The sequence below is a fragment of the Capra hircus genome, chromosome 18, assembly GCF_001704415.2.
Source record: "Capra hircus breed San Clemente chromosome 18, ASM170441v1, whole genome shotgun sequence".
In the NCBI taxonomy this organism is placed as follows: Eukaryota; Metazoa; Chordata; class Mammalia; order Artiodactyla; family Bovidae; genus Capra; species Capra hircus.
Window position 1 is genome coordinate 9,356,313 of NC_030825.1, and position 275,755 is coordinate 9,632,067.

At 56.0% G+C, this 275,755-nt stretch overlaps 1 protein-coding gene and 1 long non-coding RNA gene across 3 annotated transcripts; one reads left to right on the plus strand and one right to left on the minus strand.

Moving 5' to 3' along the window:
* Window positions 17,096-26,485, minus strand: LOC102181146. The gene is made up of 4 exons (XR_001919427.1): window positions 26,411-26,485; window positions 24,576-24,719; window positions 23,658-23,702; window positions 17,096-17,288 (listed from the first exon to the last, which is right to left on the minus strand). It is a non-coding gene; the product is annotated as an uncharacterized LOC102181146 (long non-coding RNA).
* Window positions 26,110-232,092, plus strand: CMIP (c-Maf inducing protein). Of its 2 annotated transcripts, XM_018061763.1 has the most exons (21): window positions 26,110-26,480; window positions 156,641-156,766; window positions 164,547-164,597; window positions 187,375-187,536; window positions 191,919-191,960; window positions 196,344-196,406; window positions 197,774-197,854; window positions 202,137-202,240; window positions 203,703-203,807; window positions 209,278-209,631; window positions 217,213-217,278; window positions 218,465-218,491; window positions 218,783-218,831; window positions 221,522-221,629; window positions 224,269-224,385; window positions 225,454-225,594; window positions 225,910-225,957; window positions 226,978-227,124; window positions 227,818-227,923; window positions 228,445-228,515; window positions 230,136-232,092. In XM_018061763.1, exons 1-21 carry the CDS (start codon window positions 26,184-26,186, stop codon window positions 230,187-230,189), a joined length of 2,319 nt encoding a protein of 772 aa, XP_017917252.1. In that variant the 5' UTR covers window positions 26,110-26,183; the 3' UTR covers window positions 230,190-232,092. The 2 variants fall into 2 exon arrangements, with proteins under 2 accessions (XP_017917252.1, XP_017917253.1); XM_018061764.1 differs by lacking the exons at window positions 26,110-26,480; window positions 156,641-156,766; window positions 164,547-164,597 and adding an exon at window positions 182,175-182,281 and having other exon boundaries at window positions 230,136-230,215.

Sequence of the window (275,755 nt, forward strand, 5' to 3'; positions counted from 1 at the left end):
ATGATGAGGGACAGAGAGGTCTGACGTGCTACAGTCCATCGGGTTGCAAAGAGTTAGACATGTCTGAGCGACCGAACAACAACAAATTTAAAAACTGTGTTTGTTCTAATTCTGTGGAAAATGCGCTTGGCAGTTTGATAAGGATTGTACTGAGTCTGTGGATTGCCTTGGGCGTCTGCATCTCTCTTGTTTTTTCCATACTCCGTGCCTTTGCACATGTGGCCCCCTTTGCCTGGGAAAACCCTCCCCTAATCCTTCCTTTCATGCCTGGCACATCCCTGTTCTTCCTTCAGACCTTAACTCTGACCACCGTGCAGTGTCCTGGACCCCACCCACTCCTGCACTGCGGCCCTGTGACTGACCAGGTGGCGCCTGCTCTGTCCACCTGGCTGGCTACTCCCGAGGGGCTCCTGTGCCCACAGGGAGGTTGCTGTCCTCACTGCCGTGGAGGCAAGGCAATTCAAGGTCAGCCCCAGTACCAAGGACCCATGGCAGGCATGGATGACGCAGGCCCCCAGCTGGGAGGCACACAGGCCGGCTGGCCACCAGCTCCTGGTGAGTGCCCTGCCGTAGAAGGTGGGCATGTCACTGCCAGAACCGCATGTGCTTCTGGAAAGTTCCTGGGAGTTTGTTGTACCGACTTTTTGTGCTGTACACAGACCTTTTTTGGTTACTCCTCATCAAAACACTTTAAAATGAGGTGTCTAGCTCTTTATATGGGATCTCTTGTTCCCCCATAATTTTTAATCTTTGCTTTTAATTTTTTTTAAGTGAAAGTTTAATTTATATTCTATAAACGAACACCTCTTAAGGGTACAGCTCCATGACTCTTTACACATGTTCGCTCTGAGAAACTACCCTTGAGATCAACATGTAGAACTCTACCCGAAGCCCCCCCAAGCCCCCCTCCAAGTCATCACCCTCCAAGGTAATTGCTCTTCTTGCCTGTACCTCCGCAGGTCATTTTTGCCTGTTCTTGAGCTCCAGGTAAATGGGATTACTACACCGGGTGTCTTATGTGTGTCCGGCTTGGCGCAAACAATCATACTGTTTGTGAGACTCGCCCATTTTGATGGATCACTAGTTTGTTTGTATTCTTGTGTATGTTTTATTGTATTAATGCACTACAGTTGATTTTTTTCTACTCTGCTCTTGACAGAAGTTTAGGTTGTAATTTGGGGCTGTGAGAATGAAGAATGGTGCTGTGAGTACCTCGGGGGCGGGACACCATTTAACCCACTCCCCACACCAACTGTGTGGAGGGGAGGGGAGCGCCCTCCCACCCTTGTCATCCAGGCCCCATAGCCCTCCACCGAGTTCCTTCCTGAAACAGTCTCTGTGGGTGCAGGAACATAGATATATCTGTATGTGTGTGTCCTTTCGACACAAATAGTCACGTTCTCTACACATGTCTTCATCTGGCCTTTCTTACACAGTGCATCTGAATGATGGTCTCGTAGCTACAGCTACCTCATTCTTTTAGACAGCTATTTGAACCCCACTGTATGGCTGTGCGAGTTTTTATTTAGCTGTTGCCCTCTTGATGGATAGTCAGGTTGTCTCCTACCATTTTGCTAGTTCCACCAGTGCCATAAAGACCACCTCGGTGATGTTTCTAAGCACTAATATGCGCCTATCCGTGTGGAAAACTGCGTCTTGCTTGCTTTTGAAAAGATGATACAAGGGATTAAAAACTAGCGTTAATTTTTAAAAATCTTCCCTTATCCCCACCACACCCATCACTCTGCATATTCCCTTCCAGCCTGATCCTTAATCAAGCGTTTTGCCAAGTTGTAGACACATCTTTATTCCCTCTCATAAAACACAGCGAGCGTTGTTCGAGTTTTCCATGTTACTGCACAGCCCTCAATGTTACAGCTCTGTGGTTCTGCGACAGTGTCCCTGGGCAAATGGATCATGATGTACGAAGCCATTACCCTCTATGGACTGTTCAGGTTTATTTTCTCTTCTAGATAATATTGCAGAGAACATTTTCTTTCCAGTAGCTTTTTAATAATAATAACAAGAGGGATAATTTCCTTAGAATGGATTTCCCAGCATAGTATCATTCAGTCAAAGGCTAGGAACAGTGTCACAGCACAAACTGCAAGTTGCCAAATTGCTTCCCAAGGAGACAGTCCTCTAGACGCCGACTCGGGTGGCAGCTGGGTCTGCCTGCCTCACCAGCCCTGAGCCAGTGTTGAGCCTTAGCCACTCTTGTCCAAAAAAGCGTATTGTGGAGCCTCAGATTTGCTCTGATCTGGCTGCCCTTGATCTCTCTGTGCTGCTGTGGATTCTTTGAATCCTGTCTTGGCAGTTGGGCCTGGGTCTGACCGCTTCGCCTCTCTGATCAGATTTCCTCACCTGGAAAGCATAGGGTGACCCAACTGTCCCAGTTTTCCCAGGATGTGAGACTTTCAGTGCTGGAGTCAGGCATGTCCCAGGCAAACCCAGACAGGCTGGTCAGTCCAGTGATAGTCAGATCTTGCCAGGGCCCTGCAGAGACTTGCTGTAAGTAGGAAACCAGTCGATTGAACGCATGGGCCCCACAGGTCCCCAGAGCTGACGGGCACACACTGTGTGTGTGATTCACGGATGGTTCAGATCCTGTGTGCCCAGGAGCTCTGCTTTTGCCAGTCCCCATATTCCCAGGACTGGGCGTTTTAAAAACTGGAAATAGAATAAAGTGGTGCTTTCATTGTTTCTCTGACAGTTACTCTGCTGTGGCTGAGACACCCACAAGTCATCTGTGCTTGAGACAGTCTCTGGGGAGCCCCTGGCCTTCCCTACATGGCCCAGTGTCCCCCACCTTCTTGGGCCTGCTCCCCATCTCTCACTCTAGACACCTGGCCTCTCTGAAGGTCCTTTGCTCCCTGTCATTTGTGAAGCCAGTGGGTAGGAACCCCCAAACCCGCCTCAGCCCCCAGGAGTCCCCTCAACCGCCTCCCCCATGTGTGCAGGGGTGGAGGGTGGGAGTGGGGATTCCAGCTGCTCCTGAGGTTAACCATTTTCCATACATTTGTTTCCTGTTTGAATTTCCTCCTGGGCCTTTGTGGGTTTATGGCTTTGGGATTTGCATACCTTTCCTCCCGCCCCCCACCCCCCAGCTGTTGAAGGGGGTTTGTCTTGCTGGTAGCTTTTTTCTTGGTGTATTTTTGTTCTTTTTTTTCCTCTTATCATCCTGTGAAAGATGGATCTGAATTTTTCTGTTTCTTTATGGATAAATTGCTAGTTGTTCTGTTCCTTTTGAAGTCTGTTTGCGTGCATGCACGCTCACAGATGTGGGTAAGAAGCTGCCGTCTGAAGCTCACCTTGTGTGCTGTGTGCTGTCTGCTGGGGAGAAGGTGGGGGTGGGTGCCAGAGAAGGGTGTGAATCAGGAAGCATTTCCCTAGACTCCCGGGTGTAGCTTTGCATGGGTCCCTCCCCTGCCCCTCACCTAGTGGGCACTCAGCGTTCACTGAATGCTTGACTCTTACCTGATTTCTCTTGATCCTTGTAAGAAATACTCCAGATGTGACTGAAGCTCCCGTCTTCAGGAAGCCCTTTTGTATCCAGGTTTCCTCTTCCCTCCCGGAGATGTATCCCCACTGCCTGTAGTTTCTCTTCCTATGCCTGTTTTCATACTGTTGATGTTTATTTATGCTTGCAAAAACTAGATCTAGCGTTTTGCATATTTCCCGACTGTATGTAAATGGTGTGATGCCTTCCGCTTCACTCTGCAGCTGGTTGGTGCTGACTACTTTTCATTTCATATAAGATTTCACTGGGTGGGTGTCCCACAATTAATGACCCATTTTTTGGGTTGGTGGCAATATGCCAGCAAATTTGGAAAACTCAGCAGTGGCTACTGGACTGGAAAAGGTCAGTTTTCATTCCAATCCCTAAGAAAGGCAACGCCAAAGAATGTTCAAACTACCGCACAATTGCACCCATCTCACACACTAGCAAAGTATCGCTCAAAATTCTCCAAGCCAGGCTTCAACAGTATGTGAACTGAGAACTTCCAGATGTTCAAGCTGGATTTAGAAAAGGCAGAGGAACCAGAGGTCAAATTACCAACATCCACTGGATCATCAAAAAAGCAAGAGAGTTCCGGAAAAACATCTACTTCTGCTTCATTGACTACATCAAAACCTTTGACTGTGTGGATCACAACAAACTGGAAAATTCTTCAAGAGATGGGAATACCAGACCACCTTACCTGCCTCCTGAGAAATCTGTATGCAGGTCAAGAAGCAACAGTTAGAACCGGACATGGAACAACGGACAGGTTCCAAATTGGGAAAGGAGTACGTCAAAGCTGTATATTGTCACCCTGCTTATTTAACTTATATGCAGAGTACATCATGTGCAACACCGGGGTTGATGAAGCACAAGCTGGCATCAAGATTGCCGGGAGAAGTATCAATAACCTTAGATATGCAGATGATACCACCCTTATGGCAGAAAGCGAAGAAGAACTAAAGAGCTTCTTGATAAAAGTGAAAGAGGAGAGTGAAAAAGCTGGCTTAAAACCCAGCATTCAGAAAACTAAGATCATGGCATCTGGTCCCATCCCTTCATGGCAAATAGATGAGGAAACAATGGAAACAGTGAGAGACTTTATTTTTGGGGGCTCCAAAATCACTGCAGATGGTGATTGTAGCCATGAAATTAAAAGACACTTGCTGTTTAGAAGAAAAGCTATGACCAACCTAGACAACATATTAAAAAGCAAAGACATTATTTTGCTGACAAAGGTCTGTAGAGTCAAAGCTATGGTTTTCCCAGTAGTCATGTACAGATGTGAGAGCTGGACTGTGAAGAAGACTGAGTGCCGAAGAATTGATGTTTTCAAATTGTGATTTTGGAGAGGACTCTTGAGAGTCTGTTGGACTGAAAGGATATCAAACCAGTCCATCCTAAAGGAAATCAGTCCTGAATATTCATTGGAAGAACTGATGCTAAAGCTGAAACTCCAATACTTTGGCCACCTGATGCAAAGAACTGACTAATTGGAAGAGACCCTGATGCCGGGAAAGACTGAAGGCAGGAGGAGAAGGGGACTACAGGATGAGATGGTTGGATGGCATCACTGACTCGATGGACATGGATTTGAGCAAGCTCCGGGAGTTGGTGATGGACAGGGAGGCCTGGCATGCTGCAGTCCATGGAGTCGCAAAGACTCGGACACGACTGAGCGACTGAACTGAACTGAACTGTATGGGTTTTCCAGGGCTACCGTAATGAAATATCACAGGTTGGGTGGCTTAAACAACAGAGATGTATTCTGTCACAGCTCTGGAGGCCAGAAGTCTCAGGTGAAGGCGTCAGCAAGGTTGGCTCCTCCTGAGGGCTGGGGACGCGCATCCACCCCAGGCCCTTTCCCCCAGCTCCTGGTGGTCTTAGGTGCCCCTGGCCTTGCACATGGCATTCTCCACGAGTCTTCCTGCCACTTTCTGTGCTTTTCTGTCTCTGTGTCCAAATTTCCCCCCTTTTATAAGGATACTATTCCTATTGGATGAGGGACCTCGTTTTAACATATTTACCTTTTTAAAGAACGATCTCCAAACATCGTTGCATCTCCCCCTACGTCACCGTCATGGAAATGCTATTTTATATTTTCTACTAAATAATTTCAAGCTTTGTTTCTCACATTCTGGCCTTGGTCAATCTGGGCTTTATTTGCGATGGATGAAAAAAAAATCTAATTTTGTTTTCCCTGTTGGATTGCCAATGGCTGGACTCATTCCTGGTTTCCCTGGTGTGCTGAGGCCCCAGCATCCTGACCCCTGATGTCCACATCCATGGCACACCGGGATTTTCCTCTGAAGGGCTCAGTGCTCGGAGCGGAGCCGTCTGTGCCTGCTCCCAGGAGGAGTTGAGCTGGAGCCCGCAGCAGTGGCTGTGCCCTGCTGGAAGGGGCTGCAGAGATGGATTCTAGTTTCCTGGGGTGGCCATAACAAATGACTGCAAACTCAGTGCCTTGAAACGACAGACAGGTTTTCCTCTCATAGCTCTGGAGGCCAGGAGTCTGCAGTCATGGCATCAGAAGTGTTGATTCCTTCTGGAAGCTGCAAGAGAGAATCTGTCCCGGGCCGCTCTCTGAGCTTCTCGTGGCCTTTGGTGGTTCTTGGCAGTCATCGGCCTATGGATGGGCCAGTCCAGTTTCTGCTTCATCTCACGTGGTCTCCTCCTCCATGTCTGTGTCAGTTTCCCCTTCTCTCCTAAGCATTGCTAGTGGATTTAGGGCCCACCCTAATCTGTAAGGATGTCACCTGAGATCCTGTATTACGTTTGCCAAAACCTTTTTGAAAGTCAGGTCATATCCACAAGTTCTAGTGGACATGGCTTTTGGGGGCCACTATTCAGCCCACTCTAGGTCTTATCTGCAGTGGGAAGGTGAGTTTCTACTCACTGGGGCAGCAACAGTGACCCTCCTTCAGCAGTCGCTTTCTCTCACTGACGTGCACTGCCTTCTGGCTCCTTTGCTGGGTGATCTGGGAGCCCAGTCGGCAGTTTTCCTTTTGTTCCTCCTGGACTCCCCAGTCCAGTGATGAGTTATCCCACTTCTGGAAATGTGTCTTAAGGAACTGACTCAACAGCATGAGAAAAAAGATCTTCTTGTTGTTGCCTTGTTGATAACACTGAAAAGTTGGACGTAACCCCTAGGAGAGAAGGTAATTACTTAATTACTTAATTACTTCAATAATTACTTTAATAACACTTGCTCCTCACCCAGACTGACTGAGAGACTTAGAAGCAGCTGGGGCGAGGATGGAGCAGGATAAGAGGGGACCGTTGCCGCCTCCCTGGTGAGGGGGATGTTCCACTTGTGATGGCCTGGAGGGTCACATGATGTCAGTAAGGAAGTGGACACCCAGGGAAGTCTTGGGTGTGATAAGCTGGTCTGAATCCATGAGACTAAGCCATGAGGGAAATGTTTTCTCTGGTGGACCAGGCTGAGCCAGGAAGGAGGCTTCGGGAGGAGGGCAGCCTGACGAAGTCTGCAGGAACCTCCTTACTTTGCTGGGACCCATGACCGGCCACCAAAATCACAAAAACATGGCAACACAGAAGGGTGCCTGATTAGGTGAAAAGTACGGCATAAAAATTGAGTGAGAGAAGTGCCTAGAAAAATAGAATTGCCCTATGACCCAGAAATCCTACTTCTGGGCATCTACCCGTAAGGAAAAACAGAAATTCAGAGAGATGTGTGTCCATCTGTATTCATAGCAGCATTGTTCCCAATAGTCAAAAGGTGGAAAGAACCCAAATGTCCATTATCCCCAAATAAATGGATGAACCAAGTGTGGTCTATCCATGCAGTGTAATATTATTCAGCCTTAAAGAGGTAGGAAATTCTGACACACATTACATCGTTGATGAACCTCGATCATTACTTCTAAATGAAGTAAGCCAAACGCAAAGGACAAATACTATATAATCCCCTGACATGAGGGACCTGGGGCAGTCAGATTATTCATAGAAACAGAAAGCAGAATGTGGTCGCTGGGGCGGGTGGGAAGGGGAGGGGAGTTCGTGTTTAATTTGGGAAGTTACACAGTTCTGTACATGAATGGTGATGATGGTTGTGTCACGAGGACAAACACAACACTGCAGAGCTTTGTGCACGTAACAGGTGGTTAAGATGGAGTACACTATGTGTATTTCACCAGAATTTTCTTAGGGAAAGGATGCCTAGTATAGTAGCTGACTGGCTGGGGGAAGGGGGTGTTCAAATCCCAGCCACGCCTCTCTGTGCGTTCTTTTGTCCCTCTGGCTCTATTGCTCCTGCTCAGACGCTGGGTGGTAGTGAGGGTCCTCTGCTCTGTGGGAGGCTCCGGGCAGCAGGGGCGGGCGGCAGGCCTTCACCAAGTCACATCATCAAATACGGGCATGGATTTCCTCTGTTATGAGGTCTGTGACCTTGCACAAGCTGCCTCTCTTTTCTGAGCCTGTTTCCTTGTCGGTAGGAACAGGGACAGTCACATGACTGATGATAAAGCATGAGTGTCCTCTGAATGGCCCAGGCGGGAGTGCTTAGCTGAGCAGGCCCTCCGCAGGGGTGAGTTCCTTTTCCGGAGCTCCACGTCAGAAAGAGATGCCTGTGGACAGTGCTGACATGATTCTTGTTGCCCAGGATGGACTCAGGCAGCATATATCCAGGTATTGTAAGTCACGTACTATCCTTTTATACGCCCAGAAGGTCTGGCAGGATATTCACCAAGGTGTGAACAACAGGTGATAGGATGGCAGCTAGGAATTTCCCTTAATCTCAGTTCAGGGAGCTCTTGAGCAAATATCCTGACACCTCTAAACCTCAGTTTGGTTTTCTCAGATGCAAAATAAGAATGTTTTTTTCTTTTTAATGCTCTATTGTGGGAATGTTCAAGCCTTCACCAAAGAGGAAGAAATAGTCATGAACTCCACTACCCAACGGAGAAGGCAATGGCACCCCACTCCAGTACTCTTGCTTGGAAAATCCCATGGACAGAGGAGCCTGGTAGGCTGCAGTCCACGGGGTCGCTAAGAGTCAGGCACGACTGAGCGACTTCACTTTCGCTTTTCACTTGCATGCATTGGAGAAGGAAATGGCAAACCACTCCAGTGTTCTTGCCTGGAGAATCCCAGGGACGGGGGAGCCTGGTGGGCTGCCGTCTATGGGGTTGCACAGAGTCGGACACGACTGAAGCAACTTAGCAGCAGTAGCACCCACTACCCAAGAATCAAGAGATAGCAATAAATTGCCAATTTTGTTTCATCTCTGCCTCCCTACCTCTTCTCCTGCTGGTTATTTTAAAGCAAATCCCAAACAAAGAAACTCTTTAAAAAAAATCATCACAATACCTTTCCGTTCAGTTCAGTCCCTCAGTCGTGTCCGACTCTTTGGGACCCCATGAATCGCAGCACGCCAGGCCTCCCTGTCCATCACCATCTCCCAGAGTTCACTAAGACTCAGGTCCATCAAGTCCGTGATGCCATCCAGCCATCTCATCCTTGGTCGACCCCTTCTCCTCCTGCCCCCAATCCCTCCTAGCATCAGAGTCTTTTCCAATGAGTCAACTCTTCTCATGAGGTGGCCAAAGTACTGGAGCTTCAGCTTTAGTATCATTCCTTCCAAAGAAATCCCAGGGCAGATCTCCTTCAGAATGGACTGGTTGGATCTCCTTGCAGTCCAAGGGACTCTCAAGAGTCTTCTCCAACACCACAGTTCAAAAGCATCAATTCTTCGGGCTCAGCCTTCTTCACAGTCCAACTCTCACATCCATACATGACCACTGGCAAAACCATAGCCTTGACTAGATGGACCTTAGTCAGCAAAGTAATGTCTCTGCTTTTGAATATGCTATCTAGGTTGGTCATAACTTTTCTTCCAAGGAGTAAGCGTCTTTTAATTTCATGGCTACAAGCACCATCTGCAGTGATTTTGGAACCCCCCAAAATAAAGTCTGACACTGTTTCCCCATCTATTTGCCATGAAGTGATGGGACCGGATGCCATGATCTTCGTTTTCTGAATGTTGAGCTTTAAGCCAACTTTTTCACTGTCCACTTTCACTTTCATCAAGAGGCTTTTTAGTTCCTCTCCACTTTCTGCCATAAGGGTGGTGTCATCTGCATATCTGAGATTATTGATATTTCTCCCGCCAATCTTGATTCCAGCTTGTATTTCTTCCAGTCCAGCGTTTCTCATGATGTACTCTGCATATAAGTTAAATAAGCATTATCACACCTTTGTTTTTTTGCTTAATTTTTTGGTCACACCACATAGAATGCAAGACCTTAGTTCCCCAACCAAGACTGGAAGCCACGCTACCTACAGCAGAAGCACAGAGTCTTAACCACTGGACCACCAGGGAAGTCCCTAGGTAATTAAAAAAATTGATTTTTAAAAAAATTTTAGGCGTAGGGACTTTGGCGGTCCAGGTTAGGGCTCCATGCTTCCACTGCAGGGGGCACAAATTCTATCCCTAGTCAGGAACCTGAGATCCCACATGCTGTGTGGTGCGGCCAAAATTAAAAAAAAAAATAAGAAAATTAAAAAAAAATTATCTAATATCTAATCAGTGTATAATCATCCTTGATTGTCCTGTGAATGCTTTTTTAATTTGATTTGCTTAATCAGGATCCACAAGACCCACACATTACACTTGCTTGGTATATCCATTTCCCCAGAGTTTTAATTGAACAGTTCTGAAATGTCCAGTGGAGGCAAAAGGATTTTACAGTGAGTGTGTGCATGGCCCCCAGATTCAACCACTGATGTGTTACTGTCCCGTGCTCACCCATCTCCCTGTCTCTCTGTAGTCAGTAGTACTTTTAAGTCTTTTGACCTAAACACTATCCTTGCTCTCATGTTTTTTCCTTGCCATTTATCTGTTGAAGAAATCATACCATTTGTCCTGTATAATTTCTCATTTGAAGAATAGATGCACTGCGTGCGTAGTGCTTAAAATGTAGTTCAGTTCAGTTCAGTCGCTCAGTCGTGTCCGACTCTTTGCGACCCCATGAATCGCAGCACACCAGGCCTCCCTGTCCATCACCAACTCCCGGAGTTCACTCAGACTCCCGTCCATCGAGTCAGTGATGCCATCCAGCCATCTCATCCTCTGTCGTCCCCTTCTCCTCCTGCCCCCAATCCCTCCCAGCATCACTGTCTTTTCCAATGAGTCAACTCTTTGCATGAGGTAGCCAAAGTACTGGAGTTTCAGCTTTAGCATCATTCCTTCCAAAGAAATCCCAGGGCTGATCTCCTTCAGAATGGACTGGTTGGATCTCCTTGCAGTTCAAGGGACTCTCAAGAGTCTTCATTGAAACAGGTATACTATCAGGTAAGAAACGAAGCGCCAGTCTATGTTCGATACAGGATACAGGATGCTTGGGGCTGGTGCACGGGGATGATCCAGAGAGATGATATGGGGTGGGAGGTGGGAGGGGGATTCAGGATTGGGGGCTCATATACACCCGTGGCGGATTCATGTCAATGTATGGCAAAACCAATATAGTATTGTAAAGTAAAATAAAGTAAAAATAAAATTAATTTTAAAAAAAGAGTCTTCTCTAACACCACAGTTCAAAAGCATCAATTCTTCGGGGCTCAGCCTTCTTCACAGTCCGACTCTCACATCCATACATGACCACTGGAAAAACCATAGCCTTGACTAGATGGACCTTAGTCAGCAAAGTAATGTCTCTGCTTTTGAATATACTGTCTAGGTTGGTCATAACTTTTCTTCCAAGGAGTAAGCGTCTTTTAATTTCATGGCTTAATATTCATTACTCATTGTTTTGTTCTTTATCTGTAACTTCTGTTTTTTCCCAATGAAAATATATCTTTTTTGTAAAAAAAAAAAAAAAAAAGAGTTTTAAAAATGTCCCTGGGCTGCTAGACTTTTCAAAGCTACATTGGTTTGTAGCCACAAGGGGGTCTGTTTTCACTTGGTTTGCTGGGCTCACTCCACCCCCTAGGCCCTCAGGAAGGACCACCAGCGCTGGGCAGTGGAAGATGGCAGAATGAGGGAATGTGCAGGTGGAAAACAGAGCCGGAGAGGCTCAAAGGAAAGGCCATGGAGGGGGGAGTCTGAGGTCCAGCAACCTGCATCGCCCCTTCCCCTGGGGTGAGGGCAGTGACACCAGGAGGGAGGCCAGAGGAAACGCTGCAGAGGGTGAAAAGCTGCAGAAATCTCAGGAGAGCGTGGAAGCAACAGCACACATCATTAGGGTGGAGAGGAAGCACACAGCTTGGTTTCGAGGGGCTGGGGCAGATGGGAAAGAGGAAGATGAGCCTCTCCAGGGATCTGACTCCACAAACGCGGACGGACACCAGGCAGGCAGATGAGAAATACACAGGAGCAGGCATCCTCCATGAGCAGCTGAGGAAAAGCAGGAGACTGGTGGTAGGGAGCTCTGGGAGGAGGGCTCAGGGGCTCCGAGCCGGGATTCCCCCCATCACCTGAGCAGTCCTGGGTAAGGCTCCCTCCTTTCCCTGAACCTCAGCTTTCCCCACCTGCAAAATAGGGATGAACCAGAAGCCCCCTAGGGCTTTCTTTTGCTCAGGTAAGGCCAGTATCCCATCTCACTGACTGCTTCCTGGGGGTGAAGGAGGGGGATCACTGCTGGGATCTGGATGTGTTGGTGACTCCTTTGGCACTTTTTCTTTCAAGAAGGTAAACACCGAGTCCACTGTGTGGATCACAACAAACTGTGGAAAATTCTTAAAGAGATGGGAATTCCAGACCACCTGATCTGCCTCTTGAGAAATCTGTATGCAGGTCAAGAAGGAACAGTTAGAACTGGACAGGGAACAACAGACTGGTTCCAAATAGGAAAAGGAGTATGTCATCCTGCTTATTTAACTTATATGCAGAGTACATCATGAGAAACGTTGGGTTGGAGGAAGCACAAGCTGGAATCAAGATTGCCAAGAGAAATATCAACAACCTCAGATATACAGATGACACCACCCTTATGGCAGAAAGTGAAGACGAACTAAAAAGCCTCTTGATGAAAGTGAAAATGGAGAGTGAAAAAGTTGGCTTAAAGCTCAACATTCAGAAAACGAAGATTATGGCATCTCTCCCATCACTTCATGGCAAATAGATGGGGAAACAGTGGAAACAGTGGCTGACTTTATTTTGGGGGTCTCCAAAATCACGGCAGATGGTGCTTGTAGCCATGAAATTAAAAGACGCTTACTCCTTGGAAGGAAAGTTATGACCAACCTAGATAGCATATTCAAAAGCAGAGACATTACTTTGCCAACAAAGGTCCGTCTAGTCAAGGCTATGGTTTTTCCAGTGGTCATGTATGGATGTGAGAGTTGGCCTATAAAGAAAGCTGAGTGCAAAAGCATCAATTCTTCTGGTGTTGGAGAAGACTCTTGAGAGTGCCTCAAGATGAGAGGATGAGATGGTTGGATGGCATCACCGACTCAATGGACATGTATTTGGGTGGACTCCGGGAGTTGGTGATGGACAGGGAGGCCTGGTGTGGTGTGATTCATGGGGTCGCAGAGAGTCGGATACGACTGAGTGACTGAACTGAACTGAACTGAAACACCAAGTCCAGGCTCAAAACCGCGAGTCACCAAGTCAAAGTACCAAGTGAGCTCAGGCTGTAGCGTACAGCATCCTGGATTCCATTCCTCACTCTGCCCTTCCCGGCCTGTGATCTGAGGTAGCGTTACACAAAGGACTGGTGATGCCCGTCAAGGCTAAAGAAACGGGCCCAGCCGGCTTTTCCTGAACCCAGATCCCAGACTTCTGAAAAGCAGTTAATGCTTGGAGTAGATTTGGCTAATTCACCTCCAAGGAAAACCTGCTGAATATTTTTAGCCAAACCAAATAGAAAAGTGAATAAATATAGAAATAAACCGCTTGCCTGAATCCCTGGCCCACAACCCAGCCACCTGTCAACCACCACCATTGTGAAACCACAAGGCCAGAGGTCACGCCAGCCAACTTGCATGTGTGGGTCACTGTCATCCAAGCTAATGAAATTCATTAGCCGATTGTGAGCTAGGTCAGGTGCTATTCGGGTCTAGGGCCTCTGAAGTTGCCTGATGACACTGGCGCGTGGTGGAGAAGCTCAGACCACAGAGCCTGAATACAGGCTCCCTAAGTGCCTCGCCCAGAGTTGAGTCACGCCCCACCCAAGGTGCCCCAGTGGGTCCTCCTGAATCACGGCAGCTCCCTGGGAACTGCTCCATGTGAGCTTGAGGACAGGAGGGCAGACTTGTGTTCATGCTCATTCCTGGGAAAACAGGATGAGCAATGCCCTCTGGGGCTGCAGAAGCCGGGAGTGAGGCGGCGTGGCCAGAGCTGGTTAGGGCAGAATGGAGTAGCACTTAACGCGGCCCGCTTTGGGCTTTGTAATGGGCCAAATTGTGCCCCTCCAGAAATGGCCAAGGAGGGATTCCCTGATGGTCCAGTGGTTAGGACTCTGTACTTCCACTGCCAGGGGCCCGGGTTCGATCCCTGACTGGGGAACTAAGATGCCACGTGCCACACTCACAGCCAAAGAAAAGAAGAAAGAAAGGAAAAAACACATGTCCAAGTCCTAGCCCCCAGTCCCTCCAAATAAAGACTGTCACTGTATTTGGAAATAGGGTTGTTGCAGATGTAGTAAGTTGAAATGTGGTCAAGCTGGAGTCGAGTGGGCCCCTTATCCAGTAAGACTGTGTCCTTATAAATAAAAAGGGGAAGTTGGGGCACAGGCACATGTAGGGAGGATGCCCTGGACTTGAAGGCAGAGCTTGGGAAGATGCCCCTGTGTACAAGCCAGAGATGGCCAGCAAACCCTCGGGAGCGAGACAGGCGCAGAACAGACACTCTCCTTGGCCCTCGGACGACAGCAACCCTGCTGAGCCTCCAGAGCTGTGAGAGAGGATGTCTCTGCTGTGCAACCCGCCCAGTTCACAGTGTTCTGTGACAGCACCCTCGGACAGGGGTTTGGGTGGCGACGGGCCAGGATCTTGGCTTGGTGGCCTCCTCTCTGGGAGCCCTGGGGCAGGTTACCTTCCTTCTTTGAGTCTGGGGCCTAGAACCCGAGACTCAGGGGGCCCGTCTGGATAAAGCCCAGCCAGGTCCCCCGGATGCGTTACCTGGACATCTGGAGGTGGTGGGAAACTGGAAACGGTGCCCACTTAGCTCTGGAGACTGGACTGAGTTGCCCATTTTGGGCCCAGTGCCAGACACACAGCAGAGGCAGCCAGAATCCCATGAGGCACTGAAACAGAATTCCAGAGAGATCAGGACAGAAGACGGAGGAGAGAGGAGGCTTTGTGCAGACCCTGCCCGGCTCCTGTTCCTCCCGGGGCCTGGCTGTTCCGTGCCGGCTGGGTTCTGACGTGTATGTCCTTTCTGAAGACTCTCCTTCCTCGAGGTGTCACAGAACAGTACACTAGCTGATCTCTTTGCCTGTCTTTGGAAGTGCTTTGAAACTTGTAAAGTGGGGAACACGTTTTCTCGGCAACAGCCACCTTATTGAACACCTGCTGCGTGCAGGTAAAGAAGCTGTAAGTCCTGCCCTAGGTGGTCCAGGCCAGGGCGGTGCCACAGGGCGGCGTGGGGAGGCAGTGGCAATGCCATCCTGCCCCCCGCCCCTGCCCAGTTCAGAATGGGACAGGCCGACCGGCAGGGCTCCAGTGTTTCCCACTGTCGACTAGAAGAGGTTTTGTGAGACGTCAGAGACAGCATTCATCCCCTTCCTTATCTTTTTTCTCTTTTTGAGAAATGTGAGCTAACAGCAAAATTATGAAAAGCATAACTCGGGCTAAAACAGGCAGCGCTGGGAACTCCCTGGCAGTCCAGTGGTTAGAAGTCCAGGCTCTCACTGCCAAGGGCCCGGGTCGAGGAACTACGATCTTGCATGCCATGAAGCATGACCCAGAAAAATAAAATAAGCAGGGACTTCCCTGGAGGTCCAGAGACAGACTCCAGGCTCTCAGTGCCAAGGGCCCGGGCTTGATCCCTGGTCAGGGAACTAGATCCCATCCCACAGGCTGCAACTAAGAATTCACAGGCTGCAACGAAAGATCCTGCGTCCTGTAAGATTCTGCACTCTATAGCGAAGATTTGAGTGCCACAACTCAGACCCGACGCAGACAGATGAGTAAGTAAATAAATATTTAAAACAAATAAAATAGGCAACGTGGCAGGGTGGCTAAGAGAGGGAGGCTAGTACTAAACTGACCAGGTTCAAGTGTGACCTTGGGCAAGTTAATGAACCTCCCTACTCGTCAACTTCCTCATTCATACAATGGAGACAATAAACCCCACTGCAATTTCGTGAGGATTAATTTAAAGGAATCAACACAGGCAAAGTGTTTATACTAGTGGCTGGCACATAGTAAGACATATGTAGGTATTTGCTATTGTTAATAAAATAAATGCACAAGGTTGGGGAACACAATGAAAAGAAGTGGTTATTATTTGGGATAAGACGTTTCTTGGGGGACTGTCCAGCTCACAATGACCCACCTGACCATCCTCACCTCTAAGGAGTGGGCGCCAGCATCCATATTCGGACAGCTTAGCTCAGACACTGGCTGGGGTGGGCATCTGGGCCATTTGAGCAACTAAATTCTTCCCTTAGAACTGGACCAAAGAAAGAACTCCCAGTAACTATATATAACATTGTATAGGTAGTTTTTCAAGTCTCCTATAAATGCGTTATCATATTTTCATAATTTAAAAGATAGATAGAGCTCGTCGATTATTGATCTCAGTGGATCTCTCGAGGGGTCCGCTTCTGTCAGGCTGAAGTGACACAGCGGAGGAAGTCTGGATGCAGGGTAAGAAGACGCAGAGAGAAGCAGGCACACAGAACCGAAAGAAGGGCCCTGGTTTCTGGCCGTTTCTGAGACCTGTCTACCTTTATGTTCTTAGGGGTCCTGTGAGACACCCTTGATTCCTTCTAAGCCATTTCCACTCTATTTGAAGCTACCCTGGTTGGTTTCTGTTGCAGCAGGGGTCTCGGCGAGCACCCTGCTGCTGCAGCCTGCCCTCGCTCGTTTCTCTGACTCTGTGAGGGTCTGCTCACCAGAGCTGCAAGAAAACGTCCACTCCTCTCCCTTCAGCCCAGGCAGACTACAGTTTCGGTTCCATGGCTGCCATGAAGTTCAGCTTCGTGGCTGAAGAAAGAAGGAACCAGGAGTTGAGCAACCTGACTTCCCTACCATGCACTGGGCACTTCTTCCTAAACCTCGCTCTGAGCACTTTACACGCATTGTCTCGTTTGCTTGATTGTGGCTATCAGATTGGATCTCTGTTTCACAGATGAAGAGACTGAGGCTTCTGAGAAGTTAAGAGGTTCGGGTAATGTCACCCAGCTAACTCAGGTGGACAGCTGGGATCCAAATCCAAAGTTTGTGCTTTCAGCCTCCTTCCCATCCCTCCTGGAGCCCCTGGATTCCATCCTCCTGTTCTCCTGCTCTGGGATCCTGGACAGACCCTTGATCATGTCTCGGCTCATGAAAGGGGATGTGGCTAGGTTTTGGAAGAGCCACACATACTCCACACATGTTAACACGCTGCCCCCCCTCCCCGCCCCCCGCCATACTTCCTTTCCTTGCTTCTTAGCAACTGACTCAGAGCGGATGGAGGGGAAAGAAGTGAGGTCACATTTAAATTGGTCAATTTGAGCAGCTCACCGCAAAGGCTGGTGTGGGAGAGAGATGCAATTAATCTGAAAAACACAGTGGTTTTTATTTTTAAAAATATGATCCGTGGCCTTCAAACCTCTGTGCGGCTGTGCCAGGCATCCATTTCCACGCGTCAGCAGCAGCCTGGCATTTCATAAAGTCCCTGTGAATTTTAAAAAAAAATGAATGGCATTTGTCTTTTTTCAAAAATAAAACAAATCAATACATGTTCCTTGTAAAAAATTTGGGCTTGGGGGGTGGGAAGAGAGCAGAAAGAGGACAACAGTATTTACCCATAAGTCTTGCAGCTGTGTAATGGATAGATTAGTCAGCCACGAAAGGAACAGACCACAATATGTGCACCAACACGGATGGATCGCCAAAAGTGTTACGGTGCGTCAGAGGTCAGACCCAAGGAGGATGTATCTTCTGACTCTATTTATGTGAACTTCACGAAGGGGTGAAACTATCTATAGTGACAGAAGGCAGATGGGGGGATGTCTAGGCCAGCAAGTGGGTGGCTGGGATCAACAGCAGAGGAGCAGAAGAAGCTTTGTTTGGGTTGTGAGAATGTTCTATATTGGTGTCTTGATTCGGGTGGTGGTTACCTCGGTGTAGATCTTCATCAACACTTATCAACCTGTTCTTTTTAAACGGGTGACTTTTATTTCATGTAAATTGTATTTTGATAATGTTGATTTCCAAAGGCAAAAGAATGACTTATAATCCCAGCCACTGCAGAGATAACTGCTATTAAGGTTTTGGTGTGTGTATGTAAATCAATTAACTGATTGTGTGTAACAAAGATTCAGTTCAGTTCAGTTCAGTCGCTCAGTCGTGTCCAACTATTTGCGACCCATGAATTGCAGCACGCCAGGCCTCCCTGTCCATCACCAACTTCCAGAGTTCACTCAAACTCATGTCCATCGAGTCCGTGATGCCATCCAGCCATCTCATCCTCTGTCGTCCCCTTCTCCTCCTGCCCCTAATCCCTCCCAGCATCAGAGTCTTTTCCAATGAGTCAACTCTTCACATGAGGTGGCCAAAGTATTGGAGTTTCAGCTTTAGCATCACTCCTTCCAATGAACACCCAGGACTGATTTCCTTTAGGATGGACTGATTGGATCTCCTTGCAGTCCAAGGGACTCTCAAGAGTCTTCTCCAACACCACAGTTCAAAAGCATCAATTCTTCGGCACTCAGCTTTCTTCACAGTCCAACTCTCACATTCACACACGACCACAGGAAAAACCATAGCCTTGACTAGACGGACCTTTATTGGCAAAGTAATGTCTCTGCTTTTGAATATGCTATCTAGGTTGGTCATAACTTTCCTTCCAAGGAGTAAGCGTCTTTTAATTTCATGGCTACAATCACCATCTGCAGTGATTTTGGGCCCCCCCAAAATAAAGTCAGCCACTGTTTCCACTGTTTCCCCATCTATTTGCCATGAAGTGATGGGACCAGATGACATGATCTTCATTTTCTGAATGTTGAGCTTTAAGCCAACTTTTTCACTCTCCTCTTTCACTTTCCTCAAGAGGCATTTTAGTTCCTCTTCACTTTCTGTCATAAGGGTAGTGTCATCTGCATATCTGAAGTTATTGATATTTCTCCTGGCAATCTTGATTCCAGCTTTTCTCATGATGTACTCTGCATATAAGTTAAATAAGCAAAGTGACAGTATACAGCCTTGACGTACTCCTTTTCCTATTTGGAACCAGTCTGTTGTTCCATGTCCAGTTCTAACTGTTGCTTCCTGACCTGCATATAGGTTTCTCAAGAAGCAGGTCAAGTGGTCTGGTATTCCCATCTCTTTCAGAATTTTCCACAGTTTATTGTGATCCACATAGTCAAAGGCTTCAGCATAGTCAATAAAGCAGAAATAGATGTTTTTCTGGAACTCTCTTGCTTTTTCCATGATCCAGCAGATGTTGGTAATTTGATCTCTGGTTCCTCTGCCTTTTCCATACCCAGCTTGAACATCTGGAAGTTCACGGTTCACGTACTGCTGAAGCCTGGCTTGGAGAATCTTGAGCATTACTTTACTAGCGTGTGAGATGAGTGCAGTTGTGCGGTAGTTTGAGCATTCTTTGGCATTGCCTTTCTTAAGGATTGGAATGAAAACTGACCTTTTCCAGTCCTGTGGCCACTGCTGAGTTTTCCAAATTTGCTGGCATATTGAGTAACAAAGATTAGTTTTAGATAAATGTTCAATCCTCTGTAATACATTTTTTTTTTTAATTAACCTCAGGGACTTCCCTAGCAGTCCAGTGGTTAAGACTTCACCTTCCAATGAATCAGGTACAGGTTTGATTCCTGGTTGGGGCCCTCATATACCTTGGGGCCAAGAGACCCAAAAGATAAAAAAAACAGCAGCAATATTGCACCTCCAAATCTCCCAAACTAGAGAAGTAGGGGGTGTGGCAGGTCATCACTCAGCTACCCAGTACACAGGCTGCTAAGTAGGAAACGGGGCTCCTACGCCCCCTCCGTCCCTCCCCACCCATGAGCCTAGAAAATGGGCTGACTTCACATCAGCTCAGAAGCGGGAGGGGGATGTTCCCTGACTTCAGGATGAAAACATGACTCCTCTCCTTATACCAGGAGAATAAGCACATTATTTGATCAGTACGTTAAATGCCATCAGTACAGAGTGTGTGTTCCATTACGCTGGTGTCTCATGCCTGTTAAAAATGAGGCTCAGGAATACTCTCCTGGATGATGTAATTTTGAGACGGAGTTTTCAGTTGGAGCTTTGGGAATGTTCCCCCAAAGCAGCAGTTCCATGGGGGCAGCTATGAAATTAAGAACAAATAATTCTGCTTCTAGCACCTGGCATATGATTACAGGCATAGCTTCATGCCATTAAGGGGCTCCAGAAACATGACTCCAAACAGGTTGCATCTCATTTCATCCTGTGACTTCCTGTGTTCCTTGACAGCCTGATAAAGCTGACTGTGAGTTTCCTCCGGCCCCTGGGAAGTGGCATCTGAGGAAGGACGTGCCGTTGCATGAGTGTGGACAATATAATCTCCCCCAGACAGAGAACCACAGGATGCCTGGGGAGCATCCTGTACTGGCTGAGAAGGTGGGAAAAACATTTTCCTTCAAACCAGGGGTTCTCAATCAGGGCTGATTCTGCCTCCCAGGTGACATGCGGTAACGTCTGGAGACATTCTGTTTGTCGCAAATCGTGGCTGCTCCTGGCATCTATGGGTTAGGGCCAAGGATGCTGCTGAACACCCTCCAGTGCCCCGGGCAGCTGTCTGCTGCCAGGAATGATCCAGCCCTTAAATGTTCGTAGCGGCCAAAGTTGAAACCCCTGCACAGACGCTGTACTGAGTGTCTGTGCTCCAGTTGTTGGGCAACATGAGCTTGAGAAGGGCTGTAATCAGGGCCTTGGGAACACGGGTTCGAAGATGACAGTGTTGACATGAAAATACAATGCTTATTCTACGTGCTCACCCAGTGCTGGGCTGTGAGCTCATTTAATTCCTATGACTCTGGGAAAAGGTGCTGTTATAATCCCATTTTACAGCAAATCAACCAAAGATACACACATCTGGTAAATGGGGGGTGAAGGGGGAGGAGGGGTGTCCAATTCCCCTCACTCAACTATGAGCCTCACGAGGGCAGCACCTTGTGTGAGCTGGACCTATAGTCCCCAGCAAAGTCCTTGGCCCTCAGTAGGTGCTGACACGGGTTTAATGGAATTGAATGAAGGCAGGCAGGAAGCAGGGCAGTATTGCCTAATGATTAGAATGTTGGCGTTGCAGTTTGATTTCCAACAGATAACCATCATGCAGCTTCTACAGTCCAGAACAGGCAGGGACCTGTTGGAGCTGACCTATGCTCGCCCATGAGAGCTGACTGTTTTTCAGGAATTTTGCAAGCTGGTTGTCAGAGCCATTAAACAGGATGGAATAAATATCAAATTATATTTAAATAAATTGTATCTTTAAAAAGGTAATAAAACTCATCAGTTCAGTGCAGTGCAGTCGCTCAGTCGTGTCCGGCTCTTTGCGACCCCATGAACCGCAGCACCCGATTCTTTGCGACCCCATGAACCGCAGCACCCAACTCTTTGCGACCCCATGAACCACAGCACGCCAGGCCTCCCCGTCCATCACCGACCCCCACTTCCTAATTATTTTACTAGCATTTCTGTTCCAAAGGTTATTTACGCCTATTTCAGGGGTCGCCAAACTTCTTCTGTAAAAGGGCTAGATAGAAATATTTTAGGCTTTGCAAGCCCTGAGCTGAGACCCCTCTGCCCCTGTTTCATGTCCCCTGGAATGTTGTATCTGTAGGGTGGAAACACTGCAGTCGGGTACGTCTCTTCCCAATTCTCCATGTTCAGTGAGGCCTGCTGATAACCTGAAGATGGCCGTGGTGGGAATATTTCCACCAGGGAGATTGTCAAATGCTATAAATCAGCAACCCCCCACCCCCCGCAAGCTGATGCTTAAACAGTCACCAGCACACCGCTGGACACAGTGATGGGCAGAACTGGCACAGATCCTGCCCTCTTGGAGGATACAGTGTGTTGGGTTTGTGGAGCATTTTGTGGAGAGGGGAGGAGGGAACTGGGCAAAGGACCTCTGGGCGTGCATTAGGTAGAAGCAGACGCCTAGGCGGCCCTCTCTCAGGGCTAGTCATCGGCTCTCACGCTCTCCTCCCACCGGGGACTTTGCGACTTCCTCAGGTCCCTTTGTAGGCTGCCAGGGCAGCAGGTCTGTCTTTCCCCTCTGAGTTGGCTCCAGGGGGTGACCTGAGGGACCTCAGGGTTGAGCTGCGAGCTGTTTCCCGCTCCCTCACCACATGCCCCCAGCGTCTAGCATGGAGTAGCATCTTCACCAACAAGGCCCCGAGTGAACCCGTGGTACACTGTTGATCCAAGTGGAAGAGGAACTTGCAGTGAGCCGGTGAGAGCAGAACATCGGTCTTCGGGACGGGCTCAAACGAGGGGCTGCCAGCAAAGATTGGAGAACATGGAAGCTTTGTCTGGTGATCTTTGTGAGCCAACTGGCCCATGAGCCCCGGGAGAGTGATGGGTTCGTGACCTTGCCTGTCGGTCCTACTGCTCCATGACCCTCTCAAGTTTGATGCCAGGAGGGTGACCTCTACGGGACCTGTACTATTGCTGGCAGAATCTGGACTCCTGTGGCACCGAGGATGACCTGGGTACCTGAGGCATTGGTGGAAACTCAGTGGGCTTGTGTCTCCTACAGAGGCTGGGGGGCTGCAGGGAGGGGGCTTCTGATGGAATCTGACAGCTGGACTTACTCATTTTTAGGTCAAGAACCTGGGCCATTGGGAGGTGAGGGACTCTGCGTATCACTGATATAAGCGCATTCCATCTCCTCGCAGCCTCGCTCGCTGACCTCAATCTACTGCCTAAGCAACAGGGGACAGGTGAGCCTGACCACAGGTCACTGTGTATTTGCTTGCAAGCACGAGGGCTACTGTTGACCAGGAACTCCTGCTTTCAGTTTCCAGGGAACTTCTTATAGTACCTTGTGGGCTCCATGTCACTGCCCTCAAACTCAAACCAAGAAATATTATTGAAAGATATATTGATCAAATTCAGCACTTTTCTTCCTGAGCCTCTGCTCAGGAAAACATTACAGAAGGAGTGGGAAAGACATGGTCAGACAGAATTTGGGGTCAAAATCTTGGCTAAGATCCTCATGTTTGTCTAAACCTCAACTTCCTCATCCTTAAGATGGAGATGGTGATTTCCGTCTTCTGGGTTGGTTGAGAGGAAGGAAAGAGAACAAATTTATAACTCCCCTAGCATAGTACCTGGCACTTCATCACGCTGCTCCTATTCATCAAGTACCATACCAAGCAGTGCTGAGGAGGTCTGGATGACATCTGAAACTGCATCCTGGTAAATCTCATTCTGCTGAAGTTCTGCCCCCTGAATGGGGAGAGGAGGGTCCACAGATGTCCCTCAAGTGGACGGCAGCTGCTTTGTCTGCCATCGAGCCTCCCCGCTCATGATTTCCTGTTGCACCCCATCACCTCCTTCCTGGGTACCCTCGACAGCCTCTCCACCAGCCTCCCTGCCTCCAGGCTGCTGCTTTGCAAACCTTATCCATGTGCTGTGGCCAGTGACCTGGATGAAGGTGACATCTACAAGTCACTCCCCTGGATGGCCTGTGTGGTGGCTTCCCACTGCTCTCAGGGGAGAGTCTGGTCCCTGGGCCTGCACTTCAGGGCACTGCTTGCTCTGTCCCTGCTCACCTCTAGGGCCTTTGCCCTGCACCCTCCAGGCTCTTTCTATGCTGTGGCAAAACGCCTGCCGTTTCCTGCATGGACTGAGGGTCTTCCCTGATTCCTAATGACCACGTGGAGTCAGGACATGTCCACAGTGCCACAGCACACACCCGCAAACCTCTCCCCACCCCCACTCCCCGCCATGAGGAGTATGGTAATTGTCTTTACATGGCCTTAGATGCTGAGCTTCGCACCTGGGCCGGGTCCTGATTAGCCACATGAGGCTGGCAGCCTCTCTGTATCCTTACCTGCAGGAGGGGATGGTGATGGGTCAATCCTGTGTCATAGTGTTGCTGTGAGAAGGAAAAGTTGTATGTGTGCTTAGGATGCTAGGAATTATTCCTGCAATTGGCAAACAGCAGCTCTATAAAGGTCTGAACAACAGATCTAACCCCCTTAAATGGGCTTCCCAGGTGGTAAGGAATCTGCCTGCCAATGCAGGAGATGTAAGAGACGTGGGTTCGATCCCTGGGTCAGGAAGATCCCCTGGAGGAGGGCATGGCAACCCCCTCCAGTATTCTGGCCTGGAGAATCCCAGGGACAGAGAAGCCTGGCGGGCTACAGTCCATGGGGTCGCAAAGAGTCAGACACGACTGAAGCGACTGAGCAGGCACAAACCCTCTTAAAGGTATGGCCTGGAGCTGCGTCATCAGTTAGGGACTCCGGCTTCACTCCTTGTTTGATGGTTTTCTCAAGGCTGTTGAAGTTCAGAACTTGAAGAAGAGAAATTGCCAGCAGGTTGTAGGGAGTCAGTGAATTCCCCATTTCCCCACCTCATTTGCCTTCCCATGGCTCATGAGAGAACAGCTCTGCACATCTATCTCCCGGGCAGCCTGCATGTTTCTTCTCTGCAGAGGGACACACATCGGGCCCTGACTTCCACCCAGGTGCCAGCCCTGGCCCGGCTTGGGTGAGTATCTTTTGGGAAGCCCTAACCTCGTGTGTTCTGGAGCAGGGGAAAGGGACAATCCCCACTGAAGGGCTGCCGTGGACAGACTTTGGCATTTATGATGCAATTCAATGCATGTTCACACACCCGTGTGTCCACTTACAGAGGCACCTTCACTAAACAAAAAGGCACGGATCTGGGGGTTTTAATGCTATTGACAGGTGGATGTGAGGAACCCAACCCCAGAGCTGAGCACTGGCTAGGTAGCTCTGGGTACCTTTTCCGATGGCACACAGGGTCCATTTCTTGTTGCACAGCTGGAGTGCCCCCGTGACATGGCAGTTCTTTCCCTGAGGGTGCTTCCAATATGGTTCTCTCACAGCCCTGCAGGGCCTGGGAACGCAGACAGAAATGACCCGGCCTGAAGGGGAGAGGAAAAAAGGTCTGGGCCGCTGGGGTGCAGGCAGAGGCGGCGAACATAACACTGGAGAGGCAGTCTGTGTCTAGGTTCCTGTTAGGAACTGATCAGACTCCAGGAGGAGAAGGAAAGCAAGGGGGGGATGGTGGCTGGGGAGCCTGTCTCCTCCCCGCAGAAGCTTGAGGACCCCAAGGGCAGACAGACATCTGTAAATGACCAGAAGGCCCGTAGAGTCCCACCGGCTGAGCCAGGGTGTGTGTGGCTCATTATTTGGATACCTGATGGGACATTTGCAGTTCCAGGGAATATCTATGTCCCCTGGCCATCCAGGTGGGCAGCCAGAGCTGAGCGGGGGTGGAGGGTCACCTGGCCATCCAGGTGGGCGGCCAGAGCTGAGCGGGGGTGGGGGGGTCACCTGGCCATCTAGGTGGACCGCCAGAGCTGGGCGGGGGTGGAGGCTCACCTGGCCATCCAGGTGGGCAGCCAGAGCTGAGCGGGGGTGGAGGGTCACCTGGCCATCCAGGTGGGAGGCCAGAGCTGAGCGGGGGTGGAGGGTCACCTGGCCATCCAGGTGGGCGGCCAGAGCTGAGCGGGGGTGGCGGGTCACCTGGCCATCCAGGTGGGAGGCCAGAGCTGGGAGGGGGTCCCAGGTCGGGCGGCCCTCCCCCAGCACCTCCGGCCCAGCCCTCCCCGGCCCCGGCCCCGGCCCCGGGCTCTCGGTCTGGCACCCGGCCGGCCCTCCGCCACCCGCGCGGACCGCTCTCGGGCCCGGGCCGCCTGGGCACCGGCGGCGGGGGGGCGCGGCCCGACGTGACGTCAGGCGCCCCGCCCCCGTCCCCCGGTTCCGGGCGGGGCGCCGGGGTCCCGCGGGCCAGGCCGCCCCCGCCCCTCTCCCCGGGGCCGCCGCTTCTGCCGGGCCGCGCCCGCCCCTCGCCCCCCCCGCCGGCGGACCCCGCCCGCGCGAGGCCGAAGCCGCGGCGGCGGCCGGCGTTGCCGCCATTGACGTCAGAGGGCGGGCACATGACCCCCGGGGACCAATCGCGCGCGCGCCGCGCGGCTCCGCGAGCTCCCCGCCGCGCCGGCCCCCGCGGCCCCGGCGCACACTCGCTCGCGGACGGCCGCCCGGACACACGCACCGTGCACACGAGCGGGCGGCGGGCCCGAGACACGCCCGCCCGCGCGGCCGCCCGCCCACGCCGCCGCCGCCCCCCGCTCGCCCGCGCCCCCGCCCGCCGCCCGCCGAGCCGGTCCGGCCGCCGCGAGCATGCACCCGACGAGCTAGGAGGAAGCCGGAGCCCGCAGGAAGCCCCGCGCCGCCCGCCGCCCGGGCCCCGCCCCTGCGGGGCGCCCCCAGCCCCGCGCCCGCCGCCTTCCCGGGGGCTGGGGGGGTGCGGGCCGCCGCCCGGGGGGCCCCGCCGCCCCGGCAGCCCGGGCCAGCCCCTCTCCCCGCTTCCCTCCGGCCCGGCCATGGATCTGACCAGCAGCTCGGGAGGCGGCGACCCTCGGCAGATCGAGGAGGCCAAGCCGCTGCTGGGGGGCGACGTGCCGGCCCCCGAGGGCACGAAGATGGGCGCCGTGCCCTGCCGCCGGGCCCTGCTGCTGTGCAACGGGATGAGGTACAAGCTGCTGCAGGAGGGCGACATCCAGGTCTGTGTCATCCGGCACCCGCGGACCTTTCTCAGCAAGATCCTCACCTCGAAATTCCTGAGGCGCTGGGAGCCGCACCACCTAACGCTGGCCGACAACAGCCTGGCGTCCGCCACGGTGAGTCGCTCTGCGCGTCGGCGCGCCCGCACCCCCGCGCCTCCCCTCGGGGCCGGGGAGGCGCCCCCTCCCACCGGCCGCTGCACCTGGAGCTCGGGGCCTGCCCGGCGCCGGGGGGGTGGTGGTGGGGGCACCGGGAGAACCGGGCACCCCTTTCCCCGGCTGGGCTCCCGGCTGCATTGTGGATTCCGGCGGGCCCGGGGAGACCCTGGAATTCTGGAGAGGATCTGGCCTTGTCCCCAGACTGAGCATTCGGGCACCTCCGGGCCCAGCGCTTGTGTTCCTTACGGCTGGGACCTTGGGATAGACCCGAGGCTGGGCCCCGTTGGTGGTGAGGGTTCCCTTTCTGAAGGCACATCTGGATCTGCGCCGGAAGGGAAAACAAAACAGTTTTTTTAAAAAAGGAAAAAAAGCCCCAACAACCTCAAAACCCCAAAACCCAAAAAATTTCCAGAAGCCAGTTCCTTTCTTTGCTCTACCCGTCTTTTTCCTGCCCGGGCTGGCAGGCAAAACTGGGTGCTTCCCTTTCTGAAAAAAAAAAAAAACAAAAAAACAAAAAAACACACAAAACCACCTCGTTGGCAACACAGGGAGGGTGGAAGTGGAGGGGGAGGGGGCGGGGGTCCTGGGTTATCTCCTCCCCACCGAGGGCGGTCAAGTTCCAGTGCGGAAGCTGGCTTGTGGGGCTCTGGTGTTGCATTGTCTGTGTAGTATTTTGTACGTGTGTTTTGTTGCTGGAGGTTGTATTTATGTTATTGTTTTAAAATGTATGGTTGGGACTGGGTCACCCTGATGAGAGGGAGAGAAGTCGCGGATTGGTTTCTGAAATCAGATCTGCAAGGTGGAGAGAGAGGGCTGTGGTGGGGTCGCTGCGGGGGAGGGTAGCAGGCAGGAGGTGAACAGGATGCTTTGTGTTTTGAAACAAGGACAGTTTAAAGCACCAGCTCTGCTTGGGCCCGAGTCTTGATGGGTGCAGGGTGGTATGTGGTGGGGGCTGTCCCATCCTCTCTGGAGAGGTGGCAGGTCTTCCCCAGAATGCAGTCTTCCCTGGGGCAGCCCTGATCCTGTTTACTAAACCTGTGGGGCAGTGGGGGTGTGCTGAATCCAATGCCTGCCCACACCTGTGCCAAGAAAACCCAGCCAGGAAGCAGGGTGTCACTTACACGACATGTCACAAACGTGTAGCGTGTGCAGACATCCCCCCAGCGTCCATGTTCCCTTGGCAGTGTGTCACAGGCCATGACACATGCTCCAAGGAATGGGGAGGGGGGAAAAGTTAGCAGAAGAAACCATACTCCTTGAAACAGCTCCCCCTCCCCCCCCACCTCCCGAGAGCATTGAAACACACGAGGACTCTTATTCTGAATTTTGGGTCCGACGTGCTCAGAACACCTATTTTTTCTTTCCTGTGGGCACGCTGGTGCAGTCTGCAATGACCGCCTTCTCGGGGAGGATCCTGGGTTGCTGTGAAGCCTTCCAGCCCCAGTTTCAGGCTCGCGCATGTTCTCAAACCCTGTCCCGAGCCCCAGGCCGTGGCATTTGGCTTTTCATTTGATGGAGGGGGAGCCTCGGAAAACCCGCCAGCACACAGAGTTTTAGATTCAGCCCTCAGTGGTCCCCTGCCTGGGAGCCGCAGCCTCTGAATCTGGCTTCAGAATTTCCCCCTGGCTGGCGGGGGGTGGGGGGTCAGAATGGGGGACTTTTGTCTTTCTTTCTGCCACCCCTTAACATGAAGGGGAGCTGGGGAGGAGAAAGCGGCTGGGAGGCACAGCGGCCCTCCATGGGAAGGACGGGCCCAGCTCCTGTCCCCCCCTGGGGGAAGCTGGGCACTGTGCTGTGCTGCCCGTGGTTGGGGGGAGCCAGCTTGGAAGGTGCAGGGTGCCCCTCCCCCTCACTGCCCTCCCCCAGTTTACCTCTGATTGCTCAAGAGGTGTGTTTTGGAGAGAGAGAGAGGAGGAGACGAGGGTGAAGCCACTTGCCCTGGGCTTCTCAAGCAGCCGCCTCCCCCCGCCGCCCCCCCGCCCCTCACCACCTTCCCCAACTGGGTTGGGTGGCACCTTCCCCTGCCCAGGCACCTCTGGAGAAGAGCCGTGATTTTCTGGGCCTGGGGGCTGGTGGCCAGATGTGTCTCAGCAGAGCCTTGCCCTGGCGTTGGGAAACACGTAGGGGGGATCTCCGGGCCGGTGTGCCATGGACTGCCCCCAGGCCCCACTGGCAGGGGAAGGGTTGTCCCTAACTTTGCCCACGGTGGGCTCCAGGGGGATGCACGGGTCTCTGTGTGCCAGGGCCCGTGGGCACGGACTGGGGCTGCTGAGGCAGGCCCGGCCACGGCGGCCGCCTCCAGGGCAGAGGTGGGGTTGATGGGCACCTTATCCCATCACCAGACACCTGGCTGGTGCTGGTGTCCAGGCCCCGGGGAAGGAAAGCAGCCCAAGGGGTTTCTCTGAGGCCTGGGCATTATGTAATCTGTCTGCGTTTTAGAGCGCGGCCCAAGCCCTCGATTGAGAAACGTTAGCCCAAATGAAACAAAGGTGAACTTGAGTGTAGTTCACGGTGGCGGCAGAAAGCCCCGTGCGGCCCAGCCTCAAGCTGCCGGTGGGGCGGTGTTTCATACCGGTCACAGCCTTCCATAAAATGTGCACTGTCCTTTCATTAAGCCGTCTACACAGCTCCTCTAGGAACCATCTGGTAATTATCTGGTTAACTGTGTGGGCTTCAGGCACAAGACTCAGAGTGATTGATCTGGATTCAAACCAATAAACAAACCAAATACACTCTTTGCCCAAACCCTCTTTGTAGTCTGTCTACACGATCCAATTAGCTGGATGGTGGTCAGAGATACAGACCAGGCGTCCAGGACCACAGCTGTCTCAGGCGGGTGGGGGATGGCGTCCAGGCTCTCAGTCCCACCTAGTGGCAGCTCCTGCCGGGTGCCCCCCACCCCCCAGGTGGACGGCCCTCTCTCCATTCCCTGCTGGGGAGGTGGGCTCAGCCCGGGGAGGGGGGGCGGCCCAGGGGGAGGTGGAGGATGGGCTGGACGGTGGCAGCCTCCTCCCCTGGCCCGGCTGTAAACTTTGCCTTCGGTGGGGTCAGGTTGGAGCTTGCCCCCGTGCCTATCTGCTGGGCCGGTTACTGATTAAATCCTTGCAGAGTCAACAGTGTGCCTGACATGGCCGGTGACAGCGCCAGGCCTGATGCACTGTGTGCAGGAGACTTTGGATCCGGAAGACTCATAAACAAAGAGGGAGGCAAAAAGGCGACGGCGACCCGGCTGGCTGCCGAGGGGCTGGGTGGGGGTGCTTGCGTGGCACCTGCCCCTCCCTGGGGTACACATGGCCGCACCTTGCGGGGGAAGGGCCCATCTGCCCGGGCTGTGGCCTGCACACGGCGCCTCCTTGCCGCTTCATGTCCGGACTTCCCAGTCCCCCGCCTCCCTGGGCCTCTCGTGGCTGCTGCCCATGGCGTTGGTGGTAGCCAAAGGCTTGGAGTCCTGCAGAAGCAGGCAGGATTCGGGTCTGAGGGACCAGAATCCATTTTGCTGTTGTCTTGCCTGAGCTGAATTTGATCACCTGCTGGGCATGTTTGTCCGCGGGAAGAGGGCTTTGTCCCTGTGCTTTGTCTTCTCTGCACCAGAGAAGTGTGGATCAGCTGCTAATCTTTTATTTTACCTTAAAAAAAAAAAAAAAAACATTTAGCATGTGGCATCTCAGAATTGGGAGAGGTGGTCTCGTCTGACCAAAGAGGGGTCAGAGCATGGGTTAACAGTGGCCTTCTTTATTCTTAAGGCTCGATTCATTGATGAGACTTGTTTTTAAATTCTCAGCCATTGTGCTGCTTCGACTGAAATGTCTCTGGGCTTTTTGCTGTGAAAGGGAAAAGAGGAGTCCCTTCAGTTTTTGCTGGTCTCTTTGGCCTGATGTTTTCTTCGGGGCCCGACCTTCTGAGCTTGGACTCATGCTCCCTAAGCACCTACTGGGTGTCGAGTGCCAGGTTCGTCCGGATGGTGGTTTCTCTCGGGAGTTGAAATCCGTGTCCTCCTGAGTGAGTCCCAGGTCCCGTGGGAACTTGCCTGCGTGTGCATGCACACGTGTGTTCGTTTCTCCACTCCTGTCACTTGCACCTCCTCCTTGGGCCCGTCCCGGCCTTTGATTTGTGTGATGCTTTTCGTGGCGTGACTAAACACAGAGAATTCTTTTTTCCTCTTTCAGTGCCGTTTGTCATAAGATTTTGGAGTATATCAAATTTGTTTCCCAGGTAACTTGTCTGATTGGAGGGGTGGAGGGGAGGGGCAGAGACAGAAGAGGAGGAGAAAGTCTGAATTCTCTGTAAACAGCACAGGTGGTCTGTTCCCCCAGGCTGTAATAAATAAGTGTGTTTTCAGGAGGGAGTAGTTTTGATGCTGCTGCTGGCCTGGTGCAATCTGAGGTGCCCTTTCTGGCCACAGGCAAAATCGCGCTGGTCCAGGTTGAAGGTGTCAAGCCTGCAGCTCATGACTGGGCTCTGCTATTGAGCCAGCGTGGGCTCCGTGCCCACAGGTGGCCATGCCCGGCGTGCCCACTCTTCGGTGCCAACTGGGGTGCCTGCTGACTCACCTGGCAGTGGGAGAGGGCATTCATGGGGCACCGCATTCAGCCAGGCTTAGGGGGACCCTGGCAGCCAGGTCACCCTGAAAAACTGAAGCTCCCCAAGGGTACCTCATTGCTGGCTTCAGCTTGGCCTGCGAGCGTGGTACCCACTTGGTAGTTTGGTGGAATGGATCTCCAGATGTGGTCAAGTTACGCCTTAGATGAGAGGCTTAAATGAGATTCAGCAAGGCAGCCTCGCAGTTCAGGCGTCTCCACTGTGGAGCAGCACAGAAGGGTTTGCTCAGGGTCTGGATTGTAAACTTCCTGGCTGTGTGACTTTGGGAACATTGCTTTCCCTTGCTGGGCTTTGCTTTTCCCCTAGAAGAGGGGATGAGCCTGCCTCACGTCCAGGGCTCCTGTGAATACCGGAGATCGCTCACGTTGGCACCTGGCAGGTGCCAGCACGCAACAGGGGTGTGACAGGGGCCCATGATCCCCTTGAGGTTCTCCACTTTAGCCTGAGAGAGCGTCGTGAAACCCTGGATGGATGCAGGGGGCGACCGTTCTTTAGAAATGGGCCAAGTCCAGAGGAAAGTCTCCAGGGACGAATGGTGTGTTTGGGAGACTTAGGGCTGTTTAGTGGATCTGGGATGTATGAAGGAAGAGAAATTGTTGGAAGAAGTTTGTGAACAATTCCTCAAGGGGAACAGTCTAGTTTTTTTTTTTTTTTTTAATACAGAATTCCCCCCACCATCTTTTTCTTTTTCTTTTTTTCCTGAAAACTGAAACACTAACAGGCACGTCGAGTACCTTCAGATGGTACGGCAGGGCACATGGGGAAGGTGACGCGTCCCTACAGTCCCCAGTTCTGCTTGCAGGCTGGCCCTGCGTCCTTGCTGAGCGTTCGGGGCATCTTCACAGGGTCCTGTGCTGCCGTTCCTGGCCGGGCGGTGTGCTCTCTGTCAGTCGTTCCGTGCAGACCCGTCCCAGCCGAGCTGCTCCTCTCTGCGCATGTCAGGGGCCACCACAGCGGCGTTGGTAGACCATCCCCTGCCACTGGACACTTAGCTTAGCCCCAGGCTTCTGCTGTTTCCAGACAGACAACCTGCCGTTTTTATGGAGTGGAGTCGCTCTGTCTTTACCATTTGAGTGCTCTTCGCCTGCTTTTCTGGCGAGTGTTAAAATATTCAGGCCCACAGTGCTTCGGGAGGGTGTGCTGGCCCTCCCACGGCGGGGACGGGCCGTGCAGCCTGGGGTCACTGCTGTCTTGAGTCACGCCTGGGTCACTATCAGGGGCCAGCGAGCCTCCTGAGGGCCTGGCCGCCCGGCCCCAGCCGGAGCCGTTGACCTCCGCCCTGAGGACAAGGGTCTGTGTGGCCAGGCCGGCCGTTTCCTGCCCCACCTGAGAGCATCGCTGCTGTCCCCTGGCTTCCTGCTTCCCCAGGATGGAGGCCAGGCTGCCCGGCCCCGCGGTTAGAAAAGGAGGAAGTGACAGTGTCTCTTCCCGGCTCCTGGCGCTAGTGACAAGGCACCCAGTGTGTTCAGTGGGGCGCTGAGGGAGGCCGTGTGAGGCTGAAGCTGGGCCGATAACAGCAGGGCCCTATGAAGGGTGCGCGCACGCGCGTGTGTGCGTGTGTGCGTGTGTGTGTGTGTGCGTGCGGGTGGTTTTCGTGTCTGTTGAGACTAAGGGGATCACGGAGAACGTATTTTTTGGTGCGGAAATGGGTTGTTGTGCTGACAGTGAATGTCCAGTAGCTTTTATACCTGCCACATCCCGCTGTCTGCGGTGTCGGTGGGGTGGGTGGAGGGGAGCAGCCAGACCCAGCAGAGGGGTCAGACAGGCAGGCTTGAGTCCAGCTCCCGCAGCGCCCTGGATGGTGGGTGACCTCGGGCAGGCCGCCTCCCCTCTCTCGTTATCTGCGAAGTTCACATTATGGGGACTTCCTTTTAGCATGATGTCAGGGTTAGGTGAATTAAGGCTTGGCAGTTCATTTAGCAGATAAATATCGCTGTCTGTAGGCACTTTGAGGAAAACCAGTCCCTGCCCTCCTGGAACATGTGTCGGTGGGGTGGGGGCAGACAAGAAACCACTAAGTAAGGAATATAAAGTCTGTCCAGCCCCTGAGAAAGCAGCTGCAACAGGTGGGCGAGCTGCGCGGGGCTCGGCCTTGCTGATTTGCATGCCGCATTCAGGGCAGGAGGCGGTGTCTGGTGGGAGAGTGTTCCTGACCGAGAGGGCTGCAGGTGCAAAGGCCCTGAGGCTGGCCTGGCTTAGTGATCACGCAGCGAAGTGCCCGCATCTCAGTAAACGCGCTCCAGTTGTCGTCACCCCTGCCTTCCAGGAGCTCTCGTCACCTATTAAAAAATATCTGTAAGCGCCTGTACATGCTTGGTGCGGGGCACCCCGGCAGCTCCTTGCCCCGTGGGGCGCCTTCCTTTCTTTCTAGCACTTCTGGGGTGTGTGTGTTTTATTTAACCTGCTCCCTCCCTTAGTGGAGAATGGCAGTGCTCTAAGAGACTCTTAAATTATTCAGTACAATTCCCAGCCAAACTCTTCAAAACCAGCGCCCTTTGTCCATACTGCATTAGAGGTTCTCAGACCTAGAACCTACTAATCATTGAATTTGCCTCAGGCTTTTTTTCTGTTGAGTAAGCGCTGAGGGCCAGCGTGTTGCCCAAAGACCCTTGCACTTGACCCAGCAGCTGGGCAGGCACTCACCCCGGGCCTCCCATCCCCAGCACCCCAGGCTGCTCCTGCCTGCCTTTTCTGTTGGTTCTCCTGCTCTCAGGCTGCTGTCGGAAATGATGTGACTGGGAGAGCGTGCACAGATGAGGCTGAGCAAACTCCTTTCGCTGGGAAGGAGAAGGGCCGGATTCTCCCGTCGCCAGCGTGACTCCGTGGGGCAGGGCAGCAGAGGCTCCTGGGGCTGCGGTCGTCAGGGGAGAGGAGAGGGCCCTGGCACGTCCTGGGGTCCTGGGCTGGTCCCCAGCTCTCAGAGGTCTGGGAGAGTTGCAGGTAGGAGCGCACAGCCTGGGGAGAGCCAGGACCGCCTCCCGGCCTGTCTGCTGCCTCTCGGCTCACTGTCCGGCCCAGGTGCGTCTGGTCTCCTCTGCGTGCCCGCGTGGGGCTCAGGGAGCGCTGGGGCCTCCCCATGCATAGGTCGGGGTGCTGTAGGGGTGGGGGAGAGCCAGCCTGTGCTTCCTGCAGCACGGGTCCCTTCTGGCTCCTGTCCTGGGCCAGTGGGGGTTTCTGCCCCGTCCAGGGCCTCATGGAGTAGGGGCTGGGGAGAGGGCGCGAGCGCCACGCGGAGGTTTGGTCTGTGAGTCTGGCCGCTCTGGGCCACAGCTCAGTCACAGGGTGACCCCGGAGGGCGGGGGAGGCTGGGGAGCAGAGTGCGTCACACGCGGGAGACAGGAGCCCCTGGATCAATGGTGACTCCTGCCCCGGGGCCTCTGAGACGCGACAGCGGTCCGGGGGTCTCCAGGGTACCTGGAGCGGAGCTGCTGCCCTGGAATGAAATCCACATGGCCTGGTCTCATCTGGCTCCTGGGTTTGAGTGAGGGGGCCAATCAGGAAAGTTTGCAGTCTTGCTGTCTGGTGGGGAATAAAACAGAGAATGCAAACCTCTTGCACCGGCTGAGCAGCGCGCTCATGATCTCTGTGAGGCTCACCGTCCGTGCGCTGAGGACCAGGCACCATGCTCAGTGAAGTTTCCGAACAACCCTGCGGGGCAGGTGTCAGCCTTCCCATTTTACAGACGCTGCGCTGGAGACTCAGACTCAGACGGCGAGAACTGGGGAGAGGCGGAGTGGCGAGACAAAGGCGGGTCTACGCCACACCTGAGGGTGCTTGTGTGTGAATGTCCGCGCGTCTGTCTGCTGGAGGTCCAGAATGACTTAAGCTTCTTGCAGAAGCTTCTCAGTTGGGAACCAATGCGCTTATCAGTTTCGTGTTTGGCAGACGTCCCTTGGCGAATTTGTCAAGTGAGTTCAGGGAACTGGTGTTGGAACGTGAATGCCAAGTATTTGCACAGAGCAAGCGCCAGGTACTAGGTTTTTGGACGGCGCACCAGCTACTGTGTGTGCAGAGGGGTTTCCAGGTCCTGCCCTTGGGAGCAGGCCCCCGCACCCCCAGGCGCTGGGCGGGCAAGGTGCGTGTTCGCTGGCACTGCACGTACAAAGTCAGATACACCCTTTGCCTCCCTAAAGACTCACACTCAGATTGGGGTACACTTCAAATGAAGGGTACTATAGGAGCATGCCTCCTCAGAGAGATGTGTGCCTCGTTCTGCTGTTCGGAGGCAGGAAGAGGTGCTGCTGCTGGAGGAAGGGGTTTCATGAAGGACTTCGTTGGAGAGACTCATCTCGATGGATAGAAGTGGGATTGGGGACTGGCAAAGAAGGGGGTAGGGACCGGGGCCATGGGGGCACGCTGGGGACACTGTGCCATCCTTCGCAGGCGGTGGGCGGCGTGAGAGCATGTGGGGATGAGGACAGGCAGAGTTGCTCCCCAGCATCGGGGGGCTCACCAGGGCACGGGTGGGCTGGGAGGGCTTGTATCACGATGCGGGGGTGGGGGGCCCAGCTGAGAGCCCGGGGTGCCCCTGAGTGGGAGCTTCAGGAGAGTGGGGGTCTGCATCACCAGGCCAGGCTTCAGCCCCAGCAGCAACTGCCGGACCGCAGTCACTGGCTGGGGTTCACTTTCAGGAGCTGGGCTGGGTGGACACTGCCGTGACCCCCAAGCACCCCCACGCTGCTGTCACCCCTCCTTTTCACAGCGGGGGCCCCAGGGCCAGGCCTCTCAGCAGCTGCTCTTTGGCTGAGTGTGTGGATGGCCGAGTGAAGGAAGGGGCGAGCGTCTGGTCGGGTGGGCCCTCGTGTGGGTGGGGTGCGGAAGACCTCCACTGTCCGAGTCCCTGCCCTTCCGTTGCCTCCAGTGAAGGGCAGCGCGTGCCCTGCGGTTCCCCACAAAGGGCTGGACAGGCCTGCGCTGCCTGGCCCGCAGCCCCCAGGGCCCTCGGGTGCTTTCCAGACCCTGGGCCCTCCGCGGGGCACTGTGACTCCCAGCGCTCCCCTTCTGGAAGCTTCCTTCCCGGAGGCCTGGCGGGGAGGCCCAGCCCGGCCCTGGGGTGCTTGGGAAGGGGGTCACATGGAGCCGAGGCCGGGCAGCCGTCCTGGCACCCGGGGGCCATTGTGGGCCCTCGGGCCGGCGGGCTGGGCAGTGGCGGGGGCAGGGCCGCTCGCTGGAGGAGGAGCAGCCCCCTCTGGCATCTGTCTGCTGTTCCGGTGGGTTTGCGTTTCCTGACCTGGTGACCTGCCTTGGGGCTGGGAAAACGGGAGAGCTTGACCCGTCCCGGCCATCTGGTGACTCCTGCACTTGGGGGTCCCAGCAGGGGGGCCTCCGGAGTCAGACGGCCCAGGGCTCCCTGGGAGGAGGGGGCTGCAGGCCAGCAGTGGCGCTGAGCCTTGGTGTGTCTGCACGTTCAGACCAGCCCCCGAGGCACCTGTTTACATGTGGGGAAACCGAGGCCCCGAGAGCCTCAGCGACACCGGGACCCAGACGGCCTGGCTCCACAGCCACAGGCCCCTTCCTCCACAGCACGGTGCCCGCAGGGCCGCGAGAACCGCAGCTGGCACCCACCCCGCCTCTGTGCTGTGTCCTTCACGTACACGGGCGCTTCTCTCTCGTTTTTATCGCAGTGTAGTCAGTTTACAGCACTGAGTTAGTGTCAGGAGTGCCAGGCATCGTGCTCCAATGTTGCCACCGCTTTTGCTCAGCTAGACGTTATAAGGTAACGGCTACAATCCCCTGTGCGGTATGGCATGTCCTTGTTGCTTACCCATGGTATACAAGTAGCTTGTGCCCCTATCTTGCCCCCCACCCCTGCCCTTTCCCTGCTGGTGACCACTGGTTTGTTTTCACGTCTGAGTCTATATCCGTTTGGCTGTATGCATTCATATGTGCTGTTTTTCAGATTCCACGCATAAGTGACATACGGTATTCATCTTTCTCTGTCTGATTTACTCCACTAAGCATAATGTTCTCTAGGTTCCGTCCTGTTGCTGCAAATGCCAGAATCTCATTCTTTGTTATGGCTGAGTAGTATTCCATCATGCGTATGTGTCCCGTTTTCATTATCTGTTTGTTGAGGGACACCTGGGTTGCCTCTGTGCTGTGGCTGTTGTAAACAGTGCTGCTGTGAGCATGGAGGTGCATGTATCTTTTCAAATTAGAGTTGTCCTTTTTTTCCTAGGTATGTTCCCAGGAGTGAAACTGCTGGGTCAGATGTAGATGAGCTTGTTTAAACTTCCCGATGCCCCTGTGAGGTGCCGCCTTCGTTGTGTCCATTCTGCAGAAGGTCAGACTGGGAGATGGGACTAGAGAGATGAGGTCGCTGTTCACCCAGCGAGTGGTGGTGGAGTTGGGATTTGGCTCCACAGAATAACTGCGTGCGCTGGTGAGCAGGGCTCAGGAGCAGAGGCTGAGAGAGGACCAGGGTGGTCAAGGCTGTGCGAGGGGGTGGTGCCTGTGGGAGTGCGGGAGGGTGGGGGCCGGTGAGTGTCTCTCCCTGGGTGGTTCAGCCGTCCCCCTGCACGCCTGTGGAGGTTTGCCTCTCACCTGCCCCGGTAAGGTGTCGGGATCATGAACTCAACCTCTCAGAGCCTGTTTGCTCACCTGAGATGGCCTGTCCCCTAGTGCTGACTTTGATGGCTCAGTGGTGGCAAGCCTGGCATCCAGAGCCCACCGTGGAGCATGGCTGGGCTCCCCCAGTCCTTGGGGCTCTGGCTCGGCCCCTCAGAGCCTTCCCTGACTGCTGGTGGGGTGAGGGGAAACTTGGCCCAGTGCTTACTCAGCTGGGGGACCATGGCATCTGTGCCCACCTATCTTCTCTGTCAGCTGTTCGCCTCCACACTTGTAAAATAAAATAAAAATAATCCCACGGGGACAATGATGATCTTACAAAATACAGAAGGAAACGATTCTCCCATAACCCCGCCACCCAGAAACAACCCAGGTGGACGCTTTGGGGTAGAGGCATCTCTGCTCTCCCCTGGATGAGTCTGTGTGACACACACGGTCGTGTGCACTGCGAGCCGGGCCAGGCCTTCTTAGTCACGGGTGCTGAGCCATTCTTGTGCACGGTCTCAGAGCGTGTGTGCTCTCTGGCCCCGTGGGTCTTGGGGCCCAGATCCTGCTTGCTGGTGGGGACTGTCCTGGGCTTTGTGGATGTTGAGCTGTGCACTTGGCCCCAGGCCACTAGATGCCAGCGCTCTGCTCCCCACAGTTGGAACGGCCCCTGACGCCCGCAGATGCTGCCGGGAGTCCTCTGGGGGGGCACAGGGCGGATTGAGAACGCCGTAGTGACCCGGCGGGGGCCTCGTCTGCCCCCAGAGGTCCTATGTGAGGAGCGGCCCTGGCTTCGGGCTGGCCCCTGGCGGAGCTGGGAGTCACCTTGCCCCTCTGGAACCTGGCACACAGTGCGAACCAAGAGCTAGCTGTGCGGGTCTGCAGGAGCCCTGACCACGATGTCTGTGGTGCAAGGCCGAGAGCCGAGGGCCCCCGGGAGGAAACCCCGAGCTCCCCACACCTTTGATCCCTGCTGCGGGGCACCCCCCACTGTCCCTGCCTTAGCCTGATGACTCAGGACTTCAGAGATCTGGGTTGTTGGAAGGGGAATTGCATCATGCCAATAAAAAAAGAAGAGAAAATTAGCATTAGAAAGTTTGGGTGTGGGGAAAACGACTTTGAGACTCGCCGCTTGAATTCTGTCTAAGTTGTGTTTTAGGGGGACGGGGCGCAGAGAGGAGGGGGTGGGTGCAGTGGGCTGCCGGCTCCGTGACTCTCCTGTAAAGGCCTCCTGTGCTTGAGTCAAGCCCCACCATGGCTGTGCTTTGGGTTCCCCTGCTCTTTGGAGCTGCGTGACCACACCACCAGCAAGGATACCCAGAGGAAGCTTCTGGAGTCTTGTGGGTCCTGCTGGCAGGTGCAGTGCCGGGGTGAGGGTCTCTGGCCAGAGACTGTTGCGGAGGGCAGTGGTCTGGGGCCCTCTGATGCCCCCATGGTGAGCAGGGCACCCTCTGGGCTGGGACAGCCAAGCGCTGGTGGATCTCAGCGCCTGGCCGGGTGGTCCTGTGTCAGGCACGACCCACTCAGCGTTCACAGCGGGTCCTGATTGAAGGGGCGCCCGAGGCAGAGCGACACCCCGGGGAAGAGGTAGCTCATGACCCTGCCTCCCGGGTCCAGCCTTCCCTGACGCTCATTGTCTACAACTGCTGCCCAGTGAATCTGGATCCAGGTACTTCTTAATTAGGCCACAGGAGCAGTGGCGTGATGCAGCCCTCAGTTTTCTTGTCTGTAAGCTGGGGCTAAGGGGGGCTGCCCCCGGGGTTCTCTAAAGAATGAAGGGACATGGTGCATGCGTGGAAAGTGCCCAGCGGTGTTACACAGGGAGCAGCGCTCGGCAGACACCCCTGCGTCGTCACCGCCAGCTCGAGCCTGTCCCGCTCTGCCTGCCGCGCTCCTGCTTCTGCTCCACTGGGAACTTCTTGAAGGCAGGGGTCTCATCCAGCAACACCCAACGATGTCAGCGCCGGCTTCTGGCGGGATCCAGTCGCCTGACGTGTAGAGGCCCCGGGCATCGCAGGCCAAGAAGGGATGGAATGGGTCTCAGGTTTTGTGGGAAACCCCAGCCCTGCCTGGTGACCCCAGAGCTGTCGGGAGAACCTCCAGAGTGTGCCTGTGACCTCGGACCCTGGGACCTGGAATGGACCTCAGCCCTGGACTCAACCCCAGCCACCGCGTCACCTACTCGGGCAAGATGGAAACCGGCAGTTGGGAGGATTAAGCTATTATTGGTGGTTTTCACCTCAGCTTTCAGCAGCAGTGCTTGGGAAATAAGATTTTGATCTTGGAAAATATGATTTAAAAACAGAAATGAAAGTCGCTTTTATTTTCTCAACGAGATTGCCCCTGACACATGCACAGGGCCTAAATGTTGGCGTTGAGGCTGAGCCTGCCAGTGGGGAGGCCACGCACGGCGCTTCCGCGAGGCACGCCTGTGTGCACCGCATAACCCCCGCGCCCCGGCTTCCCACCTGTAATCCCCCCACTTGGGTCTGCAGTGCAACAGCGCGCGGTGTAGACAGGGCCCAGGGAGGCCCTCATCTCTGGGGGTAGCTCACTGTGTGGTCTCAGCCTCGCTGACCGCGTTGGTAACCCTGCCGCCAGGGGAGGGGGCACCTCCCTTGGACCCCTGCTGAGAACCGAGCCCCTTGCTGAGTGGCTTCACGGGGCTTGCCCCTGGTTCTTCACTTCCAGCGTGCCCATCTTGGAGTGGGAACTGGGTGCTCTCCCGTCGGTCGAGGCCTGGGAGCTCTGCGTCCCCACTGGGCCTCCGTGGAGCCTTCTAAGAGGGGAGGTGTGGCCCCGGCCGCCCCAGGGCTGACGCTCCCCCGTCGTGCACGCTTCCATGTGTCAGCCCACCCCCTGGGCTTCCATACCCTCGGGCTCCAGGTGGGTCTGGCCCATCGGTAGGGACCCTGGAGGGAGATGAGCCCTGCAGCTTCTCCCTCGGGCTGCTGTGGGAAGGCAGTGTCCCTCAGCCACAGCCCCGTCCCTTCGCCTCCATCCCGGCTTCTGCAGCTGGGGCTTCTCCATGTCCCTTCTGGCTGCAGGGCAGAAATTAGGCGACTGGAACTGTCCCACGCGTTTCCACTCGCTCCTGTGTTCCGGGAAAGCCCCAGCCCCAAGCGGTCAAGACAGTGGGTCACCCCAGGGAGAAGCCCCCCCTCGTGCTTTCCCTGTGCTCTGCCCACACCTTGGTGTGTTGGCCTTTTGTCACAGTTTCTTCAGATGACACCAGTTTGTGTCTGCCATCTGTTTCTTTCCGGGGCCCCGGCTGATGCCCCAGCAGCTCCAGGAGGATGGAGCTGTTTGCAGAGCCTCTCTCCCGTTATAGTTCGGAGTAACCAAAGGGGCTGTACTGCTGAACTTGGGGAAAGAAGTTACTCTTCTGCACTTAGACCTTTTTTTTCTGAAAATATGCCCCTTCAAAGACACATGGTGATGATGGTGGTGGTGGAGGAGGAAGCAGTGGCTCTTTGCCCACTTACCACGAGTTTGTTGTTGTGTTAAGAACCCCAATGCACTGATGTGTTTAATCATCATGACAACCCTCAGCGGCTTTTCCAGGATGAGAAAACTGAGGCTGAGTGAGATGAAGTAATTTGCTGGAGCTCAGGATGGGCCTGAGGTCGGGCCAGGGCCTGAACCCTAGAGGCCCTCCCTGCGAGGTTCCTGTGCTCACAGATGAGGTGTTCCACAGCCCAGGCCGACACAGGCGAGCCCACAGTTGCGCTCCTCCTGGCTTGGACGGGCTGTCTCGCTGGGTGTGCAGGCAGCAGATCTGATGTTTTCCACTTCCTCTCATGTGGCGGGGCTTGTGTGCATGGAGCACGCAGGACTGGCTGGGCGGCCGGTTTTGGCTTTGCTGAATTTAGCTATGGCCAATGTTGGAAAATGTTAGTCTGTTCTTTCCTTTTCCATCCCTCCCCACTTTGAAAATTTTTGTAATTAAAATCAGAGGCGGCCAGAATTGAAAGCGAGCCTGCAGGTCATCTAGTTCTGGGATGGCAAATGTATGTGACACGTGTAGCCTCTCCTCTCTGGCCCCTGGTAGACATCGCTAATGGACGCTGGCAGAGCCGCCCCTTCCCTTTACACCTGGAGACGGTCAGTGCCGGTCAGTCGTCGCTGGCATGCGGCACGTGTCCCTCTGCACGCATTCGGAACCCGAGGCCTGGCGAAGTCACGTGGCCCTCGTGGGAGCTGCTGGGGCTGTGAAGCTCCCTCTTCAGGGGACCCGCTGGGAGATGACTTGGGGTTGAAAGCCTGCCAGCGTGGGGGAAGGACCTGGGTTTTGCATAGCAGTGCGTGGATCTGGGTTTAAATCCCACTTCTGCTTCTGGTTGCAACTTGAGGCAGGCCACGTGGCTTCTGTGAGCCCGGGTCTCTGAAACTGGAAAATACAGGGCTGGCGTTGTGGGGCTGTGGGGGGTGAATGCCATGGAGGGTTCACTCAGCCTCCTGCAGATGCCGATTGAGGGCCCGGTGGCACGGGGACTGCTCTGGTCCCGGCATGTGGTGTCAGCCCCGTGGACGAGGCCCCGCCCTCCGTGACCTCAAAGACAAGGCCTGACTCAAGTAGCGCTGGGTTTCTCTCTCTTTGCTTCTTGGAAGCCTGTGATATTGTACTGGTATGGTTTTTTTTTTTTTTTTTTTTTAACAACTCTTCCATCACATCCACTTACATTTGGCCTGTTTATGCATCACAGGGAATTTATTTTTTTCTTTCCTTCCTAGTTTCGTTTTTGTCTTTGTATCAAGGCAGGTTGGGTCAGGGAGACCAAATGGATGTGCCAGGATCCTGGGTCTTTTAGACTGTTTAGAGGGACACCCTCCTCTTGGAAATCTGGTGAGAGCTGTGGACCCTTCCTCAGGCAAAATGGTAAGAAGACAGGATCATCAAGTTTGGCATCTAGAGTATAGGCATTTTTAGGAATTGATTCATTGACCCGCCCTCAGGTTATAAACTAGTCCAGGGGGCCTGTGAGACTCCACCAGCAGGAAATGGACCTCTGCCCAGAAATAAACGTGTAAATGACAAAAGAAGGACGTTTGGTTATGAAAGGTCAAGGTCTTTATTTGGAGTTCCGCTCTTCTGGCTGGGCCCGTGGGTTTGTCCACGTAGCACTTTGTATGCTCGTTAAGCTGTGTTTAGTCTTCTTGGTTATGGTAAAACATTTTTTCTTTTATCCTAGTCTGGAGTTTCAAGGTTGGTACTTCTTGCCCCTAAAGTGTTTATTTTAAGGTTTAGTACAGTTCTTTACTCTCTGATAAGGCAGACATCATCCCTGCAGACACGCTGTGGTCAAGCCCAGGCCGATTGCGCCGGCACCGCAGGTGGTGGCCCAGTACTCAGCTCGCCCAGTGCGCAGAGTGACCTTGGGCCCCCTCACCTCTCTGACCTGCGGAGCTGGGGACAGAATGACCCCCAACCCCTGGAGGTCAAGAACTGAAGAAGAATAAGCCCGACAGTCTAGGCCTGGAGGATGTCCACTTGGGCTGCAGTGGACTTTGCATTCACTTGCTTTTGGAATGTGGATCCTTGGCGCTGTGAAAGGTTGGTGTTTTGTGTGGTGGAGGTGGCCTGGCAGATCCAGCTGAGCGTGACTGAGCTCCTCCGTTAGGTGCAGGTGGGTACAGGTCTAACGCCTCCTCCCCTGGATGTGGGGACTTGGGGCAGGCTGACCTGCAGAGTGAGGAGAAGGCCAGGGTCTTCCTTAGTTGGCAGCTTGCAGAAGAACCCCAGGAATGGGTTTCCTCATTGTCTTGCCTCTTCGATGGCGCCTCCCCCAACCCGGGTATCCTCTGTAGCCAAGCCCTGGAGGAGCATGATTTAGGTGACTAGAGAGAGAAGGTTCCGGGGGAGCATTTCACATGTAGACCTGGAACTTTGCCGGGCTGATTCCTTTGCCACGGTTTTGCACTTGCGTGTTCTTAAGCCAGAGAGAAGAGTTGAACTTTCCCTCTTGTTTGCTTCATTACTCCCACCACATTTGGCAGTTTGGGTGGGATGTGGTTGTGTTTTTTTTTTATGACTCTCAGATTCGATTTTAGAAGTGTGCTCTGCGCCTGGAGGCCTCTTGCATCCTTGAAGATTTCGTAGGGAGTTCCAAACCAACTGTCCGGCTGGGTATAACAATGGAATCTGCCGTTTCTTGAGCACCTGCTCTGTTCCAGGCGCTTGGGCACCTGATTGCACCCTTGCAGCACCCCCACCCCCGGGTGGGTAGTGTCCCCATGTTACAGGGCTGTGGACAGCCCCCGGCCTCTGGGCTCTCGCAGCTGTAGGCTGGGAGTCACACCCTGGTCCGGCTGGCCTGAGTCCGTGGGCTTTTCCCTGAGTCCCACGCTTCTCCTGTGACCTCGAGGGACTTTCTGAGTGTTCCTTCTGTCTCCACCCTGGTAAGATTCCACTGGAGGAAAAATGAGTAGGCATCGGTTGGACAGCAAGGCAAGGTCTAGAGAGTTCTGTTTCTCTAGCTCAGCCGTCTCCCCACCGAGCTCAGGTGTGGCTGGGATTGTCTCTGCCATCCAGCCACTGGCCAGGCCGGCCCTCTCCAAGTAACTAGCTCTGGGGTGAAGTTGGGGCTCCGTCTGCCTCACCTCTGTGACCTTCCCTGGCAGCTGGGGCTGGTGTGTAAAGAAGAGAGCAGAGGTGGTAGCTTTCCCATCAGTTTCCCTGTTTCACAGGTGAGGTCTGGGCTCCGGGGGCGTGGCTTGCACGTGGCCACTCAGACAGACCGATGGGAGTCCAGGCGGAGCCTGAGTTGTTCCTGGTAGGTGTGCACCGCCCCTTTACCTGGAGCAGATGCCTCTTGGGGGTTGGTGTCAGGACCTGGAGGCAGGTACCTGCCAGCATCTTCCTCGAATCAGCTCTGAGTCACTGCAGGAAGGAACGGGTCTGTGTGGTCGCTCAGCCCACGTCTGGTCTGGTGGGATCATCTGGGCTGGTGCTTCCATTTTGCAGTTGGGCAAACGGAGTCGCTCTTCCTTCCCCGGCACAGCTTCTGGTTTTCTCTCTTTAGTTACAGTGTGCTGCTGCAGTCTTACTTAGGCATCTGAGTTCCGTGTGTGTGCACACCGTTTATCATTCTAGCTGCTTGTTGGGGTAATGGTGCCATCACCACCACTGTGCCCCGATCTTCATCACCCTCAGCGTAAACCCTGCCCCTGTTAAACTATTGCTCCCCCTTCCCCCTCCCCCCAGCTCCTGGCGACCGCTATCCCACTTGCTGTCTTTGTGGGTTTGCCTCTCCTAGCACCTCATGTAAGTGGAATCACGCGGTACTTGTCCTCCTGTGTCTGCCTCGTGTCACTAGGCTTAATGTTTCAAAGTCTCCCCATGGTGTGTGTGTGTGCGCTCAGTCATGTCCGACTCTTTACCCCATGGGCTGTAGTCTGCCAGGCTCCTCTGTCCATTGAATTTTCCCGGCAAGAATACTGGAGTGGGTAGCCATTTCTTTCTCCAGGGGATCTTCCCGACCCAGGGATTGATCCCAAGTCTCTTGCGTCTCCTATGTTGGCAGGTGGGTTCTTTACCAGCTGAGCCATCAGGGAAGCCCCTGCCCACACTTAACATATATCAAAACTTCATTCCTTTTCATGGCTGGAAAGTACTCTGTTGTATGGGCGGGCCACATTTTGTTTATCCATTCATCTGTTGATGGACACTTGGGTTGTTTCCATGAACTTTTCGTTCTATGATTGATGATGCTGTGAACATGGGGGCAAATGTTGGTTAGGGCTGTTGATTACAGGGTTTTTTTCTTAAATGTTATTCTCTTCAAAACCTTTATCAGAGACACGGTTCTCTTCTGGGGTGGGTGGGTAGCCTTGACCTCCCGAGGGACTCATGTTTCTTTCCCCTTCCCCACGCAGGACAAATCAGACCTTCTCCTCCTCCCCAGCAAAGGGATGCAGGTTGGAGGCCCAGGCCAGACCATGGAGGGGTCCTTGGGCCTCTGAGCATTCACCCCAGATGGAAAGCGCGGTTGATTGCAGTTCTTTTGTCTATATACCTCGTTGTAGATGTTTATTATTGAAGGACAGTCATCTCCACCTCTCCCATTTCAAAGGAAACTCACGTGCACTGTAGAATACTTAGTCGATACTGTCAAAGAAGAGAAGAAAGTAAAATTTAGCCAGAACGAGAGCATCCAGGAATGATAATTTGTGTTTTTTGGTAGGCCGGTCATTGGCGTGGGCCGTTCTTTCCATCCACACGGGATCACTCTGTATCTGCAGTCTTTGGTGCTGTGAATAGGTCTTCGTGCAGGGATGGGAAGGCCTCAGCGGTGTGAGGCACTGGGAGCAGGGAGGAGGTGCCGGCTGGCCTCTGACACCAGCTGAGCATGCGCTCCCTCCGGGAAGCCCCTCTCGGGGACCCGTTCCTGCCTGAGACTGCTGGGCCTCCTTCACCCGTTCCCTTCCTGTCACCTGCCCCCTGGCCAGTCCACCCAGCCCCGCGTCTGGTGGTGCTTCCTGTTCCATAGAGAAGGGGCTGAATGAATGGGTGGGTGAAACTGATAAGCCTGCTGACTTGAGACGCACGGAGATAAAGGAGGGGGTTTTCGGGGGTGACCCTTCCGCCGGCACCCTGCACCCAGCGCACTTCACGCCGAGTCGTCCTCTTCTGGGTCCCCCTGCTGTGGATGCTCTCCCCAAAAGCTGCCTTCACACGGCCCGTTTACTCCCCCTGTGCGTGTCCCCTCCCTGCACACGTGCTTGCCGCGGGTCTCCTGTGTATCAAGTGGCTGGGTGTGGGGTGACCAACAACAGGGCCCCTTCAAGGACCTTACATTCCACAGTAGGGGACATCTGTGTGCAAAAGAACACGGTGACTTCAGATAGTCATCAAGTGTGAAGAAGAAAAACATCTTTTTCTTTTTTTCTCCCCCTCCCCTTTTGTTTCTCTGTATCTTTAAAAAAAAAAAAAAATCCAATCCAGCAGTTTCTTGCTTGCGTGAGGCCAGGGTTGTGTGCACTTTACTGGGTTCGAATCCCAGCTCCTCTTGGTGGCAGTGCCCTTGGCAACGCCCTTACACTTGGCAAGCCTCCGTCTTCCCATCTGTGTAGGAAAGATAGAGGTGTGTCTGCTCCCTGGGCTGTGGCGCGGCTCCGGGGCGACGGGGCCCACAGTGCACCGTGCAAGTGAGTGTCTCGTGTGCAGCTCCTCTCACCATGAACCTGTGATCCCAGAATGAAGCTGCCAGCTCTGTGGTTTTAAAACGACGAAACCAGCCCGTCCGGAGCAGAGGAGCCAGAGGAGCACTGAGTGTGGGCACTCGGCACAGCTTTGCTTCCCTGGATGGGAGGCTGAATCACGTTTGTCCAGCCCGCCCTTCTCCCTGGGAGCAGGGACAGAGGGGTCCAGCGTGCCGGGCCCTGGGCCTTCCAGGCTGGGGAAGCCGGCGCCGGCAGTTCTGCGTCAGGGCCCGGCCCTTTCCCTTTGCCTCAGATGGGGCCAGGGCCCTCTGGTTAGATGCTTGGGATGCTCAGAGCATACAGGAGAATAAGCAGAAGCCCCCAGAATGCCCTTGGATGCACCCCCATCCTCAAAGGACGTGGACGGGGGCCTCCCTGGGTTCAGAGAGGTTTCCAAATTGAGCCAATTTCCAGGTCGTCAGGCACAGTGCTTGGCGAGATCGCAGGGTGCCCCCCGGCCCACGTGGGCCCAGCCAGTGTGGCCATCGGTCCTGAACCCTCATGGCCCCTCACTGTGGGCCCCGGGTGAGCCCTTTGGTGTTTCTGAGAGTCCAGCCTCAGGTTCGCCTGTGCAGGAGGCGCGGCATGGGGTGGGGGACAGAGCGGCCCCAACAGGAGCGCCCCAGAGGCCTGCCGTGTGTATGCGGTCCCCTTGGGAGTGCCACTTGTACCCCAGTTCAGGTCCGGACAGGACGGACACAGGGGGCTTTGCTCTGGGCCTCCTTGTTTTGCTCCTCTTTGAATCTGAGGGGTCCCGGGCCTGGGCCTGTCCCACAAGACCGTGATGTCCATGCTGGGGCCGCATGGTGGCTCTTGAGTCCGAGACGACGTTAGGGCGAGGAGGTGGACGAGGGGTGTGTGGGGAGCTGCTCCCTCCTCCCCAGGTCGGCTCTGAAAGACGCTCTGTTGGGCTCACCCCCTCCCCTCCTGCCCGCTTCCAGCCCCAGCCGTGCACCACCTTTCCTCACGGGATGGAGCCTTCTGCATGAGGGAGGGTGGCAACCACGTGAGAAGACCCTCCTGCCTGTGTGCTGGGGGCTCTCGCTCAACACCTAGGTGTCTGTGCCCGAAGTACGCACTTAATGGAGCGCCTGCTGGATACCAGGTGTGGTGGCAAGGGTCAGGAATACAGAGAGCTCGAGAGAAAGAGAGCTGAGGACAGTTGGAACTAACGTCCCGTGTGCTGGGGGTTCAGGGGGAGCACTGGGGTCCCCCGAGGAGAGAGCTGCTGATCAGAGAAGGAGTTGACTCTGGCCGGTTGGAAGAGGCGAGGGGCAGCATTCCAGGCCTGGAGGCGTGGCAGGGCCGGCCCAGCTGGAGAGGGAGATGCTCCTTGTGCCAGGACTGTGGTGAGCGGGGTGGGCCCAGGCAAGCTGTCCGTGTGCCAGGCTCAGGACTTTGGACTCGGACATGCAAGCCCAAGCTCTGGAACGTCCCTGAACATCTTGCTCCTTCATACTCAGCCTTGCAGGGACCTCGTTCTTTGCCCCTACTCGGTCATCCTTAGGCCTGAGAACTTGGGGAAGGCCAGCTGGTGACCGGGGTGGGGCTCGATTTATTGCCAGTGAGGAAGTGGCCTTTCCCCCTGAACCTTTGGTGTTGGTGGGGAGACTCACAGGGCCAGCCCTTGAGATCTCCCTGGGCCACAAGCTTCTAGGCCCAAGAGGGTGGAGAGAACTGCCTGGTATTTGAAAGGCTAGGATCAGTTTTCCAGGGCGAAGGGAACCCTGGGGCCAGTGACCAGAGCAGCAGGTCGGGAGTTCTCCTCGGGGCTCCAGCTGTGTGACCTTGGGCAAGTGTCCTAACCTTTCTGAGCTTTCATTTCTCGTTGGTACAGTGGGGTGGCTCTTGGTACCAGTCCTCTGGGCACCAGAGAGGACTTGCTGAGAACAGTGCACGTCCAGTTAGAGCTGTGCCCAGCACGTAAACGGTGACCAAGACAAAGAGGGAATCTTAGCACTCCCCTCCCCAAGAACAAGAGGAGGGGTCTGACTCCTGCACCTGGGAGGGAGGGGCCAGAGACGGCTTTCCAGGGCAGGTAGCTTGGCGCTTTGGAGACAGGCTCTGCCCTGTGTGTGACCCTGGGCAAGTCCCTGAGCTAAAATTGTGTATGTTATTTACAGCCTCATCCTCACCCCTTAGTTGCCTGGCTTGGAAAATGGGATGACAACCCTTTACTCCCAGGTCGTGGTGGGGGTGAGAGCCTCCAGGTGGAGGACTCAGGCTGAACCGTGTCTGAGGGGATGGCGTTGAGCAGGGCTTTCCGCAGCTCCCCCTGTCTCCTGAAAACCCCCCGCAGACGGTTGAGGGCAGGGAAGCCAAGGCTCAGCCCTGGTGGGAGCGCTGGCCTCGTGACATTTCACCCAGAGCTGTGTGTTATCTTTTGCAGAAGTCATGAGCCGGAGGAAGGACAAACCACTTCCTCTACAGCCTTCAGATTTATCAGGCTCAACTTTTGACAGTTTCAGTTTGAAGAGAATTGGAAAAAAAAACAGCGAAGCAAGCAGCGATGTTGAGAAGCATTAGACAAACCCAGTGGCCTCCAGCCTCTGCTCCCTGAACCCCACCTTCGGACAGGGCGCCCATCTGCGGGTCTGCGGGAGGCTGCGGCGATGCCCTCGGGTTCGAGGGGCTGTCCGAGTTGGGAGCCTTCTGCGTGTGGGCTGCTGGCTGAGAGGCCAGGGCTGCAGGCCTCTTCCCCGGGTTCCTCGTCCTGCGCGCTCTGGTGTATCTACACACAGACATCAGGTCGCGGAGATGATGTTTCAGAAGTTTGACCTCAAAGTAGCTTTCTTTTCCCCTCTCAGTGTTTGGAGAAAGTGCTGAAGATAAGCTGGGCCGCCCTGCAGTGACCGGCCAGCCCCCTGGGATTCTGGCCTGGGTCTTGTCCCCTCGGCCCCTGGCCGCCTGCTAAGACTGCACACACGGGGTACTCTCGGGAGCCTGGGAGACTTCAGAGAACTGATTTGGTGGCAGAAATGATTGAATATTGGTTTCACAAAGTTCAGACTACAGCTTTGCAAGTCAACTCAATTCCTGACTTTCTGGTGTTATTTCTTGGCTGTGGCCCCGAGACTCCTAAGATCAGTAACAGGAGGAGGCCCTTTCTTGGGGAGGAAAGGGGAACATGACAGTTGGTGTTCTTATGCATGTACACAAGCCTGTGTATACACATATAGACACACACGGGCGTACACACAAATGGACACATGCGTACATGCGCACACGCACCTATGCACACGTCTTCAAAGACTGTCTGACGTTTCACTCCTGTGTTCACATCTGCTGGGTGTCTGCTTGACTTGGGGCAAGTCGTCCAACCTCTGCCCCAAGTCCTCAGCTCCGTGAGGAGATGGGCGGTACTGTTGATGAGTCCTCGTCTCTGTGAGGAGATCGGCGGTACTCTCGGTGGCCTGGGATTGTGGTCAGGATGCAGAGAAAGCACTCGTGCAGCAAGCTCGCCACAAGGCCCAGGGCCTGGAAGCGGCTCAGTGCAGACGAGCTATTGTGTTCCTCGTTCTTCCTGCGTCTCCCTGGCTGCCCCTCTCTGCTGTTCCCACGGCCCTCGGCCTGCCCTCGGCTGGAGGATTTGGCCCATCTGGGCTGTGGTTCTCCTGGTTGCACGCAGTGACTCTGCCACCCACTCAGCACCGCCAAACGGTCGCTCCGTGCCCGGCTCTGTCCCAGGGCCACGCACGGCCTCTGCTCTCAGGAAGCTTAGCGTTCATGGTGGGGCTGTGATGAGGCCACCGAACTAGTCAGCAGTCACCACGGTCCCTTCAGAGGTGCCGAGCGCTGAGGCAGAAGCGGGGCGGGAGGGCACCCACACTGTAGACAGTGGAGGTGCCGAGCGCTGGGGCAGAAGCGGGGCGGGAGGGCAGCCACACTATAGACGGTGTAGTCAGGGAGGGCCTCCATGAGGTGGCGACACTGATGGTGAGCCAGTCCTGTGGGGTCTGGGGAGGAATGTTTCCGGGTTGGGAACAGCGGGTGGCAAAGGCCCTGAGGTGGAAGGCTCGTGGGGCAAGCACGGTGACCTCAGCAAGGAGCTGGGATTTTGTTCCCAGTGTCTTGGGGAGCAGGGGCGTGGTGAGGTCAGCCTTTCTCTCAGGCTGGTGGGACAGGGCTTGAGGGCGGCCCGTGTGTCCTGTTCTCCTGCTGCCCCTTTGGGCCTGCCTGGACCTGGCCGCACAGCAGCTGCCCGGCGGCTGCCCCAGGCCAGCGGAGCCCTCATCTGGAGGGCTTGCGCACTGGGGATGTCCGACGGGCCAGGCCTGTGTCCTCAGCGTCCTGACCTGTGGAGTGAGCTGGACGTGGGCGTCTTCAGCCCAGCACCCCTCTGCCCGGGGCCCTGCCCCCGCGTCCTCTCCCGAGGTCAGCTCCGTCCCGTCCGTCCTGGGGGAGGGCGTCGCGGTGCATTCCTGCTGCGTGAGTGGCACACAGGGCAGGGGCGTGTCTGCACCACCGCTCTGTAATTTCCGTGTCTGGGACGGGCCCGCGCCGAGCTGCTCTGCTCTGGTGGGGCGGCTGTCGCCCGCGTCGTGTGTCCCCCGGTCTGCCTTTGTTGGTTTCCTTTTTTCTTTCTTCTTCTTGTTTTAAGAGGCCTTCCCCCACCCCCCTGCCATGAAAAAAAAGCTGGCGACTTGGATGTGGTGGGTAGGAATTAGTAGTTTCTGTCCTTTTGGTGTGGGAGGCGGGGGGCTGGGGGGAGTGCTGATTTAAACATTTATTTCCCATTAAGCAGTTCACGGGCTGGAAGCTGGTGCTGGAAGTGGGGTGATCCCGAGGCCTGGCTGGTGGTCTGCGATGCCCGCTGACTGGCCCGCCTGGGCGGGAAGCGGGGAGCCCGCCGCACGGAGGTTACAGGCAAGGATCCGAGGGCCGAGTCCAGTCTGCCGATCTGTTTTGTTTGGCTCACACAGTATTTTGGAAAAAAAAAAAATCTCCAGTAAGTTGTCCACATTTAAAACTCGGGAGAGTTCCCCTAAAAAAATCGGATTTCCATTTTCTAATAATAATAACAAAAGCAAACATTTCTGTGTCGTTTACTGCGTGTGGTGCCCTTCCAAACGGCTCGCGTCTCTCTGCTCCCCTGACTGGGAGAGTTCTGTGCTGGGACGGTTCTGTGCTGCAGGCGTCCGTCTTGCTGTTAGCCGCCTTCTGCAGCTGGGGCAGCCGAGGCGGTGGCCCAGGCTGCTCCTGGTGGTGTGTGTGCCCGCCTGGCAGCCATGGGCCCGGGCTGGAGGTGGCCTGGGCACGCGCCCTCCACTCACCTCAGCCTCACCCGCTCTCTGTACGCGGGTTCCTCCCCTGCCTGGGCCCAGGCTTGGGGTTCATTGGACTTGGACTGTCTTGAGCGTGGAGAGGTCAGGATTGGTGCGGGGAGGAACGCTGCTCATCTCGGCACTGAGTCACTCGTCACTAGCCCATCCCTCCCGCCCATGAGCTGGCAAGTCAGCCAGGCCACCTGGGCCGGCCGATCGCACACCACTGCCTCTCCCCCACCCCGGGGGAGGTGCCCTGTGAGGATCTCCCGGGTGAACCGGAGTCAGGTCCCAGGGGCAGGGGACCCAGCCTTCCTAGAGAGGAAGCTGGGAGGGTGGCCGAGAATCCGTGGCTCACCTGTGGAAAGAGCTGCATGGGGGCTGTGCTGGGGGGGTGCCTCCTTGTAGGGTGCCCCTGCCTCCTCCACCGCCTCGGTGCCAGGGAGCAAGCCCAGGGCGGTGTCTGTGCCCAGGCCCCGCCAGCCTGGCCGTCCTGTCCTGCTGCTGGGGGCTGGCAGTGGGGGACCGCCACTGTTTGTCGAAACTGCCGGTGGGCGGAACGTGGTTCTGGGGTGGCCAGGCTCGAGCTGACTCATCCTGGAAGCTTTGAGATGGCATTGCACCTAAGGAGGCTTCAGCAACATGGAGGTGAAGTGGCCTTTTTCACAGAGAGCCTGTGGCTTTGTGGATGGAGCTGCTGTGGTCAGCGTGGCTAGCCTCCCCCGGGGCAGAGAGGAGCGTGTGTTGCGATGAGAAGCCGCTGTGTTTGGAGGCCTTAACTCTTCCCTCCCTCCCTCCCTCCCTCCCTCCTTCCTATCCGTCACCGCCCCCACCCCCTGCCCTGCGCTCTCCTTCTCTGGGTACATTATTTTAAAAAAGCCTCTTTATTGCAGTTTAATTGGCATACAATAAACTGCACAGTGTCCCTCTCCTTTTAAGATGCTCAACAGCTTCAGCGGTTCGAAGCAGTGAGTAAAGTAGTCTGTGACTGTAGCCCCCCCAGCATAAGGAATAAACCCTCCCAGCTTCCACTCCCGCTGTTCCCGTGTTTGGGAACAGCCCCTCTCTGCCTTCCCTCCTTGGCCTTTCTCCAGGTCCTGAATTCTTGTAAATATCCCCCTTCACAGAGCGAGGAGTTTCCCCTGCTGACCCGTCCTCTCTTCCTCTCCCCACGCCTCCCTTCCTCACGTCCTCACATCCCAGTGGCAGCCAAGTTTGGGCCTCTTGGAAATCCTCAGGGTATGGTGAAGAGTAATGGAAAGAACTCCAGGCCAGAGGGCTGGGTCTTTGGTTTTTGCCCCAAAGTGCTGGATGTCTTTGGACTTCACCTGTAACAGGGCTGTTTCCATCTTGTGGGGCTAAGATAATTCTTGCACAGTTGAGCAGAGCACCGGGGGCATACAGTAGGTGCTTGCTAAATGGTGGCTAGTTGTATTACCCTTCACTGGTAAAACCAGTCCATCCACTGACTTGGCAGAAACATGTCAACCTTGGAAACGCTGGCCCTGAATTCCCAAGGGGAAGATATCAGGGCATGGTGGGGGCTGTATGTTGAAATCACAAGGGCCTAATGACTGGGGCTGCCTCCCTTCCTGCTGAAGATGGCAGGGTGCTTGTCTTGCATGAAGGCAGCCAGACCCTTTCGTCATCTGCAGTTAGACTTGGTTTATCCTGCACTGGGATTCAGGGTTCACAGAAAGAACTCCTAGCAGCTTAAATAAACTGAAACTTTGTTTTTTTTTTCCTCTCATACAAAAGTCTAGAGTATAGGCTATCACAGTAAGACAGGCTGTCACGTTAGGGCCAGTGTGGTTGGTCTTTGCTCTTCACGGACTCTGCTGCTTTTATCTTGCTGTTTCACTGTTCACACCTTGTCTCATGGTCCAAGTAGCTGCTCAAGTTCCTGCCATCACGTCTGCATTCCAGTTTGTGATAGCAGGGAGTGGGGGCGGGGAGAGTGGAAAAGGACTTTTCTTTTAAGGAGACTTCTGCTGTCATGTTATTGGTCATAAGGAGTCACACAGCAATTCCTAGCTGCGAGGGAGTCTGGGAAATAGAGTCAGGAAGGCATATGGCGAGCAGGGCAGAGACACAGTCATATGTTTCAGACCATCCTTGGGAAGCCTGCTCACATGTGGAACAGTGGAAGGAAGAAAGTCTTATCCCGGGGTCCCAGGATGAGCAGTAAGTTTTCTTCATCAAGGGTAGCAGATCAGAGAAGTAAAGTAGTCCAGAGAACTGTCTTATTTTTAATGGAATAGGAGATTAGAGCTGAGATCCCTGAGAAAGGGTTGGAGGCAGAAATTTTGGCTTCCTGTATGTGGAGCAGTAGGTTACCAGGTGAGGTAGTGAGCTCCCCTGAGAGAGGAAGTATGGAAGTGGAAGTTGAATGGACGTGTGTTAGTCAGGGAGGCCGCCGAGTGTGCCAGATCTGGAAGGAAGGTTCATGGGACCTCATGAAAGAATCGCTGTCCAGGGGATCTCATCCAGGACTAGACCGTGTGTGTGCACCTCCCTCCCCATCCCGCCTGCGGTGGTCATCACTGGTTCCCCGGGGCCCCACCGAGCCATGGGCCACCTGAGACCCCTCCCGGAGCCCCCTGTTGCTGGCCTCGGCTCAGTCGCCTTTCTTGCAGGAGTCCAGTCTGTCAGCTGAGGACGAGAAGGGTGAGACAGGGCCGTGATGTGCCCGGCGGTGCGCAGTGCAGGCCAGCACGCCCAGATTCAGGCCCCCATCAGCCCCGCTGTGTGCCTCCTCAGTGAAACCCGGGCCTGCAAACTCTGACTCCAGGGGCTGGCGTGGCTGGGTTGTGTTTGCCAGGGCCCAGTGCAGCCCCGTCCCGTGGGGCCGGCTGGAAGGCCACACCTGCCCCCACGCCGAGGCTGGGCTGGACACCCGGACGCGGGGCGCCAGGCGAGTGGGAAGTGAAAGTGTACGCCAGCCCTTCTAGTTCTGCTACTGACCCGGCAGAGCCTTTCCTGGGGGGAGGGGAGGGAGGCGCTGTTTTCTTTACTTAATCTGGCCTTGCCCCGGAGAGAAAACAAACGCACAGTCTCCATCCTGTTTGTAGAGAGGGCGTTCGGGCCTGGAGAAGCTGGGACGGTGTCCCCGGACAGAAGTGAGCTGTGCGCGTCCACATCTTGGATGGTCAGCTGTGACTTCTGGCACTGTGGGTAACGACACAGGACACACAGTTTTACCCTTCCAGCCATCTGTGCATGTGTGCGGTTCTGCACCCATCACCATCACCGTCTCCAGAACTCTCCCCTCCCCAGCAGAAACGCCGTCCCCTCCACTCACCCTTCCCCAGCACCCGCCCTCCCAGCAGGCACCCTTCTGCTTCCGTCTCTGAGTTTGACCACGTCAGGTGCCTCGTAAAGGTGGAATCGTATATTGCACTGTGTTGGCGCTTGTGTGTCTGGATTATGGTTTTTGTTTTCTGGTGAGGTGAGATCGAGAAGTCCAGCCGTGCTGAAGCGCACGGCTCCGGGGCCTGCAGTGCGGTCACGGTCTTGTGCGACCAGCACCTCTGTCTAGTTCCACAGTGTTCCATCACCTCCAGAGGAAACCTTCTGCCCGCTCACAGTCGCTGCCCTACCCCCTGCCCCTGGCCCTTGGCAACCAGCAGACGGTTCTGAAGCCGAGCTTGCGTCTCCTAGGCGTGTGCTTGGCACCCTACATACAAGACGTATGTTGAATGAATGAAGGAAAACCTTGCCAGGTGATGAAGTAGTGAGGAAGCTTGACTCTCCTGAGCACTGTCCATGCAGGCACCGGTGTTTCTCTGCCCTGGTTATGCTGTGGAACTGCCCAGGCGGTCTTCATCACCTGGAGATGCCGAGTGTGTTGGTCCGGGGAGGCCTGGGCACTAGCCTTTTTCAGACCACTCCTGAAGTGTTCCAGTGTGAGAATGACCAATAATGCAACATGTCATTGTGCTCTGGCCCTCCTTTGGGGCTGCGTACAATCTCTCCATTTTATACAAAAGGAAACAGGTTCAGGGGGGCTAAGCAACTTACCTAGGCTCACACAGATTCCAGTCTTTGAGTCCAGAGCTCTGACCCGAGCCTCTCTGCTGCCCCTCCCTCCCCTGATTAACCCTGTCGTAGGCGATTTTGAAAGGGGGTCCTGTAGCTACCGAAATGCGTACTGAGGGCTAAAATAGCTGAAAACTCCCTCACTAGCACGTTTGGAGCACCAACTGTATGCTAGACCCTACGTGCTTCATTCAGTTTCCCTGGTTTCACCCCTGCGAGAGCCCTGGGCTGAAGAGACATCATAGGGACACATTTCCCAGGAGCTGGAGCTAAAGGGCACATGATTTGCTGAGACACTCCTGGAGAGCCAGGTGGGACCCCGCCAGCTGTCACGCAGCTGTCACCGTGGGAGGGCAGTCTGAGCTCGGTCTTGAAGCTGGGGACGGCGTTTTCACAGGAGGGCTTTGGTGGTCGATTTCCCCTCTGCCCACTCGGAAATATTTGGGGGCTGCTGGCATCAGCCCAGGAGAAATCAGCGTGACCTCAAGGGCCTGGCTTGGCTTCCTTCAGGAGCGTCAGGTCACATGGCTTGTGCCTTAGCCCTTTTGGTGCCATGGGCCTCAGTCATTCACCAAATAGTGCTGAGGCCCAACAGCCTGGTGCTGCGGGGGGCTCTGGATGCGTGGTGGGCAGGCTGGGCACAGTCTCCATTCTCCGCAGTCTGGACTTCTTCCCGGAGCACAGATGGTCGTGGAGCCCCTCGCTGGGTCTGTGGGCTGGGACTGTCTCTGCGTGGGTTCTCACGGCCATTGTAGGGGACACGCCCTTGGGGTGGCTCCGTGTGGGAGATGAGGAGGTGCAGAGGAGTTGGGAGACCGTTTGCAAAGTTGCGCGGCTTTCGAGAGGTAGAGGCTGAAGTTGATCGGGCTGTCTGGCCTCCTGGTTCAGGCTCCCCACCGCTGATGGATCATTGTGAAAGAGGAAGTCCTCAGAGCGCCTGTGTGGGCTCAGACCACAGGGTGGGGGGGTGTGTTGCTGTCCAATGGCTACTGTAACAAAGGACCACAAACTCGGTGACTTAAAACAGAACCCGTTTATCTTCATACGCTTACGGAGGTTGAAAGTCCAAAAATGGTTCTCATGCGGGCTGCAGAAGGTGTTTGCTCTCCTTCTAGCAGCTGTAGCGCAGAATTTGTTTCCTGCCTTTTCCAGTCTCTGGAGGCTGCTGGCGCTTCCTGGTTCCCAGCGCCTTTAGTCCAGCCCCTGCTTCTGCTGTCACTTCTCCTTCCACGATCCTCCTGCCTCCCTCTCGAATGGACCCTCGTGATGACGTTGGGGCCACCCACGTGATCCAGGGCAGGATCCCTGGCTTAGCGGCATCTGCAGAGTCCCAGTTACCACCGACTGTCGCACGTTCCCAGGGCAGGGACCTCACTGCTGTGCCTTCCACAGGCTGGCCTGGGCCCCAGGGGAGAGGAGGGCCTCCACCCAGTGGTGTCTGGCCCACAGAGTGGAGAGCTGGGGTGTCAGTGTCCCCAGGTGCCCATGGTCTCTGAGGCAGGACGACGTCTGACTCCATGGGGGCGGGCAGGCCCCACGTGCTACGTACGTCATCCGCTTAGACATGCCCGGGCTTTGGAGCACAGAGCTGGCTGGATGCGGGATCTGCCGCATTCTAATTCGAGCCCATTCTTGTGTAAAACGGGGGTGCGGTAGTGGCTATCTCCCAGGGTCACCTGTGAGCAGGTGCCAGACGAGGTGCATCTCGGGACAGCAGAGCTGCAGAGCACACGGGGCCCGGGGCCCTATGGAGCCGCCTGGCCATGGTGGGAAGGAGGAGGGAACAGAGAGCCCTGTGAGCTTCCAGAAAACACAGCAGGATAAGGGGCATGGGAGTGCTGGCTTGAGTGGGGCGGGGTCTGCGTGTCGTGGCACTTTAGATGAGGTGGCCGGGGGAGATGGGGGCCAGGTGACACCTGAGCAGAGACGGGAAGGGAGTAAGGGAGTGAGCTGCGCAGCCATCTCAGCACGTGTCAAGGCCTTGGGGTGGGAGCTTGGCGTATCCTGGTGGGGTCTGGAGGTCAGTGTGGCGGAGATGGAGCCCCTCAGCTTGAGGAGGGTGGTGGGTGTGAGGGGCCAGACGGCCTAGGGCGCTGCGGGGAGAAGAGAGCCGTGCGGGAGCAGACATCCGAGAGCCCGGATGCTCTCAAGGCCTGAGCACCTGCCTCCTTGCCCTCCCTGCCCCTCCGCGTCCCCTCCTCCACTGCCCACTCTGCTGCGCTAGAAGGGCTGGCCCGTCAAGGCCTTGCTCCGCCGAGCTGAGCCTCACTCACTCTCCGGCTTGGGGACCTCACTCAGCCGTCCCCTCCTCCAGCCAGCCTCCCACCCGACTGACATGGCTTTTGCTGTTTAGACGGCACGTGGTTTACAAGCTCTGCTTCTAGAACGTCACAGTCTCCCCTCCAGTACCTTCCCTCTCCAGGTGCATAACGGCGAGTTTTCTCCCAGTCAGTGACCACAGGAAGATTGTCTGCATCCATGCTTCCCACCCACTACGTTTTCCCTTATTCGTTGGACTTGCACTGGACTCGTGTAAGGGAGCGTGTGGTTTAGCTCAAGTCTGTATGTGATCATCTCAGGGTTACTGGACTGGTGAACGTTGGTTGAGCATCTACCCTCCGCACAGTTTTCTGGTAGAGGTGAGATTTGACAGTGGACGGAAGGGTCCCTTCTCTTTTTCTGTGTGGCTTTATAGGAAGCGAGCAAACAAGTCAAAATACTTTTTGTCTTGTTTTGACGTCATTACCCCAGGTCAGCTTGGAGGTCCTTCTGGCGGAAGCCATCCTCCCCTCCTGGGCCCTGCTGGCCCCTGTTCCTTCTGGCTGGCGGTTGCACTTGCCAGCCTGGGACACCTTCTGTGGGTGCAGGATCAGAAACTGCCAGCAGCACTCAGCAGGCCTCCTCCTGGGCCAAGGTCTTGAGGGTGCAGTTGGCATGGCTCCCTGCCTCCCCGAGGTCCCGGAGAGGGTGCAGGTCCTCCTTCACTTTAGTGAGAGAAGGATTACTCGCTTCTAGAAACCCTCATGGTAAAAACCATCTCCCTCCCCCTTGGTCTGAGTGGAGCTGGAGGTGAGGCGTGTACACAGACCAGCTAGTTAAGGGCCATTGATCACTTTTGCAGACGTTTCAGTTCAGTCGCTCAGTCGTGCCCGACTCTTTGCAACCCCATGGATTGCAGCCTGCCAGGCCTCCCTGTCCATCACCAACTCCAGGAATTTAGTCAAACTCATGTCCATCAAGTCGATGACGCCATCCATCCATCTCATCCTCTGTCGTCCCCTTCTGCTTTCAATCTTTCCCAGCATCAGGGTCTTTTCAAATGAGTCAGCTCTTCACATCAGATGGCCAAAGTATTGGAGTTTCAGCTTCAGCATCAGTCCTTCCAATGAATATTCAGGACTGATCTCCTTTAGGATGGACTGGTTGGATCTCCTTGCAGTCCAAGGGACTCTCAAGAGTCTTCTCCAACACCACAGATCAGAACCTGTAAGTGATGGAGATACTGGGCAGACCCCATCCTCTGAGGCTCTGGATGCGGTTGAAGATGCCAGGCGGCTTCTAGAACGTGTGGGACTTCACCCCCTTCTCCTGCTCCCCGGTCCACGGGCCTTCAGTTGACTCCCAGCTTTCTTCTTCCTCTGTCCCCTCCTGGTAGTGGCCTCTGCTCAGGACACCCTCTTTCCTCCCCTCCTGCCTGCTGGCGGCCCCTGACGGCCTCCATTTCCTGTCCAAGGCGGCAGCTTTCACCCTGGGCTGCCCTTCAGAACGTCTGGGGGTTTTAGGAGACTGCCGATGCCTGGCCCCACCCCCGGGGACTGGGATTCCTGCGATGTTTGGTGGGTCCCGGGCATCGGTCTTTATGGTGACATCATCTCATTCGACAGCTGCAGAGTCGTCTCTTGCACGTATGTACCAGCATTGTTTCCTTTGACAGACACTTCAGTTGTTCCTGAGATTTCCAACTATAGTACGTTTTACATCTATCTTTTTCTGAGATCATGTCTGTCAAGAAACACTGTAAATGACTTTGAAATGGGTGGGGAGAAGATTCCTGGGTGTCTTGTCTGGCTCACTCACCTGAGCTATTTTCTGCCTTTCATTGTCTTCGAGCTATTTTACAACTCTATTGTAGAAAGCTGATGATACATGTAAATGATTCTTGTTCATAGAAGTGCCAACTGAGCGTGCCCACGGAACGCAGCTGGTTACTGCTGGACACCATCGTTTGAAAACACGCCCCAGGTGACTTTATTGTGCATCCAGAGTGGCTCTCTCCAGCCTAGAAGGTTCCAGGTCATCTCCAGCCACAGACTCTTGTCATCCTCTGGCCCTGGTGGGAACTGATGGCTAATTTGTTTTGCTGTAGGTTTTGACAAACAGTGGGCATAATAGTAAGAGTTCTTGTTTGCTGTGCACTGAAACTACCCCAGACGTTTTTGAGCATCCGGGGTGTTGTCTAGTTATGTGGGTGCCGTCTTACGCAGGTAAGAAGTGACCTGGTGAGACACGTGCTCCCGTGACCCCCGGTGTAGGTGGGGACGTCGAAGCAGGAGGACTGGCTGGAGGCGCTCTCGGTGTTCGGGCCGCTGCACAGAGGCGGGGCCCTGGGGTCTGTGTGCACCCGCCCCTCCTTCCACCAGGTCACCCCACTGCTCTGAGCTGCGTCACGGGGCTCAGAGCTCCCAGGCCTGCTGCCGAGAGGCGAGGCGTTGGGTGTGAGTCTGGCTCCGTGCCTGGCGGGCTTGGGGGCGCTCAGCCAAGGTCACGGTCAAGGTTGTCACCCTGCGTTCTCTGCCCGTTGGGTGTGCATTTTCGTTACCTGCCTGGTCAGAGCGAACACGTGTGTCAGACCTCATGTGAGTGGGTGTGGGGGCTGTTGTGTAGGTGAGGCTTTCTCGGGGGCGTTCAGGAGCCCAGGACTCAGGCCATGAGGTCTGGAGTGGGCGGACTGAGAAATGCAGGGGCGAGCGTGCTGACATGCTCTGCCAGGGCCTTGCGTCTGTTTCCCCGTCTGCCCTCAGGACAGCCTGGGGGTAGAGAGAATCGTGTCCACTGGACAAACGAGGAAACCGAGGCCTGGGTGCTCATTCCCAGGTTCCTCCACTCTCTCCCCTCTCTGGACCCCAGCACACAGGGGCCACTTAGGAAATGGCCTTTTGGGTCCTTTCTGGGGTTCATTCTCCATTGTGAGAGGTGAGGTGATTTGCCCCCACAGCCCAGAGAAGGCAGGAAAGGTGCCCAGGGGCACACAGCAGGCAGTGCCCAGGCTGGGCCTGGTGCCCTCTCAAGCCGCTGTGCCTGTGAGCGCACGCCTAGAGGTCCACGCTCTCCACGGAGGCGGTTTCCGGGTGCCTTAGCCCAGCGGGCCCCTCACCCAACCCCCGGAGAGACCCAGGCTTCCCAGGAACTAATTTCTTAAGAGAACTTTATGGCTCTTAACTCCCTAAGCGGATCCAGATGCTCCTTGTGGCCGGCGCTGCTGCACATGTCCTGGCCAAAGCCAGCTTGGTTTGGAAGCCCGGCCCCGGCAGCCGCCAAGTCTGGAAATGCAGTAAGTGAGCGAGTTGTTCTTGGCTGTTTTCCCCTCATCTCGGCCCAGCTCAGATCAGACTCGGGCTGTGACCTCAGGCATCACACATTCCAGCCTCCCCCGGCCTCCTGGGGGCCGGGGCACAAGGCAGGGGTGACCCCATCAGGGGCGGTGAGAGGGGTGTGCCTGGAGGGAGCGTGGGACCCGGGGTGGGGGCAGCGGGAGAAGGTGAGGGGAGGCCTGGGGGGAGTCCAGGGAGGGGCCAGGCCCTCTCCGCTGGAGCAGAGGCGAGACCATCTGAGTGGCTGGGTGTGGGGGTGCCTGGGGGCTCCCGTCCACACCCCGAGCATCTGCGTGGGAGCCCCAGCCCGACTTCCTGAGCCACGGCGGTGTCCTGCTGCTCCCACTGGGCGGCCGCGCGGGCTGCACCTGGATTCCTGAGGTCCTGGGGAACCTAGTTCAAGCTTGGGTGGTCGGGGTGAGCACGGCTCTGATTGCTCCACTCTCTGCCCTTGGCCCAGACCGGACCACAGCCCTCAAGGGTGAATCACTTTGAAGTGACAGGGGTCTGGGTCCCATGGCAGCTGAGGAGCTGACTGGGCGTGAAGGGGCATACCGGGCTTGTCCCTCTTGGCTTCCGGCAGCTCCTCCCCTCTGTACTGAAGGAGACCGGAGCCCAGGGGCCAGGGGCCAGGCGAAGGGGTCACAGAGCCTCAGTTCCGAGGTCTCTTCCTACCTGTGTGACCCTGGGCAAGTCCCTTGATCTCTCTGAGCCTCAGCTTGCTTTAATTTGCTGCATCTTCAAAGGAGAAAATCTACAGTGAAGTGACTGGCTCCAGAGTTACAGTATCAAACAGTAGTTAGTGGGAGGAGGCACGAGCCACACCCTAGGTGAGGTGCAATCCAGACAAAAAAAGGTGCTAGTTCTGCAGACCGCTCTTAGATAGTCTCGTGATAGCCCCCGTCTCACCGACTTGCTGCCTGCAGCCCCTCTTCGTATACGTTCTGGAGGAGCCTTTGTTGCACTGTTTTAATTATGACTGTTGTTGGCCATGTGGCCTTTGCACACTAAGGCTCAGCGTATTATTAGATTATCATGACCATCACCTCCATGACCAAAGCACCCTAAAGCTGAGAGACGTCGACCGTAGCGGTTACGAGCTCAGGTTCGACAGCCAGCTTGCGTGGGTTTTAAGTTTCTCTTCGTCTGCTTCCTAGCTGGGTGACCTGGGGCCAGTCTCGCCCCCATCCCCTCTCGGTGGGCTCTTTCACCCCGCCCCCACTTGACCTCAGCCCTGGCATGGCTGCTGGGATGCCCAGAGGCACCTCAGGTGGGCCCTGGAGCCCCCAGACCCCGCTCTGGGAACTCTGCCCTGGGCCTGACTCCATCCTTGTGACCCAGAGTGATCTCCAGGGGACGAGGAGGAGGGGACTGTCCAGTCCAGGTCGGCACCGCCGTCGTGAGACTCTCGGCGTTGGCTCCTGACTCTGGGCGGCCGCTGGCGGGGAGACGGCCCCTGTGTGGCTCCTGCGTTTCATTCATGCTTCATTCGTCCGTGGGTTTTTTTCGCTCTGTTCCCACCCTTTTTGCTCATTCACTCTCTTCTCTGTTCTTTCGTCCTCACTCACTCACCGCCTTTCTGAGTGTGTGCTGTGTCCTGGCCTCACGCTCAGGTGTCGGAGATGCAGCTAGGGCCCACACAGGGGCTGCGGGGATCCTCAGAGGCCGACTTGAGGGATGAGGGGAGGCTTCCTGGAGGAGGCAGCATCTCAGTGGACCCCCGGGGGTGGAGCTGGAGGTAGCCAGGTGAGGAAGGGAGGTGGCACTCGTTCCGTGTAGAGTGGACCTTACTGCAGAGCCTCAGGGTTCCTGAGGCTGAGCATGGGCTTCGAGAGCTGCAGGGGGGGCCGTGCTCTCTATTCCCCCCGTCATGAGAGGCACCGTCATTGGGCCCAGGGGCTGAGGTGCTCGGCCTGCAAGTGAGATCTGGCTTGTGGGTCCCTCATCCCCAAGACGCCACTGTCCCCAGAGGTCTGGCGGCCCTCTGGGACAGCTGTGTCACCAGCAGGCCCCACAGCGCCTTTCTCCCAGGACGCAGCCCCCGGGGCAGCCTTGGTGGTCCTTCCCTCTGGGCTGGAGCCCTGTGCTCTGTGACATGGCTCTATCAGGCCTGTTCCACGCCTGTCCACGCCGCCGTGGAGGGGCAGAGCTGGGACGACCGTGAAGTGCCCGCACGGGGGAGGCTTCTGCAAATGGGTCCTGGCCCGGTGCCGCTTCCCCCAGCAGCAGGCATGTTGGGGGCGCCAGCCCTGGGGAACTGCCCCAGCCATCCAGCACCAGGAGCCCGGCCTTGGCCTCTCTGGGGGCTCCTGAGAGCTAGCGCTCCGGCCATCTAGCACCAGGAGCCTGGCCTTGGCCTCTCCGGGGCTCCGGAGTGCAGTGCCCCAGCCATCCAGCACCAGGAGCCTGGCCTTGGCCTCTCCATGGCTCCTGAGTGCTAGCGCTCCAGCCATCCAGCACCAGGAGCCTGGCCTTGGCCTCTCCAGGGCTCCTGAGTGCTAGCGCCCCAGCCATCCAGCACCAGGCGCCTGGCCTTGGCCTCTCCGGGGGCTCCTGAGTGCTAGCGCTCCGGCCATCCAGCACCAGGAGCCTGGCCTTGGCCTCTCCGGGGCTCCCGAGTGCTAGCGCTCCGGCCATCCAGCACCAGGAGCCCGGCCTTGGCCTCTCCGGGGCTCCCGAGTGCTAGCGCTCCAGCCATCCAGCACCAGGAGCCCGGCCTTGGCCTCTCCAGGGCTCCCGAGTGCTAGCGCTCCAGCCATCCAGCACCAGGAGCCCGGCCTTGGCCTCTCCGGGGCTCCCGAGTGCTAGCGCTCCAGCCATCCAGCACCAGGAGCCCGGCCTTGGCCCCTCCAGGGCTCCCGAGTGCTAGCGCTCCAGCCATCCAGCACCAGGAGCCCGGCCTCGGCCCCTCCAGGGCTCCTGAGTGCTAGCGCTCCAGCCATCCAGCACCAGGAACCCGGCCTCAGCTTCTGCGGGGCTCCAGAGTGCAGCGCCCCGGCCATCCAGCACCAGGAGCCCGGCCTTGGCCTCTCCGGGGCTCCCGAGTGCTAGCGCTCCAGCCATCCAGCACCAGGAGCCTGGCCTTGGCCTCTCCGGGGCTCCCGAGTGCTAGCGCTCCAGCCATCCAGCACCAGGAGCCCGGCCTTGGCCTCTCCGGGGCTCCCGAGTGCTAGCGCTCCAGCCATCCAGCACCAGGAGCCCGGCCTTGGCCTCTCCGGGGCTCCGGAGTGCAGCGCCCCAGCCATCCAGCACCAGGAGCCCGGCCTTGGCCTCTGCGGGGCTCCAGAGTGCAGCGCCCCGGCCATCCAGCACCAGGAGCCCGGCCTTGGCCTCTCCGGGGCTCCCGAGTGCAGCGCTTGAAATCCGTCGTTCTTGCTGCAGTGAGGCAGTCTCTCGTGTTTCTGGCCAGCGGGACTCGTGACATCTTCTCAGTGGCAGCCTCTGGTCTGAGGCCCTTTCGGTCCCTAGGGAGGGGACAGGGAAGCAGAGAAGGCTCAGGCCCGTGGGCACTCGGGTGGCCTGGCCAGAAGCCCGTAGCGTCCAGGGAGTCTGGTGTCCCTTGGGGGCTGTAAAGGCCGTGTCAGCCCTCAGTTAAGTGTGAGTGAAGGTTCCTGTTTCTCTGGCAAAGTTATCACCATCCATGCTTATTTAATCCTTAGTTCAGCCTTTGTTGAGTTCCTACTACGTGCCTGAAAGATACATCACAAAGAGCGGAAACAACCTCTGTTCTCGTGGTGGGCGGAGCCTGAGCCTAACCTGTGAACACGCTGCGTGTCAGCTGTGGATGAGGGCCACGAAGGAGACTGAGGCAGGTGAGGGGTAGGCTCTCCGTGCCAGGGGAACCCTTGAGCCACGAAGAGGGCAGTCACGCAGATACCGTTCCAGACAGAGGGAGCACGTGCAAAGGCCCTGAGGCGTGGAGGAGTGCGCACTGTGGCCGGGCGGGCCCCTTTCATCAGCGACCCCTGGGGTCCTGACCACATTGCTCACGGTCACGCTGAGGCTCAGGGCGGCTCAGCAAGCGGAGGAGTCGAACTCACAGCCTCAGCTCCGCGTTTACACCGTCCTGCCCATCCGGCTGCAGGGCTGAGGTGAGGGACGTGTGGTGGAGGTTCCCCCATGTGTACGGTCAGCTGCAGGCCAGGGGGCTACCTCTTTTGGGGGAGTCTGGCTCAGAGCAGGGTCACGGCCAGAGACGTCCAGGGGCTGGAGCTCTGGTGTCTGAGGACGGGCCCAGGGCCTGGTGTGGGGCTTGGCGCCTCCCTCCTGGTGGCCCTGGTCGGAGCCCTGTCTTTGCCACTCATGGCCGTGTGATGCTGGGGAAGTCACTCTGTTTCTGAGCCCCGCTCTCATCTCCATGCAAACCAGGGTCAGCAACTTCCCTGCCCTGCCTCCCCTTCCAGAGGACCAAGAGAGAGTATAGACGAGGAAGCTCTTTGTCAGCCCTCAAGATGGCATGTGAAAATTCTGATGGTTTCCTTTATTTAATAGCAAAAATGGTATCAAAGCAACATTAAAAAGAGTTTAAGAGGAAAAGAAGACTCCTTTACTCACAGTTCCACCACCTCAACACAGCCACGAATATCCTGTCCTGCCCAAACATGCCCCAGCCGTATAGCTTGGGATGTGTTTTCTCATAAATTCTGTATTTAGCAAACTTTGCGCCCGTTCCTATCCCCCGCTCAGAGCTGCACGGGTTTCCTTTATCTGGTACCCTCTCCTGTCTGGCCTGGAGCGAATGGATTTGGCCGTCTCTGGTATCCTTTCCCGTCTGATCTGGAGCGAATGGATTTGGCCGTCGGGAATTTCTCGTATCGATTTTCTAATTATTCCTCTCGGTTTCTGTACATATATGCACGTGTTTCGATGTCTTTGCTGGGCGAGCGCGCAGCTTCCTTCTCATTTTTTCCTCCCCTGCCCCTGACACAGACGACGCTTCTCGCAGTCTCCACAGCCATTGTTTTCAGTGGCTCCGCGGCAGTCCTTGCTCCGTGTCTCTATGAAACCCTCTCTGTGGTTAGACGTTAAGGCAGCTTCCAGCCTTTCTTCTTCACTGGGGTATGTCACCGTGCATATCTGCACACTCCTAGTTCTTTCCCCCCTTTCCTTGTGATGATGAATAATTGTTTGGAAAAATTCCCAGGAGGGAGATTAGTTGGTCAAAGGAATATGAGTGTTCTGATGGCTTTTGATAGCGATGAGGCTCTGTCGCTTTCCAAAGAGCTGAACCCATTTGTGACGCCATCGACAGCGATGCGGCCTTGTTTTCCCACAACTGAGTCATCTCCAGGTGTCATTTTTTCTTTCTTCTTTTTCGTCTTAAATTGACTTCATGGGTGGGAAGCGATGTGGCGCTGAGTGTCATCAGCCAGCCATCAGCTCTGAGACACCTCCTCGCGTGCCTTCAGCTTTCGTCCAGCTCGCTTTCCTCCCGCCCCTCGATGGCTCGGCCACCAGCACCGCCGCTGAAAGGTGGCTCTGACCCGGGCCCCCTCCCTTCCACCTGCAGAGCAGGGGGCGCGAGGAGCAGAGAGGGCCTCCCATGGGATCGTGGGAGAGGGTCTGGGCTTGGTGGCTCCTGGGGAGGTTGTGCCAGGCAGGGAGGGCCCCGGAGAGACCCGAGGAGGGGAGCACAGGGCATCAGGAGTCGAGCCCCGAGCAGCAGCAAGGACCGCGGAGAGGAGCGGGGGGAGGCAGGGTGCGGGACGGTGGGGGTGTGGTTCCAGGGGAGGAGCAGGGGCCAGGAGGGAAAAGAGAGAAACAGAGCGTGAGAAGGGCTGAAATGCAGGGAGAGGTGGCTGCTGGGGAGATAGAAACCCCTGTTTCTTAGGAGGTGGTCACTTTCTTTGCGGGGGCAGGCGGTGACCTACGAGCCGGGTGGGATCAGGGTGAGGGGGCAGGGGGACGGGGGCTGGGACCCCTGTGTCGTCCCCGTGGCACTGGATGGGGAGCTCCGCGCCATGACTTGTCTCTGGGACCTATTTTCTGCCCCAGGCTACCCCTTCCCAGGCATGTGATACCATTCCCGTCTCCGCTGATGGCACCGTCCCGCTGGGTGACAGGGCCGGTGAGCAGCCGGCACACAGGCACGCCTGCTTCAGAGTGACAGCGCCCCCCTCCAGGTGCTCCCAGACACCCCGCCAGCATCAGAGGCCAGGCCGACGGGGGGAGGCGGTGCGTGGGCGTGGGCCCTGTGGCCGGGGTGGCTGGGCACTCAGCACGCTGCGGTCATGGGCCCCCATCGCACAGCACCCATGCCGTTTGTGATCCTGCAAACCGTGGGACTGACCCACGAGCAGACTGAAGCTCCAGGAGGAGCCTGGGCTGCTCCGGTCCCACTGCCGCCTGGGGCTGGGACCCAGCTGGGCAGGGGGGACCCAGCCTTCCGAGCTCTGGTTTTGTCCCCAGGCTCAGAGCCGGTGAGCTGGAGCTTTTCAGGAAAGCTTAGGAGAGATGGCTTCCTTACTAGCCATGTTGCATCTCTTAATTTTTAAAAAAAGGTCTGTGAGTCTGTGGAGCTGTGATTCCACGTGGGACCTGAGGGTGGAAGCCAGGGTTCCCGGCCCAAAGGCTGCAGCCGTGCTGCCTGGGTGAGGAATGTTCCAGAAGCTTGTGTCCAGGTGCCGTCCTCAGTCGCCTGGGGAAGCAAGATCAGGTTAGGTTGGCACCAGGCTGTTGGGGCTGCCTCTTCCTGGGTCTCCAGCCCATCTCTGGCCCCGACCTCGGCCTGACCCCCCTCGAAATGTGGTCCTCTGCCTCCCCGTCCCCGGCCCTGCACTGGGGTACCCGCAGCAGGTCTGGTTGTCTGGGGGTGTTTGCTGCCGTGTGCTGAGAACAGGGCAGGTGCAGGGGGAGGGCCAGGGCCAAGCTCCGTGCATGCAGAGGGCAGGAGAGGAGTGGGGCTGCAGGCAGGGCTGGCCCCCTTGGGAGCTTTCCAGGGGAAGGCCGTATAGCCCTCCTTTCACCCCGGGGAGGAAACGAGCAGGACGCACTTCCTGCAGGAAGCCAGCGTCAAGAGTGGGTTGGAGAGGGGCGCTGGCTGGTGTCCGCCCAGGCCGAGAGTTCAGGGCGGCCCCTGGTGCCAGGCCCTCTCGATGTTTCTCTGCAGGGTTCCTGGGGCTGCAGTGTGACTTGAGCGGCCCCCTCACCTTGCTCATGGTGCCTGGGGCCCCGCGGTGAGGAGCGCTGAGACCGGATTCCAGCTTGTCAACTTGGGCTGCTCTGACTCCCTGTTGCTGCCCAGGTGCCTCTCGGTACTGGGTCCTCTTGTCCCCGAACAACACAGAATTGACTTCTGAGTCTTGAGTGTTCTTGTTAATAATGACAGCTGCCGCTTATCCAGAGCCTGTAGATGCTGGCCCTTTTCTGCAGTCTCTTACTTGTCCGCCAAAGCCGTCCCTGACACGGGCCCCTTTATCCACCATGATGCCTGGATTGCACCACTAGCCATCCATCACCGAGCTGGTGTGGAGATGGAGGGATGGGACCTCCCCCTTCTCTGATGACTAAAATCCTATCCCCGGGCACTCCAAGGGTCTGGGCCAGTCAGGTGACCTCTCTGAACCTCAGTTTCCTCCTCTATACATGGACCTAACCCTGCCCGCTGTGGCTCCGTTCTGGATTCTGTGAACTAACACGTGAGCAGCGCCTGACACCATCGCACAGGGTCTCCCGAGGAATCCACGCTGATGATCAGAGTGGGTCTCCTTGGCCTGGGCAGGGAGCAGAGGAGCCCCCAGGGCTGTTCCCAAGCAGGCCGGGCGCAGTGGTGGTAGGAGCCAGGCAGACCCAAGGGAGCGAGGCTTCTGGGGGGCCTGGGCGCAGGCGGGCAGTGGAGGGGCCTCTGGGAGAGCAGCAGATCGGCCCAGCCTGGTCGCTGCTCTGCTTCCCTCGAGGAGGGAAGTTACGGGTTTCCGCCCTGGCGTCCAGGGAAGGATGGGACCCGCTGCGGGGGCGCGGTGTGCACGGGGAGGACGGGGGAAGCCGGCCGAGCTCTGCCCCACCCTCGGGCTGAGTCAGGGCCTGCCCACAGCCCAGCGGGAGTCACAGACCTGCTTCCGGAGGAGGGTGAGTTGGCTTCACCCCTATTCTCACATATCCTGGACCCCCTTCCTTTTGGGGGGCTTTCCTCCTGGTGTCTCAGACAGTAAAGAATCTGCCTGCAGTACGGGAGACCTGGGTTGAATCCCTGGGTTGGAAAGATCCCCTGGAGGAGGGCATGGCAACACACTCCAGTATTCTTGCCTGGAGAACCCCATGGACAGAGGAGCGTGGCGGGCTGCAGTCCATGGGGTCTCAAAGAGTCAGACACGACTGAGGAGCAACTTTCTGTTCAGTTCAGTTCTCTTCCTTCTGTGTGTGTGGGCAGAGCGGGCGAGACCCCAGAGCTGTCAGCCTCTGCTGTTCTCAGGCCACAGCATGCGGCCCTCCCAGCTGGAGAACACTCTGCTCCAGCCTGCCCATCTTGAGGCCCATCGCGTCCTGGAAGCCCTCTCTGATGCTCGGTGGTGGGCACTCGTTCTTGGAGTGGGGTTAGCCCCACTCAGCAACTTCACTTCTTTCCTTTCCACGTCATTCCCCACCTAGAGAGGATGCTCCCAGTTGCACGTCTCCTCACCTCAGGACTGCACGTTTGTGGGATTGTTGCCCGCGCTCACCTCGTCCATCCTGCGCTGAGACTTACAGGCCCAGGGACAGTGGTGGAAAGGGGAGGGTCGTGGGAAGCAGGGTCCTGTTCAAGCATGGGTGGGGGCCGGGCAAGAGAGCCAGCGACGGAAGGCGGGGGTCTTGGAGATGCTGCGAGTCACCACTGTGAGTCACCACTGTGGGTTCAAACCCTTCGGGGCCTTGTGACCTAGCCAGCGTGGAGAGGTCATGGCGCTCACTTGTCCCCGCCGTGATGTCCCAGCCCCGGCAGGGTGGCCAGGCCTTGGCAGCTGGAACCTGGCTAATCTGAAATCCCAGGGGAGCCCTGGTGAACGGGATGCCAGTTTGAGCGTGCAGTTGGCAGGCCTGCGTGGGCTCTGGGCTGGTGGAGGTCGGCCCGGGAGCCTCCACCCGGCACAGGCTGCCTCCTCTGCCTCGAGGCCCCCGTCAGAAGCACAGCCGGGAGTGGCCCTGTGCCCTCGCGGCTCCTTGAATGTGACGTGCCCCGCGATGCCAGCCCTTCCCTCGTGCCAGCGCCCTGGGCTCGGTTTCGGGCTCCTCCCCGTTGTCCTTTGCTTGTTCCTTCATTCCTGCCTCTGCGGGCGCACCAGTTCATTCATGCCCACTCATTCATTCTCTGCTCAGAGCAGCGCAGGGGCTGAGAGGGCAGGCCCAGAGTCACAGAGCCGGCTCAGCGCTCCTGCTCCGAGCGGGGCGTCTGGGGGCAAGCCGCCCAGCCCGGCGGGTGTGGTGCTCCTCCTGGGGCTGTCTGGAGGGTAGGGGGTTCTGGTGAGAGTGCGTGCAGCGGCCGGTCCGTGTCCCGTCGTGGGTGTCTGTCCCTCCCCTGCTCGCGTGAGGCGCAGGGCCCCGTCAACCTTACTGGAGTGGGTCCCACCTTTTCCCGCTTACAGTCGGCCGACAGGTGCCTCTGGCCGCTCCTGGCCCAGGCCGCCCAGAGCTGCCGTCCTCACCAGCATCATCAAGCCTTCGCCCACCGCCGCTCCCGCCGAGCGTGTCCACCTCGCGCACACGCGCGCTCTACAAGCACGCCTGCACGCCCCACGTGCACGGGCCCAGGAGCAGCGCATCTCGGGCAGTCACACACACTTCCCCAGGCACTGTGGGGACACGGGACACACGTGCATGAGAATGGCGAGACACACTCCACCGTTGCACCCCCAGGCACCCACAGCCCGTGTGTCCCTGCCCCGGGTGCGTGCGCGCCCCGGTCGATTCTGTGCTCTGCACCCCTCTCTGTGTGCACAGGTGTCCGTGCCCAGCTGTGCCAGCACCCATTTGTTTTCTTAACTCCCACCTAGGTCGCCTTTATTCAGGCCCTGTCTCAGCGCTTTACAACTGGGAGTTCACTCAGCTCTGCTTCCAGCGCTCTGAGCTGGGGACCGCCAGGAGCCCCGTTCCTAGATGAGGAAGCAGGCCTGGGAGGTTAGGAAGTCAGGTCACGCGCCGGGGCACGGCAGGCCAAGACGCACTGCCAGCCAGCCCGGCTCCGCCCAGGGCTCCGAACCCGCGAGGACGCTGTTCTCTGGAAGTGTGCGGCAAGCGCTGCCTCCCCACGTGAGTGTGTGCAGGCGCGACGTGCACCCTCACGATGGTGGCCCCCCCCTTCTCAAGGTCACGGGCGCACACCCCTCCTGCGTACATGGAAGGACTCGCGCTGGAGAACACGCTTGTGTCCCCACACACACCACTCACACCCTCACACACACACACACGTATCCTGCGCCCGGGTCCCAAGCTTTGCCCCCGTCTCCAGCTCCCTTTCCCACTTTCTGGATTGTTCTCTGCTCCTCCCACGCACCCTGATGGAGAGGGGAGTGATCCTGCAGGTCTTGACTCGCCCAGCACAGTCCACCCGTGCCCCCCACCTCCCGGGCCTGTGGCCTCTGTACGGGAGGCGACCCTGTCCTGGCAGCTCCCCGAGCACCCCGTGGCCCTTCCTTCTGCCAGGACCCCCCCATGGCCCCCCGCACGTCCATTCTCTCAGCTGACGCAGGAATCTGGGAACGTCCACGCTGCACTGGGCGGTGGATGGGACTACATCCCAGGGAGCAGGAGTGACGGGTCCAGGGGAAACTCAGGCCTCCTGCTTCCAGGCCTTCACTTCCTGCAGCTCCCCCCGCCTCTCATCTCCACCCCACCCCACAGGGCCTTCGAATCTGATCTGACCGCTGTGGCTCCCGGCCCTGCCCAGGGCCTGCTGTTGTTGCCCGTTGTTCTCAGGTTCAAGTCTGGGCTTGTTAGCCAAGGTGGGTCTCTCCTGTTCTGTCCTCATCAGAAGCATCCAGCCCTCTGGGCCCTGAGCCGCTGGGCTCCCCGGCACGGTCGCCTGTCGCTGCACCTGGCTGGGCTGCTCCCACGCCCCCGCCATGGTGCATCTCTTTCCTGCCGCACAACACCCCCAGCCTAGAAGGAGGGGCCAGGTGCCCCTGCTGCACTCAGCCGTCCTCAGCCCCTGACTGTCGGGGCTGGTGGTCAGTGCTGGATGCCGCTGGGCCTGGAGCCGAGGGCTCTCACTGAGCTCGTAACTGTCCTCTTGATGGATTTCAGTTCTTTGTCCAGGTGCCCGTCCTTCCCCTCTCCCTCCCCCGTCCCCTCCCTTTTCTTTCCACTTGCCCAGTGCTGTGTCTAGCCCCGGCATTGCCTCCCTGAAGGCCCACAAGCTGAACAACAGAAAGAAAACCCCAAGGAGCTGGGAAATCACTCGATTGTGCAGGTGCCCTTTGCCAACTGGTTAAAAAGTTTTTATGAGCAAATCTGGTGGTTATCCTTTGGAAAATAAGCGAAGGCAAACCACTTCCTGCCGCTTCCAGGAGCCCGGCCGCCCGAGCGCCTGAGCTTTCGAAGACCTACCAGGAATCTGAAACTTCAGGCAAGCTTCCTGCGTTTTCCTGGAGAACTCGGCGATTTGTGTTGGTGAAATTCCACTGGGCCCGATGGGGTTGGAGATTGCATTTCAGTCTTGTCTTGCAGAGGAATTTCTGAACTCGAGTAATTTGGCTAGTGGAGGGGAAAGGGGAACTCTGGCTTGTGACTGAGGCTCAGTGCCCTTTCTGCCGGAACGTCCTACAGGACAAAGGCCGCTCGGCTTTGCAAATGGCCACCCAGCCTCGGGGGACCCAGGCCCCCTCCTCCGAGTCAGCCACCAGGCCCGGGTGAGCTCCAGCAGCACCACGTGCTGTGTGTGGGTTCAGGCCTCCCTGGATGTCTTGCTTGACCTGTGTCCTGAATTCCCAAACCGGGAGAGGAAGTGCTGTGCTCCGCAGTGGTGGAGCAGGGTAGGACTAAGACATGACCTGAGTCTAAGGTTCGGCTCCTAAGACTGACACTAGCTAGCAGGCAGCGTAACCGCTCTGTGCTCTAGTCATCTTCTTTGTCAGTGATGATTTGGGTTCGTCCCCTGGGGGTGGTAGAACTCTGATTCCGCAAACACCCAGATAACGTGCCTGCCACGCGCTGGGCTCTGCATCAGGGCCTCACTGGTATTGACAGTGGCCCTCTGGGCGACTGCTGGTACCCAGCTCCTGTGTGCAGGTGAGAGGTTAAGGAAGCCACACAGCTGTAGGTGGCAGGGCTGGGCCTGAGGCTGAGGGGCTGGCCCCAGGGTCAGGCTCAGGTGAGGTGCTGTCCTTCAGCAGGGCGACCCCTGTCCCGTTTCGCTTAGGACAGTCCTGGGGTTGCACTTGCAGTCCGGGTATAACCGCCGCCTGTGCCTCATGGCATCCCCGACTCGGTGGACATGAGTTTGAGTAAATTCCGGGGGTTGGTGATGGACAGGGAAGCCTCGCATGCTGCAGCCCATGGGATTGCAGTGTCAGACATGACTGAGCGGCTGAACTGAGCTGAGCTGTGCCTCATTTCACGTCATTCTGCAGAGTGTCCTGTTTGGAGGAGGGATGATGTGGTCGGCTTATGCGTGGAGCACGCAGGATAGTCCGGAAGGCGGCGGGGAAGGTGACCCAGCCACCACCCCCAGCTGGGGGCGCCTGGGGCGGTGGCTGGGTCAGCGCAGAACAGGGATGTCGTCCCACATTGCTTCATCCAGCGACTGTGCTGGGAATCTGTCACACGCCAGGCACTCGGGTATCCTGCTGGGGAGGGGGTGATGAGGCTGGAGGCAGACAGAGGGCACAGCCAGCAGCTCTGGAAAAAGAAGTCACGCCCAGGACTCGCCCTTGTAAGAAATGCAAAGCATTACCGTTGGGATCATACGCCCCTTGCTTTGTTTGGCAAACTGTGACAGCGTGTCACTGACCCAGTACATTCTGATTACCTATTGTTTGAATTTTTTTTTTTTTTAAAGAAGCTGGCCAGAATTGCTTCTGGTTATGTGATCAGTGTTTAGAAGTTTCCATTCCTGAGCAGGCCTCAGGGCAGGGCTGGTCCCCAGGCCATGTGGAGCCATCCTGGCCCTGAGATGCCTCAGTGTGTACCCACCGCACCCATCTCCCTGTTCTCAGAAGTGCTGGCGGGATGTCATGGGATGTGACTTTCCCGGTAGGTGTTTCATTAAAGTCATGTTGCAGCGCCGCACGTGCTAAATATTGTGGCTCAAGAACACGGGCTCTGGGGCCTGCTGACCAGCTCACCCATGTTTGCCCGCAGCTAGCCCCCTTTTATGGAGAAGGAAATGGCAACCCATTCCAGTATTCTTGCCTAGAGAATCCCAGGGATGGGGGAGCCCGGTGGGCTGCCATCTATGGGGTCACACAGAGTCGGACACGACTGAAGCGACTTAGCAGCAGCAGCAGCCCCCTTTTAAAACTGGAACTCCCCAAATCCCAGGAACAGCCAGCAGTTGGCACCCTCCTCTGGAGTGGAGCCCGCCGTGAGCACCCACACCCGGCTCTGCTGTGTGTGGGCAGGTGCGTGGCTCAACCACACTGAGCCTCAGTTTCCTCCCCAGCAAGAGAGGCTTGTCAGTGCCTGTCTCGTGGGGTCACTGCGAGGTGTCACAGTGATGTGTGGCTCTGTACTGGTTATCCTGATGGTGCTGAGGCAGTTGCTTTGTATTTCTTTGTTTATTTTCGGGCGTACTGAGTCTTCATTGCTGGGTGGGTTTTTCTCTAGTTGCAGAGAGCTGGGGCTGCTCCTAATGTCGGTGCGCGGGCTCTTTGTTGCGGTGGCTTCTCTCATTGCAAAGCGTGGACTCTGGGCAGGTGGGCCTCAGTGGCTGCGGCCCCCGGGCTCTAGAGCGCAGCCTCAGTGGTTGTGGCGCACGGGCTTAGTTGCTCCATGCATGTGGGATCTTCCCGGATCAGGGATTGAGCCCGTGTCTCGTGCATTGGCAGGTGGATTCTTTACCACTCAACCACCAGGGCAGCCCAACTGAGGCGGCAGTTTTTATCCTCTGGTCTTAGCAGACCCCCCAGGAGGCCTCCCCAGTCCCCCTTTAGATGCCGGTCTCACCACCTTATCTCAGGGAGGGTGTCTGCAAGTTAATTCTGCCTCTCAGCCCACTGCCTTGTCCTGAGAGGCTGCTTGCAGCCTGTGGCCCTGCCCAGACCCCCGAGTCCGTCCCTGGGCCTGCGTGTGACGTGAGTGTCACCTGGGGACAGGGCCGGATATGCGTGAGGAGGTGGTGCATGCTGAGCCCTTCACACCTGGTATTGTGGTCTGCGTGCTTCGTCCTTAAATCCTCATGTGAAAATTCTTACCTTGCAAACGGAGCCCTGAGACTTGGAAAGGTTAAACTGTGTCCCCATCATCAGAAAAAGGGGGAGCCGGGGCCGCTTTCCTTTTGATCCACAGGCAGGGTGGCTCAGGGTCTGTGCTGCTCTGCGAGGAGGAGGCGAGTACAGAGAGTAAGAGCTAGACACTTTTCTAACTTAACATTGGAATGATGTTTCTATTGTGTTTCCAAAAGTATCGGTCTGCAGCAGATTTGAAGTGAAGGCTGAAGGCTGGTTTCTTGTCCCAGCTGTGTTGAGAAGTGCTGCTGTAGAATGTGCTCTTTGACTCCTTGTATCAGCCAGTTAGGCTAGGCTATGCCCGAGTAACAAACAGCCCTACCCGCCGGTAGCTTTATGCAACTGAAGTTTATTTCCCCTTTGTGCTAAACATCAGGGCACTTCAGCATGTGCCTTGCTTTATCTCTAGAATACTCGGGCCTCAGGCTGGCGGAGACCCCTTCTAAATGTGCGTCCCCGCCATCAGGAGAGGCAGGGTACGAGATGTGGCAGCTTGCACACTGGCCTGAAATGATGCACGTCCCTGTTCCCATTGCACCGGCTGGAGCAAGTCACACAGCCACCCTACAGTTTGAGGAGGGGTGGCGGGGGTGGAGGCCTACTCTGTGCCCAGGTGAAGGAGGGGCCCTGCGTGTCTGGGGACCACCCTGCTTCCCGCTCCCGTGCGGGGTGCCCAGTCCTCTGGGCCGGCCAGGCTCACACAGCCCCAGGCCTGCGGGTTCTGTCCCCCAGACTCTGCTCCCTCTGGTCCTCAAGCAGCGGTGTTCGTGAGCTCAGGGCATCCGCGGGGCCCTCTTGGGTTCTGGGCGTGTTGTTGCAGGGGAGCTTTAGTGCTTTCTTGGTTTGGGAACTGAAAGTCTTGTCTACTTCCGCCAACCCCGTGCAAGGGAAGAGATGGTGAGCGGCGTCAGGAAGCTGCTCTGACCTGCTGGCCGAGATAATTTCCCTCCCCAGACCTCGGGGCTGTCCTTGCTGAGACGGGGGCGGGGTGGATTGGGAATAATACGAATTACCCTTTGTTGGAGGCTTCCTCTGTGCCAGTCAGCAGGCTGAGCAGTTTGCAAACATTGTCTCAGTTCATCCTCTGCTGCTGCTGAGTCGCTTCAGTCGTGTCCGACTCTGTGCGACCCCATAGACGGCAGCCCACCAGGCTCCCCCGTCCCTGGGAGTCTCCCCGCAAGAACACTGTAGTGGGTTGCCATTTCCTTCTCCAGTGCATGAAAGTGAAAAGTGAAAGTGAAGTCGCTCAGTTGTGTCTGACCCTTAGTGACCCCATGGACTGCAGCCTACCAGGCTCCTTTGTCCAGGGGACTTTCCAGGCAAGAGTACTGGAGTGGGGTGCCATTGCCTTCTCCACAGTTCATCCTCTGGCAACCCGTAACAGAGGGGACTGTCCAGACTCATTTGGGATGAGGTGATCGAGGCTAGGAGAGGTTAAGGCACGTCCTCCGGGTCTCACGGCTGGCTGCACTGGGGTTGGACCCCAGCCGCTGTGACGGCCTTGCGCTCTGAGTGTTTCAGTGGTGTCCTAGTGACTGAGAGGCGGTCTCAGAAGGTAGGAGAGAGGCGGGCTCTGCAGAGAACTCTCCAGCCCTTCAGAGAGAAAGTCTAGTGCAGTCTTCACGTTCGTTCTTGAGACCTGGATCCTAGGTTCAGTTCAGCCACTTTTTCTCCGTAGAGAACCCTGATCCTTTTATTGGCATTTACTGTTGTGTTTTCTTACTGTCTTTGTGTAATGGAAGCAACATTAGAAAATTGGACATACAAGGAAAATAACAGTTAGTGATGGCTTAAGAGCACTAGTTGGGGGCAGGGGAGCTTTCCCAAATGTGAAGGTGATTAAGCAGGCGGAGAATAGAGCGGGTCTCTGACCTTGCAGTGGGCTCAGCCTTTGCTCTGGGGCGCCCTGAGGCTCAGCCCTGTGGCCTGGCTCTTGGGGTTCTCGGGTGCCTGCGCTCGGCAGATTTTAAAGATGGGCCCCCAGCTACTCCTCTCAGACAGCGTGCGTGTAGCCCACCAGGAATCAGGAGTTCCAGAATCCATAGGCTAACTTGGTGTGTCTTCCCCACATACCTGCTTGACTTGTCAGTTCAGAGGGAAGAGCTTAAGTCTCTTAGCTGATCTGTAATTGAAAACGTGACCGATCCTCTTGGAATAAGCATTTTACTTGAAGTGGGGAAAGGTTACATGATTTCACCAGTGTGTAATTTCTAACATGGCACCTCTTTCTGGAAGCATCCATTTTAGTAGCAGACTAAACGGGCAGGGGAAAAGTTTAAGCAGGGAGTCATTTAAAATATAAATATTAGTATACTGTCAGCAGGTGCGGGTATGGCGTGAACGCTCAATTGTGTCTGACTCTGACCCCGTGGACTGTAGCCCGCCAGGCTCTCTGTCCATGGGGATTCTCCAGGCAAGAACTCTGGAGTGGGCTGCCCTGCCCTCCTCCAGGGCATCTTCCTGACCCACGTCTCCTGTGTCTCCTGCCTTGGCTGGTGGATTCTTTACCACTGAGTCACCCAGGAAGTCACAGTTGTGGGGTGCAACGTAAAATTCACACGTCTTCTTAGAAGCGAAGGCTTGCGTGAGATTTCCTGACAGAATGGATGTGGGTTACTGAGTGTTTCCCATTGTATGTGGGGTTCTTGGAGAATCAGGAGGCTTAGGTTCTAGGGAGGGTTTCTAACCACAGCGCCAGCAGTGCTGGGAGCGTGCCTGGGGGTCCTCTTGCTGCCCAGGACACAAGGCCAGCCTTGAGGGTCTCTGAAGGACAGAGCAATCCTTTCTCCAGAGGTAGCCTAGTACACATAAGCAAATGAACGCATATTTTTATTTTCTTTTTTGTTAAGCAGATGATGGAATCCCGCGTTGTTTTTTTCCCACTGAGCAGTGGCAAGGGATTGCTCCCAATCAGTATAGCTTCCTTGTTCTCACTGTGCAGAGGATTCCCGTTCAGGTTCATGGAACCCTTCCCTCACGATGGGTTTGTTTCCAGCCTCTTGCTCTTTCACGTGCTGCTGTGGCAATCAGCCATGTACACGCATCTTTGAGACACGCAAGCTCATCTCTGGGATCATTTCCTAGAGGTGGAGTCACTGGGTCAGAGATTGTGTGCCTTTGGAATATTGATAGAAATTTCCAAATTGCTGTTGCCGGGAGAGGGTGCCCCCGAGGAAAGTGTCAGGACCGCGGTGGAGGCCTGGGATGGCCCGTGGAAGAGGCAGGCGCCGGGATGGGTGGGCCGGGACCCGTGTGCCAGGGCCTGACATGCGCTCCATCAGCCCTGCCGCATGGGCTGGGAAATGCTTAGGAGAACACGTGCCCTGGTCCAGAGCCAGCCTCCCTGGTCCTGCAGCCAGTGGCTTGCAAAATTGAGTGCATGATACGTGCATTCCAAAGAAGTGGAATTTGGATATTTGGGAGGTAGAGCCCTCTTCTTTTTGGGAGTGAAGCCCCCGCCTCACACCCCCAATGAGCTTTTCACAAACCTCAGATTCTTTTCACTTCATCCAGAGAGTGGCAGCTTTCACGATGCGAAAGGAATTCATTGACTTATTGTTTTTCAAAGAAAGGTCACCTTCAGGGAGAAGAGCCCCCGGGCCCCAGCGAAGAGCGGGCTCTGCAAGTCTATGAGGGTCACGTGTGCTCTTGGGGTTCCATCCCCGCCCGCCCCCCAGGTCCAGCAGCCTGTAGCAGATGGAGCGTGGCTTTGGAGATAGTCACTGGGTTTGAAGTAGAGGCTCCTCTGCTTCCTGCCTGCGTCACCTCCAGCTTCTCTGAACTTGAGCCTCGTCAGCACTCAACGGGAATGGCTGTCATGATAGGGGCGCCCAGGGAGTCACGGACCGGCTATCTTTCCCGCCCTCCCATTTGTCCATCTCCCTCTGGTCATCCTGAGCAGGTTGGGCCAGTGTGGCCCCAACACAGAGCTTTTCCCGTGAGTGGGGTGGGGACACGTTTCGGGGTAGCTCCCAAACCTTACCTGGGCCCCCCAAGGGCACAGCCTGACCAGCCTGCTCTTGGGGTGTTCCTGTCTCTGTGGACAGGTCTTTCCCGGGCCCCAGACCGGGGTCCCCCATCTCCTCTGACCAGACGGGCTGCACCGCACAAGTGTGTTGGGAGCACAGGATTCGGGGCCTCCCTTCCTCTCTGCAGCGAGGCCGCCTGCCTGGGGCTCCACCTGAAAGTCTTGCCCCGGAGGAGCGTCTTCCCAGCCGGGTCCGGCGGGCGCACGCAGCGTGCTCTGATCAGTTGGCGTCACACTCAGGGAGGATGCTCCTGCGTCTCCCTTCGGCAGGAGCCCGCCCGGTGGGTCTTAGGTGGTGCCGTCAGCGTCCCGCCGGCCTCCTGGTTCTCGGGCTGTCCGGGGACCAGCAGACGCTTGCTCCTCACGGCCGCCTGGGCCTCCATCTCCCAGGGCGAGGCCCCGAGAGCTCAGGGTGGACGTGTGCTCACGTAGGCAGCTCATCTTTGACATTCTCCCTCTAGGTGACGAGGACATAGGGAAAGCTGGGGGTGTGGCTGCTTAACGTCGCTGTGGGCCCTCAGAAAGCCCTTTGTTTGGGTGGTTGTATTCAGTCCTCATAGCAGTCTCCCGAGGAAGCACTGTGGTGATCAGCCCACTTAAAAGGGGCGTAAACTGAGGCTTGGCTGAAGGGACACAGCCGTGACCGTGACCAGCCCGCTCCAGGGCCAGGCTTTCGGTCCTGGAGACGTGATTCCCAGGCTGGCTCTCGGCATGCCAACGCCACCCTTCTCTGCTGCTACCCCAGATCAGCCTGAGACCCGTGGATTTTTTTTTTCTTCCTCTAATTAGAAAAGAAATGGAAGAGAACCAATATTTGGGGGAAACTTAAAAACATACCTGACAACAGAGAAGAGTACGGTGACCCCCTGTGTACCCACTACTGGCTCCACCAACCCTAGGCTGGTCTTGTCTAGTAACCTCTCCCCGCCGCCACTTCCCTCCTCTCCAACCATGAAATTATCTGGAAGCAATCCCGTGACATCTTATCACGCCATTAGAAATTACCGAAACAGGTATCTCCAAAAAAATAAGGTATCTTAAAAAAAGACATATAAATGTAATACCATTCTCATGCCTAAGAAACTGACAATAATTCCTTGATATCAAATGCTCAGTCACATTTTCCCAATTGTCTCATAAATGATTTTGGTCGTGATTTGTTCAGTAAGAATCCAAACATGGGTTAGTACATCATGTCTGCTTGGTATGTCTCTTAAGGGTTTTTAAAACCTCTTTTGGAATCAGGGCATGTGGCTTATGGAATTTTCCGTATTCCCAGCCCTGCTGACTGCGTCCTTGTGGTGTCAGGGAACCCGCTCCCCAGTGCCCTGTGGTCCCTGAAAGTTTCACGCTCACCACGACTTTCTGGTTCGCCCTGTGCCCGCGCTTCTAATGCAGCAGCCACCACTGGCCTGCTCAGTTTCTAGCTGTCATCGACAACCATGCCTGGGTCCAGTAGTATCCGGGTTGCAAAGCGAAGCTATCTGGAGTCTACCTTTCCTTCTTCATTTATTAGATGGAATTATTCTAAAGGGGACTTCATCAACTGCTTGTTTGCACCAAGGAGGAGGAGGCAGTGAAAAAAGCTTTAGTCTTCCCCTTTATTGCTAAGTTTTAGAGCAATGAGCTGATTTTGTAGCACTGTTCCCAAGGCTTATTTAAAAAAAATTTTTTTTACCGTCAGTATGAATTCAGGGATCTAAATTTTTACTTGGTGTGTTTGAATCCAGGGTAGTTGTTTACTCTTCTTTCTCATGCCCAGATCGTCCCCCACCTGTGGCTGGTGAGTTCCTCAGTTAGACCTTTTGTGAACAGATCTCTTAAGTTCTATCCTCTTTTCATCGGGACAGAGAGTTCCTGGCTTCCAGAAAGAGTCTTCTGTGGAGCAGGGCCTGCCCGCGTTCTCCGCTGCGCCCCAGGCCAGGAGGTGGGGGCTCTTTGCCAGCGGGCTATTCAGAGGTGCCACCTTCCTGCTGTTCCCGCTGCCAAGCCTGTGGCAGGTGGCAGAGTGGCCGAGCCAGGCCAGCCCCGCTGGCTCGGGCCCCACGCGTAGTAGGTGTTCCGGAAGCGGCTGTCGGGTGGATGAAGGGCCCGAAAGCTGATCCGTCACGCCACCCGGCTGGGCTGGGCTCCTCTCCACCTGGGGATCCTCCCGGGAGGCCAGCGCGAAAATAGAGCTGGCCCCCGCTTCCCTGCGGCCTCAGGACACCTCGGAGCCAGGCGCGCGGGAAGCAGGGGCGAAACTTCCAGGGTCACACCGAGGCTGCTGGCGTGGGGGCCACCTGCCCTGCCGCCCCGAGAGGAGGCGAGGGCTGGCCCTGGACACTTCCGAGACCTGGCCGTCCGGGGGCCAGGCTGAGCTGGAGCCAGTTCCTGCCCCGTGGCAGGGCTCCTTCCGGGTGGGTTTCTGCTGCCCCACCTCCCGGAGCCTCTCTGGGTTTGGCCTCGCCACCCCGCCTTGCAGCCTCGGGCACTCGGGCAGCACTGTCAGCGTCTGCTCCCCTCGCCCAGGCCGGGCTTGTCCCGAGCGCCCAGCACTGTTGTGGGCACCAGGAAGGCCCTGTGACTGGAGCCCCTGGTGGACCTCGGGGCTTCTGCCCTGGTTGCTGCTGCTCGTTTAAAAAACAAAAGAAAACAAAAAAGGGAAAATGCTGCTGCCAGCTTTGTTGATGTCCAGAGATACCGAAATAATGTTTGTTTATGGAGAATGACTTCATGTATTTACTAGACAGGAGGCTAGAATCCGGTGACACTCCTGGTCTATTTGAGGGTGGATTTGCGTTGGAAGGCAGGTGTTCCAGCCCATGCAGCTGAATCCAGGGAGGGCGGGCAGCGAGGAGGACCAAGAGAGCTTCCGCTCCGGGGAGGGGGGTGCGTGTGACCATCCCCAGTGGATGAGGCTGAGAGAAGTCTCCGGAAGTGGTGTGTGGAGAGCGGAAGGGGCAGCCCAGCCCGAACTTGGCAGCAAGGCTGAGCCCTCAGGCCCAGGAGTAGCTCTGGAATGAGACTGCGTGGGCCACAAGCTGCGTGGCCACTTATGAGTCTGTGACCCCGGACAGCGGCTTCACCTCCCCGAGCCTCCGCTTCTTCGTCCACAAAGTGGGGAGCCCTTCTGGTCGTTCTTGGCACATCGCGGGCACCCGTAACGGTCAGTGCCAGCATGGTGCTTATTCATGTGGGCTCTGGGGTGCCTACAGACGAGTTCTGGCACCTCTGCTTATAAATGGTGAACTCGTGGGTTCATTTCATTTGGCACGTTTCCAACAATGCCTCAGTCTTCTCATCTGTAAAACAGGCATGATTGTATTTCCTGTCTCCCCGGCTTGTGAAGATTGAGTGCCTTAATAGACGCAAAGTCCTAGGGTAACACCTGGCACGTGTCTGTGCTGGGTCAGTGCCGGCATTGTTACTCTGGCTAATAAAGAAGGAAAGAACTTAATTTTTCTCATCAGAAGTTTACATTTCTACTCTAACTCAACAAAAATACGTCTCCCCCACCATCTCTTTCTAATAACAACTTCTACCCAAAAGCATTTAATCATTTAAATATCTCCGGTCCTTCTGTCCAAGGTGGCTGCCACGGTTCCAGAACAGGGCCCTTTGCTTCAGTAACAGGAAGTGCAGCGGATGGGTCACCCAAAGGTCCCTGAGAACCAGGCACCATCTCAGTGAATTTCCCAACATCCCTGGAGGGAGATCCTGCCCTCCCTGTTTCCCAGAGCTGCAGTGTGAGGCCGGAGTGACCCATGGCCACCCAGGTGGTCCCTGGCAGAGCCCTCAGCCCTCTGCCCCTCTGTCTCGGCTCGCTTCACCAGGACCCCGCACTAGTCCTCCCTAGAGTAAGCTGGCCCTGCCTCCCCAGGCTGGGTGTCCCGGGGATGGCGGGCACCCCGTGCTCACGCTGGGCCCGGATCTGGCTGTGCAGTGCGGAGTCCAGGGGCCTGCGACAGGTACCAGACCATCTAGGTGTCTATTCCAAAGAAGTGCTCCCTCACGTGTCTAGAGACACGCCCGGGGACGTGTGAGGGAGCCGAGTGAAAGCTAGAGGCCGCGTGCAGGGCTCAGTAGCCGCCAGTCCGCTGGTTCTGCGGCGTGTGATGCACGGTGAAGAGCAGTGAGGGCCATCGGAAATGCCTGGCCATGGAAGGATGCCCAACACGCGCTGTTGTGTGAGACCCGCGCCGTTGCGTGAGACTTCAAAGCATAAGAAAAAGGTTTGTTTTTTACATGCACATAAATGCCTAGAAAAAGACTTCAAGGAAGCACCTCAGCCTGACCAAGGGGATCATCTCTGGGGAAGCCAGTGGGATTGAATCCAGCTAAAGTTGTCTTTGTTGTTTCTCGCTTTTCATATTTCTGGGTTGTTTGAGTTTTTATGATGACATCATATTCACTTGTCAGCTGCGTAACTGTAAAATAAGTAATGGTCTGTCAAGGAAAAGACAGCCCCACATTTAAGCTAGTGTATCTTATCCTCGGAGTATCCCCACAGACAACAGAGGGAGCCTGGGAACATTTTCTCCAGAAGAAGCATGGAACAGCCTTGATTCTGTTGTGAATATGTCGGAAACAGTCCCATCCTATGGGAATGCCATTTTGGAGTTAGTTAGATCTTCCCTGGAGACTTGGAAGGTGCAGCCATGGTACAAAGTTGGCTTAAAACACACATTTTCAACCTTGACCTCCCACCACAACAATGGGAACCTCTTGTAATTGTTGTATTTTCTGGGAAAATGGGTGCCAGTGGGTCTGTGGAATTTCTTTGCCGGCAAAGTAAACGAAAAGCGTTGGCTTCGAGTGTCCTCTCCCCTCACTGCACCGTGGTTAGCTCTGAGTGTGTGTGTGTGTGTGTGTGTGTGTCTCTGTGTGTGTCTCTTTGTGTCTGTGTGCGTGCATGTGTGTGTGTCTGCATGTCTGTCTGTCTGTCTCTCTGTGTGTGTCTCTGTGTCTGTGTGTGTGCATGTGTGTCTCTGCATGTCTGTCTGTCTGTCTGTATCTCTGCATGTGTGTTTGTCTGTCTGTGTGCATGCATGTGTGTGTGTCTGCATGTCTGTCTGTCTGTCTCTCTGTGTGTGTCTCTGTGTCTGTGTGTGTGCATGTGTGTCTCTGCATGTCTGTCTGTCTGTATCTCTGCATGTGTGTTTGTCTGTCTGTGTGCGTGCATGTGTGTGTGTCTGCATGTCTGTCTGTCTGTCTCTCTGTGTGTGTCTCTGTGTCTGTGTGTGTGCATGTGTGTCTCTGCATGTCTGTCTGTCGGTGTCTCTCTGTGTGTTTCTGTGTCTGTGTGTGTGCACACATGTGTGCACACACTCACACGCTGTGGCAGTGGAGGCAGAACGGGTGATGCCGCTCTCGGAGGACGCACCACCCTCTGGAAGGCTGCAGTGGACGGGATGCTGTCTCCCAAGTCACCTTGGAAACTCCCGTGGCTAAAGCCAGTGGATCTTCTCACCCCTCCATTTCCTGTCTGGCTCTCTCTTTGGTCAGAAGGTCACTGAGCTCAGAGAGATTTGGGGTCATTTTTGAAAGTGTGGCTGTCCATCTGCGAAGGACTCCGTTCTCTGGCCCACTGTGTGTCCTCTGGACCTTTGACACCATGGACTTGGGGAAGTGGAGAGAGGTGTCAGAGTTGTGAATGAAAACAGGGGCTTTCTCATGGTGGATGGAATACAGGAAATGCCTGGGCCTTTCAGGGAAAGAGGAGGGTGCAGGCTTGGGACAGGCTTTCTCCCAGAGTCCCCCAAGGGAGCAGGCTGGGCCACACCCGTCCGGCTTGGCGAGCGGTCCAGAGGCCAGCCATGCATAGGAGAAGTACGGGTCTGGAGCCCCGCCCGCGTCCCAGGCGCGGTGCTGGGCTCGCGGCTCCCAGGATGACGTTGAGTTCTCAGCCAGTGTGCAGTGGGCGTCAGCGCCCTCCCTTACTCACTGGCCAGCTGGGCTCTTGGCGACTAAGTAACTGTCTGCCTGCTTCCTGTGTTGCGGTTCCGTTGCCCAGTTGTGTGTGACTCTTTGTGACCCCACGGACTACAGCACGCCAGGCTTCCTTGTCCTTCACTGTCTCCCGGAGCTTGCTCAAACTCGTGTGCACTGAGCTGGTGATGCCATCCAGCCATCTCGTCCTCTGTTGCCCCCTGCTCCTCCTGCCCTCACTCTTTCTCAGCATCAGGGTCTTTCCCTGTGTCCTGTGTCTGTTGGTACTGGTTCAAAACGTGAGATGAAACCCCTGCAATCGCTGGTATCCGCTGTGTCTGTTTGAGAGCGAGCTGGGTCCCTGGAGAAGGCCCCCGGCCCTGGCCCCCGCGTCAGACCTCATGCAGCAGAGCAGGTGGTTCCTCTGGCCTGTTTCCCCACTCAGTCCCCCCGTCGCCTGGCTTCCCAGCCCCTGGAGCTCATGGAGGAGACAGCAGGGCTTGGTGGAGGGGAAGGACTTTCAGACCAGACAGACCTGGCTCCAGCTCTGGAGCCCCTGCTTGCTGTCTCAGTGACTTCTTAAGACAGGTCAAGTAACCTCACAGGTGGGTTTCCTCATCTGTGAAGTGGGTGTGTGGTGAGGCTCAGGTACTGAGACAAACCTTATGAAATTGCCAGCATTCAGCTACTTTTACCTTATCATAACGCAGTTTCATACGGCTGTGCCGAATCTATGCAGCATGGAAATAACCTTTGTGAGCTGCAGGGACCGACTAGACTCTCATTTCCTCCCTTCATGCTCTTGGCCTTGGGGGCTCTGCCTGCGTGGACTGCAGTGAACGGGAGGTGGCTTTGGGATGAATTGTTGCCTTGGGATGAAGAGGGAGCGTTGAAGCCGTGGCTCCCTGGAGTGGGCTGTCATTAGGATGCGTGGAGGGGCGCCAGGGACCCAGCCGTGGGCTGTGACCCACATGCTCCTGTGAGGCCAGGCAGGGCCTTCTCACGCGTGCCGTGGGGTGACAGGTGCAGGCCGGAGCGTGGGGACCTTGGGAGGGTGGTTGGGTGGCTGGATCCACGCTCGTGTGTCACCTGCTGGCATAGTTGGGAAGCGGCTGGCTGAGGGCCCAGGCTCTGAAGTTGAGCCGGCCGAGTTTGAACCCCAGGCCTCCCTCTTGCTTGCTGTCTGCGGCCCTCAGACGTGCCCCCACCTCTCTGCGCCTCACCTTCCTCTTCTGCGGCGGCTCTGCCTCATGGACTCATAACTGCCCCGTGCAAACTACCTCGCACAAGGCCTCGCACAAAGTAAGCAATCGCTGTGTGAATGCTTATTGAAGATAACGCTTACTAAAATTCATCCACTAGCTGCTGTTCCTAAGTAGGGCCCGATTCATTGAGCACAGCATTGGAGATGATACAGGTGAGCAGACTCTCTCAGGGCCGGAGAGTCAGATCCAGACAGCCCTGCCCAGTGTGCTGTGTGACATAGGCAGGTCCCTGAACTTCTCTGAGCCTCATTCCTCTGTAAAATGTGGGTAGGAAATGGGGCATTCAGTTGATGAGCAGGGTTGTGAGGAGGAAATCAGATGCTGCTTTTGAAAGGGCCTCTGCCAGCGCCTGGTCTGCTGTAGAGGCTGCCACAGGGAGCTTGCGGTCTTACCATGGAAGCCCCTTGGTGTCACGGCTTGCTGTTGTCTCCATTTGAGCCGTGGCCAAATGTGGAGAGAGGCACCTGTAAAGTTCCTATCTTGGGTGTTTTGCTCTGGAAATTTCTGCAGCTCAGGGACAGGAAGGTACTTTAGAAAGGATTTAATTTGGGGGGTACATTAGTTCCTGAGGAGCAGGAGGAGGGCTTTTAGCTCCCAAGCTAGTCATTTCAGAAGGCTTCTGCCACTTCCCGGTCCCCGTGACTGGGGACCGCAGGACCCTGTCAGCCCCAAGGCCTTTTGCAAGCAAGCCTTCCTGAGTGGCCTCTGCATCACTGCTTGCTGAGTGGATGGTACTGTGCGGTTGCCATGGTAGCAGCAGGATGTGGTTCCTATGGTGATGGTCGGCCGTGGCAGGAAGACAGCAGAGGTTTTAGTTATCCGGTGGCTCCGTGTTTGCCGCCCCCCCTGAGCAGCACAGCACGACCTGCCCCCACTGCCGCTCTGCTCTGCAGAATGGTTACTGTTGAGGTCACCGCCTCCCCGAAACGCCACTGCTGCTTCTTGGAAAGACAGGGTCGTGCTGGGGTGTTTCTGCTTCCAGAAGGGGTGGGTGCTGAGTGTCTGGGGCCCTTCCGCTGGGGAGGGGGCTTTATGCTCACTCTGAGCGTAGCAGGTGGGGCCTGTGGGGGAGCTCATAAGCCCCTCCTGATGGCTCCCTGCAGTGAATTATTTCCCATCCGAGTTTGCCTTGGTTTTCAGGAGAAACTAGACGGTTTGGAAAACTCGGCACCTTGCATCCAGATTTCAGCACGGCCACATTGTGGGGGTCACTTGGGTTGTCGAGCCCCAGGGAAAGGAAGACAGTACCCTGAGTATTCCTCTCCCCCTCTGGCATCTGAATCTTGCAGCTAGGATTTCTCCGTAGAAGGGTGAACGGATGACATGGACATAGCTCGCAGAATGTCACCTCTATTTTATCTGGAGATGAAGGGGGCAGAGTGAGTAAGCAGGACTCAAGGGGCACCGTTACGATACAAGAGGAAATCTGAAATTTGGGAGCTCAGCGTGGGCAGGCATGGGGGCCGCCAGTTTCGGCGCTGGGCAGGGCGTCCATAAATTGCACATGCACCTTGATGAAGGCTCCCCGAGAGGAAGGAAGCATCTCTGCCTCCAGCTGACAGCCTGTCAGCCTGGTGTGGCAACACGCTTTGCTCACACCGGCCAGCGCTCCAATTGGTGGCCAGTGCCGTCACCCGGTCTGCTGGAGTGTGATTGGCGGAGGGGACCCTGCCAGCAGAGGCGCCGTCCGGGCGGGCACCCCTGGACCACAGGCAGAGGGCTGAGGGGCTCAGTGAGGCTGCCTCCGCTGCTGGACACCCCAAGCTCCTCCAGAGGTCAGAGGCGTGCCGTCCGCCCCAACTCTGGGTTCTTACTGGGAGGACTGCAGTCTAGTGAGCACTTTTAAGGAGCACTCTGTGCTCTGGGAGACCTTTTCTTTTTGAGTTTTGAGAATTAAAAAGAAAAATACAATTTAGGACACATGCAATCAAGAAGATTCATTATTTGACCATATACTGACACCTGGATACTTTCAGATTAGCCAGCAATCAAACAGAGCGTCGAGGACTGACAGTAAGAACCACATTCCTATCACCCAGACTGAGCCCTGCTTATGTTATAAATCCTCATTGATATAAGTAAAAGGAGTAAAACATCCCTGGAAAAGTGGTAATTAATTACCTTGACCTCTGGCTTAGCACCTGCCTCCAGGTCCCCTTTATTATAAATCTGGTGTAGATCTTTCCATAAGATTTTAAGCACTTTCACACACTTATGTAACCGTAAGGAACCGTAAACAATATGTAACGTTGCTTCATGTGTGCTCTTGAAATGTGCCTGCAGCTTGCCTTTTCCCCTCTGCGCCATCTGCTCCTGGGTTTAGGGTCTGCAGCTGTTGGTTCCTGCTTAGTTCCTCATTTTCCCTGCTGTGCAGGGGTCTTGCGCTCGCCCTTTTGTGCAGATTAACCCCGTCTTATCTGTTTTTGCCCATGGTCACCTGGCTACAAAGTGGGCTGCATAACCCCCTGAATAGCGCCCATCTAGGTGGGACTCTGAAGGCAGGGCATCCCTCTCACACCTCACGCCTGCCTGGCGCCCGGCCTAGCGGTGAGGAGCCCAGGTCCCCGAGTCACCCAGCCCAGCTGCCCTGGCCTAATTTAGGGCACTGCCACCCCCTCCGCTACCCCACAGAGCCCTGTGGCCCAGAACGCCGTCTGCACAGGAAACCCGCTGACGTGCTCTCGGTGGTGGGGGCCCAGCACCTGCCTCCCTGACCACCCTCGTCATTAGTCGGATGCTCTCGGCATCGAGGTGGCAGAGGCACCTGGGGTCCCTGGGCCGCTGGGCGCCCCGAGCTGCCTCGTGTCGAGTCACTGTCAGGGAACCCTGACCTTCTTGCTCGGGCGCAGCCTCCTCATCCAGGGAGCGTGGCCATAGGACTGGGGTCGTGCCCCGGCTCTCTCAGCGCCAGGGCCCCTTGGACCGTCAGTGTCCCCGCACGTGCTGGCGGCTGCGTGAGGTCCCTGGCCTGGGTCGCCGACGTCCTCACCAGGCGCACTTGGGCTGTGCCGCAGTATGTGGCCGGGTGCAGCCCCGGAAGGTACACACACGTATTTTATTTTTTTTCTTTTCTGTCCCTCTCACTGCGGCCGCCTCCAGCCCCACCTCTGCTGGAGGGTATCACAGCATGTTAAAAAGCAGAGACATCACTTTGCCAACAAAGGTCCATCTACTCAAGGCTATGGTTTTTCCAGTGGTCACGTATGGATGTGAGAGTTGCATTGTGAAGAAGGCTGAGCGCCGAAGAATTGATGCTTTTGAACTGTGGTGTTGGAGAAGACTCTTGAGAGTGCCTTGGACTGCAAGGAGATCCAACCAGTCCATTCTGAAGAAGATCAGCCCTGGGATTTCTTTGGAAGGAATGATACTGAAGCTGAAACTCCAGTACTTTGGCCACCTCATGTGAAGAGTTGACTCATTGGAAAAGACTGTGATGCTGGGAGGGATTGGGGGCAGGAGGAGAAAGGGACCACAGAGGATGAGATGGCTGGATGGCATCACTGACTCGATGGATGTGAGTTTGAGCGAGCTCCGGGAGGTAGTGAAGGGTGTGTTGCAGTCCGGGGGGTCTCAAAGAGTCAGACACAACTGGGCGACTGAACAGCAGCGATCGCAGCTTTGCAGAGACCAGGGCGCCCTGGCCCTGTGGCCGCCACCGTGCCGCGCTTCACAGGGGCCAGACAGAACTGGATTCTTGCAGTTGCTGGGCAGGTCTTTACTGAGCCTCCTTTGTGCGGCCCTGGGGACCATGTGGCCAGTGGAACAGACACGGGGTCTGTCGCGTGGAGCCTGCTGTCCAGTGGGAGAGACGATAAACAAGCAGCAGGCAGATGACCACAGGCCGGACCTGGGCTCCTCCGTCAGCCCGGCCTTGCCAGCCACCTTGGGCAAGTTAGCTAAGTCCCCTGTCAGGGCAGGCACGGTGCTCATGACCCCGCGGGGTCACAGAAGTCTCCGCATGACAGCGGGTTCGCCGCCCTGCCGGCATGGCACCCGTGCCTGACGCGCCACAGCTGCGTTTGTGACTGCAGCCCTGCTGCAGAGGTGGCAGCTGAGACCAGAGAGGTGAAGCAATCTGCCCACGGTGGCCCAGCAGCTCTCAAGCCCAGGTGTGTGTGGCAGCTGGCCCCCAGCCACGGGGAGGCAGTTCCTGCCCTCAGAAAGCCAGTGCCTTCCATGTTCTGCAGGGAGTTTATTTACTTATTTAGGAAAGTGAAAGTCTTTCAGTCGTGTCCAACTCTTTGCGACCCCATGGACTGTACAGTCCATGGGATTCTCCAGGCCAGAATACTGGAGTGGGTAGCCGTTCCCTTCTTCAGGGGATCTTTCCAACCCAGGATCGAACCCAGGTCTCCTGCATTGCAGGTGGATTCTTTACCAGCTGAGCTACAAGTGATCATGGTCAAATATACATGACACAAAGCTTACCATTTTAGCTGTTTGTAAGCATGCAGTTCAGTGATGCTGAGTACCTTCACCTTGTTGTGTATCCATTGCTACCATCTGTCTCCGGAGCTTGGCTTGCGTCTTCTGGTACAGAAGCTCTGTCTCTGCTATACCCTGACTTCACGTTCTCCCTGCCCCAGGGGTTTTCCTTTCCGCCTCTATGAATCTGTGTACCCTAGGCCCCTCGCGTGAGTGGAATCAAGCAGTATTTGTGTTTTTGTGTTTGTCTGCGTCACTTAGCATAATATCCTCAAGGGTCACCCATGTTGTTACATGTCAGAATTTCCTTTCTAAGGCTGGATAACGTTCGTGTGTGTGCACACCACAGTGTGTTCATCCATCAGTGGACTTGTGGGTTGTTTGCACCTTTCTGCTAAGGGAAGTAGCTCCGCTGCATGCTCATGTGCAAGTATCTGAGACCCTCCCTTCAGCTGTCACTTTGTCCACATATACATGTAGGTTCAGGGAGCATTTTATCACCAGGAATAGAATAAAAGGGGCAAAAAGAAAAGCCCCAGTTTCCAGTTCTTATCCTCAGGTCCATGGATAGAATTCAGGGTGTCTGTGACCCTGGGCATGAAAAAACCGTGACAGCTCTGCCGTCACTGGCCTGTGACTGACACACAGCATTTCCATCAGGGATGCGCGCTGGCGGGGACGCGCGCTGGCGGGGACGCGCGCTGGCGGGGACGCGCGCTGGCGGGGACGCGCGCTGGCGGGGACGCGCGCTGGCGGGGACGCGCGCTGGCGGGGATGCGCGCTGGCGGGGATGTTAGCCGTAACCGGGACCCGGCCGCTAGCGGACAGCCCGGAGGCTTTCCGGGCCCGTTCCCACCATTGCAGACCATCTTGGAATAGTGTTACCTTTGTCACTACTCCAGAGTCACAGTAGTTATCAGACCCTTGGCTAGAGCTCATTATTTAATGCAGTAAAGAAGTTGTCTTTTCCTGTGGCGCTGCCGCAGGTTTTAAGGAGTATCTTGACAGCCGTATTTCAGTACGATCGGGTTCCCTTGTGAGTTGTTTGTTTTTGTTGCCAGATTGTGTTTGCTCTTACGACTGTACATTCTACTAGTGGTGGGCATTTGGGTTGTGTCCATCCTCAGGAACGTTTGCACATGCCGCTTGGGGATTTGTGCGGGAAGTTCTGTTGGCTTAGAGTTGGGAATGAGCTGGAGTCACAGGGTATGCATAGTCAGCCTTTGTAGGTGATGCCAAGCTGTTTTCCACAGTGGTTGCACCAGCTTACCCTCCCAGGAGCAGTGTATGAAGTTTCCATGCCCATATTTATTACTGTGAGTCTTTAAAATTCTCGCCTTTCTCACGGGTGTAGAGCAGTATGCAGCTTTTCTTTATGTTTGAAATTCTTCACAGTAAAATCCCGGAAAAACACCATTCATACTCACGCAGCAACTTCACGAGAAAATGGTCTTTTTAAGGCAAGTGGTTGGAACGGGCGCATGCCTGGCCTTGAAGTGAAGACGCAGTTCTGCATTGTGAACGGACAGGGCCCAGGCTGCCCTAGGCCTGTGCTACACCTCCCCACCCCCATCCCCGCCCCCTCCAGACACTGACAGGTCCTGGGCAGCATTTGGTAAAGCTGGGTGTGGACGGGTGGGGCCCGAGTGAGGGGAGGACGCCTTAGAACTGTGCCCGTGCGTGGAGTCACGGTGGCACGGGGCTGGGGGGTGGACCCCGAGCTGGCTTCTGGCCCAGAGGAGGTCCGGGCACCTTCCGCTGGTTCCCAGAGAGGCGCGCTTATGAGTCAGCACGGAGCTTAGACTAGTTGATGGAGCTTTTGCAGGTTCTAGCTGACTGTGTCAGGCCCGTCCGCTCACTAGGGAGCTCTTGGACTCGGCACCGGAGATGCCCGTGTCTTGAGTTTCTTCCTCACGTTGGCTGCTACGTAGCTGAGTTCTCCCAACATGGATGGTGTCCCCGCTTCATGTCCTTTTCCTCTCTTTCTCCCTGCCTCCTGGCTTTCTCTCAACAAGTGCTTATTGAGTGTGTACTTTTGTGCCAGGCGTGGCCACAGTCTCCCTCCCTCCCTCCGTCCCTCTGTCTTTGCATCTGTCTGCCTGTCCACCCATCCCATCTGCCCATCCATGCCGCCACCTAGCACTGGCTGGATATCCTTTGCAAGACAGGCCTCGGATCCGACGCAGATGAACGGGCCGTGGTCCACCCGGTACCATGGGAGTACTCCTGTCGGAAGAATGTGACATGCATGGTGGGTCAGGAAGCGGGAAGAAACAGGCTGTGGAGGCCAGGCAAGCAGCCCCAGCAAGAGCTGCCTGCAGGTTACTGCCTGACGCTTCGTCTTCACGGTGTCTTGGGATGGGCCCAGGGAGGGAGGGTGATGGAGACAGTGGGCATCTGGCTTCCCTGGTGGAGGGACAGAGCCTGGGGCCTGGAGTGGACCTCGGGCCACCCCTTGTGAGGTGAGGTGGGACACAGAGCTCTGACAGGGTCGCAGGCAGATTGGTTGGGACCTGATGGTCCCCAGGGGTGCTGGGGCAGCTTTACCATGGGGTGCCCTCCCCGCCCAAGGATGTCCGCATCCTGACCCCCGGAGCTGTGACTGTGTGGCCGGCCACAGCGCGGGGGCTGCTGAGATGTGACCAAGTCAGGGATCTTGCGATGGGATTGTCCTGGGCTACCCAGGTGGGCTCCCTGCAGCCACAGGGGTCCCTTAGGAGAAGGGGAGGCAGGAGAGACAGGCCAGAGGAGGAGGCCATGGGACAGAGCACGGGCGAGGGGGTGCTGCTGCCAGCTTTGACGGTGGACGGAGGGGCCCCAAGACCGGGGACTGCGCACCTCGGGAGGCTGGGAAGGCCAGGAGGCAGTCTCTATGCTTGGGCCTCTGGAAGGACCGCAGCCCTGCCAACACCGTGGTTTTTGGCCCCGTGAGACCTGTTTGGGATTTCTGACCTCCAGACCTGTCCGAGGACACGTTTGTGTTGTTTTAACGCACGGAGGTATACTCATGCATTGCAGCATCCTTAGGAACCTGAAACGCTAGTAAAGTGTGGACTCACCCCAAAACCTTTGTACAAGGGTCTGGATTAAGGGGGGGTGGGCAGGACTTTTTGGCCTAACCGTGATGGTGGGTCATCACCATTACCTGGAAACTCTTAGGGAGTCCCTCTTCCATCTTCTGTTCTTGGTAGGTAGATTGTGGTTCCACTCAAGTCCAGGGGAAGTTCGCCTCCTTTAGGATCAAGGAGCCTCGCTGCTCCTGATACATTCTTGCCCAGGCCCCGTGTGTTCTGCCTTTCGAGCCTCTTTCTAGGGGGATTCTGATAACACATCGTCCCAGGCAAATACAAGAGGAGCAGGGCCTCGCTCTGGGGGGAGCATCACAATGGCTGGAACCCCCCAGCGGCCTTGCCAGGTGTCCTGTTACTCATCCTCCCGTCTGCTGAGCGGGAGGTGGGGTGTTCAGTGAGTATCACTGTAACCTGTACTTTCCTGAAGTCAAACAGATCTCTGTGGGTGGGAGTATTCCTCTCTTGTGGGACGGGTGCAGCCCATCTGACTCAGCGACTCCCCCAGCTGCACCCTCTGCCGCTGACACCCTGACAATCCATCCTCTTGCGTCTCCTGCTCACAAAAGCCTCCCTCCCTGGGAACCAGAGCAGAGCCTCTCCCGTCCCGCCCCCCTCCCACCGCTCGGGGAGAGCCGGGCCTGTGTGGCTGCTACCCCCTAGATGCCCGTGTCCCCGACGGGATGTCCGTGTCACCGGCGGTGGAGCCGGGAGCCTCCTCTCGTCACCGCCGAGGGCGGCAGTTCTAGGTGGGACTGTGTGCTGGCCCGCCTTTCCATCCGTCACCTTGTTAGCAGTATACTCCCTGCAGTAAGTGTTTTATCCTGACACCTCAGGGTTGATAATGGGGAAAGCTGAACCTGACACCCAGCACCTTTACCCGCCAACAGCTGGCAACCCTTCCACTGCTGAACTTGGGATGTTCACCACTGGCTGAGGTCAGCTTACGCCAATACCGTCGTCACCGCTGTGGGTTGAACTGTGTCCCTGAAGCAGGTCTGTTCAAGTCCTTGCCTCTGGTACCTGGGAGCGTGACCTTATTTGGAGGCAGGGCCTTTGCAGATCCAGTCAGGCTCAGGTTCGCTGTCTGACCTTTGCTTGGAGAACTGAGTTCACTGGGTTCAAGAATTGCTCCCTCTCCTTACAGGCTAGCTGATTTCAAGAGGTCAAACCACGCTGTGGCTTTTCCCAAACCAGCTGATTCGAACCGTGCCACAGCCAGGAAAGAAAAAAAAAGCCAACAGATTATTGACGAAGAAACATTCATTTCTGTAGAAAATTACTGGTTGGGGCTAGTTGTTGATTATCTCACCTCTGTTGCCATTTGTATTTAGAAATGGGTCATAAATTTGCTTACGTGGGTCTGGTTTGTCCTCTACGAGGAAACGGTTGCACGGCAAGTAGTTCCAGAACCATACTGTGATTTGATAGCTTCCATTTCCTGGCTCTCCGACACTGACAGGCACAGTGGTGGGTGCTTTCCTTATCGTGTCTGTGGCTTTCACAGTAACCTAGTGAGGTCCACTTCACAGATGAGGAAACTGAGGCCAGGACAGCTAAGGAAGTTAGGCTCCAAGGTCATGCACCTCACACATGTGCAAGCTGGCTGCTAAACTGCAGTCTCCAGACTCCAGAGTCTGCCCCGCCCCACCTGTCTTCCTGTTAACTGCGGACAGCTTCATAATCAGATAGCAGAGAAGACAAACACTGGGCGTTCACGCTGAGATGTGCCCTGGGAGAAGAATGTCACGAGCGCGTGCGTGTGCATGCTCCCGCAGGAGGCCACTGCTGACACACGACGGTCTGCAAGAACGTTGACCATCTTGTTTGGAAAAAAATCCCACAAGTAGCCGTGCGCTTCCCCAGGGACTGGGGCTGTCTGTCCTGCTCAGCCCTGCAGGTGCATGGAGGCCCCTTGGCTTGTCCAGTGGTTGAGTCAGGAGAAGCGTCCCCGTGGCTGGGGCGAGCGGGAGGCGATGCTCTGGGACCCCATGCCACGAGGTGCGCAGGGGGGACATCGACAGGGCCCAGGGCTTCTGGCCACCAGCCCCTGGAGGAGGGTGGAGGCAGGGTGACCTGTGCGGGGCTCCGAGCCCCCTTCTCAGAGCGCCATCATCGTCTGGCTAGTCTCTCAATGATTAGCTGTGCAACCTTGGGCATGCCACGTGGGCTCCCGGGCGGCCAGCAGAGGCAGTGTGGCCTGTGAGCTGACCTCGTCGCTCACCCTGGGACTGACCTGGGCTGCCTCCTGGGACATGCCCGGCAATGCCCCTGAGGCCTCTGCCCCAGCTGGGCCTTCAGTCTGCGTCTTTGCCTAAGTAGCTAAGTCGCCCACTGCCTCACTTCCTTTTGATCTTTACTCAGAAGTCGCCTAGGCAAGTTTCCTTGGCTACCCATCTGAAATGTGGACACCCCACCCCCCCCACAATCTTTTATTTAATTTCTCGTCCTCTACCTTATTCCTTCTCCTTAGCACTTACCATAATCTAACAGACTATGCCTTTGTTATTTTATTTTCTCCTGCTAGAAAGGCAAGAATTTTATCTCCTCTCCTTTCCCTCCTTCCCTACTGCTGTATTCCCAGCATTTAGAACAGGGCTCTGTGCCTGTCGATGCTGGATAAATACCTTTTAAGTGAGTGAATGAATGAATGAATCAATCAGTTTGACTTTGCAGAGCCTCACTTTACCCATTGGAGTGAAGTCAGCCTACTAAGTACATGGTTGGCGTTCCTGAAACTATAGACACTCGCTGAGCGACAGTATTTATCTAATCATTCTGTGCTTTACCTTTAAAATTGAGGGGCTGCAGCTGAAGTCTCCGCAGAGGCTGAGCAGGGGCTGTGTGCATGCAGGACAGCAGAGGAGCCCTAGTCTGAAGGCAGGAAGACCCCCTTCATTCTGCCCCTGCCCGCCGACTGTGAGCATCTCGGGCGTCCTCTGGGAGCCAGAGGGAGGGGAACATCCTGGAGACTGGCATTTCCCTGTCCCCCTGCCCTCCTGTCTGATTCCAGGCAGAGCAGAAGAGGGGCCCCGTGGAAGCTCTTTTCACAACTCTGACGCCCCCCTTTCGTGGGCCTGCTTGTCTGCACCAGGCTGGGGCTGGGGCTCCTGTCTCTGTCAGGGTTCCTGCACCTGGGCACGTCCCGGGCAGCCTGCGGTCAGCTGTGTCTCGTGGCCAGGACTTTCAGGAATGCACCCTTTTGACCACACAGGCCAGGCCACACATGCCTGATTATAGTGAACTCTGAACTCTTTGAAGGAGCGTGAACCTCACACGGCGCCTTCCGTGAAGATTGGCCACCTTGAACCTCATTCTCTCCCCTCACTCTGTGAGTTCATCAGCTATCTGCATTTCTTTTGCGCAGTTTAGATGCTTATATATTTTATTTGTAATTGGAGGATATGCCTTGTTTTTTTTAAATAAGAAAAGCTGTTTATAAGGGTTTTCATTTTTAATATAGAAAAATCACTAATCTTTTTTCAAATCAAATGTGTAACAGTTGTTAGCTTTTCCTGCGTTTCCTCTGGCTTCTGAATTTCATATGAGGTATTTATTGATACACAGACGTTTCACATTTTTTGGTGGTTGGATCTCAGTGCCTTATGTTCACGGCTTGTTAATGACTTGTCTTAGTGGTTTATCAAAGTTCTTCCAGATTTCAAGATTGAGCAGACACTCCCCATTTTTTTTTTTTTTTTTGTTTCTAACATATAACTGTAAAATTGATCTAGAATTAACTTTTGGTGTGAGGCAGGGCATAGTGCTGTTCCAGATAGCTCACTGACAGTTGAGTGTTATTCGCTGAATAATATTCCCTTATCCGCTGCTCTAAAACATCGCTCTACCATACACTGAGAATTTCACGCGTGTGCTCGAGTCTCTTGGGCCTTCTCTTCGTTCCTGCTGCTTGACTGTCCTCGCTCCGGCTCTGTGCTCTTTTGCTTATTGTAGATTCACAGTGTTGTAAAATTAAACACCTTTGTTTTTTAAAGATGAAGGAACTGAGGCATGGAGAGGTCAAGTAACTTCCCCAAAATCTCCTAGCTAATTGGAGGCTCCGAATCTCACGTGTGTATTGTTTCCAGCGTGTTTAACCTCCTCGTCGGCCTTGTCTCACGACGCCTTCTTGTGCTTCTTGAATTATCGTCACTGTTACTCACAGTATGTCACTGAGGGTTGTTTCTCCCCCTGCAGCCTTAGTAAGTTCTGTCTCCCCTAAGGGGAACTCGCCGTAAGAATCTGCCTCGTAAAGTCACTAACAAGAATGAGAGCAGATGTGAATTTCATAGCACCATGCCTGGCACACAAAAGCCCTTAATCTATTAATAGTAGTAGTTATTTTTATTCCCGTTGGTGTAATTGACTTTCTGTGGCGTACATTCTTACTTCTTTAAGAAGTGAGGTGCTTCTCACACCCTTCACCTCTGGGCAGAATCCGCAGTAAGTGCACTGTAGTCGCGTGTCACTGATGCTAAAGGATACTCCCAGTGGCCAGTGTTAGACCTGACGTCCACCTCCCCCTCCTCGAGCCAGTACGAGGCGGCCCCACCTTCTGAAGGGGCTGACAGGCTCTTACAGTGATAAGAAGTCACACTCGCGAACACTCCTGTGAGCTGTGGGCACTCCAGGTCCATCCGGGTCTCCCCCAGAGTCGTGCCACCTGAGGGCACAGAGAGCCTCAGTGACGCGGGGCCATGTGTCTGCAGCATCCCGGGCCCTTCTGGGCCCACAGGGTCCCTGTGCAGGAGAAGCTTGTATGCTGGGACTCAGAGCACCCCCACCGAACGCCAGGGTCTGCAGGGCAGTGTCGAATGTTTGCACTCAGGTAAAATGTTAGTTCCTTTCACGCTGCACACAGGAGAGGCCCCGTCCTGTGACATGGCTGGTTCCTGGAGCCCCTTTGCAGGGTGACAGCCAAAGGCACTAGGAAGCCCTCCCCATCCTTGTTGCTGAAGTCGCCGTCTTGCACATGGGCAGAGGTGCGTCCCCTCGGAGTGCCTGGACTCTGGAATGGGGGCTGATGTCAGTATCTACCATCGGCGGAAACCCCTTGCGTCAGGCTCTGGAGGAACCTATGCTGGACAGTTCCTTGGCTTGAAAAGAGGTACCTGGGCTGCATTTGGAACAGAGTTGAGAGTGAGAGTGGTGGTGTCACCGAAGAGGTGGTCCACACAGGTGTGGCTGAGGAGTCTCCCGTCACCTCTGCTGAGAAGTGAGACGTGGGAACGAGGGTAAGCGTCAGCGCCCCGTCCTGAGCTCACGTCACGGAGTGAGGACAGCCTCAGGGAGGGTGAGTGTAACTAGCGGTGTCAGGCGTGTGTGCCTGGGTGGCATTGCCCTGGACGCTGTGTTGCCCTAGACGCTGTGTTGGGAAGGATTCCGGGCCTGGAGTTCAGCTCAGCAGGTAAAGGGCTGCAGCTGCTTCCACGTGGAGAAGAGCGGCAGTGGGGCCTCTTAGAGACGCAGGGATCAATAGTGAAAACAAAAGCAAAACTGGGCCAGAAAGACACTGCACGACGAGGGGGAGCTAGACCCTGACACGCAAAGGGTCAGCCATTTTCACGTAGTTTTATAATCAAGAAATATGAACGTAAAACATTCAAAGTGTCGAAAAATAGAATATCAGAATTTCTGCTCTCCAGAACAGCAAGTGCTGTTTGTCTGAAACTCTATTTCTTGCTCTCTGTCTAAATCCCTGCCTATTTCAACGTACTTTTCCAAAGACATAAAAATGTGTACCCTATTTTTTCTTTTGACAGCTCTGGCTGTTAATTCATTTTCCCATGCCTTAAGGCAAGAGTTTTGAAACATAGAAGCCCCAGGGTACAACCTGGTACCTTTCCCCTCCAGTCTTTACCTCTGGGGCATTGAAAATGGATCTTGGGAATTAGAGTGTTCCCTTATAGTTCATCTTAGCCCCTCCCCGATTGTGGCAAAATGCAGTGTAAAATTTGTCTTACCAGTCTTAACTGTCCTAAAGTGTGTAGTTTCATGGTGCTGAGTATGTTTACATTGCTCTGCAGCCAGTCTCCAAAACTTCATCATTCATCTTAAATAAAGCCCTAGAGCTGACCTCAGGATGGGCAGCTGGCTCACGGCCTCCAGGTGAGGTAGGTAGAATTTAGGACAGGAAGGCAAAGGAGGAGCTGCATTGGCAGAGGCCTCTCCAGAAGGTCTGGTCACCGCGCTAGTGCTGCCCATTTTACATATGGGGAAACCGAGGCACAGATGGTCATTCATTGCTTTTCTCTTTTGGGGGCAAACGTTATTGAAATACACAGCCAGAAATGTGCACACATACTGTATAGTTCAGTGAATTTTTGCTAACTAAAGGGCTGTGTGACCAGCGCTCAAATCAAGAAACAGCCTAGCTGTCCCCATGTCCCCAAGCCCAAGGTAACCGCTCTCCTGACCTTCATTAGCATTCATTCACTAGTCTTGCCTGTCCCGGAGCTTCACCCTGGGGCATCCAGCACATACCGGAGCTTCACCCTGGGGCATCCAGCATGCACCATTTCGTCTGGAGGCTTTCGCATAAGTGATGTTTGTGTGATTTATGCAGGCAGATTGCTGGAGCCCTTGGGAACAGAGCTGGGCTGCAGACTCAGGCTGCTTCCTACCTTGCAGGGGGCACGCAGGAATGCCAGTTGGCCTAGGGTAGTGGGGGGAACCCAAGAAATAAAGTTGGCTAGATTTGGCCAGATCAGGAGTTCCATGAATGTTCAGCAGCGTTGGACACAGGTGTTCCAGAAATCGCTCTTGTTGATTAGGGAAGCGACCTGTGTTCTCGGGGACAGCGAGACCCCCGGGGTGGTGAGAGCTATCCGGAGGGAGCACTGGGCAACAGTCCACGAGAAGAGGGAGCGAGGATTCCCAGAGGAGCATAGGGTGGTGTGGGAGTTGCGTGCGTCACGGGAAGAGACCAGGTGTTCTGGATCGAACAGTAATAACTTTTTAAAGATGGTTAATTTATTCAGAGTGGTTGCTTTGTAACGATACTGTCTTAATTTCCTGTTGAACCTGCTTCATCTATAATCATGCAACATTAGTATTTCTCTTATTCACTTAATTTGAAAGTATTCTTAAATTAAGTATTCCAGTATCCTTGCCTGGGAAATCCCATGGACAGAGGAGCCTGGCGGGCTGCCATCCACGGTTTCACAAAGTGTCAGATGCAACTTAGCGAATGATCAACCAACAGCATTCTTAAAGCTGTCCCTGCTGTTTTTCTGGAGTTAATTCAGCCTAGACACTACCATGAAAATATCACAGAGAACATGAGTGTTACAGCTGTGATCTGGTTTAATAAACACAGTACTACAGACTGTTCTGGTCAGTTAGGAAATAAGCATTAGAACGTGAGGAACGGTAATGCCTGGCCTTGGTCAGGGCTGCCCTGTGCTGGCCCCAGCGCTGGATAGGCAGGTGACACGTTTCCCTGCCTCCCGGATCCTCCCAAGGAGGCGGGAACTGTCGGTGAGCCCATTTTCAGACGAGGAAACTGAGGCTCAGCGGGGGAGGTGACCCCCTAGTCAGGTGTCTGCAGGGAGCAGGCGCGGGATTGGGCGGTCTGGTTCTCAGAACTGCCTCCCCGACCCCACGCTCTGTGCCCTGCCCACGGAACTCATGCAGTGAAGACACACAGGGAGCCAGTGATGGGCTTTCCTGCTCCCCGGAGCCTGAGCGCGGTGAACACTGAGAGAATATTCTCTGTATGCCTACGAGGGGTTGTCAGGACCAAGTGGGAATGGTCAAAACCAGTTTCAGCATCATTAGCAGATGTGCAGTGGGTTGGCTGGAGTTTTTTCCAGAGGATTTGCTTGAGGCTGGCATGCGTCTCCACATTTTTACTTCATAAACGGAGTAAGTTGATAACTGCAATTTAAGAAGAGCCTGGTTTTGGAAGGAAGTTGATTTGATTACCGTTTTATAAGATTTTCTTGGTCTGGTCTTGATCCTGTGGATTTCTTTCGGTTTCGGTAATTTTGGGGTGGTGACCTATCCCCTGCCAAGTGGAGCCAAGTCCCGCTGAAGCTCAGCGTGCCCAGAAGAATGTGGGGGGCGAGCCTCGTTCCGAGAAAACAGAGAAAAGGCAAGGCAGCGTGTGACGTCTCCAAGTAAGACTGTCACGATCTCAGATGGTGATACAAGTCGTCTGGTTTTTTTTTTTTCCCACGGCAAGTTGATTCCTTCAAGATCATTAGGTTTATCCATCTCTACTGGAAATTGTGTCCATTTTCAATTAAAATAGAAGTAACGGCATCCCTCTGTTTTTGGAAACCTTAATCTTTCAAAGTCGATATGATCAGTCTGTTTACCAGATCATCACGGGTCAGAACAACAGTATTTATATTCATGCACACAGGAAATTTGATTAGATAGAGCAGAGGAAGAGCACACACAGATGGGACGTGATTGCCCTGAATTCAGGCGGCCCAGATTTCTCCGGTTCACTCGAACATCCTATTAGCTGGGGAGATCCCCGGCGTGACGCAGAAGCCCTGCAGCAGAACAGTTGGGTGTAGCCGCCCGCGAGGAAGAAACGCTTGCTTTGCAGCAGGGATCTTCTGAGCAGGCGTCTCCGCTGCACAGAGGAAAACTGTGGGAATGTTTCCATAAGCCTGGTGGTCTGAGGGTTTCTGCAGCCCCGTGAGCAGGCTTTAACCAGGCGTCCTTGACCACGACGGGTGGGGGCAGCTGCAAAGGGTCCCGCTGTCCTCGGGGGCCCGACGCACACCATGGCAAGGTCCACGGTGATGGAAGAAAGTGAGGGCCGTGCTGGCGGCACAGGCTGCAGAATCGGTGCTCAGCTGGGCGTGGATGGCACGTGCGTGGCAAAATGCCACCCTCTCGCTCAGGAACCCTGCTCAGTGTGCCCCAGTGTGTTTTGGGAAAACCTGCATAGTTCCTGACCTGAGCCTCATGGCTCCGCATGCTGCCATCCACACCCGTCTCTCCCCGCTGCTCACAGGCCGTGGAGTTCACTTCCCCGCCCCAGCCAAGGGGTCCTCTGCTCAGCCAGGCCAGCCTGCTCACCGCCCGGTGCACTCTGACCGCTCTGCAAAGACTGACTCTCTCCCCGACCTTCACTCCCCGCCACCGCCCAGCTCTCAGCGGGTCTCTGGCCCGGGAATGCCGCTGACCACGCCATTCACCTTCTCACCCCACTGAAAGGTGGACAGCTCCTCCTCTGAAGTCAGTTGAATGTTCCCACCCTGATTCCCCTCCAGCTCTCAGTTTCAGGGGCCCCTCCTCAGGGGCCCTTCAGGATGCCCTTCCCCACCCCCCCGGGATAGGCCAGGTCGTTATCCTCATGGGCTTTATCCCGCGATCACCATTCTGGTGAAATAGTTGGTCTGTTGGTGGTTTGGGGTCCCTGTGTGCCGAGACACAAGCTCCAGGTTCGCGGCCGGCCCGTAGCTCCAAACGCAGTGCCTCATGTGAATGAGGGGCCCACGCAGATCACTGGGGGTGGAGGATGGAAACACGTTTGCAGTGAAGGAGGCTGAAAGTGGTTGTCCAACTCAGAATAATCTCTGCCATCTTGAAAGCTCCCTTTGAGCGCGGCTTCTCGGTGGACTTGTCAGATGTACAGCATATCCAGCTAAACAGAGGAACAAATCAAGGGTCACGCTGGTCGCTGCGGCAGCTGAACGCCACCAGTGACCTTGTGTCTGGTCCGAACCCTCTGGTTTGATGAATCCGCCGACTGTTACTAGCCCTGCCCATTGAGGAGCTCTGGCCCGGGAATGCCGCTGGCCACACCGCTCACTTCTCACCCCGACTGAGAGGCAGACAGCTGTTTCTTTGAAGCCAGTTGAATGTTTCTTATTTTGAGTGTTATTTTAATTTTTTTTCTAACCTGCTTTCATATCAGGCTCTGGGCTTATTTGTCTAATGCACTGTAGTCTTCTGTTAAATCTTGTTGATTAAAAAAGAAAAATCCAATCTTGTCTTTTAGACATAAACCCTTTTGAGAAACAGCACCTTACAGAAAAGAGTAACGTTCTCCTTCCTCTGCTAGCAGTGCCTCCCGCATCCCACCCTTCCAGTGTTTTCTCTGTAGGGTCACACCTGAACAGGCATTTCTGTGGGGAGTATATAAACCTAAGAGGAGTCCGATTGTGTGCGTGCCTCTTCAGCTTGCCTCTCCTCCTCCTGAGACCGTGGGCGTGTGTCCATGTTCGCTCAGTAGAGCCGCGTGGACTGCGCTAACTGGACTCCTGAGTGCAAATGTCAGAAGCCTTGCTTAACAGGTTGGCAGGGGTGACGACCCCTCCTCTGCGGCTGGTGCACCGCTGAGGAGCTGATGCTCTGGGAAGCCCCTGAGCTTTTCTCCTGGCAAATCACGTTGTGTTTCCAGGAGCTGGTGTGTTTGTTCCCAGGCCTGATTATGCTGGCTATAGGTGTTACCATAATTACACAATTTACTCCATACGAGTGTGAAAAGAGAGTGGTTGTTTTTATGAAAGCCAAACGGGAGTGCTTAAGAAAGTCTCGGTGAAACAATAGCTATTGTGATGGTCATCAAAGTGAGAAAAAGCCGTAATACCAGATGGCCTTGAGGAGGTCTTTACAGAAACAGGAACTGCAAATTGCCAATTGCAAATGGTTTGGGGTTTATCTGAAAAAACAAAAACAAAAACAAAACACAAAAAACTGGAGGCACTTCAGGAGTGGCATCTTCAGGGGCGAGACCCTGCTGCCACCCCAAAAGATGGAGAACAAACACCTGTTTCATATCTTTTCAGTAGAAATAAAATGTCTGTTTCATTTCATTGTGTTGGTAAAAAGTTTGTTCAGATTTTCCGCAAAACACGTTCTGGGAAAACTCGCAAACAAGCTTTTTAGCCAACCCAAAGCGATTCTCTCCTTTGATTGTTTTGGGTTCGTCACCCGACCGCTGGCTCTGCCAGCTGTAGCCCTGCCTCATGCGGTTCCTCATGCTGTGCAGTTCCATAAGCCATCTTTCCGCCAGCCCCACGCCCTTCTGCCCAGTCCTCTCACGGCCGAGCGGAGGTGCTCTGGTCTCTTCCTCGTCGTGTGAGGATGCTGATCCCATCGTGGGGGGCCACCCTCACGACTCGTCCATACCTGATGGCCTCCTGAAGGTCCTCCTTCTCAACACCAGCACACTGGGGGTTGGGGCTTCAGTGTAGGGGATTTGGGGACAAACACATTAAGTCCATAGCACCATCCCCGTCATGGAAGAACGAAGGAGGAACATTGTGCTACAAAGGAGCAGAAAATGTATAGGTTCACTTGCCTCTTGCCTCTTTGCAGGGACTGTGGATTTTCAGTCCAAGGCCTAGTGAAAGGTACATTCAAAGTGCCTTCCAGAGAGCATCCATCTGACTGCCTCCCCCCCCGCCCCCGCCCCCCGTCACGACTGGGAATCTGTGAGGTGGGGTGGACAGAAGTGTTGTGGGACCTCTGGGTCGCTCCAGGTCCTGCCTCGCGCTTGCTGTGTGGCTTTGGAGAAGTTGCTTCCCCTCTCTGGGCCTCAGTGTACCCATCCGATAGGTGGGCTAGGCCAGGTTCGGGGCGTCTGAAAGCCGTCCGGTCCCGGGAAGGCGTAGAGTGGCACCTGGCGCCAGGCCTCGTGGCCGTCGTTGCCCTGAGCATGATGACCCCCCCCCCCCGACCCCTAGGCACAGCCAAGGACACAGGACAGCCAGAGAGTCCCCTCCGCTGGCCCCAGGAGAACATTTGGAAACAATCACATCCGCCCCCGCAGATTGCTGCCTGTTGCTAAGCCTGTGTTGGCCGGCCAGCCCCACGTCACAGCTCAGGGCTGCTCGGGACACCGCTGCGGCTGCATAGGCCCCGCGAGGTGTGCGTGCGACCAGGCCTCGTCCCAGCGGAGCGAGAGCGCCCAGGGTGCTGGGATGGGAGGGCCGGGCTGTGGGGTGAGAGCCTGACCCCAGAGCCTGGTCGCCTGGGTGCATACGCTGGCTTCAGCTCAGTGGCATTGGGCACGTCACTTCTCTGCTCAGGTTCCTCGCTGAGAGCTGTGGCGAGGATGCAACCAGCTGCCCTCTCAGAACGTGGGCTTCCCAGGTGGCACAGAGATGAAGAACCCGCCTGCCAGGGCGGGAGACTCAGGAGACTCCGGTTCCATCCCTGCATCACGAAGATCCCTTGGAGGAGGAAGTAACAACCCACTGCAGTACTCTTGCCTGGGAATCCCATGGGCAGAGGAGCCTGGCGGGCTAGAGTCCATGGGGTCACACAGAGCTGGACACAACTGAGTGAGTGAGCACGCGCGCACACACACATCTTAGAACAGCGCCTGGCTCCTGTGTCGAGCCTAGCGGAGATGGTTTAATTCTCTGAGGCAAATGTAAATCTTTATTTGGCTCAGGCAGTCTCTCCTTCTGAGGAAATAATTGAGTTTGAATTCATCTTTAAAAAATCGACTCCCTCCAGTCTACCGTGTGAGGCCCCTTCCAGCCGCTTTCTCTCTGAAGAAGGTTTACTGAGCTCATTGCTGGTAGGGACCGTCTTGCAGGGGCAAAGGTCTGTCCTACGGAGGACAGCGCCGCTGTTCTAAGCAGCATGAGCATATTTCCATTGCACCAACCTGCCACAAGAAATCTCCCTTGTGTCTGAGCCTCCTCGGGGTAGCCATTCTCCATGGAAAGCATTCCATCAGCTCAGGAGAGGGAGGAAAGGAGAGACCAGGTGTGGGGTCCCTGTGGTAAAGTGCCTCCCCGACATCATTCCGTCCGTCCTGGGGCCCCCCACCACTCCAGTCCTGTACCCCAGCTCTTGAGTTGCTGCAGACACGTACACTTTCCTTTTAAATGTGGGTGATGGAGAAGGGAGAAAGCTTTGGTTTCTGTTTTTTAATGAGGATGAGGCTGGAAAGTTGTGCAAGGGAAAAACTTTTTATTGTAAAGTCTCTGGTGCTGCATGTGGTCGCCCTGACCTGTAAAGGCATCACGTTGAATTTACCCGCAAGAGCCCTTCTGTCTTCAGAAGGCGCATGTGTGCGCGCACGCAGGAAACCTCTTGCTTATGAATATTTCCTCCTCCGAACAGGTTGAAGCTGGCCTCCCAGTTCTCTACGTGGTTCTCACAACACGTCCTCTTGGCTATATCTTGGTGCCTGAAGTGAAGGGGAAAGTGTTAGTCGCTCAGGCACGTGGGGCTCTCTGCCACCCTGTGGACTGTAGCCCACCAGGGTCCTCTATCCATGGGATTCTCCAGGCAAGAGTACTGGAGTGGGTTGCCATTTCCTTCTCCAGGGGATCTTCCCAACCCAGGGATCGAACGCTAGTCTCCCACACTGCAGGCAGTTTCTTTACCATCTGAGCCACCAGGAAGGCTCTTGGTGCTTAGGAGCTCCTATTTCTGCTCTGGGTCCAGTGCACAGGGCCAGGACTGTGTGTGTGTGTGTGCACAGGGTGAGGACTCTGAGTGTATGTGTGTGTATGTGTGTGTGTAGGGTGTGTGTTTGTGCATGGGGCTAGGACTCTGTGTGTGTGTGTGTGTGCACGCACACAAGGGGCCAGGAGTGTGTGTGTGTGTGTACGCGCATGGGCCAGGAGTGTGTGTGTGTGTGTGTGTGTGTGTGTGTGTGTGTGTGCGCGCGCGTGCGCACAGGGCCAGGACTCTGTGTGTGTGTGCGCATGTGTGCACGGGGCCAGGAGTGTGTGCGTGTGTGTAGAGTGTGTGCGTTTGTGTAGGGTGTGTGTTTGTGTGTGTGTGTGCTCCCAGTCTCCAGGGTTGAGCAACTTTATGAGTGGTGCTTAAAACCCTTCTGTCATTCACAGGACAAAGTTCAGCTCCTTTTTTTCCTGGCAGAAGAAGCCAAATTTGGCCCGAACTCAATCTTTTCATTTTCATCCCCTGCCAGTTCCTTACCAAGCACTCTCTGCTCCAGCCACAAGCAACCTTTTGCCGTTGCCCAAAGAGCCCATGATCTTGTGCACTCTGAGACCTTTGAGGGTGCCAGGCCCACGGCCAGAGATCCCCTTTCTTTCCTCTTCCCGGGGCCAGCTCGCATGGGTGTGAAACCTCCCAGGCCTGCCCGGATCCAGTCCTTCCTCCGTGGGACTGCTCCGCCTCGCCTGTCCTCATGAGGCCCGCTCGTCACGTGTGCCGCGCTGTGTGATCCGTTGCAGTCTGCCACCCGAGCACGCATCCGGCTGCCTGAGCACTGCTGCAGAGTCTGACCCGTCTCCGTGTCCACGGCGCCTAGAGGAGTGCCCAGTAGCGGTCCACGTTCAGTGCTGGTTGGAACTGGGGAACGGGAGCCTAGGGTCTGTCATGAGACACTCGTGTCCTGTGGCTGAAAGAGGCTGGTGGACTCATCAGTGTCGATAGTAACATAGTGTATTGAGGGCTGCTTCTGTTCTGGGCCCCCCTCTAAGCCCTGGACCTCTGTGATCATATTTAGCCCATAGCACTCTGAGGGTGGGTTCTGGCGTGACCGCCCCTATTTACAGATGGGAACGTGCAGCCCAGAGGAGAGAAGTGGCTTGTTCCAGGTCACCAGGAAGTAGGGCCAGTCCCCACTCAGCCGACCTGCTTTTGTTCTGAACACTAAGCCTCCCTGGACATCCTTTTTCTTGTGACGGTGGTTTTCGAGGCCCACCCGTCCAACTTCCTTGGCTACGGGCACCACCTTCCCCCGTGCCCCAGGACCTTTGCACAGGATTTCCCCCTGCGGTTGAAGTCTGGGTGTCAGCGGAACAAGGGAGCACAGCGTTCCTACGTGCCCTTAAGAGCATTCATGAACTTGCTTCAAGCACCTCTCCCCACCCCTACCTCCAGCACACCTAGTGAAGGCGGGGAGCGTCCTCTGTGACCTATGCTGGAGGGAAGTGGGTCAGCGGATCAGGGGGAGTGTAGCAGGGTCAGAGCGCTCACGGCCAACATTCGGAGATAAAGCATCTGTTGTTGAACATACAAGTGTTACCCTCACTCTCCAGAGTTGGGCTTTTCCCCAGAAAGTTCCGGGGGGGCCTGTGCCGCCTGAGCGGGGACCCACAGCCCCAGGGAAAGGAGGGGTCCCAGGCCCCTTCCTCTGAGTCTGGGGCACTAGGCCTGCCCTCCTCCTTCCCTGGTGTCGGTGGGGAGGGCGGGGCACAGAGGAAGGAGGCTGCCCGCTGGCAGCCGAGGCTCGCAGGTGCCACCAGGGTGCGAGAGGGGTGAGGAGGAACTGGGCTGGAGACACGTTTAGAAGCCAGCCCAGCGAGACGGCTTCCCCTCAGTGTCGCGGGGAAAGGAGAGAGGGACTGAGCTACGGTTCATTCTTCCCATGGATACTTACTGAGGTCACAAGAAGCACGTGTTAATAAGACACTGGGGACGCAGTGCTGAGCGAGAAGCTTGTCCTGCACTCAGGATGCCCTCGGCAGGAGAAGACTGCCATGGGGCCGTTACGACGCGGGTTGGTGAAGTGGGATAATAGATGCCACTCATTCGTCCATTGAACAAGCGGGTACCGAGTACTCACCATGGCCCAGGCATTGTTCTGGGCCTGCACCTCCTCTGGGGTGGCCAGCGAGCCACGTGTGGCTGTTCACATTTAATTCAAATTAAGCAAAACTGAGAATTCAGTCCTTCAGGTGGCCAGGCCGCATTTCTCATGCTCCTTAGCTGTGTGTGGGCACCGTCCCCCGTATTGGACGGGGCACATGCGGACAGTCTCCATCACTGTGGGACGTTTTGTAGGGAATGCAGACGCCGGGCTGTGAAAGGGGGCCGCTCGGGAAGGCTCTGCCCTTGGAGTTGGCAGGCCGGTCGCATGGTGTTGGATGGAGACGAGCAGGCATTCCGTTCTGATGCAGGGAAGTAGGCACTGAGAGGTGAGCGCACCAGAGCCGAGGCTGGAGCTGTTCCAGTGAACCCTCTCACGTGGAGAGGGTGTGGGGAGCCGGGTGCCAGGACGAGGGAGAGACAGGTGTCACGGCCTGGGCTTGTTCCGAGCGGCCCTGTGTGTTGTCGTGGCCGTCAGTGTGGGGGGTGTGCAGACTGGTGGGCGGGGAGGTGGGCCGACCCCTGGCCAAGCTGGCTGTGTTGTGGGACCCTCTGTCACCTCTGGAGAGAGACCCCTCTGCAGAGGGGTCGGTGAGAGGAGGGTCTGGTTTGCACGCCTGGGCTGGGCACCTTGCTCAGAGGAGCACTCTTGGCAAAAAGCTGGAGTGGCCGCTGAGAGGCCAGGAGAGGGAGGAGGCAGGCAAGGAGTGTGCTCTGGGCCCCCGCCCGGGTCCAGGCCCGGAGACCACCCGTCCTGCCCCTGAGGATGTAGTTGCAGAAACGGGCCACCTCCACCTTGTGCAGCTGCGGGAGGACGGAGCGGTGGAGGGGCTGGCCTGCGACGCTGGGCAGGAGGGTGGACTGACGGGCCGTGCCCAGCTCCGGGCGCCGTGGGGGCAGGGGCGCGGGTGGAGCCGGGCGGCCCAGGCGGCTCTGCTCCTGCTGTTGCGAGAGCAAGTCTCAGCCCCTGGGAGCCCAGCTCCCCTCTCTGCAGCCTGGTGACGATGGTGTCAGGCCGCAGGGCTGCTGGGGACCAGTTTGAGACAATCGAGTGGCCGACATTTACTGGGGGCTTATTGTCCCGTGTATTCTCACAATGGCCAGTTTGACAGACGAGGGACTGGCTGGCATCAGAACTTGAGTGTCCGTGCTGGGGTTTGAACCCAGGTCGTCCATTCGCTCGGGCCTGGGTTAATTGGCCGTTGATGCTGTGTTATGGCTCGTCTGGATGGCACAGGCACAGCCAAGGCCAGGCGTGTCGTAGGCAGTGGGTGAATGGTCGCTTTGGATGGGCAATCGCTTGCTTGCTCAGTTGGTAAAACAGGCCCTCGGACCTGGAGACACAGGGTGGGAGGGCAGGCTCGGACCCCTGGCTGGTCCCTGACCCCCAGATCTGCAGTCGCACCCAGGGACCAGCTTCAGGGATGAGGGAGCCACCTGTTCTTAGGCAAAGATTAACCCAGGGGTTAAGTTCTTAGGCTGGGCTGGTCTCTCATTCAGGAGTCAGAACTTGAGCCTGGAAAGTGCCAGCCTTGCAGGCGTGGGGCCATCGTTTCAGATGCTCTCCTTTAATCGGCTTGTTACTCATGAGGCCACAGGCAGGGCGGAGGGCCGCTGGGCATCTCAGGTGGATCCCTCCCTCCTTCCTTGCCAGCTCCGGTCTGTCGTGTGGCCCCTGGAAACTGTCCACGTGGGGGTCTCTCAGGGCCAGGTTTTATAAAGTATGTGTGTGTGTGTGTATAATGTATGGTGTGTGTATGTGTGTGTGTTTCTGGGACGTGTTGAGGAAATGGCCCTGAGACCTAGGCCTGAGGCCTCCTTGTTTATTCACTGTCTTTGGAAATCACCGTCAGTGATGGAACGCCTGAGGGCCAGAGGCGGCAAGGCCTGGCATTTGCTAGACCTGGCGGCCAGACCAGCAGGGCACAGGGGACCAGGTGTCCTCCTTCCTGAGTGTTGAGCGTGTGTGTGCGCACAGTGCTTGGGTGTGCCTGTGCGCGTTCACCTGCGTCTGGGGGACCGTGGTATGTGCCGCTCCGTGTGTGTGCGTTTGTGTGCCCTTGCATGCGGGTACACGCACCTGTGTGCCCGTGTGTGTTTAAATCTGTGCGTGCACGTGTGTCGTCCCTGTGTGCGTATCGCACACTCGTGTGCGGCATGACACCTGCTACCCTCGTCGCCGCATGTCGACACAGAAAGGCCTGAGGACACCCGGCTACGCCAGCCGCTGCCTGTGTGACCCGAGGCCTGCCATGCGTGCTTTCTGGGCTCGGCATTCCAGCCTGTGAAGTGGGAGAGTAAAGGCCAGCAACGTGAGGAAACCACGGGTGGTGGGCGTGCCCGTGGCTGGGAGCCTGGCTGAGAGCAGCCAGTAGAGGCTTGTGCCCCCGGCTTTGGGGAGGCAGGGACGCTAGTTCTCTTTGCCACTGCAGCCCCCACCCCGAAGCTCTGGAACCCCAGCGGCTCGGGCTGGGCTGTGCCTGCTCTATGTGGCCCAGTCACATGGCCGCCAGTGCCTGGCGGGGCCAGAGTCAGCGGGGCTGTTTGCGCTCCGGCAGCTCTTCTGCTCAGGGCGAGGAGTCACTACAGGTCTGAGGCCCGGGGCTCTGGAGACCCTGACTGTGCCCACTGGTGACCACAACACTGTCACTGAGGTGTGAAGCTGCCACCTGTCCCCTGGTGACAGCCTCCAGGGTTCTCACACTGGCCCAGACCCGGACGAGGAACATCCCACCCCCATTTTGCACACCCCCCTGCCCCAGCTCCATCAGATAAACCCAGAGGGTTCTCAGTAAACACGGGCAACCCAGAGGCAAGGGAATGGGAGCATTTTCTCTGCCTCTCTGTTTTCTGATCAGTCACTCCTGAGTGAGTAGCACGTAATAGATGGGATAGTGAAGCTGGGAAGACATCCACTGACTGCCTGGAGCCCCAGCCAGAGGCATGGCGAGGGCTTGGGCGAGAAGCAGCGAGACGGGGAGACATGTGCCCAGGGCCACGTCGGGCCGGGCGTCCGGGCATGCACCCCAGAGGCAGGCGGGCACGCGCCCCAGGGACACGCGGGACACGTGTAGCAGGCTCAGGAGGCTCTGGCTCGCCCTTCACCTCCACGCCATCTGGAAGGAGTGATACTCACATCGTGAACATCTGATGACTAAGGCGGGTTTCCCCCATCCCTGGGGGAAGTTGTCGAGGGGACCCCGGGGACGTTGCAAGGGCTGATGGCAAATCTTCCCAAGGTGGCCGGGAGCCCTTGAGCAGACACGGGAGAGGGGCCCAGCTGCTGCTACGCAGGGGGGTCCCGAGTTTCCCGTTGGACGGGGGAGGTCGTGCGTCGTAATGAAGAGTCCCGACGCCAGGGCCTGAAGGTGGCTTCCTCCTGCCCAGTCTCGTCCGTGGAGCGTCCGTGGGGACCGTGCCCCTTGCGGGGACCGTGCCCCGTGCGGGGACCGTGCCCCGTGCGGGCAGCGCAGGGCTCCCCCACCCAGCGGCGTGTCAGCGCTGAGCCAGGCTCCTGGGGCAGGGAGGGCCCTCCGCGCGGTCCTTTGGCCCCGTAAGTGACTCACGTCGCATCACTCCATGCGTTCCGCTGGACTCCAGGCAGTCAGTGGATGTTTTCCCAGCTTTAGTGTCCCGTCTGTCACGGGGCTTGGCTTCAAGGGGGCAGGAATCTTCGCCTTTCGGGTGCCCGGCGGAGGAGGAGGAGACCCGGGCTCTGGGGACGTCAGTGCCGTCTGCCTGCCACAGGTCATCGCTGCCGGGGGCCCAAGAGCTTCCTCCTCTGCTGTTCTGGTTTCCTTTGGCTGCTGTGACAAAATTCCCGTAAACTGTGGCTTAAACCCACTTACATCTATCGTCTTGTAGTTCAGGAGGTCAGGAGTCCAGCATGGGTGCCCCAGGCTAAAAAGTCAAGATGTCGGCAGGGTGTTCCAGGGGAGAATCCGGTCCCTCCCTCCTGCCATCTCGACGGCCTGCCCACTCCTCTTGGCTCGCAGTGGCATCACCCTGGCGCCTGCCTCTGGTCCCCTGCCTCCGTCCGATAGGGAGCGCGCGGTGACGTGTGGCCGCCTGAATGATCCGGCGTCATCTCCCCACCTCGGGGGTCATGACCCCGCCTGCAGGGACCCGTGTGCCACGTTAGAGCACACACTCAGAGCTTCTGGGGGTTGGGGTGTGGGAGTCTTTGGGGGACCATCACTCTGCTGACCACAACGGGCCAGCCCTGGGGGTAGAAACCAGGTGTCCCCACCCCTCCCCACCCCTCCACCTTTGCTCTTCCCTTCCTCTGGTTTCCCTCCAGCCACCGTGCTGGGAGCTGGGGACGACCAGGTCCTTGTCTTCCTGGAGCCGGCATCACCTCCCAGAGGGGCGGCTGGTGTAAACAGGCCTTCTGGTGGGCACCGTCTGGGGCTGGGGTGGGGGCAGGCGGTGCCTGGGCAGCTGCGATCTGAGCAGTGAGCAGGGCTCCGGGCCATGAGCTGGGGGAGCACGTTCTGCAGAGCGCTTCCTGGCCGCTCGGGCCCCCTCGGCTTCTGGAGGTGGCTCCTCACCGTAGTCTGCCCTGATCCCCACGCCTGCCCGATCCGGGACCACCCACCGCTCCGCCCACCACTCTTCTGGGAGGTGGCAGGGGGCGGACCTCCTCCTCCTCATGCTGGTTCAGGGCCCTGGAGTGGCCGCTGGACTTGGCTGCAGGAACGTGGGAATTAGGACCCGGGACCTGTTGGCGGAAGCCCCGGTGGGACACTGGGTGGACAGGCTGGGCTCACTGTGCTTGGGAAGCGCCCGTCCCTCGGATGCCTTCCTCCTCCTCCCCCCGCCAGGCCAGAAGGGGGGACTGCCTGCCACTCCTCTGATGAAGAACAGATACTCCAGACAAACCCCGCTGCCGGTCCCGGTGCCAGCCGTAGACGGGGCGACTGTGCTGCGTGGCGGCCGCCCCCACAACGGCGGCTGAGGCTGTTCAGGCTGAGGGGAGAGCGCGACCTCTAAGTACAGCCTGGAGATAGAAGCTGGGCACGCTCCACCGCCTCACACACACCTTCGCTCTTTCCCCCCACTCTCCTGTGCCCTCGCCCCCTGCCAAAAGCTCTAGCAGTGTGGCCAAGATTCCTCTCTGGGGTGGAAAAATCAAAGGAGGAGACACGAGCTTCTAATTAGCAGAGATGGACCCGTGGCCAGTGGAGGGGCCACCCTGGGCTTCTAATTAGCAGAGATGGACCCGTGGCCAGTGGAGGGGCCACCCTGGGCTTTGTGTGCTGCAGCGTCCAGCGGTCTTTCCGTCTGGTGCCCGCACTCCTCAGCCTTCAACCCCAGGCACCGGAGCCGACGTGCAAGTGTTCCCAGTGGACTGCGGACAGAAACGTAATTTTCCACATCAGGATCAAATCCCTGCCAGGGAGGCAGGGACTGGCAGGCGTGATGTGGCCCCCTGCACTTTTCCACTGGAGGCATTTAGACCAACTGCATTTAATTAAGTTGATGGTTTGTCTTCCTTGCTTAAACGTAGTAAGGGCAGACACCCTGGAACACAGTGGGTGCCTGGTAAGTGTGCACCGCGTGAGCACAGTGGGTGCCTGGTAAGTGTGCACTGCGTGAGCACAGTAGGTGCCTGGTAAGTGTGCACTGCGTGGAGCCTACCTTTCCTGTAAGAACTGAATCTTACCCCTGAAATGCTAAATGTGTCTTTTAATGTTCGGAGAAAATAGCTCCCTCTCCAAAAGCATTTCTGCCTGTTATTCTGTACTGAGCTCAGCAAATGCAAGAGGACGCGAAGGAGCAGGGAGTCCTTCTCCAGCTTCGGGAGAGGATGTGCTGTCAATTCATGATGAGAAACGCGGCATCTCTTCTACAGCGTCCCACAGTTGTGTCCAGAGCAGACATCAATAATCAATCACTGCTCTCCTGTTGAGCCCAGATGCCCGTGGCAGGATCCTTCAAACACACTCCCAGGCAGTCACCACCAGGCGCATGAGGTGTTTGCAAAATCCAAACTGACAAACATCTCCATGTGATCTAATTCATCTGTGCCTTACCTCCAGATTTTTACTTCCTGACCCAGGATGACCAATGCACTTTCTTGTTTTCTTTAATCATCGACTTCAATAGGTGTCTTTCTTCCCCTGGCCACTTCACTGACTGTGTGAACCTGGTCCAGGCCGCTTTAGCCTTCTCGTGGACCACAGTTCCTTGTTTGTAGAATGGAAATAATTATAATGTCTGGCAGGACTCCCTGAGACCCAAACAAAGCTTAGTGCACTTGGCACAGTACTTACTTGCCAGCATCTAATGGGCACTCAGGAAATGAGAGCAATTTTAAAAGACATTTGTCTCCCCCGCCCAAATCCTCAGCAGATTGAAGCCCCGGCAGCAGGTGGCCCTGGGCTGACACACCCGGGGAGGCCTGCCCATCCCACGTCTCTGGCCAGCCCCCCTCAGCACACCCCTGTGGTGGGCGGGGGCACCCTCTCACCTGGATGCCACACCCCTGCCTTCACACCTCCTGGCCCAGGGAACCGCCGCGCCCCTCAAGACCTCATCTCTGGCCTGCCGCACCCAATGCAAAGCCAGGGGGAAAAGAAAGCCAGAGACGTTCCCCCCCCACTTGCGGAAATCACAAGAAACATTTCCGATGTTGTCATAGGTATAATAAGCAGCAGGCATCACTGAGGGACGGGAACACGACGGAGCAGCTCAGAAAAACATCCCTCTTGACCTTTTCTCCGAAGTGGTCTCTTGCCTCTGGGGAGATCGAGGTGCCCTGGGCTGAGATGGAGACGTTTTCTCCTTCCTGACTTACCTTTGGGAAGCAGACCTCTACACCCTGGCAGTGGACACAGGGAGATGGGGACCCCCAAAAGACTTGCCAGCGCCACTGCCGGGCCTCCCAGGGAGGCAGCCCCAGGCAGATGGGGGCAGAACCAGCAGTCCCCAGGTCAAGTTGCCAGAAAGGGCGGGCCTGCTGCCCTGCACGGGTGTGGAGGGGGCCCCAGGCGGCCAGCCAGGGCCAGGGCCCCTCTGTGCCCCTCGCGGCTGTTACCGTGAAGCGGAAGGCGTGTCGCCTGGGCAGGCCTGTTTCGTCTTCCTCGCCCCGGCTGGGAGCACGCAGTCTTTGCCGTGTGTACCCATTCTGATTCCGCCCAGCCTGCTGCAGAGCTGTGCGTGCCCGACTGTCCAGATGCTCCGCGGCCCTGCAGCCGCGTGCTGCACACGAGTCCCCCGCTCGCCCTGCGTGGCTGAGACTGACCTCAGAGATTGTGAAGCCACTTGCCCAAGGCCACACAGCTCCCAGGGGTGCTAGTGCAGGTGCGGTGGGGCTGAGTTGCCTCCTTGGAACACACCTTGGGCCATGCTGGAACTTCCCAAGTTTGAGGAACAAAGCGGGTGCCAGAGAAGAAACTAAAAAATTAACAAGAGGCCAAAAAATGTGAGCTCTAGAAGGTAGTTTTGATGTGGGTTAGGGTTGACAGAAGGGCTGTGTTCTTGGCCCTCCCCTCCAGCCCCAGGCATGGCCTCAGGAAAGTTGTCCCCACGCGCAGACCCTCGGCTTCTGTCCTCGGGGGCTCTGAGGCCCCTTCCTGCCTTAATGCATCCAGCCTCACACTGAAGAGTCAGGGACACTCCCTGGGGCCAGTTCCTCCGTGCGGAGTGGGGCTGGTCACCCCCTGCCCTGATCGAGGCGCCGGATTGCTGCCAAGTGGTTCTTTCTGCGGAGCCTCAGTTTCCTTGTCTCCAGAGTGGGTCAGTTATAATGCTGCCGGAGGGGGGCCATGAACAGGATGGCTAGGAGGTTAAGTCTTAGCAGACAGTAGGTGCTTAATAAGCAGGAACGCCACTGTCGCCGCTGTCCGCTTTCCTCACAGCTTGAGTATGGTCCCACCCAGTAGAATCACCTCCTTCTCTCTCATTAGCCTCTGTTTTCCCCTAAAAACCGCAGACCTGGAGATGGGTGGTGATGGGTCCTGATCCTCCAGCTGGGGTGGGGGTTGGGTGGGCGGGGAACATCCCCTTGGCATCAGAACTTGAGTTCTGGAGTCACACGGACCAGGCCGACATCTGTGTGACCTCGGGTGAGTCTGATCAGGCATGCACGCCTCAGTTTCCCTGTGGTGAAACGGGGGTTGGGGCGGGGCTGGCTGTCCTGTCCAGCGCTTGTTCAGCCCCGTGAGGGTGACTCTCAGCAGGCAACTGCTCTCGGTGGGTGCTGTTCTGTGACTCCCCAGGGGTGGGTGTGCTGGGGACTGGGGGGAGCCTCTCTCCCGCCGTCGAGAGCCCCCTGGCTGGCAGTGTCAGCAGGGCCGCCGGCCCCGGTCCGTCTCCTCTGGAGGGGCAGCCGCTGTCTGGGGCCCCGGGCGTCTGCTCTGGTGCCTCAGCCCTGCCCTGGGATGCAGCCTCGGCCGGGACATCCATGGCTGGCCGGCTCACCTGGCCGCCAGTGCACCCTCAGGGAACCCACGCCCTGTGCCCACATTGCTGGCGCCGGGGATGCCCTGAGGCGCTATTCCAGGGGGAGGCCCATGGTAAAAGGAAGTCAATGCATCTGTTTCCTCGGTATTATGAATAAATAATGCCGCTATGAACACGGATGACCAGATACCCATGCACGTCCCTTCTGAGGATTTTTGAGAGCATGTCCCTAGGGATGGAATTGCTGGGTTGTGTGGTGATTCCATGTTTAATTTTTGGAGGAACCACTGATGTGACCTCGCTGCCGGCTGTGTTTTGTAACACAATCCCCTGTCTTCCCAGCACTTGGTACTTTCTGTTGTTTTGATAATGGCCATCCTAATGGGTGTGAAGTGGCATCTTGGTGGTGGTTCTGGTTTTCATTCAGAGAGACAGGGTGGAATGATGGGCACCCCGAGGCATGAGGATGGGGGTGAGGGGCCAAGGAGGGGTGGCTGGCCCTGAATGAGGAGTGACTGTGTCATGGGGGCAGAGTTCCAGCTGGGAAGACTGAGAAAGTGCTAGAAAGTTCTGGAGACGGGTGGATGGTGGTGGTTGCGCAATGGTGTGCCTGTAGTTAATGATACTTAAAAATGGCTAAGATTATAAATGTTAGTTATATATATTTCACCTCAGTAAAGAAATGTGGGATGCCCCACAGGAGAAACCCGAATTCAAGGACATTCTGTAAAACACCTGAGCAGTGGTCCTCAAGCCTGTCGAGACCTCAGAGGCCAGGCGTGTGCCACACTTCTAGACCTAAGGCGGCTAGGGTGAAAGGACGCATGTAATCTGGGGTCCTGGCGGGGGTCCCGGGGCAGGAAAGGGGCCTTGGGGCAGGGCGGGGGCGGGCAGCCAAGTCCAGGTAAAAGGTCAAGTTAGCCAGTAGTCACACCCCAGTGCTGGCTTCTTGGCTGTGATGAATGCTCCATGGGTGTTAACATCTAACTAAAATGGTCTTAAAATTCAAAAAGCTGTTAAAAGTGGGGAGGTGTCTGCCCTGGGGGGGTCTGGCTTCCAGGAGGAGAGACGGTTAACGTGCCACATTGCCTTCTGGGGTGAGCATGGAGGGAAGAGTGTGGGGCAGCAGGAGCAGCTCTCACGGTGGGCTCAGAGTGCAGCCCCACAGTTAGAATCCCCAGAGAGCCGAGTTCCGCAGCCTCCGCCGCTCCTCCACCCAAGAGAGCATTCTCGGTCTTTGGAGCTTGTTTGTTTTCCCCTGCAAGTGCCAAAACCCTGTTCGTTATTTCACTGGGTTCTTAACAACTTTTTGATGAGAGATGTATTATATCTTTTGTTACCCAAACGTTACTCACTTCCATAACAAATCTTAGGCCTTAAGTGTTTCTGCAAAAACCCCCTGGTCAATAATGTGTTAATTGTAATACCTTGAGTATTAGCTTTTTTCTTTGAGTGAAATGCCTTTATTTCTTTCTTAAATCAACTCTTTACAGCAACACACACAAACAGGCAAACAAAACACTTGCTTATAGGAGATAAAGCAGAACAAAGTAAGTAGAAATTACTCGGACTCCCACAACCAAGAGGTAGCACGGTTAATATTTGTGCGCATGTTCTTCCAGGCTTTTTTTTTTTTTTCATCTTTAACCTTTCCTTGGATCCCTGGGAGATCCCAGTCCTCTTTCTGAATAATCCTCATTATGCTAAAAACCCAGGGAACTTTCAGGGGCTCTGGGCCATGTGGGTTCAACTGTGCAGGCTGGGGCGAGTTACCTCTGACCCGGGGGGCTGGTGATGGGGTGAGGGTGGCCCACCCGCGTGGAGGAGCATGGGGGATGGGGGAGCGTGGAAGAGCAGGCGGCCTGGGCTGGTGAGGGACGCGGTCCCAGTGGCCCAGGCCCACACCCTGTCTCTGCGACTGTGACTCCTTTAGGTGGCTCATCCAGGTGGAACGCGACGTCTGTATCTTTATGGCTTTCCTGACGTCCTCGGGGTTCATCACGCACCCGAATCGCCTTCCTCTTCGAGGCTGGGCGGTTCCGCTGTGAGCGGAGACCGCGTTTCCTTGACCCGCTCGTCCTCCAGTGGAGGCTTGGGCCGCCCCTGCCTTCTGGTTACTGTGAGCAGTGCTGCTGGGAGCACACGTCTGCACGCGCCCCTTAGGGATCCCGCCTTCACTTCTCAGGGGCGTGTACCCAGGGGAGGGCTAGCTGAGCCTCTGAAAATCGATTTCTCCTCTTCTGAGGAGCCTGCATCCCCACTTCCCACCCACAGTGGGCGGAGGCCGGGGCGGCTGCTCAGCACCAGGCCATGCTCGGGACAGGCCCCCACCGCAAAGGGCGATCTGGCCCCAGATGTCTCCAGATGGAGAAACCCTGGGTTGGAATGAGCGAGGGGAACAGAGACACGGAGTCAGAGCGAGGGAGGCGGTGGAGGTGGAAGCGCGCCGGCCAGGCAGGCAGCTGTGTCCCAGGGAATAAAGCTGGTAAGCACAGCAGTGGCCAGTGTTCACTGAGCTCTTCCTTGGATGCCAGGCGCCGCAGGAAGCTCCTTTGTCCCGTGTTGCCACTTAAACCCACAGCACCGCAATGGTGGGTCCAGAGCATTGAAACGGGGCTGCACACAGGAGGTTCTCAGCAACCTGAACCTGCCTCCCCTCCCCCTACAGACACGTGCCCTGCAATCGTGACGCTGGTCCCCTTCGGCGTCGCTCCCCAGGATACTTTGTCCTTTCGAAAGCAAGGCGCAGACTCCGGCGGCCACACGGGCAGATAAGACAGCCGTGTAAACACGCAGCCCTTCCCGGTGGAACCCGCTTGCCCGGGTTCGTGAGGGATGGGGTGTGGTTGCACGGCAGCCGGGCCTGCGAGTGCCCCCTGCTGCCGTCCCGCACAGCACTCCCTCCTTCTCTGCGGGGCTTCCAGCTTCTTGGCGCCCACAGGCAGGGCACATGGGCAGAGGAGAGGGTGTCGCCCCGCCGTGGGTTTTTATTAAAGGGAACGCCAGGCCCGGCCGGGTGGGCCCTGTGATGTGGCATCCAGCCCTGGTGTGGGCTGGTCAGGGTTGGAGCGAGAATGATGATCACAGCTTATTGTTACCGCGGCAGTAGAGTGTGTGCTGTGCGCCGGGTATCTTAACAACGCTTCTGCTCAACTTTCTCTGCTGTGTGCCTGGCCAGGGCTGCTCCAGGCCCAGGAGACACAGCCGTGAGCGTGACAGGCAGAGGTTTTGTGTCCGTGAACCTTACATTCTCGTAAGGAAGGGGAGAATAGATGTGTGATACCATATCTCAGGTGAGCGTAGGCGTTTCAGGGAGCCGCCCTGGGGCGGGGGTGGCGAGGCACCGGGGACTCAGGTGTCCTTTCGTGGCATCGGCACAGAGCGCTGAGTGAAGGGCACCAGCTGGGATGATGTTTGGTGGCGGGGTGGGGTGTGTGTGCAGCACTTGCCAAGGCCCTGTGGCAGAGTGGGATTGGCCGGGGTGAGCCTTTGGGGTGGAGCAGAGTGAGCGAGGAAGAGGGTAGTGGGTGCTCAGCCTGCAGAGAGTGAGGCTGGTGGGTCACGGAGGGTCTCACAGGCAAGCGCCAGGGCTCCGCGTTTCCTTCCGAGTGAGAAGGGAGCCTCTGGGGGCTTTTGAGCAGAGGAGGGACACAGCCTGACTTTGCCTTTAAAATCCGTCCCTCGGCTGTTGGATGGAGGATGGGCTAAGCCTCCAGTCCGATAGAGCACCACTCGGCACGTGGCCATCGAAATTTAAGTGAATTGAAAAGAAATGGAGTTGAAAGTGCAGAACGTCACAGGGGCCATGTTTCTCGCATCTGGTAGCCGGTGCAGGTACAGACGTCTCCGCTGTCAAAGACAGACCGTGTGGACGAGGAGAGCGTGTCTGGGCACCCACCGGGGCTTGCTGTCATAACCGGGGCAGAGTTACACAATGCTTGGCGGCCGCGCTGGGGACTGCGACCAGGGGTTGGCTGCAGGACCTGGCTGGCAGGAAAGCGGACAGGACTTGCCCGGGGTCGAGGGGGTCTAGACGTGTGAGGGAGGGAAGCTGAGGGCAGCTCGGGGGTCCCTGGCGGAGAGGCACCTCCATGACAAGGGCATGGACGTGACTGGAGCTCACTGCTGGGCTGGCTCTCCTGGAGGCCTCGCGGCAGACCGGGGGACGCCCCATGGAGGGCCACGGCCTGCCCGGCTCACCTGGCTCTGAGTGCAGAGTGTCAGAATTCAGCTCTGAGCTGCACACATGGAACCCCTCTTTGGTGTTGTCTCATTCCAGAAACCACCTGCGAGGCGCCAGCCTCTCTGCCCTCAAGCGAGGCCCTCCAGGGCTGACACAGCGAGCCGGGCCTCTTGGGCCAGGGCGGTCTCACTGGGCAGGGCCCCAGGGCAGTGGCCGCCGAGCAGTCCTCGGCGTTTCCCCGATGATGCCCTCTCTCAGCACGGGCGGGTTGCCCTGCGGGGCCCCTGAACACCTGCCTGGCTCGTTCATCTATCCAGTGTCAACTCTGCCAGCGTCGAGAGGCACAGAGTTCATATTTCACAATAGTTCCACGAGGGAGGGAGGTATCTCCCCCCTTTCCAAATGTGGACACTGAGGCTCAGAGAGGTGCAGCCACTTGGTCAACGTCACACAGCGGCCAAGTAGTAAAGGTGGAATTTGGACTCCAGACCATTGGAACACAGGGCCCATGCTCTTCCTAGAATTCACTGCCTCAGCCTGAAACACCGGGGGAAGGGCCTCCCTCAGCTGGCGGCGCGCTTTTCAGCTTTTCATTTTGGCCTTCGTCACGGCCAAGGGTCGAGTGGGCTGGAACCCCACGTGCCCTGGCAAGGAACTGACCCACCCTGACTAAAGGGCATCTTGTTCTTTGCTCAAAGGCGTCCCCAGTTCGCCCGGCCATGACCCGTGCTGACTGAGAGGAGGGTTCATTTTCCAGTTCCCACAGCCTGGCTGGCACCCCGGACCCGGGGAACTGGTGAGAAGGAAGCAAAGCCTGGAGGGCGCCCTGGGGGAGGCTCCGCCAGGGTGTAGTCACACCCTCGGGCCCCAGGGCCCCCAGCCCAGGTTCAGATCCTGCCTCTGCGTCACCCGCCTTTGTGACTCCAGGTGGACCTTGAATTCTACAAGCTGCTGTTCCCCGTTTGTGGTTAACGCTGGTGATAACCTCCTTCTGTCTGGTGGGAAATCACTTTGCCTCTGACACATGGTCTGCGCATAGCAGCCTCCGCCTCGCCTGGAAGTGTGCTGGGAACGCACATGCTCAGACCCTGCTCGAGCCTGCTGCACAGTGCTGGGGGTCTTCACTAGGCACGCAGGTGACCTGTAAGCATTCAGAGTTAGCAGCTCGGGGTGAACTGGATGAGGGGGCAGGCACATTCTGCCTTTGTCCGAGCTGTGTGGCCTCGGACTGCCTCTGTCATGCTCTTGTTATTCCCTGACTTCATGGCGCAGAGATGAGGTGCCCTGGAAAACAGATCAGTACCTAGAAAAGTCTCTGCCTTTGGCCCCGCTCTCGCTGCTGTCTGGCTGTTTACCTCGCCGGGAGAGCCAGGCCCCCATTGCAGACCGCAGGCTGGAGGCCGACCAGCCCTGCTGCGGCCCGGCCGTCTCCAGCCAGTGGAGCTTGGCGCGCAGCGGCTGCCGGAACTGCAGAGCCCGAGCCCAGGGCCCGGAGGCCAGCCACTTGGCCTCCCTCCTCACCCCGAGCCGGCAGCTTTCGGACAGATGGACGTACGTGGTCTGAGAGAGCTCCTGGTGGGTGGGAGAGAAGCAGGTGGCTGGTACATCACAGCAGAGTCCGGGTCTCAGCTGGGCAGATGGGTCTCCCGAGGGAGAAGAGAATGCAGCCCCCACGCAGGAAGGGGATTCAGCGGCTGGTTGGGGCACTTCCCTGGGAGCCCAGTGCTTAGACCCCCTGCATTTCCACTGCAGGGGCCGTGGGTTCCATCCGTGGCCGGGTAACTGGGATTCCCACATGCCACACAGCATGGCCTAAAAAATAAAAAGTGAAAAAAAATAAAGGCCTCGCCCCTGGGCCATCCGCACCGCACCCCCGCCGAAGCCACCTTTCTTGGAGGGGGCTTCCCTAAGATGTTTCACGAAGCTCTCCAGACACTCAATTTAAAAGCCTATGTATACATAGGCACAGTTAAAAATAGAGATAGATCTTTGTGGTGGGTGCGTGTTGTATATTTAATGCTCTCAGAGCAGAAATAAACCATAAAGCTATTAGAGAGGAATCCCGTCTCCGCGTCCTGGGGTTCTCAGCCCCTTCCTGGAATTTTTGAGGGTCGGTGGGGAGGGGCAGAGCTCAGCGAGCCTGTTACAGGAGCGTGGCTCGGGGGGCTGCTGGCGGCGTGCCGGCGGCTCTGTATTTCTGACGGGAAGGCCCAGGCGGGCCTGAGGCTGTGGCCCTGCGGGTCACCCCCTCTGAGAAACGGGGGGCTGGGGGAAGAATCCGCACATGATAGGTGACTGATGAAAGGAGGCAGGACTAGAGGGAGGCGTAAGGCTCATGCACGGTGTTGGATGAGCGTGCGGACCGTGAGTTTGCAGCTGACAACGTGCTGAAGCAAAGCGGGGGGGCGTGCATGTGGGTACATGTGCGCAGGTCGGCGTTCCAGGACGATGAGTGTGGAGCGGCGGCCTCCCGCCTGGCTCGCACGCAGGGACAGCCCTCTGGAGGGCCCCGTGAGGTCTGGCCCATCTGGGAGGGAGCACAGGACCTCCGGCTGGCGGCGGGCTCAGTTCCGGGAATGCGGCAGCAACGGCACGGCCACCGTGGAGTCCGCGGAACGTCCCTACTTAGACCAAGGTCGGGGCAGCGGGTGAACTTGAGCCCGGAGTCCGTGCCGCCGCTGGGTGTGCAGGGGGTGTGTTTGGCTGTGTGGCGGACCTTCCACAGGGATGCTCGCACCTTTGGGTGCCAGCGGGCTTGCTCAGAGGAGACATGCCTTTCTCCCAGGTCTTTACGAACTCCTGTGCATCCTCAGGACCCGCTGAAATGCGCCGTCCCCGATTAACCTCCTGAGGGCCAGGCGCGTGTCATGGCGGCTCGACTCAAGAGGCCACGGGGCAGCAGGACCCAAAGGCCCGCTCCTCCGTCCCCACTTCCTCTGCCCTTCGCTTCCTCCCCCCGGCCCCCTTGGGCTGGCGTGCGGCCCCCATGCACCCAGCTTCCTCTTCGCAGCTTCCCCGTTGCTCTCACCCTCTTTCCAAATTCCCAAGAAAGGACTCCACAGGGCCAGGCTCAGGGCCTACACTGACCCTTGGACCATCATGGTGGCTGCTGGGCGGGGTCCCAGCCACCACAGGGAGCTGCCTGTGTAACCGTGGTGGCCGTGCAGCCCCTGGAGAGGAGGGATGTTCAGAGGGGAAGTTAGAGTTTTTGAAAGAGGAGGGAGGGGCCCTGCCGGCCTATCTGATTCCTTCCGCAGCCCTTCGCCCGTCCGGTCAGTGGGAAAGCAGCCTTCCACACTCACAGGGCTGTGGTTGTGTGCAGCCCCCTCTGCACACGTGAGCGCCTTCTGGCCCCGCTGGCGCCCTCCGTCGGCTCCCAGCCCTGTGAGGGGGCCGGTGGGGTGAGCACCCCCCACCCCCTGCAGGTTTCAGAGCGGGTGCTCACTGCCAACGGGAGGCTGCAGGGAAACTCGAGAGACCAGAGAAATAGTTGGTCCTTTGAAGCTGGAGGCGGGCACTGGGGGACATGGGGGACCGTTGACTGTCATCTGTTTGCACAAGCGAGGCTTCTGCCACCCTGTCTCGGACACCCTGGGGAGACAAAGGCGCTTCAGATCGGAGGCTACCCTCTCCCCAAGAAGGAGGGCGCGCTGGGCAGCTGGACGCCTTTGCTTCCAGATGAAATTATGTGCTTGGGGTTTGCTGGACTTAGGCCTCATTCATGCGTCTCTGTTTGCTCAGCCCTCCCAGCCCCATCCTCGGTCTCCCGGCCTCCTGGGGACAGAGTGGGGCCTTGCTGCTCTTTCAGGGAGTTAAGGAACATTGTCCTCCCCTGTCCTCTCTCTCTGAAATCTCTCAGGGCATATCTGCCAGGTACCACTCAGGGCACCCACCCGTGCGAGAGGGGAGCTGTGCCTAGCTGAGTGTGAGGCCCAGCTCTGCTATACTGCAGCTGTGTGACCCCAGGCAAATGACTCCACTTCTCTGTTTCCTCATCTGTATGATGAGGCTCATGTTGCTTGCCTACCAGGTGTTGGCAAGGATCCATTGTGTCTATACTGCCTTCTCCTGGTGCCCAGCGATCCTACTCCCAATGATATTCACCAAGAGACATGAGCAAGAGAGTTCTGAGCAGCCAGAGTAACAGCCTGAGACTGGAAACGACCCAGCAGTAGAATGGGTAAGCACATTATGACATAATCACACAGGGGAGTACTATACAGCCACGAAAAATAACAGATCCTGCTGCTCAGCCTCACAGGCATTATGCTGAGCAGCATGAGCTGGACACAGATGAGTACATACTGCGTGATTCCATTTAAACGAAGTTGAAGGGCAGGCAGAACTAGCCTGTAGTGATAGAAATAACAGGCGTGCCTATTTCTGGGGGTTGTTGCCAGGGAAGAGGCGTGAGAGAGCCTCCTGGGAGCGGGGCAGTGGTCACACGGGTGTGTGCATGTATGAATGTCCAGCCAGCCTGCGCAAGAATCAGAAGGGAACTGGGTCCCCCACCCTCAGGTGAGGGGCTGCTCCACGAAAACCCTGTAACCGCTGGGCCGCTGAGGCGCCGTGCCTCGGGGTGAGTCACTCCTTCTCCGGGCCAGGCGGGAGCTCCAGGGAACAGGGGAGTGACCCCGTGGAGCCAAGGCCTGGCCGGGAGGAGGCCCCGGCACGGCCCTCGGCTTGCTGGGGGGAGGAGAGATGGGAGCGGAAACTTTTACAGTTGTTTCTCACTGTGCAAGCCAATTAGCAGGGATCAACCTCAGATCAACAACAGCCCTGAACCTTGGCTGTTTCTGTTTGAGAAACCACAAAGGGAGGGAGAGCTAGATTTGGCTGCATAGGAAGTGACCCTCGAGCACGGAGAAACGGATCAGCCTCACTGTAAATCCATTTGAAAGGCAAATGATGAACCAAGAAGATGCAGTTGCAGCATGTTTGGCAAATAAAGGATTAAAAAAACCCCAAAACTTAATGTGCAAATCGTGTGTGTGAATCAGTGAGAAGGCATGACTGCCTCAAGGGGAAAACGTGCAAAGACCAGGAGACAGGATGGCCAGTAAGCGCGTGCGAAGAGTCAGCCTCCTGACAAGCAGAGGGGCGCGTTAGAGAGGAAGTGGGACAGAAGTTTTCACCTGGGGCTCGTGGAGATCTGCACGTGATAATGCGTCCTCCAGGAAGGAGAGACGCCTGCAGCATCGCTGTGGCCCCTGGCCTTGTCCTGCTCCCTCTGCCCTAGTGTTCCATGTCCGCTGAGACTTTTTAGCCACCACTCACGAGCACCTACTCTGGATCAGGCCTTCTGCCCTTATTGTCCTGTTCTGGACAACCTATGTGGGATGGCCTATTGCTCCATTTTACAGATGAGAAAACTGAGGCTCAGGATGGTGCAGTGACTTGGGGAAGGCCCCACAGTGGGTGGCGGAGCCAGAGTTTGAACCAAGAGGTAACCAGCCCCAGAGACCACGCTCTCCTCCTCTTTGTCTCCCCGCTAACCACTTTTTAGCTACAGCCTTTCTCAGAGGGAGATGACGCTGGCTGGAGCCCAAGTGGTCCTGGCGTCTCTGGTCCGTGTTTCAGCCTTGCCGCTGCCGCCGTGGTCTGCAGGGGCTGACTGGACAGGGCAGTCCTGCCCAGGAGGCCGGTTGGCCGCAGGTGGGCATCCGTATCTTTGCCACATGGGGCTTGGGGCCTTTGCTCATTGAGACAAGTCATCCCATAAGTATCTGAACTCTCATTGTGGGAATGTGGGTTTTTAACAAAACCTGGGAGCCCCGAAGGCCAGAGCTTCACCCCACCCCCACCATACGCACACCCCACCCCATAGACATATAGACTCACGCTCAGAGAACGGATATGGCCTGGTGGTGGAGAACACGGGTAAGAATTCTGACTCCCTGTATTTGAATCAGTGATGTGTCTGAGAATCTGCTTTCTGGGAAGTGGTGAATTTTCTCGGGGGGAAGCCTTGATTTGCAGAGTTTGCCAATTTCCAGTGTAAATACCACCGGTGTACACAAAGCAAGACCACGGAGGGCAGAATTGGGCAGAGGTGTGACCAAATGGGCATCAGACCTCCCAACCAAAGGACCTTCTCCAGAACACCTGACCAGCACTCCCTGTAACTCCAGGTCATGAAAAACAAGAAGAATCTAAGAGGCTGTCACACTTAGAGGAGGAGCCTGAGGAAACATGATGACTAGATGCGGTGTGAGATCCTGGAGCAGAGAAAGAATGTTAGGTTAAATAAAATAGGTAAAAACTAAGGAAATCAGAAACAGGCATGGACATTTGTTATAATAAAGCATCACTATTATTTCACTTGTGGTGACAAAGGCATCGCACCAGTGTGAGCAGGGGAGACCATGGGGGCTTTCTTACCTTCCCTATTGTCTGTAGGTCTGAAGCTATTTGAAAAAAAAAAAATCCATTAAAGGAAAAAAAAAAGGACTGAGAAAGAAATCAGTTAGCCCCCTCATCTTGAGCTTGCAAGTACTTAGAGATCACAGCATGGGCTGGCAGGCCTCCCATTCATCACCTTGGCCGGTCCCACCCCTCCCCTGCCGAGCGTGGCAGTCCCAACTGTGCCTCCCAAGCCGGCATCGCTTCCCAGCTCTGAGCCCTTCCTGAGATGGCAAGGAAAAACCCCAGCCTCTTCCTGCACCACCAGGTGGGCTTGTGTTGAAACGACCTCTTCCCTGGTCCTCCCCATCCGGCTCTCCTCACTCAGCCTTCCTCTCGGAGAGAAAGAGCACTGGGAAGAGAGTCCCCCGCTGTCAGACCCTCCTGGACACATCACTGGGAAGTCCTTGGTCCCAGCCCTGGGCACCAGCCCAGGACACTTTGATGTAGTGTTCTGGCTGGTCCTTGGGCCAGCTTCCCTCCTTCTCTGCCCGGGGCTTTCTTGCGTGTTCTTCCCAAGGCTTCAGAAACCTTGAGCTCATTATCCAAGCGGCCATCTCTTTGCTGGATCTCCAGAGTGGTGATTTCAAGCAGTCACCCCAGACTCAAGTTCCCGTCTCTGCTATCAGATCAGCCTCCTGCCTGGCTCCCGCATGTGCGTCCTGACCCTGCTCAGAACACCATGTGACCCGATCAGCTCTTTCTGTGGACGGTGTGCACGACGTGAACCCCTCCCCCCATTCCAGCACAGGACTCTGGGGTCTCTCTTGGAAAGAGTCCCTCCCGTGGCAGAAAATGGGATGTGGGGTGTGGGGATGTGAATTAAATCAAATATTGAGAGTTCTTCCTTGCAGTCATTTGGAGAAGTTAGTTGTTCTTCTGGGCTTTTAACAGTAGCAGCACAAAAGGGCAAGAACCAGTGTTCTGTGAGTCCCTGCTACGCTTTTATTCCGTGGTTCTCCCCACAGCTGCCCTGGTAGGGGAGTCTCACCGTCCTTATCATATAGATGAGGAAAGTGAGGCTTCAAGAAACTCCTTGCTCCAGGCGCCAGCTTGACGGGGTGGGGCTGGGATCAGTCTGGCTTCAAATCCAGACTCCTCTCTTGGTTCCCCTGCTTGTCAGAGGTGCCCCAGGTCCCTGGTGGTGGTTGGGAAACCAGCCCAACGCTTCTCCTGGAAAGCGACACGGGTCAGGAAGAGTCAGTCCCTCGTGACGGAGGTCATTGTCCCGCAGGTGCCTTCCCTGTCCCAGCATGGGAAGGCCCACATTCTGGGAAACTCCTCCACCCCAGGCAAACCATGTGGTTGGTGGGTTGGTTGGTCATTCACATCCCAGTGTCTTCAGGTGTCAGTGAGTCTCAGGTGCAGAGAGGAGTGTAGACAGAAGATAATGAAATAACGCAGTGAAGCGACCTCCCGTCCCTAATCATCAAAGCCATCATAGAGGAATTCCTCTATAGGAAGAGCCAGGATTTAAAGGAAACCATGGCGTGAGAACTTTCTTTGTAAAAGGAGTGTGCACCCTGCTCATTTCATCCTTGGAGGCTTCGGGAAGAAGCAGTGAGGAATTGGATCGTTGGCTGGGGGGTGGGGGAAATTGCGGAGTGGGCGCCCCAGAGGTTGGACGAGGGAGGTGGGGAGGTCCAGACAGGGGAGTGCCCCCACATCAGGGTGTCAGTGAGCGTTGTGAAATCGAGAGGAGACCTGCAACCCGCGGTCCCTGAGAGCCGGGGCTTGCTTCTCCCGGGCTGGAGGGAGGGGTTTGAGGGGAGACGTGGAATCAGAAGCGCACTTTCAGTCGCAGGCAGCATTGTCGACGGAGTTGTCCCTTTATGTGTTGTTCTGGCAGTGCCTCCCGTCTCCTGCGGATGGTGGCCCATCTGAGGGGAGCTGGACACCCTCTGGAGGCTTTCACCACCCTCCGCGCCCACGGCTGCTCTGTGTCCCTGTTTTCCAGATGGACAAAATGGGGAGAAAGCGCAGTGCACCACCTCCTGCTGCAGGAGGGCCGGCCTGCTCCGGGAGCGGGGGCGCGGGGGCGGCGTTGAGATTGGCTGGGGGTAGGGAGTGGGGTTCTGTAGGATGGGGGCAGAATACTCAGACCTGAGTTCAAATCCTTTGTCCCTCCAGCAGCACAAGCCTCAGCCTCTTCATCTGTGAGATGGGCAATGTCACCACGCTCGCCTCCCCGGGTGGTCACGCCTGAGGGGGGCTTCACGCAGTGCCTGGGTTTGGAAACGCGAGCTGTCAGTTGTCTGAAGCCCCTGGTGCAGAGAGGAGACCGTGTGTCTGAGAGCAGGGCCCCGATGTGCTTTGCTTCATCCGGCTGATTTCCAGGGGTGCAGTTTAACCTCGGGATCCCAGGGTGGACCTCTGGAGGCTCTCCCTGGGCAGCCCAGCATGGCAGCCACTAGCCACAAGCCGCGGATTCACGTTAATTACAGCAGAGTCAACCTGCGAGTTCAGTTCTGCAGTCGCGCTAGGTGCCCCGTCGCCCCTCCTGGCTGCTGTTGGGGCGCTGATCCTGGGGGTTGGGGGGGTGTTGGCGCTGCCAGGGAGCCCATGTTCCCGCTCCCCCGCACTCAGCGTCCGACCGCAGCCTGTAGGAGCGCAAGCTCTTGGCCCATCCCAGCCACCTGGGGCCTGGCCCGGCAGCCTTCTCGGTGCCGGGAGTCCTGCTGGCAGGTCCAGAGCATGGGGGGTGCCAGGCCTGGCACCTGGCATGTCAGCTTAGTCAGACTGGGCAGGCCCTGTCCTGGGCCTGCGATGTCTGCAACCCGCCAGGAGGAGAGGACGCCCTGGCGAAAGTGGAGAACCGCCGGAGGGTTTCGCCCTGGACGAGTCGGGAAGCTTTGATTCACTGGAACATGGAGGGAGGGGAAGGTGAGGGGTGTTTCTCTGTAAGAAAGAGGCTTTGACTTAGAGCTGAAATAGACCTTGACCTTTGCTCTTTTCTTTCACCCGTCTGTCCGGTTTGGGGTGTTGGATGCTGTGCTCCACGCCGGGAGGTACGTGGGCGACCCTTGGGGACAGGTCACCGTCCCCACTGACAGGTCCCAGGCCCTGACGGGGACTGTGTGGTCCCCGGAGTGTCCCCAGGGCCCTGTGCACAGTAGGAGCTCATTAAGTGGTTGCTGGAGGGACTTTTTTTTTTCCACTTTTTATTTTCTATTGGAGTAGGACCGTTTCTATATTCTATATAATGTTGTCACCTGCTGAAATCTCTCTCATGTCCTCCTCAGAGAGGGGATATTGCTTGCTCCCAATTCATGGGCTTCAGAGAGGCATGCCCCGCCACTTCGGGAACATCCTCAAGGAGAGTTGCCTGATAGCGTAGTGTCAAAGATGAACTTAGGTGCACTGAGCTTACTGTGTGCTTGTGTGTGCATGCTAAGTCACTCAGTCGTGTCTGACTCTTTGCGACCCCATGGACTGTAGCCCGCCAGGCTCTTCCATCCATGGAATTTTCTAGGCAAGAGTACTGGAGTGGGTTGCTGTTTCCTTATCCGGGGGATCTTCCCGACCCAGGGATCAAACCCCCACATATCTTGCATTGGCAGGCGGTTTCTTTACCACTAGCGCCACTGGTACCTGCTGAATGCTTTACCCTGATGACCTCGTTTAACTTTCACACAAACAAGGGACCTATTATTATCATTCCCATTATACAGAGGCGGAGACTGAGGCCCAGAAAACTTACGGCTCGCAGCAGAGGAGTGGCAACCCCTCTGCCTCCTCCACTGCTTTACGAGGCTTGGAGCCTTCCCGAGACGCCAGCTTGGACTGCGTTGACCCTGGCATTGAATTCCTTGCCCTCACCCACCACGCTTGCGATCGGTTCCAAAGCTGTCACCGGCCCAGGTTTTCTAGGTGACTCAGAGTAGGGCCCACGCAGGGCTCCGGGGAACAGAGTTCTTTACCCCCCGAGTCCAGCCAGTGGGTCTGCAGAGTAAGGATCTGAGCCCCAGGAAAGCAGGTCCCACGTGGAGGCTGACCTCATCCATTAGTGCAAAGCAAGCACCGTGACTGTGGGCCCTCGGGGCTGAGCCGCCGCCTGGGACACAGGCCCCTCCCTCCCTCCGCCTCCCTGGTCCCCCTGGGGATGCCGAATTTCTCCCAGTGTGACAGCTGGGAAGCTCCAAGCCAGAGCTCTCCGAGCTGGGTGTGGGCAGTTAGGAGTTCCAAGTTCTAGTCCTGCCGTGGGCCCTTCCTAGCCCTGTGAGCGTGGGGTCCAACCCGTGTGGGCAGGACTCTGTGATGGTCTCACAGGGGAGGGGCTGTTACATCACTTAACTACACTTGAATATGTTTTATAGACGGGCTGTGTTTCAGAATGAGAGCAGATGCTTGGAAATGCTTGCTGAGCGGCTGGTGCAGTAGATACTGAGTGCTCAGTAGATACTGTCTCACCTCGTCCCTGGAACAGCTCTGTGGGCTGGGGACCCCATGTTTCAGCAAATAAGAGACCACAGCTCGTAAGACAGGATTCCCTGAAGCACTCTCAGAGAGAAAAGAGTGCACCCCAAACTTCATTATCACATCAGCTTTAGAGGAGGGGAGGTTCAGCTGTGCGTCTGAGTGGATGAAATACACAGTCACTGTGTTCATTCTGGATGAGGGCAGAGGGGTGTCTGGACAGTGTTCAGAGACGAAAGGCAGGGGAGAATGTTAAATGCTCAACCCCAGCTGGGGGACTAACGGGCCGTAAAATTCGGCTTGGAGAATAAGAGTGCTCTGGAGTTAGGTGGGTGCAGGGAGGAAGTAGGAGAAACAGCCCACCCGACGGAGTCCTTCTAGAGTACTGAGAGGAGACTCGGTGTGATCCTTCTGTCCAGTTTGCCAGCACGCCCGCGTTGGGTCAGCTCAAAAGCAGGAAACCCCAAGAGAGGACTGAGAAGGGGTTCCAGCCTCTCTTTTCTCATCTGTAAAACGGGTACCACAGCACCGAATTCACTAACAGTCCCTCACCATGCTCCCTCTTCCCTGCGGGAAAACACGTGTGTGATTTTTTTTTTTTTTACCTCTGAAAAGCTCCCCCTGCCTGGTAAGCTCAGCGGATTGTTGTGTGCGCATGCCAAGTCACTTCAGTCCTATCTGATTCTTTTCAACCCTGTGGACTGTAGCCCGCCAGGCTCCTCTGTTCATGGCATTCTCCAGGCAAGAATACTGGAGTGGGTTGCCATGCCCAGCCCAGGCATCGAACCCGCTTTTCTGATGTCCCCCACATTGTCAGGCGGGTTCTTTACCACTAGCTCCACCTGGGAAGCCCACGAGATTGTTACCAGGGCTTTTTCTGGACGCCCAGTGGATTCTGAGCGGGGAACATCGGGGTCAGTGAGGTCCTCAGTGGTGAAGGGAGGGGAGGTGATACTGGGGAGACTAGCACTCAGTTGTCGAGGGTGTCAAATACCGTCCTGAGGAGTTTGGACTTTTTCTGAGCATGACAGCTTTGCATCAGAGTTCCTTAAGAAGGCCGATGATCCTCTCCTTTGAAGAAACTCTAATTGCTCCCGCCCCTTTCCTGGTGGTGCCAGGCATATCTTAGTCTCATGTTTCCTAAAGTGAGTTTTGTTCCACGATGTTAATAGGTGTGCCCGCAGAAAGTAAGAGTAACAGCAACGGCAAGGTTCTGCAGTGTGAGAACGATATGGACAGCTGTTTGGTTATGGGCCTTCCCAGTGCCTTAGGTCACCGTGAGTGGGAACCCTCAGTGAGAATACCAGGGAGGCAGTTCTCCACGTTTGTCTGTGAGATCCCTCCCTCCCTTCCTGTCTTTCTCCTTCCTTCCTACCTTTCTCTTCTGCCCAAACCCAGCCTTATCTCGGAACCCACGTTGGAGAGGGCTATCCCTGTGAATTTCCCATCCCTTCCCCCCGGTCCCTTCAGCCCTGAAGGTGTGACATCCTCATGGATCAGCTGATGGGCAGATAACTTTCTGGACCAGTTAGATAGGGACGCCCTGGGGTTTTTCACGTGGAAGACGTCACGGACAGCTGTGTGCAAGCACGCTCCATGGCTGTCCCTGGGGACGGTGGCCTGGAAGCGGTAACACCTGCTCCCTGCCGGTGGTGGCTGCAGGGAGGTGCCGCTGCAGGTGAGTCAGAGCTGCCTCCACACCAGTCCTTGGGGAGTGGTGATGGCAGAGCCGAGCCCAGGCCACCTCGGCCCCGAAGCCACGTGCTGTCACCCTGGCTGGCAAGCATCACCTGCTGACTTTCCCAGCTGGGTCTCTCTTACCTCTCTGGATAGGCCAGGGTGGTAGGGTAGAAGGGGCACTTGGCTACGAGTCAGGAGACAAGTGTCCCAGTCTTGCTCAGCTCCGTCAGCTCAGGAAAGTGACATTCCTCTCCTGAGCCCCTGTTTTTCTTTGTGAGTTAAGCTAAGAGGTCCAGTTTACCTCGAGCAGGCACGCTGCCCGCTCTGTGCCCCTGTTTCCCCTGCCCTGAAATGGGGAGAGTGCCCCTGCCTGATGAAGCAGGTGAATAGTCCTCCACCTGGGCGTCCCTGGTGGCTCAGCAGGTAAAGAATCTGCCTGCAGTGCAGGAGACCTGGGTTCAATCCCTGGGTTGGGAAGATCCCCTGGAGAAGGGACAGGCTACCCACTCCAGTATTCCGGCCTGGAGAATTCCATGGACTGGCTAGTCCACGGGGCTGCAAGGAGTCGGACACGAGCGATGTTCACTTTCGACAACAAGCAGGAAGATGAGGGTGAGGGCCCCTGAGGTCAGCCGAGACAGGTGCAGTGACCCCCCTGGGGCTGCTCGCCTCCCCGGGCAGCTCTCACACCCACCCCTCTGCCTCAGACCCTTCAGCCCTCGCTCTGTTCTCTTGAGACACCCACAGATGCAGCTGCTTCTCCTGGCCCCACGAGCAGCCCTCCAGACTTCAGAAGGCAGTGTCTAGCTCCAAAGCACCTCTGTCCTGTACTGAAAAGGGTTCTCCTTGAGCCTCCTTCTTGAAGGGATCAGCAGGAACCTGCTGGGTCAGCCCCTGCGTGGGTCCCTAGGAGGGTGTGAGGAGAGGGACCAGGGCCAGGTGGGGCAAGTTCTGGGGGCTTCGCCCAGGCCCTCCCCGCCACTTCTCCCCAGAGGTGCCCACCTTACCTTTTACCCACTGGGACTCTGGGCACAGATTGCATCTGAAAAAAGGGTCTGGTGCTTTAAAAAGACAAAATGATTCGACAGGTTTGCAAAGCACTTAGCTACGACTTGCTGAGGAACCAGTGTTTGTTCCTGGTAGAACTGAGCCCGCGTCTCTGGATTTGGAAGGATTCTCGCTCCTCCTCGGATCCTTGTAAAAAAGGAATGCGTGTCTGCCTTCAAACATGCCTCACGTAAAGCCCCTGCACCGGGTCTCCATCCCATCCCCGCCTCCTCCCGCCTCTCAGGACCCCCAGCATCACAAGCTGAATGTTTCGGCCACCGTCTAGGCCGAAGCACCTGCCCCCACTGTCTCATTTCTTCACCTCAGCAGCCCCATGAGGTCACGGCCGTGCAAGACCCACTTGGTGGGCTGGTGAGGAACCTGAGACTCCGAGAAGGGAGCTGCAGAATCTCCCACTGCTAGAGCCTTTGACACAGTGGGCCGGGCGCTGACTGTGTGCTGGGCGCTGGGCTATGTGCCGGCCACTGAGCTGAAGCTCTAAAAAGCTCAGGTGAAAATCACACCACGTGAAATTACCCATTGTAAAGGGGCGTGTTCAGAGGCACTTAATACATCCTTGTGGCTCAGCCACCACCTCTAACTCCGGAACATCTCACCATCTCCAGCAGAAGCTCTGTCTCCCTCACAGTCACTCCTCACCTTTCCCTGCTGCCCCTGCGCGCTGTGCCCTGTCACCCCGGTGGTTTCCGTATTCGAGATGCTCCAGGTACACGGAATCATGCAATACGTGGCCTTCTGTCTGGCTCCGTCTACTTAGCCTGATGTTTTCAAGGTTCATCCATGTTGCATTGTGTAAAGGGCTGTTTCTGTGGGTGAATAGTATTCAGACCCCGTTTGGGTTGTCCGTTCACCCGTTGGCGGACTTGTGTGTCATCCCCACCTTCTGGCTATCGTGAATACGCTGCTGTGCACAGTGATGCTTAAGTATTTGTTTGGGTCCCTGTTTTCAGTTCTTTTGGCTGCCATACCTTGGAGGGGGATTTCTCAGCCTCGTGTTTAAAGAACCATGTCTTCTTTACTCCTCACAATAACACTCTGAGGTTAAGTGGAGATGTTTCAGAGACGCAGAGTGATGGAACCGCTCGCCTCGCATTCAGCAGCTTTGAAGCGACAGAGCTGGGATTTGAACCCAGGGAGGCTGACTCCCAGAGCTTAGGGCCTTCGGCTCCTGCTCTCTGCCTCCTCCCTGGAGGGCCTGGGGACCCAGGGAATGTTCCCCCCACATTGGCGTTCCGAGTGCTCGGCCAGCACCCTGGAATTCCTGACTGGCCTGGTTACGTGCTGTCTCGACAGCTCAGCCCCCATCTATCTTTCTGAGCCTGACGAGGCCAAGGTGATACTTTTAAAAAATCAGTCACCAGACCGAGCTTGAGAAGGGCAGGCGGGCCTGGACAAGTAGGGACCCAGAAATCAAAGGCCCGCGTCCTGAGAAGCAGTGGCCGCTCCACCACAAGCTCACGGGTCTCATTCACTCACACCCCGGGCACTGCCCCAACAAGTGTATTGCTTGGGTTCCCGAGACCACGAACTGGAAACAGCGACTTTGGGAGGTGGGATGTGGGGGGTTTTCACGAACCGACTTGCAGTCCTCGGAGCACAAACGCTTGGAGCGCTGAGGCTGGGGGAGGGCGGCAGTTGATGGGAAGGAGATGAGAGTGCAGAAATGCACAGCGGTCGGAGCCCTGAGTGTGGGGCCAGCTTGCTACTCGCCGCTCACCGCTGCATCCTGAGCTCCTGACGGGGGCAGTGTGTGGTCACAGATGTTCAGAATGGCAATAAATGTCATCCAGAAAAGGGCAGAGGATCTTCTGAATGGTCTGTTTACGGCAAGGAAAGAGGAGACATTTCTATCTAAAATTATTTAAATTTTTCTAAAGGGCCTTGGCACGGAGGGTAAGCCCTGGCTGGCGTTGCCTCTGACCTTGGCCGCCTGCCTGGGCTGTGAAAGAGGGAATTGTTCCTGGGGCTGCAAACAGGACCCTGCCAACATCTGGGCCGCCTGGTCCCCGTGTCTCCCCACTGATGGTGAGCAGCGTTGGGAGAGTCCCGAGCCTCTCGTCTGTGTGAACGTTCCCCCCCACCCCCCCGCCCCGTGTCACGAGTCCTGCTCTGAGGTCGGGGCTGGGGGCTTCTCCGGCAGCTGCGGTCCCAGCCGGCAGCAAAGGAGGCTCTGTTCCTTGACCCTGACTGCGATCGGCCACCAGGCTATTCTTGTTACTTGTGGAGCAACTGTCCGGGGCTAAATCTGAATTCTTTCTCAATCATTGCCCGATTTTGCTTCTTAAAAATAAATCATGGGGAATATTTGTCTCTGGGCAGAGCGAGGGACCAGCCCTCCATGAAAGTCGTCAGTAGAGTTTCCCACAGTCGGGTCAGAAGTTCGGAGGAGGGGGGCAATGGAGTGAGCCCCCAGAAAAGGCTTGTTGTCTCTGAGTCCTTCTTTTCACCGCTGCCCCCAGTTGAGGAAATAAGTTTCTTTGGACCCAAGCTCCTCTATGCTCTTAGACGTTGCAGAGGTGCTCTGGACTCCGGGAGACACCAGAGCGTCTGAGATACCTCACGGTAGCTCCTGGATGCAGGGCCAGAGGGCTGGGGTCTTCTCTGTAGGCAGAGCGGGGCTACCCAGAGTCACAGGGCAGAGGGGCAAGGAAAGCCAGTGGGTTTTGGGAGGAAACCTCTGGTGGCAGCGTCCCGTCAGAGAGAGGTGGGGAGAGGAAGCTGGGAACAGGAGCTCCAGCCGGGAAGCCTTTGCCGTGTTCTAGAAGGGAAACGAGAGGCGCAGAACTGGAGGAGTGAGCCTGGGAAGGCGCGGGTCAGTTGAAGGGATGAGCGGCAGCAGGATCTGGCCCTGCTGCTGAACTGACTTCAGGGCTTAGGGCTGGGAGTCAGACAGTCATTAGACTTTGCAGGAGGCCACCTAGATGAGGTGCTGCCACACAGCAGGCTTGGGAAGACCACAGGGAGACCCCCTGGGTGGGCGCAGCCTGGGTGGTGATCTGGGGGAGCCTGGAGGACATCAAGGGGGTGGTGCCCTCAGGCCCTCGCCAGAGCGTAAGCCCTCCACTGAAGCAAAGGGCCTTGTTCCCAAACACCCAGAACGCTCTGGAAGCACTTTTGTGGCCCACAGGAAGCCTTCAATAAATATTTGATGAATGAATAAACTGTGAGTCTGAAGCTCAGGAAACAGACTCTTAATCCAGTTTTGGGATTATTTATGTTGAGCAGAGTACAAGGCAGTGTGTGTGTGTGTGTGTGTGTGTGTGTGTGTGTGTGTGTGTGTGTGCGCACGTGCACGCATATGTGTGCGCATGCCTCTGTAGGTGTGTGTGTGTGTGTATGTGTGTGCATATCAAACCATCCTTCTCTCTGCCAGAAGAATGACCCTGTTCCTACCTCGTGTGGTCATAGAGTTTTCCATGGAAATCGATGAGACCATTGATCTGGAGTTAAGAGCTTGTTGACATCAACCCACTGCAGTGGCACACAGTGGCTCACTTCGTCCTACCGGGGCGGCCGGTGCTCTTGGAAATAACCGTGGCTTCATCCTGTACAGACCAGCCCGGCGCCATCCATCATCTGAGTTATCAACATGTGATTCAGTGCCAAGAGATGATTTTCTTCTCTTGAGATGGCCTCTGAAGGAGTCCCCTGAGACCCCCTGCCCCGTCCAGAGCAGGAACACTGCCGGCCGCTGGGCCCAGACACCCGCACGTGACACCTGAAGGGGGGCAGAGGCTTCAGGCCAACTGCTCCACCATCGCCCTCCAGTCTAGAAAGTTCTTGGAACTCATTACATTTATTCAGAACTTTTTAGAAATTGAAGTGAAGTTCACATAACATGCAATTAGCCACTTGGTGGGCCTTTCGTACTGTCACGGTGTCTTAGACACCCCGTTTATCTGGCTCCAAGGCACTCTCGTCACCTCCAAAGGCACCCCGCCTGCCCCCCCCCCCCCGGCGCTCGTTAAGTCACTCCCCAGCCCTCGAGAGCCACAGACCTGCTTCCCGTCCGTCTGGGCTTGCCCATTCTGGATGTCTCGTGTAAATGGAGCCATACGCGCTGAGGCCTCTCGTGTCTGGCTTCTTTCGCTTCGCGTGGCGGTGCCAGGCTCGTCTGCGTTGTCGCCTGCGTCAGTGTGAGCTCAGCCCATTCTGTAGAGAAGTTCACGCCAGACCACAGAGCTTGCAGATGCCCTCCACTGAGCAGCGCGCAGGCTTCTTCCCTGGCCCCTGGCGGCTCCTCTGCCCGGGTCGCCAGCCTGCCCGTCGCCCGCCTAGAGGCCCAGGACGCCACCCGAGTCTGTAGCCGGGCCTTCCCGGCCCAGCCCAGCTCTCTGGTCTCACAGCCACCCCCCATTGTGGAGCCGCCCTGCAGTGACGCCCGCTCCCCACCTCCCTGGAAGCTGCCTCTTTCCGTCCCCTTGTCCCAGCAGACTCCTGACTCGCTTCCCCAGAGTCAGCCTTGCAGAACCGGTGGTCGTCCTCTCCTTCACGCCCGTGGCAGAGCCTGCACCCTCGTGCGGCTCTGCGGTCTCACCCCGTGCCAAGCTCGCCAGACCCCCGTTGTCTGTGAGCTGCTGGAGGACAGGGCTCAGGGCGCCGCCGGTCTGCTGCGTGAACGAGGGGCCTGGTGAACGAGCAGCTGGCGTTCTGACCCTCGGCCATCCCTGCCCCCTCTTCCCAGCACCTGCGGTTCGTCCCTGTGTCTCTTACGTGTGCGCTTGCCTTTCTCCAGAAGGGATTTGGGGTTTGCTTGGGTCTAAACAGCTGCTTGTAGTGAGTGGGGTCACTGCATCTAACCTCCTGACTTCAGGGGTTCCTCAGAGGTCAGAGTTTGGAATCTATTGTGTTAAGTAGGGTGCTGAGTAGTAGAAGGTGACTTTTACACCACTGTTTTGATAACTCAGGCTTAGAAACACTCTTGATGGACGGGGCAAGACATCCCCCCGTGTTCCTTTATGCCTGAGAGGGAAGACCTGCTGGGACTGCTGTGCGGTTCTTCCTTGTAGAGGTGACGACCTGTGACTATTCTGATAGCAGCGTCAATAACTGAAGGACATAGTTTGTTCCCGGGTCACCTGGTTTTCCAGTTGCAGACACACATAGCAACAGCCATCTTTGGGGGCAACCTAATGAGTCCCTCTCTACAAGGCCTGCTCACGCATGTTGGTCCCCCCACTGTCTTTTGCACGGGGGAATCGGATCCCACCTTCCTCAGCTGTCCTTTGGAATTACAGCCAGGCATCCGAGGAACTCCGTAATCTGGATCGTAATAGTTTTCTCCAGCTCATCTCCCTCAGTCTCCCATCTCTGCTGGATAAACTCCTCTTCACCCTGCAAAACCCGAGTCAGAGAGCTCACAGCCTCTGACGGCTTCTGGAACAGCCCTGGGTCTGCATTGGTCAGCTCCCCTTCCCTGGGCTTGCCGTGCCTTCCGTTCTGCCGGCGTCACACCCGTGGATGTCTGATGATCTGTGGCCTATGACTCCCCCACTCAGCTGCGAGGTCCTTAATTCTAGACTTTTTTTTTCCCCCCTTGGAGCAATTGCTTGACGGTGAATGAGAAGGTATCAGTGTGGGTGCTTTAAGTTGGTAAAGGAAGCAAGCAGATAGATGACCCATAGAGGGGCGATGGCTGAATTCTAGGGATTCACATACATCCCTTGGGACCCAGGGAAAAGGGAACAGTCTTCAAGACCAAACTTACAGAGTTGGTTGGTTTGGGGTTTTCAGTACAGTGTGTTCCACTGGATTTGGCATCATCAGTGGTCCAGAATGCTGCTGGGTGGAGAGAGAGGGGTGAGAAGGGGGTTGTGCACGACCCATCGCCACGGGCGGGAGTCCCATGGGCTGCACCTGGACGCGGGAGCAGCTGCTTCCAGCTGGTGTCTGTTCCACTTCGTTCATTCCCAGGCTGTCTCGGCTATTAAATATTTTTACTATCGCTTCTGTTTATTACGTCACAGATAGGTTTTGTTTGGTAGGGAGTATGCCTGAGGGTCAGATCATGAGGTGGTTACCCTGCGTCACGTCTGGACATGAGGGACCAAGACTAGGTGGCCCACTTGACCTCTGCACGCCCAGCGCCACTGCATAGACAGTCCTTGGCTTCCCAAGCGTCCACATAGACGTCATAACCATCACGGTCCCAGTGACCATCCTAGCGGCGACAGAAGGCAAGCTGGCCGCCCGAGGCCTCTCCGCCGGTGGGCTGCAGAGCCGGAATGGGGGGATCCAGGCCCCTGGAGTCCACATCCCAGATCACCTGGCTTCCTGAAGTGGCCACCCTCTTCTTCCAGGGGAGCAGGTTCTGGGTTTTTTGTTTTTTGTTTTTTTTTTTTCCAGTCTTCATTTTTTTTTTTTTAAGAGCAGGTTTACGTTCACAGCAAAATCAAGGCAAAGGTACAGATATTTCCTATGTACCTGTGCCCGGCCTGTGCAGCCCCGCCCTGGTGGCTCCTTCATCACAGTTGACGGACCTGCACTGACACGCCACCCCAATCCCCTAAAGCCCGTTGCCTGCCTTAGGCGGCGAGGGGCCCCTCCTGGTGTTGTACGTTCTGTGGACAAATACGTAATGGCTGTGTGTCCACGACTATAGTATCACAGAAAACACTTCTCACTGCCCTAAAAAAATTCATCCCTTCCTCACCCCTTCTCCCCGCAACCCCTGGCAACAGCTGATCTTGTCACTGTCTCCAGATTTCTGCCTTTTCCAGAAGGTCAGATTGTTGGAATTAAACAGTATGTAGCCTCTTCAGATTGACTTCCTTCCCTCAGTAACAGGCATGTAAGCTTCCTCCTTGTCTTTCCATGGCTTGGTAGCTCGTTTCTTTCTAGTGCTGACCAGTATTCCACTGTCTGGACGTACCACACGATATCCACTCACCTGCTGAAAGACATGTGGGTTGCTTCCAGGCTTTGGCAGTCACAGAGAAAGCTGCTGTAAGCACCCCAGCACCCCAGTAGGTGTTCACGTGGATATATGGTTTTCAGAAGCAGATTTTTAAGCAGTGGTCCTCGAGATCCCACCTCTGGGTGGGTGAGCGAGAGCCTGCACGCGTCTTAAAGACCGTTCTGGCCCTGTGGCCCAGCTTCCCTGGAGAAGGGTCAGCAGGTCTGTGTGCAAGCCGCTGGCCTGTCACACGGCCTGGAACCTTCGGGTGGAAGCCTGCAGCCCCCAGGCAGGATCTGAGGCAGAACAATCAAGGATTCCCCACTTCTGATTTGCAAGGCGCCGGCGGTGGCTGCCAGCCATGCTTCCCTGAGAGCAATTGTGCTTATTTGTCTAAGCCTGCCTGCCTCCTGGAGGCTGGCGGCTTCTCAGAAGCTCAGACGCCCGCCGTGTGAGACGAGGTAGCTAAGGATCTCACAGAAGGGGCCCCTTGATCCCCAGAGACGCCGATCAGCTCGAGCCTCGTCTGGCTGCCCCAGCTCTCTGTTTAGGCGGAAAAATGGCAACATGGCTTTGCATTGCTTTTGTTTTCTGACCAGGAAGCGCACACAAGTCCTTCTCATGGGATAGACACCCCCCGCTTCACTGTCCTCTCTCTCTCTCCTTTCCTGTTCATGGATTAAACCTCCTTAAGAGGCTCTAGGTGGGACTGTCGATCAACGGGGCCCCTAGAAAGGGCTGCCTCCATGAACTCTGACCCTTAGTAGGAGGAGCTGGTTAGCCTGGTCTCTTTTGGGCACCATCTGGGGGTCTTGTTTCAGGCTGGGGTGGTTCGCCTCGGGAACCAGCGCGTCCCAGTGGGTCTCCGTGTGGTGCTGTCCGTATTCTGAGCTTTCTTTCGAAACTGTGTGGCCACGCCAAAGCCCGGCCTCCCTCCTGCCCTGCTTTCGTTTCACTTGAACTTGTAGCCACTTGACACCCTATGTATTTTGCTTATAAAATGCCCGAACTCAGTCTTGCTCTTCAGCAAATTTATATTCATAGGAACGGCATCTGCCCACATTGGAAAAGCAGTGTGCACACGGACAGAGCTTTTTCTCAGTCTGCAGGCTGTGCCGATGGGCAGGGGTGGGATTCACGCTGTGACCGCCCCCCAGCCCAGAGTGTGCCTGCCACACGTGGGCACTCTGTCAAATGATGCGGCGTGCCCGGCGAGGAGGTGTCACAGTCATCCTGCCAGCCCCCACCAGGGTCTTGGCCCGTTATCGGAAACCGTCAGTCCAAAGGAATGCTGTCTTTCAAAGGACACGTTTTCTGTTGAGTTGTATAAAATACCTACAGAGAAACCCACGGCTCCTAAGCCTGTGCCTCAGTGGATCTGCACATTGACCGTGTCCTTTCACGGTGTCCTGGCTTAGGCCAAGAGGGTGGCCACTCCCGAGACCCTACTGGGTCCCCTTCCAGCCACCCCTCTCCCTTAGAGCGACCACTGCCCTGCCTGGGCCAGCGTCTGGACCTTGTGTAAACGGACTCTCACGGTACAGACTTCTGTTGGTGAAACTCATCACCCTGCTGCATAGACGTGCAGTCCTCTGTTCTCACGGCTGTGTAGCTTTGCGCTGGGTGAACACACCTTCATTTTGCTACTCGCTATCGATGGGTGCCTGTGAAGCGCTGCTGTGCTGCAGGGGACATGGTGACGTGCGGGGGCCGGTCCCGGAATGCAGAAGGTAGGGGAGAGGGCTTTCGCGAACGCTGTGAGTTGCTTCCAGAGGGCTGGGGCCAGGTCCTGCTCTCACTAGCAGTGCTGGTTCCCTCATCCTGCTGTCACTGGCCATTATCATTTCCCCCCAGTATTTTTCGTTGTGGTGGTAAAACATGCATGATGTAAAATTGACTATTTTAGCCATACAGTTCTGTGGCATCCGTCCGTTCGCGCTATCATGCCCCCATCACCACCATCCTTCTCCAGAGCTCTTTATCTTGCAGAACTGAAACTCCGTACTGATTCAACAGTAACTCCCACCACCCGCCTCCAGCCCCAGCCACTGGCGGTCTTCCTACTCTCTGTCTCCACGAATTCGACTACTCTAGATTCCTCATGTGCGTGGAGTCAGACGGTATTTGTCTTTTTTGTGACCGTCTCATTTCACTTGGCATAATGTCCTCAAGGTTCATACATGTTGTAGTGTGTGTTCAAATTTCCGTCCTTTTTTTGGTTTGCTTTTTGGAATTTTCTAGATTCGTTTTTTTTTTTTAATTGATTGAATTACAGTTGATTTACAATGCTGTATTAATTTCTGCTGCACGGTAAAGCGACTCGGTTTTATATATATATATGTACACACACGCACGCGTGTTCTTTGTCATACTCTTTTCCATTATGTTTATCACAGGATATTGGATACAGTCCCCTGTGAATCTGGTGTACAAATATCTGTTTCCCGTTGCAGTAACTACTTTCCAGTTGTTTGGGGTACATACCAGAAGTGGAACTGCTGAATCGTACGGTGGTTCTGTGTTTCATTTTTTGAGAAACCTCCAACTGTTTTCCACAGCAGCTGCAGCATTTTCTGTTCCTACCAGCCGTGCCCAAGAGTTTCAGTTTCTTCATATCCTCACCAACACTTGTTCATTTTCTGGGTTTTGGTTTTAGTTTGATTGTGGCCATACTGATGTGTGTGAGGTGCTGATGGTGTCTTTTTCTTTAAGCCGTTCTGGTAGGTGTATAGAGATCCTTTGGTGGTGTTAATCTGATTTCAGAAGCATGAAGGCGTAGTGACTTTGTCCGGGTGCCTGCCTAGAGTCTGGATTGTTCTACCCTGGGCTGTGGCAGCTGGTGCTGGGCCACTGTCCGTGTTCTTCGGCCATGGTGAGGCTGCTGGCGCACAGAAGGTGCACCGTACTCGCTCGCGGCGTTCAGTCCTTGTTGGGAGAGCCAGCCGCATGCCGGGCTTCCAGGGGGGTTGAGCTGTGGGAACTTCAGAGCCGCACTTGTCCCGACACGTGTGGAACCCCCCCCCCCCAACCCCCAGCCTGTAGGGTCTCCTGTCTCTCTCTCTCTCTTTGCAAGAAAAGACCTGCTCACCTCTTGCAAGTTCTTGTCCACAGATCGGATCACACTCCCAGATTCTGTCTCACAGAGTGTCGGAGACGGCAGTAGCTGAGAAACGTCCGGGGCCAGAGTAGCTGCCGGCCATGCCCCGGTGCAGCCCCTCTTCTGGGAACCCCGGAAGCACACACACACTCCTGAGGGGCACGCAAAAGGCCAGCCTCGCAGCCGTGACCAAACAGGGCCACGTCCGCCTTGCTGCAGCTAGCACAGGGCAGTACCTTCTGGAAATGACAACTGACAGAGAGAAGAACTCTGCGCCAGGCCCGCCCGTGCGCGGCCTGGGCCAGGCTTGAACCCATGGGCCACCCCCAGCCCCGCCCCCGAGGGTGTCGTTGGCCGCCTTTCCGACCTTGCGATGTGTTGGGAGCCAGCAGCAGCCACACGGTTTCTCTTTGCTCCGTCTGCATGTCCAGTTAGAGCTTTTCCTTGGTCCACGTGTCCCTTGTGCTGATGGGCACACCTCCGGTGACTTCAGCGGATCCCAAGTAGGCCCCCAGGCCGGCCTGTGTAGTGTCAGAGCCGGCGTCCAGAACAGACCTAGGGGCACCTCGTGCTCTGCATCCCCAAGAGCCTCTTCCTTCCCCTCTGCCCTCTCTTCCCTCCTCTTCCGCTTTCTGCAAGCCGGCGGCTGCTCCAGGGGCTTCTTTGTTACCAGCATCGCAGGGTGGAGCAGCGAATCCGGGGATTAGACAAGTCGGGACCCCAGTCTTGGCAGCTGACCTTGCCTCCTGGTGCCTCATAGGCCCATCTGTAAAATGGGAGGAACGGGGCCGCACACCTCAGTGTGTTGATCGCTGATGCTTGCAAAGGCCTTTGCGTCGTCAGGCTTTGTAAAAAGGAGCCCAGCTCCTTCTCTCCCTTAGGCTGAGAGTGGGGTGAACTCGGGCCTGGCGTTCTCTTATGACAAAACGTAAGTGAAAGATGGTTTCCACGTGGGAAGGTTATATGCTGACATCTCCCTGGAAGGAAAGTGAGGAGAGAGAACGGTCCACTCATTTCTCCCGTCTGCCTGTCCATCACCTGTGTACACTCCTCTTAGAAACAGCGCCAAGGCCACTCCGGCACCCCCTCTGCCCGTCTTTGTTGATAAGGTGTTGCTGGAACGCAGGCACGGCCATTTGTCTGCTATCTGCAGCTGCTTTCACACCTCCGCAGCACTGTTGAGTTGTTAGGACAGAGGCCACGTGACTCACAAAGCCTGAAGAATTTACTGACCGGTCCTTTGCAGAAAGTGTTTCCCCACCTCTGGTTTAGACCGAGGGCTGGAGTGCCAGGCCGGGCTGCACTAGTGACTGGCGGCGTGGCCTGCGTGTGTGCCAGTCACTTCAGTCGCGTCCAGCTCTTTTCGACCCTGTGGACTGTAGCCCACCAGGCTCCTCTGTCCAGGCAAGAATCCTGGAGTGGGTTGCCATGCCCTCCTCCAGGGGATCTTCCCAGTTCAGGGACTGAACCTGGGTCTCCTGCATTGGCAGGCAGGTTCTTTACCACTAGCGCCACCTGGAAAGCCTGGCAGCGTGGCTTAGGAAGAGAGTTACTTCGCCTTTCTGGGCCTCAGTTTTCTTAGCTGTAACGTGGGATCACAGCGACACCCATCTTGTGGGTCCTTCTAAGGAGTCAGTGGGAGGACGACCTGCACGGGGCACACAGACGGCCCTTGATGAGGACAGTTATGCGGACACAGGCAGAGGTGGCAGGGTCCCTGTCCTCAGGAGCACAGAGCACAGGATGGCACTGGGGTGGGGGCCCAGCCTAGACCCCAGAGCCAGGTGGCCCTGTTTCCAGGCTGTCAGAGGCTGCAGCTTTCCCCTGGCCGACTCGCACCGTCAACTGGCACGTCTCAAGGACATGGCCGTGTGCCCTCCAGTCCTTGCCGACATCTTCCATCCGAAACAGCAAGCGGGTTAAGGCCTGCCTGACAGCAGCCTGTGATCTGGGAGCTAAGTTAACACTCAAGTTAACCCCAAAGTGTCAGTTTTAACTCTGCGCCCGCTCCAGCCTTGGGCAGACACGCCCTTTCCTCCTGGAGCAGCATCTGTGCAAGCTCGGTGAGGAGACCCGGCCTGAAGGGAACAGGGACGTCAGCTTCTGCCACGTGAGCCACAGAGAAGGTTTCTCGGAGGCCCGGCCACATCCTCGGCGGCTCTGAGTCCAGCTTTGAGGAGGGTGCTGCCTCCCGCAGTTCTCAGAGGCCCGGGAGAAATACTCTTGAGAAAACCGAGCTCCATCCCCACCTGATCCCACCCCCGAGACTCAGGAATTGTGTTCTCCTTAAGGCGTGGGTACGTGAGAATAGCGGCCCTTAGACGAGCTCGTGTTTACAGCAGACCTCCCGGGAACTCCCCACACACCGATGTTCTTGGATTTAAGCAGTTTACTCGGTGGCCCAGGAGCAACCCCACTCCCAGATATTTCCCCAAGTGGGAGCTCTTGTTCCCCTGTACCCCCCGCCCCCCGTAAGTGCAGGAATGTTCCCAGCAGCTTCCTACACGGCAGCCCCAAACTGGAAATAGACTAGGGTCCGCAGACAGCGAGGGTGCGTAGGGAGGCAGACGGCGGGCAATGGAAGAAGCTGTGGGCACACGTCTGCACAGACAGGATGCCGAGCAGGAGAAGCCGGGCACAGGCGCATGGGCTGCGCGCTTCCAGCTGCAGCAGCCCAGGGACCCAGCTCTCGCGACAGATTGACAAGAGCGGACACTGCCAGGCAGTCCTCCTAGGATGGGCTCGAGGGGGCCCGCCTCATGGGGAGTCGCAGACGGTCCATGTCTTGACCTGGGCAGGCTTGGCCTAGGCTTATGCAAAAGTAAATGTGGTCAAGTATTTGTGCTTTTTTCCACTTGGCTGTTTATATGGTCTGCCTTTGTTTAAAACAAAAACAAGGGAGAGAGAGGGGGAATATCAGAAATTAGAGGGTTGGGCAGTCAAGGCTGAGCCCTGCTCAGGGTCCTGTCCGAGGCCTCCCTGGGAGTCCTTGTCCTCCAGCCATGTCCTGAGACCGGGGTAAGCACACCGTGGGCCTGGAGACCCTCCCTTCCCTCTGCCAGGAGTGCCTGGCGCTGCCCTGCCCACCGGGTCGAAGGTCGCCTCTGGGAAGCCCTCCCCAGTGTTCCAGCGCGTTCCTTCCCCTGGGCCTGCCCTTTGTACCTCACGTCGGCACCAGGGTGCTTATCACCCTGTTCTGTCATTAGTTGTTGCACCCGTGACACACACCCCTTCCCCCCACCGCCCTAGTCAGGAGGCCCCCTCCTGTACCCTCTGGTCACCTTGGGGCTCCTGGGCCATCGTCTCATGGAGCAGGCAGGGGACGTGGCACCGTGGACCACACCTGGCCTCTGAGTCAGCGATGTGGCCTTTGTGCTGAGCAGCTGTGATGCCCCAGGCCCCCCTCTACTGGATGGGGGCACCAGCCGCTCCTGTTCCCACGGGCCTCCTGAAGAGTCAGTGAGGAGGCGCCTGGGGAGTCTGTGATCCTTGGGACATTTGCCGACCTGCTGGTTGGCGGTGTACTGCCCTTGCGTTTGGCCCTCGGGTGCCTCCATCAGCCATTCCGATCAAAGACTCCCCAGGGTGGCACGGCTCCCCTAGGGCCCCGGTTTCCATCTGGCTTCCCATGCCCACGCTGGTGGCCGGGGCTGGAAGGGTCTGAACGTGGAATTATCAGCCCTCAGCTCTATTATTAAACTTCTTGAGCTGTTTGGCCATAAAAGGGGGCAGCTGCCATGGCTGGACTTGTGATTAATGGGCCCGAAAGGGCCTCCTGACTGTCTTTGCAGAGCGCAGTCCGTGGAGAGCAGCCCTGGCCGGCCCTGGACTCAGGGCCTGCCCTCTCAGCCCGGCCTCTGCTCTGTCGAGGTCTATGCAGCAGGGACCAGGAGCTGGTGGCTCTTCCTTCTGTCCTGCCGATCCCACGGTCCCCTGGGTGACCCTTCCTGGCCCCCAGGGAGGCCTGGGCTATTGCAGGGGTGGTTGATGGGACAGGGCAAGGTGAGTGGCCCGGGGCAGGCGGCCCAGAGCTCCTGGGGTACCTCTAGACCCCAGACCAAATGTCTATAACTGATGAAGGCCTGCTTGGCGTCAGTCATCCAGAGCTGGCCAGTGGCCTCCTATGTGCCAGGCCCTGCCCACCAGAGTGCTCCTCTCTGGTCTACCTTTTTGGAATGATCCATGGTGATGCAGGGCCTTGGAGAATGTTTGTGCAAGAGGCCCTTTTCCTTCTTGTGTCTTGAATCAGCCCAGAGCCTCAACTTGGGGGCCTGTGGACGTCATGATTCTCACTTGCCTCTACAGAAATCCCCATGGAAACCAGCAGGCGGGCAGCCCTGGGCGGGAGGGAGGGGTTCCCCAGAGAGGCAGGGGGAGGCGGAGCCTGGAGACCTTCTGCCAGCCTTAGGGGCCGAGGTCAGAGGCTGTTGGGGTGAGGGGGCGGGGCGCCTGTGGTCGCCTTGCTCCCTGCCTCACGGGAAACCCGAGAAGGTCCAGGGTTTGGAATGTCAGCTTTGAAGGCTTTTGGGGGTCCCTGGGAACCTTGATGGCGTCCCTCCAGACCCTGCTGCCTCCAACAGGTCCAGGTGCTGCGTGATCAGGAAAGAAGCTCATCTCAGAGACAAAAGCTGGAGGAGGGGCGGCGGGGCGGGGGCAGGAAGTGGTCTCTTCCTGGCCTGTCTACACCAGACCCCCACCTGGCCCCTCATCAGTCTCTGAGAGCAAAAGGACAGAGGCAGCCCGACCTGTCCCCCAGCTTCCCAGGAGCAAGGACCCTGCTTGTGGAAGGACCCCACCCCGCCCCACCCCGCCCCGCAGAAGGACCCCCCGCAGCCTTCTGAGATACCAGCACCCTTGCCCTGCAGGTATATCGCAGGCCCTCAGCAGCCCACAGGACCCAGCCAAGCTGGTGCCCCAGGGTAAAGGCCCCCGGTCTTAGCCAGGGCCCCCCAGTTCTCCCTAATGAGAGCAGTTTGGCAGCAACATAAAATATGCTCTTACCCTTTGTCCCAGTAATTCCATTTCTGGGAATCTGGCCTAAGGAAGTAATCCTAAACACGGGGCAGAAAAACGTGCTTCACAGGGACGTCCGTTGTGGCGCTGTGTATGTTAGCGCTTGGCGGGACCGCCGCGCTGTCTGGTGGAGGGGGCCGGAGTGGCGATGAGACTCGCGGGGTCGAACATTGGACAGCTCCTAAAATGGTAGCTCCGAAGACGGGGTGGGCGTGTGCTGCAGCATTGCGTGGCAAGAGGCAAGTCACAGAACTATATGGACCTTCCAAAAGTGAGGTGTTAAAAAGCAACACAGGCGGTCTGCCAGGTGCTCGTGAGCGGTCTTGATAACAGTTCTGTCTGAGAGATTTCGTCCTATTCATCATCTCCTGAATTACCTGGAATGTTCGTGCGTTGCCTTTCTTAGTCGGGGTTGGGTTGTAATTTACATTGGGTGAAATCCACTCTGCGTGCGCACATCTGTGGACTTTGACGAGTGTGTGTGGTGAAGTAACCCCCACCACCGTTGAGACAGACTGTTTCCGTCGTCCCCAGCGGTGCCCCCACTCCCGCGCCCCTCGGTGACCAGTCCCCTCGCCCCCCTGCTGGCCACTGCTGGTCTGAGCCGTTGCTATAGTTCTCGCTGTAGTACCGTATTCCAAGATGTCATACGGTACTGACAACTCGTCATCTGCTTAATGTTCTCCTAAGAACAGCTCTTAGAGTGAGTTTTCCTCGCTCCCCTCAAGCAGAGAATTTAATTTCTCCTTTCTATCTAACTCAGCCTCTACCCCATGCAGGAATCTCCTCCGCCGTAGCCCTGATCATCGTGTTCAGATTACCAGGGAATTATCAGTCCTCTGTAAAATCGTCCCGGCAGTGTGAAAGTACCCAGGCTCACACCTGCATCCAGAGAGGGGCGGGGGTCTTCCAGTCCTGGGCTGCCCATTCCCCTCGGAGACCTCGGGGGCTCCTGTCCAGGGCCTCTCCACGATGCCGATGATAGTGTCAGCAGTGGCGGTAGCAGCAGCGGGGCGCCTTTTTAGTGAGGCTTTTGTGTCAGGGCAGTTTGAAATGCAAAGGAAAGCTGCATGGACATACAGAGAGCTCCCATAGACCCCACACCCGCTTTCCCCAGTTGTGTTTTCCGTTTGCGGGGCCGGGGGTGGGGGTGGTTGGCCTTGCTGGGTAACATGCAGAGTTTCAGTTCCCTGACCGGGGATCGAACCTGCGCCCCCTGCCTTGGAAGTGCCGAGTCTCAACCACTGGACCGCCAGGAAAGTTCTCCGCCCCACCCCCCCAGTTGCTAACTTCTTACAAAAGCACGAGACGCTTGTCACAGCTGGTGGACTCACACTGATGTGCTGTTATTGACGTTCACACTGTGGTTTCCGTAGTTTCCCCCCAACGTCGTCTTTCCGTCCCAGCATCTCATACGGGCCTCCAGTCCATTCAGGCGTCTTGCCTGCGTAGGACTTGGCGTGTTTGGTGAGCACCGCTCAGGTGCTTTGAGGGCTGTTGCTTGGTGGCAGTTTGTCTGATGTTTCCTCGTGGTTAGACTAGAATTGCGGCTTTAGGGGAGGAGGATCCTGGAGATAAAAGAGTCCAGTGTTTCTCACGATAGTTTATTTTTATTGAGTTTTCCACCATGTTCCAGATGCTGCGCTGAGCCATTAGCAGGTTGGATCCCCTTTCAATTCTGTTTTACCTAGTAACTTCTCATTCTACCATCGGTGGAAGTGGTATCGAGAGAGGCACGGTAACTTACACAGAGACCCACAAGTAAGGGGCTCAAACACAGATTCATTCTCCCAAGTTTTGCTTTTGCCAGTACTACTTCAAACAGCAATACATCTGCCTTTTTTAAAAAAAACAGTATGTGTTTATTTATATCCAGTGTTTCCCGAAAATGCTTGTGCTGAAACTTCTAATCAAGGCCACCTTGAGACAGCTGCAGCCGGGTCACGAAAAAAGCAGGCACGGGTGGTCAGCTGTCCCCCCATCATGCTAAGCCCCACCTGTCGTGGCCATCTGGAGCGGGTTCCCACGGGCTTGGTGTGGGGGTGGGCTCCAGGCAGTGCAGGGCCCCTCCATGTCTCAGTCTCCAGGAAGCCATGGTGGGAAATGGAAGCATCCAGGCTTTCTGCTCATGTGCCCAAAGTGTGACTCCAAACTGGCCGTATGCTTGATAATCAGATCCACCCCGTGTACTCACACTCTGTACCGTTGTGGGATTTTCTAATGGGTTTCTGTACCCGTCGCTGGGTGTGGCCAGGTGATTTTCAGGATGCCAAAGCGACTGTGTCATAGCCTGTGTTCTTAGACTTCTGTGTGCATCAAGGGGACCGTAGGCTGGGGTTTAGGAACCAGCCAGACCATGAAAAGGCAGAGAGGTGGTTGTGGGCCGCCAAGGAAAGACCTTCAGTGCATCCAGGCGTGCAGGCACCATTGCTTTCTAAAGGAGAGTTCTTTAACTTACTATTTTTAATTTAATACGTAAAACTGGTAACCAAAGCCTCTTCCCAAGTATGTTATGCGTGGATGGGCATTTTTTCACTTAGGAAAATCTTCCTTCGTTTGTCAAGGAGGTATACTCATCACCTCCTAAACACCAGGCACATGAAACAGGGCAGGTGAAAGTTCCCACTCGCGTTGTGCTGAAAACACCAGCGTGGAGACAGTCAGCGGGAAGCACAAGCCTGTTCACAGGAATCCCCGAGGCCCCTGGTGCCGCTGGTCTTCTCAGGACAGGACGTGCGGTCGGGGCTGAGTCATTTGTGCAGAATATTGAGAACGTGACGGCCGTGGAGCAGGGCAGAGGGGCCATGGGGATCCCACGCGTTTGCCTTTGGGATGTATTGGCAAACCGTCTTGGCTGGACACCGAGGCTGCCTGGGTTGGTGCCAAGGGGTGGGCCGTGGGCCGGAGAGAAGGGCCGGGTGAACTTGGCTCCCCACCCCCGCCGCGGTCTGGGCGGCCTCTTGGCTCATCTGGACCCGAGGAGGACGCTCCAGGCTGTTCCTGCTTCCGCCCACTCGGTCCGCGCAGCAGTCCAGTGATGCTGGAGAGCTCCCCGCAGCCCTGCCCCTCCTGCCCGTGGGCACCCGTTCCCGGAGCCCTGGCGGGCCTGCCCGTGCCTCCGGGTGCGGCCTGCCCGCCTCTCCATGGCCCTTCTCACCTGCCCTGCCTCACTCCTCCCCAAGCGAGCGCCGCCAGCTTGTGGCCGCCCCCAGCGCTTTGCGCTTTCCCGGCCTCGCCCCTCGGTGCTCACGGCCGGTCCTGGTTTTCTGTGCCGCACTCACTGCTCTCCCGTCGCTGGGTGTTTGTGTCTGTCTGTCTGTCTGTCTGTTGCCTGTTTGCCCCACTGGGCTTCCATCGTGTTCGCTGCTAGATCCCACGCAGCCTGCACGGGGCCTGGAAGGTAACAGGTGCTCAGTTACGTGTCAGGTGACTGACGGAGTGAGTGAATGAATGAATTGGTCCATCAGTCCCTCTGACTACCTGAGTGTGGGAGCTGATCGTATCAGGGAAATTTGAGGCAGCTGAAGTCTTCAGCCCTTTTCTGTCCCTCAGCCGCCGCCACCACCGTATCTCAGCTTTGGCGGATAGGAATTGAAAATAAACAACTTGGTGGGCAGAAGCCAACACGGTACTGTAAAGCAATTATACTTCAATTGAAAAATAAGTTTAATTTAGAAAAAAAAAGAAAGCCTCATGGAGGTCCTCAGTCCTTAGGAGAAAATTCGCTTGCTGGGCCCCAGATTTTACATTGCTTGTGTCAGAGCTTACTGATCAGGTTGGAGATCCCTGAGCTAGCAGCCAGGTGGCCCTAGGCCAGTCAGGTGACCTCCTGAGTCTCGTTTTCCTCATCTGTGTAGCGGGGACAGCCCGGGACCTGCTCTGGGCACGATCATAAGAGTCAAAGGTGCTAGTTCCTGCCGCACGCTTGGGGCATCTTGGCCTGTGTCAGATTGAGGGGAGTGTTGGCTGTACCCCTTCTCAGGGCGTCTCAGCCTGTGTCAGGTTGCGGGGGGTGTTGGCTGTCTCCCCTCTCGGGGTGTCTCAGCCTACGTCAGATTGCGGGGGGGTGTTACCTGTCCCCCTTCCCAGCTGGGCCACACTTGGCCTGCGACACTGCTGAAGTCTGGCTTCCCAGGCCCCGAGTGCCAAGGACACGGCCTCTGGGTGCCTGGCACCTCCTCTCCATGACAGAGGAGCTCACTCACCCATGAGCGACTGTGAATTTCCTTCTCCCCACCCTCACCCCAGCACTGACCGGTGATAACCCTCACCGGTCGCCCCCTTTCAACACAAGTCACTGGGCCCTCGCCATGTACCAGACCCTGGAGGCAGAGCGGGGACCCAGACAGATGTGGCTTGACCTCATGGAGCTGCGGCCTGGGGCAGGCAGACGGCAGACAGACGACCTGCGCAGGTCACAGGGATTGAGATGGATGTAGTGAGCACGCAGGACCTGGGGAGGGGGACGGCACGGTGGGTTTCGGGATCTGGAGAGTGGAAGAGGAGATGGCAGGGTGGGGTGGGGGTGACCCCCGCCTTTCGGGGACACAGGGCAGGCTGAGTGCTGTCTGCAGGCCCGTGTCGGGGTGCATGGAGAGGGAGAGAGAGGTGGGGTGGGGCTGGAGCGGGCGCGAGGCCAGATGGGGGGGGCCCGTGGGTGGAGTTAGTGGTTGGGTCACCGGGAGCCCCTTGTAGATGCGAGCAGGGGTGTGGAGGGGTCGAGTTTGCCAACTTAGAACGCGGCCCTGAGTGCCACGTAGGGAACGTGTGTCTGCAGGGGGAGGCAGGAGGGCAGTCCGGAGGGCAGGGGGCTGTGACCGCTTCCTGGGCAGGGGAGGGTGGTGGCTGGGACACAGTGAGGGGTGGAGCGGTCCTGGCTCTGGCCACATTGGGCCCCACAGATGCCCGGAGGAGCAGTGCCCGGGCCTCGCCCCCAAAGTGCCCCCAGTCTAGTCCTGACTCCACACCTCAAGAAACATGTGGGTGCCCTGGCCCCTCCCCTCCAGCTGAGCGCCGGCGGCCGGGAAAGACGACCTCCTTCTGCCTCCAGAGTTGCCAGGTGTCTGTACCAGCTCCGCGTGCTCAGTGCTAAAGCGAGAATGTTTTCCAAGGCGGCTATTGTGCCTGATCTCATAACCAATGTATGTCTTTTCTTTTTCCCTTTTGCTGCAGCCAACTGGGTACATGGAAAACTCAGTCTCCTACAGCGCAATTGAAGACGTTCAGCTGCTGTCCTGGGAGAACGCCCCGAAGTACTGTTTACAGCTCACAATTCCTGGGGGAACCGTCCTGCTGCAGGTAGGGCTCGTCAACAGGAACAAGCGCTTTCTGCTCCGTCCCTGCTCAGCGCCCTCCTCCTCCCCCTAGGAGACGGCCAACTATCAAGAGGAAAGACTGTTTGACTTGGAGTGGGTTTTTCCCCTCCAGGTATGAGAAAGGTGTAGACCGGGGCTCACTGGGGAGCGGTAGAGGGAGTGTGCACAGGCCGGCTCCTGCTGAGCGCCTCTCCCCACCGAGGAGCTTCCCACGTTGTATCCCTGTTTCTCCTAACAAAACCAAACCGTCGGTTTTCTGGTCTCCCATTTTACAGATGAGGAAACCGAGGCACACAGACACAGGCTTTAAAAGGCTATGAAAAGCAAGTGAGCGACAGATGTACTACTTTCTGTTGTACTGTGAGTGAGGGGATTTCTCACTCTTCATTAATCTTGGTCTGTTGAGGCCTTGATGGAAGTAGGAACCCTCTCCTTGGGAAAGAGTGCAGGTTTTATGTGCACTGATCAGGCACTGTTGGTTGGAAATGACGCAGACGTTGTTCAAATGATCTGAAGCAGGAAGAGAATTTGATGCTGTGGCTGCGTTACCTAACTGGGCAGTCTGAGAGTGGACTTCAGGCACAGCTGGACCCAGGAGTCAAACGCGATCGTGAATGTCTAATCTCTGCGTCTCCTGGCTTTGCATCTGTGTGCTGGCTTCGCTGTCAGACAGAGGCTCCCCATGTGATGGGAAAGACGGATGTCTGGCAGCCTCAGGCTGCATTCTTGGGAGTCTGTAATCCTTTAAACATATGAGAGCCCACTTTCCCTTCAGTATCTTCCTATCAAGTCTCCTGGAAGGTCCTGATTGCCTGGGCTGAGATCTGGTTCACCCCGGGGGGAACACCTGCCCTGGGTTCCACACCCACCTTGAGCACAGGCAGCCGTGCACTCTGACAGCCCTGCCAGGGCCTCATGGGTGGGGAGAGGCGGGTCCACCAAGGATGGGACTGAGCAGAGCTCCTGACGCAGCTGCTGCAGTCCATTCACGTGGCACGCGCTGTCGTTTCAGGGGGCTCCCCCCCCCGTGTGCTCAAGGGGGTGTTCTCAGCCCCTTCCTGTCGGCTTTCAGTGGCCCACCGTTGTCGCTCTCCCCTGGGTCTCCAACGGGGACTCAAGTCAAGACTGCTCGTCCAGAGGGAATGGACTCTCACCTCCGGGAGAGTGGTCTCCCTTCGCCTCTCTTTCAGGAACATTTTCTTTCTGTCTCTCCTGGGCCCAGAGAGATGCTCCCTAAAACTTGTTTCCCCAAAAGTGGCCACCGGATTATTCAATGATGCTGGAGCCGAGGGGCACACAGTTTGGCCTCTGAGGAATGTCGAGCGCCGGAAGCTGAGTGTAATGGCTCATGATCCTTCGGGAAGGCTCCAGGCTTTACCGTCATCCCACAGAGGACACTGCCTGTCTGTCTTCTTCCTAAATCTCTCACAGCCGCCCTCCCCTTTTCCCTCCTCACCTCCAGCCAGCAGCACTTTCCTTTCTGTCCTTCCTGCCCCTCTGTGATGTTGCACCTTCTGCGAAGGGAGTGGTCAGCTCTGGCCCCCTTGGGCTGGTGGGGAGCAGTGGCGGGAGACTGGGGGCGAGGGGGGCAATACTAGGAGTCCATAGAAAGCGGAGAGGAGGGGGCTGAGAAGATCCCCTTGGAATCACAGCCCCAAGCCTGCTGTTGCCTGTGCAGGCGGTGGGTGAGGAGGTGAGTCAGGCCCCCGGGGAGACAGAGCCACAAACCAACCCCCCAGAGGCAGCGGCTGAAATAGAGGTCTGTCCCCAAGGGCTGGGGGACTCGCTGTCACCCTGGAGGTCCCAGGGAATGCTCCCCATGGGTGGTGATGCTAGAGCTGGGTGTTGAGGGGTGAGTAGGAGTGTGCCGGGATGGGACACCCACTGTGGGCAGAGGGAAGGGGGGGTGCGAAGCCTGGGAGTGTCGGGGCAGGCGTTCCCTGCCGTGGACAGGAGGGCGTGGCAGTGCAGGCCCTAAACACGTGCCCAGAGTTGTGGGGTTGCAGGCACCAGGCCCCACAGGTCATGTCAGCCGAGCAAGGGAGCCGCAGTGCTGTTCTGAGGGCCGCAGGCAGCTGCCAAGAGCTCCAGAGAGGCGGGGGGACAGTTGAGGGACCGGTCTGCTGGCTGTGAGCCCCCCAGGCGGGCGAGCCCGAGGGAAGCCTTGTAATTGCCCTGCCCCCGGCAGGGGCATCTTCCAGTGCTCCGGGGCTGGAGCGGGCAGTGTGCCCCGAGGAGGGACCCGCAGACAGAGGGGCGGGGCGCTTGGAGGATGCGGGGTGCCGGGCATCACCCGAGTGTCCCTTTGATCCCGCGGGGGCCTCCTGTCAGTGCTCCCTGGGCCGGGCTGGCCAGGGTGGGCGGGCTGAGGCGGCAGCCAGGTGGGTGCAGCCCCGCCGTCCTCGGGGAGCTTGCTTCCCCCATGTCATCCCCTCCTCCTTGCCCTCCTGTGGTTCACGTGTGGCAAGAGGCTGCCCGATTGTCTAAGCGGGCTTGAGGCGCCGCAGGGCTGGGCTGCAGGCTGCGGGCCCATGCGCTGAGGGGGCGGCCCCCGCGGTGGCGGGCAGGGCGCCCCGCACAGGCTCTGCTGCTGGTCAGCGGGACCCCCTGCCTGGGGGCTTGTCCAGAGTCACAGGACGGGCACAGAGCAGGGCTGCGATGGCAGTCCCTGCGCCCTAGCGGAGGTGGGGGGTGGGGGCCGAGCACGGTGGTGAGCGGTGCTGGCGATCAAGACCACGCCACAGCGTGCTGCCAGACGCACAGGGTCACCTGCACTTAGGTCCGAGTTAATGAATCAGGAGGGCGGCTCCTCTGTCCACCAGCTGCGCTCCGGGTGCTCAGGACGTCCAGGTGCCGGTGGTGCTGGTTGGTGCCAGTGGCTCGGCTCTGCAAATGGCTCCGATCCACACACCAGGGCTGAGACCCCAGGACTTGTCATCCCGACCCCTGCTGCCCCCGCGGGAACAGCCTCAGCGCAGGCGGCCTGCGGGCCCCCAGCTCCCCTGCCTGCCCGCATAGGAGTCCGTCCTGTGGCGCGTCTCTGTGGCAGGGCGGTGTCTGGGGGTCCCTGCCCACCTCCTCTGCAGGCTCTCTGTCTCTCTGATACTTCCCTCCCCTCCCCTCCCCTGTCTCTGTCCCTTGATGCACCTCACTCTCTGCTTTCCCCCCTGGGGTCTTTCTCCAGGCCTCTCTGCCCCCCAGCCCTTTCTCTCTGTGTGTCCTGACCTAAGTCTCTCTTCCGCTCTCTGTTTTTTTCCCCTCTCCACTCCCTACCCCTCATCCTTATGTAGCTGCTTTGTGAGAATTTGAGCCGGTGCCTCACTCAGACCCCCTGGGAACTGACCTGAGTTCAGGGAAGGTTCAGGAATGCTCTCAGGGGCCTTCCCTGGTGGTCCAGTGGCTAAGACTCCAGGCCTCCTAGGCAGGGGGGCCGGCTTCCATCCCTGGTCAGAGAACTGGACGCTGCATGCCACGGACAGAAGACCCTCAGGCCGGAGCTAAAAGGAAGAAAAAGATCCCGCCTTCTGCAACTAAGGCCTGATGCAGCCAGATAAATAAGCAAATGAATATTAAAAACAAAGGACAAGCGCTCTCAGGCAGATGTCCTCCCCTGCTCAGAGATGCCGAGCAACACGCCAGCACGTCGAGTCAGCAGACAAAGGCACCCGCCCTCCAGCCTGGGTCCGACCGGCGTGTCTGTGGATGCTTTGTGTTTCAGGGTGAGCTCCCTAATGGCATGTTATTAGAGTCCCAGGTGCAGAAAGGACCTGTTTGTCTTCTTCCTTCCCCTAATGCCCTGTCTGCTGGCATTTCATTGTGAGGAGTAACTCCGTGAGCCCATGAATGGTGCCGGGCCGGGGGGAGGTGGGCGCTCCTTGCTGGCCCGTGGCGTCGTGGAGCAGAGATGAAGCCCCGAATCATCTCCCAGGGATCTCTGCCTCCCCAATGGCTGTCCAGTCACTGATGAGAAGTGGACAAAGCCCACTGCTCGGACAACAAGGTTTCAGGCGAGACCAGGAGCAAGGGGACCCTCCCCACCCTACCCCGCTTTCTCAAGAGTGCTGCTGTGTTCTGGAACTGTTTCCAAGACCGGCTCATCTCAGTGACGTTCCTGAAAGCCCCCGGGGAGGCCAGGCCACTGTTTACCCCAAACGCTGGCAGCCGGGGCAGGACAGGGCGGGTGCCCTCCTTACTGGAAGCCAGAGAGAGAGACCTTTTCCGGCCGCACAGCACGTGCTGTTTTTTCCCCTAAGAAGTGGGGCGGGGAGGGCGAACCTGGGAACAGTCACCCACCGTGCACCCTTGGCTGTTTTTCTCACCTCTCCAGACAATACAACAATGAGAGGGAACTTGGCAACTTTCGAAGAGGAAATTAGGCAGAATTTGCCTGGAACGAGGCCCTTGCATGATTCGAAAGATTTATCGCCAGGAGAGGCCGGCGCCCGCCAGAGCCTGCCTCCAGGGCCTCTCTCCCAGGCTGGGCCCCGGCTCTGCGGACAGACCCTCAGGGTGCAGAGATGCGCCCTGGGTGCCCAGCGGTGGGGCTGGGGCCCTCCACGCTGCCTTCCCCCGGATGGCGCCTTGAGTTGCCCGCCCTGGGATTCCGGATGTCCCCCCGCAGCCTCTGTCCTTCCTCGAAACTCAGCCAGCCGGAGGAAGGAGCAGGAGGGCCTGCTCTTGCTGTGGCCTCCCTGTCTCTAGCATCGAGACAGGGGTCGCGACTGCCAGGGTGTCACACACGTCGCTTTCCCTCTCCTGGCGCAAACTTCTGGCCTACCCTTTCGTTTGCAGGGTGGGGGCCTTGCCCTGACCAGAGCCTCTCCCTTCACCAGCACGGCGCCTTCGGGTTCCCCAGCCTGGTTCCCAGGGGCCCAGTGGTACACAGAGCAGTTGGTAGGGTCACACCTGCTGCCAAAGGGCAGATTTCCTTGACTGTGGTGGTTAACACAGCACAGGTTTGAGAATTCCCTGCTGATGTGGGGGTTAAGACTTGCCACTTTCCCTGCTCTGGGCCTGTGTTTGATCCCTGGTCAGGGAACTAAGATTCTACAAAAAAACAAAACAAAACAACACAGATTTGTATCCTGACCATTCTGGAGATCTGAATCCAACATGTATCCCTCTGAGCTAAACTCCCAAGTGTGGGCAGGGCTGGTCATCGAAGCCCTAGGGAGGAATCCATCTGCAGCTTCTCGAGGCTGCCTGCATCCCTGGGCTCATGGCCATGTCATTCCAACCTCTGTTTCCATCTCTAACTCCCATCTGATCTTGTCTTCCTCTTATATAGACACTCATAACTACACAGGCTCACCCAGAGGGGCCAGAGTAATCTCCCCACATCAAGGTCCTTAACTTCATCTGCAAAGTCCCTTTGCACAAAGGTAACACATTCCAACCAGTCCATCCTAAAGGAGATCAGTCCTGAATATTCATTGGAAGGACTGATGCTGAAGCTGAAACTCCATACTTTGGCCACCTGATGCGAAGAACTGACTCATTTGAAAAGACCGTGATGCTGGGAAAGATTGAAGGCAGGAGAAGGGGACGACAGAGGATGAGATGGTTGGATGGCATTACCGACTTGATGGACGTGAGTTTGAGTAAACTCCAGAGTTGGTGATGGCGTGCTGCAGTCCATGGATCACAAAGAGTCAGACACGACTGAGCAACTGAACTGAACACATTCCTGGGGGTTAGGACATGGACAGATTTGGAGGCCCCTCATTCGACCTCCCACACCTCCCCTGTCCCTGATCACCTTGGTGTGTTGAAAAGCAGAGAAGTGGCTGTGGGCGTGAAGCTTGCTGGAGCAGCTCATTCCCGCCTGTACGAGCTCCTGAGAGCCACCAGGCTCCTGTCTTAGCTCTGGTCCCGGGACGTCCCCTGGGAGCCTGGAATCGGCCAAGGGGCGTCAGTGTGGACGTCTGTGCACACCGCGGTCAGGGCTGTTCGTCCAGGGGAGCCTGCTGTTGCTCGTTCGTCAGCACCGCGCTGGCCGAGGCCGCTCCGCCCTGACCCCTGCTGCTGGCACGTGTCAGCACCGTGCTGGCCGAGGCCGCTCCGCCCTGACCCCTGCTGCTGGCACGTGCGAGGCATCGTACTCAGTGGCCATCTTCTGTGGCTGCTCTCACTGTTTGGGGTCTTCCTGAGTGTGGGCTGCGTTCAGTCACCCTGCCACCCACGCCCCATCCTGAGACCACAGCTCACTCAGCACCGGCAGGTGACCCCCACGGGCCCTCCAAGGGGGCTGCTGGGCCCCGTGGCAGACTGTCCCTTGGCCTGCCCCGCCCCAGTCAGGTGTCGCAGGCTTTGGGTCCTCAGGGGCCTTGAACCCGGGGCTTCTGGAGACTCAGCTACTGCAGAGGTTCCTGCGTCCCACGCAGGGAGTCCCCCAGCCTACTGCCCCACTCGGAGCAGAAGCACAGGCTCACATTGCCCCCAGGTGCTCGTGTGGAGCCGCTCGGGGTTTCAGGTGTGTCTCCGAGCTTGCCCGCGGAAGCCCGATTCCCAGCTCCACGGGCCACTGAGCTGGTTCATTTGCTGCAGCTCAGAGACTTCCCGAAACTGGCCTGAGCGAGCAGCTGGGGTTTCATCTGTGGTTTGCCGGGAGCTCATTTGTAAGTGCCGAGTCTCCTTGAATGAAAGTGACCCCAGGATGCACACGCGGCGTGCATTTGTGCATGTGTGTGCCTGGGTGTGTGCGCGCGGCTCAGGGAGAGAAGGCGGGCATTCCTGCCTGGAGAGAGGCGCTGGCCTTTGTCAGAGTTCTTGCCCACCAGAGTCGGCCACTCGGAACAGTGGGCTGGGGCTCAGTCAGGACGGGCGCTACGTTTCTGCCTTGGGTGTGGCCAGTGGCAGACTGAGATGCTGTCACACTGTGGTTTCACCGTGAGTCAGACCGCTGGGTCCAGGCCCTGGCCCCCCACCCCTGCTGCCTGTGAGCCCCTGGGGGATGAGTTCAACCTCCTGAGCCTCAGTTTCCTCGTCTGCACCACGGCCCACAGTGCCTGCTCCCCGGGGTTGACTTAAGGACGGGATGAGCTCGTCCGGGCGTAGGGCCTAGCGTCCAGCACCTGGCAGACCCGCCGTGAATACTGCCCTTGTCATCAGCAGACGTGCTGGAATCGGGGGTGAGAGCTGTCTGGCCCCGAGTGGCCCGGAGGCTCGCAGCTGGCGTGGTGACAGTCACGGAAGGCCGAGCTCCCCGAACGGGGATGTGTAACATCCACTAGTTCTGCCTGAGGCCAAGGCTGCCTGGTCTTTACTGTGGCTGTCTGCAGTTGGCAGGGGGTGCAGTGGTTAAACCCACAGGCTTGGAAGACAGGCTGCGGGCTTAAATGCGGTCAGTTGACGGTGAGCGTTCAGGGTCTCAGTTTTTCCCTTTGTGAGACAGAGCATTGCCCACCTCGGAGGACAGATTACAGGGATGGCAAATGCCTGGCGCCCGGAGCACCCAGGCGGCTCATCCCCATCACCCCCTCACCCCATGCCTCTTCCCCACTCATCCCGGCCCCTTCTCTGATCCTGAGGAAGCTGACGTAATGTGTGCAGTTGAAGCTCTTGCAGCCACCATCATCTGCCCAGCAGAATAAGCGCTAGGCGAGAGCAGTGTCTTATTTCAGACAAGTCCACCAGGTGACCGCTTCCGGTTTGGTTTTACACACGAGGGGTTCAGCCTGGTACAGGACCTCATGCTGGCCTGTAAAATGCTCTGAGATGCTGCCAGCCAGTGACTGACCCCCACTGTCCTCTTCTCGTTGCAGGCCGCCAACAGCTACCTGCGAGACCAGTGGTTCCATTCTCTGCAGTGGAAGGTGAGTCCTGGCTCGTTGCTCATTCGAGGTGCCACTCTGTCACCCGGAGGCTGGAGAGCAGGAGTCTCCCACCTCCTGGGTGCTTTGCCCTGTTGTCCGAAAGCCCCTACCTCCCTCTGGGATGGTTGATACTTTGCCCCCTTGCAGTGCCAAAGCTGTGTCTCTGCCCAGTTGGCCCCTGACTTTGCCTGGGAACCTCGCGGCATGCCAGCTTCCAGAAGGATCGTAGACCCGCTTGCTGTCAGAACAGGAGCTCACCTGAGCAGCTCCAGGGGGCAGGGCTTGAGGGAGTCCAAGTGCTGAGCTGAAAGTAACTTTAGAAGTTGGCAGCAGAGGACAGTCTATCAGAGACGCAGAAGTCCAGCTGTATTTCCGCAGGCTTCCCTTCCTCTCCACTCTCTGGTTCTTTGGCCTGATTTTCGGGTTCTAGCTCTGCATGGGATGGTCCCCAACCTTTACAGTAAGCTGGAGTGCAGTGGGGCTGAGCGGCTGGCCCTGGGCGGGGTTTGAGGCCGTGTGTCGTGTGGGGAGGACCAGGGGACACTTCGCATTCTTGTCACGCCTTTGGAGGGGCTCTTGTCGCAGCTGGGCAGAGGACAGAAACCCAGCCCTGAAAACTGACATTCCAGGTCCTCTAGACGGCCCCCCACCCCATCCCCCACCCCCCGACAGCAGCAGGGTCTCTCGCTTGTGCCCGGGTGGCTGTCTCCGAGGCTGAGCCTGAGTCTCCAAGCTGGAGCTGTACAGGGAAGGGACTGGCGTTTACCGAGCGCCTGCTGCATTGTGCCTCTTTGACCCTTGTCAGGCTGCTCGTTATCATTGCTCCCATTTTCTCCATGGGGAAGGCAAGGCCAGACCCGAGCCCAGCTCCTGCAGCTGGTACAAGCCCGGAGCTGGGTTCAGACCCACGCCTCGCCCGTTCCTGGGGCTTCTTGAACGCAGGCGGAAGGCCCTGGGAGGCACCCGTTTGTGGCACGGCAGGTGCTGCTGAGACCTTGATGTCTGCAGGGACATCCTCTCTGAGGCCTGATCCTGCAGCCAGGTGTCCCAGGACAGGCGGGGCCTACATCAGGACCTGCCGGCGGGCCCTGGGAGGTGAACGCCAGACCAGTCGCGGGAGAGAGGAAGACAGGCAGTGTGATGTCCCTGCGAGGAGAGGCTGCCCTGCTCCCGTGGACAGCGGCGGCTGCCTGCTCAGAGCTTCCCTCTTCTGCTCTTCCTCTCGTGCGTGTTTCCTCGTGAGTCCTCAGTGAGTGAACACCTTGCTTTCTCTTAGCTCAGGATGGAGACTTACTGCCTGCCCAGCAGGTTGGGGAAATGTCTCTCTGAACAGGTGGCCAAGGTCAGTGTCAAGGAAGAGGTGGTCTTGAGTGGATTCCCCTCTGCTTGTCGCCTTGCCCTGGTCCACTTGTCTCCAGCGCTTTCCGGAATCTCTGGGAACTTCTGAAAGGCAGCGCTTGTGACGTGTGTGAATTCTACGCAGCCACAAGCGATGACTAAGATGGTAGGTGTGGCAAGTGGCGCTTCGGGAGACTTTGACAGCCAGAGGATGATTTAAAGGTGACAAGCTCGAAATGTGTGAATTCAGGCGCGTGTGGGGTTCAGACAGTTGATCGAGCAGGTACCGAAATGGAGATCCCTGGGCTTCTAGCAGTTCTCATCAAGACCTGGATGTCTGCTCCATTTTGGCGGTGGTTGGTTTGTTAATGGTTGTTAAATCAGTTAAATTTTATTTTTTATTTTTCTATAGCGTTGTTTTATTTATTTGTTTGCTGGCTCCTTGTTGGTTGGTTATCCCTCTTAAATACAGCAGTATGTACGTGTTCATCCCAAAAAACAAAAGCAAGCACACTGAGGTCAGGGTGTCAAGGAATCAACAGATGCCCAGTAGTGAGTGGCCCTTTTGCCCGGTGATGGATGGTGACCTGTGTTCTCACTGTTTAAGCACTTTTTGTCATAGGCTTAGGAGTGTGTAGGGTTTCCCTGGTGGCTCAGATGGTAAAGAATCTGCCTGCAATTCAGGAGACCTGGGTTTGATCCCCGGGTTGGGAAGATCCCCTGGAGGAGGGCATGGCAGCCCACTCCCGCATTCTTGCCCAGAGAGTCCCATGGGCAGAGGAGCCTGGTGGGCTGCAGTCCACGGGAGCGCAGCACAGATGCGGTGCTGGTGATCGTCCCCTTTGACCCCCCCCGCCCCCCGCCCCGGGTAATTTAGGTGTGCTGCCGCCAGGTGGCAGTGACATCTCAGTGGCAGCAGCCTGATGTCGTTCCCGGGGACTCTGCACTCAGTGTTGAAGAGACTGAAGGGAGGCATTCTGCCCTTCCTTATAAAATGGCAAAGAAACGTAAGGTGTTGAGGGACTGCTGGCTGGTGAAATGAGCCAAGAGACCCGGGGTCTGAATCCCGGCTCTGTAGCTGATCCGTCTTGTGGTTTGCATAGATTCAGCAAGGGTTCATCCCGTAAGATGCAGCCGCTGACTATCTGTGGCGCATGGGGCATGTCTTGGCACTTCCTGCTCCTTGTCATTCAGCACACGTGAGGGCTCAGAGAGATCCAGCGACTTGCGCATGGTCGCACAGCAGGCTCCAGCGTGGATCCGAGGCCCGAGCCACCTGCGCCCGATCCCGCGCTTCGGCTGCTCAGCCCCACTCAGGTTGTGTCCTGGTTCTCTTGCCTGATACCGCCACTCTTTCCTCCGTATTTGCCACCGGCCGTTGGGGATTTTTCTTTTTCTTTCCTTTGCTTTTCTCTACCTTTAACTTGAAATCAATAGAACATCAAAATTAAGGACATTCGAAATCCCACAACCTCAGCTTGAGCTTTTAATTCTCTGAACGCTGTATTTATCGTTTCCCCTTACACCCCATGCATGTGCGTGCTGTGGCTGCAGGGTGACATAGGGAAGTTCTTCTGCTTGTGAAGAGTGCTGCCTCTTAACCTGCTGTGTCCCGTAGCTTTATGGAGTCTTTACGCAGCAGTACTGGGGCCCTCCCAGGGCGATCTCCACAGGTGTGGCACTGCCTCCAAGGGGGCTGGAATCAGTGTTTGGGGCTTAAAAATGCCTAGTTATTCCAGCGGTGCGTAGAGAATATAGTTAAGTCTACTCAAGAGAATCTTGTTTTCTAGAATTTAACCTCAATGGGATCAGGACAGATTGGGATGGAAGTGTCTTAAAAGGCTCCTTAGGGGAACCGTAATGAAAAAAAGGGGAAAAAAAGCTTGAGAACCACGTCTCTAGAATCGACCTCCAGGTGCGCTGTGGAACAGGCAGAGTCCGAGAACAACATCCGTGTGACGTCCTTGCCTCTCTCCATCCTGGGGGTCCCGCAGCTCTTCTGGCCTCAGCGCTGCTCTCCGGCGCACCCCGACCGTCCCAGCCCACGGGGAGCATTTCCTCCGAGGGGCACTGGGCTTTGAGCGTCATCTCGGCTTACCAAATGGTCCACTGTTGTTGATGTTTGCCAACTTGTCTGAGCCACTTGTCCAAGATTCCAAAGCCCCCAGAAGGGGACAGGGGCCAACCCTCAACGTCCCCGGCTCTGGGCCTCCTTCCCTGCCCCCTCCAGGCTGCAGGCAGCTCTGCTCTTCCTCCTGGCCTCCCGCCCTGGGGCAGGCGGGTCAGGGAGGTGTGGGGGGGTGCGGGGGGGGGGGGGCAGGGCCCGGAGGAGGAGGACAGGAGCCAACAGGAGCAGGCTGGGGTGGCAGCCAGCCCCCCAGGGTGCTCCGGAGCAGAGCAGTGAGTGCCACTGAGGCTCCCTGGAGAGGCCGGCCCTACCCTGCTGGGTTTGGGGAGGTTTGGCCCCTGAGGCCTATCCCTGGGGGTGTGGAAGCATAAACAGTCGTCCTGGGTTAATGAGGCCTCATTTCTGTCTCAGATGCACTTGGAAGCCCTGTCCTGTGGACACGGGCCTGTCCCTGCACGTCAGGCTGTGAGGGGCCAGGCCTGTCCTGCTCACAAGGCCAGGAGGGACCAGGCCGGGGCTATGGGATAGAGCCAGGGTGTGCTTCAGGTGGGTGGGTCTGGGGTGTGTTTGCAAAGCTGGGAGGAGACTGGCCCGTCCCTGGGTTTGAGGCTAGAGGCCCACTGCTCGAGCTGTGTGGGACAGACCCGTCTGGGTGTGCCAGGCCCTGGACCACAGGCCCTGAGGACCCGGCTGGGGGGGAGACGCGCTCTAAGCTGCCCCAAAGGAGCCTCGAGAAGCATGATATGCCTGCTTCGTGCAGCTGGCACTTCTGGTGCCCCCAGCTCCGAAAAACAACTTCTCGCTTCCTGAGGTGGGGTTCCTGGGCCATTGCCTAGAAGTCTTGAAAACCAAGGTGATTTTCCCGCCGGGGAAGCTGGGGAAATCCCAGTCCAGGCCCCCATCCTCCCTGGCCGGCTGCCCACCGCCTGCATCCTTAAGCAGAATTTCCCTAGCCCCTGAGGTGGCCACCGCCGCTCAGTCACCCCTGTCCAGGGCCTGTCCCTCTGCTGGACAGAGTAGGTGGGTCGAGAAGAAGGTGGGGTCTGTGCCTGTGTGTGCATGTGTGCTGCAGGGAGACTGTTTGGAGTACATTGGGTGTCGGGGGTGTTTACTGGGGCCTCAGTTTTCTCATCTGTGAAATGGAAAGATCACTAAGTAGCGCCTCACTCACGGGTCCATGTGAAGACAGGCTGCCCTGCCAGAGCTGTGGGAGCGTCACCACACACGCCCTGGTCAGAGCAGCCAGCGGGTACTCACCAGCCCTCACAGGGCCCCCCATGGAGTGTCTGTAAGATCGGGGTGGGGGGCGGCAATCTGTCCTCGGAGGGCACTGCCTGGCTGGGAGTGCCCCTGTCAGTAACGCCTGCTAGAGTGGTTCTGCATGGTCCCAGCTCCGCGGTCTCATGGATGAAGGGATGCAGGGGACGAAGCCCATTGCCAAGGACAGCTGCTCTTCATGGTATCACGATCCAGCTTCCACACCCGGCCCCGGGCTGAGCCCCTGTGAGGGCCCCCAGTAGGTAGGTGAGGAACTGGGGTTGCCAGATGTGGGGCTGAGAGCCTGGGTTCCCGCTCCCACTGGGCACCCTCTTGGAAAAGCTGGCCCGTCACCCCTGTTCCCATGCAAGGAGAGAGGCCCGGCAGGTGGCAGGGTCCCCAGGAGCCAGGTCAGAGGGACAGAAGGCCCCGAGCTCATGCTCTCCCTGCCGGGAGCCCGGGAGGAAGGGTAGGACCCTCACCCCCGACTCTGACCTTCCTCCCGGGTAGTGGGGAGCCACTTCTAGTCCCAGCCTGGCCCTTAGATGCCGTGCTGTGCCCCCTGCAGACCCCGGAGCGTGCATTCTCGACACGCATGCCAAGGCCGAATCCAGCCCCGCCACCCTGCCCAGGGCGCTCCTCCTGTGCCCAGCCAGTGCTAGCACCTTGCTCGGCACCCTGGGGGATCCCCGCAGCCCCAAGAAGGGGCCTCGGCCTCCCGTTTCCCCTTCTCCCAGATGCAGAGACCGAGGCTGAGAGGCTAACATGCTGGCTCAAGGGCCCACAGCTCTTGATGGCAGAGCTGGGGCTCAAACACAGGTTTGACTCCAGCACCTGGGCGTGTAGCCACTGGGAGTGGGGCTTGCACTGCACACGCGTGTGCACACAGATGCGCACACGCACAGGCAGCTCCCCTCTCACACCTGCGGGCTTTGCTCCGCAGCGTCCCTGTCACCTGTCTGCCCTCACGCCTCGTGTGCCAGGGGCGTTTTATGAGAGCTTTGCATTTTTCTCTGAGCCTCACAGCCGTCACCGAGAGGATTACGTGAATTAACCTCTGACGGCAATCCCCTGCTTCTCACGGAAGACCTGATTTTCTGGGACATGACAGACCCCCTAGGCCTGGCCCCAGAAGGTCACGCTCAGGACCGGCCACTTACACACCCGCCTGCACCTGGCTCCTGGCTCTGGGCCCTGCGCCACAGGCTCCTGGGTGACTCGCGCTGGGCTCGACGTGTCTGGAGGGGAGGCGGCAACCCGTGCTCCCCTCCTGCCGTTTCCACGTGGCCTACCCCCCTGCCCCGCCACCTGCTCCCCCCTTTAGCCATGGTGAAAGCACCCTTACGGCCACAGTGAGGCCAGTGGCCCCCTTGCTCCCTGGTCTCACCCCCCGATGCCCTTCCAGGCTCTGTCTCCCTTTGCACAGCCTCCTGACAGCTGTGGCCAGGTCCTTAGGCGTGTCAGTGTGTCTGTCACACCTGTGAGGAGGTCACGCACAGCTGACCACAGGGCCTGCTGTTGGGCACTTGGTCAGTGCCCATTCTCCTCAATTACAGACAGTGAAGTCACGACCTTCTGTTGTAGCCAGGCTTGCGCTTCTTTAGAACTCCTCTTTCAGGACAGATTTCCAGAACAGTGGGTGCTAGACAGGCAGTAGAGGTGTATTTTTTTTTGTGACTCTTTCCGCATATTGCTAATTCACCCCCAAGAGAAACATTTCTAGCCCTAGACTGCCCAGGTTCCAACCCTGGCTCCACCTCCTCCATGGGCCGTGGGACCCCTGGACTGGCTCCTTTCCTCCATGGACCTCTTTTTTTCCTCCTGAACTCAGTGGGGGTCACATTAAGACCAAGCCTCCTAGGTTGCTATGAGAGTCACACGGGTTAACAGCAGCAGAGAACTTAGAAATGGCACCCACCGTGTGAATAAGCGCACGATCAGGGTAGTTACTCTTTTCTAGTGACCGAGGTCTCGTTCCCTTCGTGTAGATAGTTTCCAGAAGACGGGCTCTGGAAGAAAGAAGGCGCGTGGAAACCGCGCGCGTGCCAACCCCCCAGGGAGCCCCAGGCAGGCGGCACTAAGCAGTCACTGCACCCCCCTGGGCAGACCCCTTTCCACGCAGCCCCTGGGGGTCACCCTGAGTTAACAGAGGGAGCGAAAGCTCCCCACCGACCCCTGCCTCAGTGACCTCCCAGGCCTGTGGAGGCGGTGCGACTGGGAATCCACGTCCAGTCCCGTCGGCTCCAGCCCGTGTCTCTTTGAGGTGTGTTCTCGGGAGCCTTTGCCGAGCTGCCCAGCGGGGTCGTGATTGCCAGCCATCCTGCCCCTGAGTGGGAAGGTGAAGCCAGGGTGGGGAGCAGGTTGGGAATGGCCGGGAGTGGCCTCTTCGGTCCTTTCACAGGCCCAGCCACAGGTCGTCTTTCTCCAGGTCCAAGAGGCAAGAATTCCGTCCAGATTAGTTTCTGGCACTTGGTCAAAGAGGGCTTTGTGACTTCCTAAGAGGGATCAGAGGGATTCCACAGAGAACCGTGAAAGGGGGGCTCCCCTGCCGTGAGGCAGGGGGCCCATCACCGTCCAAGACTGCAGGGGATGCCCAGCGGGAGGTGCCCCAGTGGCAGAGCCGGCCTCTGGGAGCAGAGGCCCTTCCCGAGGCAAGTCCAGCCAGGCCGCCTCTGCACCTGCGCTCATCACAACCCACGGGAGGCCACGGTCTCCAGCGACTTGCAGCCGCAGCTCCTGGCCCCTGGTGGGCCATCAGGGGCCCTGAAAGTAATAACGTGGGAAGCTTCAGGGATTGAAGCTAACAAGTGGCGGAGGGCAGGGTGCCCTGGGGAGGAGAGCTCATGCTCTTGTGGGCTTTCCTCATGGTAACCGCGGAGAACAGTTACTAGGTCCCTGCTAGTGCCTGCTGCCGTGCTGGGGGCTCCAGTGGACGCTCTCTGCCAGTCTTCTCAAAGGCAGGTTCATTTGGAAGGGGGAGCGGAGAGGGCCAGGGAGCTCGTCCACAGCCAGAACTAGGAGGAGCTGAGATTTGAACCCTGGGTGGTTGGTGGGTCTCCAACCCACTTCGTTTGGCAGAAGGGGGCACCACCTTGGGCATGGAGAGGGTGGGTAGCCTAGTCCTCTGTCTGAGCCCACGGAGGCACAGAAGCCCCAGTGAGCATCAGGCCCTTCCTCAACCAGAGGTCTCTTTGGAATCAGCATAGAGCGATTTGGTCTGTGTTTTCATTGAAGGGATAGCATACATGTAGAAAAGTACACAGACCAAGCAATACTACTGGCTAAAAATGCCGCACATGCTTATAGAATTGATCTTGTAACTGCCCAGATTGATACAAAGAATGTGACCGCCTCCCTGGATCCCCCCCTCCCTACAGAGTTCCCCCGGCCCCTATGCACCCCACCGCCCACCAAGGGACCCACTCTCCTCCCTTCCCACAGCATGGATTTGTCTGGCACAGACCTGAACTTCAGGTAAATGGAGTCACACAGCCTTAACTCCTGCATGCCTGGCTTCTTCGGCTCAAAGTTACGTTTTTAAGATTTATCTGTGCAACGTATAATATCCTGTGTAGTAGTGATTTGCTTCACTCGATAGTGTTCCGTTAAGTGAAGAGACTATTAGTTTGTTCATTCTGTTACAGACAGAGATTTCCAGGTTGGGGCTATTACGAACAGAACTGTTATAAACACGTCCCTGAGTGAACATACATTTACATCCTTTTGAGGTCAGGCCATTGGGTAGGCAGAGGGTCCCTTTTGGTGGACACTTCCCCAGCAGTTATCCAAAGTGATCCAAACCAGTGTATACACCTGATAATGGAATGCAGGAGTACTGAGGTGGGACATTTAAAATTGCATTTATTAAGGTTTCCTCTGAATAGTAAAAAGGACAGAGAAAACCGGGGGGGGAAAAATGTGCCACTATCCATGGACCTCTGTAAACACTTTTAAGTTAAAAAAAAAAATGGAGCTGTAACTTAGACATAACAAATTGCACAAATCTGTGGGTCGCGTGGGTTCTGACTGCTGTCCTCACTTGAGTCTCAGACGCCTGGGTTCCCGTCAGCCCGGACGGCTCCCTCCTGCCATCTTCCCTTTCAGCCTGTCGCTCCCCAGGTACCTGCTGATGGCAGCTGAGACCAGTGGCAGCTAACCATGTACTCAGTCCTTGGGGACATTCTGAAAGGTTCGAAATGCACAGTCTCTCCTCCCTCAAGTTCCTTTTCCCAGAGGCAGTCCTGTTAGCTTCGTGGAGCCCTTCAGAAGGTTGTCATCAAAGTTCCTTTAAAAGCCCCACACGGATTTCATTACCCACGCTGGGCGTTCCTTGCTCCCTCAGCGTTCTGTCACGTCCCGTGGTTGATCTCACACACAAGCTTGTACAGCGCGCTCGGCTCTACCTACCTCGTTGCTTTTTACGGTTTTGTAGTAGCTCGTTCAGACAAGGGTCAAGCCCGGCAGGACCTAAATCTTTGAGTGAAACCCCGTTGTTCAGACGGGAAGTTGAGTGTCTGAGAGAAAGGACAGGCGATGCGGGTGCCCATCGTCCGTGGACCAGGGACAGCCAGGGGTACCTCGTATAGCCTCACCCCTGCGGAGCCCTCTGACCATTGCACTCAAAAGATCAAGAGTGCAGAGCCCTGGGGGGCCCAGAAGAAGCACCTGCTTGAGCCCCAGGGCAGGAAGCAGGGGATTGGGGTTTGCACCACATCCCTGGGACCCCAAGCCTGTCCCCGCCCCGCACTGCCCCAGCTCTGGGCTCGGGGACATCAGACACCCCACAACGCCCGCATGACAGCCTTCCCCTGGCCTCAGAAGGGGCGAGTGACAGCCGGCTTGCCACACAGCCAGGAAAGAAGCGCATTTGTGGGTTGCTTCTCTCTCCCAGACGAGGAGGGGGCCCAGGGGCTCAGCTTGTCATCCCACGCACGCTTTGACGGGGCTGATGACTCACCCCACCACACAAGGAAGCCTTCCACGTAAACGCTTTGCGGGTGAATTTGTTTTCTGCCGTTTAAGGCAGAATTTTTTTCTCTCCCTTTCTCTTTCTTCAAATAAGTCTGTAAAACGTAAATGGGAGGCTGTCTCTTGGCCAGGAAGACCTTCTGTTCTGCTGGAGTCTGTCTGGGGGGGTGGGCAGCGATCCCCCAAGTTGGGGAGGCTGGCAGCTCTCGGCAGGGGGGTGGGGCTGCCATTCTGGGTTTGCCTCCGAGGCTCCTGCCTGCTTGTTTGCTCAGAGACGAAGCCAAACAGAGCCTCCAAAAAGAGCAGGCCCCGCAGAGGGACTAGGTCCTTACCTCACCGGGGGACCAGAAAACACCCCGGGGGCAGCCTGCTCTCTGGATGGAATGGGGTTTGGGAGGGAGGCTGATTGATCCTGAGACAAAGGCAGAGGCTCCACGTTTGCACCCTGGTGCCCTCTTAGACCCCAAGGGTAGTTTTGCAGAAAACTCTGAAATGGACAGAGAGCCCCTGTCCAGGGTCCTAAAGCCACTCAGATGGAGCCTGCTGACCTTGGCGGCTGGAGGCCACAGTGGTTTGTGTCCAGCTAGGGGCTGGAGAGGTGGCAGGGACCAGGCGGGTGCATGGATAGCAGCCTTTGGCAGAAGGGGTGCCATTCTGAGGTCATCCTTTGGCTGACCTCTGGGCTGGAAAAGATGTCCAGGAGCCCGTGGAACCTGAAAAGCACACCCAGGAGGTCCAGGACCAACTTGATACTGAGTGGAGGTGGTGGCCTGCAGCAGACCCTTGGCGACTGTCGGCTCTCAGAGCCTCTGTCAGTGTCTGCAATGAACTTTCTGTCTAGAACAGTTTTTATTTCCTTCTAGACCTCTCCACCACAGTGGACCCACCATGGCTCACTGGTTCTCAAAGTGGGGCTCTCAGACCAGCAGCCTCTATGTGATCGGGAAACTTACTAGCAGTGCACACCCCTGTCTCATGAACTGGAAGGTGGGGAAGGAGAATGTAGCAAGGTGTGTTTTCCAGGTGATTCTGGTACACACCGCAGTTGGAGAGCCCCTGCAGTATCTCGAAGAAAGGGAGAAAGCGCAGCAGACACGCACTGCGTGCCTACTGTTTTCCAGCCTCTTCATCTGCTGCCCTGTTGAGACGGTACAGCGGCCCTGGGAGGTAGGATTCAGTTCAGTTCGGTGGCTCAGTCGTGTCCGACTCTTTGTGACCCCATGGCTGCAGCACACCAGGCCTCCCTGTCTATCACCAACTCTTGGAGCTTGCTCAAACTCATGTCCATCGAGTTGGTGATGGCCATCCAACCATCTCATCCTCTGTCCTCCCCTTCTCCTCCTGCCTTCAATCTTTCCCAGCATCAGGGTCTTTTCCAATGAGTCGGTTCTTCCTGTCAGGTGGCCAAAGTATTGGAGCTTCAGCATCAGTCCTTTCAATGAATATTCAGGACTGATTTCCTTTAGGATGGACTGGTTGGATCTCGTTGCAGTCCAAGGGACTCTCAAGAGTCTTCTCCAACACCACAGTTCAAAAGCATCAATTCTTCAACATTCAACTTTCTTTATAGTCCAACTCTCACATCCATACGTGACTACTGGAAAAACCGTAGCTTTGACTAGACGGACCTTAGTCGGCAAAGTAATGTCTCTGCTTTTTAATATTCTGTCTAGGTTGGTCATAGATTTTCTTCTAAGGAGCAAGCGTCTTTTAATTTCATGTCCCCATTTTGCAGACCAGAAAACTGACTCTCAGAGTAAAGAACTCTCCCCTGTACCTCAGGCAGAACTCAGCCCCTGGCCTGAGCCTCCTCTTTGTCCCTCTCAGCTTTAGACCATTGAGGTCTTTCGTGACAGCCTCTGCCAGCGTCTCCTCTACCATGTGGGCCACTCGGATTTCACTGCCGCGAATGCCCTCCAGGTCCCACCCCAGATCTGCCTTGACCTTGCCCTGGGCCTGCCTAAGTGACTAGTGACTCCTGCTCCCCATAAGACCCCCTTCTCAGGAACTCAGGAGGGCACCCTCCCCCTTTGATTCGAGCGCACCTTCATTGCCTGCCTGGACACGAACACTCATGATCCACTGCAGGTGAATTAATTGGGGAGCTGGGTCCTTTTCCAGGGCGCTCATAAATTAAGGCCCTTCGCAGCAGGAGCCGTGGCTCCAGCCCAAGAGGAGGCAGCCTGACGAGGCCTCGAGGCTCCCCACACGAGGCCCAAGCAGATCGGATGCCTTTGAAGTCCTTCGAGCCCCAGATAAAGTTCTGAGTCAAATAAACAGCGGAGGCCCCTGTCGAGATGCTACCGCCTGAAGCCGAGCCCGGGAACTCCTTATTTGGGATAGAGAGTTCTCTTTTTCAAGCCCAAGGCAAACAGCCCTGTGCTGTCCTCTGCCTTTCAGGGGAGCGAAACTTGCTCTGAACATCTCTCCTAGCCGGCAGAAGAGGAGCAGCCTCGGTACCGTATTTGCATTTTTAAATTTATTTGTTGAGTCTACCGGGGGTGATTCCTCAAAGACAGCCTTTCATGTTAGTGATGAACACATCCTGGGTTGAGTTTATAGTTATGGGGAAGCAGGACACATTTCTGGGTATGTGAGAGCCTGGAGGCTGGCTGGGCTTTGATCCCGGGGACCGTGGAAGACCCTCTTGGACCAAGGGGGCCCCCCTTGGGGGCAGGCAGTGGTCCCTGGAAAAGAGCTCCGTGACACAGAGTGCCTGGAAAGGGTCCGGCTGTCTGGTCAGGGGACCGCCCTGCTGGGTCCCTGATGCGTGGCAGTCACAGCACCCAGTGACCACTGCCCAGGCCACGCAAAGGAGTTGCCCAGAGCTCTGGCTGAGGTCAGGAGAGAAGACTTCCGTTTGCTTGATTTTCATTTTCTAAATGTACGTGCTGCCTTTGCCCGGTGACATTTTAGGTGGCTTACGACAACACTCAGCATGGGAAAATCTATTCTAATTGATGTGGGACCACTTCCACCCACAGGGTGTGGATGCAGAGACCTGTGTACAGCGTGATGCCCTTTGTGCAAAACTAAAGGAGGGACCAAGCAACAAAGGCTGGGAGCAAAACCCAGCTCTCTGTACGTTTGCATCTGTTGGCGTGTGGCCAGGGAGGACGACGGGAACTGACACCCCTGGGGGTTGACAGACTGGCCCATCACCTGTTTGTTTTTTTTAAATAAGAGATTCAGGGGGACCCAGCCGCCCCACCCCAACTCCTGGTCATGCTACAACAGCAGAGCGCAGCCCGAAAAGCCTGCAGTATTTATCACCTGGCCACTTCCCAGGAAACGTTTGCCAACCGTATGTCATGGTTTTGGCATGGGTGCTGGGGTAGGGTGTGGGGGGGGCAGAGGTGAGGCTAAAAACAAGCCAGCCTGTATGATGGGGGCTGGATTCATGTACCCTTTTAAGGGGAGGAGGGTGTGTACTCAGGGAATCCGTGGAATGATGGACGCCAGCTCACGACCGTGCCGGCGGTGAGCACTCCATGAGCCCTCGTGCTCTGTAGCAGTCCCCTCCCAAGCACCGTTCTGTCCGATTCCGGTTTTCCGGTCAGCATCTTTATCATTTCAAAAACAAAGTGATCGACTGGAACCGTGGAAAATCAAGGAGAACAGGATCTCAGATGCTTTCCTGCTCCTTCTAAGAATGTGAGGTTCTGCCCAATTTTAAGGAGTCTGTGGACAGGGACACCACCACCTCCATGATCCCAGTTTCTGAAATCTTTGGGGGTGTTTCTCTTCACTACTTTGAAATGTTCAGCACAGCTCTGGTTTCCTGCAGCATTTTGAGACGTTTCATGAAGCCAAAGCTCTTCCTCGGTGCCCTGCGCCCACCACCACCGTGGTCCTCCCCTGCCCACCCGCGTGTGTACTCCGACACATGTGGCTCGTGGGGCTGGAGTCCACGGCAGGGCTGCTGGCCATGCTTCGTTCCTTTTTCCTGCTGCTGGTGTGATCTTGCACGTGGCCATGGTTAGTTCAGGCATTTCCTTGTCAATGGGCATTTAGAGGTTTCTCATCACCTTTATTTTCTCTCCAGACTTAACTATCTTGATCAATGCCCCACTGGCCCAATGGCTAGCATTATTAAACACCTAGAAGGTTCAGCATGAAATACCACATTCAATCTCGTCAGAGCTGCCAGAGGCAGGCACACCTCTTAGCCCCATTTTGCAGATGAGGAAACTAAGGTTCAGGGAGGTGGTATGGTTTGCCTGCGGCTGCACAGCTCACAAGCAGCAGAACGGAAGTCTGAATGCAGAGATGCCCCACTCTGCACACACCTGAGGGCCAAACCAGGGGTGGGGCTGAGCCTGCCCCGTGACTCCTGTGCCGAGGTCCTCTCGGGAGTTCCCTCTGCAGCTTGCCTGGGCGTCTAGCCCGCTCCTTGCGACGGCAGTAATGGATAGGCGTCCCCGCCCAGCCTTCCTTGAGGCAGCACAGGACCAGGTCATCAGCTGGGGGTGGGCGTCAACGAGAGAGCAAGGAAGAGACAGGGTGTCAGGCCTTTCCCAAGAGGAGAAAGTGAAAAGTGAAAGTGGTAGTTGTGTCTGACTCTTTGCGACCCCATGGACTGTAGCCCGTCAGATTCCTCTGTCCATGGAATCCTCCAGGCAAGATGCTGGAGTGGGTTGCCATTTCCTCCTCCAGGATATCTTCCTGACCCAGGGATCGAACCTGGGTCTCCTGCCTTGCAGGCAGATTGTTTACAGTCTGAGCTACCAGGGAAGCTCAAGAAGAGACAACCCAGCAGATTCCAAGAGTAAGCTGGGAGAGGCTGCTGGGAACAGGGGCCCCGGCTACCACCTCCGCACGAGAAAAGGATGGGAAGGGCCAGCTGAGACAGCAGAAGCAGGGAGGCCAGGAGCTAGGTCCCCCGGGCCCGCCTTGCTCTCACACTCGCCAGCTGTGTGTTTCCTGTGACAAAGGACCACAAACTGGGCGGCATGAGCAAAAGTGTGCCATCTCTCGGACGTCAGGGTGCAGGCAGGTTCCTTCCTGGCCTCTTGCAGCTTCTGGGGGCTGCCATGCCGCTCAGCGTCCCTCTGCTGGTAGGAGCCTTGCTCCCGTCCCTGCCCCCGTCCTCACCTGACCTTCTCCCTGTGTGTGTCTTCCCCTGACCTTTTTATGAGGACCCACCCTACTCCAGCATGACCTCATCTTCCCTTGATGGCGTCTGAAAAGACCTATTTCCAAAGAAGGTCACAGCCGCAGACACCAGGGGCTCGGACTCTGACATACCACGTGGGGGACATAACCCACAGCGCCAGCTGTGTGACCTCCGGCGAGGCCTTAACCCCTCCGTGTCCCCTTCCGTGTGTCACAGGGACCGAGCGAGCGTGCCTGCCCCCTGGGGAGGAGCAGACCAGGCTCCGGGGCCGGGTTCACGCAGCTCTCACGTGCAAGCTGCTGCCAAGTGCAGACTCCCAGGCCCCATGGGCTCTACCGAGTTAGAACCTGACTTTTAACAAGCCCCCCTGCAGGTGGTTCCTGCGTTTTCAGTGGGCAGGGAGGATTAAGGGTCTGGTGTGGGAGCTGATAACGGCCAACACGTACCACTACGAACCAACCTCATGGCAGTGATGCTATTTCAGCTAAGCTCTTTCAAATCCTAACAGATGATGCTGTTAAAGTGCTGCACTCAGTATGCCAGCAAATTGAGAAAACCAAGCCGTTTGTAGCTCTCTTTCTGATTCTGAATCTCCTCCCTTTGACAAATACTGAGAGCACCTTCCACGTGTCCCCAGCGGTTCCACCACCACCCAGAACAGTGAGGAGACAGACAAGGCTTGACCCTTTCCCCTGGGGTCAGAGCTGAGAGGGGAGAACAGCCACCTAGAATTTTCTCAGTGCAGTCAGATCCATGGGTTGATTGGATTTTGCAAAGGTTGTAGCAGTCCCCAAGAGCTAAGTAGGATGTGGTACCCAGCTGCCAGCCTGGCACCACGACCAGTTCATCGCCCCACCAGCCAGATGCTTGGTTTCCCAGGCAACCAGCCGATGCTCTGGAGACGACAAGCGGGACACTGTGCCCGTGTGTCTGCTGTTTCCTTGGAAGCAGTAATGACTGCAGGGAGACCGCCTCCGGTGGGCACTCAGGGGGCAGAGTGCCAGGCTCTCACCCCCCTTCTTTCACACAGATTACCCAGCTCCCCAGGCTTCCCGGGCAGATGTCAGCTAGGTGCCCAGTTGCAGCCAGTCTCCACCTGCCCCTGGGCTCAGCGCCTCAATTTGAAGGGCTGCTTGTTTGTTTCAGCGGGAGGCAGCAGCGTCGACCATGGCAGAGAAGGCGCTCGGGCATGCCCCTCAGAGTGGCCTGGCGGTTGGGACTCGGATCCAAAGCTGGGCCTGAGTCCAGCTCCCGCTCTGGCTCTTACAGCTCCGTGACTTAACCTCTCTCACCCTCAGTCTTCTTAACTGTGAAATGGAGCTAATCTCGTCGTTCACATTGAAATAATTGTCAGTGAAGTGGTTGTAACGTGAACGCCAATGAGTGGTTGTGAGAATTGTGAAGGTGCTTTGCAGAAGAGGGCCTGATCTATGGGGAGCCCTCCAGAAGCGATGGCGGCCAGTGCTCCTGTGTCTGTTGTCGCAGCCCGTTACCCTGGCACATGGTGCGCCCTGGACTGGGGTGGCCAGTACTGCTGGAAACAGCGGCTCTGCTGGGTGAGAAGGCCGTGCCCTCCCCTCCAGCCGGCAAGGGAGCCCCAGGGCTAGGCTCGAGTCTCGCTTTCCGCCCCTCCGTACTAGAGCCAAAGGCCCCACCCACTCAGAGTGGGTGTCCCGACTCCCATCCTGACAAACCCAAGTCCCGGAGGGTGTACTTGACTCATCCGTCTGTTGGTTGGTCGGTCCAGCAGTAACAGTACAGTAACTGTATTGGCTAAGCTGGAGTCTCTGCATAGTCTGCAGGGGGTGCTGAGACGGGATGATGGTCTCAGGGTAACGATCTAGACTTGGGCCCAGATGGGCAGTCAGGAAGTGACACACGCGGGCCGGTCACAGACCTGAGTTGATTCTGAAGGCAAAGGGATGGTGCTTCATGCAGAAAGGATTTAACAGAGGCCGTTCTGGAGGGCCAGAAAGGGTCAGAAGCGCGCCCCACCCCAATGTCAGGGACCCCCACCCCCAGCCCAGAAGCACGCTGGCTCGGCAGGGCACGGCCGCCTGGCACGGTCAGCATGGACACTCAGGGCGAGCTTGAGAGAAACGAGGAGGCCAGAGGCCTGTCTAGGAATCGGGGAAGCCAAGGAGGCTACCCACGGGGTCGTTCTTCCCGGGAGTGCAGAAGACATCGGGGAGAGGCCCCTGTAGGCTTTGGAGGGGAGGCCAGCGGGGCCTGGGCAGGCAGTTGTTCTGGGTGCTGCTCACACACCAGCCCTGAAGGATGGGAGGGGCAGTGAGCCCATGGCTGGTCCTCTGGGGCGGGGGTGACCGAGGGGACACTTAAGACTTCAGGACAGCCTGCCAGGTAGAACTTTCTGCCACGCCGAACGCATCCTCTTTTTGCAGCGCCCAGTGTGGCAGCCGCCTGCCCTGTGTGGCTGTGGAGACACTGAATGATCAGCTGTGTTTCCTTTTAATTTGTTTCAGCCTGAGTAGCCACACGCTTTCGAAAGCTGGTGGCTTTCGAGCTGGGCAGCACAGCTTCAGGATGTCCCCTGGCACAAAAGAAGTCGTAGAAGCCAGCCCAGCTCCAGCCGGCTCCTCCCCCGCACCCCCCCCCCCCAGCGCCCCGGGCTGCCTCCCCTTTGATGACGGGCGGGGGAGCATGCGTGCTCGCGTGAGCCCAGCCTCGCAGGCTGCGGCAAGTGCTGGAGCGGCCGCCCCGTCACTGGGAGGCGTGCTCCCAGTCCCTTCTGAGTCACGCCGACGGGCGCCTCCCTGGTGACAGTTCGTCTCCCGCGAAGGCGCCGGCGTGCTCTGCTCTCCCAGGCTGGAGGAGCCAGGCGTCGCGCTTGCCGGAGAGATGGCGGAGGTTGCCCAGGTAACGCCCCCTCCCTGATAAGCAGAGGGCGAGGACTGCAGTGGAGCTGCGGGCTCCGTGGTCTGGGGAGCTGGGAGACTTCCTCAGCCCTGCCTGCTCTGGGTCACTCACCTTCAGGACTCGGGCAATAAGAATTAGAGCTGCTGTTCAGCCAGGAACAGGACTGAATGTTTGTATATATTACCCTCTCACGGGCTGGGCATGGCAAGCCTCTGGTAGTGGTCGCTATCATACCACACAGCAGGGTGTCGGTAAGCTCCACGAGCACTGGGGTCTGTCTGCCTTGCTCCCCACGGGTAACCTTAGCGCTTAACTCAGTCCTTGGGAGATCATACTAGATGGTGCCAGCAGTATTGCTGGCTGGTTGGAAAGACGGATAACGCTTGGCTGGAGAGGATGGATGGGTGGATGAATGGAGGAGTGAGCGGGTAGATGAAGCCGAGCTCAGCTCTGAAGTCTGCTGTTTGCAAAGCCTGCCCTCCTAGTCGCGAGGCCATACTGCCTCTGACTTTGATACCCTCCACCTGCATGGGTGATTTTTTTCCTTATATACCTTAATTGAGGTGGAATGTACATGGCATCAGATTTAAAAATTCACCTATTGCGAGTGAGTGACTCAGTGATTGTAGGAAGTTTATAGTTGTGCAGCCATCACGGTGCAGGTTTAGAATAGTTCCATCATCTGCAAGACGTCCTCATACCTGTTTGCGGTTCTAGTCCCTGTTGTCACCTCCCCACCCCAGGCACTTTCTGTCGCTGTAAATGTGCCTTTTTCTAGACATTTTATGTAAAAGGAGTCCCCCAGTGTGTCTGTGTTGTCTGTTTTCCTTCACTTGGCATGTTAGCGAGGTTCGTCTGTATTGTAGCACATGTGAGTGGTTCCATCCTTTTTGCTGCCAACTCCTATACCATTGTGCAGAGAGACCACTTCTTGCTTCCTCCATTCATCAGCTAACGGACATTTGGGTTGTTTCCGGTTTGGAGCTATTATGAACAGTGCTGCTATGCCTGTTCATGTGTGTGTCTTTATGTAGAATCTGTTTCTCGGAGTAGATTTCTAGGAACAGAATTGCTAGGTCATATGATAAATCTGTGTTTAACGACTTGAGACACTGTCAAGCTTTTTCCAGTGGTGCCGTACTGATGCAATGCACAAGGGTCCCGCTGGATCCACACCTTTGCAACACGTGGTGGGACCTCTTGGTTCCGTCCAGTCTGGTGGTTGCAGAGCAGCGTCTCTATGTTGGAACCCGCGTCTCCCTGACGGCCTCCCAGCTTGAACTGCACATGCTCTGACTTCTCGGCTGGGTGGGCTTTTGACCCTTTCTTGCCTTTTTCTTGAAAGGGCCAGATGGCAGATGTTTGGGGCTCTGCAGGCTGCATACGAGCCTGTGGCATATTCTTTTATGTTTTTTTCCCCCCAACCCTTAACAACAACAAAAATGAGACCATTCTTGGCTTCCTTGCACAAAAATAAGCAGGGAGACAGCTCCGAGGCTCTTGTCAGAGGAATCCCTCGGCCCATGCACTTGGTACAGGGCAGGAGGTCGTCCACCTCTCTGGGGAAATGGGCTCAGTGGAGGGGTCCCACATGGCAGAGCCCAGGGCCGGGCTGCCAGGAGCCTGGGAGTCCGGGTTCCAGAGGCGGCCCCAGCCCAGCCCCGCCGTGATTCATCGCCACATGAGCTCATCAGACTGGCTCCTGGGATGAAACGTGCCGTTTTGTCACCCAAGGTGGAACGGCCAGGCCCCTGGTCCTGCCTCCACCCTGCGGCCGTCCCCTGCCAGGGCTCAGAGCCCCTTCTGGGAGCCTGCTGCTGGCCCACACCCTGTAACCACGGCTGTCACAGCCGCCCTGCCCGCGGCTGCTCCCACAGCCCCCAGAGCCCTCGTCCCAGGCCCTGAAGCATTCCTGTTGCCTCCCTGACCGTGTCTCTAGTGAACCATCTGCGCTGGTCCTGACCTGTGTGATAAGACACCTCTTGGGTCCCTCGGAGCCAGTTCATACTTGTGACTCTGCCGCCTTTCTAGCCGTGTGACCTGGTGTGAGCCATGTCACCTCATGGCTGCGGTAGCCACGTGTGTAAAGGGGCTACCAGAGCCCATGGTGGAAGCGGCAGGTCCCCCAGTTCTTGGCTTCACCTTGCCCTGAAGGCTGCTCCCTGTAAGCCCAGGAGATCCACCTGGGGACGTGTCTACAGGAGCACCCTGGCCTGGGCACAGGGCAGCCAGGAACCCAGGAAGCTGGTGGGTAGCAGCCCAGCCTCCTTGGCCCTTGGGTGGGTTGGCTCCAGGGTGTGATCTGCCCTGACTGTCTCGTCCCCACGAGGGTGGCGGTGCCGGCTGCCCGGTCCTACCGCTCCACGACACCCTGGCAACTTGCTGCCCATTCCCCCCAGCCCCACTCCCTACCTGCTCTTCTGTGCCCTCCATCACCTCCCAGGGCCCCTGGCAGGTCCCCGGCTCCTGGGGTGACCGGGAGGGTGGCATGAGCTGATGCCTGGAAGTGCCCTGCATGGTGCCCGGCGGGTCGCAGTATGTGCTCATTAAACGTCAGTCCTCGTCAGCCCCTGGGAACTTCCAGCAGGGATGCCGCTTGGGCAGGGACCTGTGGGAAAGCTGTCATTCCCCCAGTCCTTCGAGGGGGGCTGTGTCTGTGAGCCCGAGGCTGGGCGTGCCTGGGAGGGGGCTCATGGAAAGCTGTGCAGGGGCTGGGGGCTCCCGGAGAGCCCTCCCCCTGGGCCATGTATCCCAGAATCTCGGCGACATCCAGGTGTGGGTACCCAGGGATGGAGGGACCACGCTTATGGCCACCAACCCCCACGGGCCAAGTCTAAAGGAGAGCTGAGCAGTGATCACCGAAGGTTAACGACGGCCATTTCTAGGTGGCGGGGTCTCTGAGGCCCTTTTCTCATTGAGCCTTTCCTCTGTGTTTCAGCATGGTTTACATTTCTCACAGTGAGCATGCCCTGTTTTCACAAAAAGAATGAAGTCATTATTCTTTCCAAAATAAATAACCTGCAGCTGATTAGAAGAGAGCGCACTTAAAGCCCAGACCGTAGGCCCATCTGGAGTATACCATGGGAAGACCTGCCTGTACACCCTGCGGTTTTCTCTGGGGCTTAATATACGGCAAGTTTCTGCAGCCATCTCATGGTCATTTAAAAAATTAAGCAATTCTCTGGTCACAGAGCCGACCCGCAACATCCAGAACTCTAAGGAGCATTCGCCTTCAGGGCTGGGTCAGGTTCTTGCCTTGCAAAGTATCTCTGCTGCCTGAGATTTCAGGTGCTGTGTGTCTGCTTGGACCTGGCTGTGCTCCTGCTGACAGTCGCTGGGACTGAGGCTGGTTACCGTCCCAGGGAAGCTTCGGGAAGCTGGGTGCACCTCCTCACGAGAGAACGGTGTTTGGTGAACACTGCCAGTCACCGTCATCCCCATCAACGGTGTATGTACTGTTCAATAAACACCACCCCCCACACACACGCACACAGACAAGTTGCCATGGTTTCTTCCGGCCCTTGTAGGATCTAACATGATTGGCAAGTAAATGTCTCCACTCTCTTCCATACCCCGCTTGAGGAGAACTGGGCTGTCTTCATGGCAGCAGCTGGGGGTGTAGGGTAGAGGGAGGTAGGGGAGGTGGAGGGTGTGTGGAGGGAGAGGGAGGGGAGGAGACAGACCGCCTTCGTACATGAGAAAGGGCTGGGATGAAGACAGGGAAGTACTCCGAGGTGTGAGTTCACTGAGTGGGGGATGGCGGTGGTGGTGGGCGTGATTAGCAAGGAAGAGGCTCCAGAAGACCGTGGCGTGTGAGAAAAAAACAAAAACGGAAGAAACAGGACGCTGTGATGTCTGGATCACCATGCTTGTAGGCTTCATCCCTTCCAAGTTTCTCAGGAGACCAGCTGAGCGTCTGAGTTCCCTCTCTGTTCCGTGGTTGTGCTCCTTGGACTGTGCTTCTGAGCACAACTCCGTCCAGAGAGGGGACCACGCGGGTCCAGGGTTCATAAGGCTTACTCAGTGGACGAGGCCACAGGCCGTTTTCACGCGTCATTTACAGAAGTGGAAACTGAGGCTCAGGAGGTGGAACGCTTTATAGGAAGAACCGGGTCCATCTGATTCCACAGTCTGCCTGGGAGTTTCCACCACGACGCCTCACTCAGCACCGTGCGCTGCTCAGTCCAGTGTGGACTTTGTCCCCGAGATGTTCCATTCTAGGTCCTGGGGTCCAAGACCCTTCATCCTTGTTAACTCGGAAACCCAGTGGTCAGGGAGAGCCTGGAGGCCTGCGAGCTTGCCTCTGGGCCTCGGGGGCCAGCGTGAGACCCTCGCCGCCCCCTCCCCTCTTTCAGACTTTGGCTCGGAGGCTGTGACGTGTCACCCAGCTGGCTGCTGGCTCCGTGACTTTAAAATTAGGTTTTCCCCAGGGAGCGGGACACTTAATGAAGGAGTTTATCCAGTTAGAAAGAGAGGCTCCCAGGCAAGCTGGGCGGCAGCGAGGCAGGCAGCTGTTGGGACCTCAGCCTTCGGAGAGGGCTTCTGTTTCCATGTCAGAGGGCGGAAGCAGCCCGGCCCCTGCCCCAGCCGCTCCCCAGCTCTGGGTGCAGAGGCGAGAAGGCACTGTCTTACTCCCCACGTGCAGTCTGAGGACCACTCTGGGCTCAGTCCCTGCCTGGCTGGAGCTGAATTCCGGGCCCCAAGCCTGTCTGTCCGGTTTCCCAGCTGCTCACACTCCAGGTGGCCTCGTAGGTGAGCAGAAACATTGCCTCCAACACAAAGAAAGTACCTTCCTGCTGTGATTGCATTAGAATACTTGGGGAACGAGTTTGGCACAAGATGCAATCTGACCGATAATTATCTTCATCCTTTTCAAAAGGTCACTGGAAGCAGAGTAGAAATGACTCTCCTAGTGGTCAGGAGACAGCCGCAACCTTCTACTTGGGGCAAGACTCTGTTCTTCCGGGATGGGATTCTGATGGGGAGGGAGGGAGGTGTCCACCCTGAAGCAGCGGAGTCACCGATCGAGTTGTATACTTCGCCCACCCCTGGCCTGTCCATCACACGCGTGGGTCTTTCTCTCTCCCAAACAGAAAAAGATTTACAAATACAAGAAAGTCCTGAGTAACCCGAGCCGTTGGGAGGTCGTCCTGAAGGAGATCCGGACGCTGGTGGACATGGCTCTGACGTCCCCTCTGCAAGACGACTCCATCAACCAGGCCCCACTGGAAATCGTCTCGAAACTGCTCTCAGAGGTAAGGCCGCTTGGCCTGATTCCGCTCTGTGCCACCCGCCCCACCCCAGCCCCTCCAAGACTTTGAAGTTTAATTCTTTTACGGGGTCTGCTGAGCACCACCCCGTGCCAAGCGGCAGATCGAATTCAAGTTTGTGTTGTCTCCCCGCCGTCGTGGGAGGAGGTGAGCCATCCCCCAGCGACAGGAGGGAGCTGAGAAGGAGGTCAGGGTCGAGGGGAGAGTGGTTGTCACCCCACCGTGCCCCAGGACCTGCTTTGGGACAGGACCTGGCAGGGGCTGGCCTTGGACCCGAGCTGGGCTGGTGGCCGCTGTCAGAATCCTCTCGTTCATCCCGGGTGGGAGCGCATTGTGCAGCCCCCCCAGACCGCCCTTCCTCCATCCCCCGGCGCTGGCCGCCTCCGTCTCCCCCACCCCCAACACTGGGGTTCCCGGCAGACATGGCTTCCTGCTCTCCTCGGCACCCACAGCCCACAGCCACACTCTGTTTAGCTCGCACAGGGTTTTAAAAACTGAGAGGCTTGACCACAAAGGAGGACTTTGCAGGTTGTCCTTAGAAATGATCAGAACACCCAGCAGCAGTTGGCAGCGGCTGCGCAGCGCCACCCAGCCGAGCCTCAGGGTCCACCAGGCAGCCCCAGGCTGTGAGCGTGTGCCTTGTGCCAGGGGCGGCCCCGGGCTCCTGGATAAAGGCGGTCGCCTCCCTCCCGGGGAAGACGGCGGGACATGAGGCCTGATCTTAGCTGGGCTTGCCTGAGGGAGGGCGAGGGGCGCTCCTGAGCGCCCCACTGCTCCCGCGGTCCCCGTGCTACTCTGAGCGCTTCGCAGAGGTCAGAGCTGCCCTCTTTCATCTGCTCCCTGGCCCCCGGGGGCCCCGGGGTTGATGACTCCCGGCCTCAGCCATGCACGGCCACCAGAGTTGTCTCTCTGCCCCTCTTCCCTGGGAGTGGCCCTGGTGCCCTGGGTGGCTCCTCTGCAGTCCTCCAGACCCCACACAAGGTCCCTGCTGCCTAGAACCTCCGCCCTCTCGCAGGCGCAGGCTGGTCGCTGCCCATCAGTTCAGGAAACCGGCCTAGGCCTTCCACGTCTGCTGAAGAGAGAGGGTCCCCCACCCTGGGGGGAGGTGGGGGCAGGCGGTGAAAGGTGCGTGGCAGAGATGGCTGTGGGCAGAGGGTGTGACCGTCCTCAGGTGGGAGACCAGCCTCATCCCACAGGAGAGTCAAGACTTCAACTCTGAAACAGATCACGGTCACAGTCTGGGATTTGAGTCCAGGCTGCCTGCATGGCGGGCAGGGCCGGTCGTCAGGCCCGGGCTGGTTTCTCACGGGAGAGAGCGGAGCAGCTTACCCTCAGGATGTACCTGTCATGTGCCGGGCGGGTGCCGCTTTCCATCTAACACTCACATTCCCCCGAGAGATGGGCCTCGCTGCTTCCATCTCACAGATGGGGAAACTGAGGCCCAGAGACACCGCGTGACCTGCCGAGTAGGCCGTGGGGCTGGAAATTCCACCCCGAAGGGCGGCCTGGCTCCCACCACACAGTCGCTCTGACCACTTTGTCGGCCCCACTGGTCTCAGCCACCATCTCTAAGTCAGGCTCGTGGTCAACGCGGTGGGGACGGCGGCAGGTGACTCCGTGACTGGCCTCTGCTGGGACTTCCTGCTCATCTCAGATGTGGTTCCCGTGGCCACGGTCTCACGGACTTCACATCACTTCGCAGGCTTTAGATCAAGGGTCTCAGAGTCAGCTGATCCCAAGCACTAGGGTAGAGAGACGAAGGCATTTAGAGAAACAAAAATGGAAGAAGCTTGTATCTGCTCTGCACCTGCTGGGTGTCAGGCAGGGGGCCCACACTGTCCCCGATATACTGATGAGAGCAGCCGTTGGCGAGGGAAAGAGCTGGGGCTGCAGCCCAGGCGGCGTCCCCTCCGGTGAGATTCACACCTCTGCCAGTGACACCGAGGTTCTCTGAGCACGTGCCCTGGGACAATCAGGGTGGCAGGGATTTACACCAGCCCCTTTACATTTCTCGCAGCGACCCTGCACAGGGAGCACACGGAATCGCAAATGCAGGCTCTGCAGGGTTGAGTCGGTTGTCCAGGGTCACTTGGATGAGGGGTGGGCAGGACCCAGGCCCAGGTCTGCCCCACTGCAAGGCTGATGGGATGTTACCTGAACTGGCAGAGGCTTTTAGGTGAGCGAGGGACCAGGCCCCTAGGGCAGCAGTGTGCAGAGTCAGCGAGTCGTGGTTCTACCCTCAGGAGCTCACGGGCCTTACATAAGGAGCTAGGTCTCTCAGTGGGTTGGGCTAAGATTAGCACCCGTTTCCTAGAATTAGGGATTAGATGTCCTCATGTGTACACAGAGCCTGGCTCTGTGCCTAACATACGGGGACCAATTGATAAACACATTTCTCTCATGGTGGGAGATGGCTGTGAACTTGACCCTCAGCACCATCAGCTGGATACATAGAGGGGATGGCTGGAAAAGCAAGCTCTCCCCACTCCTTGCCCATTTTTGTTTCGAGCATGTGGACTAAATTCTTTGTTCTCTTTAGTTAAGTTGCTGCCCAAGCCTCCTCCTCCTAAGAGGCTCCAGGCATCATCACCAAATCAGCCCGAAGGCAGGCAGGATCCCAAGAAGGGAGAAGGAGGATGAGCCTGTGAAAGCTGGTGTCCCCTGCTTCCCGGGCTTTTGTTGGGTCGAGTGTGTGTGGAGTGGCCACACTGTGTGGCATACAGTTGTCCCCTCCAACACAGTGGCTGTTAGTGAGCACTCCCCACCCAGGGTCAGGAGGGGCTTCAGTGGAGAGAAGGCTCCCTGAGAAGGGCAGGCGCTGTCACTGGCGACGGGAACCAAAGAGACACACCCGTGCCTGCTGGAGACTCTCGCTGGAACCGTCCGCGGGGGCTGTGAGGCCCAGTGGTCCCTTCGGCGTGCCCGTGGCAGCCCGAAAGGGGGAGCTGGCCCTCGTGTGGCCTGAGCCCTGCAGCTCATTGGTGGGAGGTAGGAGCTCAGGAACAGGGCAGACGGGGTCACAGCCCCACTCCACCCCGTCATCCCCACCGCCGGGCGAGCCTCTGGCCACAGAACCTGTCACAGGCGCAGGAAGCGGGTGGAAGGAGTGTTGCGGAGCCCCAACACAGCGCCTGAGGGGTGGTGAGCAGAGCTGCGAAAGCCAGGCTTTTTACCTGACTTTGGCTGAGAAACAGCCGGCGGTTAAAAATCTGCCATCCGTGGCTGCTCAGACTCCACCCACATCCACAAAAAGAAAAGGTGTTAGAGTCCAAGCAGCGTCCCCCCTGCATGGTCTGGACCCCGGGCACACGGGTCTGGCGGTCGCCATGGGACCCGGGATGCTCCCGGTGCTCACCCCACCTCTCGGTGGCCAGCTGCCTGGACCAAAGCAGAAGGATAGCTCCCTCGCTTTTCCTTCGCTTCAGCTGGTGTAAACGCGTTCGATACCAGACACTCCTTAAACCTGTTCAGTCCGTGGGGCTCCTTCCAGAATTCGGGGACGTGTCGGTCTTGCCATTTACTGCCCAGTGAGGAGGTGCGGTATGAGCACCTGTTGGAAAGAAAGTCGACACGGGTGAAAGTCTGCATCCACGGAGACACTCAGAGCAGAACACAGCAGGAGGCTAGCAAAACGGACAAGACTCTGAAGTTTCTCACTGTCTCCTGTTGATTGCATATCTGTCCCTCTCCTCATTCACATCCTCTTTCTTATACACAGGATGGTGGTCACAGGTACCAGTTGTGTAAAAAATTCCAGATAGGGAGGAGAGGAAAAAAAAACCCTAAGAATTTGGCAAGTTTAATCCATTCCGCTTAATACTTTCGCAGGTTAGTCGCTAGAATTTTAACGTAGCTAAACCATCTGGGGCCAACATCGTGGAACACTAGTGTTCCCTGGGAATGTAGCTGGGGAACCACTGAAATACTTCTCAAAGACTGGCTGACAGAGCGTTCTACATGTTTATTGTGTCTTTATTATGCACCTGCCTCCAGGCTTCCAGGTAGCGTGCGTGGCCATGAAAAGGGCCAAGCACAGGCTTAAGCCCAAAGTGGACTCCATCTATGGACGGAGAAACCGTCTCACTGAGAAGTGACTCCCCGAGGGCATGTCCCTCCCCTGGTGAAACAGGGACTTGGCGCTCTCTAATCCCTGCCCCAAGGCTGTGCTTCCTCCCACCCCCCAGCTTCCCGACTGTGACTTTGATCAGCTTCTGATCTGTTTAATTAAGAAAAAGTGGCAACCGTCCCCTGTCCAAGAGGCTGAAAGCGGCTTTGGAACCATGTGGCCCTTTGAGATACCGATGTTCCATCTTACTAACCGTGTGTCTTGTTCTGTTTTCCTCCCGGCCTCCCTGCTCGCCCTTCAGAACACAAACTTGACCACCCAGGAACACGAGAACATCATCGTGGTAAGTCCTGGGCGGCCGCCTGCCTCGCCCCTCTCCCGCGCCCGCAGCCCTTCCCGGGTCTCAGCGGATCCCCCAGGCACCACTGTCATCTCCCAGCACGGCGGCCTTGCTCAGTTTCATCCCTTCTGTTAGGCCAGACATGCCTCCCTCCTGACTTTGCACATGTCAGAGCCCCAGTTGATGGGAGGGGGTAGTAATTATCAGTCTCTGAGGCCTGTAGCAAATGTGTCTTAATCACCTCCTTCTTCTTGAGTCTGCTATGCAGAGTCAGAGGCAGGAGATGGCAGAGACCCTATAATGTATTCTCAGCTGTCACCCTATTAGCTGAAAGGTAAACTTGTTCTTTCTTGCCCCAGGACCTGTCTCCTAATTAATCCACACATAGAACCCGGATTTCATTCCCTCTGATGTGCAAAGTGAGGGATAGTGTCTGGGCCTTGACTATGACTGTAAGCGTGTATGAGGTGAAACATCCTTCCTGGGTGATTCTAAGCTACGAAGTGTGACTCTCACCAGAGAGAAGAAAGAAAAGAAGTTGCCCCTTCTGGGTGCCAGGCCCTGTGCTGTGTGCTTGAATTCATGGGTAATGCAAACAGCCCCTGCTCCCAAGGAGTCCTTCATCTGGTAAATGAGATCATTGCAGAGATAGAGGCTTGTTACCTGGAGAGTGGAGTTGTGAACTCACCTGGGAAAGAAGCCAGAGAGCTTCCCAGAGGCAGTGAGGTTCTGAGCTGGGCTTTGAAGGATCAATAGGAGTTTGCCAGATGGGGAAACAGAGGAAAGTCTTTCCAGAGAGAAAGCAAAGTGTAAACAGAGATTTTAAGCAACATGGGATATTCTGGACACGTCAGCTTTGCTGGAGCATGAAACGTTAAGGCAGCGGGAAGCAGGAAGGCAGAACTTGAGATGGAAGTGAGAGGCAGAGCTCTCTGTGTGCCTAGGAAAGGGTCTGGAATATTCGCCTGCCCAGGAGGTCCCGTGGGTACAGCTTTTGATACAAGGACAACATCCCAGACACAGTGCCCCTCTGAATTGCATTTTAATCAGAGAGCATAAAGGCAGAAGCTTCTGTGGAGGTCCCCCCAGAGTCACTCACCGCAGCTGCTCGCTGAGTGTCCACTCGGAATGTAGAGGTTTTCCCCACGCTCTGCCCTGACCACCCCTCGCCTTCTCTTGCTAGAACAGGGGCAGCATCTACCTGGGCCTCCCCACCACCTCGTTTCTCTGGCATGCTGTCAATTAATAATTTAATTTAACAGACATCTGTTGGCCCATGAGTACAAGTGTGTGCCAGACGCTGGTCTCTCTTCCACCAGCAGAGCTGCCATTGAGGGATTTCTGTGTGCTGGGGGGCGTGGCAGATAGTCCGGGAATCACGTGGGCTGGGCTGGAGCTGCATCCAGGGAGTTAGGGGAGTACAGGGGGACTGGGGGGAAGATGACGGAGGACTTCAAGGAGGAGGTGAGGGAACTGGAGTCCTGACGAGTGGATAGGATGCTCCCAGGGCAAGGCAGTCCAGGCGGGGAGCCCAGCACAGGCAAAGGCAAAGAAGTTCTGTCTGTTGGAGAACCAGGCGGTGACCGAGCAAGGCGCCGGCGTCTTCCCCTCTCGGCTGGCAGCACCCCGGGTCCCACTCTGCACCTTGTCTCCCTAAGCAGGGTCAGGGCCTTGGACTTGGGAGGAGCCTGGGAAAGGAATTTTGATCTGAGAAATCTGGGCTGCGTTTATCCAGCTAATTTGGCCGGCTGACCCCTTAATTGCACTGGGCTGTTTCCCTGCTCAGTGGGGAAGCCTGAGAACGGGAAAGAATTTGATCTCGAGGTCTGACCCTGAGCCCACCGTTTTGCAGCCTCTCGTGTTCAATGTCCTCTGTGACCAGTGCTGTTAAAATAACCACACAGCCTTGTGTCGCCTCCTTTTCATTCCAGCAATCACATGATCCGATTTGACCTGTTGACAATTAGTCTTCTCCCCATGGGGATTGGTATTAGGTTTTTTTTTTTTTAATGTACTTAGTTTTCAGAAATACTTTCACAAGTAATTTGAGTTGGTTTTATTCAGCCTATCAGTCAGACATCAGTGCTGTAGGTAATTGTTGGCTGGTAAGAGCTGGCCTGTCACTGGACAAGCGTGGACCTGGGGTCCAGACCCTGGCAGGGTTCCCACATGCTGGTGAAGAGCGTGGGCTTAGAGCCAAGTATGGTTCAAGTTCAGAGGTGAGTGTAGACCCTGGGCCAACCTCATACCAGCTGAGACCTTGGGCAAATAATGAAGAGCTTTTAATTTTACTTACAGAATATCCTTAAGAATTTCATGAGTATATTTTCACTGTTTTTAAAAACAAAAAGAAAAAGATTTCATCCCAGCCCAGCCCTGGGGCATTTCAGGGGGTGATAAACTCATACAGAGAGATACGGTTGTATATTTATATTTTGCTTTTAACATTAATGATGTGAAGCTGACTGTGTTGTTCTGTGTTTGGTTTGTTTACTTAACGACATGTCTTGGAGATTCTCATAAGCCCTTTCTTGCACGTCTAACCTGGGGTTTCTTGCCCTCGGCACTAGTGATGTTTGTGCATGGACGGTTTCTCATGGTGGGGGCTGTCCCGCCCATTGTAGGACATCATAGCATCCCTGGCCACAACCCCCTGGATGCCGGTCTCATCCCCTTGTCATGACGATCAGACTGTCTCCAGACATGCTAATGCCCTCTGGGAGAGGAACAAAGCAACCCCGGGGAAAACCCCTGGTCTACCCTGTACTCCGTTCAGCTGCCTTGACACTCTGAGCCTCAGTCTTCTCATCTGTGAAATGGGGTGACCACAGAGCCTTTCCTGCAGGGCTGCTGGAGTAATTAACTGGGAAAGATTCCACAAGAACATACAATCTTCTTTTTAATACTACGATCTAAAATGATCAGTACTCTGTGACTGGGGCAGGGCTTGTAATAGCCTCCCCAGCCCTCTGTCTATTCATCTGTACGAGTGGCAGTCACTCCCGTTTGACCTCACAGAGTTGTCATGAGGCTCAAGTGAGATAATAGGCATGGAAGCGTGGGGCCCACGCCTGACGCCCACTGTGGACACTTAATCTCTTCCCACTCCATCATTCTTTGACTCATTCCTGTGAAGGGGGTGCCCAGCTGGATGGAAGGGGCTGGAGCCAAGGGGCTCCACCCTGCCTCGTGGTCCCCCCTCCCAGAGATCAGTGTAGGGAGCGGGGCTGAGGGCCAGGCTGTAACTCGAGGGCTGGGGCAGCCCCTTGCCCCAACCCCTCCCCCTGCTGCGACCCGGCCTCTGCGGTGGTCACCCACACGGGGCAGCGGAGCATCCCCATCCAGCAGGCCAGGCGCTGAGCTTCTGAAAACGAGGTGCGGAGCCCGAACCGTGGGCCTGGCTTACTTGGGGTCTCTCATTGCCCCCTTTCCCGGTCCTGTGGAGAGCTCCAGCTGATAAGTCGGCTGGTGAATAGCTCAGGCTCTTGGGTCACACTCGAGGGTTCACATCTGGCTCCAGCATCTCCTAATCATGTGACCCTTGGCTGCAGACATCACCTCTCTAAGGAAAGGGCAGGACGTACACCCGCCTCCCAGCGCGTAGCGAAGAGTGAATGACGGGACACAGCCCGGAGCCCGGCACAGACAAGTGCCCTCTTACAGCAACGGCCTCTGGGGTGTCGCTCGTGGTGGGCTGTTAAAACTATCACCAGTGTAGTGATCGGTCCACGTGGCGGTCGGGGATGGCGCGAGGGTGGTGGGCTCAGCCTCACGGTCAGCTTGGAGCCCACCACCCCCTTCCCACACCGTGGGGGAGAGCTTCCCGTGCTGATGGGCATGCCCTCTGTGTGCCCTGTGCATGGCGTTGGCCACTGGCTTCATGACACTGGTGACCGCTTGAAATGTGGTTAGCATAACTGAGGAACTGTGCTTTTATTGCCTTGAAAAGTTATTTTCTTGGGACTTCCCTGGCAGTCCAGTGGTGGTTAGAACTCTGCTTCTGCTGCAGGTTCCATCCCTGGTTGGGGAACTAAGATCCTGCAAGCCATATGGCATGGCTAAAAAAAAATGTTTTCTCCCATGTCACTTAAAATGGTAAGACTCACACGTGGCCAGTGGCTACTATATTGAACAGCACAGCCCCAGGCAAGTAAAACCCTGGGCTCTGTCTCCGCCTGTGGCTCAGCCTGCCTGTTGCTGCTATGAACAGAACCTCAGTTTCCATGGCTTCATCTCCTACTGAGGTGCTCACATAACTGGCCTTATCTGCCTAGACAGCGACCAGAAGGTCGGGTTTTCCACCGTGAATCAGCCCTCGTGGGTTGACACACCCCCCTACGATTCCTTCCGAGAGATTCCGACTGACGTGTGTTCCTCTTCTTTCAGGCAATTGCTCCTTTGCTGGAAAACAACCATCCACCACCGGATCTCTGTGAATTCTTCTGCAAGGTACGGCATCGCCAAAGCAGGGCTGTGTTTGCAGGAAGCAGCCTGTCTCCGTGTGTGCGTTGCGGGGGTTGGTTTTGCGAAATTTCCTGGAAACCCAGACTCCTCCCCAAACAGATCAGGGCCCCAGACAGAGTTGGAGACGAGCTAGGAACCCTCTCCACCAGACAGGTGATAAGTGAGGCCCAGGGTCCAGACCAACAGGTCAGGGGGAGCACTGAGCTTTTCCTGGGAGTATCTTCCTGGCCGTCTTGAGAGAAGTTTGCAGCACGTTTTCTGGCTCCTGACATCAGAGCTGGGCTTTTATTAGCCAGGGCTCCTGTGAGCACCGGCTGGCCCACAGTGGGAGCCTGGCCATGGGGCTTTCCCTGAGCCGGGCAAGTGTGGGGTGGTGGGGGTGCAGGTGAGCTTGGAGGAGCCTCGGAGCAGGATCTCTGCTCCCAGGGACCCAGCGCCAGCCTCGCGGTGGGATTCGCACAGAACACGCCCAGAGCACGTCGGGACCAGTTACCCCTTGCCCGAGAGTACACCTTGGCAGCCTCGGGGCTGGGCCAGTAGGCCGTCCTCCTTGGTCCCTAGCCGGGTGATTTTTGGCGCAGTGATCGGATGTCCTTGGACAGTCTCTGGGCCTGGGTTTGCCGCTCATCCAGCTCCTCTGGGCTTCCTCCTGCCGACCCTCTTTCCCAAGCTTGTGGGGTATGGTCTGTGTACACCAGTGAGACAGGTGCGGCGTGGCCAGGCGGGCACTGGGGGCCCACTAGTTCTTGGAAGCCAGGACCCCAAGTTCTGGGGAGGGTTTGTTTATGAAGGATTGTCCAGGATAGCCCTGGTTTCTCACATCCCAAGTCCAGGCCCTCTGGGAACAGCGCCTTCAGGCCCCGGCAGGTTTAAATGTGCTGGAGCAACGGGTCCCATCTGCTCCACCCAAGGGCCTTCAATTTCATTTTGAAAAACAAAATCCCATGCCAGTGAGAGAAATACGCTGAGAGCATACTCTCAAAGCCCTCGACAGAAGAATCACGGAATTTCCGAGGTTCTAGCATCCAAACACTAGCCCCCGATTTTCAAGAGACTCTTACTGCAAGAATCTCACCCTGTTAAACAGGACTGTGTGATAAGACTGTCCTGTTAAATAGGATTGTCTATACCACTGGAAACAACCGCAGACTGTCAGATCAAAACAGAGCGCAAGCAGGAGGTCCCATCCCTGCCCACTTTTCTTACTCTCCCCAGAGGGAGCAGAAAGCCATACAGTAGTGTGGAGCAGGGGGTCCTGGGCAGCAGGGCTGGGCCCCCCATGGTCAGGGCTCTCGGGGCCCCTGCTGGACCCCGCCAGGCTTGGCCCTGACTGTGCCCTGCTGTCTCCCCAGCACTGCAGAGAGCGGCCCCGGTCCATGGTGGTCATCGAAGTGTTCACCCCCGTGGTCCAGAGAATCCTGAAGCATAACATGGTGAGTTGCCCAGGGCCCCCCACCGTAGAGCCCACGGAGGGCCATGAGCTTCCAGTCTCACTTTTCCCAAAAAACCGGGAGATGGGGCTGGCGGCCAAGGACTGAGGGACTGGACTTGGGGCTGCAAGTCGGGGTCTTCGTGCAGCCTGCCCTGCTTGGCTCTATGCTTTGCAGGTAAAAGGCAACAGGAAGAATCTTTGCATAGTAAGAATGACAGAAATAACGTGGTCGCGGGAGAAGAGATAAGTCTCGTGTGTATAGCATCTCAGATAATACCTGTGGAAACTTGCCCTCGAGGAGGTGGGGTGAACCCCTCACACCGTAGGAGGGGGCTGCCGGGGGCAGTATCCATGGAAGTGGGGAGCAGGGCCATGCGGTGTAGGAACCTGACGGTCGTGACCTCAGACTGCTAGGCGAGGTCAGGGTCAACAATGAGAAGTCACAGTGTGGCAGGCACCCTTTGTGATGTGAGCAGGAGGGCCCCGGCCTGCAGGGGTCTTCTCTCTCCAACCCTCCGCCTCCGTCTGATCATGAGAAAAGCCTCAGACCAGTCCCAGCTGAGGAACATTCCCCACGACGGTCCTCTGAACGGCCAGGGGCTCAAACACAAGGAGAGTCGGAGAAGTGATCACAGCCTCGAGGCCCCAAGGGACCTGACGACTCAGTGTCACAGGTGTTCAGGAGGGGATCCCAGGACAGGAAAAGGGCATGGGGGGACCGTGAGGAAATCCTCGCTAAGTCTGCCCTGTAGTTCATTTTAAAAGCACAGAGGCAGCATTTCATTGCACACTCGGTGGTCCAGGCTCCCGTAACCTGCCAGCCCTTCTGCAGTCTCGCCTCGGTCCAGTGGGAGCAGCCCTGGATGAGGTTGCTTTCTCTGCATTGCACGCGGAGAGGCTGGGCTGAGCAGACGTGGCTGACTGGCCCCAGGACCGCAGCGGGGAACCGGAGCAAGTGACGCCTGCTCTCAGCTAGCCACGGAGCGCCTCTCGGAGCCGAGTGACACTCCGCTGCATCGTCCCCCGAGGCTCTCCTGACGGCCTGTGGGCGAGGAGACCCAGAGAGCCCCGAGGGCCACTCCGGAGCCCCGTGGGCAGGTGTGAAAGTGGCTCTGAGGAAGGGTGACCTGCGCACAGTTTGATCTGTGAGGGAGCTTTCCTGCCTTGACACCGGGCCCCCAAAGAGGAGGATGCAGCCCACCCCCTTCCCTAGTTAGGGGTGGAAACACAGGACACGTGCACCACGCCCCCGCATCCCACACGAGGGCAGACATCCTTAGTCGATCGCAGCACTCGTCCGCGGAGCCCAGAGTAGCTTCAGAATCTTCCTCCAGGCGGCCACGAGCGGGGAACCATGCTGGTGCTGTGCAAATTCTCTGACTGATCGGTTGCACACCGCCGCTGAACTCTGGCTTGTTTCAGAGCGCTCCTCTGTGGCCTGAGATGAACGTGTATTTCTTGTTTTCTGAGCACAGGGGGTGGGTCCCCTCCATCCAGTCCTTCTCCAGGACTAAGAAAGAAACTCCGCTGGGGGGTGGGGGGTGAGAGGTGTTCTGCCTGGTTTGGGCTTTAATCACTTCAAGGGTGCTCTCCGGCTTCGGCCAGCTGGGAGAAAAGGGTCCCTGACTGTTAACTTTAAAGTCACCGTGGATGTAGTGTGAGGTGAGGGTCACGCTCTCTTGGAGCCCAGAGCAAAGGTGCTGGAGTTCCTTTGGGAAAGGACCTTATCTCATCACACTTGTCAGGGATGGAGCCACCCCCCTGGGCGTCCCTGGCCAAGGTCCACCCTGCTCAGGTACAGAAACACTTAATAAGGGTTCTCTTAGGACGTCTGACTTCCAAGGGGAAAACGTCAAAATTCAGGCAGCCTCCCAAGGCTTGACTGTACAGCGTCTCCCTTATGTCTGGTTAGTTTTATGGGCCCGGAGTGTTGACCATGTAATTTTCTGGATGAAAATCAGAACAGCTACAGGGCAGACTCAGAATTTATAGCATCTGTTGTGGTCTGGCAGAGCCCGGGATCCCTCAGGCAAGAACCCTCTCTTGATGTTTATAGAACTTCCCCACTGTGGTCCCGTCGTCCAGGGATGCTATAAAGCTTCACAGTCCCACTTGCTCTTGAAGTCCACTGATGACACACCGAACTGTGTGAGGAGAGCTGTAGACAGGACCGGGTCGGGAGTGAGGCCCTCCTGCAGGAGAGACGAACGTGACTGTGGCTCACGCCCCGTGTGGGAGGCACCACGAGCCTTTGGTGTGCCCCACATGACACCCCCTAAAGCTTTGGGAGCTGACATGGAGCGCCTGGTCACTCACTGGCCAGAGAGTGTGCCTGGCTGGCCGCCAGCCATGGACCTGTTAGCACAGTGTGAACCCTGACGTCGCTTCAGCTGGTGTGCAGTGTTTCTTGTTGAGGGGACACCAGAACATTGTGGAAATGGGGTGGGACACGCACGCACCTGCCCCGTGGTGCCTTTGGAGTGCTCCTACTCCGCAGTTCCTATACTGCGAGTGCAACCCTCATCAGTATATCCTGTGTCCCATCTCATGGCTGAGCAGGCCGAACCTAAGTTACCAATCTCAGAGTGTTGCTGCCTGGGCCGCAATAAAAACTAGATATGGAAGCAGTCGTTAAGTACGTTCCTCTGGAGATTCTAAACGATGTGTTCACTGCCTCCTTAAGAATGATCACAGTCCCTGTGCCCACGTGCCACTCACTGGCGTGTTCTTGTAGCCAAGGTGGCAGGAAGATGTGGCCGTGGTCCTGGTGGACCCCTGGCTGATCAGACCTCCTGCTTTCCAAGGGGAGCATGTTCGACTTTGCCAAAGAGGCGAGATGTCCCTCACCCACACGTTCAAAGGCCACCAGGCCAGTCTATAATGTTAAAAACGACCTTGGCTCTGCAGAAATCTGATAGAGATGATAATGGCACAGTTATCTTTAGCAGGGCTTATTGGAAGCAGTTTTCATAGAATCATCAAACCTCATGGGTGGAAGGGTCCTGGAGATGAGTTCTTGCAGCCCTTGTTGCGCAGGGCAGGACAGTGGGCCCAGGGAGGGGCGTTCCTGCTGCCCTTCTTCCAGGGACTCTGGGCGTCCACCTCGGTGTGAAAGCACAGTCAGGCTTCAGGCAGGGGCCCCATCTTCAAGCCCAGTGTGCATGTGTGCACATAGGTACATATGTGCACGCACACATGCACGTGTTTAGATTCCTTCTGAGCTTTCTCTGTGGCTTTTGCTGCCCTCCTCATGCTGGGGCGTAACTTTAGCAGGCGGGATGGGAGAAGATGAGCCCTGACCCCTTGGGGAACCTAATTCAGCCCCTCCCTGCAGGTGCAGAGTACCAGGCAGGTCTGGAAACCCGCCTTGTGAGCTGGCCGGAGGAGGCGGCGGGCCGCATCCTACTCTGAGCTCTTTCTCCAGGACCTGTGGGATCCATGAGATCCACAGGGCAAGTCCTGAGGGGCTCTATTTAGATTGGAGTCTTGGTCCAGGTTGCTTTTTGTTAAGTGGGTTCCTCAGAGTGAGGGCTGGAGGAGAAGCCGAGGAGCCTGGATACCGCCAGGCTCCTCACTGAGGTCGTGCTGGTCAGCCTCGTCACCATCCGGACCGGCCCTCCTGACTGTTGGCACCCCAGCTCGTGGGTTCACAAGCCCGACGCCAGGTCCCTAACATGACGTGGGAATGGGCGCAGTCCTTTCCCGGCTTACACTTGCCTCCCCCAACCACCTGTTTGGCTCTTCACACTGGGCACGTGATTCCTCCTTCCTGCCCCACCCCTGTTGGGCTGACCCTGGACTTACCAGCCACCTCCCTACACACACTCCCCGTCCAGGGCACACACCTGCCTTCCAGGCCGCAGCTCTCAGGCACTCACGCCCACGTGCACAGGAAGCAGGGGGCCCAGAATCCCTTGGGGGCTGCAGAAAGGGCATTTGTGGTCACAGCTGGAGGCCAGCTGGGCATCAGCGGGCCCCCACGTGGCCCAGCTGGGCTGTGTTCCCAGCACGTCTGGGTGGCGTGCTGACCCCTGCCCCATCACAGGGTGGCTGACCAGTGCCTGGGACCCTCCTGTGCCAGGTCATCTCTCAGCTCCACAGGCAGCCATGGAAGGGTGTAAGCTCGGGGGTGAGCAGGCCCGTTCCTTCACGCGGAAGACGTGTGTGCTTCTAGGAGGAGGGCATTGCTGGCGGCGCCCCATTGCTCACACACCTGGGGCAGAGTGGGACCCCCCCACCCCTTCTGCTCTCCTCCCAACCCCTGCCCTCTGCGCTCCCTGCAGGACTTTGGGAAGTGCCCGCGACTGAGGCTGTTTACTCAGGAGTACATCCTTGCCTTGAATGAGCTGAACGCAGGGATGGAGGTGGTGAAGAAGTTCATTCAGAGGTGGGTCTCTCGTCTGGGGCCCCCCTGCTCCTGGCCGGCAGGCCAGCTTTCCCCTGCACCCAGGAGAGGCGCTGCTGGCGTTGCGAGGCCCCAGGCACCTCACCTTCCACAAGGGCCTCCTGGGTCCTCTTGACCATGTGCCGTCTGAGGCACTCACTTGCTGTGTGACATCAAGTCTGTTGCTGTGCCTCTCTGATCCTCTTTCCTCTGTTATCTCCCGGGATTGTTTGTGCAATTAATCAGGCGCTATCTGAGGAAGCCCCCAGCACAGTGCCTGATGGTCACTAGGAACTCGGGAAATGGCAGCAGTCCTAAATGATGAGAGTATTCCTGTGGGTGCTGGGGGTGTGGGGAACCTTCTCCTGGTAGCCCCGGAGAGTCCTCGACGGGGACCTGAGCAGCTACCTCCCAAACTTGGCCTCGAGGAAATCAGATCCTCAGTCACTTCTGGTTTCGGGGTGGTGGGGGAAGAGGGGTTGTTTTGCTCTGATTTTTAAAAACTTTTCTCTGTGCCTCGGTGTCCTCATCTGTAAGATAAGGACTATGGTACCCACGTGATCCAGTTACCGTGAGGACTCGGTGAACTCACACATGTAAACATCAAGAATGGGGCCTAAGCGTGGCAGAAATGTTAGCGATCATCATCACAACTCTTCTCAATTTTTTTAAGAAAATTGCAGATAGCCTGTTCAAGCCGGTTCCAAAAGCTACTCATTACCTGGAACTCACAAAGCATGTCCAGACCCAGAGGACTATCCTTCTGCCAGAGCTCTGGGGCTCCAGGGCCCCCTTACAGCACCCAGTCATGGTTTATGAACCTGTTTCAGGCTCTCAGCCCCAGCAGCCGTGACGTTTTTCCAGCAATGTTTTGGGTGCTGTCCCCAGGCCCCAAATAGCACTGGGGATGGGGGTGCGAGACCCATTTAACAGATGAGAAAACAGGCACAGAGATAGCTGTGGTAAGTGACTGGCACTTGCAGAGGACCGTGCCCAGACCCCATGCCAGGCCAGGATGCCAATAGTAACTTTTTCTTTCAAAACAGCCCACGTGGACAGGAAAATGAGGTGCTGTGAATCCTCATTTACAGAACCACTGGGCATAAACACGTCGGTCCTAGGCCGCCTGGCCCCTGTAGGCGACGTCGTCCCCTGAATTAGAGAATTGGGTCCTGAAATGAGGAGGGGGCCGTTGTCCTCATTCCAGAGCTGAGGAAAGAGTGGAGAGTTTCCAAAGCGTGCCAAGGTGCTCCGCTGGGCTGGAACCCAGGCTCCCTGAAGCCAGGGATCCTCAGCCCGGAATTTGGCCCTCATGCCTGCGCACAGCGGGGCCCAGGACTCAGGTCCCAGGGTTACTTACCACTTCCCCTCAGAGGACCGGGGCCACCCTGTCCCAGCCCCCTCCTCCCTGCCCTGGGTGGCGCCCCCTCAGCCCCCCGCTCACAGGCCCTCTGCTCTTTTCCAGCATGCACGGCCCCACGGGGCACTGCCCCCATCCCCGGGTCCTGCCCAACCTGGTGGCTGTGTGCCTGGCCGCCATCTACTCCTGCTACGAAGAGTTCATCAACAGGTCAGTGCCCTCGGCCTCAGGAGGGCCTGGGTGGGACACGCTCTCTCCAGGGATGGGGGCCTGTGCACTCCTGGCCGGCCGGGAGAGTGGAGTGGCTTCCAGGGGAGCTGCCCCCAGTGCGCCTGCAAACCCCCATGCTCGCTGGTGCCGGGGCCCAGACCCAGGATGCGACCGGAAAAGCCGGCGCCGGAGCATCAGTGCCGGTGCTGCACGGCCGTCGTGTTGGCTCGGCTTTAGGGACACGTGTCTATTCTGGAGATTTCTCAGCCTCAGGCCCATGTGACGGGAAGCGGGCGTGACAGAGCCACTGTCCTGGGTCCCCCAGGGCTTGGGTGCGTCGGCTTGTGAGGGAGCTAACCCCCTGAAGGCCGTGGGAGGGAGCCCGGGAGGCCCCTGAGCGCGTTCTCAGAGCCCTCCCCCTGAGGGATGATGACGCTGGGGTGGGTAGTTACCAGCTCCCATTCTTCCTGGGTTGAGGTTGGCTCCTAGGGTGCAGAGTGATGTGGATCCCATTAGTCATATAAACTTCGTATGGTGATCCCTGGGGTCATGAGGGAAGATATGACGTGCAGGGCACATTTGGCATCTGCAGCAGCAGCCCTGTCCAGTTGTTCAGGCGGTGCACTGCACAACTCTGAGAGGGCCAAATCGTGTCCAGGCACCACTAGAGACAGGGCCACCACAGGAATATATTTCAGTCCTTGAAGAAGAGGCAGTGGAGCATCACTGAAAGCCTGAGTGAGCTGGGCAACATGAAGATGTCCTGCTGGTCATTCCTGAGTGCCTGTTTCACGCTCTACAGTAGCTTATGTTTTTTAAAAAGAAAGAGAGAAGGCGGTTAAGAGTAGTACACAGCCGATACAGCTGTCTCCAGCTTCCCCGTGCACACAGGTGGTCACGTGCCCTGGCCTCGCAGCCTGCGCCTCTGGAGCTGGTGCACATGCGTGTTGAACGCAGGCCACCTCGGAAGCAGGAGGCGCATCAGGGGCGTCGCACACTCTCAGGCTCCTTTTGCTCCCGCAGCCCCTCCCTCCCCGGCTCACTCCGCGGACACCCGAGCTGGGACTCAGGTCTCGGGGGCAGGAGCAGGAGATGGCAACCCCCAGAGTTTTCCCTCTGAGTCTCCGCGGCTCTGCCTGGGTGCCCTGGAGCAGGGATTCCCTGACCAGGAAGCAGAATGGACTCTCTCTCCCAGATCCCCCCAGGAGAAAGAACCAGGATTACAAACCACGCACTCTGTTGCACAGAGAGGGACCTACAGGCAGCAGTGGCCACCCTCATCCTTCTCTCATCCTTTTCTTTTGGCGGTGGGGGGAGGTCCTTTGGGCTGTGCCACGCAGCACGCAGGGTCTTAGTTCTCTGACTGGGGATCGACCCGGGCCCCTGCATTGGGTGTGTGGAGTCTTAACCACTCTTCCCACACGGAGGTCCCCTGCCCTTCAACACTCGTTTAGTGAGGGTCCATGGGGTGCCAGGTGCTGAGGGCACAAGAGTGAAGCGGCCAGTCTCCCGCCCTCCAAGTGGCTGGTGAAACGGTGGACGGAGGGGGCGGGGAGTGAGAAAGCGAGCGGCGAGGTCAGGGCTGTGATGAAGGAAGCCAGCAGTGGCACTCACGTGGTCTGCAACCCTGGGGGCACTTCAGTCACCCGAGAGGGCGCCTCCAACTGAAGCCTGCATGAAGCTAAGCATAAAGTGAACCCTGGGACGCAGCCCCTCATCGCTGGGCTACATCCATCAGAAGACAGGTACGAGAAGGTTTATAGCAGCATTGTTAGTCACAGCCCCAAACTGAGATCTGCCTCAAGCCCAGCGTCCTGCGGCAGACACGCGGATAAGCTGTGGTCTGTTCAGGCGGAGGAGTACCGCAGGGCAGCGGGAAGGAGCGAACCAGTGCACCCGGCAAGCCGGGGATTAGTCTCCCAAACACAGTATGGAACAGGAGAAGCCATAGAGTGTAAATCTTGTTCCTTAAAGTGCAAGAACAGGAAAACAAATCCATGGTGAGAGAGGCCGGAACAGTGGCTGCTGGCAGGTGGGGAGTTAGGCATGAGAGGAGTTTCTGGGCCTCAGGAAGGTTTCACGTCTTGACCACGTCAGTGGTTCTCAGCTGGGGGCAGCTTTGACCCCCAAGGCGTATCTGGCAGCGTCTGGAGACTTCATGGGTTGCAGAAGGAGGGGTGCTGCTGAAAGAGTGGGTAGAGGACAGGGATGCTGCTGAACTCACTGCCGTGCATGGGGCAGCCCCCCACCCTCCCAGGAATTACCTGAACTGTCTGGGAGCAGGTATTAGGCGTGTCCACATGGAGGAACCTTGGTCTGGTGGCTGTCTGTTACACCAGGGAGCTTGTGACAGTCACAAAGCGCTGCACCTGAGATCCGTGGACTCACCTGGACTGAAGTCACGCCAGGGGTGTGCTGGGGCCCTGGCACGCTCGGATCCCACAGTCAGGGGTGGCACGTTGGCCGTTGAATCCAGTCATGGTGGGAGTATTTACTCCAGGAAAATCGGCAGGCACTACCCCTCAGGGCTCCTGTTTTCTGCAGAGTTGGTTGTGAGATATTTACCAATGTCTCACTAGTTACATCTTTAAAAAGAAAAGGGAAAAAGGGTGCCTGGGCCCCACCCACTGCAACTCTGATTTAATTGGAGTGCCCCTGGCATCAGGTTCTGTTTGGTGTTTTGGTTTTTTTTTAACACCTTAGGCAAATGGCGTGTGTGGCCAGAGCTGAGAATTCCTGCTCTAGGGGAAAGAGAGGATGGGGTTCTGCAGAGCCGTGATACTTAAACTGACACGTCCTGGCCTTCAGCAGGGCTGGAGGCAGGACAGGAGGACCCAGGCAGGGGACCGGCAGGCGCCCAGGCCTTGCAGAGCAGGTGGGCCGGCCAGTGGTCACGTGTCCTCTATTGGTGGTCCTTAAGCGCCTGCTTCACAGTCCCCTGGACGGCTTATTTCAAATGCAGGCTCCTGGATGCCGTGTCTCTGGCTGCGGCCCGGGAATCTGCATTCTTGGCAAGCTCCATGGGTGATCTGCTTCAGGCGAAAGGCCCCTGCAGGGAAGGTAGTGAGGGAAACTGGGTGTGACCCGAGCAGAGAGAGGGGCAGGGGCGGAAGACGAAGTTGGAAAGGAAGGCCGGGCCACGAAGGGACCTGCACTGCTGAGCGTCTCCCACCTCCCACGCCGAGCTGCTCCTGGGGTCCTCCTGCCAGGACTGCTTGCCTGACAGACCCCCAGGACCACTGGTGCCGCTGCTCAGGGAGCACTCTTTGAGTGGCAGGGCTGTGCCTGCCTTAGAGGTTTTCTCCTAAGGGCAATGTCGTTGGGTTTTAAGCAGAGAAAGGACTTAATGTCCGTTTCCAGAATCCCCTCTGGCCACTGCTGCAGAGGCCAGGCGTGACCTTGAGCATACCATTAGGCAGTGGTTGCAACTCAATGCCCAGGGTGAAGGCCTGGGGAGGGTGAAGCGGGCCCTGGTGCCTCCCCAGCCCACACGGGCAGCTCCAACTCCCCGCTGAAGACAGCCCCGCTTAGAGGCCCAAAGTAGCTTGGGTTCTGAGAGCCACTGTGAGCCCCTCCAGGAAGTCACGCCGCGGGCTGCGAGACCTTTCCTGGGCTCGGGTCCCCCCACCCTGCTGGTCAGTCCCTGGAAGATAGAGCCCCATGCCGTCCTCTGGGCCGGTCTGTGGTGCTCTCGGTGGGTACACGATGTCCTCATACACAAAGAACAGACAAGCTGACCCAGGTTAGCGTAGCTTGCTGGAAAATCACCCAGTCTGAGCCAAACAGCCTTGAAAATCCACTCCTAAATCCCAGCAGAGGCGAAGGGGACGGAGCTGAGCCTTTGGGTAGCAAGTCGGCTCCGAGCCCCTGGAGTCAGCTAGCGCGCCTCCCCACCGGACCACACACAGTGTTCCGTGAGCCGTAGGATTCTTGGACTTCAGCTCGAGGGCTTTGTTTTTTTCCGCAGCAAAGCTTAGAGTGTATTTATCGAACGTCCTTGGTGGGCTCTGCCCAGACCTGGCTCATGGCATGTGCCAGACCATTTAGGCCCTCCAAATGCCGTGGGTGTGTGTTCTACGCCCGGCCCATGTGCACATCCCTTTGGACACTTAGCCGCATGCGTGCGGCCCATTTAGGGAGGGTCAGGACAAGCAGCTGTTTGTGGTCACATCATTGTGCTCTGAGTCCCTGAGAGCAGCAGGCTCAACCTTGACAGCACACACAGGGAGCCCCAAACCTTAGCGGTGTCTAGACTCCACCCCAGAGAGTCCAACCTAACGGGACCTCGGGATGCTTAGAAGTGCCCCAGGGGACACCGGTGTCCAGCCAGGGGTGGAGAGCTCTGGTACAGGGGCAGGAAGGGTGAGAATGGCAGGTGGAGGAAATCAGGGAGACTTCTTGGAGGAGGAGGACGTGCATGGGCTCATCCTGCATCTTAGAAGTGGAGGCAGCGACCTGGTTTCACATCCCAGCCCTGCCTCCCCACTAACAAGCTGGGTCATCTGGGTAGTCATTTGACCTCTGGTAACAACTTTTCTCATCTGTAATGTGGAGAGAGTAATTCCTCCTCTTCAGAGATATCTGAGAATGTCTGTGTGAAAGTGCTCAGCACAGTGCCAGCCCAGGGGCACCAACAAAGGATGCCCACTGCTGGAGTTCCCTTCGTTCTGAAGCACCACCTCGCAGTATTTGGAAGTACCCAGCGAGGGGGTGTTTTACCTCCACGATGCCCTGACAAGTCCTGCCATAAAGAGGCCCAGCATTTCCCACTCACGTGTGACCTCAGTGATGCCACAGCGCCCTTTGCCCAGCTAACACCTATTAACCCTTTGCACACACGTCATTTCTCTAGGTGGTGGAGAGGCTATTCTGGGGAGTTAGCCAAGAGTGGTGGGGTGCCGCAGACAGGAGTGACCTGCGGGCTTCAGGGAATCAGAATCTGAGGTTTGGGGTCCCTTGGAAGGAGTTTCCACGGTGGAGAGCAGACGCTGAGCTTTCTCAGCCGGCAGGGATGGGGCGGCAGAGGCGGGGTTTAGGGCTTGTCCCAAGGACCTTAACCTTACGGCCTCAGCCAAAAGGGACAGTTAGACCACAGGAAGCAACTGGAAGCCAGATCGCTAGGAGGTCTCCAAGTTATGTCCAGAAGGTGTCTTGGTGGAGGTGGACACCGAGGGCCTTACGGGTCAGTAGAGAGGTCAGCATTCACTCATTCACAATCGTGTGTCCACCACCTGCTGCGTGTGGGGATGCTGGCACGCGCCTTAGCAATAGGCAGCCCAGTTCAGATGCCACCTGTGAACCTCCACCTCTCCTTGTCTACAGGTCTTAAGCAGGCCTGTGTGCTCGCTGGTGGGTGGGAGCCGGCCCCCAACTCGATCCAGGGCCGCGGGGGCCACTGAGCAGGTGCAGCCTCGCCTGTGACGTCTGGGGCCGCACTCACACCCCACCCCACCCCCCTCCTCTCCCGCAGCCGTGACAACTCCCCCAGCCTGAAGGAGATCCGGAACGGCTGCCAGCAGCCCTGCGACCGGAAGCCCACCTTACCTCTGCGCCTTCTGCACCCCAGCCCGGACCTGGTGTCTCAGGAAGCCACGCTGTCCGAGGCGCGGCTCAAGTCAGTGGTCGTGGCCTCCAGTGAGATCCATGTGGAGGTGGAGCCCGCCAGCACTGCCAAGCCAGCGCTGACGGCCAGCGCGGGCGACGACAACGAGCCCAACCTCATCGACTGCCTCATGGTCAGCCCCGCCTGCAGCACCATGAGCATCGAGCTGGGCCCGCAGGCCGACCGCACGCTGGGCTGCTACGTGGAGATCCTCAAGCTGCTGTGAGTGACCCCGCCGCCAGGCGCCTCGGGGTGGGGAGGGGCTTGCAGCTGGGGGTGTGAGTTGAGTGTGCACACGCATGCGTGTGGGTGCGCAGGATGCAGACGTAGGGCATGAGGGCACAGGTTTTGGGGGGTGTTGGGCATGCAGGCCAGGCTCTGTGTGTGCGTGTTTGTCTGAAGACCTGGACATGTGTGTCAGGCATGGCACAAGCAGGATGTCCACACGTGTGTCCATGAGTCTGAGAATCTGTGAGTGCACACACCTGCCCAGGGTGTGCTGCAGTACGTGGTACCCAAGTGTGTCTGTGTGTGGACACCTCGGCGTGTTGTGTAAGGTGTGGGCTCATGCTGAGTTTGTGATTGTCCTTGTGTGCGTGTGAGTGCCTTTGCATGTATGAGGGCACGGCAGCGTGTGAGTGGGTGCCTGCGTGTGTGTGTGACTGTCTGCATACGCGAGCTGGATGTGGGATGGGTGTGGATGCCTCTAAGAAGCCCATATGCGTGTTTCAAGTGCATGTACACAAGTGTGGTTGTGTCTGGGTGCTTGTGCTGCTTCTACGCATGAGTAGCTCTTGAGTGCTCGTGTGTGGGTGTGAACACTTGTGCACTAGAGCTGGAGTGTGTGTGTGTCTCTGTGTATGTGTGCAGAGGTGCGCATGAACCGGCGCATGAGTATGTTGCGTGATCTGTGCACGCCCGTGTGCGTGGTATGACACGGTGTTAGGTCCCGTGGCCTCGTCCGGTGGGCAGGGAGGAGCGTGCCGTGCAGATGAGGGTCTGCGTGCCCGGCTGGTGGGGGAGCTCTGGGCGGGAGCCAGGAGACATGGTCTGCTCTGGGTGGTGCTTCTGAGCTGGGTGCTCCGGGCCTGTGCATGCCCCTCCCTGAGCCTCAGCTGTGGGACTCTGAGGAGCCTATGGTGTCTGTGAGGGTGAGCATGTGCACGCATGCGCAGGCACACACACCCCAGTGCACACAGATACACGCCTGTACACACACAGGTAGGCACAGATGCACGCATGTTAAGCAGTAGCTTCTCATGTTTGGAGGCGACTGGCTGCAGCCCCCTCAGACTCTTCCTCAGTCCTTGCTTTCGCCCCGGAGAGGAGGCCAGGGTCTCCCAGGGCTCAGCCCAGCCTGGCTCATGGTTCTGGCAGCCAAGGCCAGCCCAGAGTGCACGTGCATTTAGCGATGACCCCACCCGAAGCAAGTCCCAGATTCCGCCCAGAGAGCACCCCTCAGAACTCATCTCAGTTTGAGGCTGAAGAACTGCCCACTCCTCCCGGGGTGGCAGTCAGCTCTCCGAGGGACAGACCAGCCACGGTCCCGTCTCCTCCTCTGGCCGGGCCCTGGTCTCCTCCCCGGGCCCCTGAGTCCGACTGTTCTCTGCAGACACCTAGAGCTCCTGGGCCTTGGGGTGGCCTGGGCCCTGACTCATATTTCTCATTAAGCGCTAAGGGCTTGAGTTTCATCATGCAGTTGACACTCATATTTTTTTCCCTTCTTCGTAAACACATGCATGAATGAAGACTCTGTTCTTCCTAATCTGCTTCCAGACCTCCTGCCTGCCCGTGCTGCCCAGATGCCAGGTCGTGGGTAGGGGTCAGGGGGCCCACCGGGCGGTGTTCCTGACCACTGCTTGGAGCAGCCCCTCCCGCCGAGTTCGGGGTTCTCCACGGAGCAGGGTGCACACTTCCTGAAGCCCTTTTCACCATGGGGGTGCTCAGAGCACAGTTTGGGCCTGATTACTTCTCCTGGCCACTGTCCTCCACTAACTCTGCTGCCTGCTTGAATCACTGGCCCACCAGAGGGCCTCACGTCTGTCAAATCCGCAAAACCCCAGCAGCTCAGAGCACTCCAAAGTACAATCCCTTGGAAGAAGCACACATTCAGAGCCAGGCTGTGGGGCTCAGGGGCTGTGACTGTGGGCTGGTTACCCGCCCTCTCTGAGTCATAGCTGCCTCCAAGCAGAGAAGGCGCGGGTACAGCACAGAGCAAGTACCCCCCAGGCGTGAATACTGGGCAGGTGGGGGTTACTGTACTTTCAGTAACAACAACAACTGTATTTCCTCTATTTTAAGGCACTGTTGGGACTGAGATACATCATCTATTTAATAACAGCACTTCGGGAGGGGAAAAAAAAATTTATGGGATTCAGTGCAGACTCAGTTTGCAAGAAACGTGCATCTGAGAATTGAGGAAGTGTGCCCATAGGACTTAGTCTGATGTGTTCTCGGGGCCTCGGTTTTCTTATCTGTAAAGTGGATGTTTTCCTCAGAGGGAGGAACCTTGGACTTGGTGAGAGTGGACTGCTATGATCAATAGGACGGCTCGCTAGATGAGAGTCCTGTGTCGACAATGAAAGAACAGAGGCTCTCGTGTGAAATTGAGGGGTCTTTCCAGCACATTGTGGGGTCCAGAGAAGCCCTTCCCAGAGCCAGGGCCCAGCCTGGCAGACCACATCCACAAGGAGCAGGCACCTCTCCATCCTGAGAGAATGGGCGAGGGTCCTGTTTAGTAGTCTGCCTGCCAGAGGGCCTGCAAACCGTTGGAGTCTGACACCTTCAGAAAGGGACATAGGCCACAATCAGCTCCCCGGAGACTCGTGCAGAGGAGGAGCCCAGCGCAGGTCAGGGCTGACGCTGAAATCATCACGGTGTGAGGGCCAGGCTGGGTGGGACGATGGGAAGAGCGTGCACTTGGGAGTCCGACAGACCAGCTTTGGCTTCTAGTCATCTGGAGTCCAGCTCTTCAGCTGCTGGGCACGTGTGTGCAGTTCACACATTTATGTGTCCATCTCTATGCATTCTTCCATCAAACACTGAGTGCACACCCAGAGGGGCCGGGTTCTGTGCTAAATGCCAGGGCCCCTGTGCTCGAAGCCTCTGAGCCCCAGTAGTGCCAAGTGCTGGAAGCAGTGGGGTGGAGCGTGGGAACCTCTAGGCACAAGTGCGACGGCAGGCCGAGGGATGCCCTTCTGTCCAGGAAGAGAAAAGCTGCTGTCACGAGCGCTAGATGGGCACGTTGGCCATTTTCTCATCAGCTCGAATCTGCCTGCCTTCTTGTTACTTTTGCAAACACCTGGATTTTGAAAGAGGCCTCAATGGGCTGGGGGTCAGTTGGAAGATGCCTCACCCCCTGGGGCCCTTAGGGAAAATGCAGATGGGCTTGGGGTTGTTCTAGTGACCGAGAAACATAGTGATCAGAATGTAGAAGGCAGGCGCGGGGGACATGGCCCAGGACAGCCCTGCTCGGTGAAGGACTTGCTCAGCCAGACGTGTCGGACGGCACAGCTCTGCAGAGGGGAAGCAGCAAGGGTTTGGTGCAAGGAAGCGGGGAGACTGGAGACCCTGGCAGATAGGAATGGCTGAAATGGCCTCTGGCAGGCTGAGAGATGGAGAGGGGGGCTGTAACAGGTGAGGGGCCAGGATGAAGCCAGTCTGATGAGGCTCTGGGGTGCAGTGGACTGGAGCCCAGCCAGCATCCTCTGCCTTCATGAGGGTCCTGTGCCCCAGATGTGACCACTACCAGCGCACCCTCCGCCAGCCACTGTCCTCCCAGTGGGACTCAGGATTGCGAGCTGGGTTCCCTGGGAGGGCAGGGGTGGAAGGATCACCTCCTTGGTTGCACATCAGTCCACATCTAACTGATGAGATGCTTTAGGGCTGTGAGTCTGCCTCTCTGGGCCTTGGTTTCCCAGTTGTGAACTAAGGGTGGTCCTCCTGGGCAGTGCGTTCCGGCCCCCAGGGCTGCCCTGAGCGTTCAGTGAATTCCTGCGTGCCTCGTGTCCGCCGCAGCGCCTGGCACCTGCAGCCTTGTGGCAAGGACGGGTACCCGGTCCCCACAGTCAGCATCTCTGTGCGTGGGCCTCTGGCGAGGGTTCTGTGTGTGCGCAGGGTACGTGTTCGAGTAGGTGGACCCATCTGTTGGGAACCTTGCAGATACAAGTCCCTGGGGCTCCTGGCTGCTCGGCAGAGTCCAGACGCTCCCTGCCGCGCTCAAGAGCAGTGGATCCACCCGCAGCCCGGGAAGGGGTGACGGGGCCGAGAGCAGGGCTTTGCCAGGCCACCGGCCGCAGAGATAATGGCCACTCGCTTCTCACCATGGATTTTAATCCCCGGGCCAGCTGGTTGGCCTGTTGAGGGAGCAGATAGTTGTGTGTGTGACGGCAGGAGCAGGGCAGGGCGAGCCCTCGCCACACCCTCCTGGCACCCTGGCCTGCCTCACCCCAGGTGCCCTGCTCATGGTCCTCCAGGAAGGCCGTGGATCTCCCGCCGATCCCTCAGGCCTCGCTCTGCCCTACTTTGCCCCCGCCACCCCAGAGGCCCTGTGAGGACTCCACCCCCAGCCCAGGGAGCCACCCTCCAGGGTGTGGCTTCAAGAGACCGGGGTTCGGGTCGGACGCCGCGTACAGGCTGCCACCAGGGCCGGGCCTGCCTGACCCAGACCTGTGTGCCGGGGACCGGCTTCTGAGAGGCTCGTGTGGCCCCAGCGCCTCTGGCTGGGATGTCTCCCCAGGCCCCTCGTCCGGGGGTGGTGCAGAGCCCCAGTTTCGCGGCACCAGGTGAGCTGGGCCACAGATCTCTCCTGCCAGGTCAGGGCGGTCACCCATGCCCTCAGAGGCACCCCACCCTCACGTCCTGCAACCCCGCCTCCCCGGCCCAGCTTGACCCTGATGCTACCCACCCGCCACCGCCCCACGCCCGTGAAAGGAAGTCCTTGGTCACGTCGGTGCTGAGCCCCTCGTGGAGCAGCGCGGGGCTGGAGGCCCGGGTCTCCTGCTCAGAGGGCCTCATTCAAGTGCAGCTTCTCCCTCGTCAGCTCTGCGACCTGCAGCAGGCATCCTGGCCTCTCTGGGCCTGTCCCGCCTCCATAAGCAGGGCTTAGGGGAGTCCATGCGTGCTGTTTGGCCCCCAGGGCACACCAGAGGCCTTGAGGATGCTTAAGGGCCCCTGGTCTGCCCTCGCCTCCTCCCTGAGCCCGGGGAGGCCTGGCTGTCCTGTGCTTCCCGGGCTGGGCTCAGTCCTCCCAGCCTGGCCGGCAGCTCTCCCTGCCCCCCTGGCAGGCCGGCCTGGCCTGTCAGCCTTGAGGCCGGCTGGCCCGGCTCTCGGTGCTCGCGACAGGCGCCCTGCTGACCACGGGGGTCCCACCCCCATCCCGTGGGCCTGGCCAGACCCCACCTCCGCGACCCGGCTGTGGCCCGACACTGCCACTGGAGCCTCCAGACTGGTGCCGCTGGGTGTTTGGAGCAGGTCCAGGAGCCAGCCACAGACTCGGAGCTGGGCAGGGCCGTGGCCAGGAAGGAAGTCTGTCTGCCCACCACCCTGTCCTTCGCCCCTGGTTCTCCTCCTGGTCCTGCCTGAGCTGCCATGCTGGACGGGGCACCCACTTCCACCCAGACCCCAGCCCAGCTGCCCACTGGGTGCCAGGCAACACACGCTCTTCACCGAGCAGTGCTGTGGACGTCCCCTTCGGTTCAGGAGTGAGCCCCGGGCCAGGCAGACCCCACCCGGGAGCCCGGCAGGCACCCACGGCCCTGGCCTGACCCCGGTTCTGGGCCTCTGACACCCACTCTGGTTTGTGGTTGTTGTTCAGCTGCCCCGTCGTGTCCGACTCTTTGCGACCCCATGGACTGCAGCACGCCCAGCCTCCCTGTCCCTCACTATCTCTTGGAGCTTGCCCAAGTCCATGTCCACTCTGATTATGGAGGATTTAAACATTGCTTAGAATTTTCTGTATTTAGCAGCCCTTCAACACTGAGCGTTTTTTATCATCTTTCTTAAAACGCAAGAAAAACTGGTCTGTGCCCCTTTTTAAGAACGGGAATGGGCCTGCCTCTGCAGATGGAAACAGCCGGAGCGCAGACTCAGGAGCCATGTGACCTTGGGCCTGTGCTCACCGAGACTCAGTCTTCTTGGCTGTAGGATGGGGAGCTCACCGGGTACCCTGGAGAAACGCAGGTCTGATCCACACATGTGCCTGGAATAGCCTCTGGCTTGTGATGGGCGCTGTCTACAGCATTTGCACCGATTATTCTTAAATTTGTCTGGAAACCGTGAGTGAGTCAGAGACAGGTGGGGGTGGGGGGTGGGTTCAGAGGGAGATGAGGCGCCTACCAAAATCGGCGACGGCAGGTCTGAGGTCACAGGGGTTGCCATGTCCTGACGGGGGCTCCCTGAGGCCAGCACCCCCCATCCCAGGCAGCGGACACCCAGTCTTGCCACTGGAGTCTGAGGGCCTGGCTGGGTATCCTTGCTCCCAGCCTCCCAGCTGCCTGAACTCGGCCGAGCCAGGAGGCATTCCAGGCCTCACTTCCTCACCTGGAGGGCAGGTGTGATCCTCCTGTCCTCAGAATCCTGTCCTGGGGACTCAGAGAGCCAGGCTGTGCCAAGCTCATGGCCTGGTAAAGGGCTCAGTAAACCTCAGCTGGGCCCACCCCGAAGACTTATCTCAGGCCCACAAGCCTTTTTGGGAATCCTTTCCCGTGCGTCTGGGGCTTGCGTTTTTCCTTGGCATACTCCATCGTGTGTGCCGGGCACCAAAGGCTGCCCCATCATCGCCTCTTTATGTGGAGGAAGGAGGGTTGGGAGCACTCCTGACCCAGGGGTTATCTAAACCGTGCTGGGTGAAAAGATCTTCCTCCTTTTTTGGGAATGAAGTACAGGCAGACACATGGCATATAAACAGATAAACTGTATGCTGAGAGCACAGTTAGGGGAAATGTTGAGAAAGCCCCTTGGGGTGGGGAACGGGAAGGCCCAACTCCGGGAAAGAGGATTGAGAAACTGAATTCTGGGAATTCCCAGGGGTAGGATCTGCGCTACCTCTGCCAGAGGCCCAGGTTCAACCCCTGGTTGGGGAAGTAAGATCCCACAGGCTGTGGTGTGCAGCAAAAAAAAAAAAAAAAAAACTATTGAATTCTATACACAACGGAGTCCTGGGGCCATAGGACCAAGAATTAGGTCTGGGGTCTGGGGCCACCCTCTGCCTAGGCCAGGCTCTCACAGAGACCCAGGGGCTAATAAACAAGGAAAGTGCATTTTCTCTCATTTCCGGGGGGGCTGGCATTCTGGAATCAAGGTGTGGGGGCTGTTGGTTTTGTCTGAGGCCTCTCTGCTCGGCTGGGAGGTCTCCCCTCTGTGTGTTATGTGTCCTGAGCTCTGCTTATGGGGACACTGGTCGGGTTGAATCAGGGCCCGCCCCAGTGACCCCAGTTTTACCTTGCTCTCATCTTTGAAGGCCCCACCTCCGTAAAGCTACCATCTGGGGCCTTGGGGTTAGGCCTTCAATGTGTGAATGCGGGGGCACGTTCCAGCCCGCAGCTGAATGGAGTCCGGGAGCTGGGGGGCCAGCCCCTTAGGTGGCCATGGCCAAGTCTCTGGACAGGCTTGACAGGCCCCGCCGCCACGTTGCAGATAGCATGTGCTTGTCCCTCAGGGTCCCTGGGAGCCGAGGTGACCGAGAAGAGTCAGGGCCATGTGGTCCCTGCCTGACTCTCACCCCGTCTCCCACCCTCAGTGATGACGCACCATTAACCTCCCCCGGTCCAGACCAGGCCTGACCGTCACCCCTTCTCTTTCCAGGTCGGACTACGATGACTGGAGACCGTCCCTGGCCAGCCTGCTCCAACCCATTCCATTCCCCAAAGAGTGAGTCCCCCACACGCCCCGGGAACCTTTGGCCTAAGAGAACCACCTCCAGCATCCACCTTGGCCTTAGTGGGGGCACTGATCAGGTCGTGCGATGCACCTGGGGACACCTCAGATGACAGAGGGAGGTGGAAGTGTTGGTCCTCGGCCGTGGGACCCAGGGAATGTTCATACCCCCACCCCGAGAAATGGGAACACCGCCTCACTGCATGGTTGGATGGCTTCACTGGGCCACAGATACAAAGCTCTCTGCACTGGCCTTCAGGCTGTCAAGTTAGCGATGCTTACGGAGCATCAGGTGGAGCTGGGCGCCTGCCCCTCCTGTCTCTGAGGACCAGAGTGAAGATAATGCGGGTAGGACCGCTCCGTCTGGGGTACAGCCAGATGCTGAACGCTCCCTTGTTATCCCCATGACGGTGATCTCTCTCCACAGTGAGCTGGGCCAGAAATGGACCCTTTGGTCTCTCTGGATGGTTCTCATCCTGATACTGAATTTATCTGGGGGAAGAGGGAGAAAGCTGTCTGATGGATAATGGCCCAAGGAGAAGGCTCTGTCTCCATAACCAGGGCCTAAAATGCCTGCAGGCCTCTGTTTTGATAGAGGAGAAGCAGCGGGCCCCAGGAGGCCGCCACGAGCCCTCTGCTGAGCCTATTAACAAGACCGTGTTTATGAAATGTGGCCCTCCAAGGGGACATTACCCTCCGTAATCGCCCCATTTGTCGGCCTGGCTGGTCCCTGGAGCCCCCAGGATGTGCGACCGGAGAAATCCGACTCCCGAGGGCAGTGGCGTCATGGGCTGCAGCCCTGGCCCTGCAGCCCAGGGGACTCACCCGACAGTGAGCCATGATGCAACTCTGCCTGGGAGCAGTCCCCGGCCACCGCTGTGATGCGAGCGGGTAATTAGCGCCGCCGTGCCTTGATGGTGGAGCAATTAACAAACACACCTGGGTCCCTGGTGCCCACGTGCAGACACGTTCACGTGCACCACGCTGAGCGCTGCTCCTGTTCACTGGGGCGGGCCCTGGGCGCTCAGCCTGTTCCCCTTGTGACCACGTCCTGTTGAGTCGGGACACGACGTCCGTGCCTGGGACCAGGCCTACCGTCCCCAGAGGCAGGCCTGCAGGCCATCGTGCTGTCCTCGTGATCGCCCCGCTCACTGCAGTCTTCCCTTTGTTTCTGTTCCAGAGCTCTCGCACACGAGAAGTTCACCAAGTGAGTATCCGGGCAACACCCGTAACCCTCTTCCGGGATGCCCGTCCCCTATCCTGCGAGCGTCCCCTAGCGACCAGCCGTCCTTGCGGCCAGTCCCCAACACGTGTGTCCAGGGAGGCGAGGATGGCGCCCCCTGGAAGTTCTCCTGAGACACGTGTCCCTCCAGGCCCGCCCGGGCGTCTCCTGGTGCTGCCAGCTGAGCTGGCACCCCACCCCATCCTCAGGCCCCCGTCCCGGTCCGCCCCAGCCAGGACCCTGGGCGCGACCCTGTCCCCACCCCGTCTCTTTCAGGGAACTGAAGTACGTGATTCAGAGGTTCGCCGAAGACCCTCGACAAGAGGTGAGGCCGCCCCACCCCTGGCGGGCACGCTGTCCCGGCTGCAGCACGGCGCCCGTGGCTCTGCTGGCACCTCCCTGGCCCTCGGGCATCCCAACAGTTCACACGGGCCCCATCCCCTGCCGCTGCTCAGACACAGCCCCTGCCCCGCGTGTCTGAGCCCGGCCCGTGATGCCAGCGTTCTACGGTAAACGCGGGCTCACGAGAGGTATTTCCCAGCGGCGGTTTCTCCTTGGAGCACAGGCCTCGCTTTAGAGCCAGGCCGGCACCAGGGCTCCTAACCGCGTCTGAGATCACAGCACATCCTCTCTGCCGTGCTGAGCATCAGCGGGCCAGGGACGACACTGCGCTGGGATCTTCCCGGGCACAGTGGCTCAGGGCCACCGCAAGGGGCTGCTCCCTGCCCGCAGCAGGTAGGCTTCAAGGGGAGCGAAGCCTTGCAGCCCAGGGCCCCTGTGTGTGAACGGGACTCGGAGCAGGCTGGGCGCCCACCCCAGCCATGTTCCCATCATGCCAGCGTAAGGGCAACAGCCAGCCTTCGTGAGGGGCTCACCCTGCGTCGTGCACACACACTTTCTTGTTTAATCCTCATGGCAGCCCTACGAGTAGGTGCTTTTATCACTGCTATTTTGCACCAGAATCACCCTCCTTTCAGAGTTGAGAAAAGTGGGGCTGCCTGCCCAGGGTCACAAGACGGGTGCCCTGGCCGGGACAGGAACCGCACCGCGGGAGCCCGGCTCCGGAGCCTGTGTAGGACCCAGCCCTGCATCGCGCACGCTAGGCGAGGGGGAGAGGGGCTACAGGGGGCCGCCCCAGGGAGCTCAGGCCCCCTCTCTGCATGTGGAGTCTGGGACATGAAGGGGCTGGCTCCCAGGCAGGGACAGAGGGGGACCCAGGCACCCCCAGCAGAGCCGGAGGACAAGAAAGGCAGAGGAGGAGGGGGTTATTCTCAGTGGGGCCAAGGCCACGCTTTAAAGCCTTGTTCTGGAAGGATCCGGAAAGATCTAGTTCTAAAGCACCACTGTGTGTGGTAGTCTCTCAGTCGCGTCCGACTCTGTGTGACCCCATGGACTGTAGCCTGCCAGGCTCCTCTGTCCATGGGATTCTCCAGGCAAGAATACTGGAGTGGGCTGCCATTGCCTTCTCCAGAAACAGTCCTTAGGCACAAAGCAGTAGATGGAGCTTCTGAGAGTCCGGGTCCCAGAGATGTCCTCCACCGCTCTTAAACCTGAGCCATTCCCTGCTGGAGGCAGTCTGAGTTCTCCCGGAAAGGGAGGCTTTATTTCAAACCGACTTTGATGTTGATGAATGAAAGTGGTGCCAGCTGCTTCCCGGAGCGGAGCCGCGGCCCAAGTGCCGGGAGCGGCATCTCCCAGGCGGGGTTGCCCCGCGAGGACACGGCCCGCAGCAGGCCCCCACCCTGCCTCGCCTCCCACTGCTGTCGCCTCCCCCGGCTCTCCTCCCCTCTCCCCTCCTCACCGCCTCTCTCCCCCACGCCCCTCCGCCCTCCTCGCGCTCGCCCTCTCTCCCCTCTCCTCCCACCTTCTCCATCTCAGATGGAGCCAGTGGCTGTTTTCCTATAAATCATTGGCTGGATCTGCTGCACAGAGTCCCGTACTCTGGATCTCTCGTTTCTTTGAAGTAGCTCGGTTGACGTTCGGAGGGGAAATCAAAGCCTGGCCGCCCCTGCATGCTGTCTACTTGTGCGGGGGTTGTGATCAGTGGACTGTCTGTGAGCAAGTGGCTCTCGGCAGCAGGTCGGCCTTCACTCGAGGGAAGTGATGGGGCTGTCGCCTCGCTCTCTGCTGAGGACAGGGAGGAGGAGCACAGGCCTTTGTCTGTCTCTCTCTCTGCAGTTACACTGGGGCCAGGGTGGCTGTGGGATTCCTCCCACATACGCACACGTGTTTGCACACACGCACGCGCCCACAGGCGGACACACGGCACTCTGGGAAGGGAGCTGACAGCCGTGGAGAGAGCTGGGGGCATTGAGATTGCCTATGCTCTGCACAGACCATTTTTCCTAAAAGAGGGTGTCAGGGTCCCAGAGAGAGAGAGAGGGGGGTCAGTGGGGCAGAGCTGACGCCAGAGGATGGCGCCCATGAGGGTGGAGCAGGGGAGAGGCCGACCCCTAGGGTTGGAGGGACAGATGCCCCACAAATGAGGGTGAGGGATGCGGGGAGCGGACACCACAATAGTGAAGGGCGGGCCGGAGGTTCCGAGAGAAAGGAGAGCAGAGTGCAAGAGGGGGGACCTGGAGACACAGGCGGGGACCGAGGCCCAGACAGGAGGGAAAAGCAGCTTCCCCATCAGAGGCACAGGAGAACGCTGTGGAGGTCCCTTCTCCCCTCTGCCCCAGCTTCAATGGGGCTTCAGACTGGGCGAGTCCAGCTTCATTCAATGAAGACTGGCTTCATTCTGGGCGACTAGACAAGCCCGGGCCTGGCCGTCCATCTCTAGGAGCTGGTGGCAGATGGCTGGAGTTCCCCCTGTGTGTGGTCATCAGTTTTTCCTTAAAGGCCTTTCCTGGAATTTAGGAGAAGGCTGGGCGTGTCCGGGCTAAACCAGGTTGAACAGGTTCCTTAAGCATGAGCGTGGGGCTCATCCGGGCCTTGGGTGTTGGCATGCGTGGATCGTGGGCCCCCGTTGCCGTGGGTGCTCAGGACTGACCGAGCGCGTCTCCTCTGCCGCAGGTCCACTCGTGCCTGCTGAGTGTGCGAGCCGGCAAGGACGGCTGGTTTCAGCTCTACAGCCCCGGAGGGGTGGCCTGCGACGATGACGGGGAGCTGTTCGCCAGCATGGTACGTGGGGTGCAGGGGGCACCAGAGCTCTGTGTGGGCGCTGGGTTCACCCCTTCTAAGCAGTGAGAGAGCTGCCCCATGCCCGCTGGGGCCTGCCCTGAAATTTCCAGGCCAAAAGGATGCTGGTGATGAAGGCGGTGATGGTGACACCAGCCCCAAGTGTCACCTTCCCATGTCTCACCCGAGTGGGCACTGAGCCAGAGGCCCCCCCAGAAACGTGAGGAGGGACACTTCCTGTCGCCCCATTTTAGAGTCGAGGCATTAACTGCTCAGGCTAGTGGGTTCACTCTGCACTCCAGCACTGTGTAGGTTGAGGGGCCCAAGCACTTGCTGGTGCAGGGGCCCCAGAAGCAGGTCCACCCGCTCGTCTCATCCTTCCACTGAGAAGTCAAGGTCAGGATGAGCGGCCCAGCTTGGAGATGACGGCTCTAGAGGCCACCAAACCAGCAAGCACACCCTTTGGCGGCTTCCCCTTCCCCCACACAGGGGCCAGCACCTCACCTGACCACGCGCTGTCTTTCTTCGTCTTCAGGGCAACCCATTCCCTTAGCTGCTTCTATGCTGACAAGCACAGAGAGGTGCAGGGGCGTGCCCGAGGTCGCACAGGCCCCTGGCCTCCACGACCCTACCTGCGCTGGGCCAGAGCCACCCTCCTTCCATAGCGGAGGAAGCTCAGATGCCCCGTCCCCAGGGCAGACGCCCCTCCAGGCAGTCGGTGCTCTCGCCGAGCCTGCTTCCTGACACAGCTAGCTCTGTTCCACAATCACACCTGTCCCAGAGCGTGAGAAGGCACAAGCCTAGGCCGGGTGTGGCTAAGGTCACTGCCCTGCCCCGTGCTAGCCTGATGACCTTGGACGAGTATCTTCCCTCTCCAGCCTTCAGTGTCCTCGTCTGTGAAATGGGGGTCGTAGTCCCGGTGTCTTGGGATTACTGTGGTTATGGTGATACTAGATGCGAGGCGCCTGGCGCTCCGTCAGCACGCACAAGTGACGGCTGTGGTTCCTCTCGTCTCTGCTGGGTAGCCGGTTCAGCGGGGTGAGCAGCTTGTCATGCCCTCTGCAGTGAACTTAGGGTGGTGTTTGCGCTGTGACAACAGACCCCAGCGCTGCCTCTGGGTCCTTGCTTGGAAAGGGGCTTATTTTTAGGTTCCTTTTCTTACGCGCTCACTCACCACTCCTCATCACCTGCTGCCTGAAGGTCCCCTTCAGAGTGTCCTGTGCATCCTGGAAATTGCCGGCCTTGCTTGCCTGCACCACCTCTCTCTCATTTCTCCTGGGCTCCTCTGATGTCACAGTGTCACCATGGCAACGTTTCGTGGTGCACCACCCCCCACCTCAGTGCAGTGACTGTGAACGAGAGAAGCCGGGAGCTGGCAGCTCCCCAGCCTGAGAGATCGCATTTGTGAGCCAGAATTGTTAATGATGGCGCGGAAAAGGGTCTGTGTGGGGAAGGAAGCAGACGGCCCCTGGATGGCGGTGCAGCGTTGCCATGGAGACACGTGGCACAGACGCCATCCCCTGGATGCAGCTGCCGCTTCCAGCCGTGGAAGGGCACCTGCTCCCCTGTGAAGTCGGGATGAGCAAACCAGGTGGCTGGGGACCCTCGGCCCCGAGCCCCGCCCGCAGGTGCACTGGACAGAAACCGATCTCTGTGCTGGAGGGCAGTGGGTCTACAGCGTCATGATACCTGCAGGTACACAGCGGAGTGAGTCAGTCACACGTGTACACAGATCCACTCTTCTTAAGATTCTTTTCCCAACTAGGCCATTACAGAGTACTGAGCATAGAGTCCCCTGTGCTACACAGCAGGTCCTTACTCGTTAGCTGTTTCATGTACAGCAGTGTCAGTCCCAATATCCCAGTTTACCCCCCGCCCCGCCCCTGTCCTGCCAGTAACGGTTTGTTTTCTATATTGGTAACTCCTGTTTCGTATGTAAGTTCATTTGTACCCCTCCTTCTTATTAGAGTCCACATATACGCGATATCACAGGATGTTTGTCTTTCTTCATCTGACTTACTTCACTCAGTATGACAATCTCTAGGTCCATCCAAGAAACACAGTTTTCTTAACAGCTGTCCCGCTCATAACCCAGATGGAGCAGAATTTACCCGTTCCTGGATTTCTGGGGCAGGGGCCTTCGGGGCCTCAGAGGGCACTGGGGACGAGGAGACAGGGCTCCGCCTGTCCCCTGCCCCACGTGTGCGGCCGGGCCCTGTGCACCCTGAGCACGGGCCTCCAAAAGTTCCTGCCAGGCTTGACTGTGCCTAGAACTCAGGGGCCCAGATGTCTCTGTAATTGCTCACTCCCCGCTGGCCCCCAGCCCACTCCCTTCTGCATCTGTGGTCTGACTCTGCATCCCTCTTAGGAGTGGACCCTGCAAGGTGTGTCCTTCTGGGACTGGCTGACCTCAGGCAGCGCAGTGACCGCAAGGTTCATCCCTGTGGGAGCCTGTGTCAGAGAGAGATCCTCTGAGCCCCTGGGGAGGGTCTGGTGATGGTTTCAGGTCTGCTGTCCAGACAGGATGTGGGGTGCGTCTGGTCATTATCTTCCGGCCTCACAGTCTTTGGGCCACAGGCAGGCACTGCGGGGCACAGCCTGTGGCGGTCATGGCCCCTCACCTGGCCCGTGTCTCCTCACAGGTGCACATCCTCATGGGCTCCTGTTACAAGACCAAAAAATTCCTGCTCTCCCTGGCGGAGAACAAGCTGGGACCGTGCATGCTCCTGGCGCTGAGGGGGAACCAGACCATGGTGGAGGTGAGGAGCCGGCCCCATGCCCTGGCCAGGTGGTTGACTCTCCCGGGCCCTCCTTGCTGATGGAGCACCTTCCAGGAGCTTCCAGGCGCCCAGACCTACTGCAGGAGCTGGGCCACGGCAGCAGGCGAGGCAGCCCTCCTGAGCTTGGCGGGGCAGGAGGCCTTCATCAGACTGTCTCCTCATCCCACGCTCATTAATGCGTGATCATCTGTCGGCCTCAGGGATGGAGCAGGTTTCTGTTCTGTCCTGCCTTTTGCTGCAGAACAGACCACCTCCAAGCAGGGGCTCCAAACAGTGATGCTCATCTGTTTTGCTCCTGGGTCTTCAGACGGTTGGGCTCCGCCAACTGCTTCTCACTGTGGTCTCTCATGGGGTAGCGGTGGATGGGGGCGGGCGGGCTGAGTCTTCCCGAGGCTGTCCCCCTCTGCATGCCCAGTGTCGTCCTGAGGGGACTCAGTCCACAGAGACACAGCAGCTAGAGCTCCCAGGCCACTGTCGGCACCATAGCCCTGGCCTTAACCTGCCCACTCACCAGCCCCGGCCCTCAGTCACCTCTCTGTCCCCCAGAGCCCCCAGCAGCCTGGGGCTCCTGAGCTACTGTCCAGGGAGACCAGGCAGAAGCCACCTCTCTCCTCCGGCCTCCGCCTCAGAGTCAGGCGGCATCACCTTCTAGCCACCGGAAGGGAGTCAGCAAGGCCGGACCCAGGGGCAAGGACAGGAGTTAGACTTCACCTGTTGGCCGGGAGGGCATCAAGCAATCAGACCGAGGGGAGAGAGCCTGGTCTGTCTCTTGGCTCGCCCAGCCGCATCGTGCGTGCCGTGTTGGCCAGGTGCTGCCGGCACGCCCATGACACGGAGGGGGTGCAGGGGCAGGCGATGCCCCGGCATCACGCAGAGGGCGGGGGGAGGACGACCTCCGATTGCAGGGCGCGCCTACCCCGGCCCTGCGCACGCGCGCGCGCGAGGCTCGCGGCGCTCAGGACAGGCGAGGGTTGGGCCGCGCAGCCTTTGCAGGGCAGCCCTGCCCGGGGTCCCGGCCGGCGGTGACGCGCCTCCCGGTCTCGGCAGATCCTGTGCCTGATGCTGGAGTACAACATCATCGACAACAACGACACGCAGCTGCAGATCATCTCGACCCTGGAGAGCACGGGCGCGGGGAAGCGCATGTATGAGCAGCTGTGCGACCGGCAGCGGGAGCTGAAGGAGCTGGTGAGCGCGCCCCGCCCCGCCCGCCGCGGCCTCTGCCCCCGGCTCCTCTCGTGTCCCAGCGTCCAGCGGCGGCTGGGCCGGCCACCCCTCTTCCTTTAGGGGCTTTCACCGTCTCAGTTCCCTGTGTTTCTTGGAATCACCTCTCTGATAAACCGCCTGCGCTCGGGCCTGGCCTCGGGGTCCTCCCTGAGACCAAGACCATCGTGTTGTAAGCCACTGCTGCCATTAGAGGTGTTAGCTGGAGAGAGGAGGGCGGGGGTCCAGGGTGAACGCTCAGGGAAAAGTGGGTTGTAACCAGCTCCCTTCTGTTTGCAGCAAAGGAAAGGCGGGCCCACCAGGCTAACACTGCCCTCCAAGTCCACAGTGAGTTGGTCTCCTCCTGGGGGCTGGGTGGAGGGAAGAAGGTGGGCTAGCCCTCCCTGGGGTAGGGGGTAACAGCAGGCAGCCTCTCTTGATGGGGAGAGGTGAACAGGGACTCAGTGGTGCTTCGCAAGCCAGCTTTTCCAGGCTAGAACTGCTGCAGGAAACCAAACGTGATAAAGATTATTGTTAATATGTTACCAGTTATGTATAATAGCACAACTGATAGCTCACACAGGTTGTGCGCTCATGTGTCAGATTCTGCGCTAATAGTTCATTTTATCTTGACACTAAGCCTGTCAGGTCAGTGCCTCTTCCTTCCCCATTTTACAAGGTCTTCAGGGATCTTGGTTCTTCCTGTCCTGCCACTCCCCTGTCCTTGGCACATAGCTTCCACTTCACAGTCCAAAAGAGCTGCTCAAGCTCCAGCCATCTAATCTCCATTCAAGCCAGGAGAAAGAGGCAAAGAAGAACACCCCCCTTCCCTTTATGGACCTTCCTGGACGTTCCAATGGACACATCTGCTTATATACCATTGTCTGGGTTTAGCACATGGCCCCACCTAGCTAGGATGTGAGCCTTAATTCAGGGCAACCAGTTGGCATCTAGCACTCAAGGATTCTATCCCAAAGATGGAAGGGACCCTCAGCAACCGCAGCATCTAGTGCTCACATACTCGCGGATTCCCACAGGCCTCAGCGTTGAGGGGACCTCAGTGTTTGCAGGCAGGGAATGGGCACAAGCCTGGGAAAGAGAGAGGGTCAGACACACACACACACACACACTCTGTGGGAGGGACATGTCCTCGGAACCCCCAGTGGTGACTCAGGGTGTGACTCAGCACTCCTAAGGCTTTCTCCAGCCAGGCAGCTGCCACCCACAGAGATGTGGAGGCAGCCCCCCGCTCCCGGATGCCCCACTTTGTCCCCACCCACTGGCCCATGCTGTCCCCCCAGTTGAGCCCTTCGTGGGGAGGCCCCAGGCCTCCCCTGAGACCCCGCCTGCCCATTCACCCACCTGCAGGACGCCGACTTGGCTCGTTTGCTGAGCTCTGGCTCCTTCGGAAACCTGGAGAACCTCAGTTTGGCCTTCACCAACGTAACCAGTGCCTGCGCTGAGCACCTCATCAAACTGCCTTCTCTCAAGCAGCTAAACCTGTGGTCCACTCAGGTACGCATGGCCTGTCCACTGCGCCCTCCTCCGTGCCTGCCCTGTACCATCCTCCATGGCCAGCTTTCTGCCCAGGACCCATGGGTCCAGCCGCTTGATCCCCACCCCCCTCTGTAGCCCAGCACCCATGCCCCGCCAGGGTCCCAGGCCAGAGGAGGGCTAGGCCCCTTGAAGCCCAGTGGCCCATCTCACAGTCGGAGCTGCTGAGGCCCAGAGCAGGGACGTGCCAGGCAGAGCCGGGGGGAGCTGACGCAGGTCTCAGGCCCCTGCCCGGGGGGGCTGCAGGCAGCCCGTGGGTCTCCTCCGGGTGATGTGAACATGCGGCACGCAGCGCGCTCTGTCCTGCCTGCACCAATCCGGCTCTTAAGCACTTACCAGCACGTGTGCTCACCACGCCCCTGTGAGGTGCAGGGCCCCCCCCATCCCAATGTAGCCACAAGTTGCTGGGTTCACAGCCCCCCTTGACAGACAGCAACACCGACTCTGGTGGGGGAGTGGGGCCTTTGTTGGGGCCACGGCACCAGCGGACCCGGCCTGGTGTGAACCCAGGTCAGGGAGGTGGGGTCTCCGAAACGAATGAGAGCAGCCTCAGGCCTGGGCTGGGTCCCGGCCGCTTCCTCGACCGCTGCCCCAGCCCGAGGTGCCTGGGGGAGGCCTGAGGCAGGCCCCTTTCTGAGGGTGTCTCTCCCACAGTTCGGAGACGCCGGCCTGCGGCTCCTGTCGGAACACCTCACGATGCTCCAGGTGCTGAACCTGTGCGAGACGCCTGTCACCGACGCTGGCCTGCTGGCCCTCAGCTGTGAGTCCACATGCCCATCCCCTCAGGCCCTTCTCCGTCCCCATGGCACACGGGGCACCTCACTGAGCACCTCCAGGCCAGGAGCACAGCAGGGGGCTCTCCCTGCCCCCGTGGAGCTGATGTCGTTGAGGACAGGAAACGTGTGCGAGGCCCAGCCCGTCCCCTCGCGTGGTCCCAGCCTGAGGGGCGGGGTCACCGCGGGGTCCCTTTGGGCCGGTCCACAGCGGGCAGCAACCTCTGTGGACACTGGGGCACAGGCAGTGGAGGGCCACGGCAGTGACAGCAGGGCAGGCCCCAAGAGCTGGGAGGGAGTGCGGGCCTGATTCAGATCAGCTCCTGCCTGAAACAGACCTCTGTGCCTCGCGGCCCCCAGATGCTCCCCTGAATCCCCACTCCCCGACTCCGTCTCCTAAACAGAAGCCTCGGCAACTCAGCCCCCAGCTTTTCCATCCCGTACCTCCAGCTACCCCTGGCAGGGTCTCACTGACCTGACGACTGTCTGTCTGTCCATTCCCGTACAGCCATGAAGAGTCTCTGCAGCTTAAACATGAACAGCACCAAGCTCTCTGCGGACACCTATGAAGACCTGAAGGTAATCCCTTCTTGCTCTTGCTTCCTGCCTTTGCACATGCAAAGGTCCTGAGGTGGAGAGGGTCAGCATGAACCGGCTCTGCAGTAGACGTGACTAGAAGCGAGAGAACAGCTTGGGGCCAGACTGCATCAGCCCTTACATGTTGTGGCAGGACCCTAGATTTCATCTGAGTTCAGTAGAAAGCTTGCAGAGGCTCCGAGAAGGGCAATGCATTATGCTAAAAGCTTGTTTCTGGCTGTTACGTGGAAAACGAGGATTCTGAGAGAGAGTACAAGCAAGGGTGGCGCCATGGAGAAGGTTTGCAGGACTGGAGCTGCCATATGGGCGAGAGCTGGGACCGGCCCGCCGGGCTAGGCTGGCAGCTTAAAGCTGGGGAAAGACAGAATCTGAGTGGTAGAAGGCAGACACATTTGTTTGTTAAAGAAAGCATGTCTCATCAGGACTGGAGGCTCCCAGGCCTAGCGCCCTGGGGAGGAAGGGCTGGGCCAGGAGACACAGTGCCATGAGTGCACCAGCCCCTGGGCATCCCGGAAGCCCACCTCCAGTGTGGCCCCCTGCCCCCCCAGCTCAGTCAGACCCGCAGCCCAGGGCTCGCTCACTGGCAAAGCCTCCAGATGGCCTTGGAGCACCCACTGTGTGCCAGGCCCATGCTGAGAACGGGGGCAAGGAGGTGCGGCCAGTTTACCTCTATCCAGGAGAGAGCTCAGACCCAGCGGACAGACACGCACAGCAAACTGAGGGAGGTCAGGGCTCGGGAGCCAGCAGGGAGGGGACCACCTGCTCTGTTCATTGGGCTGAAGGAGCCTACACAGAAAGGAGGGGTTAGAGGTGAGCCTGCCGGGCAGGCCAGTGTGCGGGAAGCTGGGGAGACAGGATGTAAAGGCAGGAGACAGCAGCCTCTCTGTACAGCGAAGGCTTGCAAAAAAAAAAAAAAAGTCAGCTGTTTGTTTATACAAGAAGGCAGAGCAGGACCACGTCTGGGTGGCAAGTGTGGGGAGCAGGAAGCCGCTCAGAGGAGCTGCAGGCGCGACTGTGTAGTCCAGTGACGCATCCCGTAGGGGAGCCTGAGTGCGAAGGCTCTCTGCCCACCCCCAGGAGCCTGTAACTTGGGGACCCGCCTCCATTCTCCCCGCCCAACTCCCGACAGCCCTGAGGACACAACAGTCCACAAGCAAGTGATAACAGTCTGTGTGCTGAGCACGCAGTGTGGCCGCACACAGGGCGCGCTGCGTTTAGTCCCTCACCCCACCTGGACACAGCTGCACCTGGAGTCCCTCCACAGAGGAGGAATTCTGCTCTAGAGGCCCAGACTCTGCCCACTGGCACGTAGCCTGCAAGTGGCAGCGGAGGGCATGCACCCCAGGCTTCCCAGCCCCAGAGCTAGTGGTTTGAAGCCCCTGTGGGGTGTGGACGTGGACTCCCCAGCAGCTGTCACCTGCTTTCTCTGGGGCTGGCCACATCCCCCCCGCTGGGTTCTCCCCAAGGTCTCCCAGCTCTGGGCTTCAGAGCCCCCAACAGTGGCAAAGTGGGGAGAGCTCAGTGGGAACGGTAGTCACTGGTACAGGTGGAGCTCTGCACCACCAGGTTCTGGAAGGGACCGGATCCTTCTTGCTCCCCCAGGCTAAGCTGCCCAACCTGAAGGAGGTGGACGTCCGCTACACGGAAGCCTGGTGAAGCTCCCGTCGGCAGGAAGCAGTTTGCAACCGCAACTCACAACTCCTGACTAATAGCCGTAGAGCAGCGGGTCTCGGGGTCCCACCCCCGTCCTGGCTGTGAGATAGATGGGGGAGTCTTTCTGGGGGCAGAGGGCGGAGGGGGGAGGGGGGGAGGGGGGGTCCGTAAGCACGCCCAGCCCCCGCCTGATTCTTTTAGCTTCATAATCGGAAACCTTGACCTGATCTAAAACGGACTTCGTAGCAACCAGAGGAGTGGCAGTGGGTCGGGGAGAGGGTGGGGGTGGGGGGCTTGGGGAAGGGGGACCCTTTGTGGATTTTCTTTGCCTTTGTGTTCAATGCCGCGTGGGAACAGTCAAGTCCGACCCCACATCACGTGATCCCGCTGGGCCCAGAGGCCGAGGAAGGACCTGTCCTCCTCCGAGGCCCGCCGAGAACTCGCCCTGCCATCGCCATCGGACAAGACCCTGTCCCGTCACCCCATCGTCCTGTGTCCTCGCCATTGCTATGCAAAGTGATTCTTGTTGTACATAAGATTTAAATAACGCGCCTATTTAAGAAACGTTGACAAATTGCAGGTCTGGGACCTGCCTGTTATTTATGAAGTCTTTGACCCGCCCGCCCACCCGCCCGCCCGCCGGCCGCCCCTGGCGTGTAGTACTGTACAAACCAGTCAGCTGGTAGTGGTAGTATTCTTGTTATTTTTTTAAAGGAAACAGACGGAAAAGAAAAAAAAAAAAAAGAACCTCCTTGGAAAATTAATTGCTTTTTTTGTAATGGATTCTGTCCGCTAATGCTCTCTCGTCCGTCCGTCCCTCTGCCCGCCACGCCACCGTGCATTTCGATTCCAGAAGTCTCCAGTTTCCTCACGGGGTTGGGGTCAGACTGGGGGAGGAGAAGTGGGGTCCCCACATTGTCGTCTCGCTCCTCTAAGGCCCCAGTTTCCTCTTGGCCCCCTTTTACACATCTAGAGGGGTGGGGTGCTAACCTGTTCTCCCGTCGTCCCATAAGAGAGCTGCCCCCACCCCCTCCCCTGGAGCACGCCCGTCTCTGGTGGCCTCTGCTGTCCCCCTCCCGACTGAGACTCTGCCACCCGTGGCCTCCCCGCCGTCCTGTGCCTCCTGTGGTCCCTCATGCATGCCCGCCTCTCTGCATGGTCTCTCGGGAGAAGAGAGACGTCTCCTCCACCGGCCTGACTGCCCACCCCACCCCACGAATGTGACCACTGCGACGCAGACTCCCTCCTGCCCTTCTCTGTCCCCCCACCTGCCCCAAAGACACACCCACCTCCATTTCTTTTATAAACAAGCCCTCACTGTACAGAACAGCCCTCATGGTTTACTTGGGGTCCCCTCTCCCCCAAGCCCCATCTTCTGTTGGTTTAGCACAAATACCCCTCTCTTTCAGCACCTCCAGACCTAACCCCCAGTCAATGTAATTGTTTTATATATATTTAATCTTATTCAATGGAAACCATGCTTTTGTCGTTTTATACTTTGCTAGGTAGACTTTATTACCCCCCCAACTATGCCCTCATTTTTTTAAAAAAGGAAAAAAAAAAGAAATTGGGTTTCAGTCTTAATTCCTTTTCTGTGCCAGGTTTGATTTCGTGCGTGCGTGTGAATGTGTTCCGTTTCGTGTTTTGTTTTTGTTGTTGTTGTTTTCTGTTGTTCGGTTTTATTTGCTCCCCTCTGGTCCCATACTTTACAGCACTCTGGTGCAGGAAGAAGCAGAAGCAAAAAAATAAAAAATCTAAAAAGAAAAAAAAAAGAAGAAGAGCCGAGACATGCCACCTTTACCCTTCGCACTGTTGCTTTTCCTGATGGTTAATACTACTGTCACGTAGCTGTGTTCAGAGATGTGAAAACCTTTCAGGCAAAAATAAACTGTAAGTGACTCATTGACATCTGGCCTTTCTGTGTGGCTTGGAGGGCGCCTGGCGTGGGGACAGGAAGGGCCAAGGCCTAGGCCAAGGGTTGGGGGCTCACAGCAGAGCCTCTATACCCTGTGTCCAGGGCTCCTCACCCCGGCACACTTGGGAGCCAGATCTTTGTTGTGGGGCCACCCTGGGCATCACACCCAGACCCCCAACTGCTACCCAATGGATTCTAGCAGCACCCATCCCCACCCCAGCATATAGAACAACCGAAACTGTCTCCAGAGGGTGCCTAGCGCCCCTGGGGGACGGTCACCCCAGCAGAGAGCCTGGCTGTCCACTTGTGCCACAGGACCCCTGGGGAAGCTCTCAGCCCAGCGAGGTGCCTGGGAAAATGCAGGGTCTGGGCTGGGGCCCCGGGCTCTGCATTTTTGAGGAGCTCTGGGTGACATGGATGCTTCCACCCATCCTCCTCTGTCCCCTAACCCCCTACACCATCTTCCAAGCCCCAAGGACACTGCCTTGCCACACACTTGCTCTCACTTCCCAAGGCCACTGCAGCTGACCCCACTCGGCTGACCCGCAGGATACCCTCCAGCAGATCAGGGAAAGCGGGTGCCCTGCGGGAAGCTCACGACAGCCCCGGACGGGTGGGGCCGGCGGGCGGGCTTCGGGAGCTCCGGTCCTCAGGCCAGATGGGCCGGTTGTCACGAAGGCCAGCTGCAGGCCGGGACGCAGGGCCGCGAGGCACCGCAACCCGCCGCCTTCCCGCCCAGCAGAGGCCCTGGCTCAGCAGGCACTCATCACCTGGCAGACGAAAGGGGGGGCCCTGCCGGCGACCGGCCTCAGCCCTCTGCTATCACCTCGGCTCCTCTGGCTGAGCGGGGAGAGTGCAGACTACCAGGCGGAGGCAGGGCCAGGGAGAGGGTGTTTCCTCCCCGCTGCTGTTCTGTCAGGAGCATCCTCTTCCCTGAGCTTTGACTCCAGCTCCCAGCACAAACCCCACCTTCCACCTTGGCCTGGCAGGATCTGCGGGGGTCCCAGGAGCCTCACTTGCTTCAACCCCACCCATCCACGTGCCTGAGAGCGCTCGACCCCGCCCACCCACGTGACTCTCAGCTCTTAACTCCGCCCACCCACATGCCTCACACCCCCTGAACTGGAAGGCCCTCTGCTTGCGGAAACTGAGTTACACGATGTCTTCCCCTTGTCCCGCTGGCCTGCACGTGGAGGCAGCCCCTGCTGCAAGTCCCCGGACCTCAGTATCCCTTTTCAGGTCTCCAACTGTAGCCCTGCCCCGTACCCCCACCCCCAGGAGTTGGCCCTTCCTCACACACTTTGCACAGCCCACCAGAGTGGGCCTTCTGTTTCACGCCCAGACCCTGCTTTCCTCCACCAACACACAGGCAACCCCCGCAGCTGATGTGAGTGCCCCAACTAAGAGCCCAGTGGAGCGCTGGGCCCTTGAGATGGGGAGGGACGTTCATCAGGAGATTGCAGGGCAAATCCTGAATTAGGGACAGGGAGAAACACTCCAAAGAGTGGCTGTTGGATTAGTGGGAGCTGAACTCTGTGGTCCACAGGTCAGCTTGATGCCCCGCTCACAGTGACTGCTCCAGAGTGCGCTGTCTTCCAGTCACTTAGGCTACAGTGTGAATGGTACACCCTGGAGTCGTGCCAAGTGGGAACCTGGTTGGTATTTGTGCCTGCCAGACCGCTCTAAAGTTAAGCTGTGCTAGAAGTTTCTCTGAAGGCCCGCAGGGAAGGGGATCAGAGAGCCTTGGAAAAGGGCCTGGCTTCATTCATTCACTCAGGCATTCAACCATTCTTTGTTGAACACCTGCTTCTAGGAGGTGCTAGCAGGTTCCAGACAACATGCTAGAAGGAGCAAGAAACGTGGCCCTTGCCCTTTGGGGCCCCATGACCTGGAGCATGCTGGCGAGGAGTCAGATTGCGTTGATGTCGTGTGGCCATGGCAGTGACAGGAAGCTATGGCAGGCACAGAAGGTGACAGCTAACCCAAGCTTTGGGAGCCGGGAGGGCTTCCTGGAGGAGGTGGCATTGTTGACAGTGAAGAATGAGGACATATGTCGAGTCATCAGAGAGGAAAGGGGAGCGTGCAAAGACTGGGGTGGGATCTGTGTTGGGAACTGCAGACGGAGAGTGTGGCGGAGTGAGGGGGGACACAGGAGGGACTGTTAGTGTTGGGGCTGAATTGTGTCCCTTAAAAAAGAGATATTGAGGGGGAAGGGGGACAAAAAAAAGAGATGTTGAAGTCCTAACCAACCCCTGCCCCCAGTACCTAAGAGTAGGACTGTATTTGGAAACAAGGTATTCCAATATGACTGGTGTCCCTGTAGAAAGGGGAAGTTTGGACCCAGAAGTAGACATGCACAGCGGGACATCTACCGGATGAGACCAGCACACGGAGAGGGCCATGTGAGGATGAGGCAGAGTCGGGAGTGAGGCCTCCTCCACAGCAAGCCCCCAGAAGCTGGGGGGAGAGGCCTGCAGCAGACCCTGCCTCGCAGACCCTACCGCCACCTTGAGTTCGGAGTTCTGTGAGAGAACACGCCTCTGTTATTTTAAGTGCCCCCCCCCGCCCCTAATCCATGCTGCTTTCTCACAGCAGCCTGAGACAGAGTACATCCGTTTCCCTGGGCCATCACGCAGAGTGCCCCAAACCCCATGGCTGAAAACCCAGAGATGTATTCTCTTGTTTCTGGAGACCAGAAGTCCAAACTCAAGATGTCGGAAAGGGGCTTTCCTCCCCTTCTCTTCCGGCCCCTGGCTGGCCGCTGCGTCGTGTCCATCCCTGCCTCTGCCCCATGTGGCCCTCCCTGGCTCTTCTCCACCGCACCCCTCCCTCTGCCTTTCTCCTTCAAGGACGTTTGACGTTGGATCCAGCGCCCACTTGGATAATCCAGGGCTTCCCTCAGTTCAGACGGTAAAGGATCAGCCTGCAATGCAGAAGATTTCTGGATTGGGAAGATCCCCTGGAGTAGGAAATGGCAACCCATCCCAGTATTCTTGTCTGAGAAATCCCATGCACAGAGGAGCCTGGCGGGCTGCAGTCCACAGGGTCACATCCTGGATAATCCAGAGTGATCTCACGGCCAGAGCCTTAACACATCACCTGATCTGCAAAGAAGTTTTTCTTTTACCATACAAGGTCCCAGTCACTGGTTCCAGGTGAAGGCACCTTCTGGGGGCATTATTCCACTTGCTGCACAGTGGGGGGCGAGACTAGCCCTCTTCTCCTTAGTTGTATTTAGAAGCCTGGGATTTACCCTGAGGACTCTGAGAGACTGTTAGGACATTGCAATTACCTTACTCATTTTCTGACAAAGCATGTATATAGCCCCTCCTACGTGCCAGTCACAGCAACAGAGTTTTGTAACTCTGAACCCATTCACTCCTCCTGCCAAACCTTTGAGGCAGGTGCTAACATGATCCCTCCTGACCACTGGGGAAATGGAGGTCAGGAGATGCGGCATCCTTCAGTCAAGGTCATGCAGGGAGCAGGGGACCAAGGCAAGCTTATGACCCAGGCATTATGGGAAGATCTATCCACCGCTGGCAGCTGAATGGATAGGACTGAGGCTGGAGCTTGGACTACACGGAGAAACAAATTCACGAGAAGCTTGGAGTAAAACTGCAGAACGTGGGGATTGGTATGAGGGAGGGCCAGCGAGAAGTGAAGGAAGAAGTTCAATTTCTTGCCTTGTTTCCTTCCGGAAGCTCTGTGAGCTCCAGAGTTGTACCTCTGCCGGGCAGCAGCCCTCGTGGCAGGCAGGGCTGGTGTGTGAACCCTGGCTCTGGGTCCTGGTGGGGGCAGAGAGCTCCAAGGCTCCTGTCCTTCCCTGGAGTCCTTCCCTGGGGTTCATCTCCAGCTGCCCCCAGGGTTCTCTAGCTTAAGGCTTCCTACCCTTCTCCTCTCACTTTCCCGTGGTTCCATTTCTGGTTCTGGGGTCACTTCCCACATAAGCTTACCTGGGTCAGAGGATATCATTGTTTTAGAGCTGACTTCTGAGGAGGCCCCAAACTAAGATTGCCTGACCGTGCCAGGGGACAGAGGGCCAGGATGGAGGGGAGCGCCTCCATGACAGACTGGGAGATCCCTCCCAAGGGGACCAGGGCACCCGGTATTCCTGCCCCGTCCTTGGTGACACAGGCGCTGCTGAGCTTTGCCAGAAGGGCTCTGCAGCTAGGGTCCCCAGAGCGAACTTGCACCCATTTTCAGAGGTGGGGGTGGCAGCTAATGGGAGCTCCCAGACATTGCTGGTGGAACTAGAAATCAGTTTGACTGCTTTGAGAAGTGTATCTAATCAATACTAAAGCTAAACATCTGTCAACACCATGACCCCAGAGCTCTGCTCCTGGGGAGGCAGCCAAGAGGGCCGAGCTCACGTGTCCACCAGAGACACAAACAAGAGTGTTTATAGCAGAGTATTCATAATAGCCCAGAGTGGAAACACCCTAATGTCTGCTCACAGGAGAATGGGTAAACTAGCCGTGGAACAGATACACAGCGGACGACGCAGATACCTCCGTCGACGGGAGGGAGAGTGAATACACCGTGGCGCATCCCCATGATGGGGTTCTGCAGCAAAAGTGACCTGACAGACACACACAGTTGGGTAAATGCACTGGGCAGGCATTATGTTGTGCGAAAGGAGGCAGACACAAATGAGGGTTTGCGTGTGATTCCACTTATATAAAGTTCACGAACAGCCACAGATCCTCAGTAATTATAGAGGTCACAGGAGTGGGTATCTCTGCAAGGGTGGGGATCATCGCTGATCAGGAAGACAGGAGGGAATCTTCTGCGGGTGATGAAAATTCGCTGCATCTCGATACACAAATATTTGTACACATGGAGTTCTACACTTAAGACTTGTGTAGTTTACTGCGTATGTACACGTCAGCTTTTTTTTTTTGTTTTTGGCTATGCCGTGTAACTAGCGGGATTTTAGTTGCTCAGCCAGGGATCAAACTTATGCCCCCTGCAGTGAAAGCATGGTATCTTAGCCACTGGCCCACTAGCAAATCCCAGCATCAACTTTTTTTTTTTCCAAGATTTTTTTTTTTTTTGATGTGGACCATTTTTGAAGTCTTTATTGAATTTGTTTTACAACATTATTTCTGTTTTCTGTTTGGGGTTTTGGCCTCGAGGCATGTGGGATCTTGGCTCCCCTATCAGGAGTCGAACCGGCATGAGGTGCATTGGAAGGTGAAGTCTTAACCACCGGACTACGAGGGAAGTTCCTCAGCATCAGCTTTTAAAAAGGAGCAGCAGGTAGAAATAGTCCACAAGCCCATTCATAGATGAACAGATAAGTAACCGGGATGCATACTCACAGTGGACTCCTAGCCACGCATAAGAAGGAATAAAGTACCGCTGCCTGCTCCAACATGGGGGAACCTTGAGCCCAGCATGTTAAATAAGCCAGACACAAAAGACCACCTACGGTGTGGTTCCGTTTATCTGAAATACCCAGAACAGGAACGTCTATACAGACAGAAAGCAGATTAGGGTTTACCAGCACCTGGGGCGTGACCGGAGAAGGCAATGCACCCCACTCCAGTACTCTTGCCTGGAAAATCCCATGGATGGAGGAGCCTGGTGGGCTGCAGTCCATGGGGTCACGAAGAGTCGGACACGACTGAGCGACTTCCCTTTCACTTTTCACTTTCATGCATTGGAGAAGGAAATGGCAACCCACTCCAGGGTTCTTGCCTGGAGAATCCCAGGGACAGGGGAGCCTGGTGGGCTGCCATCTATGGCATCGCACAGAGTTGGACACGACTGAAGCGACTTAGCAGCAGCAGCAGCAGGGGCGTGACCACTTAATGGGTGTGGGGTTTTGTGTGGGGTTTTATGTGGGGGCAGTCGTATGGTCAGGCCAGCCAAGAGGGCGGCTCTCTCGCTCTCTCCACCTGCCCTGCCCGACCTGGGCCTGCTTCACCGTTAGCTCGCACATACAACTTGCCTTCCTACACGCTTGCCCCAGGCCCCAGCTGATGATTATGCTTCTCAAAGGGGCCGTGCCCTGACCCCGGAAGCAAAGCCTGCCGCCATTCTTTGCCCCCCTCTAACCTCTGCACTTGGTGGTTGTCGCTCCAGGACCCTTACTTCAGACAGGTAAGCTCCCGCATCCACTAAATTTTCACGTCTCTGTTGCTGACTCCCGGCTCTTTCGTCCTGTTTTAAAGCTGGGCAAGTGCAGGGATTTTTGTTCAAGTGCAGTTCTTACAGGTCTTATGGGCCTGCGGGGTGTAGGGCCTTGCAAACCTTTTAGGCCTGTGGGGTGCAGCCCAACGTTGAGGAAAAATTTGGGGAACTAGATAAGCGGTGGTGATGGGCGAACATGGTGAGTGTTTGAAATGCCATGTGAAAGTGATATCTCGAATTTTACTTTGGTGCCAGTTTTTTAAAAGCAGCATCAAAACAGAACTTTTTAAATGGAAAGGTAGCTGCTGCTCGTCTCTGCTCTGTCTGGTCTGGGGAGGGTGAGGGGTGTGTTGCCAAAAACTTGGCTCCCTGTCCACCGACGCCAAATAAAAATACGGAGATGGAGTTTGGAGGAAATAGAAAGATGGCTTTAGTCCTCTGCCGGGCAAGGGGAGGACACAGCAGACCAGCGCCTCGAGGACTGTGCCCCCTCCCTAGGAAAACCAAGAGACTTTATGTAGCCTGGATTTCAGGCTTAGAGTAAATGATAAGGCACCAAGTAATGAGCGTCTTGTGTCTTTCTTCTTCCCACGTTACTTCAAAGCAGTAACAGCTGGCATCAGGCAGCTTTGTCCGTTTGTCTCTGCGTTATTGGCCTGCGACCTTCTTTCTGAAATGCAAACCATTCTAAGGGGTGATTTGCTACAAGAGAATGTAGGGTGTAATGTACATGGTATCGGGGGTGATACGTTTCCTTTGTGAAGGACAATTCTAGTTCACAGACACTGTAGGTTAGTAACAGTTGAACTAGGAGCAATTAACTCTGATTAACTCCTGTCTCTTCCCTAGCCTGTTCACTCTTTCTTTTACTTTCCTTGTTCTCAAGAGAGGGGAAACTTCTTTTGTATTTTTGCTGCAGCAGGATGCCACCAATGCCACCATGACATTGTTGGAGCCATACTTGTCCATCCTTATGAAGCCTCTTGGTGAATGGTTGTGTCCCTGCCTCAAAAAACTCTCTACTGCCATCTGCTGGAAATTGTCATAGCAAACATGCAAGTTTGTATAATAAACGTGCGTACTTGTCAATGTGGTGCTCTTCTGCACAGCTGTACATGGCGGACAGGTGACTGGGCTGTTTCTCAGTGTACTCTATCCAGATGTGAATGGGCCCTCGAGCACCTCAAGGATGACCTCCCTCTGTTCCACACTAATGCCCAGTAAGTCTAGCCTAGGCTAGCCTCTTCCAGGTTTGTCAGGGAGATGAAATCCACATGGTCCCTAGTTCACTCATCAGTACATTGAAACCTGCCTTTCAGAGCCACCTCCAGAAACGAAACGTTCCCCAGGGCACTTCTGGTTATCACAGAGGCAGGAGGTTGAGAATGGGCTAGAAGGTCTTGTGGACTTAAAAGTATTCACAGCCTCAAAGCTGAGAGTTCTGTTTTATTCGGTGGGAATTTTTAGGACTTCAAGAAGACAGAATCTCCAGTAACACTGAGAGAACTGCTCCAAGGAGGTGAGGGGAGGAGGCAGGTTATATAGATTTTTGTAACAAAGGGCAGGTAGTCTGAACATCAAAGAAAAAACCAAACAGGCAGATATTCCCAGTTAAGGAAGTTGGTGCTTTTCTGTGCGTGGGAAAACTCGGGGCTCACTGAAGTCATTCCTCTGATATGTGCATGCTAAGTCGCTTCAGACTGTTTCCATTTCTCTACTCGCTCAGTCCTGTCTGATTCTACGACCCCATGGACTGAAGCCTGCCAAGCTCCTCTGTCCATGGGGTTCTCCAGGCAAGAATACTGGAATGGGTTGCCATGCACTTCTCCAGGGGATCTTCCTGACCCAGGGACAAAACCTGTGTCTCCTGTAGCTCCCACATTGCAGGCAGGTTCTTTACTGCTGAGCCACGGGGAAGGCCTTCCTTTGACAGGCCCCTCCCCTCTCTGGGGCCAGCATCCTGCCTTCACAGTTTCCTCCGGGCTCACTGTAGGCAGTGGCTGCTGTCTGCTGGATCTCAGGTATTCTTTTCCTTCCCAAGTTCCCTCAGGCTTACCTGCCTCTGTCGGGGCTGCAAATCACTGACAGGAAACGTTCAGGCTCCGCCAAGCTCCTAGCCATGGGCACCTTGGCTGTTTTTTCTCTGTTGTAGGGACAACGAGCCTAAAACATGCCTAAAACATGCCTAAAGCACTGGGCTGTGTCTCATCTCTCACTTGCCAGGATTTGCCAGGGAGGGGAAAGGGCTGTGGGATCCAGTGGGATGGAGGTTCAGCCAAGAAGACTCTGCTGGGCACACCTTACCCCTCACACTGATGCCAGAAATTCAGCCTCTGTGAAGCCGGTGCAAAATCCGATTTCAGAGACAGAGTTTTGGGTGAAGTAGGAGAATAGCTTTATTGCTTTGCCAGGCAAAGGGGGCCACAGCGGGTCTGTGCCCTGAAAAACTGTGTCCAACTTGGGAGGATTTGGTGGGGAGTTTTTACTGCAGTGGTTCAAGGGCTGGGTTGCTGATGAGGATCAGGGTCTCAGGTGACCAGTCCCCTGATGGGCTTTTCTGGTTCCCTTGATCTGGCCTCAGGTGACTTCTTGATGAGCTTCTCCGGGCCATCAAACTGAGGTTCTCTGGAATAAAGAATGCTCACATCTCCCATTTGTTGGGGGTTTCAGTTCTGTAAAGATTTAGCCCAACAATGTGATGCATATCCCTCGACCTGGGGTTTCCCAAGTGGCTCAGTGGTAAAGAACCCACCTGCCAATGCAGGAGATGCAGGTCTGACCCCCGGGTGGGGAAGATCCCCTGGAGGAGGGCATGGCAGCCCTCTCCAGTATTGTTGCCTGGAGAATCCCAAGGACAGAAGAGCCTGGTGGCTACAGTTCATGGGGTCACAAAGAGCTGGACACGACTGAGTGATTGAGCACACACACACACACACACACACACACACCACAGAAAGACTTCTTTGCCCCGGAGTCCCACAAGGTTCATCCGTCCCACTGGGTCCTAACAGCTCTTGCCTGGGGCTCTCCCATGACTCACCCCCACTGGCTGCAGGGGATTTGCTGGGGTGGGAGGTGTTTTGTGGACATCAGCAATGTATCTTAAGCCCCTCACTGCCCCAGAGTTCTAGTGGTGCCCACCACAACTATGAGATGAGGGGCTGTCTTCCCTGGTGGGTGTCTCTTCAAGACTACGGCTGTCCTAGAGAAACAGACTGCAAGCCACACAGGTGGAGTGGTCTCATAGCCACATTTTAAAAAGTTAAAGGAACACAGGCCACAGTCATTTTAATAGCATATTTTTTTTTTACCCTAACATACTCAATGAAATCAATCAATGCTCAGTCACTCAATCATGTCCAACTTTTTGTGACCCCCATGGACAGTACCACCAGGCTCCTCTGTCCATGGAATTTTCCAGGCAAGAATACTGCAGTGGGTTGCCATTTCCTTCTCCGGGGGATCTCAAACATTATCATTTCAACATGCAATCAATATAAAAATTATTAATGAGATATTTTACATTCTGTTTTTTTTCCCCAATATACAGTCTTCAACACCTGGTGTGTCAGGTCCAGACATGTTCAAGTGCCTGGCAGCAGCCATAAGCAGCCAGTGGCTCCTGTGTGGACAGCATGTTTCCAGAATTTCCATAAACCAGGAGTGGGGTAGTGGCACCCTGATGGAAAGTGGGGAGAGAGCAGCAGGGGGACAAGACTTGAGCCAGCACTTACACACCCGTAAGTGGCCTTTACTGAGGTGGTGTGAGTTGAGAAGCTGTTACAGGATACAAGTCTGTGTGCCCAACGCACAGTGAGGAGAAACTAGCAGAGAAATGTTTGCTGTGGGGCCCAGCAAGGAGAATGGGTGCCTTGCGCTCAGAAACCCTAAATTCCCGACAGTTTTTGGTTCGGGTGGGGGGAGAAATTTTTATAGGCTAAATGTGAGATGAGAGCTGTAGGGTATGTGGCTTTCATTTGATTGGCTTGCTCCAGGAATCTTGCCCCCAGCTGAAGTTACCATCCTCCATGTGGGTGGGGGCTTAGTTTCTGCAGAAGAACTCAAAGGTATTGTTCTATATGGTTCTAGAGGAGGAACCAGGAGCCTGCCCCAAGGCTGGGCCATTGTTTCTTTACGGCTCCTCCCTTGTTTCTATGTCCCCTCCCTTCCCCAATTAGCAACTGTTTGGACCTGCCCTCAACTCAGTCTCAGGGAAAGTCAAGGAGGCTGAATGAAGCCCATTTCCTACACTCAAGAAAGGAGGGGGTAGGACCCCACAGGGTCCCACTCAGTTCCAAGGCCCCTGTGGGAATCCTCCTACAGACTGATGTCCAGAGCTGCCAGGTTCGTGGGTCTGATCTTAAGTCCCCCTGGAAAGCAAGCATCTATTTCAATTGATTTTTTTAAAAAGAAATGTATTCACTTACATGAAAAAAATTTATAGATGATAACTTACAGGAAGGGGGACCCCATTCCAGGGCCCCAGAGTGGGCGCTTGTCTAACTCTCAGAAATGAGTTGTCCGAGGAGACACACGTGCTCACAAAGCAAGAGCCTCTGCTGGGAAGAGCTGCCCATGGAGAGCAGCTGGGCAAGAGGGCCCAGAACCGCCCTGCCTGTGGCTCGTGGTCTTGGGGTCTATGGTGATGGGGTCAGGGCCGGGCTGTCTCTGGCCAGTCATTCTGACTCAAGGTCCTTCCTGGTGGGGCACGCAGCCCAGATGGAACCCAGCAAGGATTCTGGGAGATTGGCAGGACACATAGGCTGGTGTCTCCTCTCCCCTTTTGACCTTTCCTGAATTCCTCTGGGTGGTGGTAGCTTGTTAGTTCCGCATTCCTTACCAGGACCTCCTGTTGTAGGATAACTCATGCAAGTGGTGACTATCCTGTCTGCCAAGGGCAGGCAGTTTTTGTCAGCGGTTCCTATGCATTTTTGTGGCATGAATGAATGAATGAGTGAGAAACTTCAATATGAAGACCAGAAAGCGCCTGTGCCGATGAGGGGCAGTGGGCATCAGACCTACATCTAAGGTCAGGGGCTGGGCAGCGAGACTGGAATCTCCATGTTGAGACGAGGAAGTGTGTGTGCGGGTGGCCAGGCTGCAGGCGTGTTCAGAGTCTGTCCCTTCTTAGCTGTGGCTCCCACGACAGTCCCAGCTTCTTCCTCCCACTGCCCATTAGTCCATCCAGAAGAGCAGCTTACCTTTGCTCTCCATGGCCTTTCATTCATTCAGTCACCGGTTCATTCATTCATCCCTTGAGCAAAAATTTATACACACTGAACCCTGGAAGCACTGCCCAGTGAAATAAGCCAAAGTCCAGCCGTCTGAGCGTCCGGTGCAAGGGAATCTAGGGAGGCAGAAAGTTGACTGATGGCTGCTCAGGGCTGAGGGATGGGGGTAGGGAGGACGGGATGGGGGACAGGAAGGTGAGAGCTGAAGGGAAGAGGTTTCTTTAAAAAAAAATTATTTATTTATTTGGCTGTACCAGGTCTGTGGCATGTGGGATTGCGTTTCCTGACCAGGGATTGAACTCGGGCCCCTGCATTGGAAGCGTGGAGTCTGAGCCACTGGACCACCAGCGAAGTCCTGAGAGGTTTTTTTTTTTTTTTTTGTGAGGAACATGTTCTAAAATTGACTCTGGTAAAGTCTGCACAGCTGTGTAAATATGCTAAAACCCATGGAATTGTACAAATTACTTGGATGGATTGTATTGTATGTGAATTCTATCTCAATAGCCTACTTAAAAAAAAAATATATATATATATATATATAGAGAGAGAGAGAGAGAGAGTACCTACTCTGTGCCAGGTAAACTAGGGGCTCAGGAGTGGATAAAAGTTAACACAGTCCTCCACCACATACAGTCTGACGGAGGAGCCAGCCACTAGACAACTCATCCCACACATCTTTTTCACAAGGGCAGTGTATAGAGCTAAATGGACGTGCAAGCTGGAGGGAGCACCTTCCAGGACTGGGCAGCACAGAGCTGACCCGGAGGAGCTGGAAATGACCAGCCCTTTGGGGAGATAGGGAGGTGGGAACAGCCTTCCAGACAGAGGGAAGGGTGAGGGCAGAGGCCCCGAGGCAGCACCTGGCGCTTGGAAGGAAAGACTGAGGAGGAGGAAGTATGGGGCCAGGAGAGACTGGCTAGGCCCCTGAGGTCTTTGTCCTCCTGCGTGGGAAGTGCTGGGGGCTGCAGCTGGGCAGTGGGGGCAAGCCGGGTATGTGATCCTTTTGGAGCACAGAATCCCCGGGTTTTATTGTGCAATGGACCGAGGGCCCTAGACGCGGTGGAGGCTGGAGGGCCCGGCACCTCACCTCCCACATTGTATTAAGATGTGCTTTCTCCCAGGGAGGGGGGCTTCCTGTTCGTGAAACAGGAAGTAAGGTCTGTTTAGCTAGCAGCCGGCTGGCAGCAGACTGAGGATTGAGGGGCCCGAGGAAGCGGGGGTCGGGCAGGCAGCCGCAGGTGAGGCCTGGCCGGCCCAGTTCACACCCGTGTGCCTCTGGTGGCCAGGACGAGCGAGGGCAGGGCGGCCGCTCCGACGCCCCTGGGGCCCGGGCTGCTGCAGAACCGGGCGCTGGGGGCGGGAGGCAGCGTTCCCGGACTCCAGGCCCTTGACGTCAGTGTTGCCATGGAGACCCCTGCTTCCATCAGCACGTGTTGCAGCTGTAGGAGACCCCCGGGCAGGGATGGCTCGATGGGGTGGAGGGAAGCAGAAAAGAGCAGGACCCTGCAGGCCTGCGGCCCTGTCCCTGAGCAGGGTCCCGGAGAGGGCAGGGGTGCCAGTCCTGGAGGGGACCCTCTGGCTCTCCATCCGGCCTGCGGCCAGGCCCCCTGACATGCTCCTTTGCTGCAGTCTGAGAGATGCCTTGGTATGAAACAGCTCGGGCTGTGCCCTTTCCCCACTGTAGCAGCCAAGGAAGGGGGGGAGTGGGGTGTGCTCCCTCTACTGACTCCTCCCACCCCCTCACTCCCAGCTCCCTTGTTGTGTTTCAGATGCCTCCTCATTCAACCATTTCCTGAGCCCTCCACATGTCAGATGCTCTGTGAGCGCCTCTGATCCCAGCGAGGGATGCTGGCCTGCTGCTCGCAGGCAAGCGCACCTATGAAATGGTGTTTTCTTTGTCTTTAAACCTTGCTCTCTGAAATCTTTGCAGTTTCCGAAAGACACCTTCAGTGGCAAAATGCCCAGGCTAGCTGAGAACTTCAGCCTCCCATTCAACTCCGTGTTCATTTCACACCGCTTCTGGTTTCTGAGTCCCTGCCTCCTCCCCGGGGTAGGGGGAAGGTGAAGAGGGGCCATTGTCCCTGTCTGGTCATTGCTGTTTCTCTGAGTGGCCATAGGGCTGTCGAGTGAAAAGCAAAAAACACCACCTAAGAGCTGAGAATTAGTTTGATTTGAGGACATTGCTGCGAACTAGAGCTCACACAGGCAGCCTCTCAGGTTGCTCTGAGGGACTGATCCCGAGAAATGAGGGCGGAGCCAGGACTTACAGGCGTTTTAGCTGGGAAAAGTTGAAAGGCTACAGAAGGTTATTGCCAACCACTGAGGCAAACATCTCAAGTTAATGATTTGCGTGTCTTTCTATGTATGGGAAAGTGCGAGACTCTAGGCTCAATGGAATAATTGATAATGATTCCTTTGATAGGCATCTTAGCTGTCTTGGGGCCCCCAGATGGCAGTAGTAGGAAAGAGGCCACCCACCAGTGTAGGAGCTGTGAGGGACATGGGTTCGATCCCTGGCTCGGGAAGATCCGCTGGAGGAGAGTGTGGCAACCCACTCCATCTTGCCTGGAGACTCCCCATGGACAGAGGAGCCTGGCGGGCGACAGTCCATAGGGTCGCAGAGTCAAACACCACCGAATGGACTTCACACGTGCTTAGCTAGCCAGGGCCAGTATCCCGTGCTTTCCCATCCTGAATCCCCTCGGGGTGTACCATTGGTTGGCTGCAGTGGCTCACGGCCTGATGACTGGCAACATTCCCTGTCTCAGAATGGCAGGCACATTCTCTGTTTACTGAAATGGCAAGTACCCTGTTTCTGTCACCAGGGTAGCCCAAATGTGTGCTTCTGGGGGACGTGTGTGGGTGTGGGCAGAGGTGAGGGAGCCCACAGGGCCGCTCCCCTGCGGCCCCCTCTCCCTGCGGCCTGTCTCCCACCTTCCACTCCCTCCCGGGGCTGGGGGCAGAGGTCTCCTTGTGGAATGATGCTCGGGCCCTGCTGGCTTCCTGGTGCCCTCGGGACTCTCAGAAGCTCACACGCCCCTGGCCCCTGACCTGTTGTGGTGACCTCCTACGTCCTGCCACCTCTTGCCAGCTCTCTTCTCCTGTGGGGAGGGAGGGGGTGGTTCTCAGGAAATGAGGCTGGTGGGCTCAGCCGGGCAGGACCCTCCCCATGAGGGGGCCAGCCGTTTCTGGGAGCCAGTGTATGTTCCCGGGCGGTGCAGGCTTGTCCGGCAGGACCAGGTACTAGTCACGCATGATCTGAGAGTCGTGTTTCTTGGTGAGTCCTCAGGCCTTAACGCAGAGGACGCATTTAGAAATCGTTAACTCATTCACTCGACGTGAGTCTCCTATGTGCTAGGGCCTGTGCTCCAGGATGGTGGGTGGGTGGGTGGGTGTGTACGTGAATTAATGAATGAATAGCTGGTAGATCAGCGGATGGACAGATGGAAAAATGAATGGACGGGGGGGGAGTGGATGGGTCGATAAATGGAAGCTGCACATAAGAGCACAGTTTAGTGCTCTTATGTGGTTTAGTGGCTCCTGAATGCATGTGTTTACTATCTGTCATGCAACAAATTATCCCAAAGTTTACTGGCTTAAAACAGACACTGTCATACCACTTTTGTGGGATCGGAATTCGGAAATAACTTAACTGGGTAGTTCTGACTCAGGATCGCTCCTGTGGTTGCAACCAGAGTGTCAGATGGGACTTGACTGGGACTGCAGCATCCGCTTATTTCTTTTCTTTTGTCTGTTTTTGGCCGTGCTGGGTCTTTGTTGCGGGGCGTGGGGGTCTCTTGTCGTGGTGAACAAGCTCTGGAGCACCCAGGCTCAGGACTTGTGGCATGGACTCTCTAGCTGCAGCACAGGGCTTAGTTCCCCCACAGCGCGTGGGATCTTAGTTCCCTGAAAGTGAAAGTGAAGTCGCTCAGTCGTGTCTGACTCTGTGCGACCCCATAGACTGAAGCCCACCAGGCTCCCCCGTCCCTGGGATTCTCTAGGCAAGAACACTGGAGTGGGTGGCCATTTCCTTCTCTAGTGCGTGAAAGTGAAAAGTGAAAGTGAAGTCGCTCAGTCATGTCCAACTCTCAGCGACCCCATGGACTGCAGCCCACCAGGCTCCTCTGTCCATGGGATTTTCCAGGCAAGAGTACTGGAGTGGGGCGCCATCGCCTTCTCTGACCGGGGATCAAGCCTGCTTGCCCTGTGTTGGTAGGTGGATTCTTAGCCACTGGGCCACCAGGGAGGCCCCAGTTTCCGCTTCTGTGAGGGCTCCCTCTTGGGGCTGTTGGTGGACAGCCTATTTCTCCATCACCATCACTCCTCCTCTTATTTATTTTTCCTCTTTGTTAGAAGCAAGTCACTAAGTCCTTCACACTTGGGGAGGGGAATTAGGCTCCATCTTTTGAAGGAAGGGCATCAGAGAATTTGGGGACAGATTGTAAAACCATCCCAACAGATAGAGGGATTGGCATGCCCACTCTTCTTCCTGGATGCTGGAGTCTTCGAATAATCTTAGACCAGGGACCGCCCCCCTCCCCGCCACCCCGAATCATGACTGTATGTTAAATTCATCTGGGACACTTAGAACGTATCAGTGTTCAGGGCTCAACCCCCAGACCATCTTATTCGTCTGATGAAACCTGTGGACGTTTGTGTTTTGTTTTGTAACCTGATGCTGGGAAAGATTGAGGGCAGGAGAATGGGGTGACAGAGGATGAGATGGTTGGATGGCATCACCGACTCAATAGACATGAGTTTGAGCAAACTCAGAGAGGTAGTGAAGGACAGGAAAGCCTGGTGTGCTGCAGTCCACGGGGTCACAAAGAGCTGGACACGACTGAGTGACTGAACAACAGCAAACTTTAATCATGAAACCCAGCATTTATGTTCCCACCACATGGGGGTTCGTTTTTTTTTTTTAATTGTGGTAGGGTTTTTTATTGCGGTAAAATATGCACAACACAAAACTTGCCATCGAAACCATTTTTAAATTTAATTTTTATTTTATATTGTCGTTGATTTACAATGCTGTGTTAGTTTCCAGCGTACAGCAAAGCGATTCAGTTACACATGTACATATACTAGCTCTCTTTCAGATTCTTGCCCATAGATGTCATTCCTGAGGACTGAGGAGGGTTCCTTGGGCTATGCAGTAGGTCCTTGTCGATTATCTGTTTTATATGTAGTAGCGTGTGTATGTCAGTCCCCGACTCCTAGTTTTTCCCTCCCCTGGCCTTTCCCCTTTGGTAGCCATACAGTTGTTTTCAAAGCCTGTGAGTCTGTTTCTGTCTTGTAAATTGAGTTCATTTGCATCACTTTTTTAGGTTTCACATATAAGTGATATCATATGATATTTGTCTTTCTCTGTCTGACTTCAAGTCTTCCTCTGTGGCTCAGCGGTATAAAGAATCTGCCTGCAATGCAGGAGACACAGGCTCGATCCCTAGGTCAGGAAGATCCCCTGGAGAAGGGCATGGCAACCCACTCCAGTATTCTTGCCTGGAGAATCCCATGGACAGAGGAGTCTGATGGCTATAGTCCATGGGGTCGTGGAATGTGAAGTCAAGTGGGCCTTAGGAAGCATCACTACCAACAAAGCTCGTGGAGGGGATGGAATTCCAGTTGAGCTATTTCAAATTCTAAAAGATGATGCTGTGAAAGTGCTGCACTCAATATGCCAGCAAATTTGGAAAACTCAGCAGTGGTCACAGGACTGGAAAAGGACAGTTTTCATTCCAATCCCAAAGAAAGGCAATGCCAAAGAATGCTTAAAAAACTGCACAACTGCACTCATCTCACATGCTAGCAAAGTAACTCTCAAAATTCTCCAAGCCAGGCTTCAACAGTACATGAACTGTGAACTTTCAGATGTTCAAGCTGGATTTAGAAAAGGCAGAAGAACCAGAGATCAAATTGCCAAGATCCGTTGTATCATCGAAAAAGCAAGAGAGTTCCAGAAAAACATCTACTTCTGCTTTATTGACTATGCCAAAGCCTTTGACTGTGTGGATCACAATAAACTGTGGAAAATTCCTCAAGAGATGGGACTACCAGACCACCTGACCTGCCTCTTGAGAAATCTGTATGCAGGTCAAGAAGCAACAGTTAGAACTGGACATAGAACAACAGACTGGTTCCAAATTGGGAAAGGAGTACGTCAAGGCTGTATATTGTCACCCTGCTTATTTAACTTATATGCAGAGTACATCATGAGAAATGTTGGGCTGGAGGAAGCACAAACTGGAGTCAAGGTTGCTGAGAGAAATATCAATAACCTCAGATATGCAGATGATACCACCTTTATGGCAGAAGGTGAAGAGGAACTAAAGAGCCTCTTGATGAAAGTGAAAGAGGAGAGTGAAAAAGTTGGCTTAAAACTCAACATTCAGAAAACAAAGATCATGGCATCCAGTCCCATCACTTCATGGCAAATAGATGGGAAAACAATAGAAACAGTGAGAAACTTTATTTTTTGGGCTCCAAAATCACTGCAGATGGTGATTACAGCCATGAAATTAAAAGACATTTGCTCCTTGGAGGAAAAGCTGTGACCAACCTAGACAGTATATTAAAAAGCAGAGACATTACTTTGTCAGCAAAGGTCCATCTAGTCGAAGCTATGGTTTTTCCAATAGTCACGTATGGATGTGAGAGTTGGATTATAAAGAAAGCTGAGTGCTGAAGAGTTGATGCTTTTGAACTACAATGTTGGAGAAGACTCTTGAGAGTCCCTTGGACAGCAAGGAGATCCAACCAGTCAATCCTAAAGGAAATCAGTCCTGACTATTCATTGGAAAGACTGATGTTGAAGCTGAAACTCCAATACTTTGACCACTGATGCGAAGGGCTGACTCATTTGAAAAGACCCTGGTGTTGGGAAAGATTGAAGGCGGGAGAAAAAGGGGACAACAGAGGATGAGATGGTTGGATGGCATCACCGACTCAATGGGCATAAGTTTGAGTAAACTCTGAGATCTGGTGATGGACAGGGAGGCCTGGCGTGCTGCAGTCCATGGGGTTGCAAAGAGTCGGACATGATTGAACTGAACTGAATGGACTTCGCTTAGTATGATAATCTTCAGGTTGATCCACGTAGCTGCAAATGACTTTACTTCCTTCTTTCATGGCTGAGTAACGTTGCATTATATATACTACATATTATGTATCTTACATATTATATATATTATGTTGTTATTGTTCAGTTGCTCAGTCGTGTCCAGCTTCTGTGAGCCCATGGACTGGAGCATGCCAAGCTTTCCTGTCCTTCGCTGTCTCCCAGAGTTTGCTCAGTTTCATGTCCACTGAGTCAGTGATGCTGTCTACTCATCTCATCCTTTGTCACCCCCGTCTTTTGCCTTCAATCTCTCCCGGTATCAGTCTTTTCCAATGACTCGGCTCACACACACACACAGTGGTGGAGGGTAACCGCCACCACTCCCTCTGACACACACCCCGCATCTTTATCCATTCCTCTGCTGATGGACATTTAGGCTGCTTCCCTGCCTTGACTGTTGTGAACTGCTGCAGTGAATAATGTGGGCTGCATTTTACCCAGTCCCTGATAATCTCTGTTCTCCTCTCTGTCTCTGGGAATTTGACTGCTCTGGGAAACTTATATAAATGGGGTCATATATCTGTCCTTTTGTGTCCGGCTATTAATACGGGGAAGCACAGTGTGTTCCAGCTCCATGCAGGTAGCAGGTGTCAGATGTCACTCCTCTCATGAAAGAGTAATATCCGCTGTATATGCCACATTTTTTTCATCCCTTCCTCTGTCGATGGGCATCTGGGTCATTTCCATATTGGTATTGATATTTTTTAAAAGCTCCAAAGCGATTCTGATGTGAAAGTAGGCATGAAAACCAAGGCCTTCGTTTTCAATCCCGGCTGCCCATTAGAATTACCTGGGAGCTGTAAAGCACAGACAGGAAAACTCCCACAAGCCCGATGCTGGTGCCCGTGCAGACAGACCTGCCTCAGTGGCAGCGCCTCCGAAGGTGAACCCCCCAGAGTCCGGATGAAAGCCCGCTTCCTTCCAGGGATAGACGGCGCAGGCACGTGGGCTCATTTCCAAGTCTCTGCTGCCCCCTGGTGGCACAACTGACAGCATTCCTGGGAGCCCCGCTCTCCAGGACGGGCTTGCCCACCCACCGGGAGCCCACAGTGCCAGCCCTGCCTGGGGGTCTGGGGGCCCTGCAGAGCTTGACCTGTCCCCGCGCCCCCACTGTACTTCCTTGCTGGCCTTGCGTGGCTCCATGTCTAGAGGGACAGAGGAGGCTGTTAGAGAGGAGAGGACACAGACAGGCAGAAGACTCCACTTTGTGTGAACTTAACAAGTCATTTGAACTGTGCCTCGGTTTCCCAGGCTTTCATGTGAGGATAACCACCACCACTCCTCTGACGAGTCCCTGAGATCGCCGGTGGGTATGTGTGTCAGCCTCCAGCAGCACCCAGGGCCGGTGTGTCCACCTCAGGCACTGGGGGCTGGGTCGTTCCCTGGGCATGGTGGGGTGTTGAGCTGGACTTTCACCCACCAGCTGCCAGTAGAAGCCCTCCATTGTGATCCTCAAAAATGTCTCCAAATGTGGACACATGTCCCCCGAGTACAAGGCTGCCAGATAAAATACAACTTTCCCAGTTACATTTGCATCGCAGATAAAAAGCTCATAACTTTTTAGTGGAATCATTTTGCAAAGACTGCATTTTTATGTAAGTCAGGAAACCCTACCTGGGGACAGAATCACTCATTTGAGAGCCCCCGTCCTGGCGAGCTGTTGATAACTGTTTAGGAGGCTCAGATGCCAGATGGGGAGGTTGCATCTGGGTAGAACTGGGTTGAGACCACCATGGGTGCTGTCTGGGGGCGCACCCAGCAATGGTCAGCCCAGGACTAGGGGCCCCTGTCGAGGCGGAAGCTGGGTTCATGGTTGGGCCTTCTCAGTGACACACTGAGGGCCGGGCTGAGAGGGGCCACCCTGCTTCCCACACTGGGGGCTGTTGGGGGCAGGGCAGCTTGTAGCCGACCACAGATCAGAGCAGCGCACCCCCAGCTCTTCCCCAGGGGGAGCCAGGCCCTCAGTGACGGAGGTTCAGGCCCAGCTTACTCACTTGCAAGAGGAAGGAACCAGGCCAGAGAGAGGCAGTGAGTGGCCCCAAGTCACACAGCCAGCTCGTGGTGGTGCAAAGCTAGGGTCTAGGCCTTCAGGCCAGGACTCCTGCCCCCGGGTGGAGCCTGGGAGTGTCCTCGGTTCCTGGTAAGTTCTCTAGGAGCTCCCGGCATTTTCAGACACAGCAAGAGGCACTCAACACGGGCTTCACGCCAAAGCTGGGCCCCCTGCGGTCCTCAGCTGCCCCCTCATTCTGCTCCAGGGGAGCCCTGGGCCTCCTTCTGGGGCTGTCCCTGTGATGACCAGCTCTTGTTTCCGTCTGATGGGGAGAAGTGACTTGGGGAAGTGGAGACGGACATGGTTCAGAGCCAAATGGTCTGGGGCTGGAGACTGACTCTGTCTCTCCCTGACTGTGACCTGAGGCACCCAGGGCCTCAGTTTCTTCATCTGTAATATGGGAGTGATGAAAATGGTACCCACTTTGTAGGGCTGTTTTAAGGATTCAGTGGCTTAACAATTATGAGTGCTTAAGACAGTATGTGGCAGATAGGAAGATTTACTATTTATCAACTTTCACCCCTTCTTGTGATGTCAAGCCTCCGTCCCTCAGGGAGCTGATTCAGTGGGGCTGTCAGTCACAACCCTCCTCTAAGGGGTATATTGACTCAGGCAAGACCAATCACTGTACCCTGTTGCCCCGGGAAGTTGCTGGGTTAGTGAGTAAGACCAGCCTGATGAAGGTCTAGTTCAGTCCCTGGATCTAGCCTAACCTGAAGCCCATGTACTCCCTGGGATTCCCAACATGTAAGACTATAATGCTCTTATTTTGTTTAAACAAGTTTGAATAGAGTTCTGATCCATATCCCTTCTTTGCTCCATGGGACGTGAAAGGTTTCCGCAGGACAGTCCCCTTCTCCCGTGGGCTAGGGTCCCCAGTCTTGGTTTTCATCCAGCCCCACACTGGATCACTCTTGCTCACTCAGAGAGGCAGGTCTTCTGTGTCTGAGCTGCAATCAGGGCTCACAACAAAAGGAAACAAACTTGTGTAGAGTACCTACCAGGCCCTAGATATGGTGCTGGGGCTTTTGTTGTATCTACAGCTGAGGCGGCTGTGACTCAGAGAGGTGCAATGACTTGCCCGTGGCCACACAGTAAGGAAGTAGAATCCCTTCCATTTGAACCCAGGCAGTCTGACTCCAAAGCAGGGGTACTTCTCACAGCACCCAGCAGCTTACTATTGGTGGGGGCATTTTTTTTCCCATTAAAAAATGTATAATATAAAATTCACCATCTAAGAGAGGGGATTTTGCAAGGCAGATATACCAAAAGATGATGTAGAGAATTCACTGCTCCCAGTGGGCTGCTGCCCCTGGAGAATGGAGGCCTGGGCTCATTCATGTAACACGTTATGGGGCCCCTACTAGGTGTCTGGCGGGGTCCAAGGCAGGGCCCAGCGCTCAAGATGAGGCCATGAGAGGACTCAGGTGAAGAGTTTAAGGTGATGCTCCTTCTCAGGGTTGACCCTGCACAGCCCCCCACCCCAAGGTGACCCCACCCCAAATCCTACGCCAGCAGCCTAGCTTGGACACTGTATTCCCAGCCCGGGTTCGACATCAGACTTTGCACTTCTGCTGCAGGGGCCGTGGGTATTCGATACCTGGTCAGGGCACTAAAGTCCCACAAGCACCCCCCCACCCCCCGCCGAAAAAGATCAAGGAGAGTTTAGATAACCTGGCAGACACCCAGTCCAGTCAGGATAGGAGCTTCCGACACACTGTCCCTGAGAAATGATTGTTGGCAAGGTTTCCAGGGTGGGGGCCACTTGGCACAACACGGCCGAATCACTGGGGGTCTGGAGGGGAGACTGAGCTCACGGGTACACCAGGTTACCGCCTGTGACAGCATCCTCAAGGGCAGGGACGCCGCCACCGTCAAGGCCCCTCTCCAGGGTACTGATGTTCCAACTGCGGCTCCCAAGCTGGCCGGCCCCTCCTCAGAGGCCTGGGCCCAGCTCTAAGACCCCCTCTAAGCCTCCACATTGTCATCATCACCTGCTTCCCATGTTCTTCCAGCCCCGGGGATGGTGGCCGCCCTGGGTCACGTTAGCCCACAGTACCTCATCGTCCCCGTGTTGTCTTTTGGGTTCACAACCCCTGGCCGACAATCCCATCACAGTGTCTCTGAGCAAAGAAGCAGGGTGCTTTCGGTGTCCTGGAGGGAGTCTCGGTGACGCCGGAGGAAAGGGCGTCAGCTGGGCAAGGAGCTGAAGACGGTGCAGGCAGAGGCGCCCGCGGGACCGGAAGCCGTGAGGCTGGAGGGGGCAAGGCACGTTCCAAAGCCGAGGGCACTGGAGGAGTGACCGGGTGACAGGGCAAGGTGAGGCTGCACGGGTCGGCCCCTGTGGGCTGTGGAACAGAGCCTCGAGATCCCGAGGGCACTGCGGAGCCACGGAAGTGTCAAGTGACTAAGTGACTAAGTGACATGATCCGATTTATTTTCCAAAGGATTGCCTTGGAACAGTGAGCCTCCCTTATTAGAGGAGCCTACCTCACTGGAGGGGGCAGGGGTGGGAGTAGGTCCATTCCAGGGTGGGGTCTCTCCGGTGGTGAGGAGCAGTCTGCCTGTGGGAACCCCAGGCTTGTGTTCTCGTAACCCGCATCTTCGGCCCTCGCTCCTAACTGCAAATATCCCTGGGGATTTGCTGGCGGCCCAGATGTCCCCAGGGCTTATCTGCTTTGGGCAGAACCTTGTGAGTCCATCAGTGGTTCTTTCCATGAGATGTCGTAACAAGGAAGATAACAGTTACTCCCCAGGCTTCTTTTAGGCCCACACCTGTGTCCTTCAAATAATTAAAAAAAATTTTTTTTACTTTATTTGTGTATTTATTTTTGGCTGCACTGGGTCTTCATTGCTGGGTGTGGACTTCTCTCGTTGTGGCAAGTGGGGGTTCATTGTAGTGACTTCTCTGTTAGCGGTGCACAGGCTTTAGGCATGAGGGCTCAGTAGTTATGATAAGCACATGGGCTTAGTTGTCCTGCAGCATGTTGGATCTTCCAGGACCAGGGATTGAACCCATGTCGCCTGCGTTAGCAGGCAGAGTCTTAACGACTGTATCATCAGGGAAGCTCTTCAAATAGTATTTTTAAGTGTATAAAATAAAGTTCAAGGAGCCTTGAAGAGGCCGGTTATATTGAATACAGTTAAGATAAAAAGCATCCAAATTTGTGATATAATAATTCCTATGCTTGTTAGTGACATATTTAATAACCAGCTCTAGCAAGCAGTCTAATAATGTTAGACTTTCCAAGAAGTGATGAGCATCAATGATATTTTCAGATGTCGGCAACAACTATGTGTGATGTGAAGACATCTGCAGTTTCTGAGAGTGAGGAAGTCACAGGCCTTGCTGATACTCCTGTGTCCTTTGCCTACAGTCGTCATGGAAGGAAATGTGAAATTTCAGTTAAAGGTCAGCGTACATGAAGGTGTCATTTTCCCCCACATCTGTATTAGTCAGCCCTGGCTGCCATAATAAAATACCGTAGACTGAGTGGCTTCAGTATCAATAGCCTCAGATACGCAGATGACAGCACCCTATGTCAGAAAGCAAAGAGGAGCTAAAGAGCCTCTTGATGAAAGTGAAAGAGGAGAGTGAAAAAGCTGGCTTAAAACTCAGCATTTAGAACACAAAGATCATGGCATCCGGTCCCATCACTTCAAGGCAAATACATGGGGAAACAATGGAAACAGTGACAGACTTTATTTTCTTGGGCTCCAAAATCACTGCAAATGGTAACTGCAGCTATGAAATTAAAAGACACTTGCTCCTTGGAAGAAAACCTATGACCAACAAGCTAGACAGCATATAAAAAAAGCAGAGACATTACATTGCCGACAAAGGTCCGTCTTGTCAAAGCTGTGGTTTTCCCAGTGGTCATGTATGGATGTGAGAGTTGGACTGTGAAGAAAGCTGAGTGCCGAAGAATTGATGCTTTTGAACTGCAGTTTTGGAGAAGACTCTTGAGAGTCCTTTGGACTGCAAGGAAATCAAACCAGTCAATCCTAAAGGAAATCAGTCCTGCATATTCATTGGAACGACTGATGCTGAAGCTGAAGCTCCAGTATTTTGGCCACCTGATGCTAAGAACTGACTCATCAGAAAAGACCCTGATGCTGAGAAAGATTGAAGGCAGGGGGAGAAGAGGACCACAGAGGATGAGATGGTTGGATGGCATCACTGACTTGATGGATATGAGTTTGAGCAAGCTATGGGAGTTAGTGATGGACAGGGAAGCCTGGTGTGCTGCACTCCATGGAGTCGCAAAGAGTCAGACAGGATGAGTGACTGATCTAATTGAACTGAATGGCTTCAATGCCAGATATTTATTTCTCATAGCCCTGGAGGCTGGAAGCCTGAGATCAAGATGCTGGCCAATTTAGTTCCTGGTAAGAACCCACTTCCTGGCTGTCAAACAGCTGCTTTATCACTGTGTCCCGACATAGCACTAATCCCATGATAGAGGGTCTTACCCTCTTGACCTTTAACTATAATCATCTCCCACCCCCACCCCCCAGCTTTAAGTATCATCATGTGGACGATATCAGGGGCACACAGACTTTCATCAGAAATAGCATCCAAATTCATAGACCCCTTTAACCACAATCCTCAAAATAAACTGTTCTAGTGAAAAGGGCCTGTATGTTTATTAGAAATACTTTCTTGAGCTGCTTAGGGTGGAAGGTGGACCCCTGAAGTTATGCTCAAGTGGCAGCGACCGCTCAACTGCCTGCTGGGGGATGGTGTCCTGTTGACTGGAAGACCCTTCCCTTCACTGAGCACCCAAATGCACCTGGCTCTGGAGTTAGGACTGCCTGGGTGTAAACCTCATGGTCTCCCTACTAGCCTCAGTTTGCTCATCAATTCGATGGGGTAATAATCCCTCTGGTGAGTATTTTTGTTTGGTTGGTTGGTTTGTTGTGCCAGCTGTGTGTTGAGGTACATGGAATCTTCAATCATCATTGGAGCATATGGTGTCTTTTAGATGTGGTATGTGGAATCTAATCCCCTGATTGGGGATTGAACCTCCACCCCCTGCATTGGGAGCACAAAATTTTAGCCAGTGGACCACCAGGGAGGTCGTGTTCATGGGTGATTAACTGGCTCATCTGTGTGAAGTGGCATCCTAGCAGACAGGCATGGTCTAACCCAACATCCACCTTCCTGTCTGTGGTCCATCTCCCGCCTGCCTTAGGGGAACAAGCTCGCACACACTCCAGGTCCGTGGGTTGATGGCGCGGACTGTCCCTGACCTGATGATCACAGGTGTGATCATCCACTCCCACCTAAGCTAGTCCCTGTGTTCCATCTCCATTCAGATGGCAACTCAAGCAGGGGCACTTCGTCCACGTTGGGAGCTGATGACAACTTGGGCTCAGGGCTTTCAGCTGACCTGGTGGGTCAGGAGCTCTCCTTCCTTGTGGATGGGAAGCTGGGAGAAGGGAAACTTGGAGTTCCCGAGGCTACTGTGGGAGACAACCTGCCTGAGGGCAAAGTCCCCATCAAGGGAAATGACAGGATGAGATGGAGAGAGGCTGCTTATTAGGACATCGTCTGACCTCCTGGGTCCAGCTGTGACCACAGGCCTGGGCTCTTAGTTACATGAGCTGATCACCTCCCTTCTTGTTCAAGCCAGTTTAGTTGACTTTTCTCTCACTTGCAAGCAGAAGATTCCAGTTGCACAGCAGTAGTCTCCATAGTGCTGCAATTGACCCTCGAACAACATGAGTTTGACTTTGGTCAATAAGTACTTACCACGCAACTTACGGTTGGATCCCTGGATGCAGAACCTGAGATTGTGGGGTGGGGTGTAACTGACTGTGAGGTTATAGGCAGATTTTTGACTTCGAGGGGGTCAGCACCAGAAGCCTCTCATTGTTTAAGCATCACCTGTAGTAGTGGTGGGGGTGATGAGGCAGGTGTGAGAAAGGAGCTGCGAAAGACCTTAATTGCTCTGAATGGTGACGGGAAAAGGAATTTTAAATTTTGAGAGAAATGTGGAGAGCTGGAAAGGGAAGGAAGGGGAGATACAAAAAAGTGCTGCTTTTTCTAGAACAAAAAGGTCTAATCTTAACCCCAACGCTACTGTGGATTTTAAAAAGAATTGTGCAGTAGGACTTTTCATCCTTCCATAAACATTCGGTGAAGAATATAGGAATCGTTAAATACTTGTAAATGAACCCCAGAGAAGGGGCTGTATTCAGTTACACTTGGTGTCAGAGGTTCCCTTGCTTCTGTTGCGACCCCATGCCAGGGTGTCCAGCTGCAGAGATTGAATCTTGGCTGGTCTAAGCCAAAATGACATTCCTCATCCTCTTCCCACTGATGGCACATGTGCTCTTAGTCACATGAGCTGATCACCTCCTTGGTCCTGACCTACCAGAAGTAGGTAGGGTTTCCAGAAGCCTTCCATGATGACCTGTGGCCGCATAGATATTTGTTTTCTTGAGTTCCAGTATTCTCTGAACGTTGCCATCAAATATTTCTGCCTCTGACTATTCTCTGTCTCTCCCAGCTTCAATTTTCTTGAATTCCACCTACACCCCCTGAAGTGTGCTTGTGCACACACACACACACACACACACACACACACCCTTTTGAAACAATGACTATAACTTTTAGGGACTATATGCAAAATATTCAACATCCAGGAAGACTCGAGCACTGAAGTATGAATGACCACTGGACACAGACAACGGGCCATCTGGTAAATGCCAGCTGCATATCAACCCCAAGGACAGCATGGGCTGGGTCCTGGTTGTGCAGTGATAAAGCATGTACATTTATTGCTCTCACCTCAGCCAGTCTGGCAGCTTCTTTAAGAAAACGTAGGTAAATCCAGAATATAAGCATCTAGTATTTCCCCTGTAAACCTGAGGCTTTGACCTTGGCTGCAGCTCAGTGAGGAGCTTTCTCCAAACGGACTCAGCTTAGTCCGGACTGATTCAGCAGATCTCCGTTGGCATGGGCATGTGGGTTTTAACAAAGAGGAGGTTGAGAACTCTGCTTTCAGCTATTGAGTCAGAAGCAGACTTCAGTCGCCAGACTTTGTTCTTGAACTTCCTGCCTGTAATACAACTATTTGACTATCTGAAGGAACCAGATAACTTTTAAAAGGTGCTTCCTTTTTTTCTTTTTTCTTCGCTGCTTAGAAGGTGCGGGTGTCTCAGGGGGGAAGAAACAGGGTGCGCTTCTGAGGAAATATGCCATAGGAACCAAAGGACCGAACTTCAGGGCCTTTAGAAGACTCAGCAGTGAAGTGAATACCGTGATCCTCCTAAATGAACCTCTGCTGACCCTGAAGTCCGTCAGAGGTAGTCGCAACCGATAGATTCCCAGGGTGGTGCGGTCACAGAGCCAGTCTGCTGGATAAAGGGAAGTGGAAAGTGATCTTAGGCCTGCTTGCTGCCTCCGGTTTATGAAGACAGTTATCTATTCCCACCCCGAGTCTTTGTGCCACGTGGGCTTACCACCAGGACTCTTTCCAACCTCTTCAACCCCAGTACCGTTTGAGACCACAACTCCCAGAAAACCCTAGGCCGGAAGCGGAAGCTTACCGGCGGATGTGGCAGCACTGTATTCTGGGAAGTGTAGTCTACAGAGGTCCAAAGAGCCTCTGTAGAGACTCTGTAGAGTGATGCGTTCTGGGGAAGATAGTTTTCAGGTAGCTTGAGAACGGGAAGGTGAAAACCAAGACGACATCATCTGAGCAGAAAGCTTCGGCCAGAGATTGGCAATTTTTGGATTTGGAGTTACTTTGTAGGGTTTTGTTTTTTTTTGTATCTGTCCAACTCTCCCAACATCCAAGGAGGCGATTTTCACTTCTGGGATGTCAAACTGGTCTGGGTTGGTTAATCCTCGCTCAAACTGGTCTGGGTTGGTTAATCCTCGCTCAAACTGTAATCTAGATAGATGCAGGTTTTCTCCCTGGGTCAGGAAGATGCCCTGGCGGAGGGCATGGCAGCCCACTCCAGTATTCTTGCCTGGAGAATCCCATGGACAGAGGGGCCTGGCAGGCCACAGTTCATAGCGTCCCAAAGAGTCAGACGCAGCTGAGCAACTGAGCACACAAACGGTAGTGGCCAGGCTGCCTGACCTCCTGAGCCTGTTTGCATATCTGTGAAATGAGCGTGTTGAGAGTGCACACTTCACAGACATACATCAGGCATTGCTTAACAAACCCCTCTTTTTGAATCATAGCAGCTTACTTAACAAACAGATGCGTTTTGTAACAAAGATCAAGAATTCTGCTCCAGGAGAATTCTTTGGGCTTTGTCTTTCGAAGATGGGATTTTCTTTGGAGTGTAGCCCAAACTCACAGGGGAAAATGTAAGGAAATCTTGTCAGACAGTGGCTCAGCAAGGCTGCGTGGCCTAGTAGCCAGGACACAGGGAGAAAGTTTGAAAGTATGACAAGCTTCAGGGGCAAGCATCCTCACAGTGTAAGTGGAAGTATTAATAAATATATCCTCAGTAGAGGGCTGTTTAGCAATAACGTTCAGGATTGCAAATGCAAATATATGTAAGTACAGTGATTTATCTTCTAGGTGTATATCCTATAGACCTACTCTATACTCAGAAACTTTCAAAATGACAGTTTTAAAAATGTTCATTGTGTCATTTTGTATAAAACAAATTATTGGAAATCATCTAGACATCTTTGGATAGAGGACTAGCTATTGTATACACTAGCTATTGTATACACTCTGTTGTCATAAAAAATAATGAGGTGTAATGTCAGCCAGGTACTATTTTTGCAAAAAAGAAAAAAAAGTCCTGAAGGATTTGGGGAAATCCAAATTGAGGGACAGTTTGCAAAACTGGCCTGGATACTTAAAAATGTCAGTGTTCTAAAAGACTGGAGGAGCTGGGACTGTTCTAGATTTAGCGAGATGACCATAAATGCAATGGGAAATCCTTCACCGAAACCTGAGTATTTGAAAAGGTTTTTTAAGTTAGATACCTGGGGCAGTGTGATTACAGGCAGTATAGCGCATGGCAGCATTGTACCGATACCGTGTTTCCTGAATGTGATCATCATAATGTGGTTATGGAGGAGAATATCTTTCTCCTTAGGAGATGCCCGATGAAATATTTAGGACTGAAATACTAACTGTTGGATAGCTTAGGAAAAAAAAAGATAAGACAAACATGGCCTGTATTAATTGTTGCTGTTGTTCAGTCGCTAAGTCGCGTCCAATTCTCTGCGACCCCAGGAACCGCAGCACACCAGGCTGCCCTGTCTTTCACCGTCTCCTGGAGTTTCCTCAAACTCATGTCCATTGAGTCAGTGATGCCATCCAGCCATCTCGTCCTCTGTCACTCCCTTTTCCTCCTGCCTTCAATCTTTCCCAGCATCAGGATTTTCCCCAGTGAGTCGGATCTTCGCATCAGGTGGTCAAAGTATTGGAGCATCAGCATCAGTCCTTGCAGTTAATATTCAGGGTTGGTTTCCTTTAGGATTGACTGGTTTAACCTTGCTGTCCAAGAAGTTAAAAATATGATTGTTTATTTTCCCTATTCTTGCAACTTTTTTTTTTAAATAGCATTAAAATATTTCAAAGTAGAAAGTAGGGAGGAAAAAGAAAGAGGAAGTGCCATATGTACTGATAGGGGAAAAGCTTCAACAAATGTTGGTGAACTTTTTAAAAAGCAAGATGCAGAGTAATAGATGTGGAATGCTGCATTTTTGTGAAAGAGCTCAAAGACTGACCCCAGAGGAAAACAGAAGAAAGAGGTGGCAAGGCTGCCTCTGGGAAGGGGAAGTCGGGGCTGAGGGGGCAGGATCGGGAAGGGATGCTTCTCACATTTAGCCTTCTAGATCTTTTGAATTTTGTATTGCATGTATAATCTATTCAGATTTAAAAAGAAAAAAACCTAACAACTTCACAGAAGATTGTTTCTGGGAAAGCACTTGTGGTCAGAAAACCCCAGACTGGGCTCCCCGATTCCCCAGCTGTAGGCCTGACAGCAAACCCGAAACAGAAGGAAGGAAAACCAGTTACTTTCACATCCTTTCCCACATCTGACCCTCATTACAAGTGAGCCAGGCAGGTTTTGTTGGGCCCATTTTACAAACTAGGGAAACTGAGGCTCGGAGAGTCTTAGCAACTGGTGCAAAGTTATCTGGTAGGCTACTGCCAGAGCTGGGATTGAAACAGAGTCTTTTCTAGTGACCCAGCCTGGCTCCTTCCTCCCTCAGGGTACCTGTCTGAGCCCTGAGGGCTGGGGGTGGCAGGAGAGGGCCCAGGGTGGAGCCTGCATGTCAGCCCAGCTGCCTTCCCATTGCTGCTTTTGCGCGGGGCTCTCCAGGCAGGAAACAGAAGTTGATGCTGGGCGTCCAAAGCATTTACATGTTCATGCATTACTGCTTTGGGGGTTTATTTGGGGGACCTCTGGTAACTCAGCCAAAGAACCTCAAGCCTGAGCCCATCTGGGCTGGTTTTTGCCATCTCTGTAATCTTAAATCTTAAAGTGGTCTTTTTATTAAAAAAAAAATTAAAGTATTAGATGGATGTTGTTATCAATTCAACAGTAATGTATTTAGAGGACAATTTGGTTCTGTCAAAATTTAAAATGCGTGCACACACACACATATATATGTTATATATTATATATTATGTATTAGATATATGTCATATATGTGTGTTGTATATATGTTTTGCTATATGAGCCAGCATTTATGGATGTTGGTTTTTTCTATGATTATGCTCACTCAGGTGTCCAAACATACACATGCAAAGATGCATTGCTTATAAAAGAAAGACCCAAAACTGTAAACAGCCCATCAGTTGGCAACCGCTAAACACAGTGGGTCTCCATCCACACAAGGGAATGACAAGTGGCATGGTGATTCAACACAAAACTAAACAAAACCAAGCATCATGAAGTTGGCTGTGTTTCCTGGCCCAGAAAGAGGTCCTCAATATAGTGAGTTAAAAAATGACCTCATTTTGGGGGGGAGGGGGAAAGCCAGCTAAAAGCATATATACACAGAGCTATATGTGACTGAATAAACATAAAAAACAATTTTTAAGATTAGATAGCAAATTATTTGACAGGAATGTAAAAATGACCTTTTATTTTCATTGATTAGTGAGGTTGACCTCACTAATCTTTTTTTTTTTTTTTTGAGTTGGCCAATTGTGTTTCCTCTTGTGTGAATTGCTGAAATGTTACTGTCTCTTGCTGTTTGGTTACATACAAATAGTGGGAAATTCTGTACCACGTCTTGTAAGAGTTTCTATTTAGATGGCCAGTGCTTCCTTCACGAGGGTATTTTGGAAAAGAGGTTTCTGAACATGAAGTAGAGGGCACTGTCCGTCTTACTGTGATGAATTAGCCTGTGCAATGAAGGGCTCTGGAAGATAAGGAAGCGTTCTGCCCAAAGCATTGCTCCTATTTCTTCCTTTAAATTTTAGGGCGTTCTTGGTGCAGCGTTTGACAGTGGGGATGGTTGGATTGTTTGAAAGAGGGAGGTGTGAGGGGAACTAGAGATTGATGACCAAGTTCAAGACGAGGGTGGGTGAGTAAAGCGGCCTCGGGTCCACCCCGAGAGTGAACATTTCAGGAGCTGGAGAATTTCAGGACACAAAGTGTAAGGAGGGGCTCTCTTGGGGGCCCGTCCTGGGTACTTCACGAACCATCTGTCGTCAGCTACCGCACTGGGCTGCGGTGGTGCTGAGCATTTCTGGATTCACCATGGTGGGGGTGCAGACACAGCTAATTCTGCCTGCAGGTCAAGGCTACAGAGTTTGGGCTCAGCTCCTGGGATGGGGTCCCAGACCCCTTGTGCCGTGCTGTTCGGCATGTTGGGTGATACCAGCATGTTGTCTGGAGGCGTGCAGGGTTAGACTGCGCTTCGGAGGGGACTCAGAGTAGGCCTCTGGAGAGATGGAGACCGTCTGTTTCTGTCCCTCGGATTTTTCTGACTCCCTCTCCATTCGCCGTAGCAGCATGGCTGCCTCCCTCTGGACCCACCCCACGCGCAGCCTCTGCCTGCTGCCAGCCCTCAGCCCTGCCTCCCAGAGAGCAGAGGCAGCCTGCGGGCCTCAGAGAGTCCCCTGACACGGCAGTGGTTAGCACAGGACTTCTCTGGTGGTTCAGGGGCTAAGACTCCTCCATGCCTGGAGTCGATCCCCAGTCAGGGAACGAGATTCCATGTGCCGCAACTAAAGATCCCATGTGCTGCAACGAAGATCTGGTGCAGCCAAAAAAACCCCAAACTAGAGCGGGCACTGGTCAGACTTTCACCGCCTACCACGCGTGGCACTCAGCAGTCGGCATCTCAAGCCTCACTGAATTCTTACCGCAAGCTGGGGGCTCTTGTTGTTTCTAGGCTGCTGATGAGGAAACAGCCTGTCTGACCACAGAGCTAACGAGGGAGAGCAGGGTCTGAACCCAGAACCCCACGACGCCCATCCTCCCTTCTTGTGGCCGTGAGCCTGCTGGGTGCTGGGCACTGGCCTGGGGGCTCCCACAGTCCTCTGTCCCTGGACCTCGGGGCTCCCCAGGGCTGGAGGGTTCTAGAGTGTCTTCAGGACATCAGAGTGGGCTTAAAGCAGGTTTCCTCTTGGCTGGTTCCAAGAAGCGCTGGGCCAGCTTGGCCCCTTTTCTTCCGAGGGGAGGGGTGAGGCGGGTTGGGACACGTCCTCTTGTAGGGCTGTCTCTCTCTTTCCTCTCTCGCTGCTTCTGACCACTTCCTCTTTGCCCTGGGGCGGAGGCAGCTGTGACCACACTCGTGGCAGCTGTCCAGAGAGTGGCCTCGGAGGCTGTCCTGGAAGGGCCCTCCCGCTGGCTGGGGGTCTTCTCTGCCTTTACTTCCAGGGTCCTGCCTTGAGCCCCAGAGCAGTGAGGGGTGGGTGGGCTCCCCGAGGGCTCCCTCATGGACCAAAAACCCCGACCCAGGGCTGCCCACCCTCCCTCAGGCTCTGCCTGGGCTGAAGCCGCTCCAAGCAGCTTCCGTGGAGGATGTGGCCCAAGTCCAGGACCCCTGCCCGGTGGCCAGACATCCCTGCCGCCCGAGGGATACCCACGGAGGTGAAGGCGCAGCATCAGGCTCTCCGGCAGTGAAGGCCGCCCCCCGAGGCAGAGGAGATGCGGCCTGGGAAGACAGTGGGCGCCCAGAGACACAGGCCTGGCTTGGCCATTTGTTAGCTGGGGGCCTGGGGCAGGCTGCTTTTCTTCTTGGAGCCTCAGTTTCCGTATCTGTGCAATGGGCATAAATAATACCTTCAAGGGTTGTAGTAGGAAGTAAATGAGGCACTATGTGTACAGTGCTAAGTACAGAGCCTGGTACACAGCAGGCTCTTAATAATGTTATCAGCTATTAACAGGCAGACAAAGGTCAACCTCCTTGACCGTAGCCCACCAGCCTCCTATGTGCATGGAAATTTCCAGGCAAGAATACCGGAGTGGGTTGCCATTTCCTACTCCAGGGGATCTTCCTGACCCAGGGATCGAACCCAGGTCTCCTGCGCTGCAGGCAGATTCTTTACCATCTGAGCCACCAGGGAAGCCCCATTATTAGGCAGAGCCTGCAGCTGGCCTGATCCTTTCAGGATGCCCCCCACCCCGCTAGTCACAGCCATGGGCCTGGTTCATGGCCTCTACCCGGTCTCCACTCCCACCCGAGCAGTTGCCCTGGCTTCCTTCCCAGAGCTGGTACAGCCTCAAGCTCAAGTCCACAAGGAGGACACCCTTCTCTAGTTGGCAGCATCTCAGCCCCACCTAGCCAGTCTGGAAAAAAGATCAGTGTCAGTTATTGTTGGGGTGTCCAGCCCAGTATTGTGCCAAAGCCTGGGGTCTATCTTAATTCTTTTTGTTTGCTTGTTTATTTACGGCTGCACTGAGTCTTTGTTGTTGCGTGCGGGCTTTCTCGAGTTGCGGAGAGTAGGAGCTGCTCTCCATTGCAGCGCAGGGCCTTCTCGCGGCGGGGGCTTCTCTTGTTGCAGAGCTCGTAGCTCTGATGCACGGGCTTAGTTGCTTGTGGCATGCGGGCTGTTCCTGGACCGGGAACCAACCTGTGTCCTCTGCATTAGCAGGCAGATTCTTAACCCCTGGGCCACCAGGGAAGACCTGTGTTGATTCTTGTGGGAAGATTTACAAAACATGAGATCGACCTCTTAAGCATTGTCAAGTACAGCTCTGTGGCATTGCGTGCATTCACACGGCTCTATGGGCATCACTAGTGCCCGTCTCTGGAACTTTTTATTGTTTTTTAAATCTTCCCTGATTTAGACTCCATCCCCATGAAGCGCTAACCCCCAGCCCCCTCTCCCAGCTCCTGTCACCCACCCTTCTGTGTTCTGTCTCTACGAGTCTAATTGCTCTACGTGCCGCATAGAGGTGGAATCACACAGTATTTTGTCTTTTGCAACTGGCTTATTTCAATTGCCATAATGTCCTCAAGGTTCCTCCGTGGTGTGGCAGGTGTCAGAATTTCTCTCCTTTTTGTGGTTGGACAACATTCTGAAATACATTTTTTAAAGGTTTATTTGTTTTGTTTTTGGCTGTGCTCGGGTCTGGGTCATCGCGTGTGGGCTTTCTCTAGCTGTGGCGAGCAGGGCTCCTCTTTGTTGCCGTGTGTGAACGTTTCAGTGCAGTGGCTTCTTGTGAAGCACGTGGGCTTCAGAAGCTGCAGTGCGCGGGCTCAGTGGTTGTGGGACACGGGCTTAGTTACTCTGCGGCATGTGGGGTCCTCCCAGGCCAGGGTCGAACCTGTGTCCCTTGCATTGCAAGGCGGCTTCCTAACCACTGGACCCCCAGGGGAGCCCTGGATGATGTTCATGTTATGTCTAGACCACGTTTTGCTGATCCCCTCATTCGTCAGCGGCCACTTGGGTTGCTTCTGCATCTTGGCTAATTGTGAATGATACTGCTAATGCTGCTGTGAAAATATCTGTTCTTAATCCTATTTTGATTTTCTGGGGTGTATACTTAGAAGTGGAATGGCCGGGACATATGGTATTGATTTTTTCTCTTTTTTGAGGAGTTGCCCAAAGTCTTGAGGTGTTCATTCAGGCCCAGTCACTGGGGAGGCCCCTCTAGCTGTACTGAGGACAGAGGGCGGACTCAGGAGGAGTCTGACAAGGTGGATACCAGCCCTGACTCTGCCCCCACCAGGGCTGTGGCCTTGGGCAGGTCCCTTGCACTCTGCGCCTCAGTTTCCTCCGCTGTAACATGGGAGGTGCGGCGCTGCCTCCTGGGCTGGGATGGTGGCTAGAGGGTTCAGTGGGAACGGTGCCTGGCACCCCGGAAGTGCTAGTAACCGCCCTCTCTGGTTACTGGTGCGTCTGTGCGCTTGCTGAGACCCAGTCCTGCAGGCTCACTGCTTCCACAGCACTGCACCAGCCTGGTTCCTCCGTGGAGCATCCCTGGGGGGGATGCTCTGTCTTCCCCCAAGACTCAGGTTTCTTTTTCGCCGTTTCCAGGTTCCTGGCTTCTCGCTTCATCTGGAGGGAGTCGCTGTCTCCCTGACTGTGGCTTAACCCTTTGAAGACAAAAGCCAGAAAGCAGTACCTTGGACCACGTGTGGGAAGGCCTGAGCCAGGACCAGAGGGGACACTGCACTGACGAACGCAGGCCCTGGTGCTGGTGAGGAGGAGCCCTCTTCTCTTTCCTTTAACCTGGACTGTATCCTTCTCCACGCCTGGGTCCAGTCGGAGCCCTGAGTCTAGGAGGGAACGAGGGATCTGGGAGGATGAATGAAGACAGGCCACAGCCAGGGTGGCAGGGACGGGAAGAGACGCTCAGGACATGAAAGGAGCACCGGTTTGGAGCCTCATCCTGAGGAGCGTTAGCTGGGGGTGGGCAGCGGCTGGGCAGGGAGAGGAGGCGGTAAGGGCCGGGACAGTCCCACCTGTGCTGGAGGCTAAGCTGGCGTGAGGGCGCTGCCCGGCCAGCAGGTCTGCACTGGGTCCCCCTCACGGCCCTGCTGACCTGCGTGATCCCAGGAGGAAGGAATGGCCAGACCTGGCAGGCTGAGGACTTTGGTCCTTGGAGACCTTGCCTGGGAGTTGACTCAGGGAAGCCAGGTCCTGGGGACCCCCCTGTGAGTTTGCCGCCTTCACCTGTAGTAGGGAGGAACAGAGGAGCCTCTGGAACACCCTGCCCGCCCCTTCCCCTGTTGCCTGCCTTGGCATTCCCTCTCCTCTCCGATTGTCTTTGCCTTTCACCTCCTCTCGGGTGGGAGGTACTTTGGAAATTCCCAAGCAGTGCATCCAGTTTATCTGCATCGAGGACCTGGTAAGAAGTGAGCGCTCAGGACCGGCTTCAGTGAGTGGCTCTTTGCACAGCCCTCTGGCAGATCTCACTAATGGGGACCCCTCCTCCTCCACACACTTTTCACTAGCTTTGTCAAAACCAGGCCTGTCTTAAATACTCGCAGAAACCCCCAAAGGGGATTCCTAATACAAAGCAGGTATTACTAATACGTGCTCTGGGGTAGTAAATAGAATATGCCACGAAGATTAAGCAGGATAATATGTAGAAGCTGCCTAGTTACTGCATTGTAGTTTTCTTTTAAATTATTTTAAAAAATAATTATGTGTAAAAGGGGAATGTTTTTTAAAAAATGTTTATTGAACACCTACTCTATCCCAGGTATACTGCAGCACGTGCACTCTGCTCTGAGAGTTGAGCTGACTTTCCAATCTGGCTCAGCAGTGTTGACGCCCCGTCAAGGTCATCTCGCCGGAGGAGGAAAGAGTCAGCTCTGCATCTTCAGGCAGAGTGCCTGGCCTCTCTGAGTCCCTGTTTCCTGATCTGTAAAAGCGAGGCTGGAAAACCCCTCTCCCGCTTCTCATGGGTTGGGGGTCAGTCTTGGCAAAAGTTGGAAGGTACTGTCCCACCAAGCAGGGAGGTGGGCATCCAGGGGAGACCAGCCTGTCCTGAGCCTGTAACTGGAGCACCTGCCCTCAGGCTCCTGAAGCCACGTCTGCAAGCTCAGAGCACACCCCTCAAGGACACTAAGATGGGGCTCTCCTCCGGAGTTCCAGCCTGTCTGGAAAAGAATGTTCCTCCGAGTCCATGGAAAGACAATCATTCCCCTGGTCCCCTGGGTGAAGGCGTGGTGATGCCCTGAGTCATCCCAGTGCTACCCTGACTCCAGAGTGGTCCATGGAGTTTGTTTCCATGGAGACCAGGAAAGGAGACAGCAATTCTGGGAGGAAAGGTAAGCTTTTGTTTAAGGTTTCAGAGGTTGAGGAGGGTGGTGCTCAGATGAGTGGTGGAGCCCCCGTTGTTCCATCAGGGTGAAGTGTCGGGTGGCCAAGTCCAGGACAGTCGGGGAGGCCAGGTGGATGGCAGCTTTGTCTCTGGAGGGCCCAGCAGATAACTCATTGCCGCCTGTCCTGCCTTTCAGACAGAGCTTGGTGGGGTGGGCGTGATGGGCCGTGTTCTTCCCATCTGCATTATTACTGCCTGCGTTCAGCATGCTTTGTGTAAGTTACCAACCTTAGTGATTGTAAGACTATCGCCTTTAATGCTCACAGCAAAACTGTGAGGCAGTTGCTATTGCCATCCCCATTTTACAGATGGTGAAACTGAGGCACAGAAGGGTTTGCGCCTCCTTGGGTATTGCGTCCAAGTTTACACAGGGGAGGAGCAGAGCCTGAAGTCCAGCCCAGGTCATCTGAAGCCAGAGCTGGTGACCATGCCATACACTGCCGTGGGCCAGAGGAGGGACAAGCAGAGAGCTGAGGCAGGGAAAGAGGAAAGGTAAGTCCTAGCACCCAGGTCTCACCCGAATCTCTTGTTAATACTGGTGTTGAAGAGTCACCAACTTCATGAGGGGGTGTCATGGCTCTCATAAATGAGGCACTGGGAGCGCGGGGAGGCTCAGTGAGTCCCCCAAGCAAGGGAGCTGCAATCTGATCCAGATGTGTGGCTTGTTCGGTGACCCCCCTGCCCCCATCCCGCCACTTTGTCTTGCTTCTTTGGCCATCTGTACCAAATCTAATCCTTCTTGGAAACCCTGGACCTGGGGCAGACACACCAGGAATCTACACATGTTTTCTGAGATCACGTACAAGATCCTGGGCACTTCCACTCACTGCCTCTTTGGGCGAGGAAGAGGAAGGGTGGTAGGAAGTGTAGTGACCTCGTATCTTTGGCGCCTGGATGTTTCCCTGAGCCTGAACTCTGCTGAAATGGAGAGTTTTGAAATGACAATCACTTGGAGTATTGCATCTTTACTTGTGTGGGAGTCAAAGAGAAAGGAAATCTCTAGGAGGGACCTGAATTGAAAATTCTGTCCACCCACCCATCCGTCCTTCCTTCTAGTTTCCAACCATCTATCACCCATCCACCCACTCACCCATCCTTCCATCTGTTCTCCCAGCCACCCACCTGTCCTTTCTTCCATTTATCCATCCTTTCACCCACCCATCCGCTGACTCATTCACCCACTCACCCATCCTTCTATCCATCCATCCATCCATCCATCCATCCACCCACCCTCCAACCCTCCTTCCTCCCACCCACGCATTCATCCAACCAGTCACCCATCCTTCCATCCATGCATCCATGCACCCACCCATGCACCCAGCCTTCCGTCTGTCCCCCTCCCATCCATCCACCCACTCACCCATCCATCCTTTCTCCCATCCACACATCCTCCCACCCCTCTACCCTCCAACCTTCCTTCCTCCCACCCACGCATTCATCCAACCAGTCACCCATCCTTCCATCCATGCATCCATGCACCCACCCGTCCACCCACTCACCCATCCTTCCATCTGTCCCCCACCCATCATCCATCTATCCATCCCTTTACAAATCTTTATTAGTAATCCATTGCTTCTAGACTCCAAAACTTTGTGGTGTAAACAACAACAGTAGTTTATTGTCTCATGGTCTCCGAGAGTCAGGAACTCAGGAGCGGCTGTCTAGTTGGTGCCTGCTGTTGGTGAGAAGCCTCGGTCCCTATCCCCGGGAACCTCTCCAGGGGCTCCTGGAGTGTCTTTACAATGTCGTGGCTGGGCCCGAGAGTGGCCCAAGGGAGCACACCAAAAGCCACCATGCCTTCATAACCCAGCCTCCCACATCACACGCTGTCCCTCCCACAGGACTCTGCTAAGGCAGAGGCAGCCCTTGTTCTGTGTCGGGGGTGGCATCATAAGGTCGTAAGTCCAGGAGACGGCGATCAGGAGGAGCCATCTTGGAGGCTGGCCACCACCGTCCATCTGTCCACCCATCCATCCGTCAGGTTGTATTGAGATACAGTTCACATACCGTACCATTCACCCATTTGGAGTGTATATTCAGTGGCTTTTAGTGTATTCACGGGGTTGTAAAACCATCACCACAGTCGATTTTAGAACGTTTTTAATCACCCCAAACAGAGACCCCACACCCCTTGCAGACACTCGTCATTTCCCCTTTTCCCCAACCACCTTCAATCACCAATTCACCTTCTGTGTCTATAGATTTGCTCATTCTAGCTGTTTCATGCAAATGGAATCACACCCTAGGTGGTCTTTTATGACTGACTTTCACTTCGCATGATGTTTTCAAGGTTCGTTCGTGTTGTGGTATGTATCAGTGCTTAATTTCTTTTTTTTTGCTGAAAATATTCCATCATGTGGATATTCCACAATTTGTTTATCCATTCATTCGCTGATGGACATCTTAGTCGTTTCCACCTTTTGTCTATTATGAATAATGCTGATATTAACGTCATGTACAAGTTTTTGTGTGAACATACATTTTCAGTTCTCTTGGGTATCCACCTGGGTGTGGAATTGCTGAGTCATATAGTAACTCTATTTTTAACCTTTTGAGGAACTGCCAGACTGTTTTCCAAAGCAGCTACACTATTTTACATTCCCACCATCTGTGTATGAGGGTTCTAATTGCTCCCTTTTCCTTACCAACGCTTGTTACTGTCTTTTTCACATCTGCAGTCCTAGTGGGTGTGAAGTGGTATCTCATGTGATTTCACTTTGCATTTCCCAAATGGCTAACGATGAAGAGCATCTTTTCATGCTCTTATCAGCCATTTGTATATCTTCTTGGGAAAAATGTGTATTTGAATTTTTTTTGCCCATTTTTAAACTGGGTTCAGTTCAGTTCAGTTGCTCAGTTGCATCCGACTCTTCTTGACCCCATGGACCGCAGCACACCAGGCCTCCATGTCCATCACCAACTCCAGGAGTTTACTTAAACTGATCTCCATAGAGTTGGTATTGCCATCCAACCATTGCCTCCTCTGTCATCCTCTTCTCCTGCCTTCAATCTTTTCCAGCATCAGAGTCTTTTCAAATGAGTCAGCTCTTCGCATCAGGTGGCCAAAGTATTGGAGTTTCAGCTTCAACATCAGTCCTTCCAATGAACACTCAGGACTGATCCCCTTTAGGATGGACTGGTTGGATCTCCTTGCAGTCAAAGGGACTCTCAGGAGTCTTCTCCAACACCATAGTTCAAAAGCATCAATTCTTTGGCGCTTAGCTTTCTTTATAGTCCAACTCTCACATCCATACATGACCACTGGAAAAACCATAGCTTTGACTAGATGGACCTTTGTTGGCAAAGTAATGTCTCTGCTTTTTAATATGCTGTCTAGGTTGGTCATAACTTTCCTTCCAAGGGGAAAGCGTCTTTTAATTTCATGGCTGCAATCACCATCTGCAGTGATTTTGGATCCAAAAAAAAAAAAAAAAAAGTCTCTCACTGTTTCCATTGTTTTTCCATCTATTTGCCATGAAGTGATGGGACCGGATGCCATGATCTTAGTTTTCTGAATGTTGAGCTTTAAGCCAACTTTTTCACTCTCCTCTTTCACTTTCATCAAGAGGCTTTTTAGTTCTTCTTCACTTTCTGCCATAAGGGTGGTGTCATTTGCATATCTGAGGTGATTGATATTTCTCCCAGCAATCTTGATTCCAGCTGGTGCTTCCTCCAGCCCAGTGTTTCTCATGATGTACTCTGCATGTAAGTTAAATAAGCAGGGTGACAATATACAGCCTTGACGTACTCCTTTCCCTATTTGGAACCATTCTTTTGTTCCATGTCCAGATCTAACTGTTGCTTCCTGACCTGCATACAGATTTCTCAAGAGGGGGGTCAGGTGGTCTAGTATTCCCATCTCTTGAAGAATTTTCCACAGTTTATTGTGATCCACACAGTCAAAGGCTTTGGCATAGTCAATAAAGCAGAAACAGATGTTTTTCTGGAACTCTCTTGCTTTTTCGATGATCCAATGGATGTTGGCAATTTGATCTCTGGTTCCTCCTGCCTTTTCTAAAACCAGCTTGAACATCTGGAAGTTCATGGTTCACGTATTGCTGAAGCCTGGCTTGGAGAATTTTGAGCATTACTTTATTATTGTGTGAGATGAGTGTAATTGTGTGGTAGTTTGAGCATTCTTTGGCATTGCCTTTCTTTGGGATTGGAATGAAAACTGACCCTTTCCAGTCCTGTGGCCACTGCTGAGTTTTCCAAATTTGCTGGCATACTGAGTGCAGCACTATCACAGCCTCATCTTTTAGGATTTGAAATAGATCAACTGGAATTCCATCATCTCCACTAGTTTTGTTCATAGTGATGCTTTCTAAGGTCCACTTGACTTCACATTCCAGGATGTCTGGCTCTAGGTGAATGATCACACCATTGTGATTATCTGGGTCATGAAGATCTTTTTTTGTACAGTTCTTCTGTGTATTCTTGCCACCTCTTCTTAATATCTTCTGCTTCTGTTAGGTCCATACCATTTCTGTCCTTTATCGAGCCCGTCTTTGCATGAAATGTTCCCTTGGTATCTCTAATTTTCTTGAAGAGATCTCTTCCCATTCTGTTGTTTTCCTCTATTTCTCTGCACTGATCACTGAGGAAGGCTTTCTTATCTCTCCTTGCTATTCTTTGGAACTCTGCATTCAAATGGGTATATCTTTCCTTTTCTCCTTTGCTTTTCGCTTCTCTTCTTTTCTCAGCTATTTGTAAGGCCTCCTCAGACAGCCATTTTGCTTTTTTGCATTTCTTTTTCTTGGGGATGGTCTTGATCCCTGTCTCCTGTACAATGTCATGAACCTCATTCCATAGTTCATCAGGCGCTCTGTCTATCAGATCTAGTCCCTTAAATCTATTTCTCACTTCCACTGTATAATCATAAGGGATTTGATTTAGGTCGTACCTGAATGGTCTAGTGGTTTTCCCTACTTTCTTCAATTTAAGTCTGAATTTGGCAATAAGGAGTTCATAATCTGAGCCACAGTCAGCTCCCAGTCTTGCTTTTGCTCGCTGTGTAGAGCTTCTCCATCTTTGGCTCCAAAGAATATAATCAATCTGATTTTGGTGTTGACCATCTGATGGTGTCCATGTGTAGAGTCTTCTCCTGTGTTGTTGGAAGAGGGTGTTTACTATGACCTGTGCGTTCTCTTGGCAAAACTCTATTAGCCTTTGCCCTGCTTCATTCCATACTCCAAGGCCAAATTTGCCTGTTACTCTAGGTGTTTCTTGACTTCCTACTTTTGCATTCCTGTCCCCTATAATGAAAAGGACGTCTTTTTTGGGTGTTAGTTCTAAAAGGTCTTGTAGGTCTTCATAGAACTGTTTAACTTCAGCTTCTTCAGCATTACTGGTCAGGGTATAGACTTGGATTACTGTGATATTGAATGGTTTACCTTGGAAACGAAGAGATTATTCTGTCGCTTTTGAGATTGCATTGGGTTATTGGTCTTATTATTATTGATACAAGATACAGATATATGATTTTCAGAGATCTTCTTCCATTTGGTGCGCTTCAGTTCTTTTTCACTATATCTTATTTTCTGACTATTGAAGTATACGTTCTCATGCTAACATATTCAAAAGACCGAGAAATGTATAAAGAGGTGAAGAAATAACCATCCCAAGACTACTATGATTGGTATTTAATGATGCCTCCTTTTTTCTTTATCCTTTTAATCAATTATGTATTAATTTTCTGATAGGTAATATTTGCACAAGTAAATTCTAAAGGTTTAAAATAAGTCTCCTGTCCTGGGCCCCAGCCACCCAAACTCCTTCTAGGAACATTCACTGTTACCATGTTCTTGGTGATTTTTTTGGAGCTGGTTTATACATATAGACATATACATGTTAATTTCCCCTTAAAGTGCATAGCATATCAGCCTTCACACC

Excerpts from the sequence above, each read along its gene's own strand:
- CMIP (XM_018061763.1), top strand. The coding sequence starts at position 26,184 with ATGGATCTGACCAGCAGCTCGGGAGGCGGCGACCCTCGGCAGATCGAG. Across the intron at positions 191,961-196,343 it reads AACACGAGAACATCATCGTG|GCAATTGCTCCTTTGCTGGA; the intron begins GTAAGTCCTGGG and ends CTCTTCTTTCAG. Across the intron at positions 227,125-227,817 it reads TAAACCTGTGGTCCACTCAG|TTCGGAGACGCCGGCCTGCG; the intron begins GTACGCATGGCC and ends TCTCTCCCACAG.